Raw genomic sequence first — 288,358 nt, 5'->3', positions numbered from 1 at the left:
TGCTGTATTTTTGATGTAATAAATGCAGCCTTGTTGAGCAGGAGAAACTTATTTTAAAACATTTAAAAATCCTACTGACCCCAAACCTTTGACCGGTAGTACATATGCTAAATGTCATGCTGTTTAACACCTCAAATCTTTAATCATATTTCAAAATTGATCATTTGTGATATGCATATATATATTAATTAATATTTGTAAATAATTGAGGCAAATAGTGTAGACATAACTTGATGGTTACACCACATGACATTTTAAAACTACATCAAATATCTACAACAGTAAAGTCACATTTAAACAAACAAACAAACAAACAAACAAACAAAAAAATGCTTACTTTAATAAGGACACCCTGATCCAGAGTGTGGACACAGTGATCTAGTAGTTGTGTCATTTGGGACGGAGACAACAGTAGGACTTAGTAAGAATGCAGCTAAAGTACAGACTCTTCACATACTGGCACAGATGGGCCAAAACATCAGCACAGTTTACATGCATTAGCACCGGGCTGACTTTATCTGAACCTCTGATGCACTTAAAACCAGCAGGGGCTCCTGGACAAATCACATACGCTCCCAATCTGGCACAAAATGGTGTTATTAAAATGTGTTGTTTTTTTGTATACCAGAATCCATTTGATTTTGATTATGTACCTCTTCATCCCTGGCTCCAATCACAAACACCTCATGGAGCAAATATACGCATAGATGTACTGTACAATACTCATTTGAGTAATTTTGTTTAGTTAAGATTACTGTGTTCGATGGTTAGAATCTAACCAGAATAAGAAAGACACACAATAAGGCATATGCAACCACCAAAGTGGTCCGAGAGAGAGAAATGTGTCTTTTTTCAGCTAATGAAGACTGTATAAACACTCTTTCTTTCTATATATGTTTAATGTAAAGTTTAAGTGAAAGCACTCTTTACCCTGAGGTAATCACTGTAAATACATTCCCATTGCACTCATGCATAAAGCACACATAGGATAATCCGCTGAGAGTCAATGCATATTTTTATACGTTTTTTTTAAGTCGTGTTTGGAGCGAGAATACCAAACGTTTTGTATTATTACTATAAAAATTACCCTAAAGTGTCAAAAGCAATATTTGAGAGTAGACTACTACAACTGGTGTGTTTGCATTCTCGTACTGTTCGGTCAGTCGAAAACAACCAAAGAGCAAATCATATGCTTGAATTATGAATTTGGTCACTTTTGAAAGAGTCTCTGTTTTGTTTTTTAAACCTGTTGTTTTTTATGGACTCAGATGTACAAACACTTTTGTTGTTCTGCAATCATGAAAATGAAAACAAAAATGGACGTATGTTGTTTTATAAGACATATTGTTTTCATTTGGTGTCAGTGTACATGTTCAGCTTGATAGTATGATGTTTGACAGTGACAAAATACACCAGCAGCAATCCCTGTTACAGTTTGTGCCTTTTCTGATGCCCTTATTCTGTCGTTTTACAAACGCATAAAGGAGGAATGTGTTGTCTGATGTCCTTCACGCAAGGACATTTGCTGAAACATGATTGTATTGTAAATACATGCTGTATCAAGCTGTCATAATGTTTCATTATATTCAAAGTACCTTAGTCCCAGTATATTCTAACGATTGTGAAGATCTGCTTTCAGATCATGCTGGTTTTTGAGGGGCTGACAATGAAGCATTCTGTGCTGCCTTCATGACAAAGCCTGGAAACATTTATCAGTGATTTTGTACATTGGAATAAATAAATTTATTGTCTAAAATCTGTTTTGCTTCTGTTGTATTTTTGTTTATTTTAAAAAATATTTTATTTATTTTATTCTATTTGCTTTTGTTGTTGTTATAATTGTTATTTATTTATATTTTTATTTAAAATGTGAAAAATATTTTTCAGTTACGTAATGAAGATGAATATTCTGCTCCATGTTTGAAAGGAGTCTCATACTTATGATACATATTTGGAGACTTTTGGCCAAATAGAAAAATATATTATCATACTGTGTCATCTGCAAATGAATTATGTAAAAAAGATTTTTTTTTAACAATAATTTAATGCTTTCTTTGTTAAAAGTCATAATCTAAGATTAGTCTCATTATTTGATCTAGTACAGTAAAATGTAATATAAATTCATTTTAAAATGTAAAATAAATAATTACTAAAGTTTTTATTACATTTTGTCATTTATTTCTGTTAAGACAGTTTAAGCAAGTCTAGAGATATTTATGAAGTAAGTTTACTGAGACAGTCAAACCTAATAATAATGAAATGATTAACAGAAAACAGTTCATTTGGAGTGTAAACTATTTTGTAATTTCTATTTTTGTAAAAAAAAAAAAAAGAAACACACACACACACACATATATATATATATATATATATATATATATATATATATATATATATATATATATATATATATATATATATATATATAATTATTTTATCTACTTTTTTAAAATGGGATTTTTGTACAGAAGAAATTTATTATTATAATAATTATTATCATTATTTTGTTATAATTACATCTCGAAAATCGTTTTGTGCGATGTTTTTGTGGCTACTATGCTATTTTTACAGTCTGGTCGTCAAAAGTATTGTTTATTTGAACGAAAAAAAAAACGTGTATACTATTATATCACGTTTCCGAAATGTTTTTTTTTTAACCAGACGCTTCAGAATTCTTGAGACACGCCTAATCATCTTCAAATGTGTGAAAATAGCTATGTTTGAGCGTGGTGCGAAGTGCACGTGCGTGCGCGCGTCTTCATGTTTGGTAAGCCCACAAGCACGCGCCTGTTACTAAACGTGCTACTCAGTCGCTTTCCTGGTAAACTGACCGCTCTGCAGTGTTCACAGGCCGGTCCTCATGATGTCCGCTTCCCGTACAGTCATTTGTCTGCTGAGGAACGATCTGCGGCTGCATGATAACGAGGTAAACCTTACAAACATCCACATACTATCTTTCTTATCTGTAGTAGAAGCGAGCACAGGCTTTTCTACTCTCGCGCCAGAACCACGCGATTACATTGTATTATATGACGTGTTATATGACGCCTTTGTATTACTATTAGCGTTAATAACACACTACATAAAACTGGACACATAAAGAGAAATAAACGGAATTCCTAAGTTTATTTTTGTGTTGCGAAACATAATATCCACGTAAAACATTATGGTGGCGCTTATTGGTTGGTTTGTCTGTAATCGTCACTAACGGGCGTGGTCACATTATACATTGAAGATCATTGACATGAACCCCGTGTGTTGTTTTATAAACACAATGGCTTTATTGGTTCTTTATTTTGTTATTGTGTATCTGACTGACAAATATTAATCAGATTACCTTAAAATTAAGTAGTTCAAATAGATGGATTTTTTAAAATGTAAATCATGCTTTACATTTGATTACAAAAGATGCTTATTTTTATTGGCTAAATAAATGATTATATTTATCTGGATTAGGTTTTTGTTTAATTCTGTAATATACTGGTGTAAAAATGAATCAAATGTAGCTTTTTTCTGACATGTTTGTGTGCATTTTATTTTAGACAACACAATACTAATGTTTTAACTTTAGAAGAGTTCAGCGATCAATATTTGGTTTACTAACCCTGATTTTCAGCCACAACAAAAGAAAATATTTATTATTTTGACCATTTATAATTTTTGCCCTTCCCAGAGATGGGTTGCAGCTAATAGGGCATCCGCTGTGTAAAAACGTGCTGGATAAGTTGGTGGTTCATTCCGCTGTGGCGACCCTGGATTAATAAAGGGACTAAGCAGAAAAGAAAATGAATGGATGAATGATTTCCCCCCCCCAAAAAATAATTAAAATTTCATATTTGAAATCAATGTTATCAGGCCTGCCTAGAAGAAAATACAAATGCTGAACTAGACTGTGTAAATATGCAGTGACTTTCTGAAATGCTGTGCTGGCTTTGACAAGTTGAGTTTTGTTGAAGTTCTTAAAGAAACATGAGAAACCGGTTTTCCTACATTCATTTAGGTGTTTCACTGGGCTCAGAGGAATGCAGAGCACATAATACCGCTGTACTGCTTCGACCCGCGCCATTACCAGGGCACATATCACTACAACTTCCCCAAAACTGGCCCCTTCCGGCTGCGCTTCCTCCTAGACAGTGTAAAAGACCTGAGGGCCTTGCTGAAGAAACACGGCAGGTACGGCTCTCAGTAAACACTTCCTCTACTCATACTTGTATTCTATCACACATATACTGTGTACAGTACTGATCAAATGTCTGGAATGAGGACTTTTTATTGTTTTGCAAAGTCTTCTGTGAAATATTATTTACTTTTAAAATAACTGATTTTCATTTGTTTCATAAAGTAATTAATTTGCTCCAATGTCACAGTGTCCTTAGTGTCACTTGATTATTCAGAAATCAGTATAATAAACTGATTTACTGTTATGATCAATCATTATTGGTACTCAATACCTAATAAAGCATTTTATAAATGTCGATGATGAAAATTGTCAATGATGTTTTTTCCCGTGATACTTTTTACTTTTTATGCATCTTTGATGAAGAAATAACAGAATTTGTTTTAATTAAAATCTTCTCTTTTTAATAAGATAAAATATGATAAAGGCCAACAGTTTTCAACTTTGATGAAAAAAAACTAATAATAAAGCAGGAAAGTATTGTATTACCATGATTTCTGAATGATCATGTGGCAGTGAAGACCATCTCTGGAATAATTAAATCCAGTAAGAATTTTTTTATCGGTAAATAACATTATCATTTTTAATAAAATAATTAAAAAATATAATTTTTAAAATGTTTTTGTTAGTTTTTTAGTCAAATATACAATTTAAATAAAACAGTCTAAAGGAAGAACAGAGTATGTACTACTACTTCGGAGGAAAAACCAAAAGTATTCTTGGGATACAGATGCTAGTGTTTGACCCTCCGAGTGTCTGTGAATCTACAATTAATCAATTAGGTTCGCTTAAGCCTAAGGTCTGCAGTCATGCAGAAAGTCTTGCATATTATCTTTGACACTGATTTAAAGTTTGACAAGCAAATAAGTTCAGTCGTCAAAAGTGGTTTCTATTAGTGAAGGAACATTGCCAAGTTGAAACCTTTTCTGCCTTTTAAAGAGTTGGAATCCATCATCAATGTTTTGATTTTGTCCAGATTGGACTACTGCAACTCCTTGTATTCAGGAGTTTTGCAGGCTTCAATTGCACGCCTGCAGCTGGTTTAAAATGCAGCCGCTAGGATTTTGACTGGGACAAAAAATTTTTCTTGTATCTCACCAGTTTTATCATTTCTTTACTGGCTCTCAGTCCAATTTATGATTAAATAATGTTATTGCTACGTGTTTTTGAAGGTTTGAATGGTCTGGCGCCTATTTATGTTGGCGAGCTTCTTCACTGGCATACTCCATTTACTCCAATCAGGTCAGAAAACAAGTTTCAGCTAGTTGTTCCCAAAACACGGTTGAAATCAAGAGGTGACAGGGCTTTTTCTCTCACAGCCCCCGTCTGTGGAATGGTCTACTTTTACATATTAGGTCGTGTTCTTCCCTTGATGCTTTTAAGTCTCATTAAAAAAATCACCTTCTGTTTCTTGGGTTTTGATTGCAAATAATTAATTTTAATCTGTTTTATATATTTTGCATATACATATTTTGCATATAAAAGACCAGCATACAATATATATTATATATTTATATATTATATATATTTATATATTTAATACAATATATATATATATATATATATATATATATATATATATATATATATATATATATAATGTGCTCTATAAATAAAGCAAACAACAGATCCCACACATACTGTATAAGACACAGAAGTGGATGGAAAAAGGTAATAAAATAAGTGATACTAATAATCAGAAAAATGAAGATCACAGAGAATTATCTCATGAAACAAGAAAGAAGTATAAAAGTAATTGAAGCTTTTAGAAATAAATAAATAAGTGTGTGTGTGTGTGTGTGTTTCCCTGTGTTGGGTTGCAGCTGGAAGGGCATTTGCTGTGTAAAACATGTGCTGGATAAGCTTTTCATTCTGCTGTGGTGACCCCTGATTAAAAAAGGGACTAAGCCGAAAAGAAAATGAATAAGTGAATGAATCATAATCTCACTATTTGGATCATATTTACCAGTTCCCTAAGCCATTCATCAAATGTTGCTTCTGTTTGATTGTTTTCATCTCAAAATAGTTTTATTTACAATTGACATATTTTTTGATTAGTATATTACTATATGATTATTATATAGCTTTTAAAAATATTTATTTAAAACATCTTACTGGCCAGTAGACTATATAAGAGGAATATTTCTAAACTGACAATTCTGTCTCTACATGTGTAAAACCTTTAAGAGTTTATATCGTCTGTTAAACAGAAAAAGAAGAATGCTTTTTTTTTTTCCTTGTACAGAAGTCAATGGTTACCGGTTTCCAACTTTCTTCAAAATATCTAATTTTATGTGTTCAACCGAAAAAAAAGGCCAGCTAAAGAAATCATGAGTAAATGTTGATTTTAGGGTGATAACTCTCCTTCTCTCTCTTTCTCTCTCTCTCTCTCTCTCTCTCTCTCTCTCTCTCTCTCTCTTTCTCTCTCTCTCTCCCTCTCTCTCTCATGTGTGTTGTGTAGTACACTGTTGGTCAGACAGGGAAAGCCGGAGGATGTTGTCTTTGAATTGATTAAGCAGCTGGGTTCAGTCTCTACTGTGGCGTTTCATGAAGAGGTGAGTTTACTGATCTAACAGACATCACCAATGTGGGAAATTTGTGAATGTGTAAGTCTATCTGTCGGCTGTCTGAAGGTGGCGTCAGAGGAGAAGAGTGTGGAGGAGAAGCTGAAAGAAATCTGCTGCCAAAACAAAGTCAGAGTTCAGACCTTCTGGGGATCCACACTTTACCACAGAGATGATCTGCCATTCAGTCACATTGGAGGGTAGGAAAATATACACAATTTCTTTTAGTTGTCATTTTAATATACTTTTTAGCACTTTAGTTTATTTATTTTTTTTACAAATTATTATTAATGTTTTAGTTCTTTAACCTAGTTTTATTCATTTAGAATTCAAGTCAAGATTTCATTGTATATTTTATATATTTATTCACCAAATATATTTATGTTGAGTTAATTCCATAATAAACAAGTAAAAATAAATAAAATAAATAACAATAGATAACCTAATAATTTTCATAATATATGTTTAAATGAACTGTTATGATGTCTGTGTCTTCCATGTAATATTTTGCCATTAAAAAATAATAATGTTATAATGTTATAATTTAAACAATTTGCTAATAACAATGTTACAGCATTTTGTATGTATTCCAGTGCAACAGTATTATGCCCCTACTAAGGATTTAGACCAGGGGTCTCAAACCCAATTTACCTGGGGGCCGCAGGAGGCAAAGTCTGGGTGAGGCTGGGCCGCATAAGGGATTTCGCAAAAAAAAAGTCCTCAAATGTCATTATTAACTGTTTTAATTATTTCTTCTGAACATGAAGTGTCCTGAACATTAATAGAACATTGAGTGAAGATTATGAACAGTTCTTCTGAACATGGCATCTTTTGCCTACTCCTTGCTGCCAGAGACTTGACAGCGCTTCTTCTCACAAATCTGAACCACATTTGGCTTTAGAGCGGAAGCAGTTGAGACCCTCAGTATGGCTTGAAGATGATCATCATTAAGTCTAGACCTGTCTAGACTCACTCAAAACTTCCATTCCCTCACCTAAAAAAAAGGCGTATGTATAAATAAAACACCCCCACCCCACTCCAGTCACATCAGTCTGTACCAGTCTGTATCTACCTATAATATATATAAGATGCAGGCTGTAGCTAGGTAGGTGGCAGGCTGCAGATAGGTAGCTAAGTGGCAGGCAGGGGCGGGAACAGCTTACCTTGGTTCTGGCCGGCGCGAGTTCTAACAAAGGGGCGGGGTGCGTGGTGATGTCACCGGCATCCCCGCCCCTTTGTTTACACGGCGGGCGGGGAATGCCAGTAACCGCTGTGTACGGATAGAATCAGCGGAGCGGGGAGCGCTCTCTCTCCCCGCTCCGCTGATTCTGTCAGTGTACAGCGGTCGGCGCGGGCCACAAAATATTGCACTGAGGGCCGCAAATGGCCCGCGGGCCGCGAGTTTCAGACCCCTGATTTAGACAATTAAAAATATTCAAATTGTGCAATTTCAATAATACACAATAATATATAAATATTGAATCCCTGAAAATAATGTTAAAAATATATGTTTGAAGCGGCATGAAACAGACCTTCTGTCACATAAAATTACATATTTATGTTTATCTTTAATAATGTAGAGTATAATTTAATAAACATTAAGCCAGTTATAATGGAACTTTTGTTTGTGCCTCCTACATAATACTTTGTCATTAAAACACAAGTAAATTCTGCATTTTTAGTAACTCATCCCAAAATAAATAATAAATCTTCTTTTATACTCTCTGTAATTTCTACAAATGTTCCAGACATTCATTTGTTTTGCTAAATTTTCTGAGTATATGCGTAGGAGATTTTTTTTTTTAAGCATATAAGCAGTATTAGTAAATACCATTTTTCATTATACAGAATATCTGTTTAATAATAAAAAAATATACTAATATTTATTATAACCAATTACACAATTTTTAATATATTCATTGTTTGTGTGCTCTTGCCAGTGTTGTAGAGTATAAGTATCACATAAGTATAAATTGTATGATGCTTTACTCGTGACAGCATATATTAAAAAGTAAAATAATAAATAAAATGGATTTTTTTACCAATTGTAAGAAGTCATCTAATCTAGCATATCCAAACTGCAAAGCTTTGTAAACCAAGTTAAACTTACCAAAGAATTTTTACAGAAAAGTACTGGAATTAATTTAGCAAATCTACATCTACTGTAACTTCCTGTTTTTTCTTTGTTTATTTTTTTCAGGACATGATTGGTAATTCCAGTGAGTGTATCAGTGTTTGTAAAATCAGTGATTTATTTGTATTTCCTCTGTGTTTGAAAGGTTACCTGATGTTTACACACAGTTCAGAAAGGCAGTGGAGGCTCAGGGACGAGTGCGACCGGTGCTTTCCACTCCAGAACAGGTGAAATCCCCCCCTTCTGGACTGGAGGAGGGTCCCATTCCTACATTTGACAGCCTAGGACAGACAGGTGATGATCATCTACATCACTGTACCAGAACGTGTGTAGTAAAATCATATTTAAACCTCAATATAGATTAGGGTTGTAACGGTATGAATTTTTCACGGTATGATAATCGTCTAAAACAATACCACGGTTTGACGGTTTCGCGGTATACGGTATGTTACAAAATAATAGAACAGTGAAGCAAATTTGACTTTTTCCAAATAATATATTTTTAGTTACTATAAACAACACCACTTACAATGAACAAATAAAAATAAGAAAATAATAAATAATGTGTCAAAGTCCAAATAAAGTCCAAATAAACATGGTGCAAATCCTCAGTAAAAAATAGATATAAATATTTACTATACTATAAATAGTTACATAACGAAACTAGATTCAATATGGAACATCCCTAGGTTTTATGTGCCAGCATGGATATGGTTGTCTATGGATATGGATATGGTTGTCTGCAATGCAGACAAACAGCTGCATCTTCATTTGCGTCTTTTGAAAACAGCAAGAGCAGCAGTTCGTCTTTGCTGTGTCACTGTTTTGTCATGTTTCTGTGCTGCTGTGCATGCAAAAGTACTTAGTATGAGAATTATTTCATGCAAAACTTTTTTTTTTTGCGTTTTATTTAGCCGCGCATAAATGTATGCCTTTCTCTCATTCCGTGTTGTTCAAAAAGCTTGGTCCACAAACAAAAGCGAAACCTATGCTTATTGGTTGTGATATAGCGAGTTTGAACCAATCTGGGCATGGAGGAGGGACAATGCATCAATGTATCATGTCTGATTTGTCCGGAGACACAGTGACGAGCGTTTCTTTGTCAAATCAGCGTTGTCAAATGTTGATGACGTAACCGCACTGATTCCGGAGCCTCTGAAAGTCCGCGAATGTTATGTGATACAGCACTGGAAAGCTGAGATTCTCTTCTTTATGCCAATCTTTGAATTGTATGAATCGGATCAGCGGATCAAAAGTTATTAAACATTTAAGAGCAATACTTATTTTTAGCCGCGGGCGGCTGTCTCGGTCTTTAAGGGTTAAAACCGTTGATATGCAATTGTTCATGGTATGATAATCGTGCACGTTCAAATCGTGGTAATCCGTCATACCGGTATATTGTTACAACCCTAATATAGATATACAAACATGACCCAGTCAGTGGCACAAGGATGAAAAGCTGAATCAGTCAGTCATATTTCCAGTTTCTGAATATAGCACTATTATTAGGCATCAATTGTATTCTGATTTTCTCTAAGATGGCTGTATAACAGGGTTGAATGGATATCATGGATTTTTAAAAGGTCCATTCCAGAGTCCAGACATTGAAAAGTCAAGGAATTTTCAGTAATCACAATTTGTGAGAAATCTGCACCAATTAAAAATATGGAAATCCTCTAAATGTTGTGATTTTTGCTTGATTTTTTTATTATATTCAGCAATCACAGAATTGCTAATTTCTGGAGGAACTGCTCAACAGCGGCCTGTTTTCCTTTTTAATTCTAGGTCGTAGAAATTCCTATATTTCACATTTAACTTAGTGGGAACTCTGGTATAATCATCAGAAATACATTTATTGAGAATAAACTCAATTCATATAAAGAAATAATTAAAGCTTTGAATTAAGACAAATCTGCATTGTGCCTTTCACTAAATACTACCGTAAAGTTAAATCATAATAAGTTAGCTTTCATATCATTTTTGTTTTATCCAATAATTCAAACGTATATGTACACTGCTTTGTTTGCAAATACCGAATAACAAAAATGCATTGCATTTCCAGTTTCGTTTCCAACTAAATTTAATCTTAATGCAAAACCTGATATTATCTAACAAAACACAAAATTTGCATGATATTACTGTGTAGAAAGATGAAATCCCCCTTAAATTTCTCTTTAAAAATGTACAATTTTCAAAAGTCTTCTGCTACACATTCTGTTATATTTTTGGCAACATATGGGTCAGCATTTTTTATTTTATGGCAAAAATTATTAGAAAATAAATAGAAATAGTCATACCTCGGCTAATTAGTATCCAATTTATTCTTATTAAGCTTATTATTTATTCCAAAAATGACTGGCTTTGTAGTCCAGGGTCACATATTACACTGATTTTCCCATTAAGTAATATGTTTAAGTAAGTATTTTATTCCTTGAGGACAGTTGTATGTCGTATGCTCTGTACCTGGAACGCCAATTAACTGATATTAATTTAAAATAAATTTAAATAAGAAATGATTTGAATTAAACTGAAATCTGTCAATACCCAGAGCTAACTCTCATAGTACACCGCGTTTTCCGGTTTCAGAGCCATTGGACGACTGTCGTTCTGCCTTCCCGTGCCGTGGTGGAGAAACTGAGGCTCTTGCTAGACTGAAGCATTATTTCTGGGATACAGTGAGGCTTATAAGTCTTCTTTTATAATACCGACGAAAACAAAGAGAGAGGATTGTTCTTTTAATGTTCTTCTTTTATCACAGAATGCAGTTGCAACTTATAAAGAGACCCGGAATGGAATGATTGGAGTGGACTTTTCCACAAAGTTTTCTCCTTGGTGAGCATTTCAAAATGCATAATCAAAACATAGCTAAATGCTGTGCACACCAAAAAAGATGTGTAAAACTCTAATGATAAAGTTTGATAATCATGCTAATTGTATGCAAATTTTAGTAGTGTGAATTTTATACTATAAATACGCCAATAAAGACAATAAAACTGGAATCACATTCTGAACTTTCTCCAGTTGATGGAGAATGAAAACATTGACAGCCAATCAGAATTAAATCCTACTGTTAAATTAAAATTACAAAAACTCTGGTATCATCTATTTGCTGCTAGTTACACACACACAAAAAAGTCATTTTGAAAAATGTTGGAAACTAATAGCTATTGACTTCCATAGCATTTGTTTTTCCTACTATCGCTGTCAATGGTTACTGGTTTTGAACATTCTTCAAAATATTTTCTTTAGTGTGCAACAGAAAAAAGAAACTCATAATGGTTTGGAACAACAAGAGGGAGAGTAATTTGTGATTAATGTTTTATTTTTGGGTGTACTGTCCCTTTAAGACCTTGAGCATTTAAAGCGACAGAGGCTTATTCATAATAAGCAAAACATTATTGTCCATTGATGTGGATGCTACTAATACAGTTATTGTAATATTTATCCCTATAGTTATGGTTCTCGATGTGAATGAGTGTTATTGCTCAGTATTCATGAGTTTTTTCATCACTTTCCTTCAGGCTCGCATTGGGCTGCATCTCACCCAGATACATTTATGAGCAGATTAAAAAGTACGAAGTCGAACGAACCGCCAACCAAAGCACCTACTGGTGAGTAACAGGATTAGGAAGGTTTCAAATTAGATTAGCTCATGTCTGAGATTTATTGTCTTTGTCTTCACCAGGGTGATATTTGAACTTCTGTGGAGAGATTACTTTAAGTTTGTGGCTTTGAAATACGGAAACCGAATCTTTTATATGAACGGTGAGTCTGTGGATATTTTGGTTTTAGATTCTCTTTGTTTGAAATGTTTCATTGTAATTTACACTACCAAAATGTTTGAGTCGGTAAGATTTCTGCACATCTTCAAAAGCTGTTTATGGTCACCAAGACTTTATTTATTTGATGATAAAATAAGAATATTAAAAAATAGAGGAATCTTGGTAATAAAATAATGTTGCTGCAGACAAAGCTGAATTTTCAGCATCATTACATCTTCAGTTTTACATGATCCTTCAGAGGTAATGAAACTATATTAAATGCATTATTATTAGTGATTTTTAAATGTTCTATGAATCTTTTGTAGCATTAGAAATGTTTTTAGCACATTCCTATCTTCCACCTTTGAATATAGCAGCAAATGGATTTGTTTAAATCACTGATCAAAATGATCAATTCTTCCCTTATGAAGGTCTGCAAGACAAGCATGTGCCATGGAAGACAGATATGAAGATGTTTGATGCATGGAAAGGTAACGTTATTTCATAAAGTGAATAACAAAACATTTCAATCTATTTTTGTGTAAATTAAATGGATAGTTTAATCCAAAATGTTACTATTTTTTTCACTTCTTCTAAAATTCATCCAAGATAAAGCAGAAAAATAAAAGTAGGCTTTAAGCTGAAACTGTGGTTCTTGGTGATTTCTAATTTGCACTTCAAAAAACACATACAGGCAATTATACCAGTGGTTCTTGATGATATATATTAATGTAATATAAAAAAAAACGATCCGGTTCTTTTGTACAAGAAACTAAACATTATCTACAACATTATTACCTGAATTGCTGTATGTATCATCAGGAGCCATGATATTTATTTTGCCTGAATATACTGTACATATTTTTGACTCAAATAGTGTCAGTAGCGTTGACTTTCAGGGTTTCCCTGACTTTCTGTTTCAGGGTGACTAAATGACCTGCAAAGTTCAGTAATTATTCATTAAATGAAAATTCTGCCTTCATTTTCTCACCCTTGATATATTCTAAACTAATTTGAGTTTTAATGTTCTGTTTTATCACAAAAGAAGAAACCTGTAACCATTGATAGCTGGAAAAACAAATTTAGCTTCCAACATTCCATTCCAAGAATGGTTCCAACATTCTTTAAAATATCTTCTTTTGTGTTCAACAGAACAATAAATCTCAAACTGGTTTGAAACAAGTCAAGTAGTGAAAAAATGATGACAGAAATTTCACTAATTAATAACTAATTTGATTTGATTATATTTGATTTGATTTGAATTGAATGAAGATTCTGCCATCATTTTCTCACCCTTGACTTGTTCCAAACAAGTTTGAGTTTTATTGTTCTGTTTTAACACAAAAGAAACCTGTAACCATTGACATCCACAATATGAAAAACAAATACAGGTTTCCAACATTTTTTTAAATATCTTCTTTTGTGTTCAACAGAACAATAAAATTCAAAACCGTTTGGAACAAGACAAGGGGTGAATAAATGATGACAGAATAGTAATTTTTGGGTAAACTATCTCTTTAAGAGTGCAGTATTTTCACACATGTTTTGCAGAGGGAAGAACTGGCGTGCCATTTGTAGATGCCAACATGAGAGAGCTCGCGCTCACTGGATTTATGTCCAACAGAGGACGTCAAAATGTGGCCAGCTTTCTGACCAAAGACCTGGGCTTGGACTGGAGACTTGGCGCCGAATGGTTTGAATACCTGCTGGTTAGTTATATTTGATAAAGTGTACTGATGCTTTTGCTCTTTGCTTCAATATGGTGAGATATTATATTTCATTGTCTTCAGGTGGATCATGACGTCTGCAGCAACTATGGAAACTGGCTTTACAGCGCAGGAATAGGAAACGACCCAAGAGAAAACAGGAAGTTTAATATGATCAAACAAGGACTGGATTATGACAATAATGTGAGTTGTAGTTTTTGTATAGTTCTCTTATTGTAATAGCATGTCATAGGGAAAAACACATACATTCTGATTCAAAATATTCATCCTAGCATATTTTGCTAGGACAGAATAATTATGTAGTTGTCATTCATTGGATTTTTTTGCCAAGGAGAAAATATATAGTTTAGTGAACACACTGAATGTTTTTTTCTGCTTACTGCTGCAGACATTAAACATAATTAACTTATTTTACAAATTATAAAACAGATGGGGCAACACAGTGGTGCAGTAGGTAGTGCTGTCGCCTCACAGCAAGAAGGTCCCTGGGTCGCTGGTTCGAACCTCGGCTCAGTTGGTGTTTCTGTGTAGAGTTTGCATGTTCTGCCTGAGTTCGCGTGGGTTTCCTCCGGGTGCTCCGGTTTCCCCCACAGTCCAAAGACATGCGGTACAGGTGAATTGGACAGGCTAAATTGTCCGTAGTGTATGTCTGTGTGTGTGTGTCTGTGTGAGTGAGTGAGTGAGTATGGATGGATGGATGGATGGATGGATGGATGGATGGATGGATGGATGGATGGATGTTTCCCAGAGATGGGTTGCGGCCGGAAGGGCATCCGCTGCATAAAAAACGTGCTGAATAAGTTGGTGGTTCATTCCGCTGTGCCGACCCCGGATTGGTAAAGGGACTAAGCCGACAAGAAAATGAATGAATGATAAAACAGATGATTGATGACAAATGATACATCGTTTTAATCGGTGTAAATTTAGTAACAATAAAATAAATATTTTAAAATACATACAATACAATTAAAATAAAATAAGTCTTGACCTTCACCTTCTGTCTAAATATTCTACATATCAACTATTGTCTTGGTCCACTTAAATTGTAATTAATAAATTGCAGTTTATTCCTAACAGTTACAGACTTTAGTAAAATTAAATTAAACAATGTATTTTAATTATGTAATGGAAATTAAATAAAATACATAATTTAAACCTCAAATTAAAAAAAAACTCTAAAGATATATTAATATATATTAAATATCAAATCATTGTTTTGGTTAGCATAGACAATCAATAGATTATTATTTAAAAATTACAGCCTACTGTACAAATAAATAAATAAAAACAACAAAATAAATGCATTTTTCAAGTTTTTATTTAAATTGTATCTGTTATCATTAATTATTTGAGAGTTTAAATTAATAAAATGATTACAATAAATGAACAGCTTTATTTTGCATCTTTGAATGCTCTTTATCATCACTTCAGTGAGCTGCTTCTACTGTGAATGCAAATGTAAATATAGAAAGGAGAAGTTAAACGTGAGTGCACAGAAGTGTCAGGAGAGATTAATGCACCATGATAAAGCCTTTTCCTGCACAGATCTGACATTTGATGTATTTCTGAAGGGCGACTATGTCCGTCAGTGGGTTCCTGAGCTTCGAGGTATTAAAGGTGGAGATGTTCACACACCATGGACCCTCAGCAACTCAGCGCTGTCACACGCACAGGTCTCACTCAACCAAACATACCCCTGTCCCATCATCACCGCACCCGAGTGGAGTCGACACGTCAATAACAAATCAGTAAGATCACTAACTAGTAGTGTTGTCGCAATACTTGATCTTTAAGTATATCAATACTTGATACCAATTTTAAAATCACTGGGAAATATTACCAAAGCATTCATTCAATTTACAATATTAATGAACATCTAAGTTTTAAGTCTGGTCTTTTGCCAGAGGTAAAACCTCAAAAATGATTAACTTTTTAAGTTCAGATTTTCACTTGCCATGACATCATTTTTACTGGCCTTGTTGAAAAAATATAGGAGTAAAATAATTGTATAATAATCTTTTTTTTTTACCATGAAACAGTGTAAAACATTATATGCCATGCAGTATTTTAATACATTTTACATTTCGTAATTCAAATTTAATATTTTACATTATTGCTATACTTCGAATAGTAAAACATTACACTGGCTCAGCAAAAAATAATAAATAGATAAGAGTAAGATACAAAATATTTGTTGTTTTCATGGTTTTAATCCATGTAATATTTTAAAGGTCCTGTGAAGTGCTTTAAAATGTGAATTTTTTTATTCAATGTTTGACGTAATGTCAATTGAAACACGAAGAGAGGGTGGGACATAAAATAGCTCTTCCCTTTTTGAAAAACAGCCAATAGCGTTTTGTTTCATCACAGTTCTGCCAGTCAGAGGTTGTGTCCGAAACCGCATACTTTCATACTATATAGTACTCTAAAATCAGTATGTGAGCTGAGTAGAATGTCCGAATTCATAGAATTAAAAAAACAGTATGCTAGAAGTACCCGGATGACTAACTACTTCCAGCGAGATTCAGAAGTGTGCATCCCATGCATGCTGTGCTATCCCATGATGCCCCACGAGAGAATTTATGAATGGGAGTGAAGTGACGCAACTGACACATTTAGGTCTTGTGACCAGGACAAAATGGCAGGTGTAGTACGTCCTAATTTCATTCATACGTCTCACATTTATCCTGTATAGAACGTACTTATCTAATGGCTGAGAAGTACGTTTAAATTCAAATGCAGTACCTACTGAGTAGTAGGCGGTTTCGGACGCAGCCAGAGAATTTGAGCTCATGCGCATCAAATAAAAAGCAAATGAGAAGCGTCTTGAAGGGAGCGAGGCATGTCACATAATAGAGCATTTGATTGATCAAGATTGGATGAGAAACTGAAGTATGAAGTGATGTTCAAAAATTGTTGATCCATTTAAGTGAGAGTGACAACTGCAAGCTTTGGATGTTTGTATCAGGTTTATATCTTCAAAATGTGTATTTTATCACTGTTTCATTGCACTCTAGCTTATAGATATAACAAGTGATACTAACATCTAAAAATCTTTATTTTTAATTTCACTAGAGATCACTTGAAGACAATGAACAATCAATAATAAACAAATAACCAAATTATAACCTCAAGTAAATAAAACTACAATACTACAGATGAAAACATGCAGAACATTCTTTAGGCAAGTCTAACAGCGGTTTAGCATTTTTTTGACTCATTAATGCATGGCAGGTATCAATTCTGCAGAAAAGCCATGACGTTTTAAGTTTGACATTTCAGTATCGATGCAAAGCAAAATATCTATACTTTTGACAACACAAGTGAAGCTCATTCATTTTTATGGACAAAATAAAAAAATATTTCAAAAAACAAAACATTTCTTTCTCTTTTAGTCTGGCCCGTCATCATCTAAAGGAAGAAAGGGTTCATCTTACACAGCAAGACAACACAAAGACAGAGGCATTGACTTCTACTTCTCCAAGAACAAACATTTTTGAGGAGGAGATGAGGTGAAATTGCACTTTTACTCAAGTGACACTGCAGCATCTGCTCAGGCCACAGTTTACATTGCTGAATGAGGAAGAGGAAATCGAAAAACAGTGTGGTTTTATGTTGCTCTTTCTGAATCTGTTTTCATACACATACAGAAATGGCTACTTGCTTTCTTTTTTTGTTCTTACAAAAACTGTTACTCTATTTTTCATGTATTTATTTGTATTGCATTAAGTTCAGTATGACAGTTTTAGTGGTAGTATCCCTTAAGATGTCCTTGTTTAGTACAGAAGTAAGATCATTTATAATCATTTTTCATTATGCTCAACCTAAAAATAAAACCGTTGGGATTTTGTTGGAGTTTTGCCTTTCTCACATGATGTACATGGTAGGTCATACTGTGAAAATACTTTGATTAATGTGCACATTCAGAATATTTCCTTCATTTAAGTAGAATTAGGAAGTGAGAAGTGGCAAGTGTTTCAGTTTTGTTTTAAAAAGTGAGGGGAAAAGCTGTAAAAGACAGATCTTTTACATGTAATGTTTTAGCAGATACTTTTATCCAAAATGACCGCAGGCTGTTTAAACTGTTAATTGTGCAACTTTCTGCTTTCATGCAACTAGTATCTATTTTAGATAGTATCTACTTATTCAACTAATGATTTTAGTCACTACCTTTTTTTAAAAAGATACTAGTACTTTTTTTAGATGCTAGTATTTATTTATAAGATACTAGTTCTTATTAATTAGATACTTATACTTATTAAATACTTAATTACTTCAGTGTTTCATTAGTGAATAGTAATTATTCTATTAATACTAGTTACAAATGTAGCATTTATGCCATTTTATATATATATATGGGATCTGTCATTTAGACATCAACAATTCAGTTTTGACTTATGTCTTCCAATTATAAGTGTTAACAAAGCACCACTGTTGCATTTATTGGTAAGTAAGAAGCACTAATCCTACTTTTTAAAAATCTTTTTAAGCTTGTGCATCAGACAAAAGGTTTGTAAATTTGAACAAATGGTAAACATTTTATATAGACTAATAAAGAAATATTGCTAACGTGAAACATTTATTTTATAAAATTTGACAATGTTAAATCAAAGACTGCTTCAAACATAGTAAAACAACTATTTCACTACATCAAAGGAAAAAAAAACACTTCTGCAAAAGAGGCAATTTGAAGCCTTTCCCCTCCACGGTGGGCCGTCTAGCCTAGCGTAAGAATAGCGGAAATTGACCTTATATGGTTTGGGGCTTTTTAAGCAGACCTGAGATCTGTTCAACCAATCTCCTCATGACTCGAAAACATCTATCAGCCGATCCTGAAACAGTCGACCCTCCCTTCTTTTTCCTCCTCCTTTTTTGACGTATTTCGTCATTTCTCTGACCAGACTAGAGATTTTAGCTAGCATTTCCTCAATCTTCGCTTTGCTTGTTGTGTAGTTGTAACGTGAACTTGCCAACTTGCGTGGTGCACTTCAGTTCGTAAATTTGGTTTCCTAAAGTTCAGTATATCCGTAACTTCAGGAAATGACAACTTAAAATATATTAACGTTAAACTATTTTACTTTTTTAATTCACGTTTCTTTTCGGGGTAACGCGGAGATATACAACAACTTCGCTGGATAACAGAGGTTTTGCTAATAAATATGGCTTCAAAGTTAAGTATAGACCATGAGGCGATTCCAGTAACAGCTTTAAACTGCAGTTTCCGAAAGAAACTGGGTCTGTTCCTAAACCCAACAAACACTGTGGCGGCAGACTGGAGGACAGTGGCAGAACTGATGGACTTCACGTACCTGGAGATCAAAAACTTCGAGAAAAGAGACTGTCCCTTTGAAAAGGTCTTGACGGACTGGGAAACTCGTCCAGACGCCACAGTAGCGAATTTACTGTCGATTTTAGAAAAAGCTGAAAGGAAAGATGTCATATCCGAGCTCAAAGAAATTCTAGGTACGTCATCTATATTTCATGTGTTTATTGCTTTTCTTTGTTCGCTTCAATATATTATTTAATTGTTGCATAATCAAATATTTTTTGTCGTTGTTATTAAAGGGATAGTTCACCCAAAAATGAAAATTACCTCACTATTACTCAACCTCAGGTGGTTCCAAATCTATATGAGTTTCCTTTTCATGTTGAACACAAAAGAAGATATTTTGCTGAATGTTTTTAAACTCTGCAACCATTGACACCCATAGAAGGACAAACAATTACTATGCAAGTCAATGGTTACAGGTTTTCAACATTTTTTAAAGTATCTTATTTTGTGTTCAACAGGAAAAAAAGAATTAATCCTTCTCTGGGTAAAGTAAACTTTTATTATGCTTGTTATTTTATATTTTAAGGGACTAAGCCGAAAAGAAAAGGAAATAATTTGATATTTTCATGTCAATAAAAATTTATTGTACATCAAAGTTTTTTACATTCAGTATATTTTGTACTTTTTATATTTTATTGTACATAAAAAATATATAATGGCCAAAGTGTAGGACCGTAATAACACATGTATTCAGCAGTATGAACTGAACTAGAACGAATAATAAAGAGCACCTTGCCATTTTTGTTATTATGGAAGCAGACATTATTTCATCATGTCTCGATCAAAGATGGACTAATCATGACTACAGGAAGAATCGAACATTTCACACATCTAAAAATGGCATTTGATGAAAAGCAAAGGTCTCCACAGAAGTGTTATCATACTGTATGTTGTTGGTGTTTGTGCACAGATGACGACTGCAGGAAGTACATGGAAAGACAACAGAGGAAACCGCTTCAGGTTCCAGTGGTGGACAGTTGTGGACCTCGAACACAGGAGAGAGAAGGAATCACGCTTTATGATGATCCACAGGGTCAGTGTTTAACCCCTTCTGTCTGAATGTGCTGTGGAGTTTAGCAGTGTCAAACTAACTATTGTCTTCTCTGTCAACAGGACTGACACCTGAGACCTTTGATGCTTTCATCTGCTACTGTCAGAGTGACATTCAGTTTGTCCACGAGATGATCAAACAGTTGGAACACACCGAATACAACCTGAAGCTTTGTGTGTTTGACAGAGACGTCCTTCCTGGCACATGCGTGTGGACCATCGCCAGTGAGCTTATCGAAAAAAGGCATGTTGCTTTGTGGATATCTAGCGTCCAGTAAATGTAAAAAGCTTTAATGTCATTTTATAAAAGTATATTAAAACTATTATTTAAAAACTATATGAAAGATATGTCAATACATTTTATATATTTCATTTACTTTAATATAATTTATATAACATAATATAATCTATATAGTACAATGTTAAAATAAAGAAGTATAAAATGATGTCTGTTTTTTGTATATAATATTGAAATCAGTTATTTATTGTTTTTTTATGACCATAATAGTAACATTACTATACAATTTACCACAATATTTATATCGCTGCATCCCCCATATATTATTATTATTATGTACATTTGTTGCAATTAATGTTATATTTTATATATTTATTTTATTACTTGTATTATATGTTTTATGTAAATGCTGTTTCTTAGGTGTAAGAGGATGGTGGTGGTCATCTCTGATGATTATCTGGATAGTGATGCCTGTGATTTTCAGACTAAGTTTGCGCTCAGTCTTTGCCCAGGTACAAAATCTTCCTTAACATTTCATTGAATTACTGAGTGTATTTTACAGCTCTAGCACTGTTTTAAGGGTTCTCTTCATGAGGCAATTAACATTTTTCAATAAGTTCATCTATATTTCACATACTTGCCCAGTTTTTTATTCTGTTTTTACATATAAATAGTGCAAGTATTCTGTTCACACTAAAATTACTATAATGAAAAGTAATACCCGGATTATAAACTTATTTTAAAAAAACTTATTAACTTATTTAAAAAAACATAAAATGTTGCACAATTCATACACAACTAACAGTTTGAATTATTTAATGAAACTGCAGGACACTTTCATTCACATGATGTTGAACGAATTAAATGGCAATAATTCCACTATTAGTACTGAGAAGAAAAAAAGGGTTTAATTTGCGTAGTTTTATTTAGTGAAAGTTTGATACATATATGAAATAACCATTTTATAAAAGCAATTAGCCCATCAGGTACAGTAGTGATTTGAATTTAGAACAGCTACTGTTGCAACAAAGTGTCTAAACGCCCTTAACTGTTATATTTGCTTTATTCTAAAACCAGAAGCTTTATAAATATGACCACAAATATATCTAATCTTACATGTCTAATAATTAGGGCTGCATAATATTGGAAAAATCTGACTCTGCAATATTTGATTTTTCTGCGATAAATATACTATACCACAGTTTCACAGGATAAGTGGAATAGCTCTATTTGATGGTTTTCTGGGGAGTCAAACAGTATTCAAGTAAAGACACTAAATAATCACAATGCAAAAAATGCTTTTCTTCCATTGTTTTAGCTCGTTTCCAGTCTAAATATTAAAAAAAAAATCTTAAAGCAAGTATAAATGTTGTTTAGTTTTTACCATCAGAAAAAATAAGTGAAAGTTTTCATTAAACAGTTTTTTTCTTTGAAACAAGCCAAATGATCTGCCAGTGGGGTAAGTGACAATCTTGTTTCACTTTGAAATGTAGATATTTTGACTAGAAACAAGACAGAAATTTGAAGTGAGAATTTTTGCATAAATTATATGAATTGTGTATGAAAACAGTGATTAAATACAATTCTGTAGCTCCTCTTCAACCATAATTCAGACTCAACACGTTGCATGTCTTTGCGATGTGACTATTGCGGATGCGCACATTGCGATATCGATGCTGAAACGATATATATATATATATATATATATATATATATATATATATATATATATATATATATATATATATATATATATATATATATATATTGTGCAGCCCTGGATCTAATGTTAATGCAACAGTTTGCTTTTGTTTGTTCTTCAGGAGCTCGCACTAAACGGCTAATCCCTGTCGTCTACAAATCCATGAAGAGGCCGTTTCCCAGCATTCTGCGCTTTCTGACCATCTGTGATTACAGCAAACCCTGCACACAGGTCTGGTTCTGGACTCGACTGGCCAAAGCACTTTCACTGCCCTAATCTGCTGTGCTGAAGACTCAGCATCACACAAACACACTCTTCTTTACGAAGAGGAAGGACTTGCTATTGGGAGAGTTTCAGTATTGAGTCAACATTTTCAAACAGGTACTTTTTATAGTGTTCAAGACAGATACATCTGCACAAATCAAAACATCACTCAGCTTTCCAGAGTAAATAGTTTCTAATCATTTGTGATCTTGTTTTACATTTAGTTCTTGTTACACTGGCTATTTTTGTGTATTATAAAATTTTGATGTTGAATATACTGTATATTGTGGGAATTATGTGTGCTCTGCTATTTACTGTGTACATCTGATTATATTGAGAAGGTAAATACAGATTCACAGATGATTACAGTCTTTCTCTCTGTTGTTGGTTAGCCTACTGTAAATATTACTGTTTTAATTTCAACAATTCAGTCGTTACATGTTTATCTTCAAAAAAATATCAGTGGCTTTTGATTTGTTAGCCCAAATATTTTGCTCAAATCGTAATTGCATTTAATGGAATTGGTCTTTTTTTTTATTTTTTAATATAAAAACAATTACTTTACTGCTCTGAGCTCATAGTTTAAACATACATTTGAGAGCACTGTACATACGTGAGCTTATGCATATACTAATTTGGTACAGTAGGATATTTATGTGTGATTGTGCTTGTATAGCTGTATATAGATCAAGTGTCCACATCACACTTCCTGTTCATTTCTACTGAAGGAGTGACAATTTATTGAAGCTGCTGAGTAAAACAAATAGAGAAGTAATGTTTGTAGATTCTTATTGATTATTGAGATCAGAAACAGAATGCATTGAAAAATGTTCAAATGTTAAATGTAAGGAAAATCAGTATGAGTATTTATTGCTTGTATTTTAAAATAATTTGACGCAAAGTATGAAAGAAATTCATTTACAAGCTGTAATTCATGAAGTAAGCCTTCTGTATTTTTATTAAAAACAATGTATCGAAACCTTTGAGGAGTCCCTTTCCCATTGCCAGCTCATGATGGATACAGCAGTATGTGCTCTGGTAGGTTTTATATTTTTTCATTTAGTCAACAAACAATGTTTACATCAATGTGGTTAAAGCTTTTGGCAACACTTTATTTTGATGGTCCAGTTGAGTATCAGTAGACTGTCTGCTTAATATCTGTTGATACTGACATTTAACAGTCCTTCAATACACATTTAACTGACCATAAGAAACTTTGCAGTACATGTCAACTTACACTAAACCCAATCGAACAGTCTACTTATAATCTAATGAGGATTAGTTGACAAGTAGATGCAATGTCTCAAATGAGTGCTTAGCATTACACTTTTACTAGTCATCTGGAGTTAAACAGTTGAATTTTAACATTTTTGAATCCAATAATCCATAATAACCTAATAACTGGCTGTAAGTAGTCCCCAACTAGGTAACTATGTAACATCACTGTGTAATATTGTGCCTGCTATAGCCCTGGTAAAACAGCAAAGTTCCTTCATTAATATTCTGGAATGTAGTTCCTAGCCATATCGACCTACAAAAAAAGCAGTTATTAATTTTTTGTCAGTCTTGGTACACAATTTAATTACAAAAGAGTCAAGCTTTAAACAGAAAATATATATTTATAAGTGAGAAGTTTTGAGTGAGATGCTAATGGTCTTAGTTAAAAGTGCCGCAGCCAGTTTTTTTAACTTGTAAAACGAGCCTATTTTTTTATTCCTTTAATCTGATGTCTTATCAGTCAGTTAAATGAACTATTATTTGTTGGATCTTAAAGGTACACTACACTTTTATTATGAAAATGGCAGCAAACACTACTGCAGACCTTCTTTCAAAGCCTTGTCGGCAGCTAGCTCTCTGCAACTCTCACATGGTCACCCACTGAAGCTAAACAGGGCTGCGCTCTGTCAGTAGCTGGATGGGAGACCAAGTGGGAAAGCTGGGTTGTTGCCAGAAGTGGTGTTAAAGAGATCAGCAATGGGCGCCCAACCTGTGGTCTGCGTGGTCCCAGTATAGTGACGGGGACTTTATACTGCTCAGTGAGCGCAGTCTTTCTGGGGATGAGACGTTAAACCGAGGTCCTGACTCTCTGCGGTTGATAAAAATCATTGGATGTCCTTAGAAAAAGAGTAGCATCGTGGCCAAATCTGCCCACTGGCCTCTGTCTATTATGGCCTCCTTACCATACCCATACCATAATTGGCTTCATCACTCTGTCTCCTGAACACCAATCAGCTGGTGTGTGATATGAGGTCTGGCGCAATATGGTTGCCGCCGCGACACTGTTGGTAGTTGAGGAGATTTCCCCAAAAATGTTTAAAGCACTTTGAGTGTCTAGAAAAGCCCTATATAAATATAAGGAATTATTAAAGCTACTTTTATGAACATGGCATCATTTGGCACTCAACTCTCTCTCTCTCTCTCTCGATATATATCTCTCTCTCTATATATATATATATATATATATATATATATATATATATATATATATATATATATATATATATATATATATATATTATTTTGTTGCCAGATTTAGCAACAATTATTGAAATTATTATTAATTACAATATTTCTCTTCGCTCATGCAATAGCAGAACACTGAAATCATAATGGATAAGTATGTTATTTGTTACAACTTGTTTATCATACGGACATTTGATTTTGTCGAGAGGTACCCGCCATAACCCATGTCATCCACTCGCCATATTCCGCAGACACATAAAGCCCAACACGGGGATCATCTCTGTTAATTTTGTACAAACTAAACGCACTGCAATAAGTTTCACCTGTGCTCTTAGTTTTAACCAGGTGCGTTGCTAGACCCCACTTATAATTATATGTAAGTGTATTAATTACAAGTGGTGATCCCAGAAGACATTATTCACTTTGCTGGAACAGATTCACCATGGAGTTAGTTTCCAAAAAAATATATTGAGATTAATTCAAGATTTGTTATCTTTGGGTGACACGGTGGCTCAGTGACTAGAGCACAGTGGCTCACAGCAAGAAGGTTGCTAGTTTGACCCCTTTCGGTTTGGAGTTTGCATGTTCTCCCTGTGTCCGTGTGGGTTTCCTCCGGGTGCTCTGGTTTCCCCTACAGTCCAAAGACATGCGCTATAGGTGAATTAAATAATCTAAATTGTCTGTAATGTATGTTTGTGAATGAGTGTGTATGGGTGTTTTCCAGTACTGGGTTGCAGCTGAAAAGGCATCCCCTGTGCATAACATATGCTGGATGAGTTGGTGGTTCATTCCGCAGGGCGACCCCTGATAAATGAAGGGATTAAGTCAAAGAAAATTGAATGAATATCTTTCTCTTTGGCAGATTGGCATGGAGCATGTGGAGAAACAGGGAAACACACTTCAAACAAGTACATTGTGATAAATTACGGTGTTAAATGTTAAATTGAATGTAAGCAAGCGATTAATAAACCATTCAAATACATTTTATTTTTCAGGAGGGAAGTTACTGTGTGTGGTTTATTCATACTGTTTTGAGTGAGGAATATTTATGCATTGTTTATTAAGTGAGGCTTATTTATGCAGGCATTATAAATGACAATTAAAGGCTGTTATATTCTTAACAGAAAAAGGAAATGACAAATGAACAACAGTAATAAATATTCAAATTTATTGATAATATTCATTTCAAGATACAAAATGAAAAAGTACAACTGCATAAAATGAAAAATAAATCTGTAATCTTATCTAATAATGAAACGAATGTGCACTACAGTTTACACACTGCTGAACACTAAGGGTCAAAATACATGTTTTGAACATACATTTGATAAAACAACAGCAATTGCCTATTATTAAAAATATAACAATATGATAAAGCCTTTCAGTGTTATTCGGCGATGTTTAAATTGAACTATGTTTTATTTTTTTTGCGAGTACACAGACTCATTTAATATATGCCTGAAAAATAAGATATAAATGCATGCAAAATGAAACATAAACATACAAAAGTTAGTCAAATTGAGAATCTAAGTTGTTTTTATTTATATTAAAAGATGACAGTACAGTAAGGGAAGCAAATCATTTACAGAATTATTATTGTTATATTCTACAGTGCTTCACGGAAATCGCGCACTGGACCTTTAAGGTGATTGAATATGGCGCCGGCGCGGTGACGTTGCTGTGGTTACCATAGTGCCTGGCATTCTAAAAAAAGAATGTATTCGAAAGGTAAACTGCAGTAAGTGTCTGACCATCGCTGACAGCAGCGGTATGTAAAGATTTTTCTGATTTTAGGTTATCATATATGGTTGTTTCAGCGTGCTCTGACTGAAGGACACTAAATATTTTAGTGTTTCTCTCCGTGACTCCGTCATATAATTTCAGATTATTATATTATTTTTTTCCACGTATTTTTTCGCTTAGACTGTAGATTGTAACGTTACTGAATGTTGGTTGGAATTGGAGATTGCTTTACTGTTGACTTGTCAATTTTAGGATTTTGAAAACATATATTTTATTTTAGATCGTGTATTATATTCTTTATGAGCTATAATCGTAGAATGCCATTTGTTATGTTGTCAGGTTGGTAGATTTTTATTTGTTCGTATGCTTTACTTGAATATTGCTATCCTGCAGATTGTAATTTGTTATATCATCAGATAAATTAATCTGTTTTAATGTATTTGTACGCTGTCAGCTTTAACACAACTTGCATATTACTAGTCTTATTACATTAATTGTGTATTTGTAGTTTATGCTGTTGGCCTGTTTAACATTTGTAGCTTTTTGTTGTTGTTGTTTGCTCTATTTACAGTTTTACTAATCATTGCAACACATCTATTTAATCTAAGTTTATAGATTGCCGTCTTGTAGAGTATTTATTTATACCTGTGAAATATTATTTGTTAGTGTTAGAACAGAACCAGACTGGAGACAATGGTAGTTGAAACTTCCAAGCAATGGTATAAAGATTATTTAATGACTTGATATCTTTCTGTTGTATTGTGCACACACCTCAGCGATAACTGGAAATTGGTGGTCAGGATTTTTGTTTTTAACTCCTTCCAAGATGAAGCGGGTTGTGGTTGGTATAGATAGTTAGGTAGGCCTCGTCTGTGTCAGGTTTTTCTTTCAGGTAATAGAGAAAGCAGGCAGAGGGAGACTCACAAGAGCATCGATGGACATCTATCTAAAACAGAGCAGGTAGGGCTCTGTTGGTGCTCTCTTTGTCTTTTGCAGGTTGGAATAGAGCAGAAGGAGACTTACAAGAGGAATGGTGGAAATGTAGTTGAAGACCTGGAACTCAGCAAACAGGTGGAACTGCTTGAACAGACTCACTGAACATGGAGTTAGTTTCTAAAGAAATGTATTGAAATAAATTAAAGACTTGATATCTTTCTGTTTGGCAGATTGGCATGGAGCATGTGGAGAAACGGAAAAAAAACACTTAATTAATGACAAGTGCATTGTAAAAAAAAATCAGGTACTGTCTTAAATTTTGAAGTTAAATCAAATAAACTTTATAAAATGATTTAAAATGATATATTTAAATTTTTACAGAGTGATGGTTTGGTGTTTCCTTCAGATTGACAGGGATAGATATGATATTTTGCTTGTTTGTAGGCTTCATTTGTGTATTGCTATCTTGTTTAACATTGTCAGATTGTTATTCGCTATATCATCAGATAAATTAATCTGTTTTAATGTATTTGTATGCTATCAGCTTTAGCACATATTGTATTTTACTGTTCTGGCTGTTGTATTATGTATTTGTAGTTTATGCTGTCGGCCAGTTCAACATTTGTAACTTTTTATTGTTATTTGTTTTATTTGTTCTACAGTTCTTCTAATTATTGTAACACATCTATTTAATCTAAATTTAGATTGCCTGCAAGATTGTCATCTTAAAGAGTATTTACTTATAGCTGTGAAATATTATTTGTTAGTGTTAGAACAAAACCAGTCTGGAAACAATGGTAGATGAAATTTCCAAAGAATGGTATTAAGATTAAGTAATGACTTGATATCTTTCTATTGTATTTTGCAGATTTGATTGGACCACATGGAGAAAATTGATGGTCAGGAATTTATATTTTAAATTCTTCCAAGATGAAGCGGGTTGTGGTTGGTATAGATAGTTAGTTTAGGCCTTGTCTCTGTCAGGTTTTTCTTTTCCAGGTAATAGAGAGAAAAGGCAGAGGAGGGAGACTCAAAAGCATCAATGGTCATATATCTGAAACAGAGCAGGTAGGTCTCTGTTGGTGCTGTCTTTGTCTTTTGCAGGTTTGAATAGAGCAGGAGGAGACTTACAAGGGGAGTGTTGGAGATATACTTGAAGACCTGGAGCTCAGCAAACAGGTAGAACTGCTTGAACAGACTTAACAATAGAGTTAATGTTTAAAGAAATGTATTGAGATTAATTAAAGACTTGATGTCTCTCACTTTGGCAGATTGTCATGGAGCATGTGGAGAAATAAAACGGTTACTGCGTAACCCTCGTTCCCCGAGGGGAAAACCTCGAGCACTTAGGTGGTCTGGAGTCTCAGGAAAATTTGAGAGTAGGCCAGCCTGATTTGCTGGCAAAGTTTACTGACTGAAAATACCCCCCCCATGCGGTTGATATACAGCACTGTTGCTGTGCTGTCAGTCCTGACCAGCACGTGTTTAGCATCGGCAAAAAATGGCAAAGAGCAAGATACACTGCCAACAGCTCCAGGCAACCGGGTTCCTTTCCACAGAGCTGCAGATGCATGGTAGCAACACATGGCCCCCCAGCCAGAACTGGAAGCTTCTGTTAAGATGACGACAAATCTAGAGACTTGCTCAAGAGGCAAGGCGGCCTGTAGAAGCAAGGTCTGTCCAAGGTCTGAGGGTGCGGTGACACAGCGGAGTGACAACCACTCAGTGTGTGCCATGCTCATCTGGGAACCCGATTGTGAAGCCAATGCTGAAGCGGTCTCATATGACACAATCTGAGCGACGTGACCACGACTGCGAATGTCATTTGCCCCAGGAGCTTTTGAAATAATTTCAGTGGGACCACAGTTTCCACTGTCAACCCTTTCAGACAGGTCAGCATCAGCCTGGTGCGCTTTCGGGAGCGCATGCCCCCATGGTAATCGAGTCCAGCTCCAAACCGAGAAAAAAGATGCTCTGCACAGGGGCGAGCTTGCTTTTTTCTTGGCTGACCCAAAACCCAATCCGGTCGAGGTGCCGAAGTACCCTGTCCCTGTTCATAACCAATTGATCCAGAGAGTGAGCTATAATCTTAGAGATAATTAAGCATGCAGATGCCCGCGAGCCGAAACGGCGCTCTATCAATGCAAGCCAATCCTGAGGACTGACGCACGGGGGGATGTGCTTTTGTGTGAGCAGTCTGAATGGCTGCTTGTGAAGGCAGCAGCTTCAAATTCGCAAAACTAGGATTGCTCTTTTATTGAAATTTTTTTTGTAATGTTATTAGTGTCCACCGCGCTCCACAGAGAAAAGAGCAAACCTTCTCTTCTCCAAATGTCTCATTTATCGGACCCTGGGGTGGGGGTGCTGGTCACCTGTGAGGTCCTTGACACTGCCGTTTAGCCAGTGGAACAGGCTGGGGCAGCGGAGCGGATTTTGGAGACGCAGATGAGTGCATGTGAAGAAAAATAGGTATCACATACTTCAGCAATGATTGAAAATGGATGATCAGGAATATTATTCAAAGGTAGATGGGTGGGTGCATAGATGGATGTCTCTTCAACAGGAAATGAGTGGTGGTGGGCATAGATTGTTAGATAGATATTTTCTCTGTGGCAGTTATTTACTTTGCAGGTAATGGAAACCCAATGGGCAGTAGATGTAGAAGAACACTGGAGAACACTTTGGTTATTGCTGGAGATGGAGGGTGGTTGGGTATGGAAATGGATTTTGTCAGAAACCAATCATATGAAAGAGTATAAAAACGGGCTAATGAAATGCCAATGAGTTGGCGGTGTCAGCGTGCACAGCTAGCGTCAATGACAATTAGTCATGCTATAAAGACATGGCTAGTGCAGTGCTCAACATCCTTTTTTAACCGAAGAGACTTTCACGCTCAACAGCTAAGGGACAATCGTTGTGGCGAAGGAACATAGCATTTCCATTCTCCCCCTTGGGGAACGAAGAAATACTTTAGAAACTGTAGCATTCCCCTTCGGATGGGGAACTCCAATGCTATGTGGAAACTTCCACAATAGGAAAATCTATGGAAAACACCACAACGAAAGAACCTTACCACGTCCCTGGTGAAGGGTGTGCCACGATGTGGAGCGAGCGCACCTGCATCGCCTGGAGAGGCAGCCCGACCACCGTAACAGGCAAAGAGCTGGTCAGAGGATCTAAAGTTCTGACTGCGGTCCACATAAATTCACAAAGTGCGAACAGGACACAATGAAAGAGCTGGGTCTGCCTCCTCTGCAACCAGCACAGCTGTCTTCAAGGACAGAAATCTCAAGGACACTGAGTCGAGTGGTTCGAAGGGTTCTCCACATAGGCTCGTTAGCACTACTGTGAGATCCCAATAGGGCATTAGAGGGGGGCTGGGTGGAAACATTCGCCTCGCACCTCTGAGGAACCAGATGATGAGATTATGCCTCCCTACGGTGCTGCCATCCACCGTATTATAATGAGCGGAAATGTAAACCTTCAGTGTGGAGGACGACAGCCTTCGCTCCAACTTGTTCTGAAGAAAGCACAACACTGATCTGGCAAGTGATTGTATTAACCACTACCATCGGTAGGTTATCTAAGTCTTCCTCGCTGTGTCTATGGACCATACGTGAAGTTCCACGTGTGGTCCCATATGGTTGATATACGCTACCGTTGCCATGCTGTCCATCCTTACCAGCATGTGTTGCCCCCTCAGCACAGGTAAAAAAGGCCCAGAGCGAGAAACACTGCCAACAGCTCTAGGCAGTTGATATGCCAATGCAATTGGGTTCCCTTCCACAGGTCCACAGCAGCATGCCCGCAACACACAGCCCCAAAACCCGTACTGGAAGCATCTGTCAAAATAACAACATGCCTGGACGCCTAACATAAGGGCACTCCGACCCGTAGGTAGGAGGGGTGCCTCCAGGGGGTGAAGATGCAGTGACACACTCGGTGTGTGCCTGCGTGCCATGCATGCCTGGGAACCCGATCGTGCAGCCAAAGCTGTAGTGGTCTCATATAGAGCAATCTGAGCGGCATGGCCGTTGATGCCATATGCCCCAGGAGCCTCTGAAGTGATTTCAGAGGGACCACCTTTTTCCTGTCAAACTCTCTCAGACAGTTCAGCATTAGCTCAGCGCATTCTCATGAGAGGCGCGCCTTTATGGTGATCAAGTCCAGCTTCAACCCGAGACAGGAGATGCTCTGCACGGGGGTGAGCTTGCTCTATTCTCGGTTGACCTGAAACCCCAACTGGTGGAGGTGCCGGAGCACCTTGTCTCTGTGCATAATTAATTGCTTCCGAGAGTGGGCTAAAATTAGCCAGTTAAGATAATTGAGTATGTGGATGCCTGCGAGCCGAAGGGGCGCGAGGGCATCCTCCGTGAGTTCGGTGAAAACCCACGGAGACAGAAAGAGCCTGAAGGGGAGGACCTTGTACAGCCATGCTTGACCTTCAAACGCAAACCGCAGGAACTGCCAGTGGCATGGAAATATGGAGACATGGAAATACGCGTCCTTCAGGTCTATTGCTGCTAATCAATACTGAGGTCTAACGCATCTGATGATGCGCTACTGCGTAAGTATTGTGAAGCGCAGCCTGTGAAGGCAGCGGCTCAAAATGTGCAGATCTAGGATTTGCCATAGCTCAATGCTCTTTTTGGGCACGATGAAGTACATGCTGTTGAACCCGCTCTCCATTTCAGCTGGAGAGACTGGCTCGATTGAATCCTTCGCCAGAAGGACAGCAATTTCCTCATACAAGACAGGGGTGGACGCAGGACTGACCCTGGTGAAATACACGCCCGAGAACCTAGGAGGCCGTTTCGTGAACTGTATCGCATAGCTGAGTCTGATCGTACAGATGAGCCATTGCGATGGGCTGGCCCACGCTAACCAGGCAGGCAGAGCCCCTGCAAGTGGTCCCACCTGCAGGAGTGTGGAGTGGGCTTACCCAGGAAGCGCTGGTGTCCGGCAGGGGAGCAGGAGATGAGAGGTTTACTCTCTGGAGGAGGGTCTGGGAGTGGGAGAGAAAGGAGACTGTTCTCTCGCACTCTGTGAGCCATTGGCAAAATGCACCAATCCTGCGAGCTGGAAGGCATAGCGTCCCAGACTGGCAGTGTTCGGGCTGTTACATATAAAAAAGGGGAAAATGCTCTTTCACTGGAATTTCAGTGGCGTTAAAAACGCCTTTGATATTGTTTGTGGAGCCTGGCCCTCCGCTGGGGAAAGAGCAAGTTTCCTCTTCTCTGGATGGCAGTCTCAAGGACGCTTCGCGGTCCGTTTACCGGACTTAGCGGTGCCCTGGGGCGGGTACGCTGGATGCCTGCGGCGTGCTCGGAGCGGCAAATTGGTTGGAGGTGCAGGTGGGAGCAGCGGAGCAGGTCTTGAAGCTGCAGGTTGGCACCCTCAGCGAGGAGCGGTCTTACATCCCTGCCGATATATGACTTTTCCCATCGCATCCGACTACTCCTTCACCGCTGTGAACTGCTAGGTGAATTCACTGATGGGGTCGCCGAAAAGGTCAGCCTGGGATATGGGCAAGTTGAGAAAGCGAGCTTTGTCAGCGTTGCGCATATCTGTCAGGTTTAAACAGAGGTGGTGTTCCTGGGCCACTAATGTGGACATCATCCTTCCTAGGGCACACGCAGCTGACTTGGTGGTATGCAGAGCATAGTCAGTTGCGGTGCAGAGCTAAGGAGCAGGCCTGGGTCGGAACCACCCTCGTGCAGCTAGGCCAGCGCCTGCGCTTGGTAGTGCTGGTAGATGGCCATAGCGTGCAAGGCGGAAGCAGCCTGGCCCACGGCTCTGTAGGCTCTGGCTCGGAGGGATGCAAATAACCTGCATGCCTTGGACGGAGCTGGGGCGGACCCCGCCAGGAGGAGGCGCCTCGTGGACATAAATTGACCGCAATGGCGCTTGATCAGGGAAATCGCCTCATACCCCCTGGCTGTTCCACTATAGAGAATGGTGAGGGCAGAGGCCCACACAAATCGAAGAGAAAAAGGTGCCCTCCCAGACTGAATGAACCTACTGTGCACCTCCAGGAAGAAGGGGACGGGAGGCCTAGAAGGCTTAGCCTTCTTAGTATCCTCCACAGAAAACCCAGCCTATTGGCCTGGCCGCAGAGCTAGGGGATAAACCATCTCCAACCCCAAGGCCGAAGCAGCCCAGGAAAGCATGGCCAGCATATTGCTTCTGGATCCGGGGCCACGCTCGCTACCCCAGACGGGGGGGAAGCATTTCCGCATCCTTGTCAGATAGTGATAGCCCACCCTCCGATGCAATGATGGACATCTTGTCCTCGTCATCAAGCGAAAGGGTGACCATCTGTGAGGACAGATCGCTTCCCTTGCTTGAAGCTTGGATCGAGCGCGCTGAGGAGTGGTAGGTCCGTGAGCCTGAGGGTGGCGGATTTACTTCTACTGTAACCCTCAGGTCTGCCTCAGTGCCAGCCGCAAAGCTGGGGACAACTTGGGTGGGTCGTCCTTTTGCAAGAGCGAGCCGTGATCTTAGCCTCAAAACAGAAATGACATCACCATGATGGCATGCACTACCAATGAGCACCGCATTAACATACTGGACCACCACACATGCAACGCAGTGCTTGTGCCCTTCATCCGGGCACAGGGAACCACCACATTCAGAAACGCATGGTCTGAACGACATCTTTAAAAAGATCCGCTGCACGACCGTGTTGCTCTTTTAGGAAACTTGCTTCCTTACACAAACGCTCTTGGAGGACCAGACCCAAAGGACGCCAGGCAAAGGAGAAGAACCCAGCAAGATTCATCTAAGGAACACTGGAAAACATCCTGGTTACAAACATAAACCATGCTCACTAAAGAAAGGAACAGAGACGAGTGTCTATAGACACTTTGGGAGTTTGCTAGATGAGCAATCACTCTGAAGAGTTATAAAACAGGCCAGTGTATGCCTATGAGTTGGCAGAGCTCAGCGCCGCAGGTGGTGGTGATTAATAATTAGTAGAGTATATAACCAGCGCACACAGAGCGAGGTGCTAGACTTATGCTGCTGAAGAGCTAAACACTGCTCTGAATAGCTGCTCTGGCAACAAAGACACACAAATCTGTTACTATCTTCAGGGAACGTGGGTTACATTTGTAAGTGAGACGTTCCTCTTCAGTGGGAACTATGATGTGTGTCTTTCAAAACTCAGTGAGCGTGTATGGAAAATGCCACAGCACCTGAGGCCATCTCACCCTTGATGTGAAGTTTGCCATGCATATAGCATGAATGCACAAGCATCACCAAAGGTGTAACCTTCCAACATTCCCTAGGCCTTTTAATTACCAGATTAATTTTGGAATTTAGAAATTGGAGATCGTAAATATGCTTAGCATTAGCTTAGCTTAGCATTATGTCTAGCAAGCTGTAGTCTAGGGATTTTAAAGATACAACTGTAAGTTGGGAAAGTGTGCTAGTCCTGAAGGGAAATGACGCTGCAGAGGCCAGCCCTAGCACTATTCAGGCTAGCCCTATCCAGGGGGATTGCTACATGCGGTTAGCGAGTAGGAAAGACAAAGGTCCGCCTGAGAAGGGGGAACATACCTTGGCTGACTGATGTGTATGGGATCGCCAACAGGGATCACGCATAGCAGGCACAGATCCACAGAACCTTGTACTGGGCCTGGCACCCAGCCGAGTCAGGTGCTGGGGGCCTTGGGTCTCAACTATCTCAATTATCTTAGCAGAGCACAATAAGGGCACAGAGGTTCGTGTAGGGAGTATGGTGCAGCAAGCATATTTGACACTAAGATCTGTTACCTCCTGATTGGCTTGGGTTACCAGCAATTGGGATGAAACAGGCTCCACCTGAAGGTTATAAAATCTCACAAATGTGCTAGGTGTCACCCAGTCTACAGCTCTACAAATATCTGTAAGATAGGCCCTTCCCTTCTGCCGACCACCATAACAGATAGAGGGCTGCTCAGATGAAGAGCTGCAAGCCGGAATACCAGGCATGATTTGCTGACTGAAAAGGCCCCCAGATGCCTGATACTATTGATCAATGCCAATGCAACCAGCAGAGCAGTCTCTATGGACAAAATTTTTAAGGAGTTGAGTGACTCAAACAGATTTCTCTGCAGACCCGCTATGACAACAGAGAGATCCCAAGAGAGCATGAGAGGGGGGGTGGGATGAATTGAATCGCCTCAGTCAAGGAATAAAACAACTGTCAATGGATGTTTTCAAGAGAAGCAGAAGGTCAACCTGGGTTTTCCCTAAGTGCTCCCATATCAGCTGCACTGCGCCAGGGTGAAGTCTTCATTCTTTTCGAGATGTCAGCTGCCGTGAGAGGGCATCGGCTGCAGGGTTGAACTGGGCCCGGTCCATGAACGCGCAGCTGCATGGTCGTTGCACACGGCCCTCCAGCCCGTGTTGGAAGCATCCCATTGATGTGACAACATGCCTGGACACTTGTTCTAAGGGCACCCACCTCATAGAAAGGCATGGTTCGTCCAAGAACTGAAGGTGTGGCGACACAATAGTGTGAAGGTCACCCGGTGCGTGCTTGCACAGTCATGCCCATTTGGCAACCCGATCATAAAGCCAGTGCTAAAGTGGTCTCAAATAAAGCAATCCGAGCAGGGTGATAACGGCTGCAGATGCCATTTGTGTTCAGTGGGATCACTGTGTTCCTGTCGAGCAGTATCAGACAGCGCAGCACTAGCCTTATATGCTTTTCTGTGAGGTGCGCCGTCATGAAGATAGGAAATATCATCCATCCTGAGATGCTCTGCATAGAGGAGAGCTTGCTTGGTTTACCTGAAGCCCAAACTGGTCGAGGTGCCGGAGCACCATGTCCCTGAGCATAATACATTTTTTTATTAGTTGTTATATTTCACAAGGGACAGTGTACATTAATCAACGTTCCTCAAGAACGCAAATGTACCCAAATTAGCCTGAAGACATTGGGGGTCTCCTTGCCAGATGTTAAAGGCCATGCCAATAAAAATACAAATTAAAAAAAAAAAACTTTAATGAACAACCGCAATAAAAAACAACCACCACCACCACAACAAAATCTAAAGCCTAGTGTTCACAATGTTGATTATTAAGAAGCAATTTCTTAAAATTAAACTTAAATGACTTAAAAGATACACATTCTCTAACAAATTGCGGAATCAAATTCCACAGTTGTAATGCTTTAAATGAAAAATGTCACGACACTAGACGAAAAGGATCCAATTGCAAAAGTGTTCAATAAAAGGAAAAATGTAACAAAGGATACCACTGGAGTGAACTGGAGACAAGAAAGTTCAAAACAAGAGAGCCACAGGTCACAATGAAGACATCAATGGACAACGAAGGATTCTGGAAAACAACAGACAGGAACAAAGACAAGCAACGGACTGATAACCAGAACATACCACATGAGGAAATATATAGCCAGCCAAATAAGGACCAGCTGGAAGATGATTAAGTCAGCTGATGACATCAGCTGATCCTATAGCACGCTGTCAACACAAAAGGTAAACAAACACACACTCTCACACATGACAACACACAAGGCAAGATACATAACATTCAGGAGGTACACAGATCCATAAACCGTGACAGTACCCTCTCTCCTAAGAGCGCCTCTTGGCGCTCCCAGAAGAGCTTACCTGGCAATTGTAATCATTGATGAGAGAATAATCCAATATGTCCCTTGCAGGAACCCAACTCCTCTCCTCTGGACTCTAACCCTCCCAGTCCACCAAGTACTGGAAACCTCGTCCCTTCCGTCTCGAGTCCAGAATGCGCTTAACCGAATAAACCGTCTCCCCCTCTACAAGACGCGACGGGGGGAGGGGGGACCGGAGTAGGCGGATTAATGGCCGTATGAAAAACGGGCTTCAATTTAGAGAAATGAAAAACGGGATGGATTCTCCTGTACGTAGGAGGAAGTTTGAGGCGGACTGCCACTGGACTTATGATTTTAGTGACAGAAAACGGGCCAATGAATTTAGGTGCAAGTTTAATTTAGGTGGCGATCGGCTTTAGCCTTGGTGTGCAAACCTAATTGAAGGAGGGTCTGTCTGGCCCTGTTCCAAGTACGTCGACACCTCTGGACAAAGGCGTGGGCGGAGGGAACCGCGACTTCAGATTCCAGACTGGGAAATGCAGGTGGCTGGTACCCTAGACTACACTCAAATGGAGAGGCCCGTGTCAGACACTGGTAATGAGTTATGTGCATACTCAACCCATGAGAGCTGCTGGCTCCAGGAGGATGGATTCTGAGAGACTAAACATCATAACATACGTTCAAGATCTTGGTTGGCTCTCTCCGTTTGACCGTTACTCTGAGGGTGGAAACCAGAAGAAAGACTAAGAGTCGCCCCCATTAAATGACAAAACTCTCTCCAAAATTTAGAGATGAACTGAGGCCCCCTGACAGAAACCACATCTGTCGGGAGGCCATGAATACTAAAGACATGGTCAATGACAGCAGCCGCTGTCTTTCTGGCTGATGGTAATTTGGGCAGAGGGATAAAGTGAGTGGCTTTCGAAAACCGGTCCACTATGGTCAAAATCACCATATTCCCATTGGAGGGGGGGAGACCTGTAGCGAAATCTAGCGCAATATGGGACCAGGGTCTCGATGGCACTGACTGCGGCTGAAGAAGTCCAGCGGGGGGGTTGATTGGAAGTCTTAGAAACAGCGCAAACTGAGCAAGCCAACACAAATTCCCTTATGTCACGAGCCATAACTGGCCACCAGAATCGTTGTTTGACTGGAGACAAGGTACGACTCACCCCAGGATGACAGGCCAGCTTGGAAGAGTGACCCCAACGTATGACGTCAGACTGTAATTCCTCTGGCAAAAATAAACGACCCGGTGGGCATCCAGGCGGAGGCGTTACACCTTCTAAGGCCTTGCAGACCCTCAACTCGATCTCCCAAGTGACAGCAGAGATAAAAAGTCTGCGTGGTACGATGGCTTCAGGAGATGATGCATGCTCGGAGTGATCAAAAATTCGAGAAAGTGCGTCAGGTTTAACATTCTTGGAATCTGGTCGGTACGAGATGGTAAAATCGAAACATCCGAAAAATAAAACCCACCGCGCCTGCCTAGAGTTAAATCTTTTGGCGGATTGGATGTACTCTATGATCAGTCCAAACAGTAAAGGGAACCCCCGAACCCTCCAGTTAATGACGCCACTCTTCCAACGGAAGCTTGATAGCCAGCAGCTATCGATTACCAATATCATAATTCCGTTCTGCATTGTTGAGAAGATGAGAAAAATACGTGCAGGGAAGCATCTTGTAGTCTGAGGAAGAGAGCTGGGACAGGATAGCACCGACCTCCACCTCTGATGCGTCAACCTCCACCACGAACTGCCATGATGGATCAGGGGCAATGAGAATGGGGGCTGAAACAAAGCAGCTTTTCAGTCGGTCGAATGCAACTTGTGCTGCATTGGACCACCTGAACGGTGTCTTGATGGAGGTTAAGGCAGTCAGAGGTGCGGCGAGCTGGCTGAAGTTGCGAATGAAACGCCGGTAAAAATTGGCAAAACCAAGAAACCTCTGCAGGGCCTTGCGGGAGCCTGGGGTTGGCCAATTTACCACAGCCTGAACTTTCTCTGGATCCATGCGCCTCCCCTCGACCGACACAATATGTCCCAGAAATGGAACAGACTGTGCATGGAATACGCATTTCTCCGCCTAGACATAAAGCCCATTCTCTAGCAGCCTCTGAAGCACTCGCCTGACATGTTGAATATGTTCCTGGAGAGAATGAGAAAATATCAGCATGTCATCCAGGTAAACATAGATGAACTGATCTAGCATATCTCTCAACACATCATTAACGAATGCTTGGAAGACTGCAGGGGCGTTGGACAGACTGAAAGGAAGAATGCAATACTCAAAGTGCCCCCTGGGGGTATTAAAGGCAGTCTTCCATTCATCGCCCTCTCGAATACGGACCAAATGGTAAGTGTTGCAGAGATCTAATTTTGTGAAAAAGGACGCCCCCTGCAGACGTTTGAAGGCAGAAGACATCAGCGGCAAAGGATAAGTATTCTTCACCGTGATAGCGTTCAGCCCTTGGTAGTCTATACAAGGATGGAGGGAGCCATCTTTCTTTTTCACAAAAAAACCCCCGCCCCTGCTGGTGATGGGGAAGGACTGATGATCTTAGCTGCTAGAGAATCAGAAATATATTTCTCCATGGCCTCCCTCTCTGGAGCGAAAAGCGAATAAAGTTTGCCTTTAGGCAGAGACGTACCTGGCAATAACTCTATAGCACAGTCATAGGGACGATGTGGAGGCAGAGAAGCAGCTCGAGACTCACTGAACACTCTCTTCAGGTCGAAGTACTCACTGGGCACGTTTGACAGATCCATGTGTTCTTCCTGAAAAACAGAACGAGACACAGAAGAACAGGCAGACAACAGACACGTAGCATGACAGCTCTCACTCCAAGAAATTATTAATTTCTGCCTCCAATTAATATGTGGATTGTGCATTACCAGCCATGGATGCCCAAGGACCACTGGAGTGACAGGGGCTTCTGTAAAAAAAAAAAAAAAAAGAATAATTTCAGAGTGGTTACCAGGGGTGATCAATCTTATAGGACCAGTGGAATGAGTAATGGAAGGAAGAGAGAAACTATTGAGAGCATGAACAGATATAGGTTGCGAGAGAGAAATTACAGGAAGTAATACAAGCTTTGAACTAAATCAATAAAATTTCCCTCCGCACCAGAGTCAGTAAGTGCTTTGGTCATAAAATTCCCATATGACCACTCCAACTTAACCTTCAAAAGTGTGGCTGCAAGAGAGGATTTGTCCAAAGATACCCCACCCGTCAGTAACCTCTTACCTACTGACGGGCTCTGGCTTTTACGGGACAATGAGCCGCAATGTGATTCACACCAGCGCAGTACATACACAGGCCCTCGCTGGGGCATCTGCACTTCTCCTCCAGCGACAGCCTAGAGCGGCCCATATGCATGGGTTCAGGTTCCGAGAGGGGCGTGTCCACTGGCCCCGGAAATACAGTGGCAGCCGGAAGAAGGGAGTTCTCCAAGGCGTGTGTGTGTCACGTGTGTCTCTCACGGAGCTGAAGACGAGAATCCATGCGGATGCCTAAATCAATGAGCCCATCCAGGGTTTTAGGAAGATCCAAAGATAAGATCTCATCTTTTATACGGTCTGCCAGCCCGTGGAGAAAGACGTCCCACTGTGCCTGAACGTTCCACTCACTCTCCGCCGCCAGGGTGCGGAACTCAATGGAGTAGTCAGCAACACTCCGTTGCCCCTGGTGCAACTCCGTGAGCATCCGGGCCGCCTCTCTGCCCGCCGCGGCTTTGTCGAAAACCTTTTTGAGTTCCTCCGAAATGGCGTTAAACGTAGAACAACATGGGAGTTTCTTCTCCCACACAGCGGTTCCCCAAAGCGCCGCTCTTCCAGTGAGAAGCGTGATGACAAACGCTACTTTAGATTCCTCCGTGGGAAACGAGGAAGGCTGCAAGGAGAAGTACAGCGAGCATTTCACCAAAAAGGCATGACACAACTCCGGTTCTCCGGAGTAGAAGGCTGGAGGTGGGAGGCGAGGTTTGGTAGATCGAGCAGCTTGATCAGACACAGACACTACCGGTGGACTAATGTTAGCTGCAACAGGCTGCTGGACCCCAGCAGTATGAAGATGTTGCAGCTGTGTGGTGAGTTCAGACACCTGTGTTACCAACGCTTGGATAGCGTGACTGGTGTTGTTCATCTGTTCATCTTGCCTGTCCATGCGTGTGGTGGCCTGCGAAACAAACTCAGCCAGGCCTGGTCAGCCTGGCCAGGCGTGATCAGTCCGTTCTGTGACGACACTAGGCGAAAAGAATCCAATTGCAAGTGTTTAATAAAAGGAAAAATGTAACAAAGGATACCACTGGAGTGAACTGGAGACAAGAAGGTTCAAAACAAGAGAGCCACAGGTCACAATAAAGACATCAATGGACCACGAAGGATTCTGGAAAACAACAGACAGGAACAAAGATAAGCACGCTGTCAACACAAAAGGTAAACAAACACACTCCTTCACACATGACAACACACAAGGCAAGATACATAACATACAGGAGGAACACACAGATCCATAAATTGTGACAAAAACAAGCTTGACCAAAATAAAGTTTTCTAAGTGAAAAAATGCAATCACTTCTAGCTGCACTCCTAGTTACTTTGTTTTCAACTGATTTAAATTTCAAAGTCAGATAGAAGGGGAGGGGCTAAACCATGCATAATCTTGTAAACTACACAACCATTTTAAAACTTAGACTAGACTACAGCTAGCTAGGTAAAATGCATATTTATGAACCCCGATTTCTAAGTTGCAAAATTATTTTCATATTCTGGTAATTAAACGCTCCTCCATGAACAGCCAGCTTATCATGGTGGAGGGGTTTGAGTGCCTGAGTGATTATATGATTTATGTTGTTAGGGGCTAATGTCCTAGGCATTAGAATCTCTCAAGGCAAAAAGGTCTTAGGTGACAGGTCAGACTAAGTGAGGTTCAAAAACTCTGTATGAGTGCAAAAACAGTAACGACTGTGCTTGGACGTCGCCCGGTATGGTTACCCTGGACACAGGCCTGGGGGTTGGAGGTAATGGACACACAACATGCAAAAGAAGGAAACTTACAAGAGCATTGTTGAAGCTTAATCTGAAGATCCCTGGAAAACATTTTGTTTATTGATGAAGATTAGCCAGCAAATAGAACTCTGTTAGTCTTGTTTTTGTCTTTTGCAGATTAGTCTGGGGCATGTGGAGGAGTGGGAATCACACCTTAGCAATGACTAGAAAGTGATGGATGGATGGATGGATGGATGGATGGATGGATGGATGAATGAATTAATTAATAAATAGATGTCCTTCCAAGAGGAAGGGGGTGGTGGTGGGCTTAGATAGAAGTCTTGTCTGTTTCAAGTATTTCTTTTGCGAGTAATGGACACACAACAGGCAGAATGAGAGAACTCAAAACAGCATTAGTGGAGATTTATGTGAAGAATACTGATGAACAGCTTGTGCATTGCTGAAGCTCAGCAAGCATGTAGAGTTCTGTTAGTCCTGTCTTTGTCTTTTACAGACTATAGTGCAGCATGTGGAGAAAAATGGGAATCACACACCTCAGCAATGACTGGAAACGGATGGTCAATCCTGCAAAGGCAGAAGGATGGTTGCATAGATGGATGTCCCTCCTACAGGAAGTGGGTGGTGATGGGCATAGATTGTTAGATAGTGTATAGAGAAATGGTAATTAAACCTCAGCAGTGACTGGAAACTTATGCTCCGGTTAGGTGTTTACTGGATGGATGAACAAATAGATGTCCTTCCAAGAGGAAGGGGGTGGAGGTGGGCTTAGAAAGATAGATGTCTTTTTTAGATGACAGGTGGTCTTTTTACGGTAATGGACACACAACATGCAAAAAAAGGAAACTAACTAGAGCATCGGTGGATATTTATCTGAAGAACACTGGGAAACATCCCAGTTACAATTATAACCCACTTTCCCCAAAGATAAGAACAAAGATGTGTGTCTACCAACACTTTGTGAGTTTGCTAGATCAGGGATTCCCAAACTTTTTTATTCCAGGACCCTCCTAGGCAAGTAATTCAATCTCAAGACCCACCATAATATTTTAATATGGAAAAATGGGTAAAAAAATAATTATCCATTCAAAGCAATCAAAAATATATGGTGTGTGGCTTTTTGGATTTTGCGATTTGATATGCACAAAATGAGGCTTGAAGTGCTTTTTGTGGGATGCTGGCTGTAACTGTGATATTTTTTTTGTTGAAAAAGATACTCTTCTTTTTTTTTAGAAGAGAATATGATCAACCTTTGATCAAGCCCCTTGATTATGATCAAGCCCTTCACATCGCAGTAAATTCCACTGCTAGTGTATAATCTCATAAGAAACTAAATAGCTTTTTGATCGACTACTACATGCTGGAAAAACGTCAGATAAATATGCCAATGCATAAACGTTATAGCTGAATAGATCTAATATTTACACATATGCTTGAGGAAGGAATGATGGGGGTAGTTACATTACTATTACTATTTCCCATAACATCTTTGCCCTTCCATAACATTAGGTGACGTTAAAACTAACAGATAGCACTATAGCTATTTATTGATTAGCAATCTGTCAACGTTGGGATGTAAAAAATATGGGGCAACACATACGTAGCTTCAAATGATAGAAAACATAGCAAACATTAGAAAATTTTGACAATAAAATAAAAGGTTTAGCCTATTAAAATCAATGGCCTATACAGAAATGAAATAAAGCTATAAAATCTCTTTCACTTTTAATTGTATTTGCATATTGATTAAAGTTACCATAGTTATTTAGTGAAGAGCAGCAAATGAATCTCATTTTGTTTTGTTTGATAACAGAGGTGTTAATGTACGAATGTACCGATCTATAACGAAGCATTCGAGTACTTTAGTAACTTTTTGTGCTCATTTAAGAGAAAATTAGTAGGGTTTAAAATAAAACACGCAGGACGGAGCAAAAAAATGAAAAAAAATAAGCACTTTTCCGATGGTCCCTTACTGAGAGCTCCGCTCTGTGCGAGCTCTCCCGGCCAAACGCAGATTGTGAGGGCTCAAACAGAGCAGTGCTCGTAATGTCAAGCGAAAAAAAAGAAAAAGACAGCTGTGAAACATAACCAGTTTTGTCTTTTTGTAGGAAACACACTTTAGATATTTTTAGGGTAAGTGGTTTTTGAGTTATTGCCGTCAATCGTACTGGTGATTGCCTATGAGTTGGCAGAGCTCAGCTCCACCGGTGCTGGTGATTAATCATTAGTAGAGTATATAACCAACACATGCGGAGCAAGCCGCTAGACTTTTGCTGCTGAAGAGCTGAACACTCAGCTATGAGCTGGAGACCCAGCAGCTGTGGCAACAGAGGCACAGTTCCCATGGTTACACTCGAAACTGAAACTTTCCCCTCAGTGGGAGCTATGATGTGTGTCTACTGAAACTTTGTTAGTGTGTATGGAAAATGCCACAGTAGCTGAGCCCATCACACCCCTAATGTGAAGTTTGCCAAGCACAGCAAATGGGGGTCGTAAAAATGCTTTTTACCTAGCAAGCTGTAGTCTTGGGATTTTAAAGATATGACAGTGCGTTGGGAAAGCGTGCCAGTCCTGAAGAGGAAGGACACTGCAGAGGCCACCTGCTACCCAAGGGGAGAGTGACAATAGCCACGTTTCCACTATCGCGCCTTAAGCGAGCAAGCCAAAGCCTGTCGCGTTTCTACTGTTACATCCGGGGCCTAATAGGGCCAAAGCGGGGCTTTCTCTGGGCCAGCGGCCGACCTTTTTTGACCGGCCGAATACCTTGGGCCAAAGAGGGCCAGCTGGGGCTTCGGGGAGAAGTGAAAGGACAGGCGGAGTTTGCCCGTGTCTGTTAAATATGGCATGTGGTCATTACATTAGTTTTCCGATCGCACACGAGTACATGCGCCAAACAAATAAATTAATAAGAAAAAGAAAACATAGCTGGTCAGTTTAAGATAGGCTATTCCATAAAACATCTTTTAGGCTGAGGTCTTTTTGCTTATGATCGCCCTTATGTTTCCCTTTTAAATGTAAGGCTATTGCATAAAGTTTTAACTTGACATCTCTTTGCTGCGTCCTCCTCAATGTTTTAATAGCGCTTAATAATCTTTACACCATATTAATGACACAGCAGCCAGTAAAGGTTGTCAAAAGTTTTTGTCAAGTTTAAAAAGTGTGTTTGGGTATGATATGTGCGCATTGTGAGACCTGTGTGTGTGTGTGGTAGGTCAGGCAAAAGAGCACTCGGTTGACAGCTCTGTTGATGCTTCGAACGGCTTTTTCTTTCTTTCTTTTTTTTTTTTTTTGAAGATAATACAAAATATGAATACAACAGAAAGACATAAAATTTTTACAAACGTGTCCACTTTTGGAGGCTCAAAACACTAGTGTCATATTTCGATAAAATAGCCTAAGCTATCGGATATAATAAAATAACATTAAATAAATAAACCAATAGAAAACAAACAAAAGCTTGTGTAACAATGGGAGTGACACAGACAGCAGAGGTGTGGATCCACGTGTAGGTTTATTCAGTGGTCAGGCAAGCAATGGTCAACACAGGTGCAAACAGATGTATGAAGGCAAACCAGAGTCGAAGTCAAATTAACAGGCAGATGGTCAGAGGCAGGCAGCAAACAGAATTAAATAAATAAACAAGGAAAGGATCAAAACACGGCAAAGGCAGACAAAGGAAACGCGTTGTAATGTCACTGTGGCAGATAACAAGACTCTGCAATGTGAGTGAGTGTGCTGCTTAAATAGTGTGCAATCAGTCTCTGACAATCCTCAGGTGGTGCGAGTAATCAGTCTAGATAAGTCTAGATATCAGTCTAGATATAGTATGAATATGTAGTCCAGAAATGGCGGAATTGTAGTCAATGAGTTATTGTAAGAGAGATCCAGCGATCTAAGGAGTTGTGATCGCTAGTGATTGTGACAGAACCCCCCCTTTAGGGAGTGGCTTCCAGACGCTCCTAATAATGTTCTGGCGGGAGGTGGAGCGGAGGCAGAAAAGGGGGAGGGATGGAGGGCCAGGACCATGCAGCTGGGGCATACCTGGGGTGTGGAACTGCGGAGGACCAGGAGCGTGGAGCTACGTAGGGCCCGGAGCGTGGACCTGTGGAAGGCCCGGAGAGTGGAGCTGCAGAGGGCCCGGAGAGTGGAGCTGCGGAGGGCCCGGAGAGGGGAGCTGCAGAGGGCCTGGAGCGTGGAGCTGCGGAGGGCCTGGAGCGTGAAGCTGCGGAGGGCCTGGAGTGTAGAGCTGTGGTATGTCTGGGGGCTTGGTTTCAGCAGGCAAGGATGGGTCAAACACCCACAGTGGGTCGGGAGGCTTAGGTAACGGAGGCTCTGGCAGTTCATTCAACCCCAGTGGGTCAAGAGGCTTGGGAACAGGAGGCACCGGCAGTTCTTCAAACCCCAGTGGGTCAGGAGGCTTGGAAACAGGAGGTACTGGCAGTTCTTCAAACCCCAGTGGATCGGGAGGCTTAGGCTTAGCCTTAAAAAGCACTGGCAGTTCTTTCAACCCTAGTGGGTCAGGAGGCTTGGGCACAGGAGACACTGGCAGTTCTTTCAACCCTAGTGGGTCAAGAGGCTTGGGCACAGGAGGCACTGGCAGTTCTTCAAACCCCAGTGTGTCTAGAGGCCTGGGTACAGGAGGCACTGGTAGTTCTTAAAACCCCAGTGGGTCAGGATGCTCTGGGAGGTCACATGGCTCTGGGAAATCACATGGCACTGGCACACAGCTCTGGCTGCCATTCGTGGAACTGAGGTTGCGGTCATTCAGGAAACTCGGGCGGCGGCCATTCAGGAAGCTCAGGTGGCTATTCAGGAAGCTCAGGCGACGGCCGCGGCCATTCAGGAAGCTCAGGCGATGGTGGCGGCCATTGAGGAAGCTCAGGCGGCCATTGAGGAAGCTCAGGCGGCGGCCATTCAGGAAGCTCAGGCGGCGGCTGCGGCCATTCAGGAAGCTTAGGCGACGGCTGCGGCCATTCAGGAAGCTCAGGCGATGGTGGCGGCCATTGAGGAAGCTCAGGCGGCGGCCATTCAGGAAGCTCAGGTGGCGGCGGCCATTCAGGAAGCTCAGGCGAAGGCTGCGGCCATTCAGGAAACTCAGGTGGCGGCGGCCATTCAGGAAGCTCAGGCGAAGGCTGCGGCCATTCAGGAAGCTTAGGCGACGGCTGCGGCTATTCAGGAAGCTCAGGTGACAGCCGCGGCCATTCAGGAAGCTCAGGCGACGGTGGCAGCCATTGAGGAAGCTCAGGCGGCGGCCATTGAGGAAGCTCAGGCGGCGGCCATTCAGGAAGCTCAGGCGGCGGCCATTCAGGTAACTCAAGTGGTGGCGGCCATTCAGGAAGCTCAGGCGATGGCCATTCAGGAAGCTCAGGTGGCAGCGGCCATTCAGGAAGCTCAAATGGCAGTTCTGGCGGTAGTGGCTCTGGCAGCAGCTCTAGCAGTGGTAGCGGCTCTGGCAGTGGCAGTGGTTCTGGCAGTACTGGCAGCAGTGGTAGCTCTGGCAGGTCTGGCGGCAGTGGCTCTGATAGCAGCTCTGGCAGCTCTAGTAGTGGCAGCGGCTCTGGCAGTGGCAGTGGTTCTGGCAGTACTGGCAGCAGTGGCTCTAGCAGCTCTAGCAGTGGCAGCGGATCTGGCATCTCTGGCAGTGACTGATGATCCGGCAGCTCTGGAGAATGTGGCAGCTCTGGCAGTGACTGAGGATCTGGCAGCTCTGGCAGTGACTGAGGATCTGGCAGCTCTGGCAGTGACTGAGGATCTGGCAGCTCTGGCAGTGTCTGGGGATCTGGCAGCTCTGGCAGTGACTGAGGATCTGGCAGCTCTGGAGGTAGCAGTGGCAGCTCTGGCAGTAACAGCTCTGGTGGTGGCAGCAGCTCTGGCAACTCTGGTGGTGGTGGCCATTCTAGGGGCTCAGGTGATGGCATTTTAGGAACTGGAACAGGAACTATGGCAGAAACAGACTCGGAACAAGAAGCCATCTTGTAAGCTGGTGGCAGATTGGCGCTTACCACATTGTTAGCTGGAGAGCTGGTTGTGACCCCTTTGTGAGCTGGAGGACTGGAGGCAGCCATTTTGTAAACTGGCAGACAGGAGGCGGCCATCTTGTGAGCTGGAGGACTAAAGGCAGCCATTTTGTGAACTGAAGGACTGTAGGCGGCCATCTTGTGAATTGGAGGACTGGAGACGGCCATCTTGTGAGCTGGAGGACTGAAGGTGGACATCTTGTAAGCTGGAGGCGGCCATGTTGAGAGCTGGCTGAGGTCTAGGCTGTTGAACAGGGGACAGGAGTACTGGAGATCCAAGCATAATAACATTACTAGGTGGGGCAGCAAGCCCCATTGCCGGTGGGTCTTGCTGTCCTTTGCCCCCCTCCAAAAAACATTTTGTGGTTTCCTCCACCTCACCCACGATGAAGGGGGACCCACTGAGTTCCAGTGCCAGATCTATATAATATTTTAGCGTCCCGTGGGGGTTGTGGCATGTTGGAATAAAGGGGCTCAGACAGTCCACTGTGAAAAAAGATCACAAGGCATAACTCACTCATTTTTGTTAGATGTGCCAGATTAATGAAGTCCTCCACGTACTCCTCGACAGACCATGCTTCCTGACGAAGACGCATGATTTTAATACCCGCTGGATCCATGTTGTGGCTGAGTCTTCTGTAACACTGGGAGTGACAGACAACAGAGGTGTGGATCCACGTGCAGGTTTATTCAGTGGTCAGGCAAGCAATGGTCAACACAGGTGCAAACAGACGTATGAAGGCAAACCAGAGTCGAAGTCAAATTAACAGGCAGATGGTCAGAGGCAGGCAGCAAACAGAATTAAATAAATAAACAAGGCAAAGATCAAAACGCGGTAAAGGCAGACAAAGGAAATGCGTTGTAATGTCACTGTGGCAGATAACAAGAATCGGCAATGTGAGTGAGTGTGCTGCTTAAATAGTGTGTGCAGTCAGTCTCTGACAATCCTCAGGTGGTGCGAGTAATCAGTCTAGATGAGGAAGCATGTGTAAGTGTGACCGGAGTGCATGTATGAATATGTAGTCCAGAAATGGCGGAATAGTAGTCAATGAGTTATTGTGAGAGAGATCCAGCGATCTAAGGAGTTGTGATCGCTGGTGATTGTGACAGCTAGCTATAACATTGTAGGTATATACAATACGTAAATTAAACCATTTTAAGCCATAACTTTCATTTTACAAAGGCCTCTCTTAAAAAACAATAAACACTGGAGGAGGTTTAAAATATTATTTATAAAGTATTTGGATACGGTGATATTGATCAAATCGTGCAAACAGAACATTTTTGGGGTGAGTGAAAGCAGAATCTAGCCTTACTTTTTTTCTGTCACTCAGTCATGCGCAACACCGCTTTAAACGCATTGGAGAAAAGTCCAAACACAAAATGTGTTCTGTGTCCTCAAACAAGTGTTCATGTTTTTATATGATGTGGTAAAATTTATAAATGAAACTTTAAATGTAGAGCTTTATTAGTGAATAGCTCCAAATATTTTATTAGGCTACTTGCTATTATGTGCTGAAACACTTAACACGACGTCTATCAAAACAAGGATGTTATAAAATACATTTAATACCGAGTTATTACCCGCAAATTTCTTTGGTTTTATATTATGGATGGGCGCGCTCACTGCGCTGGCTCTCTCCATTAGTGGCGAGACTACTCTATGCCAACAATCGATCGGTAATTAAACGAATATAATGAATGGAAACACAGGCCTGTGCGTATAGACACATAATGTACTGCTGTACAGTAACGTGTCATTCGTTTGTTATGGTTGTCTTCATTTCAATGGTTTCGTGATGATGTAATGGTGTGCTTTATCTGCCTGATTCCTGCTGAAGTGGGCGGGTTGTGTGACGTTTTGATTCGGGGGATGTTCTGGGGGTGGGGTTTGCATGACGCGCTGTGAGCTACTAGACAGTGGAAATGCGACATGATTCTGCCTCACTGCTCAACCTCCTGGGCGATTGGCCCGGCCCGACAGTGGAAATGAGACTAATATGAACATATGAGCTAGCCATATCCAGGGGGAGCGCTACACACAATAAGCTGGTTAGTGGGTAGGGAAGACACGGGTCTGCTTGAGAAGGGGGAACACTGCCTGGTTGAATGATGCATATGGGATCGCCACAGGAGCTCACGCATAGCTGGCACAGATCCACAGATACCAGACATGGTACTGGGCCAGGTAACTGGCCGAATTAGGTGCTGGGGGCCTCAGGGGAACTCTCTATGGTTCATTAGATGGGGAACTCACTTAACAGAGCACAATAAGCGCACTAAAGCATGTTAGGGAGCATGGTGCAGCAAGTGTATTTGACACTAAGCTCAGTTTCCTCCTGATTGGCCAGGGTTTCCCAGCAGTTTGGAAGAAACGAGCTCCACTCGAAGATTATTGGTGTTGCCCAGCTTCAACAAATATCTTTATGCTGACCACCATAACAGATAAAGAGCTGCTCAAAATAACATAAGAGTGGGCCGGCCAGAATTCCAGCCATGATTTGCTGACTGAAAAGGCCTCCAGATCGCTGACCCTCTTGATCGATGCCAACACAACTAGCAGAGCAGGTCTTTATGGACAGAATTTAAAAGTATAATGAGTCGAGTGGCTCAAACGAATCTCTGTGCAGACCCACTATGACTAGAGAGAGATCCCAAGAGGGAATTAGAGGGGCTGGATAAATTGCATTGTCTTGAGCCTCTGAGGAACTGGATGATTAGATTATGCTTCCCAAGTGTGCTGCCATCTACCGCTTCATGATGTGTGGAGTTGGCTGCAACATAGACCTTCAGTGTGGAGGGTGACGGCCTATGCTCCAATGTATTCTGAAAAAAGGTTAACAGCACTAATTGGGCAAATCTGGGGATCTTCTTGGCAAGACGTACACCACTCAGTGAACAGGCTCTAATTATGGGCGTAGTCATGCCTCATAATGGGTACTCTAGCCTTAGTGATGGTGTTACCACCAACAACGGTAGGTCACCTAAGTCTTCTGAGCTCCATCTATAGACCACACGTGGAGTTTCCAGATGTCTGGGTGTGGGCGCCAGATGGTGCCCCATCTCTGAGAAAGAAGGTCCTTCCTTAAGGAAATATGCCAGGGAGGGGCCATCGTGAGGAGTGTGAGTTCGGAAACTCAGGTCCAGTTGGACCAGAGAGATGCAACTATCAAGACCCTCTCCTCATCCTCCCTGACCTTGCACAGAACCTGTATGAGTAGGCTTACTGGGGGAAATGCATATTTGCACATGCCTGGGGGCCAGCTGTGAAAAAGCACATCCATGCCGAGGGGGGCCTCATTTAAGGAATAAAACAGCTGGCAATATGTGTTTTCTGGAGAATCAGAAGGTTGACCTTGGCTTCCCTGAAGTGCTTCTATATCAGCTACTGCGCTGGGGTGAAGTCTCCCTTCTCCTCAAGATGTCAGCTACCATGAGAGTGCATTGGCTGCATAGTTGAGCTCGCTTGGGATGTGAATGGCACACAGCGATTTTAACCACGGGTGACTCCAGAGGAGCAGATGGGGATCAAGTTGAGAAATGTGATGGAGTATAGACCTCCCATATAGTTGATATACACCACCATTACCATGCTGTCCACCCTGACCAGCACATGTTTTTGCTCCAGTATCAGTAAGAAACGCAGAAAGCGAGAAACACTGACAACACTGTCTTGGTTGACCTGAAGCCCAAACTGGTCGAGTTGCTGGAGCACCATGTCCCTGTGCAGAATCAATTATTTTATTAATTTATATATTTCACAACATGGAAGAGTGTACATTAATCAACATTCTCCTCCATGAACCACCACCTTATTGTTTAAGTTGTTAAGGAGTGCCTGAGTGATCCTAAAAGTTATGTTGTTGGGGGCTAATGGTTGGGTCTTCTAAGGCAAAAAAGTATTAGGTGACAGATCAGACTTAGTGAGGTTCAAAAACCCCTTATGAGAGCAAAAACAGTGAGGACCGTGGCGTTGCCCAGTATGGGCCCCATTGCCAGGGCCCCACCTTGGAGCCAGGCCTGGGGTTGGGGCTCATATGCGAGCAACTCGTGGTGGAACAGGTGCTGGTCAAAAGTTAGGACCACAAAAACACGATCATCGAGCACAGAAACTGGCTCTTGGGACATAGAATGTCACCTCACTGGGAGTGAAGAAGCCCTAGCTTGTATGGGAGGTGGAGCAGTAACGACCACAGATAGTTGGGCTCAACTCCACAAACATCTGAAGGTCTGGAACTCAACTTTTTGAGAAGGGCTGAACTTTCTTCTACTTTTGAATTGCTTACCGGGAGAGGCAGCATGCTGGTGTGGTTTTCCTTATAGCTCCCTAACCTAGCCTCCATGGGTTGGAGTTTTCCCCGGTGAACAAGAGGACAGCCTCCCTGCGCCTTCAGGTCAGGGATAGGTCTTGTGCCTACAGGCCAAACACCAGTGCAGAGTACTCTGCCTACTTGGAGTCTTTGGGAGGGGTGCTGGAAGGTACTCATACTTCAACGCCCATGTGGGTAATGACAGTGATACCTGGAGAGGCGTGATTGGGAGGAATATGAATCCTCGATATGAATCCGAGTGATGTCCTGTTATTAGACTTTTGTGCTAATAACAGTTTGTCCATGACAAACACCATGTTTGAGCATAAGGGTGTCCATCAGTGCATCAGTTGATGAGCTGTTAACTGTTCACCACCTGCTGGTGAGTTGGATCCGCTGGCAAGAGGCCAAGCATGCAGCAGCCCAAACAGTTGCAGAAGCAAAAATCCCAGGCCTGGGAGGAGTTCGGTGAAAAGATGAAGGAAGACTACTGGTTGGCCTTAAAGAGATTCTGGCAACCTATCTGGCACCTCAGGACCATGCCGACACTGTTAATAGCGGAAGTGGGGAGTTGTTGACCTCGACTTAGCATGTTGTTGGATGGTGGAAAGAATAGTTTATGGATCTCCTCAACCTAACTAGCATGTCTTTCATTGAGGAAGCAGACTGGAGATGCAGGGGTGGACTCAACCATCACCCAAGCTGAGGTCACTGAAGCAGCAGGGGTGGATCAGATTCACCTAGTGTATCTTAGGTCTCTGGATATTGTTCTGCTTTCTTGGCTGACACATCTCTACAATATTGCATGGAGGTTGGGGACAATACCTCTGGACTGGGCAACCAGGGTGCTGGTTTAGCTGGTTTTTAAAAAGGGGGACCAGAGGGTATTGTTCCAACTATAGGGGGATCACACTGCTCAGTCTCACTGGGAAAGTCTATGCCAGGTTACTGGAGAGGAGGATCCAGCCAATGGTTGAATCTAGGATCCAGGAAAAACAATGCAGTTTCATCCAGGCCGTGGTATACTGGACCAGCTCTATACCCTCACCAGGGTGCTTCAGGGTTCATGGGAGTATGCCCAACCAGTCCACGTGTTTTGTGGACATGGAGAAGGCATTTGACCATGTCCCTTGTGGCATTCTGTGGAAGGTGCTCTGGGAGTATGGGGTCAGAGGTGCTCTGTTAGGGGCTGCCTCGTCCCTGTATAAACAGAGCAGGAGTTTGGTTCACATTGCCAACAATAACTCAAACTTGTTTCTAGTGCATGTTGGACTCCACCTAATCTGTTCAAAAGTTTTCTGGCAGAATTTCTAAGCGCAGCCTTGGGCCGGCCGGAGGAGTTCTGGTTCGGGGACCACAGGATTTTATCTCTGTAATTCGCAGACAATATTGTTCTGTTGGCTTCATTGAACATGGAACTTCAGCATGCATTGGGGTGGTTTGCTGCTGAGTTTGATTCAGCACCTCCAATCCCAAGGCCATGGTGATCTACCGGAAAAAGGTGGTTTGCCATCTCCAGGTTGAAGAAAAGTCTTATCCCAGGTGAAGGAGTTCAAGAATATTAGGGTTTTGTTCACGAGTGTGGGAAGTATGGAACGTGAGATTGACTGACAGATTGGAGCAGCAGTAGCAGTAATGCGGTCAATGTACCAGTCTGTTGTGGTAAAGGAGCTAAGCCGAAAGGTTTGGATCATGACCGAAAGGACAAGATCTCGGGATACAAGCAGTCAAAATGAGTTTCCTTCACAGGCAGGCAGGGTGCACCCTTATAGATAGGGTGAGGAGCTCTGTCACCCGGGAGGAGATCAGAGTAGAGCTGCTGCTACTCCACATCGAGAGAAGTCAGCTAAGGTGGCCCGATCATCTGTTTTGGATGCATCCTGGATGCCTACCAAGGAAGGTGTTCCAGGCATGTCCCAATGGGAGGAGGCTTCGGGAAAGATCAAGGACACACTGGTGGGACTATGTCTCTTGGCTTGCCTAGGAATGCCATGGGATCCACCAGGAGGAGCTGGAGGAAGTGGACAAAAATGAATGAATGAATAAACTATAATTAAAAGGCCTAGGGGATGTTGGAAGGTTATGCCCTTGGTGATGCTTGTGCACTCACCCTGGCATACCCCAGCAGAGCTTTACGTCTAGCAACACCCCTGAGACTCACAACGGGAGCTGTGGAGAAATACTTGAAGACCTGGAGCTCAGCAAACAGGTAGAACTGCTTGAACAGACTGAAAAATGGAATAAGTTTCCAAAGAAATGTATTGAAATTAATTAAAGACTTTTAATAAAAATATCTTTTACTTTAGCAGACTGGCATGGAGCATGTGGAGAAACGGGGAAACACATCTCAGTTATGACAAGTACTGTACATCATAATTTAAAATGATATACTTATTTTTACAAACTAAGTGATAGTTTGGTATTTATTTCAGATAGATAGATAGATAGATAGATAGAGAGATAGAGAGATAGAGAGATAGATAGATTTTACATAGTGGAGTGGAGAAGCTAAGGAATCACACATCTTAGGAATGATAAGAAACTGATGATCACCTATCAACAACAGATGTTGTTCCAAGAGGAAGAGGGTGGAGGTGGGCTTAGATATAGATAGATGTCTTGTTTGTGGCAGGTGTTTCTTTTTCAGGTATTGGACACAACATGCAAAAGAAGGAGACTCTTAAGAGCATCGTTTTTGATGGATCTGAAGAACACTGGAGAACATTTTGTTTATTGTTGAAGATCAGCCAGCAAATAGAACTCTGTTAGTCTTATTTTTTATATTTTGTAGATCAGACTAGGGCATATGAAGAAATGGGAATCACACCTCAGCAATAACTAGAAACTGATGGTCAAATTAGGCATTTCCTGGATGTACAGACGGATGGATGGATGAATTGATAAATAGATGTCCTTCCAAAAGGAAGGGGGTGGTGGTGGGCTTAGATAGATAGATGTCTGTGTCAGGTGTTTCTTTTTCAAGTTATAAACACTCAACAGGCAGAAGGATGGAACTTGTAAGAGCACTGGTTAGGGCTGCTCGGTTATGGAAAAAATCATAATCACGATTATTTTGGTCATAATTGTAATCACGATTATTCAAAACGATTATCAGTTGAAGTCAAAATTATTCATCCTCCTGTGAATTTATTTTTATATATAAATGTTTCCCAAATTATGTTTAACAGAGGATTTTTTTTTTTTACTGTATTTCCAATAATATTTTTTTCTTCTGGAGAAAGGCTTATTTGTTTTATTTCAGCTAGAATAAAAGCAGGTTTATTTTGAAACCTATTTTAATAGCTCAATATTATTAGCCCCTTTAAGCGATAATTATGTTTGACTGTCGGCAGAAGAAAGTACTGTTATACAATGACTTGCCTATTTACCCTAATTAAGCCTTTGAATATCACTTTAGGCTGAATACTAGTATCTTGAAAAATGTCTAGTAAAATATAATGTGCTGTCATCATAGCAAATATAAAAGAAATAAGTTATTAGAAATGAGTTATTAAATCTGTTATGTTTAAACTGTGCTTTAAGCATCTTCACTGTATTTTTGATTTTATTATTGATTAATAATAAAAACAGTCGGCAGCAGCAGGAATATCGCATGCTGTCACTTTAAGAATAGTGCGGCTCTGATATGGTTTCTAGGTGAAGGTGGTAGTGGGCACAAATTGATAGATAAATATCTTCTCTGAGGCAATTATTTAAATTGTAGATAACAGAACCACAACAGGCAGAATGAGACTCACAAGAGCATTGTGGAAAAATGTTCTGAAAATTCCTGTAGAACATTTTGTGCATTGCTGGAGCTCAGCCAGCAGGTATAGGGCTCTGTTGGGCTGTCTTTGTCTTTTGCAGAGTGCAGCAGAAGACAGAGACTCACCAGAGGGTGTCACTAGACCCAGCATAAAAGTGAGTGTGCTGTTCAGAGGGGCCATGCGTCAGTAGAGCTTTATGTCTTGCAATACCCCTGGTTTCAACTATCTGAGCTTGAGAGAAAATTCATTGCTTTAAAATAACCTGAATTGAATGTTTAAAAATCAAATCAATTTTTGGAATGTGATGTCACTGAAAATCTCTCCAAAATCTCTCTCCCAAGTGCCAAAGTGATCATGTCATCCCAAGCTAAATTCACCAACATTTTAATATTCCTATAACTCGTATTTTCTTTATATTCTTATATTCGTATTATTCTTAAAACTACGTATTTACCTAGACGAGTCACAAGGATTACCATGCACACACTCTAAAAAAAATTGGGTCATTTTTTTCTACCCAAATCTTGGATTGAGGCATTTGGGTAATTTTTGGCGGTTATTCAGAGTTTTGGGTAGTTTCAACCCAGCTCCTTGGGTCAAATCAACTCACAGCAGGGGCTGACTGGGATACAACATATTATTTGTTAAAATGAAATGAAAATAGTGTAACATAAATGCAGATTCCTTGCATTTGCAGATGATCAAAATAAAATTCATGCTCATAACAGCCTTTAGTCAGACCTTTCTGAATTTAAAAATTTCTTACTACCACCTTTTATACCTGTAACCAAAGCTGCACATTCCCCCCACCGTACTTCAGTGACGCTGAGTCAAAACAACACAATTGCTGGGTCATCTTTTGCAGGCATTTTGGGATAATCGGTGGGAGGAGGATAAATATAAAGACACTGTTCTGTGCTGTAATTCTTTTTGATGATCCAGAGATGGGCTGCAGCTAGATGGGCATCCGCTGTGTAAAACATGTGCTAGATAAGATGTCGGTTCATTGCACTGTGGCAACCGCGGATTAATTAAGGGACTAAGCCGAAAAGAAAATGAATGAATGAATGAATGAACAGACTAAAAACACTGCTTTGTAACAAACAATTGTTGAGGTATTTTTGAATTTTAAATTTGATGTGCATATGGATTTATGTGCAAACAGCTTTACTAAACCTTGAGTTTTTTTGTAGTAAATCTATTTTTTTTTCTTTACATGTTAAAACAGTTGGCATTTGAAATTCATGTGCATGTGAATTCATGAGAACTGTTTAAAATGGTTTACCTTGAGGTAATTTGGAGAAAAGACTTAAAACCTCAGGCATCCCATATATATGAAACAAATAGCTTTGAATGCAGTTTATAATTTGTACTTGTATGATCTCTTGACATTTTAGGTGAGGTAAAGTGTATTTACAAAGTGTAATGTGCTGAAATATTTTAATGGAACAAAAAATAAAGCTAAGACAATATTGACCTGTTTTTTATGTGGTTAATTATCTTAAAAAAGAAATATAAATTAAATTTGAAAATATAACCTATTTACTAAATCAAATTTAAAGTTAGATATTTTATTCATCTCAAAACATTAAACAGGGTTCAATTTTTTAGTAGATTTAAAATGTAATTAATATGAAGTGTTAAATTGATAGTTTATTTGTGCCGTCATTTCAGGATGATTAGTTTTTTTTTTTGTTTTTTTTTAAAGCTAAATGTTAATTTGGGTCGAAGTTCATTTAACTCATTACAATTGTTACAACAAACTATGAAGTTATGCTTATTGCACAATTTAAAATTATTTTTTCATAATTTAAAATTATTATTTAATAATTATTATTATTATTGAAAGGTATTTAGCTTTAACATATTACTTGCAATGTTGTGATAAATCCTCATTTTATTGAATATATAATAAATAATATATAAAGTGTAAACAACCTTTTAATAACAAGAAATGGTTGTACTGTTTTTTTCCACGAGATGGCAGTATAATAAATTGTGATAATGATCCCATGATCATTAAGATCAGAAAATAAAAAGCAAGATCCATTTTAATTAGTTATTTCAATAAATGCCCCAGAGCAAACGAATTCAGTATGATTTTGAAGATTATGCTATCCATTTTAGTACAGGGCTGAGGTTTAACTTTAATTTAAATCTCATTTTAAGTCAACGTTTGGTTTGTATGTTGATATGCTAATTTGTGCAAACGGCGAACGTTATCGCAAACATTTACTTATAAACCACAGCAAGTATCTGTCCCAAATATTGACAAAATGTAAGAGTAAAAGGATAAATATTTCCGAACAGGCAATTAAAAGACTTCCGACTGATTATTACACACCCAAAATGGCCGTCCATCGCGTCCGTCCGTGTGCAGGAATGTAGTGGGCGGGGTTTTTGGTGCTAGTGGCAAAGTTTGGGAATGATAGAAAGGCTGTTGAAGAGAATTGCGGACGGGATCTGGAATGCCACTGCTTGGGGGATTACAGTAACATTTAAACGTTGTTTTCTGTAAACACCAAACTCTAGCGCTCGAATTCAGCGGGGTGTAATTAAAGGTACGCAATCCCGAGACATGTCGGAGGACCTGAGCTCCCAACCCTGGTCCATCAACAAGGATGACTACGAGCTGCAGGAGGTGATCGGTGAGTGTGTTTCCTACAGCCGGTGAAGACCTGCCACTGGTGCATCTGGAAATGACTTCTTTTTACTGCAGTCTGTTAGTGGGAAATGAGTTGTAAGGGTTGTTCAGGGTATGTTGGCGGTCTTGTAAGTAACGTTAACGTTAAAGAACTGTCTAACCCGGGATTCGGTGTTTAATCAAATTAGCATATTTTATAAGCGCACGAGAATGAGTTGTAACGCCGAGAATACCTGAAACCTTAAGGTTAAGGCTAAACAAGTGTCTGTTAAAAATCCTCCACTTCAGTTGTCAAGCCTGTCACGTATGCCAATTTCATCTCTCTCTCTCTCTCTCTCTCTCTCTCTCTCTCTCTCTCTCTCTCTCTCTCTCTCTCTCACACATACACACTCTCTATGAACACATTTAACCATTTCGACACCTTACAGAAATCAAGACATATAAAGAAGTTTGAAGTTTCACGTGGGTGAATAACGTTAGTAAATAATACTGTTTGAATGGTATTATTTTCTGGCAAAGTCACCATATCATTCTGTACACGACAACGCCTCTTTTACTGATAAGCCCAAACACGTGCAACGCTCTTTCTGTAATGACACCCTTTTCATTTGTTTATTAGTTCCTTTAACATTTTGCAATGTTATCTATCTATCTATCTATCTATCTATCTATCTATCTATCTATCTATCTATCTATCTATCTATCTATCTATCTATCTATGTAAACAAACACACACACACACACACACACACACACACACACACACACACACACACACACACACGTTGTTTGACAGCATTGTGCAATGTATTTAGTATTTTGAGGCTGGTTATAAAAACTGCACACTATCTAATGCTAAGCGATAGTTTACACTTGACTGTTGAAACATTTTTTGAGTGAGGATAGTCTGCTTAATTTAGACCCAAGTTATGTGTCAGTCTATTGAGAACCCAATATTTTAATTAGCTAAAGAACAAACCACTGTTGTCCAATAACTTGTCTAGTTATCCTAACTTCCCTACTTAATATTATTTTTTTCAGTTAAGCCTGTTGCTTGTAATTGTGAATCTATTTATCTATTTACTGTACAATATGTATGTGTGTAGTGAATATGTTGTTTTCATTATTATATATAATTTTATTTAAATATTTTAAAATGGTAAATCATTTATATAAGGGCAAAATGGATGATTCAGTCATCAAAACATGATTTAAACACCCACAGAAATGAAACAAAAAATCATTCAGTTTAAAGAAAGTTTTTTACTATTAATATGACTTATAATTGCCGATTTAAATTGCCCTTGATAACAATATCGTGCATAAGTTTTCATAACATATTGTATTTCTGACCACATGTTTATTTTTTAAGGCAACCCACTATTAACAATATAAAACCTTTTTGTGTATTTACCTCCAAATTAATTAAAATTTAAGTGAGACCCAAATATGGAAATAAATTGTATTATTATTAATTATTGATGTATGATCATCATATAAATGTACATAATTTATATACTATTACATAAAATGGCACCAAAATATGTGTTGTTGTATCATATTATTATTTATTTTAATTCATGCTCTACAAACCCAGTTTAAATGGTTGGTCTGAGGAAACAAAGGTTTATAGATGAATGTCTTGAACAAGATATTTAACACTAGATTTCTCCAGAGGGACTTTTTCCTCTAATAATAAACTCCGCATATGTGGCTTAGCAGTTTTCACCTCCCCTTTTCATGCGGCTATAAAGACACTGTTATGTGCTGTATTTCTTTTTGATGATCTATGACTCTGACCCACCAGTGAGTTTTACAACCAGTCACAGTAACTGCGAAACAGAGCGTCTCCAAATCTGCTTTCTAGGCATGATCAGCTCCTATATGCGACTCTCTTTTTTTTTTTTTTTTTTTCTTTCTTCTTCTCTGAGAGCTTTATTCTCTGGATTGTTTTGGTTACTGGTTGATTTAATTTGGTTACATTGCAGGGTTTTAGCTTGAGATTAGCTGTGTGTGCAGTCACACGAGCGCTGCAAGAGTCATCCGATACCTGACATATTTCTTTCCAGGGCCTCCCTTTGGACCCCAAAGGGAAGCTTTCTACACAGCCTTTTAAATGCTCCATGTTTTGACAAGGTTTTACTAGTTTTCAAAGCTGTAAAGCTCTTGCCGGGGTTACTCATAATGCAGGTTCAACTTTTACTGCTTTTTTTAGTGTTAAATTAGGGTGTTAAAAAGTCTTCATCCGCTAGAGAAGTTTTATGTGTTCAAAATAAAAAAATAGTGGAATACAATGATAAGAATTCATTGCTGTGCAACAACAATTTAGTAAAATATCAATCTCTGTTAAAATATCCATTTAAACATTTAATTGTGCTGAAAAAAAACTATTTTAATTTCATACACTTAAATACACTTTCATACACATTAAACAATTTTGTAAAACAGATTGAATGACACTGAATGGTATTGTATAGAAATAAATGTATCTGCTAAACTCGTATATTTCTTAAAATGTAAAAATAATTTTTTAAATGACATTAAATAATTAAATGATATAATATTTATTATGGTGTTTGAACATTGGCCTAGCTTTTATGTAGTCACTTAACTGTGCGTGCGTGCGTGTGTGAGAGAGAGAGTGTGTATGATTGTGTGTAAGTGAGAGAGATAGAGAGAGACTGGTCAAACCTGTATCTGCTGTTGTCTCTTTTTCTTCTACTATGCCTCTTCATTTGACTCATCAGCTTTAAAAGTTCCCCACACCTTGAACATTTCAGCGCACAGAAGATAAATATCTCACTTTTCATGCTTTGCATAGTTGAATTCACAAGACTTCCTCTGATATCTGAGCTTTAGTTCAAATAAGCCTCAGTCTGGACTTGTCTTTTATTAAATTCTCTTTCTTTTTAAAGCTTTTATCATGGTGCACCGATATAGACCTAAACGTTTCTGGTTTGTTTTAGCAAGCTCTAGTTTCCCAAAAAGATTTGGTTATTATCCCCAAATTCCTGGAAACAGTTTCTCCATTTTCCCCAGTGAGGATTTGTTGTGCCCTCTAGCAGTTCACCTTCAGAATTGCTTCTTTGTTGAAACCTGGCATGTGATGTGACTTGCCAAAACAGGAGTTCATGCTAGAGGCGAGTCAATTGTAGAGTTCAGGTTTAAGGCTGAACACCTCAAAGTTTGTCATTTAATTTTGAAATTCTTCTAATTTTCTTTTCCCATTCAAAGCTTAACTTTACTGGGTTTGTCCTGTTAAAAGGGGTAGTTCACCCAAAAATTAAAATTTTACGTACTTTAAAATTCAGTACTTTTGCTCACCCTCAGGTGGTCCAAGGTATTTAGATTGAGGGTTAAACACACACACACACACACACACACACACACACACACACACACACACACACACAAAAAAACCTATTGCTACTGACATTTTAAGCAGTTAAATCTTCTGTTTATTCAGCAACGCTACAGGGATTTCCTGGCTTTTTTCTTTGAGTTGTATTTAGAGATTTTCACCCTCTGGCCTTTAGGGGAGATTTACTGCTGATCACACAACTGCGTTTCCCTGGCAAGTCACGCATGACAATCACAGCTTTTCTTAATCGCGTTTGAGATTAATCACCCAGTCCTAATTCACCGTCTCGTCAAAAGGTTCAAGACAGTCTGGAGCAGATCATATTGGATACTGACATATACATGAGCGAAAACGCACACTTCAGCTGCTAGGAAGGCTAAAGCTCCATTCACACCATCAGTGACATACATTGACAAAGTGGGACAAACCCATTAATTTCAATGAACTGCTGGTGACAAAAGCGATAGTGACGGTTGGCAACAGGATGTAGTTGTGGCAAGTGACCAGAGACGCATTACAGATGTTCAGACTAAATTATGCCTTCACCCGACTCATCACCCGACCGATCATGCTTGATGAGCTCACTCGTACTATTATATTTAACAACAGAGGGCGACTTGGAGTAACCGAATGGAGAAGAAGATAAATGAATTGAACTTCATAAAAAAACACATAAGTTGTGGATAGTTTTGTAGGACACATGAAAATGTTTGCTTTTCATGAAATTAGTAAGAAATTAGTAACTTGGGCTTTGTTTTATTTTTCCAATTTAACTGTGCACGCAATGCAAACAAAAAATATATAAATATATGCATAGTTTTCACTCAAAGCGTCAAAAGAAGCCTAAAGGTCAAATAAGGTAGTTGTATTTGGTTTCAAAAGGTGTTGTCACATGCACATTTCCCCAGCATGGCCAGACTCTGCTCCAAGTCATGCATCATAGGATGCAGAGCCTTGCACAAAGAATGTATGCTCCGTCTGCATAAATGATGCTACGTGCACTCAAAGAGAACATCCATCAACACCATGTCGATGTCTCATTTGACACACACCCAAGCGAACTTGTGGACGTGTCACGTATAAACCGGCCTTTATGCAAATGAAACGTGAATTCTACAAGTGATTACCAATGAGTATGAAGTGGAGAAAAATTTTTTAAAATTATCAAAAATCAAGCATTTGTTTTTAGTGACAAGAAAACCGAGTTCTTCTATACATAAGTAAGGCAACATCATTCTCAAATGTAAGAAGGCAGCCAGTAGTTGGAATGCAACCAAATCATCAGCTACTGGCAGCAATAAAGTTGCTGGCGATGTGAATGGAGCTCAAGGATGTGTATGAATGATAATGTTGCTTTCTTGATTTTAGTATATATTTTTATATCCCAGGATTCATTATTTGGACTTTACCAGTGTTTATCAACAGTACTTACCATTCAATAATCTCTTTTTAATTGGTAATTCAGATTCTGCCAGTTTTAAAACAAAATTTAGCTTGATGTTATGACAGTTTCTCTTAATGTGGCATGATGTGCAACACTGTAGAAGTTTTTATTTGAAAATTTATTATGAAATAAATAATATTAACTGATTAAAGTTTTGTTTTCAGTCTAATTTAAAACTTTAAATTTGTTTGGTTAATTATACCTAGTTTATGCTTCAAGATTTTAAGACCGATTTGTAAGTTAACAAGCTTGCCAACAAATTGAGCTTGGATCGTCATTTTAGTGGGAACTACTAAATGACATATCAAAGAGGCTCGTTGACGCATCAACAACACCTCGTGGGCCAAAATCTAATATCTAGCATGCTAAATAATCCCGAGCAGGCCAATGAGAGGGCAACTTATGCACTGACTTGCCATTGTGTTCAGGAGCTCAACAGAAACGTCTTCATCCTGCATTTGCACACACAAGCATATTAAAAATGCATAGATCAATTTAACTTTCCTGATATATAGGCCATCGATCTGCTGGCAGATCAGCTGATTGACAAAGCTTTCAAACACTCCATTGTGAGATTTAAAACACTGTTTCAGTGATGTCATCACATAAGCAGTGATTAGTGTTCTGCTCTTTTTGGTGGCTGTGTCCTGAACATTTTATAGGCTGTGGTTTGGGGGCTGGACAGAGTTTTAAGTTAGAGTTGTCAAATCGTGTACTGTTTGACCCCCTCTTGTGGACCATTCACATAGTGAAACACCACATCAGTTTAAAACACAAAATCAAGTCATGTAGTCTGAAAGGTGCACCGATCTGCTGATGTCTAAATGTATGTACTGGGAACTATAGGCTTTACTTAGTTATTTTTTCCCTGAGTGATTGTTGTAGAAGTACCGTTCTTGGTTCTTTCAAAAAAACCTTGTTATGAATAATTTTAAAAATGTCCTTGCATAAAGAAATTGTTAATAATATGAATAATTTTTTTTCTAAATTACTAAACTACTACACTATATTATATTATACTATACTATATAAATACTATAAGCTAACCTTTATAAAGTAAAATGTTTTCATGGATTTTAAAGGTTCTTCATAAGAACCATCTTGCTTGAATCATAAATTGAGAAATTTAGATTTCGAGGATGGACAACATTGACATGATAAGCATAAAAGGGTCAGTTGCTCTTCTGTCGCATCATTGGGCTCATTTTCTGGTGCAAAGCACTTCTGTGTATCCGAATCCTTATGTAAACTGCCCAGTGGTGTTGAGCCCAGCTGGAAGCTGTAATTGCTGACCAGAGCAGCTTTTATGAAGGCCCTGTATTCTTGTATTCCAAGTATTGCTTCCGTTGGTTTAGAGAAATGCACTGGAAGAAAGAATGACCTTATGTGAAATAAAATAAGCGCTATGTTTTCATCAGCCACCTTGTAATTATCAATGGTGCTCACTAAGCAAAGCATTACCACTGCTTATACTTGCAGTTATTTGAACACACCCATAAGTATTAAAGTTCAGTGAATACATCATCTTACACCATTGTGCTATAGACATGAGTGATACATCAAATTGTTTGCAAGCCAGTAGACCTCTGACTCTTTCCATAAAAGGTCAAATCTTGCCACCAGAATATTATAGATTAACAGATGAGCTTTTTTCATTTGAGTAATAGCAGTTTACTTAGATGGAAAAAAAAAGTATTTTAAGGATTTTGCTTTACTTGTTAAACTCTTGTACTATATATGAGTATATCTGGCAGTTTCTCTGGAAAAATGCTTGTGTTTGCTCGGAAATGGATTATGTTCATTGGAAGACTTTGTGTTTGTTTGCAAAACCTATTTGTTTGCTTACAAAATTTAGTATTAGCTTGTTTAAGGATTAAGTTTCCTGAGATACTTGGTATTTGCTTGCAAATTTTTGATTTTCTCTAGTAAACGTGTGACATAAAACTTGTTCATTTGAAAATGTTAGCATGCACTTGCTAAACTTTTGTTTGCTTGCAAGAATTTGTACATTCACTTTAAATTTCCTCATGAAACTTGTTTTCCATTCAGACGAGAAACTTGCACTCGCACAAATATTGCGCCCCCCCAGTGACTTTGCATTCACTCATAAACATTTGCTTTTGTTCACAATGGTATTGTATTACCTGAGCAACGTTGTGTTCATTTGTAAATGCTCTTTATTGCACTTTTTTTTGTGTTACCCCTACCCTACCAAAACCACGGCGTTGAAAGAGGAGAAAAAATAAATAAATATATATATATATATATACACACACACACACATACATACATACATGCATATATGCACATACACACATACATTCACGCGTCATTCCAGAGTTCCTGAGTTAACAGTGAGAAAATAGAGTGTACCATATTTGTTTAGTCCATATATTGTCATTTAACATGAGAGGCTTGGTAACATCCAAAAGAGGGAATATACAAAAGAGGTGCATCTTAATACAAAAATATAAGAAAAAAATTATGAATAAAATGGGAGGAAAAAAATCAACAAATTAATAAATAATAATTTTAATAAAAAAATAATTTAAAAAAAAGTTGACAGTGAGGAAATACATTGTCATATTTTAGTCAATATGTTCTCATTTGACATGAGGAGTTTAGTAACATCCAAAGAGTATAATAGAAATAACGTAGAGAAAATAAAATAAAAATAAATAAATTTCCTAAAGACCCGGGAGTTCTTCAAAGTATTTGATAAAGGGGGACCATTTGTCTAGGAACTTGCGTTTGAAAATATAATATTAATGTTTTTTATTATCAGTAGAAATTAAATGCTGCTTCTCATTTTATTATGCAACAATTGGATGGAAAAAAGAAAATTTAAAAGGATTTAATCTTTCCACTTTTTTATTCATTCTACAGTTAGACAGACGAGTTTATTTTTGCAGTGTTATGAAATGTGTGTAGTTATTAACCACTTTAGCTGTCAGCATCTATAGTTTCACCTCCCATTATATATATCGGGAATAGCGAGCAGCATTGAAGTAGAAGGCTCATGTTTTTTCCATTAAACCATTACTTTTTTGAATGGACTTCATCAACTTTCCCTTTTGTCTTCTCGCCAAGAATGAGCTTGTCTGATTTGCTTCAACTCTTTTACTATTGATTTCAGACAAAGTGTTTTTTTTTTTTAGCTGAATCTGATTGTATTAAACTGTATCACCCTGGAGAATTTCCCAGGTACTTCTGTTACTCCACTCTCCAATGGAAAGTGCATATGTGTGAGTTTGGAGCTCACCCATTGTATTAGTGTCTTCCCAGGGGAAGTCCTGCTTTTGCACTGATCCTGATGGTTCTTTCCACTCCACAAAGCACAGAGGCTCATCAGATAGAGTCAGACTTGTGGAAAAGGAAACTGCACAGTTTCTTTTAGGGTCCACAGTCTTGAACTCTTCTTGACTGCAAATATTTGAGGAGTTTATTTATTCATTCATTTTTAGCAATCTTTATTTCAGAGGTTGCCACAGGGGAATGAACCGCAAACTATTTCAGCATACGTTTTACACAGCGGATGCCCTTCCAGCTGCAATCTAGTATTGGGAAACACCCATACACATTTATATTTCACTATACCGCATGTCTTTGGACTGTGGTGGAAACCCACGCAAACACGAGGAGAACATGTCAGGACTCAAACCAGTGACCTTCTTGCTGTGAGGCGACAGTGCTAACTACTGAGCCACCATGCCAGCCCCTATTTGAAGAGTAAGGAGTTAGAAATTCTTAGACAATAATAAGTCAATTGGTGGATTCAAATGTTAATTGTTGGGAGTACTTATAATGAATCATTAGAAGGACTGACTCAAAATAAACATTTGTTCCTGAATCAGAGTGCATTGTTGGTTCTTTGTACTTTTTGGTTCAGTAAAAAACAAGCAGTTCATTTGAGTCATTCAAATGTGAATCAGGCTGGATTTTTCTTTTTATGCACCATTTCCTCATGAGTTGAAAATTATTGATTGGATTCAGTTAAATTAACCAATTGATGAGTCATTTGTACATGAGTCAGACTCTGGTTGTCTGCAGGCTTTTGGTTTAGTATACAGTAGTTCATAAGAAAGACTACTGTATTTTTCTTTGTTTTTATCCTGTTGCACAACTTTTGTTGTGTTTATGATTCATGAAAAAGAACCAGCTTACAATTTGTAATTTGGTCTATTGTTTTGCTTATGTTTCAGATTCACTTAAAATAACCAGTTCAAATGAGTCATGAATCAGATTAAGCAGGTTGTAAAGTGTTTTTAAATCTCCTAAAAGAACCAGTTTGAGTTATTTGGTAGTACATCAGACTATTCTGGTTATGTTGGATGTTTTTGATCCACTAAATCATCCATATCATATGAGCAGTTTTCCTTAATCAGTTTACACTGATTTACACCTTTACAGTATAATTTCCACCTAAAAAATTCAGTTCAGGGGTCTTTTCTATTGTAAACCAAACCAAGCTGTATTTAATTTATCAAAAAGAACTGTTTTGTGTGAGTTATTTATCCATAAATCGGACAATATTGGTCACACTCTAGTCTAGCTAGAAGCTTTTATAGCATGTTATGATCTTCCTGTTATCATAAGAAATTGCAAGGTTTTGCAAAAGTCACGCTTCATCATGTTGCCAGAAGTTAATAATGTCAACTTTTTTTCTTCTTCATCTGTCCAGTTATACTTTCTTAAATCCAATTCGCCCTCAAAGCGAATCTTACGCATTCCAGGGCTTTTCTCTTGTATGAAGTGCCCTAAGTGTGACATCTCTCAATGCGGCCCAGAATAGTGTGAGGAATGCAAGCCCAGGAAATGTAATAAAGGCCTCCTGATGTGAGAGAACAGACAGGGTCAGGGTACTACTAACAGAAACCTAAGCATGAAGGGACTCATTTACACCACTCCAAGGGACCGTAGGGACCTTTTCACATAGTGGTCTATTGAATTGTCCACTGTAATCATATTAAATTCCAAATTTTGATTTTTGATTCATGCAAAGGGTAAAGACTTTATTGTTTATCTATAATTGTTACCTGCAACTTCTTACTACCATTATCCTCCAAGGCTCGGTCCTCGTAGCTCTTCTGTTTTGTATGGACACGACTGTAGACCTGCAAGTGTCTCATTCGGTCACACCATTTTGACAACAACATTTTTTATGTGAGCTAAGAAATGCAATGGCAAAGCCAAAGGTGGAAACATAGAATGACAAGAATAAGTACTTCAGATCCGTCATTACACAACTAATCTACAAGACCATAGTGGACTCGTTTTAATCGTAACCATCCGATGCAATAGCTTGACGAACTGATGAAAGACCTGAAGATCGTCAGTGCTAACCTGCCTTTGTGATTTTATAAAGGCATCATTACAGAGAAGCAAGATTAAAACTAGGATGGGTATGTTTTATTTTTTCAAAATGTACCATCCAAAAAATAAGTGTTTTCAAAAATTCCAATATATCGGTACTGAAATGTTTAAAACAATACAATCTTGCTTTTGTTTCAATTCTGGCTTTCAATGCTGACGTGTTGTCTCTTTTTGCTAAATCTCTAAAGGGAATAAAGGTAACCCTCAGTAATAATATTAAGATGATTTAATCTTTTGTTTCAAACCTAAAATAGGATAAAATTGCATTAATTTTGTTTTACTAGTAATTTATTACCTTTTGAACGTAAGGACTGCTGATATATGGTTTATATATTTATGTATTTTAATTTGTACACTCTTAATGTTGAATTTATTCCTAGTTGTCACCGAATATCAATATTTTTCAAGTGATTGAATAGAAGTTGGAAATACCATAGCCCATTATTTATAATGATGATTCTGTTGGGTTGCCCACTTCAACTGTGTGTAATTTCACACTTTGACATTTATATGACAGGCAGTTTTTAAATTGTGACATTTTTAGAAAGGTTTAACAATTTTTTGGTTTCAAAATATAGGTCATTTATTTGGTCATTTTGGTCTATGGTGCAGTGTTTCCCCTAGGATTTTTTACAGCTGTGGTGAAAGGCCTTTTACACATATCTACCAACTACCTATGGCATTATTTCAATGATTAATGTCATGAGTGCAGTATTATTGCAAGTTAAGATCACATTCATGTAATACGAGCATGCAAATCTCTTTGCTTGCGGACCGATGTCTTCTGTTTGTACATAAAACTTCTTGCACGCCCTCAGATAAACACCGCTGAAGTGCAGATTTTCTGGTGCTCTATCAAATAAATGCTGCTTAACTGCGATTTGGTGTAACAAGTATGTCTCCAACATTTATTAGATTTGCTAGGAATATTTATGAATGTCTCTAATAGACCTACAGATCTGCATTAATGTGTTCTGAAGTGAAGTGAAATGGCTATAAACTCAAGCAAGATATAGTCATTGCATGCAGATCCATAGTCCTTTAGCTATAAAGTATAATTATGCAAATGGTGTGTATCTTAACTAAAAACTATGTAGTGTTTGCAGCCTCACGCATCATGCACCTCAGTCAGAATGTCACCATAAAGGACTTTTAATATCACACAGCTAGGGTTGTAACAATATACCGGTATGACGGTCTACCACGATTTGAACGTGCACGATTATCATACCATGAACAATTGCATATCAACGGTTTTAACCCTTAAAGACCGAGACAGCCGCCCGCGGCTAAAAATAAGTATTGCTCTTAAATGTTTAATAACTTTTGATCCGCTGATCAGATTCATACAATTCAAAGATTGGCATAAAGAAGAGAATCTCAGCTTTCCAGTGCTGTATCACATAACATTCGCGGACTTTCAGAGGCTCTGGAATCAGTGCGATTACGTCATCAAAATTTGACAACGCTGATTTGATAAAGAAACGCTCGTCACTGTGTCTCCGGACAAACCAGACATGATACATTGATGCATTGTCCCTCCTCCATGCCCAGATTGGTTCAAACTCGCTATATCACAACCAATAAGCATAGGTTTTGCTTTTGTTTTTGGACCAACAATGAGCTTTTTGAACAACACGGAATGAGAGATAGGCTGTACATTTATGCGCGGCTAAAAAAAAAAAAAAGTTTTGCATGAAATAATTCTCATACTAAGTACTTTTGCATGCACAGCAGCACAGAAACATTACAAAACAGTGACACAGCAAAGACGAACTGCTGCTCTTGCTGTTTTCAAAAGACGCAAATGAAGGTGCAGCTGTTTGTCTGCATTGCAGACAACCATATCCAAATCCATATCCACAGACAACCATATCCATGCTGGCACATAAAACCTGAGGATGTTCCATATTGAATCTAGTTTCGTTATGTAACTATTTATAGTATAGTAAATATTTATATCTATTTTTTTACTGAGGATTTGCACCATGTTTATTTGGACTTTGACACATTATTTATTATTTTCTTATTTTTTTATTTGTTCATTGTACAAGTGGACACATTCTCTCACCTCAGCGGTCAAGATTAAGTCCTGAAAATCTCAACATGCTTACATTTCTTCATCACAACCTAGACTGAAAAAAACAACGCTTTAAATACATGTTTACAGCCATAAACTTGGTATTGCACTTTTGGTCTCCCATTTATCCTGCTTATAAGGGCGGACAGTTTAAGTTTGTTTTTGTCTAATCTTAAAAGACCTTGCTTGTTTATTCCTTCTAATTTAATTTATTAAAATGGGAAATTTTTCAGTTTATTTTTATAAAAGACTTCTATAGTTCTATTAAAATGGTTCTTTCAAAAGTTTGTTGAAATAAAACCTTTGTTCAGTCAAAAAACGTGTTCTTATTCTTTTCAGGGTCTTTGCTATGAGAATTACTATTTAATACCGTATACCGCGAAACCGTCAAACCGTGGTATTGTTTTAGACGATTATCATACCGTAAAAAATTCATACCGTTACAACCCTACACACAGCACTACTGCGGTTACAGAAAAGTTCACGCTGTTATAGTCCACCTAACCTTTAATACGTTTTGGTGTGATTATAACTCACTATAAAAAATAAAAAATTACTAAAGAAGCTGTAATATGACCGTGGCGGGATGAATTTTGCTGTGGAACCCGGCTGTGGATGAATGAATGTAGTGGAAACCATGTGCTGGTGTATTGCATTTGTCTTGAGACGTAAATTTCACAGTTTGTCTATTTATGACTGGCATTTATGATGTAAACACATACTTGTGTCTTCTTCCTCCATGCCAGTGTCACCTTGTTCCACTTCTCAGTTAACAACACCCCCTTTTTCCAGTTACCATTGATGTTCACCAAGGCACTCTTATGACTTCTGTTTGGATAGTGGTATTGCTGACTTGGAAGTGCCTCATCCATGGTCTTTCCCGTTCATCAACAATGTCTTTTTATGATTCAAACACTTGGATAACTGCAGCTATTTATGAAAGACATGATTTGTTAATCATGGTATGCGAACATCAAAAAGACTAAATACCTGGAATGTGGCCCCCAAAACAGCAGTGACCAGCGATGACAGCACCCTCTCAGATGCCAAAGTATGCATTGCAGGACATGGGTAGAGAAGTGTCTATTTTATCATCGCCCCAAAGTAGACAAATTCCACACATTTTCCAGTGGCATGAATATGTTGTATGAATTGACACATGGCCAGATTGGAATGGACTGAAGCACATGGTGTATAGGTGCACTTACAGCATGTCCGAATCCACTTTTGCTTGTTTAATGCACAAAAACGCTGGACCTGTTTACTTTAGAATGGGTTTATTTGGTCAGTGGCAGAATCTATTTTGGTTGCATAGAAATAGCAATGCACCAACAATGAGCTTTAACACCTTGTTTTCTGACTAGCATGCACTTGGGTGTACAAAAGAGCGCACATCCATTTTTATTTACACAGGACCCAAAATATTATAGTTTTGCTGTTTTAAATTTGTTTCTATTTCAATATATTTTTACATGTACTGTAATTTTCAATTTAGATTTAGATAATTTAATTAATTTGTTTGTTTGTTTGTTTGTTTGATTTAAGGTTTAAATTTGTTAACAAATTTCTTTTTAGCTTTTCATTCTGTTTTAGTTTCACATTTAGCATAATTAATTCTAGTTTAACAGAGGTAATAAAATCCAGTGTCAACCAGAGCAATGTTTGCACAGCTTAAATTAACTCTTGTGCAAGCTTCTTAGTAGGTAAAATAAAATAATTGTTTGTACTGGCCCTGATCCGAAAACCATACATATACAGCTTTAATGAATAAACAGATTTTAAACAGAAGATCATATATATGAAGATATGAAGTTAGACATGCCTAGTTTACATTTTTTTGGCAATTAAAGAAAAGTTGGAACATTTTGTCTGATTTGTTTATCTATAAAAGCAGCATCTGCTGAAGGTCTATTAAGGTCATTTTCTGCCATAAAATGAGTGCTTATTAATAAAATGTTGATTATTTTTTGCCAATTATTATTGTAATTATTATTTCAGTGGCTTTTGATGGCTTCATTTAGTTTTAATTTTTTTTTAAATTTGTGTTTTTTATGTTAATGAAATAGAATTTGGCCAGTACAGGGCTCGAAATTGACATTTTTGCTTGGTAGCACAGGTGCTCCTAACTTTAAAAATTTAGGCACATCAGCCAAAATTTATTCGCACCCACCAATTATAAGCACTGTTACTACAAGTGTTATACAAACATATTTATTGCATTTGAAATCAACACTAATCAAACTAACAAGCAAAAAAAAATTTAAATAAATAAATATATATATATATATATATATATATATATATATATATATATGTATGTATATGTGTGTGTATATATATATTTTATGCATTTTAACATTATTTATATATATATATATATATATATATATATATATATATATATATATATATATGCAAGTGTAAGGAAAATATGTCTCAAAGAAATCCCATTATCACAAGAAAATAGATTTTATAACATAACTGAGTGAGCAAAAGATACACCGGCCCTGCACACACTGCTTGACATGAATCTGTTAACGGTTTAACTGTGCTGTTCTCATGGGTGGTTTCTGATATTGCACTGATGCTTTTGACATGTACTCTACCTTATTATATCCATATGTCATGTTAATAGACATACCGGTCTTTTTATGAGTAATGTTATTAGTTTACTCAGTGTAAGCCTGTTTGCGATGGTGTACGTGGTGTTAAATTTGACATATAGCTGCCCCTTGCACGGCGGAGAGCATCTGGGGATTATATGAAGGATTAAACAGAAGCTCTCGTGCTAGATGTGGCTAACAGTTAGCTGAAAATTCCATCCCACAGACTTTTCATAGCGGACTTGAAGCCAATGAAAGTCTTTTATCCACTCTTGGAAAAGTGTAGAAGGTGGATTAACAGTCAGCACATGATCACTACTAAGATGTGTCATTATTTGTAACTTTAGATGCCATGGTTTCTAAAACAAAATCTGTCAGTGTTATCTTCATTCTCATCTTCAGCGCTTTACAATTTTTCGCGGTAGTAGCTCTCTCTGTCATCCCAAGCAAGAAGGCAGATATACGGCTGATATTAACCAATCATTCATGTTCAGTGCTAGAGCAGTGGTGGGCCAATAAGAAGAGCGCAAAGGCAGGGCAAGCATTACTGACTTGGCTTTGTTTACTGCAGCAAGTTGACATGACAACTGTTTTAAACCATTCCTGAGTGCTGCATTTCAAGTGCAGACAAAGAGCTTAGAGATGCATTCTGCGTGAATGTCTCCCGAGTCTGCGCATGTGGTGAACATTTTGCAGTAAAAACTGGTCGCACACAACAATTTTAAGCACTCGCAGAAATGCTCCTAAATGTATTTTGAGGTCGCATAGATAAAATAGTTTTAGCCTTAGTTTTAGTCTTATTTACTTAACTTTGCACAGGACATAAAAATAATAACTTGTATAAAACTAGCAAAAACGCATTGTCATGATGGGTGTAAACTTACGTCTCAAACTCCCAACAGAGTCTGGCTGCAGATGTGCACTTGCAACTTCAGGCTTGCATTTTCTGACTTGCACTCTCACAAAGAGCTTAGAATGACCTAGAGGCGACACTCAATAGAACGTTCCAAAAAAAAGCGATCGGCTGTCCATTGGATCTTATTGCTGAAGCGATGGCAAGCAGCTGCTCTGTTTTTTATTTATTTATTTAAAAAGCATGTTAAAAAAACTGAGATACAACCTGAAAGACGACAATACAACACTTATTATGACAATCATCAGCACTTTAATAGTTCATTTTACAGACTTATAATATGCTGCTGTTCTATTGGAGTTTTCATTCCAAAATGGCCGCCGCGTCATTTAGTGGCTGTTTCCCAAGTTGCACTAGAGCAGGGGTGTCAAACTCAATTCCTGGAGGGCCGAAGCCCTGCACAGTTTAGTTCCAACCCTGCTCCAACACACTTACCTGTAGGTTTCAAACAAGCCTGAAGGACTCAATTAGTTTGATCAGGTGTGTTTAATTAGGGTTGGAACTAAACTGTGCAGAGCTGCGGCCCTTTTGGAACTGAGTTTGACACCTGTTCACTAGAGTGTCGCAAAGAGCTTAGAATGACCAAGAGGCGACACTCTAGGGTAATTTGGGAAACAGCCACTAGAGGGCGTGTCAGCCATTATGGAATGAAAACTCCAATAGAACAATTGGGGCTGTTGCTGGGCGCTGCTGTTAAAATGGAACGTTCTATTGATTGAGTGTTGCCTCTTGGTCTATCTAAGCTCTTTGAGTGTCGCCTCTTGGTGATTCTAAGCTCTTTGACTCTCGGGCAACTGCGCTTCCCCTGCAAGAACGCCATTTACAATCGCCACCTGTGCCCGCTTGCATGAAAGTCCTTCAGTAATTTAACTTAAGGGTGTCCCTGAGGTGGAAAAATCCCTGAGGTATGGGATTTCATTAGGATCATTGCAACAAACCTAACCTGTTACCCTTACCTAAGAGGCTTTTTTTCTAACCGTTTCATTGTAGTTTCTGGCATATGGCAACCAATGACGGCGACGGGCACAGCATTTGCTATACGTAAACAGATCGTAATGAACCGTGAGTCGAGACATTCCCTTATCGAGTCGATCTCAACATTGTTTGCACGACCTATAAAACTGGGCTGGGATCATGTAGAGACTTATGAAGCTGCACTGAAACTGTGATTTCATATATAGATGCACTGCTGCGCAGACGTGTATATATTAGTTTATTTATTAAATTGTTTTATTAAATTATTTATCTACAGTCCTGGGAGTCCTTTATCTAAAACAATTTTCTTTGGGTCAGTATACTTGCATGTTGTCATTTGTGCAGGTGTCGATTGTAAATGACGTCACTTGCAAAGGAAGTGTGGGTGCCTGAGCGTGCAAGCCTGAGAGTGCAAGTCTGAAGGTGCAAGTGCAACTCTGTAGCCAGTCCCTTCTCCAAACTTCAATCAAGACCATCAATTCAGCCCTAAAGAAACGCCATATGCTTATTCTAAACGCTCCTTCCCAAATCAATCGTTCTATTCTCCTTAAAGCTGACAATACACAGGGCAACTTATTAAGCAATGTTGATGGTAAATTTTGGGAAAATATGCCAAAAAAGTGCAACCATGATGAGACACAGGGTAACCAATTAGCGCAATGGGTTACAGGTACAATAACGTTGCCTATTTTTAATGGGAAAGTAGCCAAACAGCAAAGTTTCCCTGTGTCATCAGCTTTAGATCATTATTTACTGATGCTACCTGGTCTTTTCTATGGCATTCACTACAAAAAAGTGAAATTTGACGTTTTGTCCTATTGATTTTTTGACTTGCTAATTGTCCCTCCTTCAAATATCTAGACCAGATTGTGCATGACCAGTTGTCTATTTTTGTTCTTGACCGGTGGCTTTGAATTTAAAATGGCAAGCAGTGTGTGATTCTTGCAAGTAATTGAAGGCTATTAACCTTTATCTCCTTCTACACTCCCTCATGGAGTTAACATCCTCTCTAATGAGGGACGTCGAGAGGCAGAAGGAAGAAGTGAATCATTATTCTGTTTTAAATAAATCTTGCATCAAATGCGTTAAGTATTTTTCAGTCTCCAGGCCTGTGTGATCAGATCACAGTTTGCTCCTTTATCTCAGTAAACATTTGGCTTACCGAATAAATCAAAACTCTTTATTAAAACCAGATGTATTTCTGCTTGTTCTCCGGATAGTCTGGGGGATTGACTACACGACATAAACTGGCTTTTCTTTATTTAATTTTTTCTTTTGTAACCTGGTAACGTAATATTTAATCATTTAGAATTCTGAAAGCTATAAATCCTGTTGCTGTGGTGCAGATGTACATACAAACACTCTTCTTGGGCTTTATTTTCCTTTAAATCAATAGACTAGCATGTGATCTATGACAGGGGCATGAACTGGAGAACCTTTACCCGAATACATCACTTTATTGTACCTAACACCCTCTAATTAATATTAACGGGTAATAGCTGAGCAGATAAAAGCATGTATGTCTTCACACTGGTTGTTAACAGTACTTTATTTAGTTTGTATAATGAAGTATCACAATTTTATTATATTTGCTATTGGGTTGCTAGGCTGCTTTTGCTGCTTTATTACTTCCTTCTGTGTGAGATATTTAACGTGTTTATTGGAGACAGAAGGAAGTTAAGAAGGGACTGTTCGAGAGCTGTAAATCTAGATTAATTTGAACATTTGCACACAAGCTGTTCAGAGTTAGGACTTTTACCCCCCAAGCCTAATTTATATATATATATATATATATATATATATATATATATATATATATATATATATATATATATATATATATATATATATATATATATATATATAAATAATATTTATAAATAAATAAAAATAAAATATATATATATATATATTTTTTTTATTTTTATTTTTTTATTTATTTATAAATATTATATATATATATATAAATTAGGGGTGTAACGATACACTCAGCTCACGATATGATGTGTATCACGATATAATGTTCACGATTCGATATGTATCACGATATTTGGGAAAAAAATTGAAAATTTAACTGTCTCTGGAAAATAAAACAATTTAAAAACTTCTTAAAAATATTATTAAAATGACAGAGACAAAATTAAGGAACAATTTAAGTAAAGGTGCAAAAAAAATAAGCTTTCTATTCAATTGAATTTAACAGTAAGAGCTTAAGGCTTTGCTTGGTCACTTGCGTTTTTTGTGTGTGCAAAATAAAAAAATCCACATTTCCAGGTATTTAATTCATATTTAATTAAATTCATTTAGAGATATCTCTAATTACAATTGTGACTAGTCAAAACTCATTTAGAGATATCTGCAAATATTTTTCAATGGAAGTCAATGGAGGAATATGACTAGTCAAAATATATTTGCAGATATCTCCAATCTGATTTCATACTAGTACAATTGTAATTGCAGATATCTCTAATTGTCATTCTGACTAGTCGAATTATAATTATGACTAGTCAAAATATAATTAGAGATATCTCTAAATATATTTATGGATAATCAGAACAAAGGTTTAAATGCTAAAACGGCTTGCCATACGCGCACATCTATTAAAGTCTGCCCTCTGTAGTAACAGTTCACTGTCAGCTCACGTCATGTGTGATTTTGCGGTGGGAACATTATATGAAGACAGAATGATATTTTAGGGTGAATTGTACCTTATAAATACAGTATGCGACTCTTTTAACACCATTAGGAGGTATCCCTGTCGCTGTGCAAAGTATGTAGATCACTGTGAAGACTTTAAAACTTATGGTGTTTGACCCAGTATGTGTGTCAAAAAGCGGACGAGTCTAAAGCAAAGACTGTACAACCGAAATGTTGCCAGACGTCTGATTTTGAGAGGATGGGCCATCCTCTATTTCAGCTCCAGTCATCTTGGTCTGCTAACATTACTGCTGCTGCAATCTGAACTCACATGTGACAGCAGGTGGAACGTAGCTCACGTGCAAACAGCTCAACTAATAAGAGAAAACGGACGTCATATCGTAATCAAATCGTCATAACGCCACGATGCATATTGTGACATTTTTGCATCGCAATAAATCGTACAACAATAAATCGTTACACCCCTAATATTTATATATACACACACACACATCAAATAGATTTGATGTGTTCCCGCTGTTAACGTTAGTCGGCCCCAGTCTCCCATACATTTTGCAGAGCACCAAAACTATAAGTTCATCAGGGCCTCTATAAGTTTAAGCCGAACCTCTTTCACACCACTGCATTAGTCTTTCCTTTCCCATCAACTAATTTGTCTGCATTCTTACTTGTGGAAGCTTGTTCCTCTATATTTGTATTCAGGGCACTCATTTTGTAGCTTTCTGCGATGGAGCAGCTTAACCTGCTGAGCGCTGGCAGCGTGTCTGTGATGTACGTCATCACACAAGTGACATCATGCTCATTCTGAGCACGGAAAGTCATTCAGTGACAAATGATACAAGGTATGAGCTCTAATATATAATAAAACATACGTATGCAAATTCTTATCGAAATACCGGAAATGGGTTTAAATATCATATCAGCGGTGTATATATTTATATTGAATTATTGTCCAGCCCTAATTTTAAGTTCATGTTTTTTCATGAATTTTAAAATAATATTGCAGTATTGTAATTTTTGAGCTCAAATGGCTAGTAAATCAAGTGATCAGACATTGGAAGATGTGGCAAAATGTAAGTTTAAGGCCTGTGAAAACCGGGACTCTTTTCCCCATTGTTTAATGTTTTGTGACTAAACAAAGGGATCTAATGTGATCGTGGACACAATCATGCAAAAAATAGCAGTCGTTAAACCATTACTTTGAAAAAATGGTGGCTTTGTTTGAACTTAAAAAAATGTCTCTAAAGTCTCACAATAAGCAGGATTGAAAAGAGTCCCGGTGTGCATGAGCCTTTAGGCCCTGATTTTACAAAACAAGCCTTTTCCGTCCCGTAGTTTTTTAATGTTGAAAATTAGAAATTTTGAGTCCCCGGTGCCCTGCTGGTGCAAACAGAACGCTAAACAATGAGGACTTTGTTATTTTTAGGCCATATGGAGTTCAAGCAGATGATTAAAGATGATTAAAAAATTCCCTCTGCCTCCTACTAGCACATTAATATGTCATTTATATTCAGCCGGCAGTGGAAACATAGGTGCACACTGATTTACAAGGATCTCTTGTCTTCTTTTATTGAGGATATGCGCACCAGGACAACCTTGCGTTCTCCATATAAGCGTCCTCAGGAGCGTCTTGTCTGCTTTTTGTCCTGTGCCAGTCTGTGGTGCTCATTAAAGCACTCCGGAGATTAACCTCCCCTGTAAAGTTGAAAGCCAAGTATAGAGCTCAAATCCTTTGACTTATAGTCTGTTAGGATTTAATAGTCTCCCTGCATAAATGTCCAATGCTGCAGCGACTGAGGAATGTTTGATTTAGCATTGAGCTGTCAGCTCTTCTTTAACACTTGGCCAGGTAGTCATTTAAGCTGGAGATAAAGGTTACAGTCTTTTTTTAGGTGAGCAATTATTTTTATGTTAATTTATGTAATGTGACAACCAAATGCACAACACCGTAATCATCATTTGTATAAGAATGAAATATAATGTTGGTAAAGCAACACAGCTTCAATGAAAATAATTGTAGTCATAATAATGAACATGATGATTTTAAATCATTTTTCACTCATTCAATATTTAAGTAGATATATGGAATAGGCATGAGCTAGTATAAGATTCTGATAGTAAGATAACCTTGGGTGAAAATATCAGTTTCACAGTTTTACGGTATTATGATTACTGCTTCAAAATATATTGTTATTAAATGTCTGGGTAAAAAACAAAACCTTTTCCCCCCTTAAACACAATATATTCTATTCTGAGAAATTTTTAAAAATATTTTGTAACAGAAAATATGGCAGAATAAATAATTCAAATGAATTAGACTAAAAACACAGATTTCACTACATTTGAATACAGCATCTTGGATGTCTTTTCTGCTGAAGATACTGTTGATACTAAAAAAAACTTAAAACAAAACTGAAAAAAAAAAACCTTACAAATACCATAGAAACGGTATAGCAGAAAATGTTGGCGGTTATTAATACCTTGACTTTTTCAAACCGCAGTATACCTTGAAAATGGTTATCGTCTCGTATGTAGTAGCGTGTGTGTGTGTGTGTGTGTGTGTGTGTGTGTGTGTGTGTGTGTGTGTGTGTGTGTGTGTGTGTGTGTGTGTGTGTGTGTGTGTGTGTGTGTTTGTATAACCTTTAAAATAAATAATTAGAATTTTGAATTTTACCTATTATAGTTTGGAATGTATGTATATTTATATTATGTCATTTTTATTAAAGCAGTAAAGTAATACATTTATAAAATGAATAATAAAATGCATAAAAGAGCAATATCACACTTGTAGCTGTGCCTTAGTGTCCCACCAGTGATGATATACAGCAATATCACACTGCTACTCGTGTGATAATGTGTTTATACAACAGTTTGACAGTATAATTGTGTATATAAAAAAGAAAACCAAACACTGAGAGTTTAGAAATCCTTTTATAGACCTTTTTCTTAGAATGCAAAATTACCCATTATGCTTTGCGTGTATGCGCAAGGAGAATGCTAAGAACTTCCGGCTGGCAGCTGATACCTGTAAACATTCACATTCAGACAGCTTTGAAACAATAATTTTACTCTATTTTACTTGGTTTTAATGTCTTTGAACTAATACTGTTGTTGATCAGCACCATTTACTGGGTTGATTATTTAAAAAAAAATGCGATCTAAGTATGAAAGTCATTTACTGCAAGTCATTTACCCTTACTGTCAGACTGTATCTTTGTGTGGCTTTAATGGAGCCTCGCCATCGCTAAAGTGAACAGTTTCTGACTTTTTTCAAATATGCAACCAACCTAAACAAATGTAATTCACTAAAATTTTTGACATACACACACACACACACACACACACACACACACACGTCCCGTCCCATTGACCTATCAATTGAAAGACTGGCACAAAGTGAAAATAAAGAGGCGTTTAGAAGTGACAGAAAAACACATAACGTGGTAAATACTACACACAATCTAACTAAATGAAACATAAACCGCTCCCGATTAGAATAAACTTGCAAATCAGCCAGCAGAGTATCAAAAACTGACTTTTGTTGGTCATTTTTGGAAATTGCATGACTTATAAGCTTGCATACCTGTTAAGTTTCATGCCAGTAATCTGGTTTTCTCTATAATGCTATAAAGTGTTTTGTGTGTGTGTGTGACAGGTCGGGAACGCACACACTGTATTTCTGATGGCAGACAGGTGAACTAGGAGAGCGTTTTTTTTCTTGCGCTTGAACCACATCTGACAGATTAACGGGTTTAACACAAACCTTTCAAAGTTGTGTGTCACAAAAACACTCCATAATACATTCAAAATGCTTTAGAAACCCATTTTTCGGAGCGCAAATTACCAGTTGAAAACGCTCTAAACGAAAGTTCTAAGCATTCTACCTGAAGATGCTGGTCGCTATGGCGCCCTCCATGCAACAGTTAAGAAAAAGGTTTATATGAGGAACTACTTTCTCCCACCATTCATTCACATCTGCAGCTGACGTCAGAACAGCTACTTCCTCAACGTCACTTTAGAGCTAGTATTTAAATGATTATCTAGAGCAATGTCTAAAGTGATGACAAAACGGGTGATTTTGCTGACTGACATTTTAAGACTATAAGGCTGAACAGCATGAAATGCCATCAGTCTACAGAGATTTCCTAGTATTTCCCTGTTGTAATCGGGATATCACAAAAATTAACCCCGAAAAAAAAGCCAAAGCAGCCCAAACACTACTAGATTACTGCTGTTGTGTTTGTAATAAAAAATACACTAACACATGCGGGCAGTTCTTCTTTTTTTCATTTCACTAAACTAGTCTGCTGTAACGAAAACAGGAGACTCAATAGAAACAAACAGATGGCCAACTAAAAAGTGACTATATATATGTATGTATATATATATATATATATATATATATATATATATATATATATATATATATATATATATATATATATATACACACACATACATACAACAGTTCTGTCTGGTTCTCGAATCTGATTGGCTGATAGCCGTGATATCTTTAAGTAATATCAGCACCCGTACAGCCTCTTTACCATTTGTGTATTACTCCGCCCATATACAGCCAGCAAAAAAGCAGACACTACAGATCTAAATTTTAAAAGATGTTTGCTGAGCTGTTTAACTGTCAGCTTATGATTTGAATCCGTAAAAAAATAGTTCTTCATACAAAAGGGTTTTTTAGATTCTCCATGTTTGATTTAGTTTTTATATACACAATTATGTCGTCAAACTGTTGTATAAACGCAACAGTTTATACAACACACTCGTAGCAGTACGAAATGGCTGTATATCGGCACTGGTGGGGGCACTAAAGCACTCGGCCTGCTGCCTCGTGCCAACGCACGCCTCCCACTAGTGCCGATATACAGCCATATCGCACTGCTACGCGTGTGATATTGCTCATATATATATATATATATAAATAAATGTGGCCAACACAAAATACACAAATTGCTGATATCTCTGAGTCCCATCTCACACTAAATAGACTACAATTACTATGGTATAAATACAGCACTGCATCATATAGAGAGATCGATTTAGAATGTCACTTACACGTTTAAATTATGTTTTGATCAACTCCTCTAAGGGCTTATTCTGTGGTTACTGATGTGCTGTATCTCCAAAATGATACATATTTAAAATGTACTCTATATTTTTGAATAAACTGCATAGATGCAATCTAATCAACTACATTCTCACATAAAAAGCCTTAAAAAGTACATTATATTGTTCAACAGCGGCAATATTTGTCAAACTGCTGTGTTCTCTGCTTGTTGCTGTATGTGGGCGGAGTAATACACAAAGCAGAAGGGTTAAGAGGCTGTACAAGTGCTGTTATTTGCAGAAAATTGCACTGCTACCAGCCAATCCAATTCAAGAACGAGACAGAACTCTTGTATAAATAATAATAATAATAATAATAATAATAATAATAATAAATATAAATAAATAATAAAGATGATCACTGTTTTTATTATTATTATTCAAAGTAAATGTTATTCATATTTCAATTTAGTTTTTATTTATTTTAATAATTACTATTCTTGCCCAGTAAGAATCATTCTTCATACATACAATGAAATACATAATTTACAGTGTAATGCTGAATTAATATTACAGCAATTCATTTCTTTGTTCTCTAAATATAACTCTTTACATTGTTATAATAATTTCTTTTACCTTTAATTTGTTGTTTCAGGCAGTGGAGCTACAGCTGTGGTTCAGGCTGCTTACTGTGTGCCCAGGAAGGAGAAAGTGGCCATCAAACGCATCAATCTGGAGAAATGCCAGACCAGCATGGATGAGCTCCTGGTACTGAAACTCTTATTACTTCATTAACTTGCAAATGTGCTTGGGTTCACTGCGCTGGAAATGTCAGTAAAATGGGTTGTTAATTATATTTCATGCTCATATTTTGTATTGGTACTGTATATGAAAACAGCTACCCTACATATGAAAATATCACTTTTGGCTTGATCTCAACTCTGCAACATTTAAAGTCTACACATATAATATGAGAAATGCCACTCTATAAGTCATGGCTCATAAATGCCAACACCTCCAATAAACTAAAAGTGAATAATGTCCTTATAGGCTGAGTCTAATGCATAGAAACAAACTCTCCAATGTTTGTGTTTTTTAGCAGGATTGTTACATTAAATTCTAATGATGTCCCAGTCAGGGATTTGGGTCCTTTAAACTGATTCATTCAAAAAAATTAACATTTACTGTCCATTTACTTGTCCTCAATTGGTTTTTGAACCTTTTCTTGTTTTGTTTTTTAAACCCCAAAGAAGGTGTTGTAAAGAATTTTGGAAACTTGAAAGCTGATGGCTACTGGCTTCCAACTTTCCACAAAATATATTTTTTTTCATAGAGGAAGGAATCTGATCTATACTGTAAAAAATACCCGTAAATTAGCAGTTTCCATATTTTGTAATTCATGTTTTTTATAAAACAATTTCCAGTTTATTTATGCTTTTGAATTGAATAACGGGACCTTAATCTTTATTCCAAAAACTTTTAACCATTTAAAGCTTTTTAAAAAAATCACTTTTATTATATATTTACTAGTTTAAGTGATATCTAGTCTGGGTTACTGTTGTATATTACGATACAAAAAAGTGTTATTACTTATTACACTTATTTAGGGTTGTGAATTGCATTATGGGACCTTGATCTCCAACATCAAAGGTCAGTAATTTAACAAAGTAACTTTTATTTCTCAATATTTCAAACTACTGCAATGTCAATAAAAGTTACTTTGTTAAACTGTTGACTTTTGACATTAAAAATTAAATTTGACACAGCAAAGATCAAGGTCCTATAATGCAATTCACAACCATAAGTTGTATATATATACAGTGTAGAACTATTATCACATGAGGAAATGATGAAAGAGTTGCACTTTTTGGTGAACTGTCCTTTCAATGTTCATTATCTGCCTAGTCCCAGTTTAATATTCATATTGTTCTAATGCTACAAGATTTGCACTTTTTTAAGTTAAAGTTGTTGAAATCAATTACTTCATGGATTTTTTTATGAGGCATGAAAGCAGCGGAGCCCTATATTATTATATTATGCCATGTAGTCTATCGCCCGTGGTTGAGAAGCTGCAGTGCTGTTTTATACTAATATACTAAATACATTTTAAAATTCTGTTTTACAGTTTTGTACAGTTTAATAAAACTCACAACACATTAAAGCATCATAACTTTGCTGCTTGTTAAAACTACTTACTTAAAATGAGTTGAAACAACACCGTTAGTGAGATTGTTTTGGGGCAACTTAATTGTTTTATGTTCAAATCACATAAATTTAAGTTAAGTTACTAAATTTCTTCTGGGACAACATGAATGAATTATGTGGAACCCTGAATTTTTTTTTTACACTGAGTTTATGCAATATTGCATTTAAACCTGACCTTATTAAAACACGATACATTAATCAGACTAAAGGGATTAGGCTCTTAATTATTAAGCTTTTTCAGTGGCACCCCACTGTATTAGATAATGCACCAACTGCACAGCAGTTTAAATGTGCATTTGCACTGTCAGTGAGTAATAATCTGAATTTATTCATAGAAGCGAAGCAGGCAGCACACAGAGTCTGCAATTTTTAGATTGTCTGGAAATCATTATTAACTGGACCAAAGGGAATCACTGTATTGTGTTCAGTTTATGTCAGACTATTTATTTCTTACTCACATTTCCCTAGAATTCTCATTTTAATTGCCTCTCATCCTATTCAAAAACACCCGTTTCTGTTTGCTTTTATTTATTTTTTTTTATGTTGCCATTTCATTACATTCATGTCAAGTTACAGCCAAAGTATATTTTCCATAATCTTGCCCTTACGTTTCTGCACAAATCCCCTTCTCAGTTTATTAACTTCATCTGTCAACTCCTCAAGGAGCTGGAAAGGTCATACTTTTGTTCCTCGTGACCAGACGAAGCTGAATATCTCTGTTCACTGGGAAAAGCTCATATTCCTGATTTACAAAGAGGCTACCAGAAGCTCTCTAATTTTGAGTCAGTAAATGGAGACTTTCTTCCAGTTGAGCTGAATGGGATGCTTTATCCAGAAATACAAATATGAGAAGTTAATTTTACTCATCTTCAGGTCACCCATGATGTTCAGTAGAACAATAAAGACAATTTTTAGCTCTTACTGGGGTTCAGAAAATCCAAGTCAACAGCTACTGGCACTTTGAGGGTAAAAAACATAGTCACAAAGATGCATGGCTCTTGCATTTCTTGCGTAAGGCTTTATCTCGGTTTTGATTATTGAATGATTATTTTTTTTATTATTATTTCTATTTACTTTTTCCTCTCATAGTACACTGAAAAAATAACTTAAGATTTACTTAAAAAATACTTGTAACAGTTTGCACAAGCAAATATCAAGTAAAATTTACAATCTTATATCAGATACAATTAACTTGTCAATAGCATGTAAAATCTACTTAATTTATTTAGGAGTGTTAGGTTAAACATTAAGTAAAAGTTAAATGATTATCTTTACTTTTGAGTCTTTATTTATTTAACTGAACCATAATGTCATTTTTTTGTTTTATCAGAAGGAACGTTACTTGTATTAATTTAAATAAAACTTATTAGTTACAAATTGGTACATTTGGTGCAACTTGGTTTAATTAAGGCACACATCTTCACTTAAAATGTGTTATTTCACTTTAGTTGAAGCAAATTTATTTAACAAGAGTACATTTACTTTATAAATGCTTACTGATGTCAGCGCTAGTGTTGGCTTTTCTGAAAAGCCAACAAAGTATGATTTTCTGAGTAAAGCATCAAACTTTAATGCTGATAATAAAAATGCCAAGACCCAAAGCATAAGTGCTGCTCTTTTGCAAGGTGGCAACCTTAAAACTACATACTCAACAGTCTTATTAATCTACAAACTAATGAAGATTAAACTCTTACAAGTCTTTCTCTCAAATTTAGAGACCTAAGATTGCTTTTTTTTTCAAAATACTTTTCTTCTAATTCAATCCCTTGCAAAGCATGCTGAGAACTATCCATTGCAACATCCATTATCAAAACTTACCTAATATTTCTAGGTTTGCGACGATTAGAAAATATTTAAATATTACGAGTAAATTAATAACTCTTTACACTCATTTCATTTATTACATAAAGTAAATGTGGAAATATTAAATATGTACTTAGAAAATTTTAGTTATCCTTGAAACTTAATATTACAATTTAAAAATGATGAGAGTCAATTTATTAGTTTTCACTAAAAGGTCATTTCTTTCAGTGTATGTTAATATTCTCCTAACTAAGGTTTTTTTAAATAAGCATGTTTCTATTTTTTATAATGTTTAATTAACAAACTATTTCTGGCTATTTGACGAACCCTTCAAACAGATATCAAAGCACACATTGCTTGAATTTGAAGTCATGTGAAGAAAGGTCACAATTCAGTTTTAATGTAAAAGACAAGATTAATTAAAAATAGAAAATACCTTAAATTAATATAATTGAATATTTTATTGTCAAAATGGGAAATGAACAGCATCTTGCAAACAAAACGTTTTAGTTTTTGAAAGTTTTAACAAAACATCAGTGAGTTAAATATTTACTGTTTAAGTTTTTTAAATATAGTTTATTTAATAAAACTTTGTTATCCTGGGAGTTCATTCTGCTAAGGTGACCCCTTATAACTTGAAGAATAAGCTGAAGGAAATGATGCTTGATATTATTATACATTATTACATATTAATAAGTGTGCTTATTAATGCTTAGTGCTTATTAATGCTTAGTAATGCTTAACATATTATAGCTCAGTAAAAAAATAAATAAATAAAAAGAACTAACTAGGCTTCTGAATATTAAATACATTGTCTGCATTTACTTGAACTGATTTACTGAAGGGAGAATACAGATGACACTGGAGCACGGCCCCGCAGGCCTGTTGCTAACTAATACCAAATAAACCACCAAAAAAAAAAAAAAGATTTACCTGGTGTATGAAAGACTCGCATTCTCTTTTTTTGTCAGGTTGCATATGAAATGTGTACTCACTGCAATGTCGAAAGCTCTCAGTTTGTCCACACACTGTAATGCATTTTTGAATGGGATGCCAAACATGTGAAAATTATGTTATAGGCTGTGAAGTTTAGTTTATTTCTGATTAATCGTCTGGCCATATCTCTTATTAACCAAAGCAATCAGTCTGTGCAAGAAATTAAAAGTTATTTACAAAATTATTGTCTTAGCAAATCATTTTTAGCATGAACATTGAAATTTGTTATTAAAAAAATTCTACCTGATTAGGAATAGTAACACAGTCTTACTGTTTATTTAGATTTCAGCTTCGGTTTCTTCCCCAGACCAATCATTTCACTTTATAAGACCTCTGTGCATTATCATCATCATCATCATCATCATCATCATCATTAGCAGCAGCAGCTATGGATATTAATTTAGTTTTGCCTGTATATAGTTTTATTTTTTTGACTCTCAAAGTACCAGTAGCCATTAATTTTGTGAATCATCAAAGACTACAGATTGAGCTAAACATATTCTTTAAGGTCCTGCTGAAGAAAATAAGTCATGTATATCTTAGATGACTGGATGATGAGCTATTCTATGAAATCAACCCAATGAAACAGACATCTTATAGAGTAAAGGTCAGATGGAAAATGTTCAGTTTAGGTTTCCTCCAATGCTTTCTTTGCCTTTATGACCTGCTGAGCACTCTCTTTAACACAGAGGAGGCATTAAATTAAAGCCAGATTGCTGCGGTAATGAACTAATGCATATGATCTGCATCAAGAAGAAATTTCCGAGAGTTTTGGGTCAATTTCACTCATGGTCAAGCCGCTTGCTGGAGTGTATCATGCTCTAGTTCTTCCAAAAACACGAAGGAGCAGCTTAAATAGCTGTGAAATAGAACAGGACAGTCCAAACAGGCCTGAACGCAGAGGCCTGTGTGCGGGGAACAGTTTTGCTCTCTGACTGAGCCGAGATCCTGTCAGTGCCACTGACGTCAAGCTGAGTCTATAGTGACTCCACTGTGTGCCACTGCAGCGACAAGACCTCGCCAAGACCTTCTCTGATCACATGAGTTCAGTGCCTGCCAAATGTCCATCTGATGACGCTGCTGCACTCCAGTGCATTTCTCCTGGATAGATTTGCTTCCTAGAAATAGGCTGCACTTCTATGAAATATATTCAGAGTGTTTTGCTTAATGCATTAACTGTCAGTACTTTTAAATATGGTTGAGTCAGTTTCACTTGAGGTAGAATTACTAGTAGTATTAAAATGTATAATAATAGTAATCATCCAGTAAATATTTATATTAATGAATTTACTTTATTTACACAAGTTTTCACTTTCTGCAGTTCTTCAGTTTCTTGTCTTCTTCGTCATCATTAACTATTTTTTTATTTTTTTTATTTTAGTTCTTTATCTTCATTTTCTTTGTCGTGCTTATCTTCATCTTTGTCTTCATCTTCTTTGTTGTCTTCTTTGTCTTTACCTTCTATGTCTTTGCTTCTTGCAAGTCTTTATCTTTGTATTCTTTGTCTTTTTGTCAGTCTTTTGTTTTTGTCTAATATTCATATTCATCTTTCTCTTTGTATTCATTTTTATTTGACTGCAGTATATCAGCAGTGATATTTTAAATGTTTATCAATATTAAAGTTTGAAATGCAAGTATAATATATATCAAAATAGTTGTGATACTTCAAAATTGTTATTGTTTTTTTCTTAACCAAAAGATGAAGTTTTATTCTTTACTATAATGTAAACAAGATTGTTTTTCTAATTATGGCAGCACATTGATTTATTTTATTTTCCTGCTTTAACAGTCTCAAAGGAAATGTTCTAATAAAACATCTTTGCATTTCTTAGAGTGAATCAGCAAAATAACTCGCTGATCTGTTTTAATCTGATTTCCAAGCTAATGAAAAAGGAGTTTGTTCGTCATGGTTCGTTGGTCGTGTGTGTGTGTGTGTGTGTGTGTGTGTGTCTGTCTGTCTGTCTTGAGGGATAAGGGCACTAAGAAAATATCACTAGGTCAAAGTTAATGCAATGTGTAAAAATCACATACAATAATATACACATACAATAAATGTGTTTTGTAAAAATGTCTTTCATTTTTCCACATATTGAACGAATTGAACATTCGTGTCTCAGTGTCAGTGTCTCGCAATTTGACTGAATATCCAAATCGACCAACTTTTACCCCGAAGCTCCAACGTAACTTTAATCCAAATGGAAATGTTGAACATCACAAACTGAGTGAGAAATTTACCCTGCGGAAAAAGGAAAGTGTGTTTTCCACTGAGTAGAGCAGCGGAACAGCAGTGACACAATCACAGACAAAGAGTCTCAGTCCTTTTCTGTGCTCATTGTCCTCTGGACGTACACGAATCGGGTGGCAAACAGTCTCTTGATGTCACCCCATTGTTTTCGTCTATCTTGGGTAGACAGGCTGAAATGCCCCTCGGCTTCTGCTGAGAAAACGCAGATGGAGCTCTAGCTATTAAACGTCTCAAACCCGCCCTGGGCATTATTGTTTTCATATGCCCTCAACCTGGTGTCCATTGTGGAACTGGACGCAGCCTTGGTGGAGCCAAAGCTGACTGGATTGTTGAATTGAGTCCAGAGGGGTGGGTTATGCCCACTGTTGGGGTAGCAGTGACCCCATGGCGTTTGTGTTGACTACACTGTGTCGACTGGGGCTCATGTTCACTGGGTCATTCGGGGACACAATTTGGACAATTTAGTTGCCTTGGGGTGTTCTTTAAGAACATGAATCAGCTTGTTTTCATAATATTAACATATTTCTCTAAATATCGTAGCAAAGCAACAGTTGACCCAAAAATGTTTATTAGCTTTTGGCACTGGGACTGCCATCAGTCTATAGTCCTTTTCACACCGATACATATCCGAAAAGCTCTAGAATGACTTTACTGGTAAATTATGCTGTTTACATACACAGCAAAACTGTCTAAAATCTACTCAGTTCAGAGAAGATTCGGTCCCTCTTTATAATCAGGCAAACAGGTAAGTAATAAGTAAAGCTGCTGATTTGTGAAGTTACTTATTGATCGAGTTGATCCTCTGCTGAGATTTTGAGAAATTCAATGTATTATATTTCAGCTGATTTCATCTAAGGCTGTGACTGAAGTCAGTAGTTTTGTGTTTCTCTTCTGTGTTTCTGCTTAATAACAACAGTTGTTCATCATCAGCCCGCAATTATCATCTAATTAATTATTTCATTGTCTCATCAACTTGAGTAACATTACCTCAAGTTAGAAAGTGACCAAATCCATCTAAAGGATTTTGCTGTGTAGGCAATGACAATCTGTAATATTTCTATAAAAACACCATTCGCACATTTATTTCAAAATACCAGTAAATTTTGACATCATTAACCAGAAATGACCTCTATGAAGAGGGTCAACTATTAACTGTTGATAGTTTCACTTCATTTAGAACTTTAGCATGCATGCTGTTGTCCCAAAAACTATGACAATGACAATTTTATTTAACTTTAACTTTAGTTGGCCAATGTCTATTCCAACAAACTGACAAAAAAGAGAAAGACAGACAACCACAGACAGACTAAGAATAAAGATTTTGTTTTTTCTATTAACATTTCTGGATCAGTTCTTAAATTTTTAGAATGGATTCTGTATTCAAATAACATCACAACAACTTGTGCCTGCACAAGCTCTAAACAGACAAATGTTTCTATTAAACAGGACTTGGGCAATATTTGTGCAAATATGAAATGGAATATGTTTGTTTTTCATAATTGTTCTTTGTAATTGGCTTTTTGTTTGTACTTTCAAAGCTTGTTCATCCTGAACAGAGTTGGGTGTAACTGTAGAATGCGTTACTGTACTCTAATTACATTTTTGAGGAACACAGTAATGTAATGAATTACATTTTAAATTTGTGTAATTTAATTACAGTTTCTAAATTCAATGTAATTTTAATACACTTTTAAATTGCTGGGAACACGAGGTGAAATGGCTGCTGTTGAGAGTGTTTGCTTCTTCAAGTGGAAATACAGACATTGATTTCATTGAGCGTAAAAACAAAAATATTGCTGTAAAATGAAAATGAAGGAGCTTTCGAATGCTTTTAACTAGACCAGCAACATGTTCAAACACTTGAATAGAAAGCATTCTACGACAATACTCGTTGCCAAGGAGGATACCGGCACCCAAAAACATGGTGGCCCAACACAGCTTAAACAGGCTAAATTAAAAAAAAAAATTGTGCAGGATCGTGAGTGAAGGTATCCTCTGAATGTGAAGAGAGCTGCTTATAGGGCCATACACATATCGCATCATTTGCATATCCCAGGTGTACCCTGTTGAAAACTGCGAGTCACATGACAAGAACTGACTGATCAGCTTCATACTTAAGAATATACACATTTATGTCAACTAGTTAGTTCAGACAAACACAGAACACCCAAACACTGCAGTGCTTTTTCATACTATGGATGTCAGTGGTTACAGGTATCCAGTTTTCTTCATTTGTATTAAAAATGACAAACCGGTTTGGCAAAAGTAAATGATGAGAGAATTTTAAGTTTTGGGCGAACTCTTTTGAATATGTCAAGCTGCTGTGATCAACCCACCGTTATGTTTTTCAGTGAATATTAAATTACTGAAAGAGCTGCAGTTTATTTTGTATACTTATGGGTATATATGTTTTAAGAGAAACTTAAGTAATTAGTCATTTGATTTACATTAAGTAATTAGTAATGTAATCAGATTACAGTAGTTAAAAAAAGATGTAAATGTACAGCAGAAAAAATAGAAAAAAATATCATTCAAAAATCATTTTACAATTGGATCGTGACCCCCAGAAACAGAATTAATCTTTTAATGCATTAAAAGCTTCTTGAATGTTTGGCATCATATTTTATGTTGACGTTTTATTTAAAGTTAAGTCATGTCTGAAGTAAAGTTATGGTTTTTTGTTATTAGAAAGTGCATGTTCAAAGGCATGGGAAAACTAACAGACTCTTAAATGCATGTGGTCAATTTGAGCTTTTTGACTATTCAAGGTAGAAAAACTCTGATCTCTACTATGTTTTGTAATTTTAATGAAATGACATCATTAAAATTAAATACTAATAGCTGTAGCTTCTGATGATACATTAAATTATCACTCTGTGAAACCTTTAATTTACAGATACTGAAAGCTAAATAAATCAAAAGTGCCCGTAGCTCTAGGCTTACCTTTAATCACCAGGGGCCAAAGTTTCAATCCTCTATACATGTTTTTGTATTCTGGGCAACATAAAGGGAAGTATTTGAAAGAATGCCAGTAACCAAAAAGATCTTACCACCCATTTACCCCCCATACTATTTATTCTTTTCAAATATGCAGTAAATGGGTTGAGAGATCTGTTTGGTTACTGACATTCTTCCAAAAATCTTCCTTTGTGTTCAGCAGAACAAATTACTTTATAAGGGTTTAGAACAACCTAAAGCTAAGTAAATGTTGAATCATTTAAGTTTTAGGGTGAGCAGCCTCTGTAATTATTTATTATTCACATTATGGCTAAATTCTGTACACTTTATTGCCACACTTGCAGTGGATTACAATGCAACCTATGTTTAATATTTAAAGCATAGTTATTTTAGGAAGGGAGCATGTGTATGCAGTGTGAAAAAGGGGTTTAGTTGAGGCTTGCTGATCTCATACTTGGGTTTTTGCCATTTCTCTAAATCCTGTAGAGCTGGGCTATTGAGTAGTGATTGCAAAAGACCTGGCTTTTCAACATTAGCAGAAGCACAGTTCAGGGAAGAGCTCACACATGACCTAAAGGTGCTTACACATTTAATTCATAAAAATACATTCTTTTATTTGTTATTTATGATACTTCTATCATTTTATTTTATGTAAAAGTGTTATAAAATCTTTAAGTAAATAAAATATTATTTAAAAAAGACAATATTTTTTGATGACCTTGCTTTCCATATAACTTCAACGAGTGAGCACTTACAATACTTTATATTATTTTGTAACATACGTTTTACTTTTAACCTCTCAGATATTGTTTTAGGAGGCCTCTGATGTAGGAATTAAAGATTTTTACATGGTTTACATTTTAGTAATTTTTTAGGGAAATGTTGTAATATTGCAACGTTGGGCTTAGCTGCAAGTAGAATTTCTGTATTTGTACTCACTTTGTCTGTACAGGTTTTTAAGCATTTGTTTGCAGGGTTATTTGTTTGTCACGTACCTAGCCCCACAGCAGTATATACTGTATCATAATAAGCATTTAATAATATAAAAACATTTTGAAAAAAAAAATTGGTCATATTCAGTGTGGATTGAATGTATTTACTTGTAGTGATAGTCCCTAAGACACTTCTTTTCATCTGAAAAGCACAGGCAAAACAGGTTGAGTAGTTGTCTGTGTAGATCTTGTAGTTTTGACCCTCTAGAAGTGTAGTGGCAAGCTTCATCACAACATCACCTGACAGCCCAAGTTCAGATTTGGCTTTTGGTATTGCATCTACCTTAGTACACATCAACATCACAGAGCAGACCAGAGATTCCAGTTCTGACCCACAGTTTGAAGCCCCATGGGTGTGGTTTGCCACACATTTATTGTTTGATGGTATTGAATCTCCCCTTGAAATGAATCATCATTTCATCCACAGAGTTGTGCTCTTCAGCTCTGCAGGCTTCTCTCCCAAAATGAATTTAGCCACGGTCTAAATTTCCAAAGTTTGTCTTTCTTTTTCATCTCTGATACAGTCAAGTTGTTTATAAAGTTGTAAGGATGGCTCTTTCCATAATATTAAACTGTTATGAAATTCCATGAGGTAAGACCACAAGAATTGTCAGGCACTAAAACAATAAACTTTCTAATCTGAGAAATAGATCAGCTAGGAAACCAGGTCTTCAACTGTCCCAGTCCCTGTCCCCAATCCTGAGCCCCCCTCTCTTCCCTGAACTTTACAATCTACACCAGAGCAGCTCACTCACATTACACAGAATGACCAAGTTTTGAATGTGGTGTATCTTGTGGCTTTGTATTCATGCTTGGTATCATTTTAAATGTCTCTGTGTGAATGGTAAAGTGTTCTTAATTTAACTAATATTTTACAATTTCCTTTATATCTGTTAATTTGGGTTTTGTGAGTCTCTGAGCTCTGCACCAAGACTTCTGCAATGTACTTTTACACAATCAGGTATTAATCTCTAACTCTTGAAGTTGATGATGATGTTTCACATTTCTGAATTGGCTTATTTTGTTTAATATGCGAAATGGAATGGAAAATCTTTACCTGACAAATAAATGTCAAATTCTTATTTAAGTCTATTATCTTCTGAAATCTTTGTAACTAGATTGTTTATGCTGATGTTTTCTGTAGCGGAAGCTCTGCAATTGGTCAACTTAATAGCGGTGATGAGCATGGGTGGCACAGAATTCAACTCCTCTTTTCTCCTCACGTGGTAAATGAAATATGACGCACTGTAGCTATGTTTAGATTTTAATTATAGAGCATGCTCTCGTTTTAAGTCAATTATTTATAATTGTATTTTCCATTTATTTCAAATAAATGTAAAAAAAAAAAAAACTGAATACTTAAAAAAAACAAATGTGGGGACGGTGTCACGGTGGAAAAGTGATGTCACCGGTGTTGCGTCTTAACACCGGTATCACCGTCAACACCGTCTATCGTGGCAAGCCTACCTGTGAAGTGGCCAGATGGAAGCCACTCCTTAGTATTGGAATTTGCTAAAAGGCATCTGAAGGGCTCTCAGACCATAAGAAACAAAACTCTCTGGTCTGATGAGACTAAAATTGAACTCTTTGGAGTGAATGCCAGACATTACATTTGAAGAAGACCAGACACCGCTCATCACCAGGCTAATACTATCCCTACAGTGAAGCATGGTGGTGGCAGCATCATGCTGTGGGGAAGTTTTTTTTTAGCAGCAGGAACTAGAAGACAAATCCTGAGACATCCTGAATTAAACCCTGGGGTGACGGTTCATCTTCTAATAGGCCAATGACCCATAGCACATCCCCAAAATATCAATGAAGTGGCTTTACAACAATTCTGTGAATTTCCTTGTGTAGCCCAGACCTAAATCCTATTGGCAGACGGTTTGTTGTCAAAACGCAATGCAAAAGTGTCTATTTGGCAATATTTTGGGTTCAAACCAAATGCAAAAGAGAACCTGAAGACGTTAATGAGGCAATCTGCAAACTTTGCCTGACAAAGGTGGCAGTATCTAAAAATAACTAATTTATACATGCACATTCATGTTTAACTATGGGTGGGTCGCGGATAGATCAATGGCCATAAATACGCAACGCATACTCTCATTTTAAAAAAATCACACGACCATCATCTCACAAAGTTTAATTATAATTATCTTATTTTTTTATTAAAATGGGTGATTTAGCAATGCCGCACCATTGACAATCCAACTGCAGAGAAACAACATCGTGGCAATGTGAGCACTTTTTCCGAAGTTCAGCTGTTCTTTTTTCCACTTGATTATGTGTTTAATGTAAAAAAAATCCATAATAAATAGGCCGACAAGAGCGCATCCTGTGTGTGCGCGGATCTTTTATAACTGATGCCGCTCTCTTCAAAAACCGAAAGTTGCTTCTTCTGTCTGGCAATATTTCGGCTTTTAATAAATGAAAAGTTTATTTAGATGAGCCAATATTAAAAATTGCTATAAAGTAACTGAGACGTGCGGCCACACATCGAATCTGAGGACTGATCTCTGATCTGATGTTTCTTACTTCCCTTTAGCAAATGTTCTTTTGTTCAGTTTGTTCAAACTCTTAATCATTTAGAATGAATATTCTTTAAATCAACTTACTGTCAGTAATGAGTGACTGTTTCTCTCTCTCTCTCTCTCTCTCTCTCTCTCTCTCTCTCTCTCTCTCTCTCTCTCTCTCTCTCTCTCTCTCTCTCTCTCTCTCTCATTCAGACATCGAGCTGCAAAACTTACGCAGGTGCAGCTGACAGGTAGAATAGCTGAAGCCTTTACGAAATCTGTCAAAATACACCACTGAAATTAAAAGGCATAAATGTCTTTGAGCCAAAAAAAAAAGTCTATTGGTAGGATATCTGTAAAAACGCAATTGGAGCCAAAGATATGAATTGTGTAGCCTATAAACCAGGGGTGTCCAAACTTTTTGGGCCGAGGGCCAGATGCAAAAAAAACAACGTTGTCGCGGGCCAAATTTTACACACATCACACAGACACGCATATATATATATATATATATATATATACAGTTGAAGTCAGAATTGTTAGCCCCCGTTTATTTTTTCCCCAATTTCTGTTTAACGGAGAGAAGATTTTTTTCCACACATTTCTAAACATATTAGTTTTAGTAACTCATTTCTAATAACTGATTTATTTTATCTTTGCCATGATGACAGTAAATAATATTTGACTAGATATTTTTAAGACACTTCTATACAGCTTAAAGTGACATTTAAAGACTTAACTAGGTTAATCAAGTTACAAGTTAAGGTAATTAGGCAAGTTATTTTATTACAATGGTTTGTTCTGAAGACTTAAGGGGCTAATAATTTTGACCTTAAATGGTTCATAAAAAAATTTAAACCGCTTTTATTCTAGCTGAAATACAACAAATAAGTCTTTCTCCAGAAGAAAAAATATTAGATAGATAGATAGATAGATAGATAGATAGATAGATAGATAGATAGATAGATCATATCAAGAACTGCTGCTTAATTGAATGCATGTAATAGCGACACTTGGTGGTTATTTATTGAATTACGTTCATTTTTGTATAGCGGGCCAGATTCTATTGATATTTATAAAAAGCCTCGCGGGCCGCGACAAAACTGATTGCGGGCCGCAGATGGCCCGCGGGCCGTAGTTTGGACACGCCTGCTATAAACTATTGGCCTATTAATTCTAATAAGATGAAAACCAAAATTAACAATTCATTGCATTTTTCGTTTGATAAAAATATATGTAAACGAAAAAAAAAATCAAAGGGTGGCTAATTTGTATTAATGTGTATTAGTATTAATGAAAATATGCTCAGCCTATTTAATTAACGGCTATATACGCCGTCAATAGACAAGCCATTCAAAACATATTATTTTACTGTGTACTGGGTTATAATGTATATTTTACAATAAAAACTAAACGTAGCATGTCTCGCTGTCATTTAAAACATGTAATTCATAACACACCAGAGCTGTGGACCTGTAGTGTTTAAAGTTACAGTGCGGTTGGTCATAGTCTTACTGCGCACTGAACTCCAATCCGAGGGAGAGGATGTTACTCGATAGACAGCATTCACTTGAGAGATTTAAAAAATAAAGTATTTTTTTAAAAGGAACAACGCGCAAATCTGCAACAAATAAAATAAAAATAAAACATCTTGCCAGTGCTGTGTGTATTCCGCCACTGACAGTGTGAGACGCCCTTATGCAGCGCCTGTAACTGCCGCTTGTAAGAGAGATCAAAGCTGTATCGATATAACCAAAAAGCAAGATCATATAGTTATAAATTTTCCATAACAATACTTATCAAAATATTTATACATTTTCATGTTGTTTATTGAGATTGTGTGATCTGTACAGGCTGTAAACTGACTCGTGTGCGGTGATGTTTAGCTCTGACGAGGCGCTTTTATTTAGCCTGTAGTCTTTAGATTTTTTACATATTGTAATGTTCCAATTCTTAAGATTTTTTTATATTCTCATTATGCAAGGATCATATTTCATATTCGGTTTATTCTTCAATAGCCTATAGATTCGTTAATAATGTATTTTATAAACAGATTGTTCATAAGGACTAAGCTGTTAATATATAATATAGGCGTTTATGGTTGTTATTTGTATGGTTCCAACTTCCACAGTTTTTTCAGCCTGTAACATTGTTGTGTTTTATTCGTTGTGTTAATAAAAGTTATGGTTTGTTTAATAACAGGGATTTTTTTTTTTGTAGTTTCCTTTTCATCCTTTCAAACAATTGATGCCGAATTGGCAACTCTCGCAAAACTGAAAGTGAAAGTATTATACTCACGCATTTATAAGCTAATTAAAAGCAGAAAAAAAAGAGGAAATGAAGAAACGCCCACTCCCACGGTGATACCGGTATTACCGATGTCATCACATGCCGATTAACTGGTGGGGAAAATTCCTTACCGTCACAACCCTATTCACAGGCCTGACTGGTGGATTGGTCCACAGATGGTTGTCCTTCTGTAGGGTTCTCCTCTCTCTACAGAAGAACGCTGGAGGTCAGACAGAGTGGCCATCGGGTTATTGATCACCTCCTTGACTAAGGCCCTTCTCCACTGATCACTCAGCTTAGATGGCCAGCCAGCTCTAGGAAGAGTTCTGGTGGTTCCAATCATCTTTCACTTACGGATGATAGAGGCCATTGTGCTCATTGGAACTTTCAGAGCAGCAGAAATTTTTCTGTAACCTTCCCCAGCCTTGTGCCAACCCTGTCTTGGAGGTCTACAGACATTTCCTTTGTCTTCATGCTTGGTTTGTGCTTTGACATGCACTGTCAACCCTGGGACCTTATACAGACAGGTATATGCTTTTTTCACATCATGTCCAATCAACTGAATTTACCACAGGTGAACTTTTATTAAGCTGCTGGAACATCTCAAAAATGAAACAGAATTCAGAGCTTCACGGCAAAGGCTGTGAATTCTGATGTACATGTGATTTTTCAGGTGTTTTTATTTTTAGTTAATTTGCAGCAATTTCAAAAAATATTTTTTCACATTGCCATTATGGGGTATTGTGCATAGAAATTTAAGGAAACAAATGAATTTAATTCATTTTAGAATAAGACTGTAACAAAAATGAATGAATACTATGAATACTAGCTATGAATACTTTCCGGATGCACTGTAAATGCACTACATTAAAATTGTTATTTACATAAAAATATTTGTTTACAGAAGATGAAAGAAATGCACTGTTTAATATATTATTTGCAAGATAACAACAATTATTTTCTTTTGGAGAGATACTGCTTATTTTTTACTTTTAATATGAAAAACATTGAAAACTATTTATTTTGTTTAAGTTTTTTCCCCCTTGTTTTAAAGGAGAAAAAAAAGTGACTGTTGGTTTTAGGCAATGTGTGTTTTAATTTCATTCGTTCAATGTTGATGTTCAATAAATAATCAATTCAATTGTTCAATTATTTTAAAATAAAACAATGCACCCTTTATTCAAAAATCTTATACTTGTAAAATGTTCCATTTATCAAGATTTTGATTTTAGGCCAAATTGCCCAGCTCTAATTGGGCCTGAAATGAATTCACTATTTTATTATGCTTTTCACTCTTTTTGTAAGCTATTATGTATTGCATACACATTTTTGCAATTAAATACATTTTCATTTACGCAGTTGCTTTTGAAGTTTGGAAGCATTAATTTTCATTTTATTTAAGCTGTGAAACACCTTTCTTTCTTTCTTTCTTTCTTGTCTTCTTTCTTTCTTTCTTCTTTCTTTCTTACCTTCTTTCTTTCTTTCTTTCTTTCTTTTCTTTTTTTATTTATTTATTTTTTTTACTTTTATTACTTTGCATTAAATGTGACTAATTTGAACAAGACCTGGCAGCTAATCAAAAATGGCAGAATTGCTCTGTATCACCAGAAATGCTAATATCATTAGTAAACCCTTAATATCCAATGATTAGGGCAGGGCTCTGAATGATAGATTTGGCTATGGTGCCAATATTACCTTAGCTGTCAGTCTCTCTGAGCTTCAAGGCTTTCACTTCAACTGCTCAGCCAACTGGAAAGACTAGCAAATAAACAGGAGGTGGAGAGGAAAACTGCTTGTTTTCGATTGCTGAAAAATCAATCAAGCTGCAATGTTTTGCTTATTGATATTGACATTAACATGTATACCTATTTATTTGCATGCCCGGGTTATTTGGAACAGCTTGTAAGGCAGTCAGATGAAGGTGTCAGGGTGTTTACAGTATACTTAGATTGATGTTGTTTATTTTTACTGTTTGTGCGTGCTTTGCGGTCAGCGGAGGTGCATCTTACACGAGTCAGCTAATGAAAAAGTACCATTTCACCTGAAGTGCGTAAATATCTGTGCTGAACCTGAAGATTTGCCAACTGTGCAACTGAGCTAGAGTTGTTTAAACATTAATCCAGATCTGGAATGGCACCATTGTGAGGCACCGCAGCTATTTGGTTAAGCCATGAGGCCCAGTGCATTCTGGACCACAGACTATGTGACTCTATAGACAGCAAAGGCCTTATGGGGAGCTGCTGTAGTCTGTGCAGCATTGAACACTGAATATTTGTTGCTGTTTCTTACTTCCCTTTAGCAAATGTTCTTTTGTTCAGTTTGTTCAAACTCTTAATCATTTAGAATGAATATTCTTTAAATCAACTTACTGTCAGTAATGAGTGACTGTTTCTCTCTCTCTCTCTCTCTCTCTCTCTCTCTCTCTCTCTCTCTCTCTCTCTCTCTCTCTCTCTCTCTCTCTCTCTCTCTCTCTCTCTCGCTCTCTCTCTCTCTCTCTCTCTCTCTGTAGAAAGAGATTCAGGCGATGAGCCAGTGTCACCATCCCAACATTGTGTCGTACTACACCTCGTTTGTGGTGAAGGATGAGCTGTGGTTGGTCATGAAGCTGCTCAGTGGTGGTATGTCACGTCCTTTTTGTTTTTTCTTCTTTTCAGTCACTTAATATTCATCTATTCCGTTGCTGGGAACAAAAGCACTGAAATAAACTATTTAAGTCATCAAGACATGTTTGTATTCAGTATATAGTAGTCAGCAGTTGAAGTGGATCAGAAAAGTTTTTCAGAGTTGTCCTAAAACAAGAATGTGGGTATTTTTAGACCATTTTCATAAACTTTTTTTGTGATCCACTTTAAATACTGTCCGAATCATCCACCTGAACCGAGGCCATCTACTATGCGAGTCCATCCATTCAACCAATCCAGTCCTCACTCATTTCATTCCATCCCATCTAAATCATCAATATACATATATATATATATATATATATAGAGCTGTCAATCGATTAAAATTAACTAATAAATCGCACCTTTTTAAAAAAATTTATCGCGATTAATCGCATTTAAAATACTGAAACTTGTAATTTTGCCTATTTAAATGTAAGATTAATGTAAACGCAAGAAAAAAATATTTAAATTCAAAATATATTTTTTTAATAGAATTTTTGTTTAACTTGTAACACAGATTTCTTCATGTAAACAACATATCCACAATAAACCATCAAGATCCTGGCTTGACAGCCATATTTATTACAGAAATTAAAACACAGGAATGTTAATGACATTTAAATTTCAAAACAATCAATGCCAATAAAGAAAACATTGATTTCCATGTTGGATTCTAAATTGACTGCAAAAAAAATGCCAAAATACAGGAATTGCAGATATGAAAAATGAAAAATTATAATAATAAACTATAGAATACAAACTGTTGCACTCATTGTAAAGTTTTATTGCTGTGAGTTGAGAACATTAATTGTAGAGTAGAAACAATTTTGCTTAATCTTCCTTTACATTCATCCAGTTGCTAAGACTAGGAGTATCCCGCAAGTGCACAGAGACTCCCAAATGCCCGCAAATGAATGATAATTTCTTGCAAACCGGCTGTTAAATACATTGCACACCCCTCTCCCCCCTACTCAGATACGTCACTCACTCCACCCCTGACACCCCTCAACGGGCCTGACACGCCTAACGCATGCGTTAACGCGTTAATTTTGACAGCGCTAATATATATATATATATATATATATATATATATATATATATATATATATATATATATATATATATATATATATATATATATATATATATACATATATTGATGATTTAGATGGAATGGAATGAGTGAGGATATATATATATATATGTACGGAGAAATGGATTGGGATGAGTGGATGAGTGAATAAAACTGAAATATATATATATATTTCAGTTTTATTCACTCATCCCAATCAATTTCTCCGTACATCTTGATTATCTGTCACTCATATTATCCAATCCTGTCATTCATCCATGCATCCTAATCCAGTCATCCATATATTGAATTTTAGTCCAATCCTCTCCATTAATCCTGATCCAGCCATTCAACCAATCCAATCTCAAAAATTTATCCCAGTCCAACTATTCAGCCATCTATACAGTTCAATACCTATTTGTTAAACAATCCCAATCCAACATCCATCACACCCAATCCAGCCATCAGTCAGTCCCAATCCTATTTATCAATCCCATCAATGCACCCCTCCCTATCTATTAATTCGTCCCAATCCATCAGTCCCTCTCAATCCATCTGTCTGTTTGTCCCAGTCCATCTGTCCCAATCCATCAGTCCATCCGTTTAATTCCAGGCATGTCAATCCAGTACATCCATCCATCCATCTTTCCAGTCATCTATCCATCAATCTATGCCAATCCAGTCATCCATCTATCTATGCATCCCAATCCAATCATTCTTCCATCTATGCATCCCCTTCTAGTCATCCATCCTTCTATGCATCCCAATCCAGTCATCCATCCTGTCATCCATCCATTTATCCATCCGTCTATGCATCTCAGTCCAGTCATTTGTCTGTATATGCATCATAATTCAGTCATCCATCCATCTATGCATCCAATTCAGTCTTCCATCCATCTATGCATCCCAATCCATCCATCCATCCATCCATCCATCCATCCATCCATCCATCCATCCATCCATCCATCCATCCATCCATCCAGTCATCTATCCATCTATGCATCCCAATCCAATCATTCCTCTGTTGGTGCATCCTAATCTAATTATCCATCTGTCCATGCATGCCAATCCAGTCATTCATCTGTCTATGCATCCCAATCCATCCATCTATGCATCACAATCCATTTATCCACCTTTCTATCCCAATCTATTCATCCATTCATTCATCTGCAAGTCCATCCATCCATCCATCCATCCATCCATCCATCCATCCATCCATCCATCCATCCATCCATCCATCCATCCATCCATCCATCCATCCATCCATCCATCCATCCATCCATCCATCCATCCATCCATCCATCCATCCATCCATCCATCCATCCATCCATCCATCCATCCATCCATCAGCTCTCCTACTGGATTAACAACATTATTTTTTTCAGTTTTGTGGATTTTGTGTTGTGATTTCCTTAAAAGCCAAATGTATATTTCACTTTATTTTTAAAAGAGGGTGTAGATGTAGTAAAAGTTTGTTTTCCCTACTTATGATGGCTCTGTCCCTCTACAGTAATTTTTGATCACATAACTCTCCCTTGTCTTTGGATTCTGTTGGTTTATGCATTTGTATTTGAGTTTTGAGCACCACAGCCAGTGATTAGGATCTCAAATGACCCGTCAGAATGATAATAGAGTCTGCCAGGCTCCCCTGTGGAGTTAATCACAGACAGCAGATGCATTAGTGCCGCAGCAGCCTGACACTCTCTAGATGCAGGATTGCAGAATTACTGCTCCTCACAGTCTTGTATTTCTGGCTTTTGAGAAATTCCTCCTTAAACATGCACAGCATTTTTCAGTCTTGACACATTATGTTGTGCAAACAGATTGGTGTGTGTGTGTGTGTTGTGTGTGTGTTGTGTGTGTGTTGTGTGTGTGTGTGTGTGTGTGTGTGTGTGTGTGTGTGTGTGTGTGTGTGTGTGTTTTGCACATGAAGGTCCTGTATATAGTTTTATTTAAGGGTGCATAAAGGGATGATGGTGACTTGGTGTGCTTTGATTAAAGAAATACATGTGCTGACAGTTTTCATATTGATGCGTGACCTTTCCTCATGAAATCAACAGTGATTTATTCTTCTGAAAACCAGATACACTTTTTTTTAATACTGTTTTTACGACCATCAGCAAAATTTAGTTATTTTTACTTTACTATAGTACTCCTGATAGTTAGTAAAGTAGGTTCAAGTTAGTTCTTGTAACAAGTAAACCCAAATATAAACACCCACATTTTCCTTGTTTTTCCAAAATTATTCAACCTGACCATCATTTTCCACTCAAAATCTTCAGAGTAAAAGTAATAACTTACAAAAACAGAGTAATGATTTTTTTTAATAAAATGTTTAATAGAAGCATCGCTCCAAAAAGACCTGTTCAAATCATCAGGTAAAAAAAAAAGTCACATCATGTCATGTTTTTTCATTATATTGCAGCTCTTGTTTAAAAGAGAACATTTTGCTTCTTGATTTCACTGTACCCTTAAGCTCCAGTAGTGCTCCCGTCTTCCCAAACCTCATTGTGTAAAGCCACTGCTGAGAGTTTGATGATATGTTTCAAGCCAGCGTGTAATGCTCTGTCCCAGACGCAGCCAAGTGCTGAATGGGGAGATTATAGTCTGGCTCGTGCTGACACTGACAGTGGTGGGATGCAGCCTTTCTTCCTCTCTGTGCAGAGCTGAAATCACTCTGTCTGGATAATCACTATTCAGTTTATGCCTGTCATCAACTGTCGTGCCCCCCTCTCTCTGCTTCTGCCAGCTGAAGATGCTCAGGTGGCACACTGCCCATCCTATAAACCAAGATAAGACACAAATATCTAGGTGGTCTTCTCACATTTGGAATCTGGCATGTAGGGCACATCATGGTTGGCTCATCCTAAATAACAATGGCTCTCTTTTCACAGTTGGGCTTGGCAGCTGGTTTAAAAGTAATAGATATAAACCTGATAATAGAGATGAGGAAGGTCAACTGTTGTGATTTTTCAACTCACTCACTCACTCACTCACTCACTCACTCACTCACTCACTCACTCACTCACTCACTCACTCACTCACTCACTCACTCACTCACTCACTCACTCACTCACTCACTCACATTCAGGCCTAAGCCTGGTTTATACTTCTGAGTCAAGTGATCGGCGTGACCCACGGCACATGCATTTACTTCTGCACGCTGTTTCTGTTGCTCTGCAATAACAGTTCGGAAACACTAAGTGGCAGTGAGGTGTTTATGTTCCTCTGTGTTGAGTTTCTTCGCTGGTGTTTTATTTTTTCTGAACACTTCCTTAATGTACAAGTTTTTCAAACTCTCTCATTTTGAGGCATGAACTGGCGGAAGTGCAACAACTTTAACCATTAGGTAAACACAAAACAAAACTTTCCATTCGGAGCTTCTTCACAGGACTTGGAAACAATCGGTCCATCGGGCTCATGCAGCTCTCTGTCCTGCTCATACTCATCAGCAATACCAAGCCGACCAATCACAAAGCTTGCACTACGTGTCGTTGCAACGTGTACTTACATTTTTTGAGAGGTGCGCTTCAGGAACACTGATGGCCACGGCGAGGGCTTTGAGTCAACGCGTAGGCCGTGCCATAGCATACGTGTGCGCACGTGTAAATCAGCCTTTAGTCTCTACTTTTTCATGAGTCACCACAACAGAATGAAACAGACAGATGCCCTTGATGCCCTTCCTTCCTCAACCCAGCACTGACAGTACAAACGTCAGTTCTGGGAAACACCCACACTCTCTCCCATTCACACACTACTGCCAATTTGGTTTATGCAGTTTACCTATACCTCGTGTCTTTGGAAAACACATTCTAACTTCTGACTCGTTGTTTTACTACTCTTGGGGTCCTCCCGTGCTTTTGTATGTTTGGATAATTCATCCAATTAAACAGTTTGTCTATGTATATGTAAAGTACAAATCATTTTATAAAAATGCATTCTTTCAGAAATGTTTTTGAGCACTTTACCAAACACCTAACCCTAAACCTACCCACTTCCATCGGTGCATTCACTTCTGTATTGCCACACAATCTGATTGCTTTGGTCCGAACCAGTTGAAAAGAACAAAAATGCAGTCATGTGTCAAAATTCACATCACTCATTGGCCAGATGTTATTGAACATATTTCCTAAACTGCTTTTCGATTGGTCAGAGTTCATATGCTGGAAAATGCCAATGCAACTCCTGCAAGTAAACAGGCAGATACAAAATGTCACTTTTGACTATGGAGCTACGACTGCGCTGGCTGATTGTATCCCTGCTCACAGTATACTATATGGTTTGTATACATCAATTTTGTCAAACTATACATTTCGAAAATTAAGCTCGGCTAAAAAACAATGTTTTAAGTCATTGCAAACAGCTGGCGCATTGCAGGTCACTTCAGGAGGCGTGAATTAATTTAGCTAAACTGCAACATAGTCATCTTCTGGAAATACTACCGACGATCCATCAGGTAATGTCTTTCCATCTCTCTCTGTTGGTAAAGCGCTGCCAACAAATATTTTTCCTCCACATTCCACTGAGCCGTATAGAGTGCTGCTCATTGAGCTGTATAGAGCGTCCATCAATATACTGGGGCATTAGGACCTACACTGACCACAGATTGAGCGCCCCCTGCTATTCTCACTAACACCACTTCCGGCAGCAACCTAGCTTTCCCATGCGGTCTCCTATCCAGGTACTGGCTGGGCGCAGTCCTTCTTAGCTGCAGTGGGTGACCATGTGAGGTTTGCAGAGACTTGCAGAGATATGCTACCAATTTAGTCGCATGTGTGACCTAATTTCTCAATGGTGCGAAAACCATTTAAGGACAACAAAAATAAATGTATATTTTTTTAAATATCTCTGCAACTGTGGTTCAACAGAAAATGAAGCACATGAGTGCAACCAGTGCAAAAATGTATTCTGGATTCATATAATCCTACGATAGGCAACCTCCATAACCAAATTAGGAAGCTTTAAAATAACATAATAGGGGAACTCTAAAACATTTTTCAAAATATCATTGATGGTTTACAATGACATGAGGGTAAGAAAATTGGGAGGATTTTCAGTTTTGGATCAGCTATTCCTTTATTTATGAAGGCAAATCTGGTCATTCCTCTTCAGTGAATAGTGGAATACTGTAGCCGTGCCGTTCAAAGTCAGCTGTTAGTTTGTGGCTTTAAGCTGTCCTTGAAATGTGACTACTGTGTGTTTAACCGTCCCATCCTGACAGTGACGTGTGTGATATTCCCTTCGACAGCTGTCAGAAGTGATGACATAAATGGGAATGTGATTTTTCATGAAGCAGATTGGTGGCATTTCATAGTTTCACTATAGAGGAAGTATATTCAGGAAAATAACTATGAAACAAATTATCTTGAGTCTCTGTTTTATTGTAATCATTAAGACCATTATTCCAAAATAATGTTCATTCTATCCACTCTACAGTCTGATATATTTAGTACTTTACAGTTATTGTTCTTAACTTAAACTAAAACCTAGACACGTCCTTAACCTAAACGTAAACACGATAGCACATCTTTGAGTTTTTTGCTCACAACATTTATTTTCTGGAAGACCAGATCTGGCAGAAAGTCAGCTTCTGAGCCCGGCCTTTGTTAGGTTCAAAGGTATGTGAGATAGGAGCTCGATCAATAACTTCATTAGCACAAAGCACAGAAGTGGTTGTCCTCTTTGGCCTCTCAACAGCACTTGTGAGTAGATCTTTTACAGCTAGATGGGAGTTTTACAACTTCAGCACACATTGCTCCCTGTCACTGGTGCTGCAATGGATGTAAGTGGGTCATTGTGCAAAACAGGTGTCATAGAAATGTACAAAATCATGAAATGTATGTTTTGTTTTGATATGTTTTCTGTTTTGTTGTTTTGTTTTGTTTGTTTTGTTCTGTTTTTGTTTAGTTTTTTGTTTTGTTTTCTGTTCTCTGTTTTTTTTAATATATTTAATCTTGTTTTTATTTTTGTTTTATTTTATTTGTTTTTGTTTTTATATTATATTATTTTATTTTATTTGGTTTTTGTAATTTATTTAGTTTTTATTTGATTTAGTTTTTATTTATTACATTTATTTTTTGTTATATTATTTTACTTTGCTTTTTATTTTTGTTTTATTTTTATCCTATGATATGATATGTAATGGAAGCATGTATTAGAAAAAAGCCATTGTAATTCATTTACACAATACAATTTAAACTAACTAAAATGCAGTAAGTTTTTAGACTTTTAAAATTTTCTTTCATCATAAACAGCTGTTTTTTTATTTTTTGCTGATCATTTATTACGTATAACATGTTTTTGCAAACAGATCGTTTACTCAGTGCTTTCATGCATCTGAATATGTAAAGAATTACAAAAGTGACTAAAAATCACAAATTCAAACAACAACGACTCAAATGTTGTTCATTCAATACTAAATGCACATTTATCAAATTACTCATACACACACATACACCTTAAGAAAACTCAATGTTGCAGTCTTGAATCCCAAAAAAAACCCCACTTTTTTGTAGTCTTAACATATATTTTTTGTTGTTTTCATCCATCTTGCAGCTTACCAAGAGTTATTTAAATTTTCCTTGCAATAATTATTGAAGCTGTCGCTGTCTTACGTTTTAAGTGTGATGTTTTGAAACATGGCATGGTGCCCATAGTCACAGCCTGCTGAGAGACAACAGATGCTTCCTATCTTCCCTTGATTCCCTTTGCTCCTCCGCCCTTGTTTTCTTGGAGTAATCTTTCCCTCATCAGTAGCCCTGTATGGCCTTGTGCCCTTTGGCCTAGTGGGCACGACATGGCATGTTCCACCCACGATCAGTGCAGGATCCTTAGGAAGCCAGTCGTGTCAGATAGTCTGTCAACTGTTGGACAAAGAGCCATTTTCTTTTCCTGTTGTGGAAGTATAAGTGGCATTGGGGACTTTTCCTGGTAATACTTTTCCTCGAAGTGGCTCAAGAGAATATCAGGAATGCTTTTTTGACACGGCAATTTAAAAGGCGTTTGGAATTAGAGGTTTGGCTCATGTGAGCAAGACAGAAATTGATTTGTATGGTTTTTGATGAAATGAGAAATGTTTACAGTCGCATTTCGATCACTCCTCAGCATGGGGTTTCATAGGCTTGAGGCTTTTCTGGATGAGTAGCATTTTTGGGATTCAACACATTTTGTTGATTTGGTCCTTAGATTTTTAGTCAAAGGACTATTTCATTCAAAACTGAATTAAATTTGGTATGTAAAAGTACTTCTCCAATGATGAATTTGGCCTGGATTTTAATTTATTTTAATCACATTAAAATGTTTGTCTTTTATTTTCTCTGGTGTTTCTTTTGGCCAAATGAATTTCTTTCAGAAGATGTTAATAGACATAAATATACAAAGCAAAATAGTAATTATATTGATTAAAACTGTAGTTGGGGGATGCAAAATGAGGTGTTAAATGGAACCTTTTTGTTGCTTTTTAACCTGTAATCTAAATGAATATACCAAAGTTATGATCCTCCAAAAACATGCTAAGGTAAAATGACTGTTGTTATTTTTAAGCGGTTATTGACATTTTTAATTGGTTAAAAATCTACATGTAACATACATTTTGATAAGATGTTCTACATCTTTCAACATGCATTGTTTATTTATATCCAATTGGTGCTCTAATAATAAAGACAGAGGAAGAAAGATAAGTTTTTAAATCTCAAGGATCCGTTTAAGTATTAATTTAAACCAATAAATCAATATCATCAAACTAGCAAGTAAATTGCATTATTAATTTATCAATGAAAATAAAGGTGAAAACCATATAAAGGTTTGTTGCCTATAACTTGACTGAAACAAAAACTTGACAGAAAACTCTTCTGATTAATAAACAGCACTTTATTTTTAATGAAGACAAGGCTAAAATGACAAAAAGATCAGAACTAACCACTTTTGTTGAATTACTTTTTGGTATAGTCCTCTACATTGCACTCTTCTTTCGATGAGTGGATAAGAACATTCACATTCAGTCACGTTACTAGCACGTCAAGTTTCTGTTAAAAAAAATGAACACTGTTACATTTGCTGCTTTAGTCAATGATTTCAAAACCATTTCAGAATAAAAAATGACTTTTTTTTATAATTATTTTTTCGGGGTTTTCATGCACCTTTAATGGATTGGACAGTATTGGCATTGACAGGAAAGCATGTGGAGCAGAAAGAGGGAAAGGATCGGCACGGGACCACGAGGTGAGAATCGAACTCTGATCGCCATGAGCACCAGAGTGCATGTGTCAACGCACTAACCACTACACCACTGGCACGACAATCAGAATCAGAATCATAAATCTTTGCTAGGAAAGTCCCTAGCCAACACATACAGTACAGCGGCTAAAATACGTATTAAACACGTCACTGTTTTTCTCAAAAATGGAAGAATTCATTCTCTTTACAATAGATGTATTAAAGCTCTCATTACATATTATACAAAGTATTGAATACATTTCAGCAGTTTTTACTAAAATCTTTGTCAATTTCAGGCCAATAGCTCCTTTAGAAATCTATTTACCAGGAAAAATCACGACCTGTTCAATACCTAGTTTACCCATTTTAAACTAGTTATGACCATTTATCAAATCTAATTATTCACGTTATAGCAAGATCAAGAAACCCCTTATATTGCAATTGTGTGGTTTTACACTTCAAAATCTTTTTAGCTTTTAGACTTACTTTATTTCTAGTTTTTTTGTAGCTTGTGCTCATCATTTACTTTCATTGTATGAAAAAGAGCAGTGTGAACATTTTACTAAATATCTCCATTTGTACTCTTTAGGTATAATGTTATGTATTGGAACATTTTGAATCCAAGACAACAGAGTTTTCATTTTTTATATTTTGTAAACAAGTGTTTTAAGTTTATTGTCATCTCTAGAAGATTGAGGAAAGTTTGCGACATGTTTATTTCTCTTGCTCTGTTGCCTCCCACCATACGTATGACACTTAGGGTTTCTTCTATTTGTTTAACTCTCAAGCCCCACACAGGGTTGTAAAATAAAGTTGCATCATTAGCCAAGATCTCTCTCTTTCTCTGTTGAAGCTGGACGGCTCTTAATCCAGGTCGTATTCGTCACTGAAATGCGATGTGCTGTTCACTCAGTCAGCAGTTCACTGGCTTCATGCCACACACATGCCCGCACACACATACACAGTTCTGTTTTTCTTTCATTCGAATGCTCACTTATTCCAGGTTTTATATAAAACAGCCTTCAGGCTTCTTGGAGATCGAAGATACCTCTGTTAAATCCATGAAAGAGGAATGGGGTGCAGAAAAAGAAACCAAAATAAGAAAACACAGGAGCCCCTTTTCTGTTTCTTGGAATCACTTTTACCGTGAACTAGGGTGTGGGTGTGATAAACTACCTTGATTCCCATGCTGTGATCTGTCAGTTTTTCCTGGTGAGTCATGCTGGATGTTGAAAATGCAGTATTTTAGTCCTGGGCAAAATTGTATGCATGTACTTTAGAACCATATTTAGTAAACAGGATTTCAATAAATGTTATAAATGATCTTAAAGGGAATCTGTCACTGTGACTGCATTTGTTAGCTCAAACTATAGCAAAACTGTACTTATTATTGAAAAGTTAAAAAAGCATATTCTACTGTAACGCATTAGTGACCTAAAGGATACAATATTTGCTTTTAAAGACATAAACATACTTTTAATGAAAGGAAAATCACTGAATTTGGTTATTTAAATTAACAAAACTATTGCTCACAATGTATAATGAAGTTGATAATTAGTTAATGTATATTTACTAACATGAACTAATAATGAACAATCCTTATACAGGATTTATTAACCATAGATCAACATTTACTAATACATTATTAACATCCAAATTAATGTTTGTTAGCTGTAGTTAATGCATCGTGAGTTAACATGAACTAACAATGAACAACAGTATTTTCATTAACGTGAACAAATACTGTATTAAATGTATTGTTCATTGTTGATGATGTTAGTAATTGCACTAACTAACATTAGCTAATACAACCTTCTTGTAAAGTGTTACCAAATTATTTTATCTGAAAAGCTAAAAATGATTAGTTGGTTGATGTTTATAATCATAACAAGAACTAATATCTGTCAGTGGTGTATGGATTTTTGGAAAATGGATTTTCCATATAAATTAAGTTGACTCAACTGAGTCTGTTGTCAGATATTTGTTCTTATTTTAATTCTCAACCTGTTTTATTTTGATCAGTTTCACAGTGAACAAGTCTTCTCTTGCAATTGTGCTTCCCAAGTAAATGAATCTTGATTTAATAACTTGATAAAGATTTCTTTTTCTTTTCTTTTTTTTTTTATTACAGAGGGTACAAATGTTATTTCCACATTCTTGTGTTTGGGGGCAGAGTTATACAACCTTACACAAGTTTTGTTTTCCATTTTTTTGTTAGTGTTAGGTTTTTGCTTTTTGTAAAAAGAGGAAAAAAATCACTGAGCTGAGAGTTGTAAATCACTGAGCTCAGTATAAAGCTGTATTTTCTCACTTTCAGTTTTGCTGTCTTGTGTGCTTTTGTTATACCTTTACTTTTACAGAACACAACAACATTGAATTCTCTTTGAATAATGTATTACATTCTCTTTTTTGTAATAAAAAGTTCTAAATTTAACTTTAAGGGATAGTTCACCCCAAAATTTTTGTGATTACATTCTCATCCATCACATGCTTAAAAACCGTTTTAAGTTTATTTTTTTGTTGAACACTTATAAAGACATACTGTCTTGTAAAAGAAAGCAACATTTGACCTCTGCTGTATTTTTTTGTATGCCTCCTATGTATGTCAAGTTTTTTTTTTTTTTTTTCCAAAATTCTTTATAATATCTTGTTTTATATTCAACAGGGAAAAAAACTCATAGTTGAGCAAATGGTGAGGAAATCGTATTGTTTTGGTGACCTATGTCTTTAATAAAACCAGGTGAAAAAATCTTGCTTGCTTTCAATTGGTCATGTATTAAAGTTTTCATTTCAACATTTTATTCATGTTCCATTCTCCAAAAATATCTATTACTGGACTGTCACTTTACAACAAACATGCTCATAATTTTCCAATCTGCATCAATGAAGTAAGCCTTGGACCATCAGTTTACTGGATCAAAAATCTGAATTCTTTTTCTCAGAATCTCATTTCAGAGTTTTGATTGCTCAAGCTAATGGGATGAAATTGTATTTGCCTCCAACTTCTCACATGGACAGGAATTTAATATGCAACTCTAGGGTGCTTTCATGAACAGACCGTCTTTGTGTAAGTGATGTCTGAATTCAGGTCGCTCAGAGCGTTCGCTGACACATGGAGGCCAGACCAGCGCTCTTTTTAGTTTTACACCGTTCACATAAACTCCCTTAAGAGCTTATGTCTGTCTGTACTCTTTGCAGGAGGTGCTGGTCGTCCTCCAAACTCAAAAAGAAGGGGAAAAAGGCGAACTGGTTAATAAAGTTACTGATGGAACATTCTCTTCATGAACTCTCATATATGTGCCTTAATTAAATGTCATGTGAAAATTAGGGCTTAACAGGTTGCTTTCTAAAACGTTTGCTTTGGTGTCCATGTCTGTGTCCCTTAGGGTTAAAACAATATTGGTCTGTTTGGCGTCACATAATCAAATTAAGTTGTGTATATATGTAAACAACACTAAAAGGCTGTTTTTAAGGATGGCAAGGACTCTTGGGAAGCAGCCAGATCCAGTTATTGGACGTTATGCAGTTTATTTTTAAGCGTCTGAAGAAGCTCAAAGGTCATGCCAGTGCGAAAGATGCTTGTTGGCCCACAAAACAAGCATTTGTGTTTCTTAGTATGATTTTTTTCATTCATTCATTTGATTTTCAGCTTTATCTCTTTATTAGCTGTGCTTTGACACCTACCTTATTTAGTTTGGTTGAATCGCATTAGAGTTTGTTTTCCCTCTTGGTACGGTTCGTTTGGGCAGGTGTGAATGTAGCAATCCTACTCGAGTGCGCACCAAAAGAAGACCAAAAAGCGAACCTTTCAAACGAACCCTGGAGCAGATCCGAACTAAAACAGACCCAACCGCAAAAAGTACTTTGCCTTTTTACACTAATCCAGCTGCCATAGGCCAATGCATTATGGAATATGGAGGAGTAATATTTGTTGACATCGCTTTGCTAACAGAGTGAGAGAGAGGGAAAAACATTACCCGAAGGATCGTTGGTAACGTAATATTTCCGGAAGATGACCATGTCGCAGTTTATCAAAATTAATTCACGCCTCCTTCTGAAGTGACGTACAATGCAACTTCGCAGTTTGCAGTGCATTAAAACATTGCTTTCCAGCTGCAGCCGTGCTTCATACTCGAACTGTAAAGTTTGTCTAAAGTGGTGTATACAAACTGTATAGTATACTATGAGCAGGGAAACAATAAGCTAGCGCAGTAGTAGCTCCAAAAAGTGAAATTTTGTGTCTGCCGGTTTGTTTACTTGCTGGAATTCCATTGACATTTTCCCACACGTGAATTCTGACCAATCGAAAAGCAGTTTAGAAAATATGTGAAACAACATCTGGCGAATGAGTGATGTGAGTTTTGTCAGATGACTGCATTTTGGTTCTTTTCAACTGGTTTGGACCAAAGCAATCAGTGTGGTGTGAAAAAGACCCAAAAACGGCAGAACATGCTACAATGTATTATTTGTTGCCCTCGGTCTGGACCAAATGAACCAAACTACAGATGTAGAGCCCCCTTAATCTAGGGTCGCCACAGCGGAATGAACCACCAACTTATCCAACATAAGTTTCACGCAGCAAATGCCCTTCCAGCTGCAACCCATCACTGGGAAACATCCATAGACACTTATTCACAAACATACACTACGGACAACTTTAGCTTACCCAATTTACTTATACCACATGTTTTTGGACTGTGGGGGAAAGCGGAGCGCCCAGAGGAAACCTACACGAACACAGGGAGAACATTCAAACTCCACACAGAAATGTCAACTGACCCAGCCAGGGCTCAAACAAGTGACCTTCTTGCTGTGAGGCGATTGTGCTACCCCCTGCACTTTTGTGCTGCCAAAGAATAGCAATTAAAGGCAAGATTTTAAATGTCATCAACAGAGCAGTCATGGCCTCATGGTTAGGGTTAGACTTTTAGGTTTATGGGTTATCTTTCACCTATCTTTCACCTTCAATACCACAACTGAGATGAGACTATTGAGCAAGGTACTAAAACACTTTATTGTGTGCTCAATTTATTGTGTCATCCACTATTTTGCAGAGAGGTTAAAAATAACATTTACTTTATATTATAGCAAATAGCAAAATGGCATTTACTTGAGATTTTTTTACTTGGTGTTAAATTTTTTTTAAGAAAGATGACAGCATTATGTCATTTTTACACCATCAGTGTTTAAGTAAAGTCTGTTGACAACAACAGATTTTCTTGGATTTTATACCAATGCTGACAGTTGTGTTTTCATAGCAGGTGTAATCGATGCTAATGTGTTCTTACAGCTCTGTTTGTTGTTCGTTTTGCAGGCTCGGTGTTGGACGTCATCAAGCACATCATTTCAAAGGGTGAACACAAGACCGGTGTGCTGGACGAGCCTAGTATAGCTACAGTGCTGAAAGAAGTGCTTCAGGGTCTCGAGTACCTTCACAAAAATGGACAGATTCATAGGTAAATCACTTCTGTACATTTTTGAAATGCTTCAAGAAACATCAAGAAAATTCATGTGACTTTTCAGTTTTTTCCAAATAGTAGTTAACAACGTGCAGTTTTATAATTTTTAACTTTAATTAATTTAATTTATTAATTGATATTTATAAATTTATTTTTTTAAAACCCACCAAAATTACCTGAGACAATCAACAATCATTCAGTCAATTTTATGAACCAGTCAGATAAACTTCTCTCAAAAGAAAAAAAAATCACGAAAAGGTATTCTCATCGATAAAGTGTTGAAATTTCTAAAGATTAGGTTCCAAGAAGTTCCCGTGAAGAGTGCAGTTCCTGAAAAAAGTTGTTACAAGTTCCTAAGAAGTAATTGTAAAAGTTCCTAAAAAGTTTGTGACAAGTATTTGTGTTATTTACTATTATGGCAATTCTAGCATTTTTAGGGATAAAATAGGCTTGTACAGGTATCGCAAACTGACCGAAAAAAAAAGACAATTTAATCTAAGCAGATAATCTACACATGCTAAAGTTCACTTCACTTCCAGAATGCTGTTGAATTTTATGTTTGAAAATATATTGCAATCTGAAAGTGAAAACTGCACCGGTCCTTGGTGTTTGTGGTGTATTGTAGTTGTTTGTAGCAAATACGTAAAGTCATAGAATCATGACCAATCATTGCTTACATTATCAGTCATTGGTGTCAGCATTTATGCTATGCAGCTAGCGTTGTGTTGTGAGTTTTAATTACAATAGTTAAAATAGACAATAGTCTGAAATTCATCCAATAAATTAAAAAATAGCCTCCCTTAGGGAATTAAGGAGTTGTAGGTTATCCTAACTTTAAGAAGAATTATTTCAAGAAATTGTTAAAGGTAGTTCATTTAACAACCACAACAACTACAACAACAACAACAATGATGTGCGAAGTTACTTAGCCTCAGACTAAGGGAGATTACTCTTTTGCTACCACTCTTTTTGAGAGTGAAAAAACAAAGGCCTAAAAAACCCTTTGTTTACCCAAAATGAAAAGTGAAAATTTGTTAATAATTACTAACCCTCATTGTTCCAACCCCCTGAGACCTTGGGTCATTTTTGAACGCAAACTAACATATTTTTGGTGGAAACTTGAGAGCAACTTCATCCTCCATAAACAGCAATGGTCCCGGCTCATTCAGGAGTACAGAAAAAACAGACCATATACCTTTAGTGGTTCCATTGGAAAGTTATTACGCTATTAGGGTACGTTTATGTGCACATAAAACAAAAGTTTTTTCAACAGTTTCTTCACCTCAGTGTCAGTATAGGGCGCATTTGCGAAAAGGATCTGCTCTTTATGCAAGTCATGCTCAGTATTTCTTTGGATGCGTCTATTTCTTGTTTAAAACAGTTGTGTGTGAGCATCTGGGTTATACATCACTGAAAGTTTCACTGATCCATGTTTCATCACTGGCAGATCTTTAAACTAACTGCTTTTAATACATGTTTATTTTCAACTCAAAGGGTGGTTATAATGCCTGTGAACAAGACTTGTTTAAATCAGCCTAATGTCACACAGCCAATGATGAAATGAATTCATTAAACTTCAGAATCACCATCACTATGATTTGCCATTTGGAATCTATGGAAAAAACTGAGTGAGCAGGCCAGTTTATTATACCCTTTATTCAGTCTTTTATCTTTCAATCTTTAAAATGCTCAAATCTCCATTGATGTGGCCAAGCAAATACGGCCGATTCATTCCCAACCTTTCAGTAAGCTCATTAAAGATTCCTATGCTGGTTTTTCCAAGATGTTAATCTTCAGATGTCAATACAGCCTTTGCATTGATGACTCACTGATGGCTAATTTAAATCATCCATCTGTTTCTCCCTTTTTATTTTAATTGCTTTCTTCTCGTATCTCTTGTTCTTTTACTCTACATGCTTGGGCCTGTTAAAGCAGACTGTGTAAATAATTCACAGGCTTTTAGTCTGGTTAAGTACCCATGACTTGCAAGCTTGACTCTGAATCTCAATGAAGGAGACGTTGTGTTTTAGCTCTCTGCTGTGCCGCTGATGTGACGGGATGTCATTTTTGAATCAGTAGAAGTTTTTAAGTGTTTTTTTTATATCTCTGACACAAATGCTCATTTAGTTTTTACACACAGTTTTTGGAGTTTAATTATGAATACACTTGTATTAACATGCTAGATGAAGGTTAGCTGCTCACCCTTTAATCAGTTTTTAACTGTAAGATGATTCGATGTTTTTTATAAACTACTTAAAGAATTAGAAATAAATAAATACAAAAATTGAGTACAGTAAGTGAACTTGACAAAGCACTTTTTCCTCTCTGTGTGCACCAGACGCATTCTCGAACACATTCTGTGGGCCGATCCCAATTCTTCCCCTTAGCCCTTCCCCTTACCCCTACCCCTCGTTTTGCGTGTTCACATGAAGGGGTAGGGGGTGTCCCAATTCTTGAAGGTGTAGGCCTGAGGGGAAGGGCTAAATAACCCTTGAAACTAAGGACCATACGTGAAACCAAGGGGTAAGAAAATTTCCCAGAAAACACCATCTATAACGGCAAAATGACTGCACACGGAAGTCAGGAGATGCACAAAAAGTGTTTTTTGTCATTATTTTGAATCTTTACAACAAACAATAATAAATATGATTAACTAAATAGTTCATTATGAAGTTTCACAAATCTTGCATACGAGTAAGAACTGCTTTTAATATTAATGATTATATTTGTAATTATCAATTGTAAATAAGCAAACAAAAAGGCCCATTTGTAACTTATTTATCTATTCAAAATATTTTTTTTTAAGTCAAGACAGTCAAGAGAGCCAGCAGCTAGAGGCCCATTTGTGGTAGATTTGTCTATTTTTATTTAGCAGACACTGGCTCAACTGTTCATATTTTAGCTAGCAAACCTGGAAGCCTAGAGGACAAGTAACCCAAGATTATTAAAGGCATGATAATAATAGTCCATGGGTAACCTATTCCAAAACTTCCCAGAATTCAACAGCATCAGCATATAACCCTATATCGTTCTCGGAAATCCAACAAATGTCAGAACAAAAGCAGATCGGCGTCCTATGATCCAGTCCGGTGCGATGATTTCATGCTCTTTAGGAGCCAAGAACTAGCACTCACAACAAAGAGAACCTCAGTGTTAGAAAAGACCCACCGAGTCCAGTCACAGAGTTCATTTATTTATGCAATATAAAAACATGCATTTTACTCCCTAGAGCTTCATATCACACAAAGTTCATGCCTCCTTTGATATAAAGGGTATGCATTGATGCCGCTTTCCCTTGTGAACGTGCACATACAGACATCTTTGAGGAAAAACATTCTGAAATGTGGCTGGTTGTGATAGTTGTTGCTGTGAACATGTCAGTATATACTGAGTGACAGTTATCATCTTAAATTTAATTTAGATGCATTTGACAGCTGAGCTTTTTTTACTTTGCTTAGTGTCATCTTCACGCCAAAGGGCTTATTGGCATCTTCATCAAGTGCTGAAGAGTCTGTCAACTGTTGCTTGTATCTATCAATGCAAGAGTGGTCAGTTTGGATGTTGTATTATAATATTATAAGGCCATTATGCTGGAAATACTAAAGAGAAGAGTGGATCCAACATCCAACCTGACCACTCTTCTCTGTAGTATTTCCAGCATAATGGCCTTATAATATTATGTTCTTAGCTTCATCAAATAGTAAGCATTTCATTGAGAATAGGACCAGCATGTGGTCTTTTCCATGTGAGGCCACTTGTATTGTGGAATGTTGCAGCAAGTAGATGATATTTAGACATGCATAGTGCATGGCCAAATCCACTTCCCTGTCAAGCTTTTATCATTCTGGATATGCTGCATATCTTGCTACACCTGCATAGTCCATCATTGATAATCACTCAAGGGTATTGAAGCTTAAGAATGATTTATTAGCAAATATTTAAATTTCCCAATTGTCTCCTAATTTCAAGTGGTACTCACTGCAGAGCCACTTGGGCAGAGCTGAGCTCCAGCAAGGGGGAGCTTGAGCTCCAGCTCCGCCTTGCTGTACTTCTTATACAAGTGATGTCACTGGGGGTTGGGGTTAGGGGCGGGGTATGTGCATGCATTAAAACAGCGTATAGAAGGAGGAGCGAGAGCTCAAGCTCCCTTTCATTGGAGTTCAAGTGGCTCTGCAGCGAGCAGCATCTTCCTAGTTTCAGTATACTGTTGAAGAGTGTGGCTAGAATTTTCAACCTTGGTCTGGTGCCGCACATTCTTCCTTCTCCAAAAGCTTGAGAATAGTTCATACCTTTCTGTTCTTGCAGCAATTTTTGCTGGAACACCTCCTGTTGCTGATTTGCATGATTTATTTTGAATATCTTCTAGTTTTGAGGCTTTTTTTATTTAATATTTTGTAGACTTGTAGAATTTCTAGCCCAAAGCAAACAACACTGTTACAGCTTTCAGAACAAAGAAACAAGACAGTCACAGTGGAGACAGAATGGTTTAAACTGGGGAAGGTGAAAGACCTAATGGGGAACTGTGAGGGAGAGACTAAATGGTGTTGATTTTTACGCTCGTCTGCTGAACTTCACAGGCCAGTGAGGTTGATGAAGGATTTGCTCCATCACTCCTCTTTGACAAGTGACTTCATGTCACAGTGTCTAATTGCCTCCAGGCATGTGAATGGACTGTTATTGGACTGTGAACGGACTCCTTATTGCACAAGGACTTGTAAACATTGAAAATGGGTGCATCCAAAATCATGCATCTGGGTACGTACTACATTGTAGTATGAACTTCATGATCGTTAGAAAGTATGTCACCATAATAAAGGTGGGAATCACCAGTTCTTGCAGTACAATATTTTATCATGACACGCATATGATTATAATATCATATATTATATTCTATCATACAGTGAAATTTATTACCTTTTTCCAACTTAAATTATGCCCCCAAATGAAAACTTTGGCAACATCTGCTCTAACTAAAGTAAAAGGCTCTCTTTATTTCTTTTTATCTCACTTCTTTTTTAATGACAAATTGCACAATGGGATTGTCAAGCATTATTCAATTCAATTCATCTTTTTTTTGTATAGCTTTTACAATGTAGATTGTGTCAAAGCAGCTTCACAAAGAAGATTATAGTGAATTGAAACAGTGTAGTTTAGTTTTTTCAGAGTTTAAGTTCAGTTCATTTTAGATTAGTCCAGTTCAGTTTAATGTGTTTTAATATTCACTGCCGAGAGTCCAAACATTGAAGAGTAATCTATCGATGCACAGCTCTACTCTCTTATGATTGTGTGCGCCTTTCCACAGTACTGCAATCTTAAATGTATTTACAGTCCACTAGATGGTGGTGTTGAGTTTTTTTCTAATGAGCTTAGTGACCCTCAGCATGCACTAAGTTGTTAAATTATTATTTTAATATTCAACTAAATTGTTTAATAAAAGTTGGTGATATATTAAATTTAACTATATTGTGTAATAAAAGTTGATGATATATTAATGGTTGTTTGTGTATCAATATAGTATTGCCACAGGAAACAAAATGCAGTAATAAGCTGTGTCTACAAGTGAACTCAAAATTATTAGCCCTTTTTACCACACACAGACAGGGTTCAACAATAAGGACTGCCCGGTGGCCCGGGGCCAGCGTGAAAGACACTCGGGACAGTAGACAGGATGAGCACGTTTTTTTTTTTTTTTTGCAACCTGGAAACAACCAGTACAGCGAAAAGATGGCAACATGGCGGCAAAATTAAACAATGAGGCTAAAAGAGAACGTCTGTTTCTAAAGTCTTAATAGCAGACAATTACATGGGTACAAAATTAAGAAACTGAAAAAAAAGTAAAAAAAAAGGGGTGTCATTTTGGCAAGCCATTTTTATAAAAATTATTTAAAATTGCATTAAAATAACAGCACATTTTTCATACTGCTCTTTCATTTGCATAAAATCTTGAATTTTGCTCATTATACATTAATTAACATATTTGAAATGTTTAAATTCTAGATTTACTGGCATCATTTTGCCACTATTTAAAATATGTGGCTACGAAATAGCTATTAACTTTTTAGTTTTTTGGTGGGGCCAGTGAAAATTTTGGCTGGGCAAGTAAAAACCTCAACCAATGGCCCGATCGTACCCGTATAAAAAATCCTTAGTGTTGAACCCTGCACAGTCTTACTCATGTTTGCCCAGCAGAAATAAAACAGCTGGGTCCTCTGCGTTTTGTTCATTTTGAATATGTTTTTATATCTTGTTTTTGAAATCAGATGAGTTCTCTCCTCTTAGTGGCCTGTCATCGAAATATGCAAGGGTTTATCAGGCAGCTCAGCAAGAGCAATAGTGTTACAACCACTCTAATCATATCCACACATCTGTTAGACTTCAGGAACCCCTCCAAATGCACATGAGTGAACATGTGTTAGTGTGTTTAGATTTGCCCAGCAGGAACGAACAACTGAGGCCTAGTTGAATATGTTGGTCGGTTTGTGTATCTGAATTTCTTTGTGTGTGTTTGTTTGTTTATGTGTGTGCATTTGTTTGTGCGCTTGTGTGTCTCTCTGTGGGGGCTAATATGCAGAAAGCTTGCAATTATGGTTTTGCACCCCTGAAGTGCATAATTGGACATCATCATGGCTATAAAATGTGAGTGTTATGATCATCAAAACATAGTCTTGTTCAGTGGTTCACTGACTTGCTGCCCATGGGCTTCAGTTTTATTCATACCTCTGCTGCCCCCAGATGGACAGTAAAATAGCATGCAATGAGAAACGAAATACACAAACCAGGGTCATCACATAGGGTTTGCAGTTCTGTATTATTTATTAATTTAATCATTAATTCAAGTGATAATTTAAGTTTTAGTTGAATTACTTATTCATGTGAGTTATTCTTAATAGCTTGGATATGTTTTTATAGGCAATAAAATATAATATATTATTATACTAGTAATGAATACAGTATCTTGCAAATTATTTCACATTATTTAATATTATATGACATATTACAACAGATTTGCTTTTTTGTATTAATAATATTGCGTAAAATGTAATTTAGAGAATTATTTAATTATTTTTTTCTCTTTAATTGAATATATACACAGTTGAAATCAGAATTATATAACCACCCTATAGTTCAGGGGGTTTAATAATTCTGACTTCAATTGTATATTTTTTTCAGAAATTACTTTTCCATACAAGAAGCATAACACTAAAATTATGATCATTAAGTCATTCCAAAAATATATGTTTGTTACTTTATTTAAATAACTGAGGGTAATCCTGTTTAAACTTGTTGTATAAGATTCTAAGTTGAAATATTTTTTAAATATCAGTGAATCTGGATGTCTATAAAAGAGGAAAACATCCCAAAATAAGTATCAAAAAACTAAACTAAAACAAAAACAGTTAATTCTGGTAAAGCCTTCTCCATTAGCTCTTTATTTTACTGCTTTTATAATACTTTAAATAAATAAAACTGTGTTTGTTTGGTATTGATATAAGTGGTTTTATATATATATATATAAGTGGTTTTATATATATATATATATTGGATTGCACTGTTTTACTTTAAAAGAGACTAAGCCAAAAAGAGAATGATTGAATAGAGATCCACATCTGTGTTCATGCATAGTTGTTTGTGTGTTTAAAGACCGACTCGCTGTGTTTTCCTGCAGGGATCTTAAAGCTGGAAACATCCTGCTGGGAGAAGATGGATCAGTGCAAATCGCAGGTACTAGCTTTGTTTAAATGTCTAGTTCATCAAAAAAATGAAAATTCAATAATTAATTACAAAACATTTGCTGTTTCAACCCCCTGAGATATTCATTTATCATCAGAACACAAATATATGTATTTTAGGTGAAATTTGAAAGCATCCTCATCCTCCATAAACAACAATGGTTACGACTCGATCAAAGTCCAGAATAACCCCAAAACAACATCCATTAAACAGACCAAATGCCTTCAGTGGTTCAATCAAATGAATATCAAGCTAGAATAATTATTTTGTGCAATCATAAAGCAATAATCACTTGTATAACAACTAAAATATCAAAGTTCCTTCTCCAACTTCCTCTGTTTTTGTTTTATGCACAAACAAAATGTTTCTCATAGCTTGGGATTATTTAGATTAAAACACTGGAGGCATCTGATCAGTTTTGAGGATGATTTTGGTACATTTCTGGACTTTGAATGATGCTGTTTATGGAGGATGAGGGAGCTCTCGGATTTCCCTTGAAATATGTTGATTTGTGTCCCAAAGATAAACAAAGGTCTTAGGGGTTTTTGCAAAGGGTCTATTGGTAGTGTGAACTTATTTTATTTGATTTAGCATAATATTGAATTAGGTTATAATTCCCATTAAATACTTGTGTATAACTTAAACCTAACCTATGTTTAAATAAAGATTTACTGCTTGTTAACAAATGTGTACACACCCCTGCATGATGTACTAACATCGAATTAATTACTACATTACTTGTAAGCATTGCTGGTAAAAAGAAATTGGCTGTAACTAACTTCATGTAATATTTTTGTAAAATGCACATAAATTTCAATAGTTTTTAAAATAAAAAAATATGAATATTGAATCATAATTCTTGTGAAATATTCCCATTCTATTTGATTTGTTTTATTTGTATCCATTTTTTAAATTTATTGCTTAAAGTATTACTTCTAGAATGTCCTTTTATATAATTTATTTGAAGTGCCGTGTCTAATTATTATTTATACATTTACTGTATTTGTCTATTTATGTTACATGTTGATTAGCATTTTTTTTTATTGTTTCTTTTTTCATATCTGTAGATTTCGGTGTAAGTGCCTTCTTAGCCACCGGTGGTGACATGACTCGAAATAAAGTGCGCAAGACGTTTGTGGGGACGCCATGTTGGATGGCTCCAGAGGTGATGGAGCAGGTAAACACCTTCTCTTTTCTTCACTTACACACTAAAGTGCTCACTTAAAGCCACACAACTAAACAAAACGCATCTGATTGTAGAGTGAAGAAGATACAGCAGAACTTAAAGGTCATGGAAGATCGTTTGTAGGGTTGCACGATATTGGAAAAATCTGATATCGTGATATATTTTTTTTGCGACATGGATACAGTTTCATAAGATGGTTTGAATAACTCTATTTGAGGTTTTCTGGGGAGACTAACAGTATTCAGGTACAGAAATTGACTAATCACAATGAAAAAAAAAATTTATTACTTTTTTATTATCTAGTTTCTAGTCCAAATAATACAAAAATTCTTATAGCAAGTAAAAATTGTAGAATTTTTTTCTTTAAAACAAGCTGAATGATTTGCCAGTGGGGTTGGTGAAATAATCTTGTTTTCGCATTGAAATGTAGACATTTGGACTAGAAACAAGACAAAAGTAAAAAAATTTTTATAAATCATATAAATTTCATATAAATTCAGTGATTAAATATAATTCTTTAGCTCCTACCTAACTATAATCTAGACTCAACATTGCTTATCTTAGCAATGTAGCTATTGTGGATACGCTTATTGCAATATTGGTGCTAAAACAATGTATTGTGCAACCCTAATCGATTATATTACAAAAAAAAAAATTATATGTGAAAGAAAAACATTTTATTAACTCTGAAATCACATCATTTATTCTGGTCCAAAATACTTTTGAAATGCCAAAAGTCAACAACAACAACAACTGATTTTAATAAATGCGAGTCATTTGATTTAATCCTATTAATTAATCATGATCCTAACATTTATATCTATGCATAATCTCCGATTATCAGACCATAATTAAACTTTTAGAAATCATTCAAATATTGAGCGTCTAGGATGCAGCAGCTCTATAGACTGTAGTGGCACTATGATTTTGTAAAAGATCCACAGTAATGGGTAATATGACTAAAGATATTGAGAGGGTTTTCTCAATTTCATGGTGTAATGATTATCTTCAGAAAACATTTTTGGCAACCTGGTCTTCCCATTCTGATATCAGTTTTAGATTAAGTTGTACAAGTGTATTTATGTGTATTTTATTATTCTGTTGAAAGTGTAGGACCAAGAAAAATCAGAACACTATGATGGCCTTCCTGCCTGTCAAAATATTGCCTACTTCTGCACACCCTGTCGCATAGAAAGATTACATCACTGCATTCACAGATGTTGTTCAGATACTTAAAAAAAAAAAAAAAAAAAAGAATCATGATGAAGTTTTTCAATAACTGTTTGTAAACTTTTGATTTTATTTAATTTGTCAGTTTTTTTATTTTATTTATGTTGTCAGATTTCCTAGAATCATTCTCAATCTGCTAAAATCTAATACTATTAGATTTAACCGGTTAAAGATATGAATATGGTATAAAAATATCTAGCTGTAGCAAAAACCTGATCCAATTAGTTAAATTCTATGAAATTGGTTTATTTAGTCATAACTTTACTCAATTGGTTTACTTAAGCATTTAAGGCACAATTGATTTACTAAATAAATCTTGTTCTTATTTCTTTTGTTTTTTAAAGAGCTATTATGCATTAAAAAGGGTCATATTTTGGTTTTGGGGGTCTTCAACCACAGTCTGATATGTATACAAGGTCAAAAAACACTTTCATTGTGTTATGCATTTATTTTTACCCAATTATCCCAACATCTCAACGTCTGTTGTGATTTGTCAACTGCGTTCAGCGCGAGAGAGAAATGTCCACCTCAGCTTATCAACAATTATAAAGTAGTCAGATTGCAGAGAGAGTTTGCGATTTAAACACCAGCATATTGCTCTATTCTTAAATATAAGGAAAAGCAGTAATACACATTTAGTATTAATCCACACAGTGGCAAAAGCTGAACTATTTTGAAACTTGACCACACGTATGTAGGAACAGCTGACGGTGGCCATAGCAACTACAAACAGCAGTGGATCGAGTGTTTACAAACATATTTATATCCGTAAACAAAGCGACACGCGTTTTCAACGTGGCTTTAGACGCGATATAAGAATATAAATGGTTAACCAGATACAGTACAAGCAATTACAAGTAACAAAACACAGTAATTAAATACATAATTTGCAAGCTAGAGAAAACAAAGAGGCAACCATTTTGAACTCACTTAAGTTACTTACACTTGTGAAATGAAAGAAAGACCTGCTCCATAAACTGTGTACTGTAAAGTTCCTGTCAAGCTCTGACAAAGTCCCATACAGCAATCGTCTTTTCTGATCCTTTAACAAACGGCCAATAAATTCCCCGGTGTAAGCATGTAGATTGCTGAAGCCCTCATTAGAAAAATTATAGGAAAAGAGCACAAGGCTGGGGCCATAATGCTAAGGTATTTTTGCAAAAATAAACTTCAACCACTGACTCTTCACAGCCTCATCTTTGGGTAGGGTAAATAACACTAACTTTCCTCATACACTTCAGAGCACAGCATCTATGTGACTTGATTTAACCTGGATCTGCTAAAGCAGGGGTCACCAACCCTGTTCCTGGAGAGCTACCATCCTGCACAATTCAGTTGCAACCCTGACCAAACACACCTGTTTGTAATTATCAAGTGCTGCTTTAGGTAGTATTAATTGGTTCAGGTGTGTTTGATCAGGTTTGGGACTGAATTCTGCAGGAAGGTAGCTCTCCAGGAACAGGGTTGGTGACCCCTGTGCTACAGTGTTTGTCTTCCTCTTTTTCTTTCTACCATGTTTATGGGCGGGGCCGGGGGTTTTAATTTTCCCGGGGTTGTGCGTGCAACAAATGGGCAGGGCTCGAGTTCCGTGTTGACGTCATGCCGTCACGGCTGAAGACTCGTTACAGTCCACTACGAGTCGACTCTTGTAGATGAATAAATAGTTAGGCCTAAATATTTTTTTACATGCAGAGAATGAGTCAAATATCAACAACCTACCTTCTCTTTTTAAAGTTTGCCAAGTAATTACTAACTGTACTATATATTGTAGTGATGTTGTCTTTATTGTAGTGATGTTGTCTAGTGCGCGGTCATGTGTTTAAAAGGCAAAGCATTGGATGCCGATTTGCAAGGCGGTACACTTTCTGTGCTATCAGGCTAACATTAGCATTTCCCAAGTTCTCCTACTGCACCTTTAATTGAGTAAAGGCTTGAACCAGGAAAAAGTTTTTCATAACAAGTGGATGTGGACTGAATTACACAGACAGTTTAGTCCTTTTAAAGACTCCAATGTGGTGTTAAATTGCCAGTAACCGCTGGCATGTGGATGCATCTTTTTGTGTCAAATGAACATGTGAGTGTTTATGTGCAGGTCAAAGGTTACGACTTCAAAGCAGACATCTGGAGTTTTGGGATCACAGCCATTGAACTGGCCACAGGCGCAGCTCCGTACCACAAATACCCTCCGATGAAGGTGAGCGGAAAAAAAATACAGCTCCAGAAGCAATCCTACAGCTGTTTACACACTGATGGAAACATGCTGTTTTTCTAGCATGCTTCACAGATGTTTATGTGCGTTTGCAGGTGTTGATGTTGACTCTTCAGAATGATCCGCCTTGCCTCGAGACTGGCATCACAGACAAAGAGATGGTGAAGAAATATGGGAAGTCTTTGAGGAAGATGATCTCGCAGTGTTTGCAGAAAGAGCCAGAGAAAAGGTGCTTAGCAAAGCTGCATGTTGTTGTTGTTGGGTCATCATGTAATAATAATATACAGGCGTTGCTGTATATTTGGGGTGTGTATGCTTTGTTTTTTTATTAAATATGCTTGATTAGAAATATAATAAAAACATTTAGGTTATAAAATGTGATTTAAATTCACATTTAAACACTTGGCATACGCTGTAATTTTACAAAGTAGGACAGTAGAAATAATCAAGGCAACAAAGAGACAGACAGACAGACAGACAGACAGACAGACAGACAGACAATCAATCAAATACCACAGAACAGATTCTATTTTTACACGTTTTAAGCTATATGAAGCATATATAAATTTATTATTTATAATAAATATATTAATTTTGACATTTCATATTTTTTCTGTGTTGGCAAAGCTGAATTTTCACCAGTTATTTGTCATATGATTTTTCAGATTTTTAACATGCTGATTTGCTCCTCAAGAAATATATGTATTTTTACCAGACCACTTTTGCAGCACTTTTAATAAATAGAATAACTCGGAAATGATCATGCATACGTTTTCTTTCACTTTTGATCGCTTTAGATATGTAAATGTGTGAGTATTTTAATGAGTAAAACTAGATGACTATGTTTATGCATCCATCTGTTATTCATGCTAAATATTTTAATTGCAAAAACCAAAGATATTTTTAAATGACTGTTTATGGTGACATTTAGATTTCTTTTACACTTCTTTGAATTACAAAAAATGTATAATGTTTGCTTTTTAGGCCGACATCATCAGAGCTCTTAAAACATAAATTCTTCCAGAAAGCCAAGGTAAGAGTCCTTACTAAAGAATGTTTTTTTGCCTTCTTTATTGTTTGATATTATTAATGCAAGTGTTGTTTGTACATTTACTCTCTCTGCTGTTTTTCTCTTACCACTATAACTTCTCTGTAGCATTGTTTTTTTTTTAAATTAACAATTGCTTCTGTTTCTTAATTGATTTGAATAATCAATCCTGCATCGATTCCAAGATTTTCAAAATGTTTCATTATTCTCTCTTAAATCGATTCTGAATTTTTAGCAGCAGATGGCTCTCTAGGCTAGTTTTTAACCATAGTGTAAACACCTATTGCTATGAACATTCTTGTATTTCGCTTAAACTTTTTAATTGCTGTAAGCAAAGTACTGCTGTTTGTAAAGCATATAGCGCCATCTGCTGTTTAAAACTAAGCTCAGAGTTGATTAAAGAAAGAATAGCAACGCTTTTTAAAAATTGATTTAAAAATCGATCTAACATTTTATGTAATATCTTTGTTTACATATTATGATTTATTTCAAGTATCATAATTATAATTATCTTTATATATTGTAAAGTTTTATCAAAGGTCACATCAGAGATGATAAAAATATTCGAAATCAATCTGATGTGAAATATAGTATATTATAAAGGGTGTGTTTTATATTTTCATTTTTTTTTTGTTAAACCTGATAAGGGTGTAATGATCCTCCAGATGTCTATTAACATTAGTATTTGACAAAAAAAATAATGGTATAAGGATTAGAAACGACTTTGAGGTATATTGTTTTTAAAGTTATAGTTCATCCAAAAATGAAAATTCTTTTTGAGTTTCTTTCCTCTGTTAAAGTTATTTTGAAGAATGCTGGAAACTGAAAGTGATTAACATCTATTATATTTCTTTTTACTATGGAAGTCTATGACTGCTGGTTCCCAACGTTCTTCAAAATATCTTCTTATGTGGTCAGCCGAAAAAAAGTGTGTGTGTGTATATATATATATATATATATATATATATATATATATATATATATATATAAAATCATTTTATTTATTTATTTTTTTTTTTGGTGAACTATCCCATTAATGAAAGCTAAGCTGTGTGTGTACAGTAAAGCCTCTGCATTCCCACATTTGCATGAATCATTGTTGAGTGGAGTCCAGAATTCCTCTTATTACTGGACCATCATGTTGGTGTCCAAACAAAAGCATGGATAAGTATCCCAGCATCCTCTCTTGTTGTCTGCCAAATGCAATTTCCCTCTCTATTTCTCTGAATCAGGCGTTAAGACATCAGATGTTTCTGCACATGCCCAGTAGGGGGCTGAACTTGAATGTCAGCCCATGTTGTGAGTCAAACTTAATTGGTGGTTATTACCATAATTAAGACTAATATTTATTTTTTCGTTCTGTTTTGTTTGGCAGAATAATGAATTTCTGCAGGAGAAATTATTACACAGGGCACCTACAATTACGGAGAGAGCCAGAAAGGTAAGGAAAATACTGTTTATTGGGCATTAATTAAATTTTTAATTGTTATTGTGAGATGTTTTGTATGTAGTGGTTAATCATTTGTAATGTGTTAATAATGTTAATGTGCAGTCTTTTAGGGTCATACTATATTAGCTTAAATGATAATTATTTATCTAGTTGCTATGGTTATGTATGACACCACAAATTGATCTCACACTAGAAATAATAATAAAAAAATCAAATAAATGTATTTATTATTATAAACTGCTTATGTTCTGTAATAGTTTAGCCCATTTTTATTTGTCTATCTTCAGCACTACCAATTAAATTCACATCAAGGACAAATTACCATACCTATTTAAGGTATTAAATCAAATATTTGTTAAATTACATATTTTATTTTGTAATCATTTTTAAATATGTTTTGAATTGCATAAAAGATTTAAACCTTTCATGTTTATTTAAATTAGTGATATATCCCATTTGTATATGTACAGCACTACCACTCAAAATCACAGTAAAAAAATATATTTAAATTATTATTTTATACAACTTATGTTTATTCTCAGTAAACTGAAAAGGCTATTTATGTCACCAGATAGGCTCAATAAAATATTCTAAAAAAGTATGAAAAATTCTAAATGTGTTTAAAATTGCATTCCATGTATTAATTAGAATATATATTTTTTATTTGTTGCTGTGTGTGCGTGTGTGTGCGTGTGTGCGTGTGTGTAGGTACGGCGAGTTCCAGGCTCCAGTGGGAGACTCCATAAAACAGAAGATGGAGAGTGGGAATGGAGTGATGATGAACTCGATGAGGAAAGTGAGGAGGGCAAAGCTGCTGTCGCTGCCTTACGGGTAACACACACACACACACACACACACACACACACACACACACACACACACACATACTTGTTTTTGTGCATTGTGGGGGTCACCTGTCACGGTGGTTACGTAATGGGGACCGCCCTTTCTGATGATGTTAGAGACATAAAAAAATAGTTTGCCACACAAAAACACAAACTATTTCATAAAATCACTTCAGATTTTGGATATTCCGCAAATTTTTTTTTAGACCTGACACAGTGGTCACTTGTGGGGACATTTCAGGTTTTGTGTAGAAGTGGGGTCCGCCACATACACAACCGATTTTTAGACAAAGTGGGGACCAATTCTACACACACTTTACTGGTTTTGAGACAAAGTAAGGACCAGTTCCAGATACACATTACCAGTATTGAGTCAAAGTAGGGACCAGGTCTACACACACACTACCGGTATTGAGTCAAAGTAAGGACCAGGTCTACACACACATTACCGGTATTGAGTCAAAGTAGGGACCAGGTCTACACACACATTACCGGTATTGAGTCAAAGTAAGGACCAGATCTACACACATATTACTGGTATTGAGTCAAAGTAAGGACCAGGTCTACACACACATTACCGGTATTGAGTCAAAGTAAGGACCAGGTCTACACACACATTACCGGTATTAAGTCAAAGTAAGGACCAGGTCTACACACACATTACCGGTATTGAGTCAAAGTAAGGACCAGGTCTACACACACATTACCGTTTTTTAGTCAAAGTAAGGACCAGGTCTACACACACATTACCGGTTTTTAGGCAACGTGGGGATCAGATCAGCACCCTTACTAATATTAAATTTTAAACCTCAATCAAGTAATTTGACAGTAAACTGCTTTAGAATTTTCATTTGAAGAGCAGGTCAGTTTATAAAAAATGTAATTTGAATACAGAAGGAACCTCAAGATCCAATCAGGAAATGGTCCAGAATAGATTTAATAAATGTTATATTTATTATAAATAATTTCCACAAAACCTTTAAACACAAAAAAACAGTAAACACAAAATCCATGAAACTCTCTTGCATGTCTAAAAGCAGTTCTCATTGGGTATAACAAGCTTCCACATAACTCTTCCATGTCTGCGTGCACATTTAGTTAAGTGCAATAGCAAACAATATTAAACGGTTAGTTCACCCCAAAATGAAGATTCTGTTATTAATTCCTCTCCTTCATATTGTTTCAATCCCTTGCTGTCTATGGAGGATGAGGAGTTCTTGCACTTCATCTAAGTTATCTTCCTTTGAGTCTGAAGATGAATGAAGGTCTCAGGGGGTTAGAGTGAGATGAGGGTAATTAATAATATAATGTACATTTTTGGGTAAACTCTTAAAACCCACCAGTATGTTCTATTTCTGTTTCTGTCGTATTGTAACTATTTGAAAAAAACTGAACCCCACAAATGCACAGAGACCTTCATCATATAACCAAGCAACCAAAACTCCAAATAGACATCATTTGTTAAGCATTAACTCTACATTATTAGTAAGCAGTTTATAAACACAGCTAGATGCTCTATTGTTGACTTATAAGCATGTGTAATGTGCTCAATTTTTATGTTTTCATACTTTGTTTATAATTCATTTTTCATAACTAAATGAAGTGCTGCATTATTTACAAACTGTCTAAGAATAATTGGTGTTTTTTAAGATCATTAAGAATGAGTAAATAAATGATTAAAAAACTATATAAATGAACATTTATACATTTACTATTCAGGCATATAATCAGGGCTAAAAAAAAAAAAAAGAAAATCCAATCGGTTCACTCTAAGCAGAATTTATATTTTTTCGGTTCTGTTCTTGCGTTCCTTAATAGACAAAATATTCCGAAAACAGTTTTCTAGAAAAAAAAAAAAAAACTTTATTTAATTACAAAGTATTGCAGGGCTATAGAGTGCTCTGTTTTTTTAATGGTGCAACTAAAAAATCTATACGAGGGGTAAGATTAAATGAATTTTCAATAAGTATCATTAAAGATATATTTATAATATGAACTTGCTTTTGGTTATTGATTGACACGCTGTTTAAAGGTGCTACACACAGCCCCACTCCTTGGTATCGAGCGCAGGCCCGGCGCTACATTTAGATGTTGTATAATATGAAATAGCAATAAAAATTATAAAAATTGTTATGAAATAGTTTTTCAGTTATGTAGCCTAATAAAAATATTTAGTACACTGCACAGTGCAATTATTATTTAAATTTATTATATATTTATATTTATTATATAATATTTATTATATAATTTATTTACTATGCTGCAGGTAGGGTAAATGATAATCTTTTTTAAAAATTTACTGTAGGCTATACTGCTATTTGCCCATGCAAAATTAAACACCAGAAAATATATCGTAGGCCTATATTAAGAGCTAAATTACAGTTAGCATCATAATTAGTTCAATTATGTGCTGTAGGCTATTGATTGACCAACACCCCCTGTATTTAGTTTACCCACTGCAGGTCTACAGTTCTGATGTGTATTTTGAATTACTTGTTTTAAATGACAGTAAGACATGCTATATTTAGTTTTTATAGTAAAATATACATTATAATCCAGTACAAAGTAAAATAATATTAGTGGCCTATTGGCAGCGTATAGCCGTTAAGCTTATAGTCTAAGCATGTCATTTTATTATTATTAACATAAATTACAAACTAGCATCCTTATGATTTTATTTCGTTTCTGTATATTTTTATCAAACGAAAAATGCAATGAGTTATACTTTGGTTTTAATTTTATTAGAAATTTAATAGCCGTTTAGGCAACACTACTTCTACATGTCATTGGCTCTGATTGCGTTTTTTACAGATAACCTATATACAAAGATTTTTATTAAACAAGTGCCCTACCACAAGATATTTTTGTAGGTGTAAAAATCTAAAAAGTATCATTATCATATTCTTGCCTTATTCATCTTTAATATAAATATAAAATTTAACACATTCATTGATTAAACTAGGGATGCTAACGATTACTCGATTGATTTATTGTCGGTAACCCTTTAAAACCGATAGACCTTATCGATGACCGATTAAGCATGGGCATTTAATAAGTTATGCTTTGCTCTTTGAGATGCGTTCACGATTTCACACATTACATAATCAAGTGTGCGCAGTTTAGGCTACGTTACCCTTTTTTAGACAGTCGTGCACTCTCTTGACTTTGCATATTGGTTATGCACATATTGGTCATACCTGTTATGCTCAGATCTCGTTTATCCACTGGTGCTGCCATAAATCCGCTGGTCAAGTAATCAAAAAGTAGGCTACATGACGTTTAATTATGGGCAAGTTATTAAGACCAAACATTGGTTGTGCAAACTTTATTACGTTCTCTAAAATTTTAAAAGTGTTTTAAGCTACATTATCTTTTTATAGACTGGCATAGGCCTAAATACGCATCACGGCCAGACATTTATAGTTTATATAAAAACGAGCGTCACCGTCGCATTTGTTCACTTGCTTTAAATTAATGCTTTTTGTCTCCCAAATTCATATAATAAAGAGAATGATAAAATAACATTATTAACCGTTTAACTGTAAACGTTTCTGTTCAGAACGATTAAAGTTGATCTTTTTTTTTCGGTTTTCGTTTCTGTTCCTGAAAAATGTCATTTGATTCTGTTTTTCGTTTCCGTTCCTTGAACCGGTTTGGAGCCCTGCATATAATACGTTTTTCTGCATGTTAAATAATGCTTTATTAACTCAACTTCATGCAGTTTTGTGATCTAATCTAAAGTGACGAATATTGATGCTTTATAAATCCCTTATAAATGACAATTAAAGGCTCAGAATCATTCATTTATTTTCATTTTGGTTTTCTCTCTTTATTAATCCGGGGTCGCAACAGCGGATTGAACCACCAACTTATCCAGCACGTTTTTATGCAGCAGATGCCCCTCCAGCTGAAACCCATCCCTGGGACACATCCTTACACATACACACTCATTCACGCTCATTTACTACGGACTATTTTAGGCTACCCAATTCACCTGTACCGCATGTAGGAGCACCTGGAGGAAACCCACACTAACACAGGGAGAACATGCAAACTTTACACAGAAATGCCAACTGACCCAGCCAGGGCTCGAACCAGCGACCTTCTTGCTGTGAGGTGACAGCACTACCTACTGTGTATCAAATAAACAATAAGTATTTGCAATCGTACCTAAACAAATACAATTACTGTAAATTTTAAACATTGCTGAATAACAGGAGTGTCGAAATACAACATCATTTGATAAAACAACAATATAATAATTTAACAATACATTACGTGTAAAGCAATTTTATATTTAGACAAGATTGCAATAATTTACTTTTCATTTGATAGTTTCATTTGAGCATCTTGTAATAAGTAGAAATTAAGTCTTTTTTTTCCTGTATATAATGTAACTGAGCCTTATATTGTCATTTATAATGGATTTATAAAGCATGAATAGCCCTCGCTTTAGATTAGATCACAAAACTGCATGAAGTTGAGTTCATAAAGCATTTATTAACATACTAAACAACTTATTATATGCCTGAATAATAAGAATTATCAATGTTATTTTGAATAGTTTATTAATCATTTACTTGCACATTCTGAATTATCTAAAAAAAAAAACACCAACTACTTTTAAATATCAGGTTTGTTAATGATGTATTTTTCATTACTAAATTAAGTATTGCATTATTTACCAAGTATGAAAACAATCATTAAGCACATTATAATTGTGCTTATAAGTCAATAATATTTGTAATTTATATTTATAAATATAATTTATAAACTGCTTACTAATGTCTATTAATGTCTATTAATATAGCGTTAATGCTTAACAAACGTTCAACTAACTATTTGCTAATGTTTCATAAATAATTCATTGTGTGCAGTTATTATAGTGTTACCCAACATTTATATATCTTTATTAATCAGGCATATAGTAATGGTTACTCTGTCTGATAATAAATGCTTTATGAACTCAACTTCATGCAGTTTTGTGAGCTAATGTAAAGTGAGGACTATTGATGCTTTATAAATCCCTTATAAATGACAATTAAAATCTCAGCTATATTCTACACAGAAAAAATAAATAAATTAAAAGGGGGAGTGATTGGCGCGGTAGGTAGTGCTGTCGCCTCACAGCAAGAAGGTCGCTGGGTCACTGGTCTGAACCTCGGCTCAGTTGGCATTTCTGTGAGAAGTTTGCATGTTCTCCCTGCATTCGTGTGGGTTTCCTCCGGGTGCAAAGGCACAGTCCAAAGACATGCTACAGGTGAATTGGGAAGGCTAAATTGTCCGTAGTGTATGAGTGTGACAGGCCCATATGACAGGCTGGCCGGAAGGTGTAAAAAAGTCGTTATCATATGGACAAGTCTAAAACTGAAGGACTTGTTCCAAAAAGAGCCGACCCCGCAATCATACGGGACTAAGGCCAAAGAAGATATATATATATATATATATATTTTTTTTTTTTCATTAATTTCAAGATACACAAATGAAACTATCTAATGAAAAATAAATCTTTGCAATCTTATCAAAATATAAAATTACTGTACAGTGCAAACATCACAGAAACACTGAAATGAATATTGTCATGTTGTTAATTGTTGTTTTGAAATGATGTTGTATTTTTATTTTGCAATGTTTAAACTTTACAGAATTTTTTTAATAAGATTGCAAAGATTTATTGTTCATTAGATACTGAGCCCTAAATTGTCATTTATAAGGTATTTATCAACTATAAACAGTCCTAGGGTCACAAAACTGCATGAAGTTGTGTTATTATAGCATTTACTAACACACATGGTTACAATTACTGCCTGAATATAACATGTATAAATGTTTATTTGAATAGTTTATTAATCATTTATTAACTCATTCTGAATTATCTTAAAAACCACCAACTACTCTTATATACAAATAGTTTGTAAATAATGCAATACATAATATAGTAATGAAAAATGAATCAGTAACAAAGCATGAAAATACAATTAAGTCAAGTCAAGAATACAGCGTTTGAAGCTGTATTTATAAACTGCTTCCTAAAGTCTATTTATGTAGAGTTAGTGCTAAACTAATGATGTATAGTGTGCAGTTACTATGAAAGTGTTATTCAGAGTCGAGATTCAGTTTTTAATATAAAAATCCAAAGCTGACCAATCTCTGGTTTTTAGAGCCAATGGTTCAGCTTTCACCACAGCATGTACTTCCTGTTTGCTCCAGGATCTTCTCTTTGTGGGACCTATGGGTGGTTAAAATATAAAAAAGTGGTTTTAGTTGCATAAATGTTCAGTCATTTTTACAACATGTGCTGTTATGTTAGTTTAATATTGTGATAGAAAATGCTAGAAAAATATGTCTTGCCTATTATTAAAAATACTTAAGATGGAGATGGATTAAAAAATACTTACTATTAAATTCAAAACTGGTTAATGTGGTTACACTTTATTCCATAGTCCAGTTTAGACATTCTTCTAACTATGCGTAACTCTGCAACTACGTTAATTATCTCACCGTAAAGTATTATGTATTAGAGTATTTGCATACTTGCATAGAATGTTCAATAAGACTAACGCTCATCTGATTATCAGTAGATCAGTGTGATCTACTGATCATTCTCAAACTGTGGTACGTGTACCACTAGTGGTACGCGGGCTTCCTTCTAGTGGTACGCGGAGGAATGAAATATGTCATGTACATGCTACATATATTTTAAAATTTATCAAAAATGATGTATATAATATGCCATATATGACATATAGCCTATATTTCTGAGGTAATCTGCCACGTTTTTTTTATCTGAGCAGAGTTGTAGCTGCTTTACTGAGCCTACTACGCTACTGTATTTCAATACTGCTCATTTTTGGTGGTACTTGGAGAGACAATTTTTTTCTGAGGTGGTACTTGATGAAAAAAGTTTGAGAACCACTGCAGTAGAGTATTAGCAGACTGTTAGCTCAAGTTTAGCTCAAAACACTACACTGTAACACATATCTGTTAATTACCAGTTCCTGTATTTTGTGATTTACGAGTGTTTTTTTTTTTTGGTGGTGAATTGCATTATGGGATGTTGATCTCTGCTCTGTGCACTTTTGATGTTGAAAATTCAACTCTACAGTTTAACAAAGTGACTTTTACTGACATTTTAGTAGTTTGAAATAATATAATGTATAAGAAATAATATATAGCGATAAATAAGTCTTTAGAATAACAGAAAATGTACTGGCAGTTTATTACAAGGTTTCTGTAGCATAATATACAACAACAACCCAAACAAAAAGTCACTTTTTTTTACTTTTTAAGATTAAAAGTTGTTGGAAGAAAGATCAAGATCCCATAATGCAATTCAAAAGTCAAACAAACAGATTTCATAAAAACATGAATCACAAATTATGAAAAACTGCTAATTTAATTATTATTACTTATTTTTATTAATTTTAGAGTGTAGAGTATTAGCTGACAGTTAAGGTTACCTCAATAAAACTGACTCTCATTGGTCTCAGTAAATAGTACAGCAGACTGTTAGGTTACGCTCAAAATTAGTACAATATGACTAACTCTTAAATAAATTTAGTAGAGTATTAGCAGTGTTGATTCTAACAGACAGTCTATTGGCTGTTAGTTGACAAGTAGTTGCAGTTACTTGTAGTTAGTAGTAGTAGTAGATTATCAAAATAAAGTGTAACCAGATATGCAATTAGTATATTTTTCCAAAATATTTAGCAATATTGTTTAACTAACATGAAATGAGACATCAAGTGCGACTGTACTGAAATCATCATGGAAGTAATGTGCTTCTGTCCTGTTTTACCCTACATGTTATGTAAATGAGCTTGTGCATTTGGACTTGTACAATAACACAAGTCAGTCACAAATTAACTTTAATGATCATACCTCTTTTTTGTGAATGCTGGGTCTGCATCACTATCTTCACAGACACTGTACCATGGTGATGATACTTGAGGGGACTCTGAAAGTAAAAATCAAGTCTGAGAGTTGACTTCTCTGCATAAAGCTTACCAAAATATTTATTTGATTTTGTGTTGTTCTTTTTAATGGGTAATATCGTGTGATGGTAGCTTAAATATAGTTTTCAAACATAGCACATACATATCATGATAAAAATTAACATTCTGAAAAAAGAAAAATTCTGATCAGAAAAATAAATAATATTTTTACCTTTTAGACTGGACTTCACCTCCTCCAAAATCACGATCCACTGTAACTTTCTCTGAATGTAAAAACCCACACAAAAATACATCATTTAAAACAATATGATATATGTTTGCAAATACAAATGTGTATATAACATCCAGAAAATCTGGCACTGTACTACATGTTTGTGTGTAAACCCACGATTTGATCAAGATTCCACCCTTTAAAATCTGCCGAGCGTCTGTTTTCAAGTCCCAGAAAAACTGAGTTGTGGGAACAGAGCAGTTCTCTTCTGCAGTCATACAGTCATAACACACACATACATATGAAGAGTTTGGTTGCAAAATGCGATAAACGGCATTTTTTGACATTTGGATTTTATTATTGGAAATCACTGTTCAGATATACCTTAATCTATGTGTGAATTGCTGCCATTAATAACATTTAAGAATGCACATTTTAGGCCAAGTACAAAACGTATTTTTTTTTCACAAAACGCAATTTCCGTCAGACCAGTTTCTTTACAAAGTGCGATATAACAGTTAGAGAACGTTCAGGATGCGGCGCGAGCTTAGCATCCCCTGGGAAGAGGGTCATCACCGGTGAAGTGCTCAGAGTTTGCTCATTGATTTAGCGATAGAAGATGAAGTCTTCCACTTCACAAAAATTTATAAAAAGGCCACAAAAGTGGACCAGAATAAGATACTTTTGCGTCAACAATACACAAATGCAGCAGGGAACGAGTCTCCGCTGATGTCAAGAGAAGGCCTAGGAGCGCCTTTTTTCCTACTCCCCATCACAAGATACCTGTCTGCAAGGCGACATTTCTAAGTGTCCTTTATAAGTTTATTTTTTAAATAATTTCTTACATGTAGCTGAGTAGCCTATCTGAAGATTTATTTATGCGGTTGCCCCTTATATTTATAATTAATTCTTGTTGTTGTTGATTTATTACAAAGGAACTTAAAGGGCACATGTTGTTATGGAGAAAACGGTTTAGCTTTTTCACAACCAAATAAATAAGCTATTATTATTATTATTACAGTGAAATAATTCATTAAATATGACATAGCGAGGCAAGTTTGTGTCACAGACTCAGCTCCGCCCGCTCTAATCATACAGGTTTGGTTTTCTGCAGCGGTGTGGAAGGAGCCGCCCTCCACTCTTTCTGTACCAAGCTAAAGGTCATTTATCTAACTAACTTAATCTTACTTATCAAACAAAACATTGATTCACTAGCTTTTGGTAATGGTATTAATGTAGTATAATATAGCCTAAGGTGGATGTAGCGTTTTGCAAAAAAAAAAAATAAAATAAAGTCATGTTATGTTGTGTACATTCTGGCCAAATCTAACTTAGAATCTTATTATTATTAATCAATCTTTGCATATATTATTCCATATATTTATGGTGTATAGTTTTTTTTTAACCAATTTAAGATGTTTGACAATGTGGGTTGGATTAATATGTAGCATTTTGGCATGTTTTTTTTACTTAATTATAGACATAAAATTAAATAAAAAATATCCTGGATTTGAAAATATTGTGTTCCTGGCCTTCACTGAGCTCAAGTTATAGTTTAATGTACAAAAATTGTGAATGAACTTGACTGTTAATGTCATGAAAAATAATGTCAAAATAACCAACATTTTTTTAAATGGATATATCTCGTTCTGCAATGAAACTCTTCATATACAGTTGAAGTCAGAATTATTAGCCCCCCTGAATTATTAGACAGCTTGTTTATTATTTCCCCAATTTCTGTTTAACGGAGAGAAGATTTTTTTCAACACATTTCTAAACATAATAGTTTTAATAACTATTTCTAATAATCATTTCTAATAATGGACTTATTTAATCTTTGCCATGAAGACAGTAAATAATATTAGACTAGATATTCTTTAAGACACTTCTATACAGCTTAAAGTGAAATTTAAAGGCTTAACTAGGGTAATTAGGTTAACTAGGCAGGTTAGGGTAATTAGTCAAGTTATTGTATAATGATGGTTTGTTCTGTAGATTATCGAGAAAAAAATATAGCTTAAAGAGGCTAATAATTTTGTCCCTTAAATGGTGTTTAAAAAAATGTAAACTGTTTTTATTCTAGTCAAAATAAAACAAATAAGACTTTTTCCAGAAGAAAAAAATATTATCAGACATAGACAGCAGTACTCAAGGTTCGCGGTCTCCACTATGTCAGGCCTTACTGTGTGTGTATTGAGGACTAAGTGTGTTTAACAGCTTCTCTAACATGCCTCTGGTCCCCACAATGTCAGTGCATATGTTCACCAATTAGGACACACACTCTGTTTCATTTCTATATTTTGATTAAGTTAAATAATTACAATTAAATACACCACTACTACAACAACAACTACTATTACTACTACAACTAATAATAATAATAATAATAATAATAATAATAATAATAATTGTTATTATTATTATTATTATAAACACACCTCATCAGAGTTGTGGGTCTCCTACTGGAGCAGAGCAGTTCTCTTCCTCTGTCATATGGTCATCCTTCAATAAAAGCTGAAAAAAATAATATATATATATATATATATATATATATATATATATATATATATATATATATATTAGTTAGACAGTAGTACTCAAGGGTCCCGGTCCCCACTACGTCAGACCTTACTGTGTGTATTCAGGACTAAGTGTGTTTCACAGCTTCTCTAACATGCCTCTGGTCCCCACAATGTTACACTAGTGCATACGTTCATAAATTAGGACACACACTCTGTTTCATTTCTATATTTTGATTAAGTTAAATAATTACAATTAAATGCACTACTACTACAACAACAACTACTACTACTACTACTAATAAAAATAATAACAACAACATTAAACACACCTCATCAGAGAGTTGTGGGTCACGTACTGGAGCAGAGCAGTTCTCTTCCTCTGTCATATGGTCATCCTTCAATATAAGCTGAATATAAAAAAAATTTATATTAGTTAGACAGCAGTACTCAAGGGTTCCGGTCCCCACTATGTCAGACCGTACTGTGTGTGTATTCAGGACTAAGTGTGTTTCACAGCTTCTCTAACATGCCTCTGGTCCCCACAATGTTACACTAGTGCATACATTCAAAAATTAGGACACACACTCTGTTTCATTTCTATATTTTGATTAAGTTAAATAATTACAATTAAATGCACTACTACTACTACAACAACTACTACTACTAATAATAATAACAACAACAATAATAAACACACCTCATCAGAGTTGTGGGTCATGTACTGGAGCAGAGCAGTTCTCTTCCTCTGTCATAAGGTCATCCTTCAATAAAAGCTGAATATAAAAAATAAAAAATATATATTAGTTAGACAGCAGTACTCAAGGGTCCCGGTCCCCACTATGTCAGACCGTACTGTGTGTGTATTCAGGACTAAGTGTGTTTCACAGCTTCTCTAACATGCCTCTGGTCCCCACAATGTTACACTAGTGCATACGTTCATAAATTAGGACACACACTCTGTTTCATTTCTATATTTTGATTAAGTTAAATAATTACAATTAAATGCAGCACTACTACAACAACAACTACTACTACTACAACAACTAGTAATAATATTAACAACAACAACAACAACAACAACAACAATATTAATAAACACACCTCATAAGAGAGTTGTGGGTCTCGTACTGGAGCAGAGCTGTTCTCTCCTTCTGTCATATGGTCATACTTCAGCAAACCTGAATATAAAAAATATATATATTAGTTAGACAGCAGTACTCAAGGGTTCCGGTCCCCACTATGTCAGACCGTACTGTGTGTGTATTCAGGACTAAGTGTGTTTCACAGCTTCTCTAACATGCCTCTGGTCCCCACAATGTTACACTAGTGCATACGTTCATACATTAGGACACACATTCTGTTTCATTTCTATATTTTGATTAAGTTAAATAATTACAATTAAATGCACTACTACAACAACAACTACTGCTACTACTACTACTACTACTACTACTACTACTATTACTAATAATAATAACAACAACAACAATAATAAACACACCTCATCAGAGTTGTGAGTCTCGTACTGGAGCAGAGCAGTTCTCTTCCTCTGTCATATGGTCATCCTTCAATAAAAGCTGAATATAAAAAATATATATATTAGTTAGACAGCAGTACTCAAGGGTTCCGGTCCCCACTATGTCAGACCGTACTGTGTGTGTATTCAGGACTAAGTGTGTTTCACAGCTTCTCTAACATGCCTCTGGTCCCCACAATGTTACACTAGTGCATGGGTTCACCAATTAGGACACACACTCTGTTTCATTTCTAGATTTTGATTAAGATAAATAATTACAATTAAATGCACCACTACTACAACAACAACTACTACTACTACTACTACTACTAATAATAACAACAACATTAAACACACCTCATCAGAGTTGTGGGTCACGTACTGGAGCAGAGCAGTTCTCTTCCTCTGTCATATGGTCAACTATCAATATAAGCTGAAAAAAAATAAAATATATATTAGTTAGACAGCAGTACTCAAGGGTTCCGGTCCCCACTATGTCAGGCCTTACTGTGTGTGTATTGAGGACTAAGTGTGTTTCACAGCTTCTCTAACATGCCTCTGGTCCCCACAATGTTACACTAGTGCATACGTTCACCAATTAGGACACACACTCTGTTTCATTTCTAGATTTTGATTAAGTTAAATAATTACAATTAAATGCACTACTACTACAACAACAACTACTACTACTACTAATAATAATAATAATAATTATTATTATTATTCAATTTAAACCCACCTCATCAGAGGGTTGTGGGTCTCCTACTGGAGCAGAGCAGTTCTCTTCTTCTCGTCATTTGGTCATACTTCAATAAAAGCTGAATATAAAAAACAAAAAATAATAATTAGACAGTAGTACTCAGGGTTCCCGGTCCCCACTATGTCAGACCGTACTGTGTGTGTATTGAGGACTAAGTGTGTTTCACAGCTTCTCTAACATGCCTCTGGTCCCCACAATGTTACACTATTGCATATGTTCATAAATTAGGACACACACTAAGTTAAATAATTACAATTAAATGCATTACTACAGCAACAACATTCACTACTACTACTACTAATAATAATAATAATACTAATAAACATACCTCATCAGAGAGTTGTCGGAGCAGTTCTCTTCTGCAGTCATATGGGCATCCTTCAATGAAAACTATTTAAAAACAGCTTTGTTATATAAGTCATGTCATGACTATAAAGCTTTCATGACAGTCTTATGAACCCCCCTTTAAAGTAAAGCATTACCCAATTAATTAAACTTTTTTTTACCCATTAAGACAAGAAGAAGATATTAAGAGATTGATTTCATTATCTCTTATAAATGATGCAAACTCTTTATTTTTGAACAGATTTACCCTTAATCTATATTAACGTTAAAAACTCTTAGCTTTGCTGAATGTATTAAGGATTAATGTATTAAGTGATCAAAATGTCAAACCTTTCTCCAAGGCCAATCACATGCGCCATAGTCAAACGTTATTTCCTCTCCAAAGAAAATATCCCTGATTGCAAAAAGGCACAAATGAGGTTTTCTCTGAACAACGATCTTATTGACAGTGCAGTTAGGGTGCAGATCGTCCTCATGATCGGCATCAATGCTGCAAAACTAAGAGAAAAGAGCAAGCAACATTTTAATTATGCCCTCTCATAGCAATAAAAAGCTAAACTATGGCATGAATACAAACAGAATGAATATAATATATACATGTACATTTGAATGGGGAAAACACTTAACCACCTGTTCTTGTTTTACCATATAAAGTCAAACATAAAGACAGTATTTTTATTAATATCTCATCTATGCTTTGCTTCCACAAGCTCTATCATTTGTACTCAACCACAAAACTTCCTTTAATAAATGTGGACAACGCAAACTCTGACCTAAAAGATTTAATGAAACGTGTAGGGTTCAAAAACTACAAAAACCTCACATTAGCATCCTCTCTGTGTGTGAATTATAAATACAGTAAACCTTTTGAAGTGGATCAGAACCTTTCCTCAATGTTGTTCTAATACTATTGAACACCTGTTCTTCTTTCTTAGGACAGTTTTAAAGAACTTTTTTCCACTTCAATTGTTTACAGGTCACACTTTACAATCAGGTTTTATTAGTTAATGTACTTACTAACATGACCTAGTAATGAACAATGCATGTACAGCATTTATTAATCATAGTTTAACATTTACTAATGCATCATTCAAATCTAAATTCATGCTTGTACCAGTAATAATGCATTGCAATAATTAATGCATTGTGCGTGTTTAACTAGTAATGAACAACTTTATTTTCATTAACTAAAGTTAAACAACATGAACAAATACTGTAATAAAGTATTATTTATTGTTCATGTTAGCAAATGCATTAACCATCATTAACTAATTTAACCTTATTGTAAAAGGCTACCAGTTGACAGCAAATAAATAAATAAAACACACACAGTGAACATGTATGTACTTTTATACATGTTTTACACTAAGTTGGAGTTTATTATAATTATTTATCTAAAATAAAACGTTTCTACACGTCATAGAACAATAAATTAAGTACATTTCTAGGACCAGATGGCCCCACATTTTAATTATAACCTCTATATTACTACATTAACGTATAAATAGTATATAATAGTGTTATTTCAGGATTAACGTTAAATGTTTAAAGCAATTAACCATTTAAAAAGTATGATACAAGAACTATGAAAACATACCTTAGTAACCTTCTATATATTCGGTTTCCAGTGAATGGGTCTTGTCGGTGGAGCTGGTGATGTGTTTCTCCGCATCTTTTAATGGTTTTATCCTCCGTCGATCCATTTAGCCGCCCGGTGATTGGTGACTGTCTGACCGCGGCTCATGCACTCCACCCCGGCCTCTGACTCACGTAGCACCGGGCAGTTAGCACGTTAGCACATTAGCGCGAGTAACTTTTACTCGTGTAAACAAGTTAAATTACATACCGAACTGTAGTTTGTGTCTTATCAGTGTTATATTAATACGTAATTTGAAACAACATCGATTAAAACACCCAGGACATTCGTTAAAACATTTAATTAACTATACCTGATAACTGTCAAAATATGCAACATAAGTATTTGTCATAAAACCGATTTCATTACATTATGATGGTGAAAAACATTATAACTTACCCGAAAATTCGATTAATTTGATGATAGATCTTAATTAAGTTGATTAAAGTCGGATTCATTTATGAGATCTGCGCATGTGCAGTAGCCAGAGTGTGTAAGTGTGTGTCAGGGTGCAGTACCGCCATCCGACTACAGGACCGCTATAGAGCAGTGCGCCGACACACACTTACACACTCAATTCAGGTAAATGGTCAAGGTGGGGATCAGTGAAAAAAACTACACTAGGCATATCAGCTACGCCCCCTGAGTCTTTTAAAGGCAAAACATGGTGGGGACCGGGCGATCGGTCCCCACTATGTTTTTGGTCCCCACTTTGTGAGTGTGCTATCATGCTGAGGTCCCCACCATGTAATAAAAACAAACACACACACACACACAAAACACACTCATGCTTTCACTGCCAATCAGTAGTACAGATAAAAACAGCCTATTCTGCTTGCCATGCATACATTTTAAAAATTCTAAAGTAAAGTAAAAACTGTACAATTATTAAATAACCTTACAATTCAAAGTAACAGCTTTCTTATAAAATCTGGATTAAAATTGTATTAATCTCTGTGAAATTTCAGCATGATTACTCCAGTCTTCAGTGTTCTGGATTCACACAATCCTTCAGAACTATATACATATACTGTTTGCATATATATATATATATATATATATATATATATATATATATATATATATATATATATATATATATATATATATATATATATTGTGTGTGTGTGTGTGTGTGTGTGTGTGTGTGTGTGTTTGTTATGTTACAGCCTTATTCCAAAATGGATTAAATATATTTATTTTCTCAACATGTTATTGCTAATTTATTCAAAATAAACATACATCAGTATTTACAGACTTTCTGTTTTCACTGATCATTCTTTAGATGTTTCAGCAGCTTAATTGGAGTTCACCTGTGGCAAATTCAGTTAATTGGACATGATTTAAAAAGGCATACACCTGTCTATATAAGGTCCCAGGGTTGACAGTGGGTTGACATATCAAAGCACAAACCAAGCATGAAGACAAAGGATTTTACTGTAGACCTCCGAAACAAGATTGTCTCTAGCCGCAAGGCTGGGAAAGGTTACCGAAACCTTACCCACCGATACCGTGCTCTGAAATTTACAATGAGCACAGTGGCCTCCATCATCCGGAATTGGAATATGAACTCTTTGGAGTGAATACCAGGCATTACGTTTGGATAAAACCAGGCACCGCTCATCACCAGGCTAATACCAAAATACCAGAGCCCAGACTCAAATCCTATTTAACATCTCTGGAGAGATCTGAAAATGGCTAAACACCGTCACTTCCTTCTAACCTAAAAGAGCTTGAGAGGTACTGCAAAGAGGAATGGGCAAAAATTCACAAAGACATGTGTGTCAAGCTTATGGCGTCATATTCAAAAAGACTTGAGGCTGTAATTACTGCCTAAGGTGCATCAACAAAGTATTGAGCAAAGGCTGTGAATACTTATGTACATGTGATTTTTCTGGTGATTTTTATTTTTTATTGTTTTTTATTTTATTTTATTTTTTTTTTACGTAAATTTAAATAGTTTTTTTTTTTTTTACATTTTCATTATGGGGTATTGTGTGTAGAGTGTTGAGGAAATAAATGAATATAATCTATTTTGGAATAAGGCTGTAACATAAAAAATGTGTAAAAAGTGAAGCGCTATGAATACTTTCCATACACAGTTGAAGCCCCCCTGAATTATTAGCCCCCCTGTTTATTCCCCCCCCCCAATTTCTGTTTAACGGAGAGATTTTTTTCAACACATTTCTTAATATAATACTTTTAATAACTCATTTCTAATAACTGAATTATTTTATCTTAGCCATGATGACAGTAAATAATATTTTACTAGATATTTTTCATAACACAAGGTTATAGCTTAAAGGGCAGTTTAAAGTCCTGGGTTAATTAGGTTAACTTGGCAGGTTAGGGTAATTAGGCATTTTGTATAACAATTTTTTTTTTCTTTTAAAATTTAGGAAATATATAAAAAATAAGAGTAATAAGTGGGGCTAATAATTCTGACTTCAACTATGTATGTGTGTGTGTGTATATATATATATATATATATATATATATATATATATATATATATATATATATATATATATATATATATATATATATATATATATATATATCTTATATTATTATTTAATTTTATTATTATTGTCAGTGACAGGAAATGTTATGCAGCTTCATATTTTTTGTGGAAAATTCTTAAACAGTGCCATTCAAAAATACTTTTAAAATGTATTTTTATTTGTCAAGGGCACATTAAATTGTTAAAACAAGTTTTCTTTTTTAAAGATTTTTATATAAAATATAATACATTTTCATCTACAATCTTTTCATCAAAAAATACTAAAAAGTCAAATGTATCCATTTGAACTAAGAAGCAGCAAAAAAAAATAATTCAAAATTGATAAATATAGGAATCATTGTTAATGATTGAATACAAATAATAATTATAATATTAATACAACAATAAATCAGCATATTGTACATTGACACGGAAGACTGGATATAACTCAGCTTTGAATCACAAAAATAAATGTTATTATAAAACCAAAAACTGGTATTTTGTTTGTAAATAACATATCACAAAATTGTTTTTTAACAGAAATAAATAAATGTGATCAAATCAATAAATTATAAATATTGAATTAATTATAAATAAATTTGATGAAATGAAGTTTTAATTTATCGTTAATCGAATGCATGAATTTTAAATAAAATAATTTGCAAGAAGAAGAGACTGTTCAAAACACTGAAAAATGTGCTGATGCAGCGCTGGTCGTCTGTACACTCTGTTTGTGTTTGTAATGGTTTTGATCATGTGGCGTCTGTTTTTTGTTTGCCGCTAAAGGAGCAGCAGTCCAAGTCAACAAGACGTCAAGTCCGTTTCTCTCAGCCTCTCGAGCTTCCCCCTGCCAGGGTTGTTCAGTTTCCCGCTGATACAGATGGTTCACCTTAACAAGGAAGCACAATCAGTCACTCACAACACTTGCTAGTGTTCTGCTATTATACTTCAAAGGCTAAAACAGTATATGAGATACCAGCGCTGAGGTTATATAATGGTGAACGTTGCACCTTCTCTTGTTGTGATAATCTGGTATCCAAGCAAGAAATAATCAAGTGTTGTATAAAATCATTTAGATTGCTCTGCGTGATAACTGTTGGTCCTTATCCTCTGCTTATATACTGCTGGTCAAACGTTTGAAATATGATTTAATAGATTTTTTTATATTTTGAAAATTGTTTTTGATTTTTTTTTCCACCAATGTTGCATTTTCTTTAAATTAATTCAAATTATTGTGATTCAGTTTAGAATAATAATGGCAGCTGAATTATAAATTCATTATAGTTATAAACAGGGATTGCTTGACTACTCAGCATCACATGGTTTTCCTAATATTTTGTCTTGTTTTTATTCATGCTTGGTTATTAAAATAGTTCTTAAATGATAATAATTCTTAAAATGTATACAGTCGTCGGCGCCAGTGGTGTAGTGGTTAGTGCGTCGACACATGCACTCCGGTGCTCGCGGCGACCCGGGTTCGATTCCGCCTCGCAGTCCTGTGCCGATACTTCCCCTCTCTTTTCTCCCCATGCTTTCCTGTCAATTCTCTCTACTGTCCTATTAAAAAAAAAAATGTATACAGTCTTGCATTTTCTTTACTGTATTATTGACCAAAAACAGTTGTAGATTTATAGAAAATGTAATCATTTTTAAGGTAATTTATTATTATTATTGTTTGTTTTATTTGGCCACAGAACAAACTTGTTCAGTGAGTTGCCTTATTACCCTAATTAAGTCGTTAAATTGCACATTATTACCAGTTTCTTGCAAAATACCTAGCAAAAAATATACATTTGTGTACATCTCTCTGTTCTTGGGAAATATTTATAAACTAATTAAAATTCCTGACAGGGAGAGAATTCAAAGATTAGAGTTTTAGGTAAATTATAAATTAATTAAATTGATTTATTTTTAAATAATGACTTTGGGTCATAGGAATTGCATGAGTTTCTTTATATTTTTGTCTTTATTTATGCTAAAAGAGATCTTAATTCTTACTATCATGATTTTTGAAAAATAGTTTTTCTCCTTTTAATTTTGAACCAATATTTCACCTTTTTTTTTGTACTGCATTTTTGATTAAATAAATGCTGCCCTGATTAGCACTTGAGACTTCTTTCTTATAAACAGTACAAATCTCAGTTCCTCCAAACGTTTGACTGGCAGAGAATATGAGATCACTTACCAAATGATACACTTACAAGGCTACTTAAGCTTGACCGTACAGTATGCTCTAATCTCAATAACTAAACTGTAATAAAGCAAAACAGTGCAAATATACAGTTCTTACTTGGAAAACAAAAATCAGGGAGACTGACTGTATAGTGACCGTGTGCTTCCTGGTCTCCATCTGTATCATGTTTTTATCTTTAACTTTTTGACGTACTGACCAAATCAACGACCTCTGATAACAAACCAGGTTCTGTTTAACAGCCTCATAATAAGACTTCTGCTGGTTGAGAAACTAACATGCGTTATGGTCACTACATGATCTTTATTTTTCAATATGTTAGCTAGTTATCTGGAAAATGTTTTGTATTTGACCTTTTTCACTTTTTTAGGTATGGGTCTTTAAGGCTTTTGGGATGGTTCACTCCCCAAAAATTTTTTTTTTTAACTTTAGTCATTGTAGATTAATAAAATGCAAGTAAATGCTACAGATATATTTGAGATTCAAAAAAAAAAAAAAAACACAGGAAAAACTAAGTTGATATATGTAGCTGATAATGATGCATTGAGTTTTTTAGCAAAACAACCAGTGCAAGAACTAATGAAAATAATGTAAAAGCTTTTACAGCAGTATTACCTTTAATCCACTGCCTTGACAAACAATCCTGTTTTTTGTGTAAAGGGGGTAACCGTCTCTTGAATGTGTCCGTTTAAGAGTTTGGGACTAAATTGAATGTAGTTTACACTGTAAACTAAAGTTAGGCGCATGTTTGCAATTTGGTTGCATTTCTGAATGTGAATATTTGGATCTTGTTTTATTCAAATCTATGGAATGTGTCAAATGAAGTACTCATGAAGGACCTTAACTCCCTGCTTCATTCTCTACTACAGTGCATTCAAATCCAAGGTTGAATTGCAGTAACCCAAACCATTATTTGTTAATATCACCAGAGATTTAAATTTGACCTTTGACCTTCTGTCTCTTTCACAGTCACCAAGAGTAAAAGAAGGAGAGAATGCAGAGGTATGTAGACATTTTAGTATATGTTATGCTTTTGTTTGCATGTAATAGTACACATATAATGCAGTAGGATACTGCAATATACTGCATTTTGCAGTGCAGAGTCTTTATTAAAATTTATGTTCTTATATAAAAATGCTTAACTGATTTTTAAAGTATTTGGAACAGTTTGATGAAATAATAATAATTCTAAATAATCTAATTCCAAATCCTAACAAAAAGCAATGATTTTTCATTAGATTAATACAGTAGTACTATTATATGCATTTATTGTGTAATAATGCGCACTCTGCAGTAAGTGTACACTTCAGTGTTTGCTATTTATTAGTTAGCTTGTAAAGTAATAAACTCCAGACATCACTCCAATTACTGGAATTTAGATTTGATAGTGTTTTCATTTTTAGATGTTTTTACTATGTATTACTTAAGCTTAGGGTCAATTTTAAGAAGACAGATGTCAGATTATAGCTGAGGACAATTTTTTTTCAAAATTTTAATATAACAAAAATTATCCGCCTATGAACATAGTAAAACAATAAATGTATATTTTATTTCATTCCATAAAATATGTATTTTACGAAAACATGTTTTAGCTTTTAATTTTGAGCCAATTAGCCAATAAGCCAATTATTAAAGCTAAATAAAGCTGCGTTCACACTGCGAGGCTTAGTGCTCAAATCAGATTTTTTGTCTCGGATCTGATTATTTTGCATGGCTGTTCACACTGCTCTTATAAATGTGGCCAATATCACATTTGCAGTATGAACAGATCATGGTCCTAAACTGATGCAGACTGAGCTGTGAAGGCGGAGTTGTTTATCTCTGTTTGCAGAGTTATTTAATTTTACTTCGTTATAAACAGCAGACACGTGCAGAACTGGGGTTTGGGTGCTCGAGCACCTGCCCTTTTTCCTCTCTGAGAGAAAGTTCCCCCTCCTTTGCACATGGATCCCCTATCCGCAACATCCACAATGATTTCGGCTTTGCGATCATCCCGTGCCTCAAACGTTAACCAGATTAGTTAACAAGCACCAGTTAAGCACCAGCCTTCAAAACCTTTTTCAATATGAACAACCAACTTTTTGTGGCACTGTAATTGCCCTGTGTACCATTCTACTGTGCTGCTGAGAAGTAGATGACGTTTGCATCACAGATTGATGACGCATGTCGTTCGAAGATTATGTAAAAGTTACATGAAATCCGACATAACCGTTCACACTGCGGTCGCACTGCAGAACATCAGGTCCGTGTCTGATTTAAGACTACATATGAAAGTGGCACAAATCTGAACTGAAAAGATCAGATTCCATGCGGTTTCAGCTGTTCACACTGTCATTATCTGAGTCACATGAGGGGGAAAAAAAATCAGATTTGGGCCATAAGAGCTTTCAGTAAATTCAGATATAGTTTAGCCTGCAGCGCCAAACATGACAACCAGATGGCATGCAGTTTCCATTGATGACTATACAAGGGCACCCCCTATGTTTTGAGGAGTATGAACCTTATTTTTGACGATATTTGTAAAATAGACATAAAATTCTAAAGCAATATAAAATAATTTGTTGGTATTTGAATTTGGCTACTAAAAACATTTTTATAAAAAGTGACGTGTATTGCTGTAGCAAAGTAATGATGTACAACTAATGACTGTACTCACTACCAGTTAAACAATTACTGCTGCACTGCAGTATCTGTCAAAAATCAATCACCAGAAATACAGAAAATTTTTTCTGAAGAAATTTTCTGTAGAAATTTAAAGCTTTCAAATAATATATAGGTTATAGTTTTGCTTTGTTTAATTTTAAAAAAGTAACCGTAAATGGTCTCGCAGGCTGTATTGTGACAGTAAATGAATCTTAATCTATTACTCTTCCTATATAACAAAACAGTGGTTAAATATGTATTCAGAAGTCTCTGACCTTACCAACAATATATAGTTTTGCCATGGTTAGATTAGGATGTAATTGCAATAAAGTGCATTACACAGCGTCTTGGTGTAGGGTCGGTGACAGTTAAGGGGTTTTAAGGGCTGGTTAAGGATTAGGGTTTGAGTCAACAGTGTAAATATTGATATATCTAAAACTACCTTTCAGATGTAATTGCATGCAGATGTTTTTTAATATATGTGCAATGCATGTTTATATATGATAAGTACATTGTATCAAAGGATGGCTTTTTAAACTGTTGGTACAGTCAAAGACACTTAATGTAGAGAGGGTTTGACAAATATTTGTGTCTGTGTCTGTGTGTGCGCGCGCGTATTTGTAGGTCTTCCAGCCATTTGGCAGTCATCTTCAGCCTGAACTACCTCAAGCTGCTGGGCAAAGTCCAGCCAACACTCAAAACACTGGCCAAACTACTGGCTCGTCACAGGCTCAGAGCACAGCCCCAAACCCCACACAGGTACAGACAACAACAATCAAATATCACACATCTTTAGGGCTGTTTACGCATGCTCACTTCATGTGTTTTTTGGGATCGATAGCTATTCATTTGTGAAAAGGATGGGTGTAAAAGCCCACCAAAATGCATTAGTTACAAATATAAATTCATTCACTCCGACCACTTCAGGAGGTGCTCCTGGTAGCATTCCATCTGTAATGTAAGCATGTGAGTGTAGGATATATCACGTAATAAGAAGTGACCAGGTGTTAACAGGCGTTATGACATCCCTGTTCCAGTTCACATTCTGTTATTACTCTCTTGCTCATCACCATCTCTGTGCTCTCTTTAGGCTTCAGTTCCAGGAGGTGATGCCTCCCAATCTCCAATCAGTTTAGTTTTAAGGTTAAGGTACGATGTGCTTGCTGTTTTTTATGTTTAGAATAATTTATTAGTGATGATACAGGAGCAGCTGATGATTTGTGTTTCTCCTCATGTTTTACAGAAACTTGAAAAAAGAGCTGAATGACATACGATTTGAGTTCATGCCTGGAAGAGGTAAGAGTGTAAAGGCTAATAGTCTTTTGCCAATAATTATGTCTGTGTTACACTCAACATACAAAATGTATAATTGTAACTTATTTTGATTTGTTTTAGCAGTATTTGTTTTTTTTCCCCCACATAATTCATATTATTTATCCGAATTTAATTGAACTTCCTCTGTAAAATGTATAGGGGGTTCTGCACTGGAGGAACTTTTTCATGGTTTCTAGGTGTATTCACAGCGCAGGAACTGAAATCCTCTTCCATCTTAAAAATCTTAAGAGAGCATCTTAGGGATAAAGTCTAGATCGGATACCCGGATAGCTGTAAGTGCGATACAAGCATCAATATAGCAGCATTTTTATGACACTGTAAAACAATAGTTAATATTTTTACTGCACTGTGACGGTTGGGTTTAGGGTTGAGGTGGGGGTAGACGCTAATAAAATACAATAAATGGAGTGTAATAAATAATATAAATAATTCTCATTAACTTCTAACCGCACCCATTTCCGATCTACTGTAACAACAACCCATCTTAGGGGCTGTTTAAACAACATTTCCAGACAAAACTGGAAAGATTTTTAATGTATTTTGGCAATTTGTTTACATGGAAACAGTGTTTTTATAACTGAAAATCCATAAAACTGTTACAAAGTTTGTTTTTGAAAATGCCACTGTTGTTGTGTCCCTGCAAACACCCAAAAACGTGGGTCTTCGAAAACGATGACATCAGGCACGAGCATAGTATGTGCTTAGGAAGATATACTGTAGATTAACGGCAAGCACAAACAAATACACAACAGATGGCCGAGTATGTGGTAGTGTTGTTGCTCAAGTGTTTCCTAATGATTCATCAGCCAAGAGTGAATGTACTTCACATTCCAACAAACAGCAGAGACGCCTCTTACACACATGGCAAATTATACACACACACCAGTGCCGAGACTTCCTTACAGGTACAGTTTACTAACAAGGCGACGGTGAAAAATACTGGCCTGATGACACAAGACTGAGGAAACAACAGGTTTCAACAATGATCTTCCCATTTAGAGTTCTTTAAATTAAAGAATTCTTCCTATAAAAAACTGAGAATCAGGATGACAAAGATCAGCACAGTAAATCATTTACATTACATTTAGTACTCTGCCATGTTTGGTCATAAGATATTTACATGACACAAGCAAACTTTTCCACTCATTTTTTGCTAAGAAGTATGTTTATTTTTTACCCCCATTAATAGCATGCCTGCTGTGTTACTAGCCACTGTTTTAAAGGCACAGTATGTAATATTCACCACTAGAGGGAGGATTTTCACAACAAACAGAGGCATAGTTTAATGATGGCGTGACTGGGTGTGGGATCTTGGTAGTTGTCATCTTCATTACATCCTACGAACAGACAGCCATGTCCTTGTATTAGCTGAAGCATTTAAAACTTAACTAAAGCTAAACTATTCAAAACGTTTTTTTAAAAGAACACACAACATATTAAAGTGTCTTTGGTGTTTCTCAGTTTTCTATAAAATCAGACCAGAACTCGAGGGTGCATGGCATCATTAACATAGTGACACAGCACACGGTTTATGTCAGTAGTTAAACTTTTCCTGAATTTGAACATACTTCAAACTCAGTATCCGCAGGGTCTTAAAAAGTCTTAAATCTCAAAAGCAAATTTTAAGGCCTTAAAAAGTCTTAAATCTACTGAAATGTTGTGTTGTAGGACTTAATTCTTTTTTAACAGGTCTTGATTTTTATTTGTTCATGTAAAACTGGCCATTAACACAAATGAAATCACCAACAATCCCAATCTCAATAAAACTTTTAACTTTTTATTTAAAACTAGCATTTAATTACTTTCTTCACAGTAACATTTACTTAAGTTGTTCATTTATTTACTGCTGAGGATACTGACCTGACCGATATATTTTTTTATTATTAAAGTATTATTATTTAGACCAGGGGTGTCAAACTCAATTCCTGGAGGGCCGAAGCCCTGCACAGTTTAGTTCCAACCCTGCTCCAACACACTTACCTGTAGGTTTCAAACAAGCCTGAAGGACTCGATTAGTTTGATCAGGTGTGTTTAATTAGGGTTAGAACTAAACTGTGCAGAGCTGCGGCCCTTTTGGTTTGACACCTGTGATTTAGACTAAAGTAATTGGCAGCTATGTTTTTTCTATTCTTGGTAAGGGTTTTAGGTTTTGTGAATGATATATTTGAAAATTAACACAAAAAAATCTAACTAAATTATTATTATTGTATTATTAAATGTATTAAAGTTTTAATCATTGTTGATAGGGCAAGTGAAAATCTTTTCTAACAGGGATATTTAAAAAAATCCTTAAGATTTAGCCCTGTATGAGTCTAAAATTTCATTGATTGCTCTTGAAAATGTCTTAAAGTCTTAAATTTATCTTGGTGAAACCTGCAGAAACCCTGTTCAAAGCATTTGGGGTAATGTAAGTACATTAGTCAGCAAAATATAGAACACCATTCTAGTACTTTTTTGGATATTTTAATATTATTTTTTCCATATTGTACTTTTTAATCACCTTGTTTTGATTAGTGTTTACATAATGTAAGGTGTTATTCAAAATGTTTAATGCAAAGTGTTTTTTTGTTTTTGTTTTTTTCTTTCACAATTCTTTATAAAAAGCCACTGAATAGCTTGGTTGTCAAATTTGTCAAGGGCAGCTAACATCTCAATTAGTATGGTTTACCACTCACTTGGCCAGTTCTTTTGTCTAACTTTTTTCTTTCAAGAGTCGGTTCCTGTTTTTTTAAGAGTCAATTCCTGTTTATCTCCACTTTTTGCCCTACAGCAAAGAGCCAGACGCAAATCAAGGTTAACATTTTTCCACCCTCTCAGATGTCAAAGAGCCTCAACTCACTTCATCTGCATTTCTTCACTGTCTTGTTATGAGTTTTCCCAAAATAAAGCATTTGGTGTCATGCGTGATTAGATGGTTCGTCTGCCCGAACACATCTTCATGCTACTATCTGTTATCATGATGTGTGCTCCATCAGCCATTAAGTTGTCAGCCTCGTTCTGGAAGATCTACTGCCTTGTCAGGTCAAATATTCAGGAGGTTGTAATCTGCCAGTCTTGGTCTGTTGGTTTGAAGGAGTTATTCTGAAGTGAAATAAATCACGGATGTTTTCTCTCTGTGCAGATACGGCAGATGGGGTTTCTCAGGAACTGGTATCAGCTGGCTTGGTTGATGGGAAAGATTTAGTTATAGGTAATGATGTGGGTGTGTGTATGTGTGTTGTGTACAATAATTAAAAGAGATCAAAATTAACAACAATACAAAAGATTTTCATTTAAAATAAATTATATCTTTTTGAGCGTTGTATTTTTCATACATTTTAAAGTGTCTGTAAAATTAGAAATGCAATGTTGTAACACTGAAATTAAAATGTTTTTTTTTTCAGCAGCAAATTGTAAAATTAGAAAGATTTATGAAGGTGACAGTAAATTCTGCCTTCCCCTCATAGGAAATTCTACCAGAAACGTACATTATGTGTCCTTGAAATAAAAAGTACAGTGAATAAAAAGTATTTCATCCCTCCAAAAATGCTAAAATGGCTTAATTTATGTTGTTCTGTTTAAGAATATGCACATATGCATTAAATTTAACATAAAATGTGTGCACCTTTAAGGCTGTGACTCAGTGTAAAGTGACTTCATTTGACAGAGGAGTATTTGACATTGACTTAATTTGACAGTGATCAAGGATGCATTCTACCATTGTATTGTGTGATTTTATACTTGTTTTCGTATGATTTTTTGAGGAAGTCAAGCTTAAATGCCAGGCCCTGTCACATTTTTTTTATAAGTGAAAACGTGTGTTTCTGGTAGAATGTTCCTCATAATAATGTGATAAATGATTAAAAAAAAAAACAATTTTGTGGTAGTTAGCAATGTGTTTGTTTGAGCTGAACATCAGAAATACATGTATTTGTAAATGTTAAAATATACAGATTTAATAATAAGATTGAGATAGTATTTTTTTATTTATAGTTTGCATTTGTTTATATACAGTTGAAGTCAAGAATTATTAGCCCCCTTCAAATTTTGTTCTTCTTTTTTTTAAATATTTACCAAATGATGTTTAACAGAGCATAGAAATTTTCACAGTATGACTGATAATAGCTTTCTCCTGGAAAAAGTCTTATTTGTTTTATTTTGCCTAGAATAGAAGCAGTTTATAATGTTTTTAACGGCATTTTAAGGACAAAATTATTAGCCCCTTTAAGCTATATTTTCTTGTTATACAATAACTTGCCTAATTACCCTAACCTGACTAGTTGACCTAATTAACATAGTTAAGCCTTTAAATGTCACTTTAAGCTGTATAGAAGCGTCCTGTAAAATATCTAGTAAAATAATATTTATCATGGCAAAGAGAAAATAAATCCATTATTAGAAATGAGTTATTAAAACTATTATATTTAGAAATATGTTGAAAAAAATCTTTTCTCCATTAAACAGAAATTGGGGAAAAAATAAACAAGAGGTCTAATAATTCAGGGGGGCTATATATATATATATATATATATATATATATATATATATATATATATATATATATATATATATATATATATATATATATATATATATATAGTTTTTGTTGTGTTTTCTCATGCCTATTATTTATTTTGTATTAATTTATTTTCAGTTTGACGTTTTAAGCTAAAAGAATATGTTAAAACAATTAAGTAACTTCATATATTAAGTTTGTTTTCATTACAGGTAACAAAATTGGTTTTAGCTTTCAAAATTCAGTTTGAAGCCAAAGTAATTCTTCATCCTATTTCATTTCCTAATCCTAATGTTTTTATCCATTCAGTGGCTGCTAATCTGCAGAAGATAGTTGAAGAGCCTCATTCCAATAAAAATGTCACATTTAAACTGGTGAGTGTCGACGTCAGTTTAAAGTGTCAGTGTTTTCTGACTCTGTGTTATCTTGCAGTAACGCGTGTTCTGTGCTGCTTTTCAGGCTTCTGGAGTGGAGGGCTCAGAAATTCCGGATGACAACAAACTCTTGGGATTTGCTCAGCTCAGCATCAGCTAAACTTGAGCTCTGTGCGGGACCATGACTTGCCTACAAATGTGAAAACAAACCAACACTACCAACAAAACCACACATTGATATAGATTTTTCTCCTCTTTCAATTGCCCTAAAGAAACCACTGTTGCCAAAGAGAAAAAGCGCCAGCCCATAGGATTACAAATGGAGTTGCACAAAGAATTTGTAGGAATCCATTAAAATAAAGTTTACCGTTTCTTCGTACAAGGATGCAATTATCATAACCGGATATAACCTTAATATTCTTTTAATGCTTCTCTTTCTTTGTTTCTATGTTTGTCCTACTTTCTGAACTGATGCCCAAATAATGAAAGCTGTAAAAATGCCTCCATTATAACTACTGAGTGCTTATTAGGGAGTGAAACTCAAAGGGTTTATAGAGAAAATTAGGTATTGCTGCATCTATATCAGCTTTTAATTTAGTTTTTCTATGGCTTTGAAGAGCTAGCATGTTTTATCACACTGCTTGCATTATTTACTAAAGAGCTTATTCATCTTGAAATGATCGTTTAGAACAGGGGTGTCCAAACTCTGTCCTGGAGGGAGGGTGTCCTGCATAGTTTAGCTTAAGCTTCCTTCAACACAGGTTCCTGGAAGTTTCTTGTATACCTAGTAAGAGGTTAATTAGCTGGTTCAGGTGTGTTTAATTGAAGTTGAAACTAAAATATGCAGGACACCGGCCCTCCAGGACCGAGTTTTGACACCCCTGATTTAGAATCATTTACTTATCACATGCTTTTCCAAACCCATGAGGCTTATTATACCTTTAAAGCAGAAATGAAGATAAAAATTTAGATTTGAGAGATTTTAATCCCTCCTTTGAAAGTCTGTTGAGCCTAAATGCTGTGTGTGTGTGTGTGTGTGTGTGTGTGTGCGTGCGTGCGTGCGTGCGTGCGTGCGTGCGTGCGCGCGCCTGTCTCTCTGTGTGTGTGTCTGTCTGTCTGTGTGTGTTAACCCAGATGAATTGAGTGGTTTAATGCAGGCTTTCTAAAGACACAATCAATTTGTGTGATGGACAGGTTTAGTTCAGGCTTCTATTTACATATATACGTTTTTCACTATGAACTATGAGTTTGCAGTATTCATATTTGGTCCCGGAAGCTCATGCTTGCTTGACATGTGTGAGCCAATGATGTTTGTTCTTGGATGTCACATGGAATGGTTGAGCTTTCTCAAGAACCAATAAGGTTTGTTCTTGAATCATTTATGTTTCAGCTTATGCTTGATCAATATATACCTTTGTTTAAGTTAGGTCTGTTCATATGAAGCAACCAATACTTGTATAAAACTGATTGATTCATATGGCTTTAATATATTTTTAAGGATTCTGAAGGGTCAGTTTACTCAAAAATGAAATCCTGTAATTAATTTATTCATCTTCAGAACACAGAATAAAACATTTTAGATGAATGTGAGAGCTCCCTCATTCTCCATAGACCGTAATGGACATGAGACGCTCAAAGTCCAGAAGAGGAAGTAAAAACATCAAATCATTCCATGTAGCTGCAGTGGTTCAACTATAATCATACAAAGCTTCGAGAACACTTTTGTGTGGCAAAATCTGTAAAAATGACTTTGTTCGGCAATGTCTTCTTCATCAGATCAAGCTTCTTGATTAGTACGGGCTATGCTAGTGTGTCATTTCGCCTAATGGGAAAATTACCATTTTCTGCACACAAAAGTCTTCCTGGAGCATCTTATGATTGCAGTTGGACCACTGAGGTCACATTGAATGATGACAAAGTTTTGGATTCATTTTCTGAACTTTGAACTTCTCAGGACCCTTGCTGTCAATGTAGTGTCAGAGAATTGACTAAGAATGAAAGTCTCTATGCATTGGAATGACGTGAGGGTGAGGGTGAGCAAATAACTTTTTTTGAGGGGTGAACTAACCCTTTAAAACATGTTTTGAATAAACACTTTCAATGGAGGGACAGAAATCTCTTATATGTTATTAAAAATATCCATTTGCATTTTGCAGATGAATGAAAGTCGACTAAGTAATGCCTGAATTTTTTTTTCTCCAAAAACAAACCATTTAAGCTACAGAATCTGGTTGAAATTTCAGTGATTACGCTTGTTTAGCTAAAAAAAAAAAAAACATTTAGTAGTTTCTCGCCTTTCATTTCACGCTGGCAAGTGCACTTTATCACAGATTTCAAATGTAATGATGTGTTCAGTGTCATCAAGCCTCATCAAACACTCCTGAAGGCTGTTTTCATTAGACTTACTTGCTTTTCATTTTTTAACTGTCTCTCATTGTGGGCACATCTGCAAATATTGTTATCCCATGCTGCTCTAAAAGTTATTGCCTTAATGTTTCTACAAACATATCGCTCTATTTTTTAGATCTTGCATAAATTTGTGCATTTTGGTTTTAATATATGTGACTTCTGCTCAATTTTTGGAAAGTATCTCTGTCAGTGATTTTTCTTTTTTGAAAAGTTGAGGTACCCTTGGTGTTTAGCTCTTTCTGCTCTGGATTGGAACTCTTTCATGTGTATTTCTGAACTCGATTGAATGTGTAAATAATGTCATTTGCCATTGGTTTGATTTTATATGGGATGTTTCACTCATGGCCTTTGTGTTCTTTATAAATAAGGTGACGGGAGGAGGTGGCGTTCACTACTAAAGACACATTGTGAGTTTTGTTGATTTGTCTTTTTGCCTTTTATCACAGCGGGATCTTTGGTTTAAGTTTGGTTTTGTTTACTTCACTTTTAAACATCTTTGCTGCATGTTTGCAAAAACAGCCTGGAATACTCTTAAGCATCTTATAGCAGTATTTCATCTGACTTTATTATTATTATTATTTCATTTTGCAAATTTTCATTTTTTATAAATAAATATTCAACTAATTATTAAATAATTTAAAAGCTTTTTCCTACTTTATTTTTTCCAGGTTTTTTGGGAATGTGCAAAAGAAATACAGTAGGAGTGATGTAAAGAAAGCTTTAATAACGCACAAGTCTTTTTTTCCATTTTCATTTCTTTGCAATCACAACACTGCTGTCCACGAAAAAATAGGAAACTGTTAATAAAGTTGCCTGCATTGGAGAGGCGAGTTTTGCTTTGAATAAGGACTTTTGGAAAGTGAAAGTATGATGCAGATCTGTGGTCAACGTTATTATATATAAGAACAACAATACATATTATTTTCATAAAATATATATATAATTTATAGTCACACTATAGGTCCTTGCCAAACTTCTTAAAGTGAAACAGTGTTGCAGTAGTCTTTCAGTTTACTGCAAGCAATAAAAATAAATAAATGAAAGCTAATTTTATTTTATTTTCCTGGTTTTGAATTTAAGGCATGTTTTCAGATGCCTTAAAATCAATAAAGAATTCATTTAAAAGGTGCTTAAAATGTCTCTTTTTTTAACTACAGTATATATTACTGTATTTACATGTTGTGATTACACAAAATCTAATAAAGATTTAAGTTTCTTTTTTTTTTCTTTTTTTTTGGATTGTTACATTTAAAAAAGTAAAGCAATAAATTATTCAATATTATACGTGGACGGTGATTTACTGAAGTCATTCATTAAAATGTTGTTTTGTTTATATATAAAAATATTTAGCACAATAAACATTTGGTAAGATTATTTAAGCATCACTTCACAGCCCCAAAATACTAATTAATTGTCATTTTTAATGGATATATTTTGCCACCATGGATTCGCTTATGTAAAGCAGAATTATTTCCAATATAACACCGTTCATTATGATTACTAATAGGGCGACGCAGTGGCGCAGTAGGTAGTGCTGTCACCTCACAGCAAGAAGGTCGCTGGGTCGAGCCTCGGCCGGATCAGCTGGCGTTTCTGTGTGGAGTTTGCATGTTCTCCCTGCGTTTGCGTGGGTTTCCTTCAGATGCACCGGTTTCCCCCACAGTCCAAAGATATGCGGTAAAGTTATATTAATATATAGGTATATTAATTCGTTTTCAAATATCTGTTACGTTGAATGACAATGGGACATTATTGTTCTGATGTTTTGAGTTTTTAGTTTCACAAGAGTTATTTGAAACATTTGCATTAAATATTCTTGATTCAATATTCAACCAGAAGTTGATATTTAATAATCACTAATAGTTATCCATAATAATAGTAATAAACGTTTTTCAAACTATTGATATTCCTTTGCCCACATTTTTGTGTGTTTAAAACTCATTGTGAACCGTTTAGTAACTGAATCTAATCCTAATGTGCCTTTTTCCTATTTTCTTCTTTTTTTTGCTACATTTTTGTTTCTTGTTTTTCCAATTAGTCACGTAACTACAGTACATAGTATAAATATTGTGTTTGGCCTCGCAAACATCTTCATTACCACACTATTAAGACCGCCTTCATTGGCAAAAAAAGAAAGGCCTGTATTGGGTTCATCATTCACACACACACACACACACACACAATGTAAATAAACACTGCAGACATTCCTCGTTACATTCAATCGTTAGAAACAGCCTCACTCCAAATACATACATTGGATAGGATGAAACATTGTGTAATATTCAAATAGAAAAATACTTTTATATTGTCCTTCCTGCAGTTTCTTTTAACGTTTTATCTTACCTGCTCGCCTGCGCAGATAATGCCAGACACTATTGGACCTGTGACAAGATTAAAAATTAATTTTCCTCCGTTTAAAAGCGCGCCGTCGCTTCTGATGGTCACCAGAAGATCATGATCGACTTCACGGAGATTCTCTCGGCCGTCGGCGAATTTGGGGCGTTTCAGAAGCGCTTGTTGGTGGCGGTGTGTATCCCTAACATTTTCAATGCCTTCCACATGTTCGGCCAGGTGTTCAGCGCCATCAGCTTCCCGCACTACTGCAACAGCAGCTGGATCCTCCGACAGGCTCCAAACCTCACCGAGGAAAAGCAGCTGAACCTCACCGTCCCGCTGGACAGCAAAGGACAGTATGAGAGCTGTAGGATGTTCACACCTGTAGAGATGGATATTGAGGATATTGAACATTATGGAATAAACACAACTACATCTTGTATTGATGGATGGGTTTATAAGACACCGAAAAGCAGCAGCAGCACACTTATAACTGAGGTACTGCAAATTTTCTGTAATACACAAGGCAAGGGCTTTTTCATGTCTTTCAAATGCATTAAAGCAGTGGTTCTCAATTCCGGTCCTTGGCATTTCCCCTAACGTTAACCCACACAAGGATCAGTTCATGGATTCCTCTGGTAACGAGTTGATGATCTGAGTCAGGTGTGTTGAGTTAGGAAGATATACAAAATTTACAGGGCGGGGGAGCCCGAGGACCGTGTCCTGACATTTTATCCTAACAATCGAATTATGCTACAGTACCAACACTATATTTAAATGGTTCCGAGGTTAGGGTTGGGGATTAGTAGGTTAGGACGATATTACAGCTTCATATTACACTACTCCACATTAAAATTTACACTGGTAGGAAAATGTGATTACACTTTTTAAGAAATTACTACATTATTATATAACAATTATTCATTAACTTAGCCTTGTCAGTAAATTTGGGGTCAATGCAGGGGCGGATTTAGTGATTTGAGGCCCCTAAGCAATTTCAGAAGTCCTAAAATGCACCCTTCTACCTTTATTTCATTTTTTACTCATTTAGCTGTTTTTTATCACTCAAACTTCTTTTCAACATTTTATCTTAATTAATGCAATCTCTACTTTTTAAATGAATAATTTAGAAATTTGACTGCTGGACTTCTCCATGATTTGGGTCAAATTTGTGCTAAATTTTATTGTATAATAATATTATTACATAAAATTACATTATTATATCAATATTACATTTAATGTTATATTAAATAAGATATTTAACTCTAACATTTAATTTGTTTGACTCTCACCAAACAAAATATGATTTAAAAAAAACAGTATTATACATAGTTTATAGGTACAATTTTTACTTCTAGATATATAACCCCACAGCCCCCTCCCCCCATTTTCCTGGGGCCCTAAGCAGCCGCTTACCTTGCTTATTGTTTAGCTTAGTGTCACAAATTTGTTTCGGTACTCTAATAGACTTTGAATTTGATCATTTTACATTTTATTTTTAATAACATTTGTGATTTTTATATTGACTGCATGGGTATCCTGTAATATTCAGCATATTTAATGGTTTCTATTTTTTTCAATTTTTCAACATCTTATTGAGAGTTACATTTTTTATTATATTTTTTATCAAGCACTAAATATAAAAATTTTTTCCTTGTTTTAAAACATTTTAAAACAAGGGAAACAATTGCATAGGTATTCATTAAAATTAAGTTCCCCTTCAGTTGTTCACTACGATTTATTTCATTAACAACACATTGGCTATTCTCTTAGAAGACTAAATGTGTCCCCCAGGGGTGAGAGTGCACTCAACAAGGAGTGTACATCTGTTAAGCTATGTGCTGAGTGACACCTAACACATGCAAGATGCTGAAGTCTTTGATTGGAATTGTTTTGGAAATTGGCTTTTTGCTCTGTAAGTACGTACACTGGTGAACCCTAAATATTTCTTCCATTGCCCTGAACACTTAACTTGGTAGAGGAGCCAGGTCCATTACCCAGTCTGGTAAGCCCACTTGGTCCACCTATGTCCTAGAAATCGATGCCTGCTATGTGTGATCTCCATTCAGTGATCCCATATGTATTAGACAGCCAAGGTGAGTTTCCATCATACTGTAGATAAACCAGTGTCTTTCATGTGAACTAACCTTCTTACTCATACAGTAAGTGGTGCTCCACCTGGATAGGGCTAACCTATATGCACATGTTGTCACTAGGTCTCCCGTTTGGGTAGCAAATGACCACTGCAGAGTCCCTTCCCTTAAGGAATGGAACATTCTGCTATATTTCTGCTGCTGTATACACACTAGGCATACATCTCCCCAACACAAATTCAGCTGCTATGGCACTTTACACACATTTACCCATTTTGACATTGACCTAGTGACTGACTGAAGTCACAAGTTAGTGCATTTAGATCACTTGTCAGATTTTCGCATTAGAGCACTGGTTACTTTTTGGATTCTGTCATCTCCTGGGTGAGATGGTTCATTATGTGGCAGTGTTTGGGTCTTCTGTCTGTCCCTTGGTGCTTTATTGAGTGATTCCACTGTAAATTCTTAATTTCTCTGAGCAAAACAACCATTTTGCAAAATTACCTGCATTGTCAAATTTCATTGTCTGACTCACACAGATGCTGTGCAAGGTCAGGAAGGTCGAGCAACAGTTCTTGCAAGTTGCAGCACTCAGCCCATTTAGACCTGGTTCCTAGAACTAGCTTGCACCCTCTCTAATGAATTTAGCTGGAACCTTATTCTCAGAGAAGGGCACCATCTGGCAACTGCATCTAGACCTTTGGGACCATGTGTGGGTTCTAGACTGGACACAGAAGCCCTAAGTGACCTTACATCCACTAGTAATTGACACTGTTGCTCCCTGTGAGTAAGGTATCTATACCCTGAAGTGGAGTGTATTCATTCACCCCTGCACTAGCCTAAACAGTGTTTTCCAGTGCTTTCCTTCCTCCAGCAAATGTGGGAACAGAGAATGTCACCCTCCACACTGGATGTTTATGGTGGAGATTGGAATCATCATCTCAAAATATTTGCGGGTCAACATTGGTTGACATCCAAGCGAGCAGTTTCTTTTCCTCTGAATGTGAACCCTTGTAAGATTTTTTTTTCTCCTGTTGCGTTCAACAAACTACCAAATGACCAGAGAAGGGTCTCATGACCTTAAGGTTAACTTCACATCTTTCTCGAAATTTCAGGAGGTAAAATATTGACCCTCAAGCATGACCAAATTACCAGAGGAGGGACCTTAAGGGACCTTAAGGTTAACTTTGGTCATGAGAGGTATAATATTGACGCTATTATAATCTTGCTGACTCAACAAAAAACCTTAAATTTGGGCTTTGCAATCAGAAATAATGTGCATCTAGTTGAGAAAGAGAGAGAGAGAGTGGACCTGATCAAATCACTCTTCTATATTACCTAATAGACCGACCCAAATTTTGACTATAAAGGTGCAAGTTTGTTGCTGATACATTGGATGCTCAGTCGTGGGATTAGTGCACATCGCCCACCATTCTCAGACTTGTTCCAATGTGACTGCAATGTGCTCCCCAGTCTTTGAAGAGGAAAATGATAGCAAGATTGTGGGTGCCCCGCATCAGTGCTGACCTGTCTCAATAATTCAACAGGAAATTACTACTTGCTGTTCGGATTATGGTATATGAAACCACTTCAGTGCATAGAGCACCTTCACACATAGGGTTTACATTACCTTACTGTGCTGCTGTGCAGTCAGTCCCAGGATGGACCTTGATTCTACGAGCCAGAACGTGTCTAATGCCTGGAACTGTTGGCAGTGTTTACCACTCTGCGCACTGGTGATGGTGTGGAGAGACCCCCCACTTCATAATTGTGTAGCAAATTGGGTGTATGGCCATACACTTAAAATTCGCTATATACAGTAAATAAACATTCCATTCCATTACTCGACATATGTTCTGGCCGTGGTTGGCGGGTGAAACACATGCTGTCAGGATAAACAACATGGCTACAGGTGCATACATTTTGTGTGCTCCCTTCCCATAACACAGCTCGCTCCCTGTCTGATCATATGGAGTAATGTGCTGCAAAACTGCTGAGCTCAACTGTGCGGGCTGTCACTGGATGGCAGGACAATCGGATGGCATGGTTTGTCTTGAATCGTGCTCAGGTGCGAATGTCCCCCCACTCTCTCCCCCCAGGCCTGCACTCATACTGTCTTTTTTACCTTCCGAACCTGAACACGTCATCAATGTTGTGACTGTTCAGTTTAACAGAAGAGAAGCACTCTCACTCCGTCAATGGAGATTACTTTAGTTGTATTGTTTTGTATCATTTTAAGTCATTTGACTTAATGCAATAACACGCAGTCAAATCTTTTGCTCAACAGATCCACCACTTTTGATGCTCATAAATGTTAATGTAAGTCATCATGCAGTCATCAAAGCGGGGGGTTTGCTAGTGACATTGAGTGTTCAGTTTTGCACTCAGGCATGCTTTGCACTCACACTACAAGCGTACGGCACCAAGGCCCAACTGAACCGCACTCTGGCATGTGTCTTCCAACCAGGCCAGGGCCAGTCAACTAAACCGTGCCTGGGCCTGACTCTGAGCACTCACATTTGTCAAACGAACCAGGGAATGGGCATCAAATGTGCCTGGGCATGGTTTGGATAGCCTAGTGTGAGGAGACCCTAAGTGACTTACTGAAAGTGTCGGTAACATATGTTACCTTTGATCAACGAGGGAAAGAATGAAAACGTTGCATCTCTTCAACAACAAATGAAAACTGCCATCTGATTGCCAGACTGTGGCTTGGCTCCTCAGGGATAACCTGAAGAATGAACTGTATGCTGTGACATTCAGAGCGCTGTCACTCCTGCCTCATTTTGTTTAGTTGAATCACTCCAGAGTTCATTTTCCCATTTGGTGCAATTTGTTTGGCCAGGTTTGAAAGCAGCAATTGCACTGTAGTGTGCACAGAAAAAGGACCAAACAACCATACAAAGTAGTTCCTGTATGCTTTTAAACAAACCCTGGATTGATTTGTTTATGGAAAGAACATGATTCAAAGTAGAACAGACTCAACTGCAAAAATTACTGTGTAACATTAGGCTAAACCAGCTGCTATAGTCAGCTGTTCTGTGTATTAGGGCCTACTCACACTATGCTATCCGTACCGTGCCAAGGCCCGTTTCCCAGATCGTTTGAGAAGTGTGAGTGCGCTGAATCAGGCTCAAGCACGGTTCACTTGGCTGGCCCTGGCCCAGTTGGAAGAGGTGGTCCTGAGCTCGGTTCACTTGGGCTTTGGCGTGGTACATTTGTAGTGTGAGTGCAAAACGTGCACGATATAACTAGAGAAATCTCCTCTGTGCTGATTGAGAGAGAGAGCGCTTCTCACTGAACAGCGCAGCAGCGATGACGTAAGCGTGCCCAGGCCCGATTGTGGTGTGAGTGCGGGCCATGAGGGGAGACGGGAGGGGGGACAAGCGTGCTTTGACCCGGTTTGAGGCAACTGTACCTAGTGTGAGTACGGCCTTATAGGATGCGGGAAATATTTACAGTTTTAGTAACAGCTCTATGATAGCTTAAAAATAACTTCTAAAGCAACTTGTGATATGTCATTTGCCATTAATTCTGACCGATCAAAAACCACTTAATTGCATTAAATGACACATCTGTCCCACTAGTGATGTGAATGTTGTCACAGGACTGCATTCTGGTTGGTTTCTACTGGTTTGGTTATTTGTTGCTCTTGGTCCAAACCAAATGAACCGAACCACAGGTGTGAAAGCACTCTTAAATGCGTTCATGTTGGGAAGTAGCCCTGCATGCAGATTGTACTTGCCAATCTAAAGGCCCGTGCACACTGAGACGTTTTTTTGCTCATGTTTTTCATTAACGTTTAACACCTCTTAACTATATAAAGGGTGTCAATGTGTTTGTGCACACCAACACACCACGCGCTAAAGCGTCATTTAAAAAAAAATGCCTCATGCTAATTTTTTTTATTTGATGCGCCACGTTAAAACCTTCTCCTCCAATCAGATTGCCACTTTGGTTCACAAGCACAGACCTGCTGAAGTTACAGTAAACAGCACTTGGAGGTGCTCAAGGGCAAAACTGTCAATTCGAGCGCACATTGAAGAAGATGCCCAGAGGCGAAATGAACGTGGAGCTGCTTATTGCTCTGCTGAACAATAATCATTTCTTCATCGCGCTGGAGCTGCTGCTTGAACCATCTATGCTTGTTTGAGTCACCAGTAACTTTAACAACAAGCGTGTGAACTTTCTCTCTTCCTCTTCTTCTGTGTTACAAGCGGGTATCGGAAACTTAAAGTTGTGTAGCACCATCTAATGTCAAAGAGTGAAAAAGCATTCCTGTGTGTAGGAGCTTTAAATTGCCTCTTTTTCATGAAACTTAGAGTGATTGTCCTCTAAGTGGAATCCCTCATTTATCAGTCGTAAATGACACATTGCTTCTATTGCTTTCTTCAGGCCACAATGTTTATGTACATAATCAAGTTTTTTTTTTTTACACATATAAAGAAAATAGATGTTGCCAAAGGTGGATTAAATCATTTTCATCATCATAAGATTTTTAAGATTATTTTTCAGATTATTTCAACCGTGTCAAAATAGCTAAAAGCTTATAACAAGTTTAATGAAAGCTCAGTTGTGACAAATCACCCCACATACCCCATATATTTTTTATCAAATATGAATATAAGGGTTTTTATTTCTTACAATATTGTTTGTTATGTTACCAATGTTTGTTTTACTGTTTGCTAATTGTTGAAATATAGTTTATATGCTAACAAAATATCTCATCAATATTATTTTCATTGTTTGTTTGCTGTCTGTTATTGTATTATGTTTTCTTTTCTCATCTCACCATAGTTTGACCTGGTGTGTGAAAATAAGGTTTATAGTGAGGCCTCTCAGTCCATCTACATGGCTGGTCTTCTTGTTGGAGCCCTATTGTTTGGTCCAATGGCAGACAAGTACGTGTAGAACTCAATCCCTGAACAACACAAGAATGACATTACACACACAATTATCATTTAGCATTTTTTCTATTAGCAAAGTTTACAGATTAAACAGTTTGTATTTAATCCCCATCAGTGTAAAATGGCTAATGTTTCGTGTCAAATTAGTTCTTTTCATAATTGAACTGGTTTACTTGTTTGTTTTGCCACAGGTATGGCCGGCGGTTTGCCACACTGCTGTCCTTGCTCCTGCTGTTTTTGTCTGGAGTGGGAGTTGCATTTTCCCCTAACATCTATGTCTACATGGTCCTTCGTTTTGTTGTTGGCACCACAATATCCGGGATCTCTATCAACACGTTTGTTCTGGGTATTGCCTTTGACTCCTTTCAATGCCAGCACATATCTGAGATGTATATATTTAAACAAGAAAGAGAAAAAAATTAAAAAGAGTGTTTATGTATTTAATTCTCTTAAATATAACCATATTTTAAATATGTTTTATGGTGCTTTGATTCAATAATTTTAAATTGTTATTTGATATCCACATTGTAGATATGTGGCTTAGGTAAGTTCCAAAAGTAATGGGTTAATATGCTAAATTATAACTCCAAATTATACCCATAAAGTTAGAATTAATAATCATATTTTGAACATTTGAAATTCCAGATGATTTTAGAGGTTTTTGCATCTAATCTCTTAATTTCTGCTTAGTTTAGTTGTGGAAAAAATATAGGTCAAATTATAAGAAGATCTTATGCCTCTTTGGGGTGGCACTGAATACATTTATATTTTATGTATCCTGCATTTTGCATCCTGACAAGCTGTAAACATATAACTGGTGGCAAACTACTGCATTCAGCATCCCTCCTTGTAGCTAAGTAAAGCATAGAAAACAAACAAGTAGTGCGGTCGAGATGCATGCCAATTACAGTACAAATTGTCCAGGTTATGTTTGCCTTACTCTGATGTCATGCTGTCACTTGCCAAAAACTCTTGCAATGTCGAGGCTGTGTTGGATTGAGCTGTCAGGCGCAGTTGATCTCTTAATGTGCTCACCAAAAAGCATGATTGGAAATAACTTGCTGACAACACATGCTTATTAAATGAGACTGGCAAATTATACATTTTCTCTTAATTCATAGACATTTATTACCTATGTCAGATTTGTATTACTTGGCACTTTTAATACCAAGTCTTTTGGAATATCGCAGTATTTATTAAGAAAAGTTTATACACAGACATACATGTAGGCTACTGTATTTGCATATGGGCAGTATTTATGATGCATGAGTTCAAATACATATTTCTAATTTACAATTCATATTTTGTAATTGAAAACTACGTAATAGTCAAGATGGCATCATACATAGGGATTTTTACTCAAATTTATATGCATAAAAAAACTCCATATACAGTTGAAATCAGAATTATTAGCTCCCCTGAATTATTAGGCCGCTTGTTCCCCCCCCCCCCCCCCCCTATTTCTGTTTAACAAGAGATTTTTTTCAACACATTTCTAAATATGATAGTTTTAATAACTCATTTCTAATTATGCATTTATTTTATCTTTGCCATGATGACAGTAAATAATATTTGACTAGATATTTTTCAAGACACTTCTATACAGCTTAAAGTGACATTTAAAGGCTTAACTTAGTTGAATAGGTTAACTAGGCAGGTTAGGGTAATTAGGCAAGTTATTGTATAGCGATGGTTTGTTCTGAAGATGATTGAGAAAAAATATAGCTTAAAGGGGCTAATCATTTTGTCTCTAAAATGGTGTTAAAAACAGCTTTTATTCTAGCCGAAATAAAACAAATAAGACTTTCTCCAGAAGAAAAAATTATTTCCTTACTCTGTTAATCATCATTTGGAAAATATTTTAAAAAGAAGAAAAAAATTTGAAGAGGGCTAATAATTCTGACTTCAACTGTATATAACCCTTTATAAAGTTTAAGATTGTTAAGAGGTTGGTCAATTTTTTTATTTTTGATGATGATGCCATTTTTAATGCCTATGAAATGCGTGGATACACAAACTTTAATTGCATTGGAATGTTTTGACTCATTATCTGCATTAAATAGGTTAAACAGTGGTAGATACAGTGGCAGTATTTTATTTAGATACATGCTGTGGCAGCTGTATTTTGTCGTTTATTTTTAGACTTACATTAAGATATTTGGTTTATTAAAATGAAATATAAAATTAAATAATTTAAAAATTAATTTTTTACCCTGTATATATGTACAGTATGTAATTATAATTGATGTGCATTTTTCATTCACTTCATTGTTCTTCATCATTCTTTATTCCAGATAACCTGATTACCCATTTGCATCTTTTTTGTTCCCTTTAAAATTGCTTTTTGTTGTCAATCTGTCAATCACATGAGATTGGCAACATATGCAATGATGCAACAATCCAGTCAATTCTTCAGTGATGAAATAAAAAGGATAGTTCACAATATTTCAAATTGAAAATGATGTCAAAATGTACTCACCTTTCATTGTTCCAAACTGGTTCATCTTTCCTTTGAAACTGAAAACCTGTAATCATTGACTTTCATATATATATTTCACTGGTAACACTTTACAATAAGGTTCATTCGTTAATGCATTTACTAACATGAACTAATCATGATAAAACATGTACAGCATTTATTAATCATAATTGAACATTTACTAATGCATTTTTAACATTCAAGTCCATGCTTGTTAACATAAGTTAATGCACCATTAGTTAACATGAACTAACAATGAACAACTGGATTTTCATTAACTAACGTTTATTAACATTAATAAATACTGTAGTAAATCTATTGTTCATTGTTTGTTCATGTTAGTAAATGCATTACTTATCATTAACTAATGAAACTTATTGTAAAGTGTGACCAATTCACTTTCTTCAAAAGATGTATTTAACAAACTAATGATACTCATAAGGATTTGTGACCATTTGTGGAGATTGAATGGTGAGTAGGCAATGCCTTTATTTTTGTGCCATTTCAATTTGACATAAATCACAATAGGAAAAAAATGCTATTTTAACTTACTTGTTTCATGCGGATTTAAATTTTTTGTATTTTATTCATGTTAATTGTATCACTGTAGGTACTGAGTGGTGTGGTTCAGCCAAGCGGGCCCTTTTCACCATATTATCGCACTGCTTTATTGCCCTTGGTCAAATGTTGCTGTCTGGGGTGGCCTATGGGATTCGAAACTGGAGGGTTTTACAACTGGTTTTATCAGCACCAGTTGGGCTTTTCTTTGTCTATTACTGGTGAGAGTATTCAGTTTTACCCAAATATGTCCATACCCAGTAATATATGATCACTTTATATTATTCATTTGTTCTTCTTTTTTAATATTTAAATTAAAGGGGACCTATTTTGACGAAGTCAGAAGTCTCTGATGTCCCTACACTCTCAGAAATAAATATACTGGTACCTCAAAAGTATATATTAGTACCTACAAATTTTAAGAGGAACACTTTTGTATTTTTTAGGTACTAATATCTGCTCTTGAGGTATTAATATGGACCTTTTAGGTACAAATTTGTAGAGCTGCTCAGTTCAATTCGATATCTCGTTGCATTGACGATGCTTTCGATACATAGTTTTAAATTTTCTTCACATCACAGCAATTTTTTGTATTAAAATGTTTTAATAGTATTGTTTAAATAGGTATATTTATATACTATTTGTAATTCAATTTTGTCCTTTAATACAAACAGTCAAATATATAAACTGTGCCTTAAAAGAACACGTGCATTAATAGCAAATAAACAAATATAAACATCCCGCTCACTTTCTGAGCCTTGTCTACCAAGTTCTTACACCCCTTTGATTGGTCACACGGTCAACAGAAAGTGCTGCGATTGGCTCTTATGCGCTGGTGCTCTTCACAGATGAGTGACACTGATAAACGGCAGTGGCGATCACAGCTGATTCATGATAGACACGGTAGAGAAAACTCTGCTGACAATAGCTCGTGTCTGTATCAAGAAGTATCGCTGTAAAAGCCCAGAGGAGAGGAAAGGTCATGCCAGCTGGTAATTTTACACAGTGAGAGAGAGAAATGGAGTACTTTCATTCTCTCAATCACAGTGAAATAGGGGCTTCTGCTGTAAGCATCATGCAGTGAAAGACTGTCCAGCAAACACACACGCAGTGAAATTGTGCACAGCTTTTGCATTTTTAAGTAGTTGGAGTGTTGTAAATACCCCTGCTCGCCTCCCTCGCCTTAGTAAGCTGTGGCGACATAGCGTATATGAGATGAATGACGTCAGTACATAATAACCGGTTATGATTATTACTGAAACTATACTGTATTGTCCTCGTCTGCATCACAGTGCACCGAAGAAACAATTAGGGCTCTATTTTGACGGTCCATGCGCAAAACGCAGGGCGCAAATGCTTTCAGGGCGTGTCAGGACACGTTTTTGCTAATTTAAGGACGGGAAATCTGCCTTGCGCTTTGGCGCATGGTCTAAAAGGGTTGAGTTTATTTTCTTAATGAGTTATAGGTGTGTTTTAAGAATAAACCAATAACAGTCTCATCTCCCATTCACTTTAAGAGTCAGCTGCATCGCGCCAAGAGTGCATTCGATATTTACAGGACACAAAGTAAGTGGAAAAAATGTGCATTTCACAAGCAAACTGTTCACAGTTAACAGTTTTTTAACAGAAAACTGTTAAACAGAGCATCTACTGCATGAGAATGAGAGATAATGGATCACTTTCACTTTCGCTCTTGGATAGGGAAACTTTTACACACAGACATCAATTAGTCTATAAATAAATACTTTTGTTTGTTAAGCGTAAATATTCGTTTCAAAACTATTTCTAAGTTCAGTTCTAATTTCCAGCAAACGAATAAATGAATAATACTAGCAAAATGTGCTCAAAAACCTGAGTTATATCCTAAAACACATGCTGTGCCCCATAAGGTCTAAAATCTGACAGGTGGGCAAATCTAAGCTTGTTTTTAATAAAACAAATATACATATGGATATAATAAATAATACTGCTAATAATAATAATATTATACAAAAGCAAACTGTTATGAATGAACTGAAAAAGCCTCCCGAGATGAAGAAGACATAAAAGCAGTGGTTTTTCATATTTATGTAGGCTAGAAAATAATATGTTTTGTAATATTTTAATCCTTTATATTTATATCCTATATCTATTCGTATTATATCCTATATATATCCTTAATATTTAAATTTTTTCATATGTAAAGATATTTGCCTAATGCTCTCTTGTGCGTATTAAGCAGTGCGTAAGCGAGGCGCAACTCTGCGCTGGAGTTTAGACCGGGTTAGTTTTGGTCTAATGAAAAATCTATTAAAGTTTCTCAAAATAGCAACGCGCCAGCGGTCTGCCTCAGAACGCCTTCCTTTTTAGACCAGAACGCCTATGGGCGCACAAATGAGCGCTAATGCATTTGCTATTTAAACAGCGTAGCGCAACGCCTCAAAACGACTCTTGCGCCAAGCTTAAACTACCAAAAGACTACTGCGCCACGCCTTGCGCCACACTGCGCCGGGTGTATGATAGGGCCCTTAGATTTGACACCCCTACAAATTTGTACCTTTTGAAAAGGTACCACTGCAGTGACAGCTCTTGTACTTTTATTTCTGAGAGTGTAGAGTGTGTATGTTTACGGTCAAAATACTCCACAAATAATGTCTTCTCACTGTTTGAAACTGCTCCTTTTAAGCTTTTGAAAAAAGGGCGGAGCTACAAATGTGACAGCATAGAGGCAGATTTAAAAACAAGATTTACTATCCCCTTTGATGATGTATACATTTTTATGAAGTGTGGTTATAAAAAAAATAAAATGATACATTTTTACCTTTAGAAGGTGCTTATATTCACAGAATGTTGCCACACAACTTTGTTTAAATCCCTTATAAAAGTGATTTTTGCATGATAGGTCACCTTTAATTAACAAAATAATGTTTACGGCTCTCTGTTAATGCACTTGTGATAATGTGTTCTTGTGACTTGTGAGAAATATACAAACTATATATTGCATTGTTTGGCAGGATTCTCCCTGAGTCTGCGAGATGGCTTCTGACTCAAGGCAAACTAGACAGTGCCAAGAAAGAGATCCTCAAAGCTGCCCGAATTAATGGCAGGAAGGTGTCTATAAATCTGCTTGACAAGGTGATTATTTTCTCTTTCACTATGTAAAGAACTGCAAATAAAAAAATATTTACTATTTAAAACACACTGGGCAAGATTTACCAATAGCTTCTGTTTAAGCAAAAATTAAAAAAATTAAAAAATCCTTTCAGGAATTACTAATGGCATGCAATGAAAAAGTCAATAGTATCTGCATACAGACTGCGTATCTCAGACTTGCAATGTAAGACACAATGCACTCAATGGAGCTAGTGACATCACTGTGAGAGGTAGAGTTAGTGGTGGGGTTAGGTGTGCGCATTAAAAGCATTACATGCAGCTCTGCTTGCAGCTACACCAAGTCTGCATCCAGACCCTTCTCAAAAAAGTAGAAACAAAATGATATTGACAGCAGCTGACCACATTTGTTGAAGACTTTTAATAAATCATGTATCATGAGAATCAGAAAGAGCCTTATTGCCAAGTGTACTAGCACACACAAGGAATTTGTCATAGTGATAGGAGCTTCCAGTACAGACAGTCCTTAAAGTACAAACAAGAGTGCAACAAAGTACATAGTGATCATGATAAGGATGCAATATGAAATGTAATTCTCATTTTAAATTTGGATTTCATCTTCTAGTGATTCATAAACATTTTTATTCAATTTTCTTTTTTATTCAAGTCTTTTTTAGAAACATCATAATGAAATCATTCAAAAGCACCCAGATGGTGTAAAAAGGGTACACTGCAGAACAGCAATGGAAAGCAGATGTAATTAAGGAATCCAGTCATTAGTGTAGTTTGGCAAATTCTGGATGCTGTACACCTAATCAAATATCATTTAGATTATTCAGTAAATATTAAACTGTGAGAGACAGATTAAATATGAAATGTGTCTGAGTGAATGAATGGCCCAGTTACAGGTCAGCCCTAATCGGAATCTCCAGAACTGATCTGACAGTCACTTCATAATATTTTACCATTTTATGTGGAGAAAAGCTGTCATTGTACTTTGCACAGAAACATGTATTGAGTAATTAAGGAATGCTATTTTTCACTTGTTTTTGATAGATTAGAGCTGCATAGGTTGCAGTCAGCTTAAAAGCACATTATACAAGATTTGTTTCTTTAAAATATACAAAAACCTCTGGAACAATAATGTATACTGTGCTGACTCACTATATGTACTTACATTTTCCCAAATGCTTTAATATTATCTAGTGACACTATAAAACAGGAAAACATCAAGGATTGCACAGATGTCCACTTCTGATGGGGCTGATAGTGGTCTTACACTTATTTGCTTAGTAAATCTGGTCCATGAAATTCAAAGTAGTTTTTTAATGTTGAGTTGACATCTGCATTATCAGATGGAAGCAGAGAACACAGCCAAATCAAGCACCATGATAGACCTGTTCCGAGTGGCTTACCTGAGAAAGAGAGCTCTCATCATGTGCTATATGTGGTAAGTTATGACAGGCTTTCACACATTTATTATAAATCTGGAAACCCTTATCCATTTATGAGTTTTATGAGGGTAGACCTCTAGTTTTGGATATTAAATGTCAGATACAACAGCACAAAAAACATTTTACCAAATAAACATCATTAAAATTACAACCAAACCGAGCTGAGAAAAACTGATAACAAAGAAGGCGAATGTCTTATCATATGTTTATTTATGTTATCACAGGTTTGTGACATCCCTGGTTTACTATGGTGTCAGCTTGAATGTGGGGAACTTCGGCCTGGACATTTACCTGACTCAACTCATCTTTGGCATGGCAGAGTTTCCTGCACGGCTGTCCTGCTTTCCTCTCATTCAGCGATTTGGACGGAGAATTTGCCAGAGTGTCTTTCTGCTACTTGGAGGCACAGCCTGCCTGATTATTCCTGCTATTCCAGCGAGTGAGAGATGTTACATTTTCTCTTAACTGTTTGTAAATAATAATGTCAATGTTTACATTTATTTTAATTTATATTGAATTTATTTATTAAATATATATAACTATAATTGTATACCGTAGCTCCAAATACAGTCAAAAAAAAGTTAGCACACCCTATGAAATTTAATTCTTTTACACGAGGACATATGTATTTATCTTATACTTGGCAGGTTATAAAATTGGGAAAATAAATCAGATTAATAACCGCACATTGCAAAAACAAAAATAAGTCAGGCACGTCTAATCAAATACTTTAACATCATCAGCAAATGTGGCAGTTTGTTGCACTGAAGTCTTCAGGTCTGTTAACACAATGCCCATCCCACAGATAAAACCTCACCAAAATTGAGTAATGTAATGAGACAACAATCCTAAGCACACCAGCAAATCTACTGTACAACAGAACAGCTGGAAAAAGCAAGGTGCTGCAATAGTCCAAAATCCAGAACTCATCCTGACTGCAATTCTGTAGGGAGAGCTCTGCAAATAAACTCCAAAATAATCTGAGAACGCACGCTCGCCTCACAGCAAGAAGGTCACTAGAAGGTCACTGGTTCGAACCACGGCTGGGTCAGTTAGCATTTTTGTGTGGAGTTTGCATGTTCTCCCCGTGTTCGTGTAGGTTTTCTCCGGGTGCTCCGGTTTCCAAAGACATGTGGTACAGGGGAATTGGGTATGCTAAAATTGACCGAAGTGTATAATTGTGTGTGAATGAGTATGTATGTTTCCTAGTAATAGGCTGCAGCTGAAAGGGCATGCGTTGCGTAAAACATATACTGGTTAAGTTGGCGGTTTATTCCGCTGTGGCGACCCTAGATTAATAAAGGGACTAAGTCAACAAAATAAATAAATGAATGAATCATCTGAGACTCATAAGGTTATATATAGAAAAGTGTCACTTTAAAGGGCTCCAATGTTGGCCATTTAACCAGTGTTAATTTCACTAAAGAAAAAAAATTGTCATCATTTTCATGACAAGTTTCTACCAAAAAAGTGATGATGACGACAACTATAATAAAAATATACTAACATTTTCATGACTGTTAAAAATAGACAAGAATGAGATTGAGGGATGCGATTGGAAATATTCAATAGACTGCCATTGCAAAGTGGACTATTTTAAGCCTTTCAAAGATTTAATTGCATGAATTTGTTCAATAAACTGGTTAAAAAGACTAGTATTTTACCACGTTAAAAAAGGGCTTGCTAAATAATCGCAAAATCCTGCATTTTTAGTAGTCTACTGTTCTTGCCAACACATAATTTTGCATTTGACTCATGATATAAATAAATAATAAATTTTTAATACATTTTAATGTCTTAAAATAGAAATCTATTTTACATATTTTGATAAGTTTGATAAGTATTTTAAGTTAGAATATTTTCTATAAATACATGTTTACAATATTTAATTAAATTACACTTAAATTAAACCAAATATATTTTAATTAAACAAATGTAGAGTAAATTTATTTGGATAAAATATGACTAAAACTAAAATGGAATTTTAGTCGAAAGATCAAGACTAAAACTAAATCAAAATTTGCTGTCAAAATTAACTCTGACTCAGTCACGGATACCGCATAAGATGAATGAGCCACATGCAAATGCTGTTACAATGTTCACTGTGCATACAAACACACCTATGTGTTTAACGTGTTGTGCTGTTTTTGCTCATCTTGTGACAGTATGGAGATCCATTATGCTCAAATAATCCTGATAAGCGTCCAATAACTGGTACTCTTGATGTATGTTTGAAGCCTCCTTATCCAGTGGTTATCAATTACTTAGCTCAAAAATATAGTTCAAATAGCTACAAAATATACTACTTTGTACTGCTTACTGCTTCTTTAGGAGCAAAAGATAGTTGGAACAAATCTTTTAATCCTAGTTTCTTTGCAAATCCTGTCTTGTGGACATGTTTATACATGCCTGTCAATTAATTCAGTGGGCAGGGAAAACTGCACTGCGACGTCACATTGCAGTGGGCCTCAAAATCAATGTGGATCCTATTTTAATATCAGGGAACTTAAAAAAAGACACTTGTTGTGTTTATATCACTCCAATTTGACTATGGACACTATACCTGCACACAGTTCTGTCCAAACAGCTTCCAACATTGTTTTTGCACAACATCTGAAAGCATCTGAATCACATTATGTTCTAAACCTTTATTTTTATTGAATAAATAATGTCACATTGTGAGATGTCATGTCATGTTGTTCATTTGAGGTTTGATCTTCCAAATTTGAAGACTTGCCAAGGACCATATGTTCTGATACACAAACCGGGAAATTCAAAAGAGTGTCCAGACTTTTTCCATGTGACATCTGACATTTATATCCAGTGGAGATCAAAATTAGAGAATAATTTATAAATGCTTGCTTTAGAAATGATTTAATCTTCAATGTTCAATGTTTGAAGGGATTTTAAATGTGGCTTTATTATCCACAGAACACTGTTTTACAAACTGATTAGGGAACTTGATCGAAAAATTAGAGAACAGCAATGACTAAAGCTTGAAGAAAGATTTGAAAAATTATGAAGGTTACAGTAGTCAAAAACAGGGATATACTGTAGAACATCTGTGAAAACTGCCGTCAAAGAGTTTCAGTGACTTTAGTAAGACTGACCAACTTGCAAATTCACTGAAACCTGGAATGTTTGGCTGCCAGTTAAACATAGTTTGTCAGATTATTAATAAATTAACCACCACTCTAGCAGAATAACACTAATAACTGGAAATAAGTTAAAATGTTCTCTACTTTTGACCAATGTTTATATTTATATAGCTCAATTATTATTATTTTTGTATGCATGGTAAATGTAACTCAATGAAAAAAAAAGTATGTGGTCCTGTTAGCATGACTTGGACAGAAGGATTTTAGGTTGTTCGCAAACAGATGACCATACTTACTGTACTTACTTTGTGTGAACAAATCATATAGGTACATATGGGCACATTGACACATACAAATGAATCTGATTAGTTCTCACACCTTAAGCCATCATGACTGAGCTTCTATGACCTATTTTGAATGCTGTGAACTTAAGTGATCACTTTAAACACCGAAATTAAATATTTACATGATGTAAAGTGAGCACGTCTCATTGTCTCAACATCTCAATTCTTTCAAATTTGATTACAAAAAGTCTCCTTTAGTGTTTTGAAGATTGATAAATATCTTAAGGTTTGGATTGACATGAAAGTAAACAAAATATGACAATATTAATTTTGAGGTAAACAAACCCTTAAAATATTTTGTGGAAAGCTAACTGCAAGGTTGTTGATTTCTGTGTTTTTTTTATTTCCTCCAGAATATCCTATAATTGTGACTGTAACTGCAGTGTTTGGAAAGTTTTCAATTTCTGCGGCCTTCTCCATTGTATACGTGTACACCGCTGAGCTCTACCCAACAGTTGTGAGGTGTGTAATAAACAACCTGCATGAACACTCACTATATTCAACTATGCAGTCTATATGAGCTCTCATTGATGAATGCATTAATACAGGCAGAATGGGGTGGGCCTGAACTCCATGTGTGCCCGTGTGGCTGGTATTCTGGCTCCTCTGATTGGCTTGTTGGACGTTTATCATCATGCCATTCCTATGGTCATATACGGCTCGCTGCCTTTTGTTGGAGGAGCTCTGACCTTCCTGCTTCCAGAAACACTGAACACTGACCTGCAGGACCACACGGATATCCCTGCGGATGAGAGCATGTGCGTTTATACTGCTTATATTTCTTATATTAGTGGCTTTTTACTTATTAAGTATGCAAGCTTGTTTCTGCCATGGGATAAAATAATCCAGAAGGTTATCAGAGTTTATATCTCACAATTCTGACTTCTTTTACAGTAAGTGGGGTAACATTTTTCAATAAGACTTGTCTTCTCAGATCTGTGGATTTTACTTAAAGTAACCTAAAGTTATAAACTTGATTTTTGACAATTATGAGTCAACATCTCTCAACTAAGTGTAAGATCAAAATTCTAAGAAATGTCAGAAATCTGAGAGAAAACTCTAAACAAGTCAGAGGTAAACAAAATATTTTCAGGAATGAGGAAATAAAATATGGCAATCTTTTTCTTGAATGAGTTTTTCAAACTTCTAGATTTGTGTGTCAGAGTTCATCTCTTGCAGTTTTTTTCTCCAAGTTTCCAAGTTTGTCAATTCTGACATGTTTTTTCTTCCATTCAAAGAAATCTGATTTTATCTCTTGCTATTCTGAATTTATAGCCATTCTAATCTCGCAGTTGTTTTGTTCATTATTTTAAGCTTATTTCGCATTATCAATTTTTTTTTCTTCTGCTTTTTTTTAACTGCCCTCACATTTCTCTAACCCAGGGGTGCCAACTTTTTCTTATGAAGGTCCAAAAACCAAACTTGAGTGAGGACAGTGGGCCAAAGGCCAGTATAAACATTGCCATGGATCATTTCCTCAGTTCTTTCAAAATAAACAGAAGACATTACTTTAATCATATTAACTATATAACTAATGTATTAACTAATGTATTAACTTTTAACTAATGTATTATAATATTAACTAATGTGTTTTATATTTTTTGTAATTTAAAATAATGAAAATAAGAATTCTATTTACAACACAATGGAGTTTATTGCTGAATACACTTGTCAATTTGGACCTGCCTTTGTCTTGATTTGCTTAACAGGGACTTCTGGTCCCCGGGAATTTCGGTCTATCCATCGATTATGTTAAAAAAAACAATCGGATTCATTTACAACATTAAATGCAAATACGCATTATTTATAGCTTAACAATAAAACAAACAAACAAAGGTTTACAAACACATTAGAAATGACAATATGTAAAGACATTACCCCCAACATTCTCAAATGAGATGGCGGGACAAATCAAAGGTTACTATGGGCCAACTTTAGGCATCTCTGCTTTAACAATTTAAAATCTGTTATCTCACATACAGACTTTTGCTGTAAATTGTGATGAGTTTGAATTCGTTTCTTTATTTTTTAATATTTTGTCGTTTTAGTTTTGCTTTTGTTTTTTAAAAATTGTGAAAAGAAAATTCAGAATTGTGAGTTATAAAAAGAATGGCAACAGTCACTTTTATTGTTCTTCATTCATTCATTCATTCATTCATTCATTCATTCATTCATTCATTCATTCATTCATTTAATCCTGTGGTGGAAACAGGCTTATATACGTTATAACTTTTACAATAATTTACAAATGATTAAGATTAATTTAATAAATTGTTTTCTTAATTTTTCATTTTCAGGGGATTAAATAAAGCCAGCATTGAAAAAGGACTGAATAAGGAGCAAGGACTGGTTCTCAAGAGCACAAAATTTTGAGATTTGTACTGCTGTTTAAAACAATAGCTGTTTATGAAATTGATAGATTTTATAAATAAGTAAACTTGGTTTATTTATCAGGTTTACTTTTCTTGCTGCATCATGTTTGTAAAGTTTTAGTAATTTAAAATAAATTTGTACTTTTTTATCTTTTCAATGAAAGAAAGTAAACATCGGTGATATATTTATGATATATGAGTTTTTTTTCTTTAATACTCATAAAAACCAAACAATCAATAAAAGAATCCACTAGACAGCCCCAAAATTTGATAATTTATTAATAATTTTAGCAATTATTATAATGAAGAAAAATAAAAAACGACACTGAATGTAAATCATGTAGAAAAGTAAAAATGGGGTGGGTGAGATGGGGGGGGGGGGGGGTTGTAAAATGTGGAGCTTTATCAAACAGCACAATGCCACAGATGTCATAAGCTTTGAGGGAGTGTGCATACTTGACATGCGTACAACAGGAATATCCACTAGAGTTGTTGCCCCTTGTAAATGTTTGCACCACAAGCTGTCTCCAAATGGGTTTTAGAGAATTTAGATTACTGTACATCCCACCGGCCTCATAACCGCAGACAACATGGAACCGCAGGATCTCCATATCCAATATCTTCTTCTCCAAGAACATCTGAGACCAGCCGTGCAAACAGCTGTTGCAGCAATCTGGACAAACCGTCAGAAACCGTCTCATCTGCATGCTCTTCGTCCTCATGGGGGTCTCAATCTGACTGCAGTTCATAATTGACTCGCGTTTGATGGCGTCTGTCAATTTTGAAAGGTGTTCTCTTTAATACAGATTAATTTTCACTGTAAAGGGCAGATGGCAGACAGTGTATGTGATGTTGTGTGGGTGAGCTGTTTGCTGATGTCAGCATTGTGAATTGAGTGGTCCATGGTAGCGGTACGATAATTGTATGGACAAGCATATGTTATAGACGACAAACACAGCTGCATGTTATTGATGGCGTTTTAAAAGCACAGAAATGCCATTCATCCACAAATATAACCTCATGTTGCTGCATGGCAGCGTTCCAAGGATCTGTGCACAATTTCTGGAAGCTTAAGTACATTAAAACTTGTCTGCTCTTGAACAGACTAACCGAGGACAGGAGTTTCACCAAAGTCCCTTTCAAGGAAAGTCTGTTTAGTCTGCGACCATATTTGCAATACCTTTGGGCAGTTCATCCAAGACCAAAGTCCTGTCTAAATGAATGGGTGAATCCTGAAATCTCAGAAACTGCTTGCTGAACTTACAACTGCATTCACTATTTAAAATAAGAAACAAATGAAGTGATCTGTCCCATTATTGCATACTGTATGTACACATATACTTTATATGAAGAGTTCAGGTGCAAAAACCTCTAAATCCATCGGTCCTCTTTTCTTGTAAATAAGCATTTTCTATCAGGCTCTGATAAGGTTCAGAAGTTTTTATTTTATTTTATATGTAATAAAAAGCTTATTAGCTAGAAAATAAAATACTTTTTTTTTAAATGACACTCTAGACAATTCTTTGTTTTTTAACAAGGTAAATCAACTTCTGCTTTTTATGCAAATCCCTCTAAAGCCACCTATTAGAACAAGGCAGTGTAATTAGTTGAAAATGAAAATGCCATTAGAAATTATTTTACCAAACATAAAACACATTACACAAACCACCTGAAATATAAAATATACAGTATACATCTGTCAAGTAAGTAACGGTTCATTTCGCTGTGATAAACCAGGGAAAAAGCAGAAGGCAAATCCGACAATCTGATGTCATTTCTGATATTTAGAATTTTGATTTAATGTAAGTAGAACAATGTAAATATTGCAAACATTGTAAACTAAGCTTGGTGTATTCAAATAATGTTGTGTAAAAACTAGGGATGTCAAATTATGAAAAAAAAATTACATAATTAATCACACTTTTATTGTAATTAATCATGATTAATCATGAAACGCCGTATTTATTACAGAAATAAAAACACATTTAAGTGCCACTTGAATTTCAAAACAATTAATGCCAATAACAAACAAAAATTATTTCCATGTAGGATTCTAAGTGGACTACAAACGCACACACACGCACACACACACACACACACACACACACACACACACACACACACACACACACACACACACACACACACACACACACACACACACACACACACACACACACACACACGCACAACACGAGGGATCCCTTCAGATTCATCAACACACATGATTGCGTTTAGCAAATTTGCTTAAACTAAGCGTTCTAAAGAATGGCTGTATTTTACAAGCAAGGATTTTGACACAGCAACATGAAGCAGATGCTTTACAAAAGTTGCGTGTAGGGGGAAAACACGTCAATCTTATGAAATGTGAGGGCTCATGGAAGTAGCTTAAGGCAGAGAATAGGGCTTTGACTGTCTTTGACAGCTTGTGACTTCATCTGCCACTTTCACTACAGTACACTTAAATGGACACCAACACTCCGCTTTTATGATTAGGATAATTATGAGTCTACTAAGCAGCAAATTTTGATTATCTTAAAGGATCACGCGGGTCCCAAAATGTGGAAGTTTTTCTTTCCATTCACCATGCAGTATCCTGAATGAAAATATGCTGAACAGCAGTTAAAGTCTAAAGATCCGAAATTTAATGCTAAAACTTTCCTTCTAAAAGCGCGTCCTTGGTCTTATCCAAATTTCTTTGCACGTTAAACACACGCAGGGCCAGAGCAAGCTGAACTAACGCCCTAGGCAAACGGCAGTCGCGCCCCCCTCAACCCGAAAGTGACCGGTTCGCGAATTAAAGTAAGGACCGTGAGGGAGGGGGTGGGTGTAGCGAATGAAAATGAAGACCGGGGGGTTCGCTCACTATTCTGCTGCCCAAGGCAGCCACCTAGGTCGCCTCTATGCACGCCCTGAACACACGTCGCCCACAACAGGAAATAAAAGAAAAACTGCAACTGCGTTATTTGCAATATTTTTTTTTACGCGTTAAATATTTAAAATTAATCACGTTAGTTAACACGCTGATTTTGACAGCCCTAGTAAAAACATAATGAAACATCAATATCTGTGCATTGTCCATTAATATAAAAAGCTTATCAGATGTATAAGCATTATGAAGTAATATAAATTATGTATAGTTTTACACATTATATTTATCTTTTAAAAAATAGCTTACATATTAGCAAATAAAACAATGTAGGCCTACTGGGCAAAAAGAAGATGCCTCTCAGACAATTTTAGAAGATGTCATTCATTCATTCTCACCATACTTAAGGTCATGGTCCCGTGTTTATCATCATAGCATCCACATGGGATAAAAGAACATCTTCCGTGAAATGGAGTTGCCATTTATTGTATAGTAAATCAGATTTATTCAAAGTAGCATCGCTGCTCAAAAACACGTTATGAATGCATATTACACTTCCGACTGCACATTGTGTTTTCTTTTTCTTATAATGCAGAGAGTTTTGAAATAAGAGACGTTTTCATTTGTCATTCACTGACAGTTGGACAGGCTCATCTAGTTCATGTCAGTCAGTCTTTTAAAAATTGAAATCGTAAGCCGAATATGTCTCCTCATAATAGCCGGCTTATCAGCGCGCTGCTACAATGAAAACATATGATTCGATTTGTGCTTCTGATTGGTTCTCAGGATTTAGGGACTTTTGCTGTCAAAGACAGGTGGAGTTTAGTGGCTTTTGCCAACAAACTGTTATTTCTGAATGCACTGACACTGGGATTTGGGTGATTTTCAACAAATCTATTTGTTGATGGTGTAGTACGTGCCTAAAACATTCACTCATTGTCATTAGCTTATTTTTGGCGGAAGTGGCGTTTAGTGGCTTTTGCTTCTGAACTCTTCATAAGTACAAAACTCCTGGAAGCTAAAAACTTCTCAGTTCCTGCATGGCTAGCATATTCATCAGACATATCCGCCATTGAGCATGTTTGGAATGCTCTGTATCCATGTATATACAGCATACTGTATATGGCAGCGTGTTCTAGTTCTTGCCAATATCCAGCAACTATACATCCTAAGCCATTAAAGAGGAGTGGACAGACTTTCCACAGTCCAACAACCTTCCATACATCAACAACTGGACTGACTCTATGCGAAGGAGATGCGTTGCACAGAATGAGGTCACACCAGACACTGACTGGTTTTCCAATACTTCCTATATCCTGTATTCTGATACTGATAGAGCTGATACTTTTTTTTTTTTTTTAAAGATGTACTCTCATCTTTCTACAGGCATTTTTATCCTTCACTAATTTGGTGCCAATTCTCAAGTCAATTTGTAAATACAAAATAGTGGATTACGTTGTGATTAAAAACATTGCATTTAAAATTTTGCCTTTCAGTTTCATCACTATTAATTTGATCTTTTTCAGAAAAATATACAAAAAAATATATTCTATATAAAAATACATTTCTATACTTTGATTTGACACTAAATGATTCATGTTGGGCGACGCAGTGGTGCAGTAGGTAGTGCTGTCGCCTCACAGCAAGAAGGTCGCTGGTTCAAGCCTCGGCTGGGTCAGTTGGCATTTCTGTGTGGTGTTTGCATGTTCTCCCTGCATATGCGTGGGTTTCCTTCGGGTGCTCTGGTTTCTCCCACAGTCCAAACACTTGCGCAATAGGTAAATTGGGTAGGCAAAATTTTCCATAGTGTATGAGTGTGAATGAGTGTGTATGGATGTTTCCCAGAGATGGGTTGCAGCTGGAAGGGCATCCGTTGCGTAAAACACACGCTGGATAATTTGCCGGTTCATTACGCTGTGGCGACCCCAGATTAAAAAAAGGAACTAAACTGAAAAGAAAATGAATGAATGAGTGAATGATCCATGTTGCTCTTTTAGTGTGAACACTTTTGTTATCCTAATGTGTTTAAATGTGTTTTTCATTGTAGCAAATTGTATTCTGAATTGACACAATTTTTGTGAATTATGAGCATCGTATTATGGTGTAGTTTCTCACAACATATGCCATAATCAATGTTACTGTATGAAGTTCTTTGTGGCTGATTAAATGTATTGGACTACACAAGTGTTTATACTTTTAAAACAATCCAGCTGAACAAGCTTTTAACTAACACTAGAAGTGGTCAAATATGAACAACCTCAAAAAGTTTCAAACCCCATCTGTTGTTATCCATTTGGGATTGCTGAAAATGCGTCTTTGAGCAGGTACAATCTCGACTATTGTGTGTCAATTTATTTTATATATAGTTGGACATCATCAAGCACATACAGTAATTACGAAGGCCGAACTGCTGGACGAGCCCAGTATAGCTTTGACGTTGAAAGAAGTTTTTCAGGGTCTCAGAAATCTCACAAAAATGAACATATTTAAAGGTAACACATAGGTACACAATATATGAAAGTTTTGAATTGGTTGACCTGATAAATTACTATTTACTACTTACTTTTTATCATGTTATTTGTAATATATTTTGTTTTTTTTTCTTCAATTTAACACTTAAAGAGAATATTAAGTAGCTTTTTCCGGCAACTTCTCCAGCATATGTTTTACACAGCAGATACACTTCCAGCTGCAACCCAATTCTGGGAAACACCTATACACTTTCACATTCACACACATGCTTTACACTACGGCCTATTTTAGTTGATTCAACTCACCTATAGCACACATTTTTGGACTGTAGGTGAAACCAGAGCACCCGGAGGAAACACTTGAACACGGGGAGAACTTGCAAACTCTTCACAGAAACGCCAACTGACTCAACCGGCGACTCGAACCAGCTGTGAGTTGTGAGTACTAACCACTGAGCCACTGTGCCACCACTCCAGTGTTATTAATTTTTTTTTTTTATGAAAAGGAGAAAACATCATTAAAAAAAAACATCAAAATGACCCAGGCCAGTCTCAAGTCCAGCTAATTTGAATCTGGATTCAGAGAAGTATTCTTAAGAATAAAGTGAACAAAATAAACATGAAATCCTGTAAGTTCAGGAAAAAAGTGCAATTCCTAAACTTTTTTAAAATAAGTTTATAAGAAATGATTTGAAAAGTTCTTAAAAAGTCAGCGACAAGTATCGGTGTTAGTATCATGGTAGTTCTAGCGTGTTTAAGGAGAAAAGGGTATCACAATCTGGATGCGTTGCGTTTAGTTTTGCATTTATGACAGTACAAAAACAGACCATCTAATCTAATCAGATCAACTAATCATGCGAAAGTTCACTTCAAAAAAGGTGTTGAGGTTGATGTTTGAAAAGCGTAGCAATAAAAATCACATCACAGAATCATGACCAATCATTGCCTACGTTATCAGTCATTGATATCACTTCAGAGAACTCATCATGTGTTGTGCCAATAGTATGCTGCAGTTAGTGTTGTGTTATAATGCTTAGTTACTATTCATTTGAAAATGGCACAGTCATTTCAGAAAATTTCTTTAAGATGAGTTGGAGATTATTCTAACTTTGCGAAGCTATTTTAAGTAGAATTAAGAAATTGAATACTTAAAGGGACAATACAGCCAAAAATGAAAAATAAGCAAAAGTACAACAACAAACTTGCTGTTAAGTTACTAGCCAAGATGTTGGTTATAAAGATGTAGATATGCAATTGTAGGTGTGCTATGCCGTTTTCTCATGAGATCAGGCTGGAAAAAAAGCCATCTTTATAATTTCCTCTCACATTTTGACATTTTATTCTTATACAAATGTTATTTGAACCATTGTTTTTGTCTCGCTTTTGAAATCAACGAAATATGCATTCGTTCTGTTATTGAAATATGCAAGTGTTTATCAGGTTGCTCAACAAGAGCAAGATGGTTTCAACTGCTTTAATCCACACGTGTTGGACTTCAGGAACACCTCCAAATGCGCATGAGTGGACATGTGTTAGTGTGCTTAGATTTGCCCAGCAAGGATGAACAACTGAGGCCTAGTTAAATGTCTTGCTCTGTGACTTTGTGTGTGTATATGAATCTCTCTCACTTTGTGTTTGTGTCTGTGGGGGCTAATATGCAGAAAGCTTGCAATTATGGTTTTGCACCCCTGAAGTGCATAATTGGACATCATCATGGCTATAAAATATCATCGCTGAAACATTGACTTGTTTAGTGGTCCATTGACTTGCTTTCCATGGGCTTCATTTTTCTTCATGCCTCTGCTGCCCCCAGATGGACAGTAAAAGGTCAGAAAAATGTATGCTTTTAAAGTAACTACTTATTCAATTGAGCTGCTCCTTATGGTTGATGTATATTAATACAGTATACTATTATACCCACTAGAGTTAGATGAATATCTAGCATATTGCTTTACATGTCATATTATTTTATATATTACAACATATTTGTCCTTTACCTACTATTGATATTGCTCTTAAGAAAATATGTGACAAGTTAAAATAGATTACTTTTCCCATTTAGTAGAACGCTGAAACTATATGATCATTACGTCATGCGAGCATGTGTTTTGTTACATCATTTTAATAAAAAAAATGTAACCATGTTTCAAATTTGTTTTATAGACCGTTTTGAGGGATGTAAACAATAACAAAGGTGCTAACATATTGCCTATTATTCATTTTTAATTTTCAAAGCATCTGGGAATTTAAAAAGCTTGACATCTTGATGAATAAATGTAACGATAACTGTTTTACACATGAAGGTCTAATTGGAATTCCGTTTTTACAGTTATAAAATATTTTGACAATAAGCTGGAAGTGTTCATGGACCAATGGCATCACCACATTGAAGTGGTCTATAAGACTGTAAGTTTAAATAAAAAATTTACATAAGGCAGCAACTTCTGGATGTTTATAAGATAATTACAAATCAAAACAATACACAAAAAGTGCAGAGTTCTGATATTTAATTCTGGTTAAATCCTACTTGCCTCGGCTGGGTCAGTTGGCATTTTAGTGTGGGGTTTGGATGGGTTTTTTCCGGGTGCTCTGGTTTCCTCCACAAGTCCAAAGACATGTGTTATAGGGGAATTAGGTAAGCTAAAATTGTCCGTAGTGTATGTGTGTGAATGAGTGTGTGTGTGTGTGTTTCCCAGTGATGGGTTGCAGCTGGATGGGCATCCACTGCTGAAAAAAATGCACTGGAAAAGTTGGCGGTTCATTCCGCTGTGGCAACCCCAGATTAATAAAGGGACTGAGCCAAAAAGAAAATGAATGAATGAATGAATAAATTTCACCTCATTAGCTCTTTATTTTACTGCTTTTAGAATACTTTAACTAATACTGTGTTTGGTAGATTTTCAGGAAACTTGTGTCAATGTATAATTTTTCCCCTAGCATGATTTTAGTGTTTTACAAATCATACAATTTTTTTCAAAATATGTTTGTACTGCAGAGATCCACATCTGTGTTCTTGCGTAGATGTTTGTGTGTTTAAAGACGGACTCGCTGTGTTTTCCTGCAGGATTCTTAAAGCTGGAAACATCCTGCTGGGAGAAGATGGATCAGTGCACATCACAGGTACAAACTTTGTTTAGAGGCTTAGTTCATCAAAAAATGAAAATTGTGTTATTAATTATGAACCTTCATGTTGTTGCAAACCCCAGAGACTTTTGTTTTTCTTCTGAACACAAGTAAAGATATTTTAGGTGAAATCTGACAGCTCTCTCCTCCTTCATAGTCAGCAACATTCCTGACTCATTCAAAGTCCAGAAAATACCCTTAAAACTTTCTCAAAACAAACTATATTCAGAGGTGAAATCGGAATAAGACCAAGCTACAAGACTGCCAAACAAAAACAAAAATAACTACTAAACAAAATTAACAACTTTTTTTTCAACAGGTTCTTCTTTTCAATGTCAGGGCATGTGTGCACAGCTCTGTGTTGAGACATATGGCATACTGAATTGTGCACTTATAAACCACACATGCTTGCGCACCACTTCCTCTACAAAGCATGTGACACATCCAAACACTAAGTATTCAGATGTTAACACAAGTTTGAGGTTCATGTTTCTTTTATTTTAAAAACAATTTATACTTTCATGCAGCAAGGGTCAAATTTGCAAAATAAAACAAGTACTCAAACAGATGTTGAAGTGATCCCTTTGGTTGTACTGATGGAATAGAGCCGATTCTCTATTATCATTGCACCTGCTACAGCCATGCTACAGCAGCAAACTCCCTTCATTATTATGCTGGAATTAAAAGTGGAGTTCCTAAAAATATCAACCTCAAAATGTTAAATTTTCATTAGTCTTAGTAGTATTTAAATAATATAACTACAGTATACACTCACTGGCCACTTTATTAGGTACACCTGCACAACTGTTCGTTAACACAAATTTTTAATCAGCCAAACATGGCAGCAACTCAATGCATTTAGGCATGTAGACATGGTCAAGATGATCTGCTGCAGTTGAAATCGAGCATCAGAATGGGGAAGAAAGGGGATTTAAATGACATTGAACATGGCATGGTTATTGGTTTCAGACAGGCTGGTCTGAGTATTTCAGAAACTGCTGATCTACTGAGATTTTCACACACAACCATCTTTAGGGTTTACAAAAAATGGTCTAAAAAAGAGAAAATATCCAGTGAGCCGCAGTTCTGTGGGCAAAAATGCCTTGATGCCAGAGGTCAGAGGAGAATGGCCAGACTGGTTTGAGCTGATAGAAAGGCAACAGTAACTCAAATAACCACTTGTTACAACCGAAGTATGCAAAAGAGCACAACATGTCAAACCTTGAGGCTGGGTGCCATTCCTGTCAGCTAATAACAGGAGACTGAGGCTACAATTCATGCAGACTCACCAAAAATGGACAATAGAAAATATGAAAAATGTTGCCTGGTCTGATGAGTCTCGATTTCTGCTGTGATATTTAGTTAGTAGGGTTAGATTTTGGCATCATCGACATTAAAAGCATGGATCCATCCTGCCTTGTATCAATGGTTCAGGAAGCTGGTGGTGGTGTAATAGTGTGGGGTATATATTCTTGGCACACTTTGGGCCTAACTGAGCATCATGTCAATACCACAGACTACATTCCTGTCCATCTTGAGTCTTGCTGACCGTGTCTATCCCTTTATGACCACAGTGTATCCATCTTCTGATAGCTACTTCCAGCAGGATAACTCACCAAGTCATAAAGCGTTAATAATCTCAGACTGGTTTCTTTAACATGACAATGGGTTCACTGTACTCAAATGGCCTCCATAGCCACCAAAACTCAACCCAATAGAGCACCCTTGGGATGTGGTGGAATGGGAGATTTGCATCATTGATGTGCAGCTGATACATCTATGCCACAAAGGATTAAGGCAGTTCTGAAGGCAAAAGGGGGTCCAACCCAATACTAGTAAGGTGTACCTAATAAAGTGACCGGTGAGTGTAAGTGTCAATCTTTAAAAAGGAAAATTTTTAAAACTCTTTTGTCATTATTGACTGAAATGCTAATGGTCTAATTAATTTATATGATTTTTAGCTAAGTTATGCTAAGCTATTAATGCTCCCACCTGACTTGGTTCAATAATCGTAAACGTAGATTAACTGAGGGGAAAAAGTGTAGTGTTTCTTTAAAGGCACAGTATATTATATTTGCCACTAGGGCATGTGTTAACAACAAACAAAGCACTAGTTTGATGACACAGTGACTTCCTTGTGGAATAATGGGACTCCTGCAGAAATCATCTTCATTGATAAGCTAAAGTATTCAAAAGGTATTATCATGTTATAAAGCTTATGTTTGAGTTTAGTATTATTATAAAGCAGATATTTCATATACAAAAATTTTAATACAAAGTGTGTGATTTTTTTTCACAAGTCTTTAGAAAAGCCACTGAATATCGTTGTTGACAGTTGTCACATTTGTCAAGGGCAGCGAACATCTTAATCAGTATGGTTTACCACATACTTGGCCAAGCCTTTTGTCTAATTTGTTTTCCTTCAACGATCAATTTAACACCGTTTTAGAGTCAGTTCCTGTTTATCTCCACATTCTGCCCTCCAACAAAGGCCGAGGCAGATGTTTTTTACCCCATAATTTGTCAAAGAGCCTCAACTCACTGCATCTGCGTTTCTTCAGTGGCTTGTTATGAGTTTTCCCAAAATAAAGCATTTTTTGTCACGTGTGATTAGATAGTTCCTCTGCCCGAACACATCTTCATGCTACTGTTTGTTATCATGATGTGTGCTCCACGACATGCTTCATCTGCCATTGTCAGTCTCATTCTGGAAGATCTACTGCCTTGTCAGGTCAAATATTCGAGAGTTTGTAATCGTTTGTAATCTGCCAATCTTGGTCTGTTGGTATGAAGGAGTTAGGTTTGTCTTTTTACCTTTAAACACAGCGAGATCTTTAGTTTAAGTTAATATACTTAACTCTGTAAAATATATGAATTAAACTAATTATTAAAGTGATAGTGAAGCAGTTAGTCAAGTTTTCATTATTTTGTAAACTGATTTCCACTTTGATGAGAATATTTAATAAACTGGATTGATTTAATAATTTTGATGCAAAATGACCATCAAGCGAAATTGTCAGACTAAGCCAGCTAGATGTGCTCGACAGCACCTAGCAGGCTGTAAGGGTGAAAAGCTTGAGGCTGCCGAAAATAAGATACCTTTATAGACTTGTTAGCTCTTTATACAGTTTTGGTATAGGGACTGCAGGCATGGCGGATGAACTTTAGGCGAGACTTATGTATGATCCAGCTGACCAGCTCTTGAGAAGAACTCAATTGTTGCAACTGCCCGGGAAATCAGTACTGAACTCAGTGTCACATTAAGTGGCAGTGTCTAAAATCCGATTCGCGCCATGGCACATGATCTAAAAGGGTTGAGCTTATTTTCTTAATGAGTTATAGGTCTGTTTTGAGAATAAACCAATCAGTCTCATTTCCCATTCCCTTTAAGAGCCAGTTGCGTCACGCCATAAGCGCATTTGCTATTTACATAAGGAAAAAAAGTGAAAAGATGTAAGTGAAAAAACTGTGTTAAACAGAGCATCTGCAGCACAGATTTATTAGCCTATAAATAATTAATTTTGTTTGTTACGCGCAAATATTTGTTTCAAAAATATTTCTAAATTCAGTTCTAATTTCCAGCAAACGAATAAATGAAAAATAATAACGAAGTGTGGTCAAAAACCTGAGTTATATCCTAATACACTTGCTGTGCCCCATATGGTCTAAAACCCGACAGGTAGGCAAATCTAAGCTTGTTTTTAATAAATGATAAAATTATACAAAAGCAAATTGTTATGAATGAACTAAAAAAGCCTCCCAAGATGAAGAAGGCATGAAGGCAGTGGTTTTTAAATGTATGTAAGCTAGAAAATAATATGTTTTGTAATATTTTAATCCTTTATATGTATATCCTATATATATATCATTATTGTATCCTACACTGTTAGACATTTCAAAGGGTTTTTACAGTAACTTACTGGCAACACTGTTGCCAGTAAGTTACTGTATTTTAGATTTACAGTATACAACTGTAAATCCGTTTACAGCATGTTACCGTAGTGGTTGAAAATGGTTAACTACTGTAAAAACCTAAGTTAACAGTTAGCTACTGTAAACCTTTTAATTTTGTCCTAAATATTTTATAATATAATTTTATTAATATTATTTTAATACTATAGACCTAAAAAAAAACACAATTACAAAATATTAACAACTCTAAATAAACACTCTTTATTTAAAACATTGGAGATGCTTAAAACAAGCTTAAAAATGTGTAAAAACATTACATTTCAATCATTCAAAATATTTTATTTTAAGAAAAAAAAAACATTGAAAATGACAAAGCACATTAACATACATGTACAAAACTAATTTAAGTGTCTGACCTGCATATTGTTGAGAAAAAAACCCCAATTGTACTAAGTACTACTGACATTAAACCAGACACAATTACAAAATATTCCATTCTTTAAAACATTAATAATGCTTAAAGCATTTAAGGAAAATGTGTGAAAATTACATTAAGCAATAAAATCAACACATTAAAAATAAATAAATCACACAAAGCACTAGAACATACATGTACAATAAAAATTTAAACTTCTGAATTGCATATTGTTGGAAAAATAAATATTTGTAACTATTAGCGGACTCAGAAACAACCCAACTTTAAAATATTACTAATTCTGGTGTCAAATGCTCAACAAGGTCTGAATTCACATGTTCAAATGCAATTCATCTTTATTTCTATTGCACTTTTACAATGTAGATCAATGATGTCAAAGCAGCTTAACATAGAAGTTCTTGTAAATTGAAGCTGCTTCAGTCCAGTTTTCAGAATTGAAGCAGTAAATGTCACTGCTAAAAGTCCAAACACTGAAGAGCAAATCCACCGATCCACCAATCGTAGCCAAGCGATCCAGTGGCGACAGTGGCATGGAAGAAACTTCACCAACTGACGAAAGTGTAGAATAAAATCCCTTGAGAGATACCAGGCTCAGTTGGGCACGACCAGTTCTCCTCTAGCCAAACTTGTGCAAGGCCGCAGTCTAGGCACCGGAGGCTTGAAAGTTCACCAGTGGGTGGTCAGGCTGGCCCATTGGATCAATGCGGAAACTCATTGATCACGTGTGTCTTTTAGGATTCACTCCTCCATGACCACCACAGCATCTGGTCAGGATTTGGCCCAGTCCAGGATTATGAAGAACTCTGGATAAGGACAAACAGACTAACATAAGCATAGAAGAAGCTTGTTTAAAAAAAATAAATCATATACTGGTTAATTATTTTGAAGCATGGCAGCTAGGTTGGGCTAGTTTTCAGCTGGTACTGAGCAACTGGCTCCTGCTCATAACCTGCTCACTACCATGTTTAAAAGATAACTAACCAGAATGTCCTGTTTATTTTTTTCCCTAACAAGGTTTTACAAAAACATTGTAGCATTTGTGATGGGTTGATTCACTGCAGGACAGATTAGACTATTTGTTTTATGTATTCCTAATAAACTAAAACAGACTGAATACTGATACAACTATTGAGAGTGTCTCACCTAATCCAAGTTCTCAGTTTGCTGGTGAAAGAAGGACTGTTGTTCATGGTTGTCATTCTCTTCACTACTTCTCATGCCTTCTTCTGGCTCACTCTGGTTGTTGCTGTGCATTTTGTTTCATCCTCTGGAATTATTTATACAAAAAATTGTATTATTTTATTTATTACAAAATATTTAGGCAACATGAAATGGGGAAAAAGACATTTAATACAAATATTTTTTATTTAGCTAGCAACTAAACATGTGACACATTTTGTATTAAAAGTAATGTTACTATATTGAGAAACAAATAGATGTACAGTACTTACTGTTGTATGAGGTCCAGTTTGCACAGGCAGGCTCCCAGTATTCTATATTGAGACCATAAAAAAAGCCAAAAAAACAGATAAGAATACCATGCTACAATCCACAACCTCCACACAACTTTTTTTTTATTTGTTTACCTTGGTTGCTTACTGGTCTTGCTTATTTTTTAAGCATAAGGCTGTGCTGATCAAGATGTTCCTCTGAAATGCTGTTTGTTTCTTCAGACAAAACCTGCTGCTGTGCCAGTGCCATATCTAAACAGAAAAAAATCTAATGGTAACAATTATGTTAAACCAAATGTCAAGAGTTGTGATAAAAATATAATTAGCAAACAATAAATAGCAAAAAGGTGGTTATTAGCATAATGCATAGAGGTAAAGTTGGTTTTATATTAGCAGATTCAGATTCCCCCTTAATAATTTAATTTCATAAAAGTATTATTTGCAAACTCTAAATAGCGAAATCATTTTAGCAGCTAATGACTATCAAAGTACAACATGCTCACGGTCAAATAAACAGTGTTAATGTTGATTTCAAGTCATACTGGCATGCTAATTCTGATCGAATATTTAAAGTAACATGGTAAACAGTATAGAGTCTTCTAAATGAACGAATGTGCGAATATAAAACCAACTTTACCTCTATGCATATTGTATAGATTTACGTTAACGTTCTTATAGGTTACGTCGCGATGTTATTTTCTCAAGCTAACGTTATAAGTTACTCTAAACCAGAGAAAAATAAGTTTACAACATCTAATATATATATATATATATATATATATATATATATATATATATATATATATATATATATATATAGTATAAATCAATAGAAGTTAAACGTTGCACGTTAAAATGAGTTTGAGTCCAATTCAGTATAAACTTAGCTCAGTTTAGCTAACAGTTAACATTACCATTTTAAGATCGCTTCAGCCAATGTTGCCGAGCAAACATATGCTAATAGAGGTGCTCAAATCAATGTCGAATGTTGTCAGCACAGACAGACGCGCTTTTACCTGGATTATTTGATGGTCTTTCATTCATATTCTTCTGGGGGAAAACACTGTCTGCCGGACCGTTGTCTCGTGCTAAGTTGCTGTTTCTCAATTCCAAGAACGCAGAGAATGGACTTGCGTTCTTGTAGAGTGCGGTCTTGCCAGGTGTCCTCGGAAGAACGAACTCAGGAGACCGCGAGGGCAGAGAACGCGTCCTTTGAGAAATGGGATGCTGCGTTCTTCCTGATGGTCATGTGACCTTCACGTGTTTTAAATGGAAATTATTTAAACATTACAGCACTCATACAACGATTTATTGTTTTTCCTCTCTTCAAAATATATACTTTGCATAAAAACATTAGAAATATATGTTGCACAATATAAATAAAACAGATTTTAATACGAATGTCAGCAAACAAACAACCCTTAATGTGTTTATTCCTTTATTAAGATGTTCATGTTAATGTTTACTTTCACCGTTTCATTTAGGGAAACTCCTGAGGTAAATAAGTGATATCTCTAAACTTTAATAATAAATCTAAATAAAATGCAGCGCTTCCCACCTCCAGTCGCAATGACTTCTGGGACTTCCAGAGCGAGTTCGGTGCTCAAGTCAGCATCAGTGCGTCCTCGATATCAAGAACACATCCGGGAAGTTTCACGCGTCCTCCGTACTTGCGGTCTTGAGTATTGGAACTGAACTTAGGCAGCTGATGATGACGTTTCACGAGAACACGAGGACGCAAGACCGCTGAAGAACGCATATTGAGAAACAGCCAGTGTCCTCCAAAACTGTCTGCATACCTCTGGTTCCCTCCTAAACCAAAACCCGCTGCAACACCGGTTCCTATGTAAATAAATAAAAAGATATGACGAGAACAATGGCTAACTAGATATTAAAGTTTGAGGACAAACTTTATGGTGGCTTGAAAAGCCAAATCTGAAAGTTTGAAGTGGTTTTAAAGTGTAAATAGAATGTTAGTATGATTTTAGCTTGAGTTAACATATTACTAGCATGAATTAGCATGTTAGTAGCATGATTCTTACATGAATTAGCATGTTGTTAGCATGATTCTAGCATGAATTAGCATGTTGTTAGCATGATTCTAGCATGTATTAGCATGTTACTAGCATGATTCTAGCATGAATTAGCATGCTACTAGGATAATTCTAGCATGAATTAGCATGTTAGTAGCATGATTCTTACATGAATTAGCATGTTGTTAGCATGATTCTAGCATGAATTAACATGTTACTAGCATGATTCTAGCATGAATTAGCATGTTGTTAGCATAATTCTAGCATACATTAGCATGTTACTAGCATGATTCTAGCATGAATTAGCATGTTAGCATGATTCTAGCATGAATTAGCATGTTACTAGCATGATTCTAGCATGAATTAGCATGTTGTTAGCATAATTCTAGCATAAATTAGCATGTTACTAGCATGATTCTAGCATGAATTAGCATGTTGTTAGCATGATTCTAGCATGAATTAGCATTTTACTAGGCGGTTGCTATGGTGTTTTAAGTGGTTGCTAGGTGGTTGCTAAGGTGGTGCAGGGCAGTTGCTAAGGTGGTCTGACTAGTTGCTAGGTGGTTGCTTAGGTGTTGCTAGACGGTTGCTAGGGTGTTTTGAGTGGTTGCTAAGGTGGTGCTAGGCAGTTGCTAAGGTGTTCTGACTAGTGGCTAAGTGGTTACTAAGGTGTTGCAAGGTGGTCGCTAGGTGGTTGCTAAGGTGTTGCTAGGCGGTTGCTAGTGTGTTCTGAGTGGTTGTTAAGGTGTTGCTAGGTGGTTGCTAAGGTGTCCTAAGTGGTTGCTAGGTGGTTGCTAGGATATTCTGAGTGGTTGCTAAGGCGTTGTTAGGTGGTTGCTAGGGTGTCCTGAGTGGTTGCTAGGTGGTTGCTAAGGTGTTGCTAGGTGGTTGCTAGGGTGTCCTGAGTGGTTGCTAGGTGGTTGCTAAGGTGTTGCTAGGCGGTTGCTAGGGTGTTCTGAGTGGTTGCTAGGTGGTTGCTAAGGTGTTGCTAGGTGGTTGCTAAGGTGTTGCTAGGCGGTTGCTAGGGTGTCCTAAGTGGTTGCTAAGGTGTTGCTAGGCGGTTGCTAGGGTGTTCTGAATGGTTGCTAGGTGGTTGCTAAGGTGTTGCTAGGTGGTTGCTAAGGTGTCCTAAGTGGTTGCTAGATGGTTGCTAGGGTATTCTGAGTGGTTGCTATGGCGTTGCTAGGTGGTTGCTAGGGTGTCCTGAGTGGTTGCTAGGTGGTTGCTAAGGTGTTGCTAGGCGGTTGCTAGGGTGTCCTGAGTGGTTGCTAGGTGGTTTCTAAGGCGTTGCTAGGCAGTTGCTGGGGTGTTCTGAGTGGTTGCTAGGCGGTTGCTAAGGTGTCCCAAGTGGTTGCTAGGTGGTTGCTAAGGTGTTGCTAGGTGGTTGCTAAGGTATTCTGAGTGGTTGCTAAGGCGTTGCTAGGCGGTTGCTAGGGTGTCCTGAGTGGTCGCTAGGCCCTTACTAAGGCATTACTAGGCCGTTGCTAGGTGGTTGCTAGGCGGTTGCTAGGGTAATTTGGGTGGTTGCTAGGCAGTTGCTAGGGTACCCTGGTTGGTTACTAGGCAAGCCTCACATACATGCTTGATAAAACATTTATACTTAGTAAGCATTTCTAGCAAGTTACAGTACTTGGCTAGTCAATATTAGCATGTAGCTAGTCACTGCTAGCATGTGTAGCATATAGGAAGTTCCGTTTGCTAGCATGAGTCAAACGAGCCAATCTCCAAGTCTCTACGATGTTCTGATGCTGAGATATAGCTGTTGATGAATGGTTGCTAGGGTACTCTGTTTTGTTGCTATGGGCGAGGTTACAGAGTGAACTTGAATGTGGTTGGTTGTCTTAGTCAAATGAACCAACCCCCATGTCTCTATGACACTGCTATGCAAAGATATGCATCTTGGCCTATTTTAATGGAAGTCTATGGAATCAATTTGGGGGCGTGGCTTGTGAGCTTTATTATCATATTGAGATGCTCATTGGTTGTCTGAGTCAGATGAGCCATCCCCCAAGTCAATAGGACACTGCTATGCAAAGATATGCATGTAGGCCAGTTATTAACATGGGTCTAGTATGAATTAGCATGTTACTAGCATGATTCAAGTACAAATTAGCATGTCATTAGCATGTTTCCAGTATGAGTTAGCATGTCATTAGCATGATTAGCATATGAGTAGCATGTTGCTAGCATGATTGGCATGTCATTATCATGTTAGAATTATAAGCATTTGATAGCACAGCTAATTACATTCTATAGGACAGTTGCTTGGGTGCAGTATGTGGTAGTTAGGGGTGTGGCTAGAAAGTTAAAAGGCCATCAGTGATTGGCTGCTGGCTAGACTGAGTTAAATGAGCTCAGCCATTAGTCTGTATGACAGTCTGATGCAGAGTTATGAGCTCACAAAGTTTGATCCCATGTTAAGTCAATGAGAGTCTTTTGTAATGGAAGTCTACGGGACAGTTTCTAGGGTGCCATAAGTGGTTGCTAGGGAGTGGCTAGTAAGTCTAAAGGTCATCAGTGATTGGCTGCTGACTAGACTGAGTTGAATGGGGCCTGACTCTAGTCTGTAGGACAGTCTGATGCAGAGTTATGAGCTCACAAAGGTTGACTCAATGTTAAGTCAATGGCAGTCTTTTACAATGGAAGTCTATGGGACAGTTGCTAGGGTGCCAAAAGTGGTTGCTAGGGAGTGGCTAGTAAGTTTAAAGGTCATCAGTTATTGGCTGCTGGCTAGACTGAGTTAAATGAGCCCAGTTAGAAGTCTGTAGGAACGTCTGATGCAGAGTTATGAGGTCACAAAGTTTGACCCAATGTTAAGTCAATGGGAATTTTGGGAATTTTCCGGGTCGTTTTTGGGAAAACCGAAAGTCGGATCAGTCGGAAAAGATATAGCAACCCGAGTCAGACCAGTTTGAAGGTTTGACGAAAGTTTGAGGTATGAAGCTTGAAAGGGTTAGGAGGAGATAGACTTTAAAATTAGTCTCAGAAGAAAGAAGAAGAAGAAGCAGAATAATAATAAGTTTAAGTGAGATAACAGTATGTTGGCTTTTCAAGCCACCATAATAATCATAAACAGTCTTATTTAAAGTAATAGTAGTGTTAATGTAATAAATTAAATAAAGGTAACATCTTAATAGATGATATATTTCTCAAATGGGCGAAATAACGCCAAGCCAGAGAAAATAATAATAGCCAACTTTATACTTTACTTTGTTCTATTCTCGTCCACAAAACATTCTGTAAAATGAAACACTGCCTCAGCTTACCAGAGTAAAGTTTGTTAAATCCAGTATGTTCTTCAGGCACACTAATAAATTGTCCTCCAGAATTGCTCCAGGGTCCTCAGGCAAAAAGTGGTGCAGAGTAGTCGAATCGCCGCAAGGTGGCGTTGAAGCAGTTGTGGAAAATACAGTATAATACACGAATTTTTACAAATATAGTACATCGCTGTATATGTTGTTCTACGTCACACTAAATTCCCATAATGCAACGGTAAATACAGTTATTTACCGTAAAAGGAATTTGCAGTATTACACTGGGTGAAATACAGTAAATAACTGTGTAATTTACAGAAATGTCTAACAGTGTATATTTATCCTTAATATTTTAATTATTTTTCATATTTAAAGATATTTGCGTATTGCTCTACATCTTGTGTGTATTAAGTAGTGTGTAAGCGAGGCGCATAACTAACGCGCTCTGCCCTGGACAATAGACATGTTTTGTTTTGGTCTATTGAAAAATCTATTATAGTTTTTCAAAATAGCAACGCACCAGCAATACACCTCAACACGCCTCCCTTTTTAGACCAGAATACCTATGGGCGCACATACTGTATGAGCGCAAATGCATTTGCTAAGCCCATCACCAGGCCCGGATTAATAATTCAGAGGTCCCTGGGCACAATGTCTTGTAGGCCCCCTAGCTTAATAAAATAATAAGATTAATATAATATTTGTTAAAAAAATTAATCTATAATGTATTGCCCACATTTATAAAATAAATGATATACAGTACATATATTTCTAGACTAAAAAGATTTTACTTATTTTTAAAGTATTTAAAGCACACTTTGAAAAAAAAAATGCTAATACAACTAGGGGTAATTAATGGATCTTATATATGGATGGATATACTTGTTCAAGTTCACTGAAGCAGTACTAAATTTTTGTTTTTAAGGGTATTTTTAATGTATAACTTCTACAAACTTATAATGCACATGATTTGGATAACACCTCTTCAATCCAGTTCTAGGAATCTGAGTCCTTCATAATACACACACTTATTAATGATTCTTACTTGTCTTCCTCGTGATGAAGAGTAGGCAAAATTTAAGTGTGGATGGGCCCCTGGGCCTGTGCCCATGATGCCCTTTGGTTAATCCAAACCTGCCCATACTGTGTGTCTAACTTCAGAGCAGCCTTGCACACATATTGTGTGACTGCTATCTTGTGGGCTGTTGTATTTGAATTTGAGGATGGGTCGATGGTAGTGGTAGAGGATAGTGTTCATGAGTTCTCTGAATACATGTTTCAAAACATGTATGACTGAGTTTATTATTAGCCTACAGCTACAATATTTATCCTGTTGATTTTGAATCTTGCACCTAACAAATATCCTCATTTAGAAAAAAACTGAAACTAATACTGAAACTAATAAAAACTAAACTAAAACTTAGACATTTTAAAATATAGAAACTGATTAAAAACTAGGAAATATATCTCTTAAACTAATTAAAACTAACTGAATTTGAAAACAAAAAGTCAAAACGAAATACAAACTAAAACTAATGAAAAATACCAAACTAGTCTAACCTTACGCTGACCCTGGAATGTTAAATTTTAATGTAATTCTTTTTACAAATAAATTATTGACAGTTATACATTTTGACAATAATTTACCAAAATCCTCCAATAAAATGTTATTTGGCTCAGCAATAGTTTATATACCAAAAAATATTGTCATTATACTAGCATTTAATATATTTTTTTAACAAAATAAACAAGATTTTTTTGTGTAATGTATTTCCTTTGATTGAATCAGTTCAATATACCCATTTTAAAGTTAGATACTCATTATTAGCTTTTTTCAAAAGTGGAAATTATTAGTAATAATAGCTTATTTGTTGTGAATTGTTGAGAGATTCTATAAATTGTCATTGTCTTTATGATGTACAAACATTATTTTTTTATTACCTTACCCATGTACTTTACCTAATCACAACCCTCACAAGAAACTGGGTGCAATTTTACTTTCTGAAAAAAATAAAATAAAAGAAAAAAAAACTCATTCCGAATGATTTATAAGCTTTTTGAGAAATGGGGACATCAATGTTTTCATAATTAAAATCTGTTTAAAATCTTCACCTAATACATGTGTACTATTATACACGTGTGTCCTTATGAGGTGCCATTTGGATTTAAATCAAACTTTGCTTATCAACACATACATAAAACACGTGTATATACACCTATAAATTACTCGCATATACACCTATACTACCGGATGTTCAAAACAACATGGATGAAACTTGTGTATATACATATAAACTTGACGCATGAATACACCCACATACACACGCACATACATATAAACTCGATCCTGACAGGTCACAAACATGCACACACCACACTCACACTCACACTCCATTCACTAGCTACATCAATCACAGCCTGACTCCAAATGCGCACCTTACAGTACATGGTATGAAGCTGTTGCAGTATGAACAGTTATACTGTTGTCCTTCTCGGTGTTTTTTCGTTTTGTTTCTTCATTATCTCGACTGCGCGCGTGCACAGATAATGTCAAACCTGTGACGAGTTTAAAAATTAATTTGCGTCCGTTTAAAAGCGCACCGCCGCCGCTAATGGTCGCCAGAAGATCATGATCGACTTTACGCAGATTTTGTCATCGGTCGGCGAATTTGGCGCGTTTCAGAAGCGCTTGTTGGTGGCGGTATGTCTCCCAAACATTTTCACCGCCTTCCACATGTTCGGCCAGGTGTTCACCGCCATCAGCTTCCCGCACTACTGCAACAGCAGCTGGATTCTCCGACAGGCTCCAAACCTCACCGAGGAAAAGCAGCTGAACCTCACCGTCCCGCTGGACAGCAAAGGACAGTATGAGAGCTGTAGGATGTTCACACCTGTAGAGATGGATATTGAGGATATTGAACATTATGGAATAAACACAACTACTTCGTGTATTGATGGATGGGTTTATAAGGCACCGAAAGACAGCAGCACACTTATAACTGAGGTACTGCTCTTTGTGTTTATCATACTGTAGTATTATGTATAATGTGTTAAGAGGGTCCTATCTACTTTCAAATGCATTAAAGCTTTGTTTTCTCATTAACAAAAATATAATATATATATATATATATATATATATATATATATATATATATATATATATATATATATATATATATATAATTTATTTAATACAGTTACGCTTTTAAAGAATTTAATAATACTTGATAATTTAATAAGTCACTTTTGTCAGTAAACTTGACTATACGATTAGTTAAAGGTAAGTCTGTTTTTGTGACTGCTTTACATTTTAATGTTTAATAAAGACTATTTTGTGATTATATTTTATGATGTAGTTTGACTGAATGTTCAGTGTTTTGTTTTTATTTATTCCACTATTTTTTGTTTCTTCTTTGTTCATTCATCCATTTATCCATCCACTCATTCATTCAATTTATGTAAAAAAGTTTTTTTTGAGACTTTAACAAAACAAAAAAATTCTTTAGGAAATGCTTAGATTTTTTTAAATATCTCATCATAATCTGTTTTATTCCTGTTAAAATTAAAACATTGAAAAGATTACTGTTATGCTTCCTTAAAATTGAGTTTGCATGTAGCCCTTCATTTTGATTGACAGATATTCATCACATTTTTGTTCAACCGCTATCTATTTTTTATTTAACATAAGTGCACCGGGCCACTTGTAACTCAAATAAGTGAGACCTTTTCTTTAAGTTTACAAAAAGTCTATATAGTGTATATTATATTAAGTAATATACAACCCAAATCAGACAAAGTTGGGACAGTGTGGAAAACGCAAATAAAAAAAAAAGGAAGAAGTGATTTTTCAATTAACGTTGACTTGCATTTTGTTGCCGACAATACAATTAACATAATTTAATGTGTTGCTCATGATTTTATTTTTAATAAACATGTATATCAATTACAGTTATTGAAACACATTTCAAAAAAAGTTGAAACAGTAAAGCATTTACAACTTTGTAATGTTGCCATTCCTTTTAACAAGACGTTTAGGGACTAAAGACACCAAAGTGTTTCAGGTGTAATTTTGTCCCATTCTTTCTGCAAACAAGTCTAAAGATGGACAACAGTACAGGCTCTTTGTTGTCACATTTTGCACTTCAAAATGCACCACAGATTATCTATTGGGGACAGAGCGGCACTGCAGACAGGCCATTCAAGTACCTGTATTCTCTTTCTCTGAAGCCAGGACTTGTAATAAGTGCAGAATGTAGTTTTGCATTGTCTTGTTGAAATATGAGTGGGTGTCCCAAAGGCAGCATTATCAAAATCAATACTTTTCACAATTTAAAGTTACTTTTGCCAAGGGCACTGACACAACCCCATACCATGACAGACCCTAGCTTGTGGACTTGTTGCTGGTATCTGTTTGGTTGATCCTTTTCTTCTTTGGTTAGGAGCACACAGCATCCATTCTCCCAAAAATTTCCTAAAATACTGATTCATCTGACAACAGTACACATTTCCACTGTGTGATGGTCCATTCCAGATGCTTCAGATTCTAGAGAAGTCAACAGCACTTTTGGACACTGTTAACATAGGGCTTCCTTTTGGCACAGTACATGTTTTACTGGCATCTGTGAATGTAACTATTTATGGTGGTACTTGACGAAGGTTTGCCAAAGTAGTCCTGAACCCATGTGGTAAAATCACTTATAGAAGAATAAGGATTCTTAATGCAGTGACACCTGAGGGATTGAAGATCACGGTAGTTCAGTTTAGACTTGCACTCTTGTCTTTTACGCACTGAAATTCCTCCAGATTCCTTGAATCTTTTAATTATTTTATGCACCGTTGAAGGTGAAGTGTCCAAATGCCCTCCTATCTTTCTTTTAAGGAACATTGTTTTGAAACATTCATTCATTCATTCATTCATTCATTCATTCATTCATTCATTCATTCATTCATTCATTCATTTTCTTTTCGGCTTAGTCTCTTTATTAATCCAGGGTCACCACAGTGGAATGAACTTATCCAGCACATGTTTCATGCAGCGGATGCCCTTCCAGCTGAAACCCATCACTGGGAAACATCAATACACACTCATTCATGCTCATACACTACGGGCAATTTAGCCTACCAAATTTACTTGTATCACATGTCTTTGGACTGTGCAGGAAACCGGAGCGCCCGGAGGAAACCCACGCATATGCAGGGAGAACATGCAAACCCCACAGAGAATTGCCAACTGGCCCAGCCAAGGCTTGAACCAGCGACCTTCTTGCTGTGAGGCAACAGCACTACCTACTGTCTCTAATAGAGATTGTGTGGTGCACTTTGGTGCAAAATGAAACAACAAAGACCCTGTACTGTTGCTTATAACTTAAGACATGTTTGCAGGAAGAATGGGACAAAATTACCTGTGAAACATTTCATTACTTGATGTCTTCAGTCCCTAAACGTCTTTTAAGTGTTGTGAAAATAAATGGTAACATTATGAAATGGTAAATGCTTCACTGTTCTATCTTCTTTTGAAATGTGTTGCACCAAAATTGGACCAAAATTGGAATACATGTTTATTTTGAAAAAAATAAATAAATAAAAATCACCAGGAACACATTAAATAATGTTTGTTTTATTGTCTGCAATACGAGTCAAAGAAAATTTAGAAAGTTAGTTTGTTTATTAATTAAAGAATGAATTTGCTAACAAATATCTCATCAATATTATTTTCAGTGTTTGTTTGCTGTCTTTTATTGTATCATGTTTTTTTTTCTCATCTCACCATAGTTTGACCTGGTGTGTGAAAATAAGGTTTATAGTGAGGCCTCTCAGTCCATCTACATGGCTGGTCTTCTTGTTGGAGCCCTATTGTTTGGGCCAATGGCAGACAAGTACGTGTAGAATACAATCCCTGAACAACATGAGAATGATATTATACACACAATGATTATTTAGCAGTTTGTATTTATTCCCGAATTAAAAGCCTACTATTTTATGTCAAATTTGTTTTAATAACTGTGCAGTTTTTTTTTTTTTTTGCCACAGGTATGGCCGACGGTTTGCCACACTGCTTTCCTTGTTTCTGCAGTTTCTGTCTGGAGTGGGAGTTGCATTTTCCCCTAACATCTATGTCTACATTGCCCTCCGTTTTGTTGTTGGCACCACAATATCCGGGATCTCTATCAACACGTTTGTTCTGGGTATTGCCTTTGACTCCTTTCAATGCCAGCACATGTCTGAAATTTCATAGCATGTAGGAAGAGCTTATGAAGTAGTTAAAGTTGTAAATGTAAAAATGTAAAACTATTATTATTTAACGCAGTGTTCAAGTCCACATGAATCAGAAGCTGTGACCTTTCTTTTTTGTATTGTGACAGATTGGATGTAGAGAAATGGGATATTAAATGAGACAGCAGTGGGCGTGGCTTGTTTTTTCTATCGTGAGCTGATTGGATGTAGTAAAGTAGGCATTTCATTGAAAAAATCAGGAAAAGGGTTTGGGGGAGTTATTACAACCATACAGACAACTCCTGCTTACGATTTCAGTTTGTTGATGACTTTAAACAGATTTCTTGTTTGTGATTATTATTAGCAGTATTTTTATACATAGTATCTCAACTGTCTATCACTGTAGGTACTGAGTGGTGTGGTTCAGCCAAGCGGGCCCTTTTCACCATATTATCGCACTGCTTTTTTGCCATTGGTCTGATGTTGCTGTCTGGTGTGGCCTATGGGATTCGAAACTGGAGGGTTTTACAGCTGGTTTTGTCAGCACCAGTTGGGCTTTTCTTTATCTATTACTGGTGAGAGTATTCAGAGATGATCAAAATTTTATTTATTTATTTTTTTGTCAGATGAATATTTACTTATCTAATTTTAATTAATCTTTTAATTGTTTAACAAAACATTTGCGTGATAATGATTTTCTGATATCAGCTAAGGCTATTGTGACATGCACATATACAAATAACATATTTTATATTTTTACTGTGTTAATTAAGCTATTATCATTAGTTTTTGTTGTAAAGTAATTTTAAAATATTCATCCATTTATTCATTCATTTAGCTTAGTTCCTTTATTCATCAGGGGTCATCACGGCGGAATGAACCGCCTACTTATCCAGTTTATGTTTTACTCAGTGGATGCCCTTCCAACCACAACGCAGCACTGGGAAACATCTATACACTCTTACATTCACAAACACTCATACACTATACGGCCAAATTAGCTTATTCAATTCACTTATACAACATGTGCTTGGACTGTGAGGGAAACCGGAGCACCCAGAGGAGAACATGCAAACTCCACACAATATGCCAACTGATCTAGCTGGGGCTCGAACTAGTGACCTTCTTGTTGTGAGAAGACAGTGCTAACCACTGAGCTGTCATTTGCCACTATTTTAATATATTAAATATTTAATTTTATTTATTACATGTTTGGCAGGATTCTCCCTGAGTCTGCGAGATGGCTTCTGACACAAGGAAAACTAGACAGTGCCAAGAGAGAGATCCTCAAAGCTGCCCGAATTAATGGCAGGAAGGTGTCTGAAAATCTGCTTGATAAGGTGATTATTTTCTCTTTGCAGAGAATTGTTGATAAAATTGCAGATGAAAAAATGTACCATTTAAAATGCATCGGGCCAGATTTACTAATAGCTTCTGTTTAAGCAAAAAGCATACTGTCAGGATTCACTAATGGTATGCAATGAAAAAGTAGCAATGAAATGGTATTGACAGCAGCTGACTGCAGTTGAACAAGAGTTTTAATGAATAATGCAACAAGATGGGGAAAAAATATTGACGTATAAATCTCAATTTTATTTTCATTTGATTTACATACATTTTCATCAAAAGCATAATATAAACGATTTTTTCAGTAAAATATATAAAAGCTTGAACAGTGTTCTATATTCTGCTGACTTTTTTACTTATATTATCCCAAATGTTTGTGAAGAATGTTCAAATCCAGAGAAATCAGTTTTTTAACTTGTGACATGAACCATGCCTTGTGTTGCAACCTCGTCTTCAGTTTCGGTTTTATAGAAAACATGTAAACACCAAAGACTGCACAGAGCAGTATCCACAGAACTTTAAAATGTATTCAGTATAATAATAAAGTGCCGCTTCTTCCCCATTACAATCTCAAGGTCCGGAAGCAGCATAATAAATGTTGCACAATAAAAAAGAAGAACATGTTTTGGTTTGATGCTGTGCTTTTTCAAGATTTAACCATCTATCATAGTCAAATATAACAAAGTAACACCAATAAGCAACCAGGAAAAAAAAAGATTTTTAATTCAATTAAGACTTCAGGAATCAATTGGAATTGAATTGTGAAGTACCAAAGGATACTCACTACTACAGTGACACAACATAGTTTTCTAAGGTTATTGACATTTCACTTGTATTTACACCATTTTTAAAGCCCCACAAATCTTAATTTTATACATTATGTTCAGAACAAGCTGATATAGTTGCTAAAAGATAAGGAGAAAAATCATGTGTAGAGAAAAAGAAAATCACTGCTCATGTTCATTTGTTAAGAATGGCAAAAGACAACATTATTGCAACAAATCTATTGCCATTCTACATTATATTTAATTTGCTTTTGGTAGACCTCACTGCATTTAGCACTATGGAAATAAGGTGCTGGATATTTTAATTTGTTGATCACCTGCAAAACTTTCCACTTAGTGGTCTCGAAGTGCTCTAATTTGGACGTTTTAGTAAATCTGGCCTGCAAAAAATTCAAAGTATTTTTAAAAGGTTTAATTAACATAAAATGATGCATTATCAGATGGAAGCAGAGAACACAGCCAAATCAAGCACCATGATAGACCTGTTCCGAGTGGGTTACCTGAGAAAGAGAGCTCTCATCATGTGCTATATGTGGTAAGTTACGACAGGCTTTCACAAATTTATTATAAATCCAAAATCTTTTATGAGAATAAACATCTACATAGTCTGCTAGTTTTAGATATTACATGTCATATAAAACAGCACAAAAGCATTTAACAATGAATAATGCATTATCATTTTGCATAAAAGACCAAATGCAACCAAGCTGAGAAAAACTGATAACAAAGAAGGCGAATGTCTTATCATACTGTATGTTTATTTATGTTATCAAAGGTTTGTGACATCACTAGTTTACTATGGTGTCAGCTTGAATGTGGGGAACTTCGGCCTGGACATTTACCTGACTCAACTCATCTTTGGCATGGCAGAGTTTCCTGCACGGCTGTCCTGCTTTCCTCTCATTCAGCGCTTTGGACGAAGAATTTGCCAAAGTGTCGTTTTGCTGCTAGGAGGCACAGCCTGCCTGATTATTCCTGCTATCCCAGCAAGTGAGAGACACTAGTTTGCCCAAAATTTAAAAAAATAAATACATAAAAACTGTACATGTTACATTTTATTTTGGTTTATCAAACAAATGAATATTAAAAAAGTACCTCAAAATACAAAAATAGCTTCACAATACAGTTATGAAAACGTTAGCACACCCTATGGAATTTCAATTGTTCATATAGCGGGGCATAACAAGTATCTGATAAGTCATTGATTGATTGATTGATTGATTTATTGATTCATTCATTTTCCTTTGGCTTAGTCCCTTTATTTATCAGGGGTCGGCACAGCGGAATGAACCGTCAACTTATCCAGCATATGCAGTGGATGCCCTTCCAGCTGCAACCCAACCAATAGGAAACACCCAACAATCTCATTCACATACATACACTACAGAGAATTTGGTTTACCTAATTCATCTATAGCGCATGTCTTTGGACTTGTAGGAGAAACCGGAGCACCCAAAGGAAACCCATGTGAACACAGGGAGAACATGCAAACTCCACAAAAAAATGCCAACTGACACAGCTTCTTGCTGTGAAGCAACAACGCTACCCACCATGCCACCCTATCTGATATTTGGCAGGTCTTAAAAATGAGAAAACCGCAAAAAGTATCAAAAGCCTTTAACAAATTAATAGCAGACATTTTAGCTCAAAGCCTGTCTAGGATTAATAAACAGGATTTGTCAGATATTTAAGTAATGTATAGACCATTGAATTTTCAACCGTGCATAATATATGAGCCTCATTATACATATTTTATACAAACATACTAATATTTTTGTTACTCAGTTCAAAATCTGATTACATTAAATTATTATGCTTCAAAACATCCATAAAGTGTTTATGAAGAGGCTTAATCCAAGGATTCCGAAAAGACACAATCACTTTATATGATGACCAGATTTAAATAATGCATTTATTCACATATATTGATCAGTGAATCTAAACATAGTACCATATTTGCAAAATGTTTGAAAACAAATCAAATTGGTCCATAATTGGTATATTGACATTGGTAAAAAAATAAACCTGATTGGTTCTCACTCATTAAGCAAGCATGACTGAGCTCCCATCACCTAATTTGATTGCTGTGAACTAAACTGATCACTTAAAAACCTAATTTCAATATTTACATTATGTCAAGTGATTATGTCTGGCGGAATTTATCTTAATTTAAACTTTTCAATTAAAATTATGTTTTAAAGTTGTAACTTTTTGTTTTGAGTGAACAGACTTAGACTTTCAGAAGTGAAAGAAAGCTTTCATATCTCATTACAAATAGTCGAAAGATTTGTTTTGGGTTCGGATAAGATAGGAGATATTCATTTAGAATAGAATAGGAGATAGGAGGATAGGAGATAGGAGGATATTCATTTTGAAGTGAACAAAGCCTTAAAATCATTGATAAAGTTGGAAAATGAACTATTAAATATTGTTGATTTCTGTATTGTTTTTTTTTATTTTCTCCAGAATATCCTATAGTTGTGACTGTGATCGCTGTAATTGGGAAGTTTTCACTCGCTGCCTCCTTCTCCATTGTATACGTGTACACCGCTGAGCTCTACCCAACAGTTGTGAGGTGTGTAATAAACAACCTGCATGAACACTCACTATATTCAACTATGCAGTCTATATGAGCTCTCATTGATTAATGCATTAATACAGGCAGAATGGGGTGGGCCTGAACTCCATGTGTGCCCGTGTGGCTGGTATTCTGGCTCCTCTGATTGGCTTGTTGGACGTTTATCATCATGCCATTCCTATGATCATATACGGCTCGCTGCCTTTTGTTGGAGGAGCTCTGACCTTCCTGCTTCCAGAAACACTGAACACTGACCTACAGGACCACACGGATATCCCTGCGGATGAGAGCATGTGCGTTTATACTGCTTATATTTCTTATATTAGTGGCTTTTTACTTATTAAGTATGCAAGCTTGTTTCGGCCATGGGATTAAAAAATCGAACGGTAATTGTAGTATTTTAGCTCACAGTTTTGACTCTCTTGCAGTTGTGAGGTAATATTTTACAAATATTTCTAAATTATAAATTCTTAAACTGAAAAAATATTAGCAAGTCAGAGATAAACAAAAATAGATAATTGAGTACACCGCATTTTGAAAATGAATATTTGTATCCATTTCTCAGTGAATATAGGCAATCTATTGTGGTGCATTTAAACAAAACAGATTTATTAAGTAAATATTTTAGTCACCTAACAAATTTGGAAATTTGAAAGTATGTAATACAACTAAATTCAAGTAAAATATTGTAGACTATCGAAAAAAGATGTAGCTTAAAGGGGCTAATAATCTTGACCTTAAAATGGCTTTTATTCAAGCCGAAATGAAACAAAATAAGACTTTCTCCCTGGAAGAAATAAAAATTTCCTCGGTCTGTTAGACATCATATGGGGAAAAAAATAAAAAAATCAAAGCTATGCTGAGCATTACATAGTTACATTGTTTGCAGTTCGTTTTTTTTTTTTTTGGCAAATAGAGTTTGTTTCTTATAATTCGGGTTTGTTTTTCAAATTTCTGAGTTTTTCTCTTGTAGTTTTATTTGCTGAAATGTTATCTTTTTGATATTTTTTACCTCTTGTAAATCTGATATTTTTGCGTATAGTTATGAGTTTATATCTTGCAGTTCAGAGTTTTTTTCTCACTGCTGATCCCCCTCCCCTAAATGATGTGCTTATGTCTTGTTATTGTGATTTTTTCTCGCTCTTTTTTGAGTTTCTCCTATTATATTCTTTTATTTGTTTTGCTCAGTATTTTTCACTTATTACTCAATAATTATTTATGTTTTCGTCCGGCTTTTTCTTATTGCCCTTGCAATAAATTTCTCGCACAATTTTATTTTTGTTCCTTCAGAACTTTGTTTATATCCCATATTTCGTAATTTTCTGTGAATTATAATAATTCTAAGTAGGTAATTTATTTCTATGAACTGTAAAAAGAAAATGTAGGTTTAAATCCCATTTAAAGTATTTATTTATTTAATCCTGTGGTGGAAACATGCTTCCATATAAAACAACTTATGCAATAGATTATTAAGATGCGCAGGATTTAATCAAAATGTTAAATGTTTTTCTTAATATTTTATTTTCAGGGGATCAAAAAAAGCCAGTATTGAAAATGGACTGAATCAGGAGCAAGGAATGGCTCTCAGGAGCACAAAATTATGAGATTTATACCGCTGTTTATGACAATGATAGATTTTATCAATAAGTGTGAATGACTCAAATCAAACTTCTCATATTTTCAGGTTTACCTTTCATGCTGCAAGTATCATGTTTGTAAAGTTTTATTGATTAAAATGAATTTGTACTTTTTTATCCTTTCAATACAAAAAGTAAACATCAGTGATTTATTTATGACATATGAGTGTTTTTCTGTAGTACTCTTCAGATGAAAAAAAAAAGAATTTATTAGTAGGCACCAAAGAAATGTGGTAACTTATTTATAACTTCTGCAATTAACATCAGCAATTATAATAATAAAGAAACATTCAGACAAAAAAAACCAAACAAACAAAATAAAACCTATGTACACATTTTCATGTCAAATTTTATCCTTGACATCCATGCTTTTGGTACATTTGTTATGAAATTATTACCATTCATTAGACAGGTGTGGAGCATTTCTTGCAACCACTTTATGGTGCTTCTCTCAAACATATCAACCATACAGACTTCAGAACATGGACTGATACTGATTTATAGGTATAAACTGCTTTATAAAATCACATGATATCCTTGCATTGATTTATACTTTCTGATACACAATAAAAAAAGTAGTACAACAAATCATATTCTCCTACACCAGACCATCTGCTATGTGAAGGTTATGGCTCATATACTTGTTCAGTGGCTCTAAATGACTTTAGTGTCATTCCTCTGTATCCAGCGGTCTTTATGCTGCTGACGGCCGAATCCTTCATCGTAATTACCCTTCCTCTTGAAAAGCTGCTGATAGTGGAAAACACAGTAGAATTCGCCATAGAGAGGAGCATAGCCTTGAAGACTGAAACCAAGCAAAACATCTTTTAGTACATTCACTGCTTATGATCAGTTTGTATCAAAGAAATTTATCAAAATAGCAGATTTTTTTAGGTCAATACTTAAGTAAAAGCTGCAAAGTCAGCAGACTTCAAGTAGTTTAACAACTTAAAGAGGCAAAGTCTAAACCCTCCTGCAGAAACCTCAGCGTGTCCCAAATTAATGATTTGCTATGATGTACTGTATTGTGTACATTCTAAAAAACAATGCTGGGTTATTTAAAACAAACTTAGGGTCAAATAAGGACAAAACTAACAGGTTAAAAAAATTGTCCATATTTGTCCTAGAGTTGGCTTAAAATAACCCTGAATTTTTAAAATATATGTTAAAGGGTTTGTTCACCCAAAAATTAAAATTCGGTCATTAATTACTACCCCTCATTTTGTTAAATCCCTGAGACCTTCATTCATCTTCAGAACTCAAATTAAGATAAATCCCTGAGCTCCCCCATCCTCTATACAGTAACAATGCTTGTGAGGTTCAATGTCCAGAAAGGGAACCAAAAACATTGTCAAAACCATTACATGTGTTTTCAGTGGTTTAACTGTAGCCAAACAAAACTCCAAGAACACATTTGTGAGCCAATAAACTGTAAGAAATGACTTTGTTTGCCTCAGATGTCAGGGTGTGTATTTATTAAGGGCAGTATGACATATTGCCATTGGGATCTGCAGTGCAACACACAAGTAATGTGTTTGCCTGTAGTTAATGTGATGCACAAGATGTAGGCTTTCTAAAAAAATATATATATATTTTTTGATGGCATTTTGCCTTTTTTATGACAGGACAGTGACGGAAGTGAAGTTGGAGAGATGGGGGAGAAGAAGAGGATGGGATCGAGAAAGGTCCACGAGTCAGGACTTTAAATCGGGACGCCTGTAATGCAGTTGTGCTATATGTTGGCACACTTTCTACTAAGCTATTGCACTGACATAAGCAACCATTTTAAAAAAATGGCACACAGATGTTCTTGGAGCTTTGTATCATTATAGGTGAACCACTGAAGTCACATGGAATGTTTTGACAATGTTTTTGGTTCCTGTTCTGGTCATCTCTAGACCACAGCGGTCTAAGGAGAATGAGGAAGCTCTCGAATGCCATCTAAAATATTATAATTTGAATGTAATTATAATTTCAAAGACAAAGTTTTAGGAGTTTTAACCACATGAGGATGAGTGATTAATAATTTCTTTTTTTTTTTTTTTGGTGTAAACTAATCCTTTACTAGGTTGTAAGTGTTATTAGGTTTGTCGTTTTCAGAAATGATCTTACCTCAGTTTCTTCTTGCAGTGTTTGCAGCAGAAGCAGGATTTGTGAAAAATGAGTTTATCCGCTGCCATTCTTTCCATGGGGTAAACAGGTTTCAGACAGGCTGAGCATGTTTCCTGAGCCACCGGCTGAAACTGCAGTGGAATGAAAGGGTTAATTATACTGTAGCATAAGACTGAAAGGGTCAAACATTTTTGAGCTAAGGGTGTTTTGAAAGCTATTGGGGTGTTTGGTTTTTTTATGAGATTCTTTACAATACTAGTGTAAATCTAGTGTTTGCGAGAAAGGGTGCATTCTGTCTTCATTATATCTTCAGTTGGAACTTGTTTTGAGTACTTTGTGCCTTGTCACTTGTAATGAATGTGCTCTATATAGTATGACTGTATGTAATATGATTGCAATCTGTACATATATTAGCAATGTTGTCATTATTGCAGCATTATCATTAAAGGTGCAGTAGGTGATTGTCTTCAGAAGCATTTTTTGTTGTGTTGGTTGAAAGTCTCTTCACAGTCTAATAGTAATGATTAAAATAAATGATCTAAATGTATTTTATGTATTTTAAAATTTTAGATAAGGCATAAAACTAAAACATGTTCATCCAATTAAATAGAGTCGGTACGCAGCTCCGCCGACCGTCGCACATTCACGAGAGAGAGAGCACGCACACGATCTGTAAAAACCTGCTGAATCCAAACTTTTTAAAAACCTGAATCATTATTAGAGTTACCTTTGCATGCTGGAGAAAGGATGACACAATGGCTGAAGGATTTCTCTTAGACAGGTAATGTTCTGTTTAAAAACTATTTTAGCTTCACGCAAAACTGACGTTAGATGTTACAAATGGGTTATATCTTCACAGAAGTGTTGTTCAGCCACTAAAATCTTCCGATGAAAGATTGATAAGACTATTTCAGTTTCAAAAGGGACCTTTTACAGTATTGATAATTATTTTAACAACAAAACCCAATAAATACCTCTATTCCGCCTAGTCTCTCCCTATATTGTTTACCATGCAACTCTAAATATTTGCTCTGAAATAGCATGTCAGTTTGGCTTGCTCGCCGCCAGACAAGCACTAGTCGCTTTTAACACATGAGAGAGGGTTCTTTTGCTGTGCTTGTATTTAAGGAGGCGTGGCTCTAGCCGGCAGGGGAGGGACTGTGATTCAGAGGTTTATGCGAAGCTGTTTTCATTGTGGAAGATCACCAACAGCACTTTTAACTTACAATGTCAGTTGCATCTCTTTTCTCCTTTTATACAAATCTTTTTTTTAATGTTTTTTTATTTTTATTTGTATGTATAGAGTATATCTCAAACACGATGCAGTATTTTTTCTTAAGTTTAGGAACATTTGTAACTAGTATAATTCTAAAAGCACTTTAAATAAATATTAATACTTTTTTTTTATAAAATATCTATTAATTTGTATTTACAGAAAATAGGTAAATAGTTTTTTCAAAGAAAGTGTAAAGCATTTAAAAGTGCACATTGATTGTTTTTAATGTTTTATATTAAATAATGAATTCGATTTATTGATTTAAAATGTTTAAATTGATTTTAACCCTCATGCTAAATATACGGTAAAAGTGTAATTTTATAAATGAGACTAAAATATAATTTAAAAAAACATTTGAAATGTTTAATAAAAGATACAATTTGTTAATCATTTATTTGTACATTATTTTACTTATTTAAATATTAAAATTGTGTAACACATTTTTATTTAACCATTTTAACAGATTTTTTCTGTAAATTTTTTTTGTTAAATTTAACAGATTTTTTTTGTTAACAGATATTTTTGTTAAATGTTTATTAGTATTTTTTTATTGGTTTGTTGTATGCATATGTATCCGAAAATGTTTCAACTGACCCTCTTGTAATCTCCTCTAGATCCTAGACCACAAATGCCTGATGTAGATCATGGTGTTTCAGCCAGTCTCATGCGAAAACAACTACTTTAGTGTCAAGGTTCATATGATGTGAGTCTTGTGAAACAAGAATGTGGGCCAATTATTAAACCTTTAGGTTGGTTGGTTTGGCTTATTAAGCACCATTAAAAAATAATATATAATGCAGCATGACAAGTTTATTTTTTATTGACAAATATGGCACAACTTCTAATGATAATTTATTAACAGAAATGTCAACACACAACATAAATAATAGTTTTTTAAAATATTACAGCACAGAAGAGAAAACAACAACAAAAACTAAAATAACATCAATGACCTTAAATAGGAAAAATAAAGTAACCTACAAAACATAACCAAGCTAAAAAGTACAAAAGCAGTTAGATTTAAATGAATAAACTCTTATATTATTAAATCTTTAATATAAGACAATCAAAAATGTTCCAAATTTACAGTGGTGGATGGTCCTCTCTAATTAGCGGTGTGTTGATTCTTGGATATGTGACAATTTCTGACATGGTTGGATTGCTCATGATCAGCTTTCTGGACGTTGTCCTGGTTTCAGGTTGGGTTGTCACGACTGTGGAGGTTTTTGAGGAATAGAACTTGTTGCCAAAGGAGTCGGTCCTCTCATAGTTCTCTTTGATGGTTTTTGTCCCGATAACTCTCTCTCCTTCAGGCATTGTTTTCACTTCCAGCACACTGACCTGCCGTTGTGGATTTGCAGGGTTGGTAGATGGACTCTTTGTAACAGAACATTGCCTGCGGTCTGAAGGAACACTACAGCAACACTGAGGTGTAGGCCTTTCTTTGGGGTCTTCTTTTAAAGGCGATGGCAGCTCTGAAGGTTTCCTTGCTGCAGACTGAATAGAAATAAACGAAGGAGACCCTGGTGAAGCTGATCTTGGTTTGGTTGTAGGAATAATAAGCTCTGGCTTTTTCTGCACTATTGACTGTTGACTTCTTCCAATCTGTTTCAATGCTTTTGGAGATTTGCTTGAGCCAATGCTGATTTTTCTGATATTTCCTGATGGAGGTGAACCTTGTACGGCCACCATGGACTCCCTGAAAAGACCAGAAAGCCCTACAATGTCTGAATCAGATTTCAGGGTTGATACAGAGTAAAGAGCCTTTTTTATAGCCTCCTCTATATCCATGAGTCTTTCGAGAGTCTGGTCTTTTAAACGAATGATATCTGCACCAGCTTTCTCTAGATCTCCAAAAGCCACCTCCATTGAAGTCATTGTCTCTGGTTCACTTAGTGATTCTAAGTCTTCTGGTATGGTAATTTTTGGCTGTTCTTGAGGAACTACCCAATCTGGTACATTCTCGAAAATGTTTCTGAGTGAGCTCACATCTACTTTGTGAGTGTCCTCCTCAATTTCCTCCACTTTCGAGAGTATGCTTTTCAATTCTTCTTGCTGCTTCAGCTTATCAAAGATCTCCATGACAGCTGGTACATTTCCTTTCATGATTTCATCCATGTGCACAGAGAGTCTCTGCCTTCGCTCATCCTCAGTCTCTCCTCTCATCTTCTTTTCCCTTCTGACCACTTTATCAACTTGTTGATCATCACTTATTTCTTCATGTTTGCTGCTGTCTATTTTAGAAGTCTCACCATTGTCTTGAGAAGAAGGGATTCCTTGTGCCGTTTCAGTTTCCAAAGCTGTGGAGTTTACTGCAATGTTCATTGCATTTTCCTTTGCCATTTTGATTCGTTTAGGTTTCACTGGAGGCACTGAACCACTTGGCTTCACCCTGAAGTTTTGAAGAGTAGCATGAAATCCTGTGGAAGATTCACTGGCAGTGCATTCCGGGGAACTCTTTGGAGTTTCTTGCAGAGTTTTTTCTTCAGGACTTTCAGTATTACTTACTGAGGTATCACCAGGTTCGTGATTATTGGAATCAGTATTCTGTACACTTTGGAAGTTTACATCTTTATGAGATGTTGAGTCTGGGTTTGGCTTGGGAGATGAAGGTTCTTTAATCTGCTCAGTTGGTGGCTTTGAGGGACTTGTTTGCCGGGCGTTTGCTGGTTGTTTGTGATGGTCTAGGTCAGATTGAGTACCAGGAGAGTTTGGCTTTATTTTTAAATGATCTGGTTTAGGTGGAAGAGCTGGCTTGGGTCCTCGAGGGGTTTTAGGATTTTTAGGAGCTGTATCTATAGAGACTTGTAAGGGAGAACATGTCATAGGTTTGTTTTCACAAGGGGTTGTGACATGTCCTTCACCAGGTGACTGCTCCTGTTCAATTGGCGGAACAGGAGGTGATGTTAATGAGATATTGTCCTTTGTCTTGTTACTTGAGAGTTCTACATCTATCTTTTTGTGTCCTGCATATCCTTTACCAGAGTTCCTATAAATCATTGCTGCTCTGAAATCACCCTTAGTGACATTAAAGTTAGATTTTCCCAAGGAATCAAGAGCTGCCTGTATGCTACCTCTCATGACCTCCTCTTTATCGGATTCTTCCTCTTCGTTTTTGGAAATCTGTGAGAGCTCTCCATTCTCATTTGTTTTAGTATATTGTGTAAACTCCTGGTTCTCTGAACCAGGATCACAGATTTGTTGGTTTTGCTTTGTTTGAGAAGCCTGTTTTGCTTGTACACTCTGCTGAAGAGCTTTTGCTTCCATTGTGGCCTGATGAAGATTCTTAATGGCTGTTTGTAGATTCACCAACTCATCATCTTCCACAACATCAACCAATTCTGCCTGAAGAACAGCTCCATCTTCATAGATACCCTGATCTTGGAGAATACCTTCATTTTTAAGATTGTTAAATTGGTTCATTTCTTCTGTATTTGTTTTATTATCCAACAACATTTCAGCTGGTGCTACTTTTGACTTATTTTCATCTTGATCTGTACTGGTACTTAAAAGGGATTTGATATTGTTAACATTGCATGGTCCTGTTTTCTCTGATTGCCCAGTAGACTCACTTATTTCTGTTTCCTGGTGATTAAGCTCTTCTTTCTTAACGGAACCCTGGAATAGTTGCACATTACTGGTTTTGCCTGTTTCTACTACTAAAGCACTTTCAGATGAATTAACATCTTGTTTGAGGTTAATCTTTTCAGATGCTGGACCGTTACTTAGACTTGAGGAAATGGATCTACCCTCAATTTTACCAAACCCCATAAGCCCTGTACTACCTTTACTATGGATGAAAAGAGCATAAACTAAAATTCCTGTGGCACCGTCTTGTATTAAGACTCCTTTCCTGAGGGATTCCTCTTGACCAAGTAGATCTTCAGTAATCTGAACCACATTTGCAGTTCTGCACTCCTTATCTTGAGTGAACGGAAGTTGGTGAATGGGAACGTCTACTTTCAGAATCTCCACATTGCCTTGGCTGTCTTCTTTTAAGAAGGTCACCGTTGGGTTAAAGTTAGTTCCTGGTAGCATCTGAAGCATAATGCTCTTTATGCTTCCAGTTACTATTTCTTCTTCATTAATCACTGCTCTCGTGTCTTCTATGAAGTGATATCTTGCTTTTTTTACGTGGCCAGATTCGTTAGCTTCAAGGATAGATCCATCTGAATGAATAATACTGAAGTTGCATAAAGAAAGCAGAGTTTCTTGCATATCCTCCAGAATGGTTTCTGATTCTTCTTTGGTTTGGAGATTGATCTTATCAAGAGGAGTTGATTCAAACATCTGAGCTCTGTTTCGCACGTTTGCCTTCAACATTTCTTCCTCTTGGGTAATGCTGTTGTTTGTTGGTGGAATGTTCTCCTTGTCATGTGATATATTTTCAAAAACTTGTTTGGCTCTCGATATACCTGCAAATACCTCATTTGCATCTATGATATCAGGTTTGTGGTGAATGCCTGGTGTTTCTTTTCCATTAGTCTCAGAAACGTGTTTTGGTTTCTGATCCAATCCACATTTGTCTTCATTTTTCCTTGGACAGGGGCTTTGAACGTCCCTCAGAATATCAATTGATTGAGTTTCAAACATCCTACGTGTGGCTTTCACATCCACCCTTATGCTTTGCTCTGGTGTCACCTCCTCTGATTCATCGAGTTGAGGCTTGTTTTCTTCATTGAGGGAGTTAGACGTCGGCTGTTCAAACATGCAAACAGTTCTCTTAAAGTCACCCTCTTGAAAATCTTTATTCACATGTAGATTTTGATCAAGCAAATCCTCTGAACTGTTTTCATGCTTCTCAAACATCCAGCACCTGGACTGGACGTCACTCTGGAATCCACTGTCTGTGGCTGGGTTGATGTTGAGAATATCAGCCAACTCTTCTTCTACCAAGCTGTCTACATTTTTTAACTCTGGACAGGTGTGTTTTAGCAGTCGTTTGAGCTCACATTTCTGTCTACGCTGATTCAGAATTTCTTCTCTTGTAGGTTGTGGTGAAGTAAAGGGTCGCTCATGTTCTTCAGTTCTGTTTTCCAGGTGAGGCGTTGGGGGATTTGATTCAGGTGAACATTCAGTGATGTTTTTTGCACCTTCAGCCATCTTGAAATAAAAAATGAAGAACAAGTACATTAGATTATTTTAATTGGTATGTTAGCCAATTGTGTCAAAAGGTTAATTACAAGCTAAGAAGTTAAACATACCTGTTGAACTGCAAGGAAGCCAAACCGCATGCCAACAGAAAACAAGTGTTTTGTTTCAAAAGTTTCTAGTGGTTATTAATTTCAGCAGTCAGAAAACAGGCAGATGAGAAAGTTATAATTCATGTTAGTCGTGTGATTATAAAAACAATAAACACCAGTGAAGGCAAACAGATTAATAATTTGTTTTTCCTCAAATTAATTAAGCAAATATTTTGATGCTAAATTTGGTTAAACCTGAGATCTAAAGGTACATTCAAACCAAAATGAAAACCATACCGAGCTCCTTTTTTCTTGTCAACAAAAAAGGCAGTGTGGTGCGCCTAGCGTTTTTGGAAAATAAATCCGCCTTTGATTCGATTTTTTATTCTAAAGACACATTTGACCGTACAGAGTCGTTTTAACACGACAGCATGGAAATCTTTATTCATCCTATCCCTGAAATTATCAAGTTGTGTGGAAGTGGCCAAATCTACTACTTTTTGGATGAGTAAACAGTTGGCAACCAGACTATTTAAGTATTAGCTAACCCTTCATCCTCTGACTAACTTTAGAGTGTCGACATACTGTCAGTGAGAAGACACGCAAACCCGGTATGTGAAGCTCTGCGTTGCGTTTGGCCCCTAGTAAACTTAAAACAGAAGAGTATTGGAACATATGTAGATCAAAACTCTAAATTAAGTCATAAATGATGAATGTGATCCATTCTTACAAATATAAATACTGTCTAAATTTGACAGTCACTTAAAATTGGAGTCAGATTAAATTCTGAGCTAAAAAAACAAATATAAATAAATTCTAATAAATAACACATTTTTTTAAGAAGCACTAGAAATGGCTCACATGCATTTAACCTTCAACCGTGCTGTTAGTTTCATCATTAGGCTGATAGATGGATTGGGCTACCTTTATGATTAGCATAGACTTTCGATTCTAAAGACATATTTGACTGTACAGAGTCGTTTTGACATGACAGCATGGAGATCTATAATTATCTAATCACTGAAATTAGCAAGTTGTATGGAGGTGGCTAAATCTACTACTTTTTAGGATGAGTAGGCAGTTGGCAACCAGACTATTTAAGTATTAGCTAACCCTACATCCTCTGACTAACTTTAGAGTGTCGACATACTGTCAGTGAGAAGACATGCAAACCAGGGGTGTAAAACTCTGAGTGGCGTTTGGTCTCTAATGAACACATAACTGAAAATTATAGAAACAGATATAGATAAAAACTCTAAATTGAGTCATAAATGATGAATGTGATCCATTCTTACAAGCAGAAATACAGTCTAAATTTGACGATCACTTAAAATTGGAGTCAGAATAAATTCTGAGCTAAAAAACAAATAGAGATAAATTCAAATAAAAAAACAGTTCTTTTCATAAGCAGTAGAAAAGGCTTACATGCATTTAACCTTCGACCATGCTTAGTTTCGTCATTGGGCTAATAGATGGACTTCTACAAAGATAACTATAACAATAACAATATTAGCTCTTTTTGTTTTTTGAAGTTCTGTTATAGACATGGATTCTGATTTTTGCTCTTAAGGTTTTGCAGTTAATATGCTAAAAAAAAAAAATCAATAGTTTAATCAATAAACTGATTTTAACAATATATTTTGATCCTTATAACTAAACTATCATCATCATCTTGGTAGGAAAGGGCCTTAAAGTGGTCCATTATGATTGTTTACAGTACGTAAAAAGTTATTTTCTTCTAAAAATCCCCGAAATACATTTCTCAGTAATTCCAGTGTGCTGAAGGTCTTCTTTGGCTGCCCAAAAAAAAAAAAAAAAATCTGTTTTTTACAACCCACAAACGCAGAAAAAGGCTTTTGTTGTCAAAGTCATGGGAGAATCATTTGAGTGCATCTTATGAACCTTCATAAAAAAAATAAAAAAAATTCTGTCATGATCATAAAACCTGCTAGAGACTCTGAGATATGAGGTGAACTGTAATATATATTAGGAAAAAATGAAAGTGTTTTTAACCTTTAATGGATACAAGTCTACTGTAGGAGACCTCTTAACAAGGATTAGCATAGAGTAATAGGGAAATTTTAAGGGTGGAATTTGGCATTTACTGAGTATACAATTACAGAATTTCACAAAGTGATAATGATTCAAAGGGTGGTTCAACATAAACTGAAAATTCTGTCATCATTTACTCACACGTCACTTGTCACAAACCTTTATAAATTTTTTTTTTTCTGTTGAACTCAAAAGAAGAAAAACAAAAAAAGTAACCGTTGACTTCCATAGTACTTGTTTGACACTATAGATGTCAACGGTTGCCAGTTTTCAAAATAAAATAAAACAAATATTTAATTTTATTTAAAATTATTTTGAAAAATCTTCTATTTGTGTTCAACAGAAAAAAAAAAACATAAATCTTTGAAAGCACTTGTGGGTGAGTGAATAGTGCATAAAAATGTTTCTAGGTCATCTGTCCCTTTTAGTAGACTAAACAAGCAAATAATACAAACAGCACACAGGTAGTTATATTCAAAAATAAAGTGTACAATATGATAAAACACTTTTTAGAATAACAAATTTAATATTTATACAATATACTGTAAACTATTCTAGAATTCAAGGGTGATGTTTGCTAGTGGTTAGTTTGAACTTTAAATCAAACGAAGACATAGTGAGTTTCATCACTGGGTTAATTAAAGCATATCTTGGAAACAAGTTTTCATACCTTGCTTGATGTTGGTCTTTTTCCAACTGGAGATGTGGGGTTCTGGTCCTGTAACAAACAAAGATCAAAATACACTGTAAAAAAAAAAATCTATTTATTAACAGATTCTCGTATTTTGTGATATGTTTTCGGTTTATTTACACTTATGAATTTCATTATGGGAGCTTTATCTCTTTGTCTGTTTTTGGTGATGAATATTTCTTATATATAAACTTTCTAAACAGTGATTTTTAAATTATTGATGTTAGTAGTTTGAAAAATATGTTGTGTAAGAAACAATATATATATATATATATATATATATATATATATATATATATATATATATATATATATATATATATATATATATATATATATAGCATTAAGGGCATGCAATAACAGAAAACATACTGGCACTTTATTATTAGTTCTCCTTTGGGAGGGGAACTTCAATGCTATGTGGAAACTTCTACTACGTGGATTTCATCAGAATCCAATCATCTTGTAAAAATGGGTTTTAACCACAGCGGTAGTAGTTTTGCTGAATGACTGAAAATGATCAGTATGATGGTAAAAAAAAACCTGATAAGTTCGAGTCAAACCATCTTCTGCAATTTTTTATTAAAAACGGAAATAAGGGCAGTATTAATAGCTAAAAATGTGGGAGAGCGTTAATATTACTGTATAAACTCTGTATAAACTGAACTACACTGTTTCAATTTACTATGATCTTTTATGTGAAGCTGCTTTGAAACAATCTACATTGTAAAAGTGCTTTACAAATAAAGATGAATTGAATTTAATTGAAATATGTGGTTGTGTTGTATTGCAATAAGGAGCAATTAAGTGTTGATGTAAAATCAAAAGTAATTAACAAATACTTAATGAAATTATTTAATGGCAATAACTTGCTATGCTTACGACCAAATTAGTTATAAAATAACTGTATAAAATGTAAAATATGATATATGTACCAAGCTTAAATGTAAAGATAAAGTTAGGCAGAAGGAGAGACAGGGGAGGGAGAGACAAAGAGAGTAAGTAGGCCTCAAAGAGGCAGAGAAGATAGACTCCAGATCAGAAGAGGAGCAAAGCAGGAAAGCACAGAGCAAAAAAGAACAGACCAGAAAAAGAGCCAGAGCAAAGTTTACCACCTATTTTGTATCTTTCTTGACCATGTGACCAAAGCCCAAATACTGAAACATTCAAACTGACCAATCAACATTTGATCACATTGTAAAACCCCCAAAGTCCACACACCAGTGCCTGATCTAATCAGTATACTATTGGAGTCAGTATGGACCTTCTTTAGTGAAAAATACATGTTTTTGCCATATAAACAAATGCATATGACAAATGTTGGCAGCGTCAGCATGCACAGCTGTCGCTACTTACAATCAGATTGGAATAAAAGTGCAGGGTGTGCCAAGCTGAGGCATCCTTTTAGCTTCAGATCATTTCACGATGTTTTTGAGAGAGTAGATGAGGGTTCCTTCAGATGTATCTACAGAGAGAGAACGAGAAAGTGGGCTGCTTCTCCCATCCAGAGTTTGTAATATGTGGCGGCAGATGATCAAGCTGGGCTTCTCCCTGGCTTGGCGTTCTTTGGGTTCGGACCCCAGAGAGGTTTCCGAGATCAGACGAGATCAGGCAAGCCAAGGGGATTTGTATTGTTGTGAATTTCCTAAAAGAGCAACATGGTCGTGCAGCATGTCTTTTTCATGACGCCGCTCCGACTGTGCGTTCCTGGATGTGGTGGTTTCCTGTCCCTGAATGATGGGACTGCGTTTCGTGTCTGGGGTTCCAGCATGTTGATGCGGTGCTCGCGTGCAGTGCATGCCTTTACTGCGGTGGCATGTCTGTTGTGCAGTTAAGATTGCGGCTCGCTCTTGCAAAAGAGCAACCCACCCTGGTTGTCCCCCGCTTCGTGGTGGGCACTTGGACAGATCTCAGGGTTACAGTGGAGTAAATCTACTGCTCTTGGGATTGCAGGCCCTTTCACTCCTCCACATGCTCCATCCAAGCTTTGAGTTAGAGAAGCGCTCCGTTCCAGGATGGTCACCCTCTCACTTGATGACACAGAGGCTTAGATGTCCATCGCTGCACCGGAGTACAGTACATTAGCCCCTTTCACAAAGTGAAACCGGAAACGACTTTACCGGTATATTCAAAAAAGCGCTGTTCACACAGGCGAGGACGTTACAGAATTTTTCCAGAAAAGACCATTCACACATCCATTCCAAAATACCGGTAAATTCTGACATCACTCACCACAAATGAGCCTTAAACGGCTGTGCTTGTATTAGTAAACATTTGACTACATTACAAACTCTGTGGATGATCAGTATTGTGAACAACTTCGATCAATACATATGGAGGATCACTTTCGCATGTTGAGATGTTCTTAATATGTGCGTGTGCTGGCGCTCACTGGCTGTTTCACAGGCACACGCAAAGCTTGAAGGTAAACAAACAGCGGCTTATTATAAGCATCTTATCGATGATTATTTACACAGTTGGCATTAAGAAGAACATATAAACGTTATCTGACTAACTTCTAGCAGCTAAATGCGTCTGGGAAAATATTCAAAGGCTTTTATTCTCATGAACCGTGCGGACGTAAACGCGTCTGACTGTTCTGATTGGCTAAAGCAGACGTCTTACGTCAGCACGTTCTAGACGTGCACACGCTTTTTCCGGCAATCTTCCTTCTGCTTTCACACATCACAGCATTCTGGCAAATTACTGTTAATGTTACAACTTCTCTTTCTGGAAAATAGCCAGAACGAATTTACCAGTATTTTCAAAAAGGACCTGTTCACACATACAACCTTTCCGGAAAATTGTCGGTAATTGTCCGGAAAGGTCTGTATGTGTGAAAAGGGCTATTGTCTGATGAGGATTTGAACCCGCTCCCTCCTTCCAGGGTAGCTCCTCTCTCATCGGTGTGTAGGTTATCTGCCTCCCTCGAAGCCAGAGTCCACACTGCCATGGGCCAGGCTGCTTCCGCCCTGCACGCAGGTGCTGGCCCAGCTGCACGATGGAGGTTCCAACCCAGGCTTGTTACACGAGCCCCGCACCACAACCAATTGCGCTCTACGCATCACAAGTCTGCTGCGTGTGCCCTGGGAAGGACGATGGCCACATTAGAGGTTTAGGAACGCCACTTCTGGCTAAACATGGAGAAAAGATATGCTCAAACTCGCATATCAGTCTGAACACTGCCTGTGTGGGATGCTATGCCTTTTAGCTCGCAGGATCAGTGCACTTTGCCAGTGGTTTGCGAGGTGTGGGAGAGTGTCTCCCTTCTCTCAGGGAGAGTGAGTCTCTTGCCTCCTGCTCTCTGCGGGACCCCAGCGCTCCTGCACTCCCATGCAGAGTATCCCTTTTCTTGGGTTGGAGCTGGACTCGATCACCATGATGGCCAGCTGAAGCTGACCTGTCTGAGAGAGTTCGACAGAGAAACTGTGAACTGGAGCAGCTTCTGGAGCATACGGCATCTGCAGCTGCTGTCTCACCGCTTGGGTGCTCCATATGAGACCACTTCAGCATTGGCTTCATGATCAGGTCCCAAGACGCGCATGGCACTCAGCCTCTGGACGAACCCTGCATTTCTACAGGAATGTGTGCCTCTAGAACACGTGTGCAAGCATGTCATTGTTTTGACGGATGCTTCCAGTTTTGCTGGGGGGCCGTGTGGTGCGGGCATGCACCTGGGGATCCGTGGTAGGAACCTGGTTGCATTGGCATTTTAATTGCCTGGAGCTGTTGCCTGCTCGCACAGATACTGTGTAAAGTCAGGGAGGATGAGGAATGGGTCTATTTATTGTGCCTCTATGGCTAAATTGGACCTGTATTTCTGCTCTCTTCTCGTGATTTCCCCTCCCTGGCACATCCCCTGGAAGCACCCTCTATGCGGCATGCCTATGCCCCGAAATGGAGTCTATTCGCTGTGTGGGGTTGGTGTTACGATCATCCCTGCTCTAAGGACATGGCGATGGCGGCGTACTGCGTAAGCATCACCTTATTATTCAGTTGCCAGAGGCGTGAGACATGGATATTAGTTCTATACTGTTCCCCTCTCATACCCATTTGGAGATCTCTCTTAGGAAAGATCTGCTCGATCACTCGACTCTTTAAGATTATCTTTAATATTTCTTTACAGGTAGACAGCTCTGCTGGTTGCGTTGGCATTGGTGAAATGGGTGGGTATCTGGAGGCATTTTTGTTTAGCGAAATGTGCCAGCGTTTTGGGCGGGCCCAATCCCACATCTTTCCTGAGACCCGGGCTACCTAGGTGCCCTAGGTTCCAACAGCATCCTTTTTAGACTACGTAGTGAACCTGCAAGGTAGACCCAGCCCCTTTATTGCTGTGTCCTGTTTACTCTTTGCATATTATACGAACCATACTCAGAGCTTATAGATCCTCTGAGCAGCTCTTTATCTGTTACAGTGATCGGAAGAAGGGAAGTGCCCTATCCAAACAAAGGTTGCAACATACCCACTGAACAGTGGATGCCATCTCCCTCGCTTATCTGAGTAACCCTGGCAAACCCTGCAGAGATTCCTCTGAGGCCCCCAACATCTGACTCAGTGGAGGAGTCAGGTGTTGGCCCATTACGTTGTTGGCATGCCTGCTGGTCAGTCCGCGTTCTGGGTAAAGGTGCCTGCTATGTGTGATCCCTGCTGGAGATCCCATATGCTTACTTAGACATGATGCAGTCCCCCCTCCCAGGTGGACCTGTTTCTTCCCTCCCCGCTAACCACCTCTTTTTATATGTGTACTCCCCCTTCTCAGGGCTAGTCCATATGTCTTCTTGCCACCAGGTCTCCCAACTTGGGCAGCAGGTGGCCTCCACAGTATCCTCCCTATTGGGACTGCGTGCTTTCCCAACGTATTGTCATATTAAATTTTTTATCCTGAAAATCCTGAAAAATACATTTAAATCAGTAAATCTTCTGTTGAAGTGTGAAAAGTAAGGGTCAGGGAACACGTTGAAAGACCACGCCTCTGGTGATGCAGGTGCGCTCATGCTCTTGGCTTGGTAAAACTTTTAATCAGGGGCAAGGTAAGGGTCAATCATTGTGGCGTTTTTCAGAAATTTCCCTATAGTGGAAGTTTCCACATAGCATTGAAGTTCCCCTCCGAAGTGGAACGCTTCAGTTACTTAAGTAACCCTCATTTACCGAGGGGAGGAACAGAAATGCTATGTTCATTTGCCACAATGATTGCCCCTGAGCTGTTGGGTGTGAAAGTCTCTTCAGCTAGAAAAGGATGACTCAGCTTGGCATGCGCTACGCATATATTCCAAATTGATTGTGAGTAGAGCACTAGTGCATGCTGACGCTGCCAACTCATTGGCATTTCATTGGCAGGTTTATATACTCTTTCAGGTGATTGGATTCTGACGAAATCCCCATAGTGGAAGTTTTCACATAGCATTTCCGTCACCCTTGGGGAACAAGGTTACTTTAGTAACCGGAGTGTTTTTCGTATTGTAATTTACAACACAAAGACTCTCAATATATCAGTTCATACTATTAAAATGGCAATCAAAGACACATTCTCAAACTCATCAACACCTAGGGCCCGATCATTCACCGAGTGCAATGCGGCGCAATTCACCAAAGTTTGATTTTGTAACTCTTCTGAAAGCATTGATACTGTGTATGGAGAAAACATGGCAACTTTTAGCTTTTTTAATGCAAAAAAGCTATAAATGACTACATTTATTTTAAATTTGGAAGAAATGCAAAGAAGTAAACCGTAAATCCAAATAAACTGAGAATTTTTTTAAGTGCTCGTTTAATTGGTGCTTAAATGTGCAGTCATAACACTGCTATTAACAGAAACTATTTAATTAGTTAGGCAGTTCATCTGCCTCATCCTCACAGGCCCTAAAGGTCAACACATGCATTATAAAGAATAAAAGTAGCTACAAGTACTAACTGCTTTCAGGAGGTTTCCTGCAGGTTCTGCAGCTGCCACTTTGGACAGATATAGTGCAGACAAAGCTTTGACAGAAATAGAGGGTTTCTCTGGTGCGTAGAGGGCCAAGTTGTCTCTGAAATCTGCAACTGACCTTCTCTTATCCTCTGTAACAAAGCAGAAAAATCACATTCACAATATGGTTAATGTGATTGTTGATTTCCTGAATGAAGGAGAGAAATCAAGTCAACATGTTTTTTTTTTTTTTCAACTGAGACCCCCAACCTCTCCTCTCGACATACACATGCATCAGGGGGCACCAAACAGATTCTTAATATGAGATATCAGTTTTATTTAAAGCAGAATATTGTCTTTCAATGATAGGTGAGTGCTTATGTGATTGGTCAGGCATTCTGTTTGTTAGTTTTGCCAGATATTTTTTGTGTGTGTGTGAGAGTTAAAAGTTTTAATCAATGTAATATGTCATTGCTGTATAAATCTGTATTTATGTCTTTAAAACCGTAACTTGCCCAAATGTTCAAATTCCAATAATAAATGTTTCGTGAGCAACAAATCAGATTATTAAAATGATCATGTGACACGGAAGATTGCAATAATCATCATTGATGTATCACATTTGGAACAATATAAATACATTTTTTTTTATAAGATAATATGTCCACTGAGTTGAAAAGATTTCTGTTGATGATTTTATTTTTGTTATAAGTAAGTGACTTTATGTAAAGGATTTTATGTCTTTTTAACCAGCTCATATGCCTTCAGGTCCATTATGACTTGGAAATTCTACATAACAATTTCTGAAAAACATGCTTTATAAACCTCAACATACACGTTTAAAAAAGGTGATTTAACAAAAAATGAAAAATAAACTAAAGTATATTCATGGAATTTTTAATGCTTTTATGTACAATGCGGATTACATTTAGGCATCACAAAGGCTTATATGAAGCTCTATTTGTTTCAAAACATTATATACCTAATAAACATTTTTGGTATTGAACATGTATCAACAAACTATTGCAAACCATTCATGAATGTGGACTGTATCTGAGCAGTCATGAATTATGAGGCTGAAAAAATGTCATTTAAGAATGTTAAATCATTTCAATGCATAACATTGTTAATTATGTTATATGTTTTTATAAATTTCATATAATAAATATATAAATGTATATACAGTTGAAGTCAGAATTATTAGCCCCCCTGAATTATTCGCCCCCAATTTTCCCCCAATTTATGTTTAACAGAGAAAATATTTTTCAACAAATTTCTAAACATAATAGTTTTAATAACTCATCTCAAATAACTGATTTATTTTATCTTTGCAATGATGACAGTAAATAATATTTTACTAGATACAGCTTAAAGTAATATTTATAGACTTAATTAGGTTAACTAGGCAGGTTAGGGTAATTAGGCAAGTTATTGTATAACGATGGTTTGTTCTGTAGACAACCGAAAAACAAATTTGCTTAAAGGGGCTAATAATTTTGTTCCTAAAATGTTTTTTTAAAAATTAAAAACTGCTTTTATTCTAGCCGAAATAAAACAAATAAGACTTTCTCCAGAAGAAAAAATGCTATCAGACATACTGTAAAAATTTCCTTCCTCATTTAAACATCATTTGGGGAATATTTAAAAAAATAATAATAATCAAAGAGGGGATAATAATTCTGACTTCAACTGTATATAAGAATTATAAAGTGTCAAGTCACTGACCAACTAGGTTTAGGTTACAATTAGGTTTTCTTTGAAAAATATTAATTAATCTTTTCAGCTTAGTCCCTATATTAATCAGGAATCCCCACAGTGGAATGAACCGCCAACTTATCCAGCATATGTTTTATGCAACCCATCACTGGGAACTACCCATAGACTCTCATTCACACTCATACACTATGGCCAATTCAGCCTGCCCAATTCACCTAGAGTGCATGTCTTTGGACTTGTGGGGGAAACCGGAGCACCCAGAGGATACCCACGCCAACACTAGAAACATGCAATCTTCACACAGAAATGCCAACTGACCCAGCTGAGGCTCGAATCAGCGACTTTCTTGCTGTGAGATGACAGCGCTACCCACTGCACCACTTTGAAACATATTAAGTTACATATTTTTACAGGCAGATTTAGAAAGCATTATCAGAGCTAATTTCGATTTCTGAAATGGTGATGGTTTTGATGGTTATTGCTCTATCAGCTCTCATATTAAAATAAACAGCTGCTACTAATACAAGTCATCAGCGAAATGCAAAGTGTGCTCAGAAATTTGGATGGAAAACATCCGTGACACAAATACCAAAGGGATTTCCAGGCAAGAAGCAAGAACCACACAACCCACAGTTAATCGTGAATTTCGAAAGGCAAAACTGTATTGTGAAATAAAATATGATCAACAATAGCAAGCCGGAAACAAATGTTAATACATGATAGACTAGAGTATGTATTTTTATTGTGGTAATCCATTTACCTGGGCAGTGAATTTAAACAAATACTGTACATTAAGTTGAACATTACAAAATTTAATTTGTTTAAATTCAGCCCATATAAATTGTTAGAAATAATTTAGCAAAAATTTTTAAAAATCAGTGTAACAGTAATTATGGAATTATTATTTCAGTACCATAATCATTGGTTTAATTACCATGTTTTGTCATCCAATTTAGTGTAAACACATTCTCCAATAGCTGTTCATTAACAAAACAAGACTTTAAAGAGTTCCTCTAAAACAGTTAAAAACGAGGACAGGTGACGTAAATCATCCTAAACATCCAACTAATTTTGGCATGTTAGTAAGTTGAAAATTAACATAGGATTATATATTTGTACACCAAAATGTTAAGGTTAAGCTTGTTTTCCAGCATGTGTTTTTAAAGCACAAATGAATAATGAAATTCTGGAAATCCTGTGTCCTTGTCACACAACAGTGCTCTTCTATTATAGACATATTATAGGAAACCCTATTTAGCACACTCACTATTTCATGCAATAAACATGAACTCACCATTCAGCGCTGTTTCTCTTTGCTCAGAAGCTTAACTCAAATCCCCCTGAATTATTTTATTACTTAGTTCAGTACTGATCCAGTGGCTGGTCTGTTGGCCATGTGTGTGTCCTCCTGCGAGTGTGTCAGCAAGCTTCTGTTCTGGTAACAGCTGACCCCGTCCGGTTCCCAGGCAAGGAGAAGTGCCAGCTTGCTATTTTTGGAGCTATTCTGCTATACTGTTACACCAGGCTGAGTCAATCACTTGTTGAGATACAGAGCTACTTTTCCAGTCGGCCTTAAACTGGCACTCAGAAAAGACTAAAATAAGCATGTTATTTTCATCACATGTCATTGTGAACAGTTGCTGCTCCTGCTGTGATGTCATCTGTCTTTCTGCAGTTTGCAGAACCCTCATATGTGGCAAAAGTTTTATCATTAGCAAAGAAAAGTCATACGTGCTCTTTTATGTGACTGAAATTGACAGTATTATATGCTTTGTGTCTAGCATGATTTTGTATTCAGCTACTGCGTTTTGCTCTTGACATTTAGGTTACATGAGACTCTGTCAACATTTGAAACTTAAACTTGAACTACAATCCTTATAAATGGTGTTAGCTGAGGTCAGCCCTGCTAATGCTATTGCTCATAGTTTGGAATAACTAAACCCCTTAACCTACTTAAATTGGACGCTTTACCATCTATCAAACCTTGCATCTAGTTTTTTTTTTTACATGATTAGCTTCTGATTTTTAATGATACTTATACATATTCATTTTTATTTGCTTGAGCTAGCAACACATTAAAGCATGCTAGTCATGTGAGAAAATAGGCAAGAACTATGCTAACTAGTATTTGGGCATAGATATATACACTAGATATCGCATGGGGACCCTGAGCATGCGTCAATAGCGCCGCCACATTGTTACAGTGCTCCCAGGACAAATGTCATTCAACCGCACTAGTCAAGACAGTGTTATTATGTGAAGATGCGGGACTTTAGCGCTGTCTACGGTTGTAGTAACGAGCAAACAAAGAAAACAAAGCACAAAGGCAGAACATTTAATAGGTAATATTAAGTTTTTTCTGTTTTTGTATGTTCTGAACTTTTGTGCTAATGAGGTAACGTTATTGATGATAACAGTCACTTACTGCATTCACCATACGGCAAAGCAGCTTCAACTCGCACTAAACACTCGGCTTATACTAGTTTTGTTGAATAAAATCACAAACAATGCAAAAGAAATATGACTCAACGTGATGCTGCGCTGCCAGAAACCTGTAGTATTGTCGGCTAACGTTAGTGAAAGAGTCGTTCTGGGGATTCATTCACAAACGAATCGCTCCCTCCGTTAGTATGAGAAGTGAAAGCAAGAAGGGAGGTGTGTTTCAGGACACGGGTTAGATTAAATTTAACAGGGAGGGTGAATAGTACATTTCTGTACACACAAACACAAGCTTTTTGTCAGGAATGCCCGTGCGGTCACTGATCCATCAATGTAGAAAAGTGATGTAAAATTATAATTTTCGTAATTAGAAAAAAAAAAATTACATCCTAACATCCAGGAAAACTCCCGATCATAGATATATGTGTATATCTCTGGCTTTGTGTATATTTCTGGCCATAGTCCTCCACTGTACCTTGGTCCCGCATTCATTTCAAAGGAGCACTACCCTGTAGCAAGATGGCGGCGCTATTGACGCATTCCGTCCAATAGACAACAATAGGCCAGGCGACATCTAGTGTATATATCTATGGTATTTAGGCACATCATTAAACATGCCACAAATATGCTAATTCATGCTAGCACTATTAGATTATTATTATGATTATTAAATCATTAAAACAAGATTATCATGGTAGCAATACTGTCTGTTAAAACGAAATATGATAGCAACATGCTCCATGCAAAAATGCTGTTACCAACATATCAGCAACATGTTAAAACATGACAGAAGATGTTAATTCATCTAAGCCAGCAGGCACAGGATGTCAACATGATGTCAGATTGACATTTCACACCAATGCATTTTGCATTTTGTTTGAGTATGAAAAACGGCGTCAGAACCCAGCGTCAAGCTGAATGTCCAACATCGGACAGACATTGCATGTTGGCCACTTTATAATGCAAAAACAACAAAATATCAACGTCTACAGATGTTACAGCTTGACGTTGTGCGGACATACCAATATGACGTCTATCAGACGTTGGATTTTGGTCGTCATACCTGACAAATAAATGTATTTGACATTAATATGATGGTTTAGGATATTGGGTTGACATTGCATTTTGGTCACTTTCTAACAAGCTAAAATCAACAAAATATCAACGTCATTTCACATTGTTATTGGACGTCAAATTACAATTTCCTTAGACACTGGTGACCTAAATCTAACCTAATCTTAATGTCTTATGACATTGTGTGTCTGCTGGGAAGTAACCATAAATATTAAATGTTCTATGAACATGCTTTGAAACATGTTTATTTCCACTTCTCCCTAAGGCCTTCTCACAGCAGTATCCCCCCATTACTGTCTATTTTTTGCAATTTAAAATTGTTAATGAGTTCAGCAAAATTCTTTTCCATGCTAACAGGGACTCCATATAAAACAATTAATCCATTAATCCATTACTTCAATGTGCTAAAACATGTTAGCCATGTGTTAAAATGATAGAATCGTGCTAGCAACATGCTTATTTAGTTTAGCAATAATAAAACATCCACCCAAATAATAAAACACTAATTAAAACACCCAAATGACAGTAAAAACATTTCTTAAAGAAAAAACCTTCCTGACAACGGGCACATCAGGTACTTGCAAGGTAAACATGGGATGCTCAGAAAGGGATCTAATTTTCCAAAGTGGATCCAGTTGAAAAAAAAAAAATAATAAAATGATAAAAAAGCACATTCAGGAAAAATCAAATTATGTACTGTACTTACCCTCCGGAAATGATCTTTTTTCACTGTAAATGCCAGAAATGGTCTTTCTTCTATCCGATTGGGTTATCTCCTTACTTCTTCCACTCTAAACAAGTAATTATTTCATCAGTAAATACAAGTGACTCATTCACATCTCTGTAAGGTCAAAATTGTTTACCTTCATAATTACTTGAAACTCTTCAGTCTCTTGTTCATCATGATTGTTATAAACCTCTCTCTCTTTTTGGGTTTTTGTGTCCTCAGCATCTTTGTCAACAGAACAAGTACTGGTAAGAGTGGTGTTTTTGGCTCTCTTGTTGCCCACCACTGACTCTAGTATAGTCTTGCTGCTCTTGGATTCAGGCTGGTTGATGACTTTTGACTCAAACAGGGCTCTGAGAGCTGTGGTACCTGTAGGTCTGTGCCGAGGGAGGCTCTCCATAGACTTACTGCGGGACAGAGGAGAAATTTTGGGCCATTCTTTGACATCGGTTTTCTTTTCTAGGGTCTCAGTTATGCTTGCATTCTCTGTGACAGGGATTGATGTGATCTGCAAGCTTAACTGGTGGAGAGAAACCCAAAAATAAACTCACAGGTTTTACACAGGTAAAAGTGGATGCTTTCTTCAGGTAGACAATGACATCAAATATTTAATACTTAATAATCTACAGTATTTGTATCTAGGAGTTTCTCAGTGGTTAGCACTGCCACCTCACAGCAAAAATTATGCTGATTCGAGTCCCTGCTGGCCTGCAGCATTTCTGTGTGGAGTTTGCATTTTCATCCTGTTTTTGTGTGGGTTTCCTCCGAATGCTCAGGTTTCCCCCACAGTTTAAAGACATGCACTATAAGTGAATTGAACAAACTAAATTGGCTGTATAGTGTATATACATTCGTGTGTGAATGCGAGATTGTATGAGTGTGTCCCAGTACTGTGTTGTGGCTGGAAGGGCATCCGCTACATAAAACATATGCCAAAATAGTTGATAGTTCATTCTGCTGTGGCAACTCCTGATAAATAAGGGACCAATGCAAAGGAAAATAATGAATAAATGATTTGTTTTTGTTGTTTACCTCATGCTTGATTTCCCTAGAAACAACTTCTTCAGTTTTTCTTTCAGGAGAGTTTTGATACCTGGTGAAGACATTATTTCATTGTAAAAAGTGATTAGTTGACTTTACTTTAAAGAGTAAACATGTTACTTTTAAAGCAATAAGTTGACTTTACTTAAAAATGAGTAAATCCATTGCCATATTTATGTAAATGAAGTATATGCATGATCATAAAGATTATGTCTTGTAAAATTTATAGATCGACCAAAATTAAAAATGTGCTATTTTCTATGCTGATATGGTTGGGAACTGTACTCTTATTCCAGTGTAATAATCAACTTTGCTGGTGTACTATGGCTGCAATGAAGGTGCAATGATATTACGTAGCACTGTTACCTAGTTGGCTACTATTTTCAGGTGCTACATAATATCATTGCACCTGCAGAAGCCATGGCAGCAAAATTGTTAGTTCACGATGTAATTACAGAATCTTTTTTGAAATTTTTGCTCAAAATGCTAATGGTCTAATCTGATTCAATTATTTATGCTAAGCTAATCTAAAAGTGTTCCTGCCAGACAGGGAGATTGGCTGAATGGATTACAAAATGTTTAAATTAATATAATAAAGTCTCTAGGGAGATGTAAAATTAGCCTGTTTTTATTTTTAATGCAGTGTACCTTTAATATCAGGTAACTGCGTTGAAGTAGTCTAAAGTGAATAAGCCTGAAACATTTCACACTCTGTTTACACCTACATTTATGATTGAATAGACCAATGCCCATATTATTACCAGACATAAATGACGATAAAGAAGAATAAGTGATGCAAAATATTATGTGTGTTGGTGAACTATGCAGAGCTTTTTTTCTCACTGTGCCACAAGCTGAGAGACAGATTTCCTCTTGTCTCTGAGTCCAGCTTCAGTCCAGGTCAGGACATGATCAGAAGAAACACTTCTGAGAGACTGGGCTCTTCGCAAGCTGCCCTTCCCCTCCATTTCGTCTTCCTCGCGTAAAAATCTGTCTTTCATCACAGCACAACCTGCAAATGCTGAACACATGGAGCAACATTTGTGCTCATTCAGGTCACAAAGTGTGGTCTTGCTGTTTTAAACAGCAACAAAAAAGGTATTTAAAATCTATCTTTAAAATATGGATTTATAATAAAATAAAAAAGGAACATGCAGCATAAATAGAAATGCCCTTTGGTTTCACTTTAGACATTTTATGCATTGGCTAAAAGTAACTTTGCAAAATGTTATTGGAACATTAGTTTGTACGCTCTTGAGTTATGGGACCTTCAATGGAAAGCTTTAACAGATATGCTATTTTATATATTGTTATGCTGCAATATTATCTTTATAATCAATAAGTGTCAAAATGGACCATCAATAATATGTGTTAAAGACCTTTTTCTTATACAAGAAAATAACATCTTTGATTAATACTCCCATGCCACAATATTCATATTAATCATTACCAGTTTTGATAATATGTCAGTTATCATTTGTTAACTGATAATTAACCATCTCTCATTTACATAACACTACTAAATCCACTGTGCTTAAAAAAACAAAATATTGTTTAACACGGTTATGAAGGCCATTTCTTTTATTTAGCAAACGTACGTTTTTGCAATGTAGATGTGAAACAGTTAAAATAAGTGAAATGTTTTACCTCTGAAAAGTGTGTGGATCACTCCATTGACGGATGACTAGAGAAAGTTCTCTGTGCATCACGCGCAAAGCTCGCTGGGCAGAATCTGGGGCCAAAGTCCAGCTGATTTATTACACCTGACTCTGGGAAAACTCAGTCCTGTAAAGGTTCGTACCCTGTAAAATGGGATGGTTCGGAAAACTGTGATTGCCGTCAATAAAACTTATGGCTACTTCCATTGAAAGTTATATAATGGTATGTGTCATCTCAGCTCAAATATATCCTGAAAATAGCCCGAAATACTGTGCAATATGTGCAAAAATATGTATTATTATTATTATTATTAGTTATTATCTGTCTTTTGGTTTTAAATACTCATAATCTAGAGTTTTAAAATTCATTAAATCAATTCTGAAGTAAATTTATTTTAAGAGTGTAGTTAGCACAAAATTTAACAGTTATTAATAAGCACCAATGGTTGCACAAATAACTCTTAAAAACAATGAAATCTGCATTGCAAAAAGAGTGCAAGAATGTAATTAATGACATGATACAGGAGAATTACAGAATTTGCACAGACAAATCCAGTATGAGGGGAGTATAAGCTCAGGTAGATCTCGAGAACTCCCCTGCTGTAGTAGCTAATGAACAGAGGGATGGCTTTTAAGAAATTACTTATTATGGGCATGTCTATGGTGCCGATTTGGATTAGTCAATTAACTTAAGTTGCATGTTTTTGTACAGTGGGAGGAAACCAGTGAACCCAGGGAAAACCCACATGAGCCTGGGGAGAACACGGAAACGTCAGCTGGCTTGGTAAGGACTAGAACCAGTGACGTTCTTGCTGTGAGGCAACAATGCTGGGCCACCGTGCCACCCATCTAGGAAAGGAGGAGGGGTAGGGGTGAAAGGGGGGATTCTTCAAAACGAGTTTTATAAATGTGTACTTTTACTCTCACTTGAGTACATTTTTAGTGCAGTATCTGTACTTTTACTCCACTACTTTCCTTAAACCTGCAGTCACTATACTTAATTTTTTTCTTGTCTATGGGGATTACAAAAATCAGTCCTGTATTAGTGTGTATATGTATGGAGTGTATATGTATGGTGTTTCAGGCTTTGTTAACTTCCAGTAGCTCAGTGGGTAAGTGATTAACTTCTCACACCAGAGACCCGGGTTCTATCCCAGATGCTGACAGAAGTGTCTTGTCTGGATTGTAATGTGTAAATATGTATAAAATAGAATGCATTGTGTGTCTATATGTATAAAGTCTATCATGTATGGAGTATGTATAAAGTGTATCCTCTCTGGTTTATGTATTGTGTGTAAGTATAATCATATCGTATCAATGGGCGTAAGGCTGCTGGACCAGACGGTATTCCTGGGTGTGTCCTCAAAGTATGTGCAGAACAGCTCGCTGTATTCACAGACATTTTCAACCTGTCGCTCAACCTAGCAGCTGTGCCAACATGCTTTAAAACCACCTCTATTGTGCCAGTGCCCAAACACTCCAGCCCAACATGACTGAATGACTATTGGCCTGTAGCACTCACACCCATCATCATGAAGTGCTTCGAGCGGTTGGTCCTGGCACATCTAAAAGACTCTCTGCCACCCACACTGGACCCACATCAGTTTGCATACCGTAGCAACAGGAGCACAGATGATGCAGTCTCTATAGCACTGCACTCTGTACTCACACACCTGGACAATAAAAACACTTATGCACGAATGCTGTTTGTGGACTTCAGCTCAGCATTCAACACTGTCATACCCTCCAAGTTACTGATCAAACTAAGGAACCTGGATATTGACACATCACTCTGCAACTGGATTATGGACTTTCTGACTAACAGACCTCAGAATGTTAGATCAGGTCACATCTGCTCCACCACCGTCACACTCAACACTGGTGTACCACAGGGCTGTGTGCTGAGCCCCTTCCTCTACTCCCTTTTTACCGTTGACTGTAGGCCTGTTAATAGATCCAACACCATCATCAAATTTGCAGATGACTCCACAGTGATTGGTCTAATCAGCAACAATGATGAGACGGCCTACAGGGAGGAGATACAGCATCTGGCCACTTGGTGCACCTAAAATAATCTGCTCCTTAACACCAAAAAGACCAAGGAGCTCATTGTGGACTTCAGAAAGGGACGAACAGGCTCACATGATCCCATACACATCAATGGGATGGCCGTTGAGCCTGTCTCATCCTTTAAGTTCCTGGGGACCCACATCTCAAAGGACCTTTCCTGGACCACCAACACCTCCAGCCTGATCAAGAATGCTCACCAGCGCCTATTCTTCTTTAGGCAACTGAAGAAGAACCAGCTTTCATCAGCCGTCCTGGTGAACTTCTACTGCTGCACAATAGAGAGCATCCTGACAAACTGTGTCACAGTCTGGTATGGAAGCTGCTCTGTTGCTGAGCGTAAGGCACTGCAGCGGGTGGTGAAAACTGCCCAACGCATCACAGGGACTACACTGCCAGCCATAGAGGACATCCAGAAGAAACACTGTTTGCGCCGAGCTCGCAGTATTCTGAAGGACACCTCTCATCCCGCTCACAGACTTCAGGCGCTTCAGGCTCCCCCGGACAAAAACCAGCAGACTGAGGAACAGCTTTTTCCCCAGAGCTTTCTCCCTCCTGAACTCTGCCCCACACTGACTCTTTTGCCCCCCACTGACTCTTTTGCCCCACTTCCCCCCCCCCACCCCCAATACACCCCTCACTCTCCTCTAACTTAAACTCCTCGCAATAACTGCACTGTTTAACATTTGCACATTTAAAATTTGCACATTCACTGCACCACATTGAACTGTTTACTTATTGAACTGTGCATACCCACTGCATATGGGGATTTGTAATTATGTACACACCCACTATACATATACACTTGTAATCATGCTTATTTATCTGCATACTACTGATTATTAATAGCAACCTGTACATATATTCATATATTGTTACATATACACTTGTAATCATGTTTATCTATCCCTGTACATATATTCATAATTGTAACATATACACTTGTAATCATGTTTATTTATCTGCACACTGATTATTGATAGCAACCTGCACATATATTCATATATTGTAAATCTGTTCATAGCTTATCCAACCTGTATATAATGTTCATAGTACATCCATCTGTAAATATCACCATAGTTTTCTATAACTGCACTTTATAACTTATTCCTGTTTCCTGCACTTGCTGCTATTGCACTGCTGGTTGGACCTAAACTGCATTTCGTTGCATTGTACTTGTACATGTGTAATGACAATAAAGTTGAATCTAATCTAAATCTAATCTAATATGTATGGAGTGTATTGTGTGTATATGTATGGATTGTGTCGTGTGTGTGTGTGTGCATACATACGTATGGAGTGTATATATGTGAAGAATGTATCATGCATGCATATGTATGATGTGTGTGTGTGTGTGTGTGTGTGTGTATGTATAGAATGTATCATGTGTGCATATGTATATAATGTATTGTGTGTCTATATGTATGAAGTGTATCATGTAAGGGATATGTATCATGTGTGCATATGTATGGTGTGTATGTTTAGAATGTATCTTGTGCATATGTATGGAGTATATCATGTATGAAGTGTATATGTATGGTTTATCATGTGTGCATATGTATCGTGTGTCTATGTATGAAGTGTATCATATATGTATATGTTTAAAGTGTATCATGTGTGTAAATGTATGGAGTGTATCATGTGTGTATATGTATATAATGTATTGTGTGTATATGTATGGAGTGTATCATGTCTGCATACAGGAGTGTATCATGTGTGTAGATGTATGTTGTATCATATGTGTGTATTTATCATGTGTGTCATGTATGAAGTGTATCATGTGTTTATATGTATTTAGTGTATCATGTGTGTGCATATGTATAGAATGCATCGTGTGTATATATATAAAGTGTATTGTGTATATGTATAGAATGTATCATGTGTGCATACGTATGGAGTGTATCATATCTGCATGTGTGTGTGTATATATATAGAATGTGTGTGTGTATGCATAGAAAGTATCATGTGTGCATATGTATAGAATGTATAGTGTGTGTATATGTATTGAGTGTATCATGTATGGAGTATGTATATGTATAAAGTGTGTAAGTGTATATGTGTGTAACGTGTGCAAGTGTATATATATATATATATATATATATATATATATATATATATATATATATATATATATATATATATATATATATATATATATATATATATATATATATATATATATATATATATATATATATATATATATATATATATATATATATATATAGTGTATTGTGTGTAAACTTATGGAGTGAATATGTGTAGTGTGTCTGGACTCATTAACTAAGCGGTAAGCGGTAAGTGATTCACCTCTCACACCAGAGACCTGGGTTCTATTCCAGATGCTGACAAGAGTGTATGTATATAGTTAATCATGTGTGTGTATATTTATAGAGTGTATCATGTGTGTATGTATAGAATGTAACGTGTGTATGTATGGAGTGTATATAAAATAATGTGTGTAAATGTATAGTGTATGTGTATGGAGTGTACTGTGTGCATATGTATTATGTCTCACACTGCAGACCGGGGTTCTATCCCAGACGCTGACAAGAGTGTATCATGTATAGAGCGTACCATGCACCTGCACATTTACAACCAAGATTACCAGTAATACTGTAAATTTTACACCATTTTTTACAGTGCACTGTATATGTTTTCAGTCAATAGGCATCTAAGAGTACTTATAGTACAACTGAAACAACAATAGACAACGGGACTGTTTTGTGCAAAGGCATGTGTTGTTTCTTCATAAAATACTGTAAAATCATCATCTTCTAGAGTTCACTCAAAAAAAGTATAATTTTGCTATTGTTTATTTATTCTCCACTTGTTCCAACCCTGAGTTTTTTCACACACATGATACACTCATACATACATACACTCTTGTCAGCATCTGGGATAGAACCCGGGTCTCTGGTATGAGAAGTAAATCACTTACCACTGAGCTACTGGAAGTTGATAAATCCACGTTTACACACATAATACGCTCTATACATTTGCAAACATGATACACTTTATACATATACATACTCCATACATACACACACACACACACACAATACATTCTATACATATGCACACATGATACATTCTATACAAACACACATGATACACTCCATACATATGCACACATGATACATTCTATACATATACATACATGATACACACATCACATTCTATACATACATACACACACAAATATGATACATTTTATACACATGCTCAGATGATACATTATATACATACAGACACATTCTATACGCACACACACACAAACACAATACACTCTATACACATACACTCTATACATTTGCACACATGAGACACTTTATACATATACTTACTCCATACATATACACACATGATACATTCTATACATACACACACACATGCAGACATGAAACACTCCATACAGCGATAGAATAGGATAGAACCCGGGTCTCTGATGTGAGAGATGAATCACTTTCCCACTGAGCTACTGGAAGTTAATGCATCCAGACACACTATACATTACACACATAATACATTCAATACATACTCCATACATATACACACACAATGCATTCTATACATATACACACACACAAAACACTCCATACATATACACACTTTTTTATATACAAGCTCTATACATACGAACAAATGATACATTCTATACATATACACACACACATTATATACTTTATTTTATATAGAAGCTCTATACACTCCATACATAAACACACATGATACATTCTACATACACACACACATACGATACACTTCATACATACACTCACATGATACACTTTATACATATACAAACAATACATTCTATACATATGCACACATGATACACCCTATACATGATACACTCTTATCAGCATCTGGGATAGAACCCGGGTCTCTGGTATGAGAGGTAAATCACTTACCCACTGAGCTACTGGAAGTTGATGAATCCAGATACACTACAGATACACTCTATACATATACACACTATACATTTGCACACATGATACACTTTATACATATACATACTCCATACATATGCAGACAAAATGCATTCTATACATATGCACACATGATAAATTCTATACAAACACACATGATACACTCCATACATATGCACACATGATACATTCTATACATATACATACATGATACACACATCACATTCTATACATACATACATACACACATTCTATACATATACTCACACAATACACTCTATACATATGCACACATGGACATTCTAAATATATACACATACACACAACATTCATGTGTACACATGATACATTCTATACATATACACGATACACATTATACATACATGATAAACTCCATACATACAGTATACACACAAAATGCATTGTATACATACACACACACTCCATACATACACACACATGATACACTTTATTTTATATACAAGCTCTATACACTCCATACATATGCACTTATGATACATTCTATACATATACACACATGTAATACACTCACATTATGTAAATACACACTATACACATGCACCTTCTAAATATATATACACACACAAACACACACTCTATTCATATGAACACATGATACATACTATACATATGCACACGATACACTCTTGTCAGCATCTAGGATAGAACCCGGGTCTCTAGTGTAAGAGGTGAATCACTAAACCACTGAGCTACTGGAAGTTGATGAACCCTGACACACTATACATATACACACTTTATACTTTATACTATATATATATATATATATATATATATATATATATATATATATATATATATATATATATATATATATATATATATATATATATATATATATATATATATATATATATATATATATATATATATATATATATATATATATATATATATATATATATATATATATATATATATATATATATATATATATATATATATATATATATATATATATATATATATATATATATATATATATATATATATATATATATATATAGTATAAAGTATAAAGTGTGTATATGTATAGTGTGTCAGGGTTCATCAACTTCCAACTTCCAACATCAAATATATATATATATATATATAGTATAAAGTGAATATTTATGGAGTGTATTATGTCTGCATATAGGAGTGTATATATATACACTCCTATATGCAGACATAATACACTCCATAAATATTCACACATGATACACTTCATACATATACACACAATACATTATATACATATGCACACATGATACACCCTATAAATGATACACTTTTGTCAGCGTCTAGGATAGAACCCAGGTTTCTGGTGTGAGAGGTGAATCACTTACCCGCTGAGCTACTAGAAGTTGTTGCATCCAGACACACTATACATATACACTCCATACGTTTACACACATAATACACTCTATACATGTGTACACAATACACTTTATACATACTCCATATATAATAAACTCCATACATACACACACACACACAAACACACACTTCATACATATAGACACACAATGCATTCTTTACATATGCACTCATGATACACTATACATATACACTTCATACATATGCATACATGATATACTCCATACATATGCACACATGATACACTCAATACATATGCACACATGATACATACACACTAATACAGGACTAATTTTTGTAATCCCCATAGACAAGAAAAAAATAGTGACTGCAGGTTAAAGTAAAGTAAATAAAAAGTAAGTAAAGTAAGTAAAAGTACAGATCCTGCACTAATAATGTACTTAAGTGAGAGTAAAAGTACACATTTATAAAACTACTTAGTAAATTACAATTCCTGAGAAAAACTACTCAATTACAGTAATTTGAGTATTTGTTATTAGTTACTTTACACCACTGGAGAACATGCAAACTCCTCAGAAACGCCAACTGCCCCAGCCGAGATTCGAACCAGCAGCCTTCTTGCTGTGAGGCAACAGCACTACCTACTGCACCACTGCGTCGCAGCGAGTTTATATGTGCATTGTAAATTGCTGAGCTCCCTCTATCAAAAAAGAAACAAATACAAAAGACAAAGACAAAAAAGTTCTGAAAGAGATCAGCCTCAGCCAGTTAATGAAAAGTAACGCAAAAGTAACTCAAAAGTAATGTAACGCATTACATAACTATGCAACTTGTTACTTTTTTGGGGAGTAACTCAGTATTGTAATGCATTACGATGGTTATGATGCAAGTAACCATTCCCAACACTGAAGGTAGTTTACATAAGTTGTAGAAAATACAATATACAGTGTAAATTTGTATGGAATTGAAGCTTTCAGATTAATCATTTTTATAAAACTTTTTGTGTCATTATTCTGGTGGTCAAAGGGGCATCTATCTGTGAATGTCAAAAGGACGTCAAGGTTTTAACATCAAATTGATTAAATTGAATTAGAATTTTTGACATGATTTATACTATATTGACATCAGGGTGAGGTGACGTAGTGGAGCAGTGCTGTTGTCTCACAGCAAGAAGGTTGCTGTTTCGAAACTTGGCTGGTCAATTGGCATTTTTGTGTGGAGTTCGAATGTGCTCCCTGCTCTGATTTCCCTCACAAGGCCAAAGACATGTGGCATAGGTGAATTGGGTAAGCTAAAATTGTCTGTAGTGAATGCATGTTTATGGATGTTTCCCAGTGAAGGGTTGCAGCTGGAAGACCATCTGTTGCATAAAACAAATGCTGGGTAAATTGGCAGTTCAGTCCACTGTGGTGACCCCAGAATAATAAAGGGATTAACCGAAGAGAAAATTAATTAATGGATGACATCAATGTGCCTTTGCGAATTACTGTACATCAAAAGAAAGCTTATTTATTCAGCGTCATGTATAAACTACTTATTGTAACTTGTTGCGAGTTTATATTTCACATAATCCTTCCATTCCTTTAATCGTACCATGATCTATGCTCATCCTAAAGGCTTCCTCTGCAAGTTAGGTGTTAGGCAGATGGTTAGACTTTATTACTCAGCCATGACCCTGTGGCCTCTGATGTCTTCTCTTGTTAGGGTCAAACTGCTTTTTGACCTTTAAACCTTGTAGGAGTGACGTAAAGGGGACTGCTGTAGACGCTTACGTACAGTCTCGCATCACACAGATATTTTACACACTGTTCTCTATCAAGAACGAGGAAATTAATTACGAAATGCACGGATTAACCTGCAAGTCCAAAGTTACATGGTGGACAAAATCTGTATACTTTGCTCAGTTAATGAGCGTGCTGGGTTTGTACATTTTGTTCAATATAATCACTTCTTTGTGGTGTTTGTCCTTGTTCTTTTGCTTCTGTTTTCAGGCACTCTTGAAAAAAGTTAAGAATGAATACTGCTTGCTGATGAATGATTGCATTGTTTTAGGGAAGTACTGTGCGTGTTACTTCATTACCACACTGGAATAAAAACTTAGTTGTGACATGTATTTATTTATGTATGTATGTACAGTATGTATTTACAGTATGTATGTATGTTTGTATGTATGCATGTATGTATGCATGTACATGTATGTATGTATGTTTATGTATGTACTCATTTTTTACTTAATTTATTTTAACTTTTTTGCTTAATTTTCCTTAATTAAATTTAATTTAGTTTTTTTTATTTCATACTTAATATTTTAATGTTTTTTAAATTGTCTACAAAAACATGCAAATCACGCTAGCATTTCACACTAAGGTCTTGCTTTGAATTAGATGCAAAGTTTGAAATCATTTTTTTTTAAACCCTCAAATTACTGTGTAGTACTACTAAAATAATATCTGAGGAATTTGCTTATTATTAATCCTGAACTGCTCAGCTAATATGCTGTGTCTGTTTGATGAATTACCTTGTTTAAAGTGATATATTTTTGGCACTAACACTAGTCTTTGCTCGCACTTAGCCACCAAATTATTTCCTTTAGTTCTGTCATCTATTTTAAGCTAAAGGTCTCTGCTGGGTTGCAGGTGCGAGCTATTTATACAGACACTGAAGAACTCTGCAAATGCATGATGCCCAAAAAGAAACTGATAATTAGTAATCAGTTACTTGAAAGAAACTTTTATTTTTATTTGACTCATCACTTAAATAAGCAAACCAGTCAAAGCACATTTATTGAGTGATTTAGGCATTTAATATTTGCTTGGTTTTGTGTAATTCTATATTACTCTCTATAGTAAATTTTAAATGCAATTGAGTTAACTGTTACAATTTATGTATTTGAAAATATATTCTGTAGTTTTCATAATACAGAACTAATACATTTCTATTTTGTTGCTAATAAGGAAAACTGTAAATATTTTAAACAGTTTAGTTTAGTGGGAAGCACGGTGGCGCAATCGCCTCACAGCAAGAAGGTTGCCACAGTTGCCACAGTGGAATGAACCACCAGCTTATCCAGCATATGTTTTATGCAGCGAATGCCCTTCTACAATTTCACACACACGCATTCACACACATACACTACGGTCAATTTTTAGCTTACCCAATTCACCTTTAGCACATGTCTTTGGACTTGTGGGGGAAACCAAAGTACCTGGAGGAAACCCACGCGAACATGGGGAGAACATGCGAACTGACTCAGCTGAGGCTCAAACCATGCAGTGACCTTCTTGCTGTGAGAAGAAAATGCTACCCACTGCGCCACCACATTGCCTATGTATGCATATTAAAATCTTAATGTTAAAATAAATATTATTATTTTAAGTAAATAAAATATCGTCTTTTACTACAATCATTGCATGTGATAAATGATAAAAACAGTAATGTTATGTGAGGTATTTGTTGACATGATTGAAGTGAACTAGTCTTCGTGTGTTCAGACTGTTATGCTCATGGCGGTGTGCGTGTGTTTGTGTGTGTGAATGTCATCTGTGTTTAGTTTATGAATGATCTTCAATGGCTTCTGACAGCTCAGGAAATCACTGGATTTGAGTTTCTGCATTCATCTGACAGTAATTTCCATCTAACACACCGCCACAGTCAATGGGGCAAACAGAGGTATTTGTTTTGTCTTTACTGAGTCCCCAGTGTATCATTTTTTTAGCCCTGTATCTCTGATTCGAGATCAGCTGTGTGTTAAATGAAGTGCTGACTGAAATGAGTGCAGATCTGTTCACACCATAGCTGTTTACTTACATTTGGCTCCTGTTGTAAACCCTTTAATTTAAGAACATAAATCAAAGTTTTATAAAAAGATTCATTAATTTAATTTAATTCATTTATAGATATATTATTATTAATAATAATGATAATACATTAAAAAAGATTGATAAATAATGCTTTTATAAATGCTTTTATTCAAATTATTAATAGAATTATGAAAATGTTATATTTCTTTTTTATATAGATTATGAATGAAAACAATCTATGAACAAAATATATAAATGTTGTTGAATTGATGTTTTGCGCACATTATTAAATACCAGGTGAATTTTAATAAATGTTCTGTTAATGTTGCTGGAGGATCGTTCGTTCCATTCATATACACTTTTTTATACATAAGTATACACAATACACTCTATATACATTATACACTCTTGTCAGCGTCTGGGATAGAACCTGGGTCTCTAGAGTGACAGGCAAATCACTTACCCACTGAGCTACTGGAAGTCGATGAACCCAGACACACTATACATATACACACAATACATTCTATACATACACACACGATACACTCCATACATTTACATTTTCCATACATGATACACTTCCTACATATAGACACATGTTACATTCTATACATATGCACACCATACATATACTCCATACATATGCACACATGATACATTCTATACACAGTACACACACACACACACACACACACACACACACACACACACACACACACACACACACACACACACACACACACACACACACACACACACACACACACTCCATACATATGCACACATGATACATTCTATATATATATATATATATATATATATATATATATATATATATATATATATATATATATATATATATATATATATATACCATACATACGCACACAGTACACTCCATACATAAACGCACAATACACGCTCTATACCCTCTATACATATGTGCACATAATACAATCCATATACTTTATACATATACACACATGATACATTCTATACATATACACACATTACACTTCATATAAATACACATAATAAAATCTATACATACATATACACGCGTTATCCATATATACACACAAACACTCCATACATATGCACACAGTACACTCTGTACATTTGCATACATGATGCACTTTTTTATACAAGCTCTATACATACAGTTGAAGTCAGAATTATTAGCCCCCCTGAAGTTTTAGAGCTTGTTTATTTTTTCTCCCCAATTTCTGTTCTGTTCTGGGAAGATTGTTTCAGCACATATCTAAGCATAATAGTTTTAAAAACATATTTCTAATAACAGATTTATTTTATCTTTTCCATAATGACAGTAAATAATATTTTACTAGATATTTTTCAAGACACTTCTATACAGCTTAAAGTGACATTTAAAGGCTTAACTAGGTTAATAAGGTGAACTAGGCAGGTTAGGGTAATTAGTCAAGTTATTGTATAATGATGGTTTGTTCTGTAGATTATCGAAAAAAAATTATCTTAAAGGGGCTAATATTTTTGTCCCAAAAATGTTTTTTAAAAAATTAATAACTGCTTTTATTCTAGCCTAAATAAAACAAATAAGACTTTCTCCAGAAGAAAAAATATTAACAGACATACTGTGAAAATTTCATTGCTCTGTTAAAAATCATTTGGGAAATATAAAAAAAAAAAAGTAAAAATCAAAAGGGGGCTAATAATTCTGACTTCAACTGCACGCACACATGATACAATTTATACATACACACATGATACATTCTTTACATATACACTCTTGTCAGCATCTGGGATAGAACCCAGGTCTCTGGTGTGAGAGGTGAATCACTTACCCACTGAGCTACTGGAAGTTGATGAATCCAGACACACTACACATATACAGTCCATATGTTTACACACATAATACACGCTACACATATACACTCCATATGTTTACACACATAATACACTCTATACACATACACACTATATATTTGCACACATGATACACTTTATACATATACATACTCCATACATGATACACTCCATAAATACATACACACACACACAATACATTCTATACATATGCACACATAATATATTCTTTACATACACATGATACACTCCATACATATGCACATATGATATATTCAATACATACACACACACATTATATACACACACACACACACACACACACACACACACACACACACACACACACAATACACTCCATACATATGCTCACATGATACATTCTAAATATAAACACACACTCCATTCATATGCACACATGATACAGTACATTCTATACATATATAAAGACAATACAATTCATACAAACAAAATACATTCTATACATATGCACACACATGATACACTCCAAACATGATACATACAGACAAATGATACAACATAAATCCACCCCTATATGCAGACATGACATACAGTATACACACATGATGCACTCCATATTCTACACTCTTGTCAGAATCTAGGATAGAACCTGGGTCTCTAGTGTGAGAGACGAATCACTTACCCACTAAGCTACTGGAAGTTGATGAATCCTGACACACTATACACATATACACACACAATGCATTCTATACATTTGCACACATGATACACCATACATGACATACTCCATATATGCACACATGATACACTCCATACATATGCACACATAATACATACGATACACATATTCCATACATTATACACAATACATTCTATCCATATGCACACGTTACACCATACATATACACTTCTTACATATGCACACATGATATATTCTATACATACACGCAACACACATGATACAGTCCATACATATGCACACATGATACATTCTATACATATACACACATGACCCATTATATACATACACACTTGTCAGCTTCTGGGATAGAACCCACGTCTCTGGTGTGAAAGGTGAATCACTAACCCACTGAGCTACTGGAAGTTGATGAATCCAGACACACTACACATATACACTCCATATGTTTACACACATAATACACTATACACATGATACACTTTATACATATACATACTCCATACATGATACACTCCATACATACACACACAATACATTCTATACATATGCACACATGATACATTCTATACATATACACACACACACATGCAGACATGATACACTCCATACATATGCACACATGATACATTCTATACATACACACACGATACATTCTTTACATATGCACACATAATACACTCCATATTCTACACTGTTGTCAGCGTCTAGGATAGTGTACACTAATACAGGACTGATTTTTGTAATCTCCATAGACAAGAAAAAAATAAAGTAGTGACTGCAGGTTAAAGGAAAGTAGTGGAGTAAAAGTACAGATACTACACCAAAAATTTACTAAAAACGTGCTGGATAAGTTGGTGGCTGGCGAGTGGCGACCCTAGATTAATAAAGGGACCACCCTGCTGAACCCTGCTGGTTTCCAGCCATTTCCAGCCTGGTCTTAGCTTGTCAGGCTGGAAAATGACCAGCCAAATGCAGCTAAAATCAGCTTGACTAGCTTGGTTTAAGCTGGATATAGCTGGTTTTGGCTGGACTACCAGCTTAATTAGGCTGGTCAAGGTGGTTTTAGCTAGTCATCTCCAAGCCTGACCAGCTAAGACCAGGCTGGAAATGGCTGGAAACCAGCCTGGAAGTGGCCAAAACCCCTCTAAAACCAGCCAACCAGCCTAGGCTAGTTTAAGCTGGATTTTTTAGCAGGGCAAGCTGAAAAGAAAATGAATAAATGAATAAAAATATGTATTTATTCATTTTCCTTCAGCTTAGCTCCTTTACTCATCAGTGGTAGTCACAGCGGAATTAACTGCTAACTTATCCAGCATGTGTTTTACGCTGCCCTTCCAACTGCAACCCAGCACCAGGAAACACCAATTCAAACTCATTTACACAGATACAATACGACCAATTTAGCTCATTCACTAAAGCACATGTCTTTGGATTGTAGGGGAAAACAAAGCACTTCGTGGAAACCCACGCAAACACAGGGAACATGCAAACTCCACACGGTAACGTCCACTGGCCCAGCCGGGGCTTGAACCAGTTCTAATCACAGAGCCACCATGCCACTCTATTTATCTACACATGTATATTTAATTATATATACTGCGCATATAATGTTATGCCTTACATATTATATATGTATTATAATACAATATATAATATTATAAAAGTAGTTTTTTTAGGACAATCAAGGCTTTACAACAACAACTGCAGGTTTATGATATAGTGGTGAGTTTCACAACTGCTTGTCAGTGGCCATTTTTCTCATGTTTTTCTACTAAGTATTTATGTGACCACAGGCTAGTACATGTGCTTTATCTCAACCTGTTAAATAAGCATTTTAAGCGACTTGCAGTTTTTTCATGCAGTAAAATCAGCTGAGTGAAGCCCCAGGGTTTACGTCCCAGTCTCAGAGCTTCATGAAAGAGCTGCCACCGTTACATTTCTGAAACTCAGCTCGTGATTCAGTGCTGCTTTCTATTTAATTAGGTTTTTGAATTGCGCTTAATCGGCATAAGTTGATAGCATGGTCGCGTCACAGCAAGAAGGTGACTGGCTCGAGTCCTGGCTGAACCAGAAGGTCTTTCTATGTGGAGTTTGCATGTTCCTTCCATGTCCGTATGGGTTTCTTCTAGGTGCTCTAGTTTTCCTGACAGTCAAAAAACATGCAGTATAAGTGAAATGAATAAACTAAATTGACCATGCATAGTGTGTGAATGCGAGAGAGTGTTGTTGTTTCCCAGCACTGAGGCTTGTACTCTCAGTGCTGGGTTCTGGCAAGAAGGTCATCTGCTGTGAACTGCATTATGGATCCCTGCTCCCTGTTGCCATTTAATATTGAAAGTTTAACAACGTTTTTTTTTTTTTTTTTCACATTTAAGTAGTTTGAAACAATATATTGTATAATAATAAAAATACACTGTCAAAAAAGTAAAAAAAAAAAAAAAAGATAAGGGATCTGGCAGAATATTACCAACAGATTATATAAAGTTGAAAGTAAAATTATTAGCCCTCCTGTAAATTTTTGTTTTCTTCAGATATTTCCTAAGTGATGTTGAACAGATGTCCAATTTTTATTTATTTTTTTTTTTTACAGTTTTTCCCATAATAGTTTTTCTACTGGAGAAAGTCTTTTTCATTTTATTTTGGCTAAATTAATTTATTCTTTAAGAATAAATTCTTTTAAGATTAAAAAAAAATTAAGGTCCATATTATTAGCCCCCTTAAGCAATATTTTTTTCCAGCGGTCTACAGAACAAACCATTGTTATACAATTATTTACCTAATTACCCTAACCAAGCCTTTAAATTGAACTTTAAGCTGGTTAAAAACTTCAAAACTAATTGTTTTTTTAATAAATCTAACTGAACTAAATGATTTTAAGGTCAATATTATTAGCCCCCTTAAGATGTTTTTCCAACTTGCTTAATTCACCTAACTTGTTTTAACCAGTTAAGCATTTAAATGTTCTTCAAGCTGAATTCTACATTATCCCTAAAAATAAACAATATGCACTGTTATAATGACAAAGACAAAAAAATAAATAATTAAGTTATTAGAAATGATGTGTTAAAATGTTTAAAACTATGTTGAAAAAATGTTTCCCTATTAAGCAGTAATAATACAGGCAGTTTAATCTTTAACTGTACAAGTTTTGCAGTATTATAATTTTTTTTTTTTCCGTTTGAAATGTGCTGTGAAACAGTGAAGCAATCAATCAATAAACACCATCAGTTGGTGAAGGCTCATTTTTTAACAGAAAATGAACAGCTATTTTTGGGCTAGGGCATTATCCTTTTTTCAACTGATGGTTTTATAGAAATAATAGAAATAAATCTGCAACACTACAGAAAAAACGTATACTGACAGCTAATGATTGGTTTGTGTATTTAAATTTAAATGACACATTCAGATAATATATACTTTTGAACAACAGAAAATACCAATTAAAGTCATTTTAAAACAATTTTCAACATCAAAGGTTGCTGGAGCAGAGGTGAAAGTCCTTAATATGTAACTGAAAAATAAATGGAAAACAACCATGAATCACAAGCTCCTCAAAACTGTTCATAAACAGATATTTTTATTAATACATTACATCTACTTATTTTATTTAGTTATTAGTAAGTGCTTGACAAGAAGATGGAAAAGTGCTGACGTTTCCCCTAGGCATTTATTGGATTTATAATGTTTGCCTTGCTTTGACAGACTTTAAAGCCTAACAGGACATGTTTAACACCCAGGCCTCAGGACAGATTGGTTTTTATGGTTCATCAAGTTTACACAGAAGACCCTGTGCCTTGCTGTGGGTAAAGATTCACAAAATAACCCCTGCTCATTACCTTGTGCAAATAGAGGATTAATTCCTTGCTACCTTTCTGAAGAATCCAGTTGTTTTGCATTTTGATTTCAATCATAGAACAGATGGTTCCGGGCCTTGATTCTGATCGCTTTAACTGCTTTCGAAGCCGTTGTGAATTACTAAACAAACATACCTGTGACCTTATTACATCCGTATTACTGTACCTCTGTGTTTTTATGTTATCTTATCACTGCTTTGTGTATTAATTCCAGCATAAATAACAGTTTATTTTTTATTCCCTTTTAAGGACATTGACTTTTCTCATGCTGGAGTTATATTGATGTGTGCATGTGTGTGGATGTGTTTCTGAAGTGCAAATAGAAAATTATTATACCAGAACAATCTATTGTCATTTACTGTTACTGTATGTTTTTCTACTGTTGTGACCTTAATTTTACTTACACTAACATTACCAGTTAAACTTCAGGAACACAAGCAGTAAACTAGCCCACTAAAACTATATGACAAGCCAAAATGTTTATGTTTTATCTGAATATGTGCTCTTATATTCCCATTTAGACTTTCAGACAACATACTGTATCTTCACAAAACCAGCCAATCTTTGAATCAATTATTTTCCCTCTAACATGCTGTTTGGCTTGATTCCAGCCAGTTATTATTATAGATATATGAACATACATGTTTTATACATATAAAAACATATATGTCTTGGCATATATGTGTACATAAATGCTTTATTCCCATATGTACATGTTTCTGGCATATGTTTACATATATTATTTATACATATGAACATATATGTTTCTGGCATATATGTGTACATATATGTTTTATACATATATGGACGTATGTGTCATACATAAATGAGCAAATTAGTTTTGGCATATGTTTCTGGCAAATACAGTATAAATTTTCTACATATATATACATATACACTGATGCTTTTGGTGCAGCACATGATGTTGCCAGTTTCGAAATATGTGGTTTCTTTATCTCTTGTAAGTATTCATCTCAAACATGAAAATCAACCACCACAAAGGGCCTTTTATTCAATTGCTTGTGTTGTGTCACAAGTTAGCAAAGTTAACTGAGGCCCCCTAGTGGGCCGCTGCAGATAACTAGTCCATTTAACCTTAACATGACGTTGACTGCTATTTTGCGAGGTCAAACCTTTCCTTCATAGGACTGATGTTTCGTAATCTGTTTTGAACAACTTTCATGTGACTGGACTTCTCATACCATCTGGACGACAGCAAGGTGCCCCAATTTATCAGACGTTTACATAAGGTCTGGTCGACAATAAGTAGCTTGCTAATAACCATATTTTTCTTCACATTTATAAATAGGTAGAACTTTAGAATGCGTTATTTGTTTTAACTCCGTTTTATATGTTCTATTTTAGATAAATAAAAAAAAAACAGTTACAAAAATGATTTTTAAGTCATGGATTTGTATATTTACAATGATGTGGTTATTTATTAGGCAAGGCAACATTCTTGCTTTTTTAACATTTAGGCAAACAATGTTTTAGCCATAAAATAGGCCTACAAGGTCACGAAAACTGGGCCACAGATCTGCTTTGTTTATCGTTGTAATTCTTCCAAACGACCAAAAGAGGTCAGGAGAAAGTCGTTGTCAAGATTCATCAGCTTGAACATTAAAAAGCAGGGACAAAGAGCTGTTGTTCAGTCATGCAAGATTGCTCCATAAATCAAGACCACTGATGGTAACATGATAAGCAGACATATTTCTTTGTGGAATCATGTTTGCTTTTTGCTAGTTTTGCTTGAATGTGTTGTTAAATAAATGAATACACTTTAAGTCTTTTAAAAACCCCAAACAAGACTTGTGTTTTCTTTAGGAAACACCGGTTCTGTTTTAGGTTAATTACTATGACTGTGGTTTGCTAGTCTTAGCTGGTGTAAAATGCCAAGCTGGTGTTTGCTGTTCTAATATTCCAGCTTAACTTGGTGTTAAGTTAGTGAGTAAGCTGGTTTTTGTTTGAGTGTCTAAACTGTCATGAAAGAAACACTTTTAAAAACGAAATTGAGACACAGCTAACCTGAATATGTTACTAAAATGCATACATGTTGGCTTGTGAGGTCTATTTTGATAATCTCCACTAAACACAGCAGTCATTCTTAGCTGGTTTAAAGGAATAGTTCACCTAAAAACAAAAATGTACCTACTATTTACTCACCTTGAAGTGTTTATAAACCTCTGTGTTTCTTTCTTCTTTTGAACACTAAAGAACATATTTTGAGATATAATTTTATAAGAAAGCTGAAAATCTGTCAACATTCGCTTTCATAGTAGGAAAAACAAAATGCATATGCATTTCTAAAGCCTATTTAAAAAATCTCCCTCAAAATAAACTTGTGTTTTCTGTAGGAAATGCTGGTTTTGTCTTACTCTCTTTAAGCAGTTTAACCAGACTAAGAGGGTTTGTCAATCTTAGCAGGTTTATGATGGTCTCTCTGTCTTATCAAAACGATCTTATACGTTTTAAGCCATTCTTCCATCCTTAAGCTAGAGTTTAGCTTAGTTGTTTTTTTAGTCTGATTGGAATATGTTTTAGCACTGGAATGTGTAAATAGGTTTGCAAACTAGACACCACTAAATAACCTGCCCCTTTTTTTTTTTTTTAAGTTTTCAGTTTAATCTAGAATAAGATGATTAGCTTTTCTTAGCTGTTTTAGGCTGGCCTCTTATCTGACTAGCTTAAATATGCTTAAACCACATGTAAATCCATCAAATAGGCTAAATTGGATATTTTTCATCCATATTGTAGTCGTTGTGCCTATTTGAATGAGAGTAAATGGAAAGCAGATAATACTAAATGTTTTAAAACAAACTTCAAAAAGTGCTTGAGAAACACAGAATAAAAATACTGTGCTGACATCTATTTAGATTTAGCACAAGTGTAAGATGCTGTTTGAATAAAGTTGGCTTTAGTCTGCAGGGTATCCAAGATCCTGGCACTGCCAGCTGGAAGAACCACAGGCTGATGCCAACACCCTCCCTCTCTCTTTACCTGGCAATGTGCCCTCTGCGTGCCCGTGCCGTGCACTGAGTTGCTGCGACAACCAAAGCAGTGAAGTGGAGCAGTCCCAGCTGCACAGTGAGTAATCCTGCTCTTACAGTCAGTCTTCATGCACACACATGCATTTACTGACCCAAACTTGCACTCTCAGTCAACTATTATCTCACTGTATATCACTCTTCCTTCACGCACACATGCTGAGTCTTTCTTTTACAGTCATGCTTATCAGAAAACAGTCGACACCGTGACAACAATGTGAATTGCGTTAATGAAGTCCTGCCATTGTCCTGTCCAGTTTACAGCATGTGAAGCACTGGGGTCAAGCACAGGGCAGCAACTCACAGCACCACTGATCTCAGCTCTGTCTCAATTCTTGTTGCCTTTTGCCCGATTCCCTGAATTCTTGGACTAAAAGTTATTTACAACACCAACAAGTCACATTCTTTAAATTCTTGTGTTACTCTACTTTTCCTTTGGAGCCCTCCCCACCCCCCTCTTTCTCTTTCTCTGTCATGTGGTCAGCGATGTTTTTGGTACAATAGTTGTAGTTCTAAAGTAAAATTGCTTCAGGCACATAACTAGGTGTTCCTTCAACTACAGGTACTTTATGTTCCAGAACATACAGCTTTTCTTCCTTTTTCATATTCTGAACCCACACTTGGAGGGCAAATCAAATGTGTTATGTATTATTTTTCATTAGTAAATTGTACATATGCGGCGAGGCAGTGGCGCAGTAGGTAGTGCTGTCGCCTCACAGCAAGAAGGTCACTGGGTTGCTGGTTCGAACCTCGGCTCAGTTGACGTTTCTCTGTGGAGTTTGCATGTTCTCCCTGCCTTGGTGTGGGTTTCCACCGGGTGCTCCGGTTTCCCCCACAGTCCAAAAACATGCGGTACAGGTGAATTAGGTAGGCTAAATTGTCCGTAGTGTATGAGTGTGTGTGTGTGAATGTGTGTGTGGATGTTCCCAGAGATGGGTTAAGGCTGGAAGGGCATCCGCTGCGTAAAAACTTGCTGGATAAGTTGGCAGTTCATTCCGCTGTGGCGACCCCGGATTAATAAAGGGACTAAGCCGACAAGAAAATGAATAAATGAATTAATGAAATTGTACATATTTTAGTATGCTCTTTTTTGTTGTTGTCATAATACATAGTTATGGTATACAGCAAGTGCTGTATATACTGTAAGAATTTGCAGATGTCCAAAATATGCTTATAGCTTATAAATCTTTGTTTATTATTATTATTATTATTATTATTATTATTATTATTATTTTATTAATATTATATTATTATATTATTAATAATTATTAATAATAATCAACAGTTTTCAACCTTTCAACTGTATAAATATTTTAACTTACTTATAAATATATATAAATATATATATATAAATATATATTTGTATACACACACACACACACACACACACACACACACACACACACACACGTGTATATATATATATATATATATATATATATATATATATATATATATATATATATATATATATATATATATATATATATATATATATATATATATATATATTTGCCGCATTATATAAGATATTATGTTTAATATTTTTATTCCGCTGTGGCACCCTCTAAAATAGAGACTAAGCTCAAGGAAAATTAAAGAATAAATATCAGGGACCTATGGTGAGGTTTGTGGCTGGTAAGGCACTGACTCTTTCAGGATCATATTTACAAATATGCACACAATATATTTGCCAACTACCGATTTTGTTTCATATATCATAGCAGCATTATTTCTATACACATGGCATTTTCTATACACATGGCAATGTTGAGCGATTTTGATCATAAAAATTATTGAAACCATTTGAATCATACAGAAATTACACACACACACACACACACACACACACACACACACACACACACACACACACACACACACACACACACACACACACACACACACACATATATGAATGAATGAATGTATAACTGAATGTATATATAATAAATTAATGTATATACACGATGAATATATATTATGTGAATGAATGAATATATACATACATTTTATATTTATTTATTATATTCATAAATAAAATGCATTTGAAGGAATCAGAGGTGAAGAAAAAGCCAAGTATCATGGCTCAGCAGTCCTTGTATGCCACCCTTAGAAGGTCAGCTGGCACATCTGCTATGATCATGGGCATCGTGACTGTGTGGAGAGCAGGGCTTGACTCAGATCTGACTCACTGCTCCTGTGGGTTCATTTCTCCACTGATCTCGCAGCTCTTGCCCTCAGCTGTGCCAGGAATGGACTCACACAAGCTCTGGCACAGAAAAAACCGAGCGACTGATGAAAATAAATAACGTACTACTGAGTTCCGGATCAGTGTGGGGACATTATGCTGTGTTGTTCGGCCCCTGTGATAGTCAGATATTTAGAGAAACTGCAGAGCTTGATGATGACAACTATGAATTTGTCAAACAGAACAATGAGTACGTGCTGTGCGTTTCTATTCTAGTGATGGTGATAATAATGCTGATGATTAAGATAATGACACAAGCTTTAGCTGTTGTTACTAGTGTGAGGTCAGCGTTGTAATAAAGTGGTATATTTCTTTTTAATATTCAGGTGGTGCAGTCACATGGAGGATGATGCTAGTCACTACAATAGACAATGACTTAACCATTGCATCATTAAATGAGGCGTTCATGTGATAAAAGTAATCCTTGGTGGAGACATAATGCTGATTCACTATCAGATGATGATAATGGTGATGATAATGATGATGAGAGATCACATGTGTAACACCAGCTACACTTTTGTTTAATAAATTATGCCTTTATGCACACAGACCTATGTGAATGTATGTATGTACTGTATGCTTGTGATAATCTGACTATAGAAAAAAGTATTTGTTTTCTGGAATATACATGTGTTAATATTAATTGTTAGAAGTATGGTACACTATATAAACACCATTTAGCTAGTATGGGGTTAACAGCTTATAATGATGATGATGATGATGATGGTGATTAGAGATCACACGTGTAACACCAGCTGCCCTTTTGTTATTAAATCGTGCATTTATGCACACAGACCTATGTATTTATACAATAATCCAAGCATAAAAACATGTATTAATGTAGTTTGTCAGAAAAATGATATCACCTTTTAGTTGATATGTGTTTAACAACTGTTAAAGCTGTTGCTTTTGTATTTTTATATTGAATTTTTATAGAATCATTTTAGCCATATTAGGAATTATAAATTACAGTTTTTTTTTCAGTGGCTTTGGTGCATTTCTCACAACACTATTTACATTTGCACAATAGTTCATGCATTTTTCAAAACAATTAATAATTTGTGCTCATCATAGTAACAGTTTCTCATTCCGTCCAAAAAATTGCAAATGCTTTTGCACATGCATCAATTGTTTTTATACAACTCTCTGCTGTTTTATAACATCATAAATTGCTTATGTCATTTCAGTCAAATTTAACTAAACTTGTAAATTCTTAATAGTCACTCCATCTTAAACTAATAGTCCTCATTTCATTACTCGAGTCATTACATACAAAAATGTTGAACTAGTCAAAATCTGTCAAGCTAATTTTATTTTAAAAAATGTAAATCTTTTTTTTTCCCTAAAAATGTCTTCTAAATTAAACAATTTCAGGAATGATTAACAGACCTATGTATATTTTAGGTATGTGGTAGGTTTCAATATGTACGTCAATATTGTTTACAGTTGTGCACAGCTCCACCCAAATTAAGTTTATGTTTGTTGTAAATAAGTGTGTATTTATTCTTTTGCACAATGTTGTGACTTAATTAGAATTGCAAAGAGCAAATGCAATAAAAATGTGAAACATACATATTTAGTGTCTTGTACTCATACCTCACTAAATGCATTAATGTCTAACTTTACTGTAGTTTTCAAATGGCTGTGCAGATAGTTCTGTCTTGAGCATTTTCAGGAAGTGTCACCAAAATCTGACTGTTTTGCATTGGAAAACATGTACAGAGTAAACTGACATAATGAAAACATGACAAATCCATTTGAATTTCTTGTCTATAAACAATGGTGTCAGGAGTTTTCATCTTGTTGACACTGACGCTTTCATTGGCATCAATACTTGCTTTTAAGGAATGAGCTATGCATTTTGAGCAAGTGACACGCTTTTGCAGGTTGTCAACTAGATTTTGCAGTTTGTTCTAATTGTTTAGAGAAGTGCATTAACTGTTGTGCAAATGTAAATAGTGTTGTGAGATATGCACCAATGCAACTGAGAAAGACTGTAATACAGAATTACTTTTTTTAATTTAATAGTATCATTTGTTTATTGTACCAATAGGTTATTATTTAGACTTGCTATATTTGTGTTTTTAGTTTATTATTTAGTTCTTTGGTTTGTAATCATAGGATGAGCAGTTTAAGTGCTATATGTAACCTATCAAGAACCTATAATAGTTCCCCAGTTGTTCTTTGGGGTAGTTATACACTATGAAATGGTGTTAAGTAGCACTTAAATTGGTTCCCCTAAGATTACAAGCCAAAGAAACACTTTTAGTGATACATAGCACCTTAACCACCCCAAAGAACAACTGGAGAATAACTACAGCCATTCAAAACATTACAGGTTATTTATAGCTTCTTCATTTATGCATTCTATTCAACATTGTATTTTTAATGCATTACATAATTATTAGCCCCCCTGCTTATTTTGTTCCCGAATTTCTGTTTAACGGAGGGAAGATTTTTTCAACACATTTCTAAACATAAGAATTTTAATAACTCATCTCTAATAACTGATTTATTTGATCTTTGCCATGATGACAGTAAATAAAATTTGACTACATATTTTTCAAAACACTTTTATACAGCTTAAAGTGACATTTAAAGGCTTAACTAGGTTGATTAGGTTAACTAGGCAGGTTAGGGTAATTAGACAAGTTATTGTATAATGATGCTTTGTTCTGTAGACTATTGAAAAAAGCTTAAATGGGCTAACAATTTTGACCTTAAACTGGTTTTTAAAAAATTAGAAACTGCTTTTATTCTATTCGCAATAAAACAAATAAGACTTTCTTCAGAAGAAAAAATATGATCAGACATACTGTGAACATTTCCTTGATTTTTTAAACATCATTTGGAAAATATTTAAAAAAAGAAAGAAAAAATAATAATAAATCAAAGGAGGGCAAATAATTCTGACTTCAACTGTGCGTGTGTGTGCGTGTGTGTGTGCGTGTGTGTGTGCGTGTGTGTGTGCGTGTGTGTGTGCGTGTGTGTGTGTGTGTGTGTGTGTGTGTGTGTGTGTGTTTGTTCAATTTAGCTTTAATTCAATGAACAAACATGTTTAATAATTTTATTTAAATGATAACTTACATTTAATTAGAAGTAGAGAAATATAAACATATACTAATTAGACATTCTTAAATTGCTTAATTAAAAATTTTTAAAGTTGTGTACCTTTCAAAATGATCAAATCATAATGACTTAACAGTCCAAAATGTCATACGCACAATTTTATATCTTGCACAACTCATTTTGTTTCTCATAAAACATTCTGCTGTGACAGAGATTCTATAATAATGTTTGTGTAGGACAGACTGTATAATCTTAATGATTCAGTGCAGTGACAGTGGTGAAGCGAGACAGGTAGAACTGTGTGTCTCTCTGTGAGGACGCAGGTGTGCAGCTCCAGTAAACGTGCTGAAGTCCATCTGACTGTGCACACACACAAACAAGCACACACACGCACAAAGAGCGCCTGATGCTCCTCCTCCTGTCTCTGTGGCTCATAGAGAGAGTATGTGTGTACAAGCTTGTGTGTGTAAGTGCACGTTTGACACGTGTGCCGGCCGTGGTCTGGGCCGCGGCTCTAAGCTGATTTGCAGAGGCTCAATGGAGTGACCGTTTCCTAGACACACACACACTGGGATTGTTGTGGAAGACGAGAGCTGTGTGCACATGGTGCTGCATGACTGTCAGACGCTCAGCTTGAGCTCAACGTGTCTGTCTGAATGAGTTTCAGAGCTGCATTCTTATGAGGAGTTCAAGCATTTCATCATACCTGTAAAGCTGCTCATGCACTCTTTACTTTGAGAGCATGCTTTTACAGCTGCAGGAATTGTTGTAGGAGTATAATAAGATGGAAGATAATATAGAAGCTCTACTAGGCTGTTTTTTGGGCTATTAAAGTATGATGACAGCATCATTTTGTAATGTTCTCAAGTGAATTAGCCCATGAGGAAAAAATGTACACAATTCTTTAAAGATTTAGATGTCTTTAAAGATCTCTGTCTTTAAAGGGGTGCAGAACTGATGTCAAAACCCAAAGAATAAAGTATATTTATTTGTGTATTAAAAAAAAGACAGATAAAATTTGTGTATTTACCTAAATTATTTACTTAAAATACAAGTATTGAATTGAATTGAATTGAATTGAATTGAATTGAATTGAATTGAATTGAAAATGTATTGTCTGTCTGACTCAGTAATTTTCTGGTAGCTGGGGTGGCAGAAAATAACCGGATAAAAAACAAAAAAACTGTCAGAATGAAAATTATCTGTAGAAAATGTCTACTCCATAATTAAGTTTTTACTGTCATTTTACAGATTATTACTGTAATGATACATGTAATTACTGCCATTTTACTAAATATAACTGCAGTTTTACAGATTATTACTGTCATTTTACAAATTATTACTGTAAATATATAATTTATTATTATAATTATACAGATTAATTATTGTGATTTTAAAGATTGTTACTGTAATTAGACACATTAATGTGATTATACAGATTATTTCATGTAATTATGCACAAAATCTCTGGATATTTAATAAAATTTTCCCCTTTTAACATACCTTTAAAACAAAAAAATATATATTTTGAAAAAATGATTAAAAAAAGTTTAAATACAAATAATTGCTGTTATCATAAAACGCTGTAAATATAACTATAAACTATAATATAGTTTAACAAATATTTTTACAATATATTATTTTTACGATATATTAATCTCCAAAACAATTTGCTTGACAAAATACAAAACTGTTATATATCTATGTCTTTTATTTATTTTTATTTATTTATTGTTGTTATTATTATTATAGTATTTTTTTTTTTTTTTTTTTTTACAAATTACACATTTGGCCTTCATTTAACAACAAAAACAAAGTTAGTGTTATATGAGGACGCCTGGAAAACAAAGTTGAGGATCAAATAGCAGTTTATTAGGAGAATTGTCTTGCAATCAAAGGTTGAAACAGGAACAAACTGATTTATACAGATAATCCCAAGCGTAAAGGCAGCAAATGTAACCTATATGTTTAGTTTCAAATGCATATTGTATGAATTTATAATGTATATGTATATAGTTCTTTATAATAGTTTCAGTATTGATAAATTATATTCTAAAATAGAATGTGTCTTGTATTCTTTATTCTTTATAGTTGTGTTCTTTTAATTGTATACATTAACCATTATTTAGAATATAGTTTGTTTTTGCAATTTTATTTTTTATTATGTTAAATATATTTAGTATATTTATCTAAGTTGTGCTCAAACTATTGAACAACATCCATTCTTGTCTTTTACGATCCTTTTCAAATGGTGAATACTGTATATATGCATCTACATCTAGATGTATCTCTATCTATCTGGGGTGGCATGGTGGCTCAGTGGTTAGCACTGTTGCCTTACAGCAAAAAGGTCACTGGTTCGAGTCCTGGCTGCCAGTTGGTATTTCAGTGTGAAGTTTGCATGTTGCATGAAGCACTGAACAATGACATGTCCTTTAAATTAATTGGGTAAGCTAAATTGTCCATAGTATGAGTGTGTGTGAATGAGTGTGTATGGGTGTTTTCCAGTACTGGGTTGTGGCTGGAAGGGCATCCGCTGTGTAAAACATAGGCTGGAATAGTTGGTTCATTCCACTGTGCCGACCCCTAAAATAACGACTAAGCTGAAGGGAAAATGAATGAATGAATGAATGAATGAATGAATGAATGAATGAATGTTCTCTACATGACATTCTATGCAATCCTTTTTAATCAGCTTTTTCACCCCATGATTTATTTATTTTTTTTGCACACAGTTTTGCTTTGGTGTGTGTTTATATGCAAAACTGCAACGTAGAGAATCAAATGGAAAGAGATTTTCAATAATCATTTTCATTTATGAGTGATTGTTTTGCCTATACACATACAAGCCAGTTATTTTTCCAATCAGAGACTCCTACCCCAGTCCTGGACTGTATGTATCTCAGAATCCTCAGAAACAGAGGAACATTCTGTTTCTGTGACCTCATCACTTCTGTTATCAGTTGAAAAAAAAATGCAGTGTCTAAGTACACTTAAAGGTACATCATCATTCCAGTATGCTTTGCATATTTCATTTAAGCAATTGTCTCAGAAATGCCCAAGTCTGTCCAGGACAAAAGGTGTGTGTTGTGTTTGTGAGTGTGTCTGTGTGTGGCGCTTGTCCTCTGCTGGGAACAGGAATATCAGGTTTCCTCTGTGTGCACAATGTGCACTCAGTGTTTCCTCTGTGTTCTCCTGCTGTCAGCACAAAGCAGTGCTACGTCAAAGCCTCACGCCTCGCTGCTCCTTCCGTCCCCGAGCCGCACACAGTGTGCACATTTTATTGGACAGGTTTTTATTTGACTGCAGGGCATCTGTTGATTCTCTCTGGTAATACATTAACACCTCAGGAATACGCTGGCGAACTGTTAAACTGTCAAGGTTTGAGACTCAGAGAGGCAGCAGGGAAGGAATTTGAATTACTGTAGGGAGAAAATACTCAAAAATGATATCTACATATTGGTTTAGTCCTCACATCTTCCTGTTTTTTCTCCTCAAGTGTTTTGAGCTAAATTATTTACTTAAAGTACTTGTTGAGATTTTATCTTTAATAATTTAACTATGCATTTGCATGTTTTGTAATGGCGGTTAATGGTCACATGACAACAGGTAAAGGCACTGTCTATCAAAAGTTTAGAATCAGTATGATAAAAAATATACAGATTTATTTTCCTATTTTATGTTAATCTCACATTTTCCAAATGTCTGAAGTTTTAGCCAGAAATGCTCCACAGACAATATTATATTATGCAGTTCATACTACTATTTAAAAGCATGGGATCAGTTCCCATTTTTAACATTTTTGTGTGTTTTTGAAGACATTGATAATTAAAATTAAATTGCTATAACTATTATATTTTTTACACAATATTACTGTTTATAATATTATTGTCATGTGCGGGATACTAGACAACGGGGTTAAGGATCCATGTGCAGTTTATTACAAAAATGGTCAGGCAGTCAATGGTTAACAGGGTCAAACAGGTACATGCTGAGTAATCCAAAGTCGTGGTCAAAGAAAAGGTGAATAGTTGGTACAAGTAGCAGTGAATCAAAATGATAACACAAGGCAAAGGGTCAAAACACGGCTAGGCAAGACAATGGAAAATGTGTCATAATGTCACAAAACAGTTAACAAGACTCAGCCCAGATGTGTGTATGTGTGTGCTGTCTTCATAGTCCAGGTAATAAATGAATAATGAACTTAAAGGTTTACGAAAACCTTCAAGTACTTTTTTTGAGATTTTAACAGATTTGTGTGTGTTGAGCATCAGTTAAAACAATGTTAGCACCTGTTAGCTTTAACTGTGGGAAAAACTGGATAATTTTGAGCTTTTGTCAGCTAATTTCAGCTTCCGGGTTTAAAATGATTTTTGGGGCGGGATCAAAATTGGCGATGTAGCGCAAAGCTGCAAGTGCAAAGATGACGCGTCGGTTTCTCATTATTATTCATAGCGGAGTTCTCTTGTCCTATGAAAAGAGGCTGCTTCTTAATTATTCATGACTGCACGTGCTTTCCGAAGGCAAGGCAGACCTGCCAGTTCCAAGCTATGAGACATGGACCCACAGCACACATGTGTTTGTTTGTTTCCATGATCCATGGGATTTGTTGCATGTTTTTCCCCGTGATGATGTCAGGGCCGATACAGAAAAGCTATTTGTGTCCAGCTAGCATTTTTGTCGGGAGAGCAGTAAAAGAATTGGAGAATGGCGGACTTTGTCTTTTATCAGGAGTTTGTTCACATTTAGACACATCGCCATGCTGCTGTGTTTGCCTAAATCCTCCAGATTACCGACAGGGCTAATGGTTAAAATAGACAGAGCAAGAGAGCTGCTGCACTGAGTCTGCATTCAGACCTATTATTCAGACCCGGGGATTGAGGGAAAAGTCCTCATTTATAGTGTTTATATAAACACGATTATCTTAATAATGATATAAATTGTGGTCATCTGTATATGAAATTACGAATAACAAATGTAGCAGGGCATTAAATTGCTTTTTATTTCTTTGCAATTTAACTTTGTAGACTATAAAATCATGCGTCTCCTCACGGTTTGTGTCTTATTTTGTGAGCCGACTGACAACAGTTGCTCGCTCCCCTCCTTCTCCCCTGCTGGCCACGCCCACCCCTGCCCTTTGCTTGCGGAGCTCCACGCCCATTATGATGCATCTTTTGAAAAAATTCTAAGGTAAACCTGAACTGAAAGTGGGGGTGTCATAACCCTTTAAGCTGTGTGTGATCCGTGGAAAACCAGAACAGGTGTGTGTGTGTGGTGCATGACAGGATTTGTAGTCCCTATGGTGATGGGAATGTGGTCCGAGTAAATGTAAATGATTCCGCGATCTACATGCCTGGATTGCTAGTGATTGTGACATTTATATTCTGCTGTATTTTTGATCAAATAAATTTTGAACCCATATTATAAGAATATACAGAATTAATAAAATAATTAATATTCTAATTTAATTTAGTTTAATTTTCTGTTGTATTATATTTTTGTTTATTTTCTATTCACAAACCTGGGAAAACCCTGGTTTAGAGAACAAGGGTCTTACCTGGAAATGGAAACTACAGTCATTTCCCCCCCCTAAAACATAACACCTCATGTGTCTCTAAAGTCCAAAGGTTTTTTTTTTTTATCAATTTATTTCACGATAAATCTTTAAATGCAAATTAAATGCATTCAGAATCAGACAGAGCTATATTTACACACAAGGAATTTATCTTTGTGTTAGAAGCTTCAAGTACAAAAATCATAAACATGGCGCAAAACCTTTAGTTTAAAAGTTTTGTATATGAAAAAGTGCAATAACACTTTAACTTGAGGTGTTTAATCAGTATTCCGTTTGCATATTAACAATTAAAATATCTTGTACATCTAAACTTAAACATTTATGTAATCAAATAAAACCAAAGCTATGTGCCACTGCCAGCACATTTAGTGATAATTAAGTGATCATCAGTGGTTCTCAGTTTCTGTCCTTGCACCACACTGTTCTCAGATAACCAGCTCGGTAGATGATAGCTTTATGCATGATACATGATGCATGTTAACCTAAGCATGGGACATCTTTAATTCACTTTGTAAAGTTTTACAAGAAAATTTCCAGAGGAGCACCTGATATGATTGATGACGACTGGTCTCTCATCTGTAATCATTAGTAAGCTAATCGGATCATTCCAAACTCACTCTAAATTGCCCGACTAGCATTACTCCTTTATATTCGTTTTTGAAGAATCTCTCCATCCATGCCATTTCCCTCTTTTCCTCCTTTACTAGGGGGAGCTCTCAAGAACTACCTGATCTCGCACCCTCTTACATGCTCATTGACCAGGCAGGAGCCCTGGGCTTAGTTATCTCCAAGCTCAGGGTTCTCTCCCAGGACAGCATGCCGAACATACTATTATTATCAAGCAACATCTAAGTGTGAACTCTTAAAAAGAAAGTCTATAAACAGAATTGCACAACACCAGTGCCTGAAGCATATGTATTCTATTCTATGCTGAGTTCACTCCAAAAGCAAAATGAATCATTCGAGTAGATGACATACAAAGTAAATGTAATCGTAGTGAATATAGGGAAATTTACCACAATCACACAGAGATTTCCTCGATCATGTCTTCTATGCAAGTTCAAGTTATTTAACGTTAAGTCATTTAAATTGTCTTCAAGTGAAAAACATCCCGTGCATAAGCTAGAGCGAGTGAGACTATGCCCCACATTTGGTGTGAGCCCAGCATTGTTGAGATGTGTGATGACCTAAGATTCTAAGCCAATGCTGTTCAACATCCCACCACTGTCTGTTGACGCAGTGTTTGTCTGTGTGTATATTCAGAGCCAGCTTTTAAATTATAAAAACAAAACTGCAGTATTATATAATGTAAATAAAAAAATGAATCAGCATTAATTAATGATAATGCCCCATTAAATTGCCCAGCTCTAATAAAACATTTTTATGGTTATTTAGTTGTTTGGTTATTTATTGGACTCCTGTTGTGCTTATATGAACAGTTGTTTGGATATTGGTTAAAAAGTTACATTTGATTCTGAACTGACTGTAGATTAATGTATTTAAGTTTGTTTTAAAGTATTTTTATAATTATAATAATTAATTATTGAATAAACATTGGGTGATGCGGTGGTGCAGAAGGTAGTGCTCTCCCCTTACAGCAAGAAGATCACTGGTTCGAGCCTCGGCTGGGTCAGTTGGCATTTCTGTGTGGAGTTTGCATGTTCTTCCTGCATTCGTGTGGGTTTCATCCGGGTGCTCCGGTTTCCCGCACAAGTCCAAAAACATGTGGTACGGGTGAATTGGGTAGGCTAAATTGTCCGTAGTGTATGCGTGTGAATGAATGTGATGGGTTGCTGCTGGAAGGGCATCTGCTGTGTAAAACATTGCTGGATAAGTTGGCGGGTTATTCCACTGTGGCGACCTCAGATTAATAAAGGGACTAAGCTGAAAAGAAAATGAGTGAATGAATGAATTAACATTTAAGTGTGATATTTTGATTATAAATAAATCATATAATTGAAGAATAAATTGTAATATTAATACAATTTTTTTAAATAACAAAAAGTTATAATTATTAAAATTTGGATTGCTCTAGTTTTTCGGTTTCAAATTTTAACATGAACTTTACATAGTCTTGCTTTTGTCTGTAAATGTCCATCACATATTTGTTTCCCCTTGAAACAGTTTTATTGCGTTCTGTGCTATTTGCATGTGTTGTGAGAAAATGCAGATGCTTTCTTAATTTGTTTGCATTGTGAGACAGCAAGTATGCTGTCAAACCCAGGATCTTGTCTTAATTTGTTAGAGTTTTTTGTATTTGCATGTGTTTTCTTAAGTGTATTGTCCCTGTTAAATAAACAAGCAAAAATTTTTTTTTAAAATAAACAAACAAGAGAAAAAAACACAATACGACAAACATGCGCAATATATACTGAGCCACAAACATAAAATGCAAGTCAATCTGCATAAATAGAAATTGAAGTCTGACCCACCTGAAAGAATAATACTTAATGGTTCTATTGCTGTAAATATTTTAACCATTCTTCCAGCTTTACGGAAAAAACTGTGACTTCTGATTGTAACTTTAAATCAGCAGGCATGGCATTCCATAGATGTGAACCTTTTACTGAAAAGGATGACTGACCCACAGCGGTTCTGCATCTGCAGATTCTACAATTTCCACTTACTGACCCCTCCGGTCTTTGCCCCATCACTAGAGCCAGACGGAATCTGTGGACGTTTTATGCTATTTTCTAATTTTAGTAAAAAGCTGCAGATTTCTGCGGACTTATTTTGGGAGTATCATAATTAAAACCTTAATATTTGAAATAAAAAATAGTATCTGTTTAACTTTTATTTAATGTTTAAAATGCAAATCCAATTAGATTCACTTTATTTGGTAAATAAAGCAAGTTTGTCATATAATATATCTAGTAAAAGACAAAAGAAATACTGCATTGTACATAAATCAGATGAACATTTTCATATTAGTCAATAATATTACTGAAATTAATTTAAAAACTGAATAAATATAGATTTACACACATTTACTCAAGAAAATAAACAGAATTAATGATGAGCTAAAAATCTGCGTAAATCAGCAGAAAATCTGCGGAATTTTGCACGTGCAGATTCTGGGTGGGCCTACCCATCACTGAATTTATGTATCAACTCACAGACTACTTTAGGTGCAAGACCATGTATACATTTAAACAAGAACTTAAAAAATAACTTCATAACTTAAGTTATATTTTTAAGAATTAGACAATGGTGCCATCTTATTGGTTTCTGATCCAATACTTTTAAAGTTTGTTAAGCTCTTTGGGCCACTGTACAATCAAGCTACATGTGGTAGTTCAGAAATGGTAGAAATCTTATTTAGAGAATTGAGTAGACTTTGAGCTTTTTTAACCTTGCAGTTTTTTTATTAGCACTCTGAGTGCAAGAAGCATAACACTTGTCACTTTTCAACACTTTTCAGACACTTGTTCCCTTCCTTCAGTTTCGATTATTTCTGTTTACATGTTTGGCATACATAAAGAGGATTGTGTCTATGGTCAGTTCTGCAATAAATCGCATTAGCTGGTTTGTGATATTGGATTAGTATCATCCATGTCCTCTCTTGCTGGTGAGGGCGAAATGGGGATTGTTTTTGCGGTACATTCCTCGCCCAGAAAACCCCCTGGTGACCCTCCGGCATCCCGTCAGAGGAGGAGGAGGAGGAGGAGATGAAGAGGCCCCAGTGGCCTCTGATCCTAAAGAGCTTCATCTTCCTCCCCCACTCATCCTCCGTCTTCTCCACTTTTCCAATAGACACATAATGTGAGATGAACACACTTTCTCTCTCTGTGAAACCACACTGTCTGACTGATCAGGATTATGTCTGAAACTACACTCCATCCTGTGTAGTACACTATGTAGGGTGTCCGACGTTTTGCCCAAATTCTAAGTGAATAGTGGTGGCTGAGACCCTGAAACCACTCACTTGTTCACTCATTCCTTTTTGGATTTATGAGTTATGAACTTATTAATTCAGTTTTTTGTTTATTGTATTATTTGATAACAAAGAGAACAAAAAAAAAAAAAATACCTGCATCTAATGTTAAAATAAAAACACCATTTTACATGTATTTGTTACTATATATGTGCATATGCAAGTTAATACATACATATTTAAATAAATTAATAAAAGGAATGACCTACACCACCTACAGTACACAAGCGTGTGAATATTAATTATTTTCATTAACTGCTGAGGTAATACTTTCTGAAATTATGAATTAAAATTGTCACGCATGTTTCTTGTTCATTTGCTTTGTCATTCTTTCTGTGAATTTTAGGAAAAGCTACATCAAAAGTCAATCAAAGTGGGTTGTGCATAAGAAATTAAAAAAAGGAATGTATGGAATAAAGTCAACAACTCTGGATTTGGACAGTACTAATAGGCAGCCAATATGTATGGTGGATAGGGAGCAGATTTGAAGTAAGCTCACTACTTTGTTCACTATTTAGTTTAGTTTAGTTTGTTTACAGGGGCAATGCACATTAATCAACATTACTGTAAAATGTGTTGCCCCTTGACAGAATGTTAGAATACAACAGAATAGAAACAAAGCATAATAACATAAAATACACAATCTTGTACATACAGTTGAAGTCAGGATTATTAGGCCTCCTGAATTATTAGCCCCCTGTTAATCTTTCCCCCAATTTTTATTTAACAGAGACAACATTTCTTCAACACATTTCTAAACATAATAGTTTTTATGACTAATCTCTAATAAATAATTTGTTTTATCTTGACTGTAAATAATATTTTACTAGATATTTTTCAAGACACTTTTATACAGCTTAAAGTGACATTTAAAGCCTTCACTAGGGTAATTAGGTAACTAGGCAGGTTAGGGTAATTGGGCAAGTTATTGTATAACAATGGTTTGTTCTGTAGATCAGGGGTTCCCAAACTTTTTAGCCCACGGCCCCCAAAATGACATTGCCAGCGACTAGTGACCCCCAATATCTTCTGAGGTGGTTATAAAAACAGGAACCTTAATGGCACACACACACACCAATAGACCCAACTCTATTCTTCGTTTAATTTTTTAATGTATGTGAGTGCTGTAAATGGGCCAGAAAGTTTAACTTAGTGTTATAAAATCAATCTGCTTCATCTGACACTATTGCTGTGTCTTTAATATAGTTTAAAAAAAAAAAAAAAAAAAAAAAAACTTATCCCCCATATGTTTTATGCAGCGGATGCCCTTCCAGCTGCAACCCATCACTGGAAATTTATCTAAAAGAAATTATAGAAAATAATCTACACATTTGTGTAGGTTCTTGTTAATAGTTTTTTTTAAATAACTATTTTTATTAAATAAATGTTAACTTAACAATGTGTAAACAATTAAAAGCTTTTAACCAAGGTGGCAGACCGAGTCCCTGCCACTCTACCAATGAGCAGTAAGGGTCTGGTATTGATAGCGGAGACATCAAAAAAAGAGCATGGTCTTTCTGGGTTTTGGGTGTGTTTTGGTGCTTTACATTGCAACATTGTTTAAAAAAATTGCTTAGTGCACCTATAATATTTTTATTTTTTATATGTTATATATATGTTATATTTACAGATGCATAAATAAAAAAATGAATAACAAACACGACAACCAGGTGCTTTTGTACACATAAAAATGTAATGAATGTGACTGCAACTTTTAATTCATAAAGCCAAGTTTGCTTGCACCTTTAATATTTTAATATTTTTATGCTGTTCTTTACACATAGTTACATAAATTAAAATGTAAACAACAAACACGGCAACCATTGGCATTGTTAATTTCAAAAACTTATAAAGAATGTGGCAGTTACATTTAACTCATAAAGCCAAAAAATAATACTGTATTTTACATGATGGCGAAATGTTCATTGCAAAATTTTCAACCACAGATAGACTGTTCTTTGCTTCAGACTATTTATGTCTCTATTTAAACTGACCCATGTTTTTTTTGTTCCCCCCTCCCTTATATAGTCTACTCAACAGTCATATGCCATATAGTAAATGAGCAAACAAGTAAGAGGTTTTTGACGCAGTTCTGGTTTCAGTTGTGCAAACCTGTTATCTGTATAGATGGACTTTGGTGCATTCATGTGTGTGTGTGTGTGTGTGTGTGTGTGTGTGTGTGTGTGTGTGTGTTTGGCTGAAGGGGATTTGTCTTGTGATGGGATTAAGCAGAACAACCCAGACTCGCAGGCTTTGAGCATTGATACAGTCTTGGCTACAAGAAGAGCCTCTGCACCCCCACTGAGCTCCAGTTTGTGCAAATTTGTGTAGTATTATTTGCTCTTTATGCTTTGATTGTAAAGAGAGACACTAGGTAAAGACGATTGATGGTTTTTATCTTTAGCAGGAACCTGCCCTGATTTATGACCTCACATCTACACTGTAAAAAATATCCGTAAATTAGCAGTTTTCCATCATTTGCAATTCATGCCCCCCCCCCTCCCATTTATTAATGCTTTTGAATTACACTATGGGATCTTGATCTTACTTTCAACAACTTTTAACCTCGAAAAGTTTAAAAAATGACTTTTATTAACATTTGTAATAGTGTAAAGTGATACTGTTTATCGTGTGGGTTGGTGTTGTATATTATGGTACAAAAACCTTATAATTAACTGCCAGTACATTTTATGTTATTTTACGGACTTATTTGTTTGTATATTATTTCTTGTACATTTATATTATTTCAAACTACAAAAAAGTCAATAAATGTCACTTTGTTAAACTGTAGAGTTGAATTTTCAACATCAAAAGTTAACAGAGCAGAGATCAAGGTCTCAGAATGCAACTCACAACGGTAAATAAAAGATAAACACCTGTGAAACACAAAACAATGAAATGAATATACAGAATACAGATATTTTTTTTTGCAGAGTACAGTATATGTATAAATGACATGTGATGCTATACTCTATCTGAGTACAGTAAACAGTATAACATTCTACGGTTTAAATGTTATACTTTAGAGTGATACATAATATATATACTGTTACTGCAGATTGCCACCACTAATAAATTAATTTATTCTAAATTAATTAATGAGTCATGAATAAATTTCTATCAATTTTATTTTTTAATAATAATAATAATAATAATAATAATAATAATAATAATAATAATAATAATAATAATAATAATAATAGTGTTAATAAGACAAATGTTAATAATAATGGTATTAATAATAATAATAATAATAATAATAATAATAATAATAATAATAATAATAATAATAATAATAATAAAGGTAACAATAATAAGGTAATAATAATAATAATAATAATAATAATGTTAATAATAATGGTAATAATAATAACAATATTAATAATGCTGGTTCGCTGGTTTAAACCTCGTCTCAGTTGGCGTTTCTGTGTGGAGTTTGCATTCTCCCTGCATTCACATGGGTTTCCTCCAGGTACTCCTGTTTCCCCCACAAGTCCAAAGACATGTGGTACAGGTGAATTAGGTAAGCTAAATTTTTCATAGTGTATGAGTGTGAATGGATGTTTCCCAGTGATGGGTTGTGGGTGGAAGGGCATCCGCTGCTTGAAAATGTGCTGGATAAGTTAGGTTCATTATAATAATAATAATAATAATATATAATATATATATATATAATATATAATAATAATTATTATTATTATATATTTTTTATTATTGTTAATATTATGTGCATAATATTATTACAAAAATGTGTATACTAATAATTTTTAATCACTGCGTAACCTGTTTCAAAATCATTCTTATTTCAAAAGATGTTGCAGTTTTATGTGTTCAAAGGATTTTATAAGGAACTCATGTTGTAAAACATGAAGCACATCTGATAACACGTTCACATCACATATACATTGTCTTTGTGATCTGATAATCATGCTAAACCATATAATGTTGTTAGGCATTGTTTGAAAAAAACAATTCATAAAAATAATGGCTTCCATTATTCGCACTATCACTGATTTTGACTATGCATTTGCGGCTGGTTGTATTTATTATTGTGGGAACTGTTTGGTGCACAATATGCTTTAAACAGCTTAGACTTTCACTGTTCAGTTCAAATTGCCTAGCGTTGTGTTCCCTCTGTGTCTTTATATTCAGGATTTGCAATTGTTCTTTCATTTATATCAGAGCTTATCTTTACCACGTCTTAAATATGCACTTCTTTTAGAGACAGACTGAGGAGATTTTCATGATGTTATCAGGTGTGTGTGAGAGAGATTATCTTCCCTCAATGGCATTTGCCTCATATAAACATCTCCTGTTCCTAATGCCGTCCTATAGGGGGCAGTGTCTTCTCTGCCCCATCCGAGAGCATTACTGTAAAATTATGATTATGATTTACTGTAAAAACCTCTCCTGGTTAGAGGTTTGGGTAATAATAATGTAATTTTTTTTATACATTTTTTTTAATAAAAAATTTATTTGTTCCATTGTTTTTATTATTATTATTATTATTATTATTATTATTATTATTATTATTAGAAATAAAACATATTAAGTAATTCGTTTTTTATTTATAATAATAATTTCAATAATAACATTAATAATAATATTACTTATGATAGTCAAGGACTCAAGACCAAGGATACCAAGGATATTCAAGACCAAAAATTAGGAATTATTTTATTAAAATATTTTATTTTTATTATTTTAATTTAAGTAAATGCTGTTATCTTTTTTTACTATTCATCAGAAATATCTTAAAAAGTAAAATACATTACAGTTTTAATGTTAACAATTAAAATTCAATGGTTGAGTAACAATAAAAACTGATCCATGAACAAGAACAGCAAGTCAAAAGAACATCAAGTCAGCATATGAGTTTTTCCAGACTGGTTTATAGTTATGTAATAGCTGATTGTAGTCATATAGCATATACAGTTTAAGTTAAAATTATTAGGACCCCATTTCCTTGCTCTGTTAAACATCATAGGAAATATTTAAAAAAAATAATAAAAAATGAAAGGGTGTTTAATAATTCTGATTTCAACTGTAGCATAACATATACAAGTATATATGATTTAGATTTAAAGATTTAAATAGTACTTGGGTTTATGCATTTATTTTTATTTTCAACAAATATAGCTACTGTATATGCCATGCAGTCTGTGTGTGTAAGCTTGTATTATTAATGGGAAAAGTTTAAGACGTTTATAGATGGATTGGCATGTGGCAACACAGTACATAGTCTATATTTGGGTTGAGAGAGAAAGAGAGAGAGAGAGTCAGTTGGCCAAATGATAGCTGTGGTCTGGATGAGGTGTTACAGTAACCTACAATCAAGACCTGAATAGTCATTTCATTGCTTTACTGTTATTTTTGTGCTTGTGCTTGCAAACACATACAGTATCATTACCAGCCATTGAATGTACACGCTTCTATTATGAGCCAAATTACAATGCTGTATGGAGGGAAATAACGTCAAATTTTTGTAGATATTTATACAATATTGGGTAAAACTTTAATCTTTAAAAAAATCTTTAAACTGACAGTGTGCTTGTGTGTTTATTTCAATTTATTGTTGTATTTTTTTTTTTTTTTACAAAAATAATCCTGTTATACACATAAATAGATTGCTTATATTTTGTAAAGTATTGATCTTTGCTTAAATTTTAGGGGTTTGTTGCATCAAAAGTTTTAGTTTTATATATTAGCAATCCTAAATTATTAGACGCCCTGTATATTTTCCCCTGAACTTCTGCTTTTCTTTTCAACACATTTCCAAAACATAATAGTTTTAATAACTAATATTTAAAAACTGATTTCTTTTATCTTACTGATCTTCCAGTAAGAATGATAGACTCACTAAATGCACACAGGACTTCCCCAATCATTTATGCCTAAATTCCCCTTAAAACAAAACACAATTAAATGACAATAACCTGATTCACATTGATGTAAGAAAGCAGATCTGTTTTACGCTTTCTTCTAGTTTTAATTGATTATTCAAAGCCTACATGACATCAAAATGCCCTTTTTACTGCTCTGTCTGTGCACAAATGTTTATCTTTTATCGAGTTCCTAATCACTTTTTCTGCTTGTGAAAGAATCCTCAATAAATAGCTCGTTTAAATCTACAATACTTTACAATATAAAAACAGTATTGGTGGCCAACATCATTTCATATCGACTTCAAGAGGTTTATAGTAAGATAAAAAAAAACTCATTTTTAATTTGTGCATAATGCCAGACAGGAGATGACGGATTAAAGCCCACCATGACAGATTCATGTCACTGAAATGATAATTATTGATGATGTTGCTGTACATGGGTCTGCTTTTTTTCTGTTGTCTCCTGTGGGCTGTACATGTCGTCAGCTCTGCTTTGCATTATGCAGGTTTGACTGCAGGGAGTTTGATTAATGGCCGGAGTCAAAGGGGACAGACAGAGGAGCACACAACAGCATCCGCAGCACAGACAATACTACAGCATCTATATACTGTATGAAGGGCTTTTACTATCAGCATTTTTCAGCAAAGGAACACAAGAGAATACAGAAAAAGCTCTTATTTAGAATGAAGAAATGTTGCTTGTTGATATGCACAATATGTTCAATCGCATATGCACAAAATGTCCATTTAAATCCCTCCATTTTGCTGCGATGGCTGTTTTGACTAGCAATAACTATTAGAAATAGCATATGTTTAAAAGTGAAATTGTTACTTTTTGCGCATATAGAAGTTCAGTGTAGAAAAATATAATTCACTGAATGCAACTTAACCACAGACCTGCGATTATATCTCTCTGTAAAAAAAAAAAAAAAAAAAAAAGGTTACGGGACTAGATAGATATCTAGAGACACAGTTTAAATAATTATATGGTGAATATATATATATATATATATATATATATATATATATATATATATATATATATATATATATATATATATATATATATATATATATATATATACAGTTGAAGTCAGATTTTTTTTTCTTTTTTTTAATATCTCCCAAATGATGTTTAACAGAGCAAGGAAATTTTCACAGTGTGTCTGATAACTTTTTTTTCTTCTGGAAAAAGTCATATTTGTTTTATTTCGGCTAGAATAAAAGCAGTTTTACATTTTTTAAAAACCAAATATGGGACAAAATTATTAGTCCCTTTAAGCTTTTTTTTTCGAGTCTACAGAACAAACCATCGTTATACAATAACTTGCCTAATTACCCTAACCTGCCTAGTTCACATTATTAACCTAGTTAAGCCTTTAAATGTCACTTTAAACTGTAAGTTTCTTGAAGTGTCTTGAAAAATATCAAGTAAGATATTATTTAATGTCATCATGATAAAGATAAAAGAAATCAGTTATTAGAAATAGGTTTCTAAAACTATTATGCTCAGAAATGTGCTGAAACACTATTCCCTCCATTAGACAGAAATTTGGGGGAAAAAAAGATATATTTTATATATATATATATATATATATATATATATATATATATATATATATATATATATATATATATACATAAATACATACATACATACATACATACATACATACATGCATACATACATGCATGCATACAGAAAGTAATAATATAATATAAATATGTATGTATGTATGTATGTATGTATGGTAGGGATGCATCAGTAAGATTATATATAAATAAAAAAAAAACAATAACAAAAACGTTAATCCAGTAAATACTGATATTGGTCAGTTGCATATTGTACCACACAGTACAAGCTAGTTTTTCCTCCATTAAATACATTTTTTCTGAACATGGATTAGATCAATTTAATATGGTCCGATGTCAACTGTCTGATATTTTAGTAGAGGCACAAGTTATATGTATAATTTAATATGACTTGTTAATATTAATTTTAACAGCATAAATTTTATTTTGACCTGATAGGTTGGATGGATTTTGGATGGATGGATGGATAGGTAGATAGATAGATAGATAGATAGATAGATAGATAGATAGATAGATAGATAGATAGATAGATAGATAGATAGATAGATAGATAGATAGATAGATAGATAGATAGATAGATAGATAGATAGATAGATAGATAGATTTATTAATTGATTGATTACCATAAAAAATAATATTTGTAATAATAAAAGAGGTGAGGACCACCCAACACCCTCAGTTATTTAAATTATTTAAAGCCTCATTTTAAGTTTCCTCTATCCACATTCCAACAAACTGCAAGGTTTTACTCATTTGTCAACCAACAAAAACAATTAAGGGTGGATTTAAATTTCACTCCTATTATGACAATTTTTAACAATATTTAACAATTTAACAATATTTTAACAAAAGATATTTGAAACATTAGACATT

The 288,358-nt window shown here is 36.0% G+C and overlaps 8 protein-coding genes and 5 long non-coding RNA genes across 23 annotated transcripts in view; 10 read left to right on the top strand and 3 right to left on the bottom strand.

Moving 5' to 3' along the window:
- map3k22 (mitogen-activated protein kinase kinase kinase 22) overlaps positions 1-1,758 on the top strand; it is a 119,306-nt gene extending 117,548 nt beyond the window's left edge. Inside the window, 1 exon segment of the mRNA NM_001423668.1 lies at positions 1-1,758. This exon segment is cut by the window's left edge and continues 3,362 nt beyond it. The gene's annotated coding sequence lies outside the window, so the exon portion shown is untranslated.
- The window catches only part of LOC100334155 (uncharacterized), a gene marked incomplete in the record, with an annotated part of 12,532 nt that extends 8,762 nt beyond the window's left edge, over positions 1-3,770 (bottom strand). The window contains 1 exon segment of the long non-coding RNA NR_187119.1: positions 3,718-3,770. This is a non-coding gene — a long non-coding RNA (uncharacterized LOC100334155).
- On the top strand, positions 2,727-18,218 carry cry-dash (cryptochrome DASH). 2 transcript variants are annotated; one of them, XM_087308352.1, is made up of 15 exons: positions 2,727-2,767; positions 2,842-2,926; positions 4,001-4,173; positions 6,639-6,732; positions 6,811-6,941; positions 9,021-9,169; positions 11,462-11,550; positions 11,634-11,707; positions 12,397-12,486; positions 12,561-12,640; positions 13,068-13,127; positions 14,188-14,345; positions 14,427-14,546; positions 15,935-16,111; positions 17,759-18,218. In XM_087308352.1, exons 2-15 carry the CDS (start codon positions 2,861-2,863, stop codon positions 17,861-17,863), a joined length of 1,566 nt encoding a protein of 521 aa, XP_087164478.1. In that variant the 5' UTR covers positions 2,727-2,767; positions 2,842-2,860; the 3' UTR covers positions 17,864-18,218.
- Positions 18,219-19,386: 1,168 nt separating this feature from the next.
- myd88 (MYD88 innate immune signal transduction adaptor) lies at positions 19,387-23,312 on the top strand. The gene is given in 5 exon segments (NM_212814.2): positions 19,387-19,826; positions 20,606-20,728; positions 20,809-20,989; positions 21,404-21,495; positions 22,807-23,312. Coding segments are annotated over 5 exon segments (855 nt in total). The 5' UTR covers positions 19,387-19,522; the 3' UTR covers positions 22,962-23,312.
- Positions 23,313-27,129: 3,817 nt separating this feature from the next.
- Positions 27,130-37,051, top strand: LOC141380669 (uncharacterized). Its single transcript, XR_015524907.1, has 5 exons — positions 27,130-28,226; positions 28,322-28,395; positions 28,960-28,990; positions 29,076-29,270; positions 29,363-37,051. It is a non-coding gene; the product is annotated as an uncharacterized LOC141380669 (long non-coding RNA).
- A 9,119-nt stretch (positions 37,052-46,170) lies between these two features.
- LOC147838029 (uncharacterized) lies at positions 46,171-55,309 on the top strand. The gene is made up of 2 exons (XM_087309468.1): positions 46,171-47,970; positions 48,022-55,309. Exon 2 carries the CDS (start codon positions 48,025-48,027, stop codon positions 48,598-48,600), a length of 576 nt encoding a protein of 191 aa, XP_087165594.1. The 5' UTR covers positions 46,171-47,970; positions 48,022-48,024; the 3' UTR covers positions 48,601-55,309.
- A 3,870-nt stretch (positions 55,310-59,179) lies between these two features.
- Positions 59,180-202,416, top strand: oxsr1b (oxidative stress responsive kinase 1b). 5 transcript variants are annotated; one of them, XM_087308331.1, is made up of 19 exons: positions 59,180-59,419; positions 84,539-84,651; positions 102,394-102,502; positions 117,148-117,289; positions 124,959-125,014; positions 126,091-126,200; positions 129,532-129,633; positions 129,744-129,877; positions 130,633-130,681; positions 132,072-132,137; positions 132,855-132,977; positions 151,226-151,294; positions 153,600-153,632; positions 155,898-156,032; positions 156,364-156,422; positions 156,517-156,569; positions 159,730-159,798; positions 161,413-161,477; positions 161,563-164,302. In XM_087308331.1, the coding sequence occupies exons 1-19, from the start codon at positions 59,350-59,352 to the stop codon at positions 161,635-161,637; spliced, it is 1,632 nt and encodes a 543-aa protein (XP_087164457.1). In that variant the 5' UTR covers positions 59,180-59,349; the 3' UTR covers positions 161,638-164,302.
- LOC147838027 (uncharacterized) lies at positions 138,232-148,449 on the bottom strand. The gene is made up of 14 exons (XR_015524898.1): positions 147,898-148,449; positions 146,631-146,798; positions 146,284-146,345; positions 145,935-146,013; positions 145,553-145,628; positions 145,181-145,256; positions 144,781-144,857; positions 144,377-144,452; positions 144,009-144,086; positions 143,596-143,671; positions 141,335-141,425; positions 141,158-141,209; positions 140,873-140,948; positions 138,232-139,220 (listed from the first exon to the last, which is right to left on the bottom strand). It is a non-coding gene; the product is annotated as an uncharacterized LOC147838027 (long non-coding RNA).
- On the top strand, positions 138,453-142,674 carry LOC147838028 (uncharacterized). Its single transcript, XR_015524914.1, has 2 exons — positions 138,453-139,536; positions 140,229-142,674. It is a non-coding gene; the product is annotated as an uncharacterized LOC147838028 (long non-coding RNA).
- Positions 166,330-186,809, top strand: LOC795699 (solute carrier family 22 member 13). Its single transcript, XM_087309464.1, has 10 exons — positions 166,330-166,718; positions 173,111-173,214; positions 173,412-173,566; positions 176,310-176,478; positions 179,251-179,371; positions 180,703-180,797; positions 181,026-181,240; positions 184,597-184,705; positions 184,792-185,001; positions 186,541-186,809. Exons 1-10 carry the CDS (start codon positions 166,341-166,343, stop codon positions 186,614-186,616), a joined length of 1,632 nt encoding a protein of 543 aa, XP_087165590.1. The 5' UTR covers positions 166,330-166,340; the 3' UTR covers positions 186,617-186,809.
- Positions 202,417-208,733: 6,317 nt separating the features above from the next.
- Positions 208,734-221,302, top strand: slc22a13b (solute carrier family 22 member 13b). 2 transcript variants are annotated; one of them, NM_001077372.2, is given in 10 exon segments: positions 208,734-209,168; positions 211,937-212,040; positions 212,195-212,349; positions 212,784-212,952; positions 213,597-213,717; positions 214,950-215,044; positions 215,285-215,499; positions 216,976-217,084; positions 217,171-217,380; positions 218,616-219,449. In NM_001077372.2, coding segments are annotated over 10 exon segments (1,629 nt in total). In that variant the 5' UTR covers positions 208,734-208,793; the 3' UTR covers positions 218,692-219,449.
- Positions 219,047-244,744, bottom strand: LOC556668 (LIM domain-containing protein). Of its 5 annotated transcripts, none has more exon segments than NM_001386491.1 (9): positions 219,047-219,529; positions 220,837-220,967; positions 230,018-230,065; positions 235,950-236,095; positions 241,879-241,963; positions 242,036-242,419; positions 242,932-242,992; positions 243,784-243,961; positions 244,588-244,674. In NM_001386491.1, coding segments are annotated over 8 exon segments (1,164 nt in total). In that variant the 5' UTR covers positions 243,942-243,961; positions 244,588-244,674; the 3' UTR covers positions 219,047-219,378.
- On the top strand, positions 222,211-223,376 carry LOC147838026 (uncharacterized). The gene is made up of 2 exons (XR_015524912.1): positions 222,211-222,682; positions 222,734-223,376. It is a non-coding gene; the product is annotated as an uncharacterized LOC147838026 (long non-coding RNA).
- Positions 244,745-288,358: the final 43,614 nt, after the last annotated feature.

This window comes from Danio rerio, chromosome 24, assembly GCF_052040795.2.
Source record: "Danio rerio strain M-AB ecotype USA chromosome 24, GRCz13ab, whole genome shotgun sequence".
NCBI classification, from domain to species: domain Eukaryota; kingdom Metazoa; phylum Chordata; class Actinopteri; order Cypriniformes; family Danionidae; genus Danio; species Danio rerio.
This window is presented reverse-complemented; position numbering and strand designations above follow the sequence as displayed.

Coding starts and splice junctions, on each gene's coding strand:
- cry-dash (XM_087308352.1), top strand. CDS start 2,861: ATGATGTCCGCTTCCCGTACAGTCATTTGTCTGCTGAGGAACGATCTG. Junction 2,927..4,000: donor TGCGGCTGCATGATAACGAG/GTAAACCTTACA, acceptor ACATTCATTTAG/GTGTTTCACTGGGCTCAGAG. Junction 14,547..15,934: donor GACTGGATTATGACAATAAT/GTGAGTTGTAGT, acceptor GTATTTCTGAAG/GGCGACTATGTCCGTCAGTG.
- oxsr1b (XM_087308331.1), top strand. CDS start 59,350: ATGTCGGAGGACCTGAGCTCCCAACCCTGGTCCATCAACAAGGATGAC. Junction 117,290..124,958: donor AAAAATGGACAGATTCATAG/GTAAATCACTTC, acceptor GTTTTCCTGCAG/GGATCTTAAAGCTGGAAACA. Junction 130,682..132,071: donor AATTCTTCCAGAAAGCCAAG/GTAAGAGTCCTT, acceptor TTTGTTTGGCAG/AATAATGAATTTCTGCAGGA.
- LOC556668 (XM_087308685.1), bottom strand. CDS start 243,941: ATGAAAGACAGATTTTTACGCGAGGAAGACGAAATGGAGGGGAAGGGC. Junction 242,993..243,783: donor GTCTCTCAGCTTGTGGCACA/GTGAGAAAAAAA, acceptor TGTCTTCACCAG/GTATCAAAACTCTCCTGAAA. Junction 242,420..242,931: donor CTAGGGAAATCAAGCATGAG/GTAAACAACAAA, acceptor TCTCTCCACCAG/TTAAGCTTGCAGATCACATC.
- LOC147838029 (XM_087309468.1), top strand. CDS start 48,025: ATGGCCATTCAGGAAGCTCAGGTGGCAGCGGCCATTCAGGAAGCTCAA.
- LOC795699 (XM_087309464.1), top strand. CDS start 166,341: ATGATCGACTTCACGGAGATTCTCTCGGCCGTCGGCGAATTTGGGGCG. Junction 176,479..179,250: donor CTTTTCTTTGTCTATTACTG/GTGAGAGTATTC, acceptor ATTGTTTGGCAG/GATTCTCCCTGAGTCTGCGA. Junction 185,002..186,540: donor ATCCCTGCGGATGAGAGCAT/GTGCGTTTATAC, acceptor TTTCATTTTCAG/GGGATTAAATAAAGCCAGCA.
- slc22a13b (XM_087308683.1), top strand. CDS start 208,794: ATGATCGACTTTACGCAGATTTTGTCATCGGTCGGCGAATTTGGCGCG. Junction 217,085..217,170: donor CTCTACCCAACAGTTGTGAG/GTGTGTAATAAA, acceptor GCATTAATACAG/GCAGAATGGGGTGGGCCTGA. Junction 217,381..220,349: donor ATCCCTGCGGATGAGAGCAT/GTGCGTTTATAC, acceptor TTTTTATGACAG/GACAGTGACGGAAGTGAAGT.